This window comes from Lissotriton vulgaris, chromosome 7, assembly GCF_964263255.1.
Source record: "Lissotriton vulgaris chromosome 7, aLisVul1.2, whole genome shotgun sequence".
NCBI lineage: Eukaryota > Metazoa > Chordata > Amphibia > Caudata > Salamandridae > Lissotriton > Lissotriton vulgaris.
In genome coordinates, this window is record NC_141695.1 from 1163909919 (window position 1) to 1164122223 (window position 212305).

A 212305-nucleotide genomic window follows, 5' to 3' on the forward strand; every position below is an offset into this window, starting at 1 on the left:
TTTATATAAAAAATATTAAACACATATTATAACAATTAATTTAAATACTTAACTAAAATTTATAACACATATTAGTAAATCGAAATTACTTACATCGATATATGTGCAATCGATATAAGTAATGTCGATATTACTTACATCGATATATATGCTATCGATATAAGTAATTTCGATATTACTTACCTTAGGGTCGATATTCTGTCCATCGATATTCTGGACATCGATATTCTGTCCCTTCGATATTAGCAACTCGATATAAGTGTAGGTCGAAATTAAAGATTCGATATTTTGACTGAGTACCGGGAGGATCTTTTTCAGCATGCAAATTAGTTTAAAGCCAACTTGGATGGTTTTGTTGGCCTGTGACACCATCTGAAGGTTGGCGTCCATTTGCACTCCTAGATTACGCACGGTGTTGGTCAGCTTCAAAGAGTCCTCTTCCGGGGTAAGCCTAAATTCTGACATGGGGGGCTTTAAAATTTTTGCGGCTGAACAGTATATCACCTCCGTTTTCCCTCCATTCAATTGGAGCGGGTTAGCTCTGAGCCAGCCCGCCGTTTTCCGCATACACTCCTGGAAGGCCTCTACTGAGGTCTCTTGCTTGCCCTCCAGGGAAAAAATCAATTGAGTATCATCCGCGTAATTTATAACGCTGATACCAAAGGATTTAATGATGGACAATAGGGGTTTCAGGTACGCATTAAATAGAATGGGACTAACTGAAGACCCCGGTGGGACCCCATGCGGGACGGGAGAAGCTTCAGATACAAACTGGCCTAGGGTCACCGTCTGTTGTCGGTTTTGGAGGTACGACTGTAGCCACTCAAAGGCTCTTCCTCTCACTCCGTTGTTCCACAGTTTTTGCAGCAATGTTGCATGACTCACAGTGTCGAAAGCCGCCGACATATCTAAAAGGACAAGAATTGACGCGTCCCCTCTGTCGGCTCGCAGTCGAAGATTGTCCATCACTGTGGTCAATGCCGTTTCCGTCCCGTGTGCATGTCGGAAACCAAATTGGAATGCATCCAGCAGACAATTATCCTCTATATGCTTAGAAAGAGTTCTGCTGACTGTTTTTTCCAGGGTCTTTATTGGAAACGGGAGGAGGGAAATCGGCCTGAAGCTGGCAGGTAATGCAGGATACAGCGACGGCTTCTTTAGCAGCGGAGAGACCATCGCTTGCTTCCATGCAGCCGGCACTGTGCCTTCTTCCAGGGACTGATTACAGATACTAAGAAGCTGTGGAAATAGTATTTTACCAAATTGTTTCCAGTATCTGTGGGGAATAGGATTGGCCGGGGACCCTGAAGTAACACTATTAGCCATATTGGCAAAGGAGTCCTCTGTAAATAGCTGGAACGAGGTTAATAAAGAGTTAGCATTCAACTCGATACTTTGCTCCTTCTGTTCAGTGTCTGGAGACTGGGTATTGTGGGGGACTAAGTCCCCGACAATATTATGAATTTTCTCCTGAAAGTAGCCTGAGATGTCATTGCAGAGCTGTTGTGAAGCAACTTTCTTGTTACATTGGCTAGGGGGCAGGGTGATGTCCTTATAGATTTTAAAAAGAGTTTTGGTACTATTCGTGGAGTTCAGGATCGTGGTGGCATAAAAACTGGCTTTTGTTTTAGAAATTGCTGTTTTATATTGGAGTTGGGCTAGCTTAAAAAGGTTTCTATCTACCTCTTCATACTGTCTCCTCCAGCTCCTTTCTGCCTTTCTACTCAAACGGCGGAGTTCTTTTAACTCCGCATTGTACCAAGGGGCAGAGTTCTTTTCCTTATTTTTAATTTTGCACCTTCGAATTAGGCGATCTAGATTCCTAACCATGGTGCTACAGTACTTTTGGTAGCTCTACTCCACCGAATCAGTGGAGGTCAGATAGTAATTCTCTTCGGTCAGGACTTGCGCCATATCGCTATCCAATTTAGCCCACCTCCTATCCAGTCTGTATGTGTTTAAGGTCCTTACTCCTTCCCGTTGAGTCCCTACCCTAGTAGTAAAAAGGACCAGATGGTGGTCAGTCCACGTTTGGGGTAGGAAATCTTTTACCAATGTTTCATCCTCACTAGCAAATACTAAATCTAATGTATGCCCCCCTTGGTGAGTGCTCTGATGTATCAACTGTTGCAAATTCAAATTCGCACACGTCAGTTGTAAATCTCTCAGAGGCTTCTCCAAATTTCCAGTTTCCCAGAGAAAAAATCCCCCAGTATAATAACTCTTGTGTGAGACAGAGCAAAATTCGTAATGCTCTCATATAGGCACTGGTAATTTGTACATTGTCCCGGGAGCCTGTAACATACTATGCCTGAGAGTAAGTTCCCCTTAGTTCCTTGTAAAGTGAACCCCATCAACTCGATTCCACTAATTTCATCCAGCGCTAGGGGAACACAATTCCATTCCTCCTTAAAAATTACCCCTACGCCTCCCCCTATGCCTGTCAATCTTGGGTTATGCCAGGACTTATAGCCAAGTGGGCATGCTGAACCCAATTCAACTACCGAATTATTATTGGTCCAAGTCTCCGTTAAAAACAACATATCGAGATCCGCGTCTTCGACCACACATGAAATCTCAAGGTGATGTTTAATGAGTGATCTGCAATTAATTAAGCCGCAATTTAGATGCCTGCCATTACCTATAATCGTGTTCATCGGTGTGATCTTCTGATTCTCTATAACCAGCAGCTCCTCCCAGGAATAAAAGATCCGCTGTTGGGGAGATGAGACGCCTTGGATGTTGCAATTTTCAGCGTTTAGGGCAGCAGGACCGGCCCTAGGCGCGGCCAGGTCTCGGACGGGCGGAGACGGGCTTGCCTCTGGCGCGCCCGCTGCGCGCGTCCGCTGCGCGTCTGCATTGGCTGTGTTAAATAGGCAGTCTAGTGCAGCTGGTCAGCAACTAGACTGTCGACCAAGATGGCTGCCCCAAAATGTCCACTCTGTATCCCTGATATCAAGGTGAAGGTCCGCTAAGCAGCGTGTGATTTCACAGTTTTAAAGTGCAAGTAAGTGGCGTTTTTCAAGTTTAAAAACAATTCCCTAGCACAAGTTTAATTGAAACTCTATTATCGCAACCCTGCGCTATTCACAAATACTTACATGTTCATTGTAAAGGCATGTGTGGTAAAAGCATATTAGTAGTAAAAATTGTGTGGTAAAGGCACATGGATTGTAAATATTCGTGATAAAGGTAATGTGTGGTAATGCCTTCGCTGTAACGGCTGTGTCCACTGTGCAGTAACTGGTGTGGCCAGGCTGGGCAGTAAAAATGGAACAGTGTGAACTAAAAACATGCCGGTCTCTCTCAAAAAAACTCCTCTGGCAGGCCACTAGGACTATGCAACAAGGGAGGACCTAAGTATGTGGCAGGGTTGACTAAATTCTGTGGCAAGATAAGGCTAATTTTGTGGCATAAAGTAGCACATTTTGTGATAGCATTACATTATTTTGTTGTAAATTTTACACATGGTAACGCTGTATAAGCAAAAATGTCCCCTTATCACCAATGTAACACCCAAATACAGCAACAAGCATTGGAAAGATGACCAGTCAACTTATGTGACAGGCTTTCCACTAAGCGGGACACATTTCACTATGTTTTAGTAACTTTTGATCTATTTGAGCTACAAACATTTGTTTTTGTTAAAGTCTGCAGATTATGCAGCATATGATGGATTATGCGGCAAACTTGGCAAATCTTTAATTATACACAGCCGCTTAATCAGATAATACCAGTGGCCCTGCTGATCTGTAACTTTATGGCCTTCTGGGACAATGTGTTGAGGCCTTTGTCAGAGGCAGTGGTCCTCAAGATTTGTGTGCCTCTAGAGTGTGTCGCTATCCACTCTACCGTTTATATATTTTATAGATGTTATACTTTGTGAGTGGGTTTACATGTGGTACTAAAAATGTTTAATTAGTAGTACTTTTCACTCATTTTTTCTCATGATTGATTAGGATTTAGATCAATCGACTCCCATAAGGCATTATTAATGCAGTGCATACTGGGAACAGTTTACATCTATGGTGGCTCATCAAAATTGTTTTTAATGTGTGTCTAAACAGTGGGCAAGTGTAAAGCATCTAACCCCTGCAAAAACCTGCAAAAACAGTCACTGACTGTTAAGGGAGATACAGGGATAGTAGTAATGTCACTCTATTTTTCTATTAAGAGCAGTCATGACTGATGTAGTGAAGTTTTCAACAGAACAAAGATTGATAGCCTTAGAAATGGTATATTCTGTGGCTCATCCCTCAAAGAATTCTAGCAAGGGCATTACACAATATTAAGTAAAAGCAAAGTTTAACACTCTACTTCCTGAAACTTTCAACACATGGGGGAGGTGGGATGAAATGCTGCTGAAATGCATCACAGTAATCAGGATGATGAGACAAAATACCTTCCGAATAGCTAGGTACTTGCTTAATTTTGGACCCTTATGCAAACCTTTTCAAAGTGTTAGGTCAGCTGTGGGCAATAATGTAAGATGTGAAAATTTCAAAAACAGATCTTGACACATGGCAAGATAATAACGCTAGAATATCAACAGTTGGTGATACGTACTGCAAACAAATTTGAACATATTCAATTTAAATGTTAATATCAGTTGGATGGTCTTTTCATTAAATAATTGCGATAGCCATTTCGGTAACATTTCTAGTTTCAGTCCGTTGAATGCCTTTTGATTGGGCACCCAACATGTGTTTCGTCCCCTATTGCCCAGGGCTTTTTCAAGGCTGACAAATACAATAGAGTGAACTGATTTACATGTTTCTATGTTCCCAGTATCAATTTTGGGTGTGAGGCCTCGCGAAGAAACTAACAAAATGTACATTAGTAAACAGAAAAGAATGTGGTCACACACTTTGACTACATCAGGCTTCAGATAGAAATGACAGGCATCTATAGTATATTTTAAATGGAAGACGATCGTCTCTCGTAAGTTATTTATATTCTTTTCAGAAAACCGGCACCTCTGTGAAGTAGAATGCAGCACCAGTGATCCACGCAGGCTGCACACCAATGCCCGGTTTACTATGCAGAAGCTGGATCCCAAAAGTTCTGGTATTTCCAGTTTATAGATTTAGAGCTCTAGCTCCTCAATTTTTCCATGTAAAGACAGCTGTTAAGAGGGGTGCCAGGTGATTTTACTAGTTGCCTGTTATAATTTGTTAGAAGTGACTAGGTGTCTCTTTCTTACTTCAGACATGCTCTGATATTAGAGCACACTCTGCGCGCTCTCCTCTGCCAGGTACTTTTTGTCCTTTAACTTACTTATCTACTATGGGAAACTTACTGGAAAAAAACACTGGTCGTGTCTCTTTATTACAAAACAACATTTTAGATAGGTGCACGGTGTGCCAAAGTGCACTGAGCACACACTAGGCATGAATGGGCATTAATTTATTTAACATTTTAGGCTCAACATAATTCAACAAATAGGAGTGCGCATACTCACTACCGGCACAGTTCTGGGCCGGCTTCAAGTCTCTGCAGGTAAACAACTCGACAGGGCGTTTTACCTCCATTTTAGCACAAAGGAGGTGTCACTACGATTGATTTTTGTCATCGTTGGGAGGTATTGGTTTTGGCTAAACCTCCTTTTTACTTTATTTCTGCCAATGATAAAATCCTTTCATTAGAACTTGCCTCTAATGTGAAAATAAAGGCAGGGAGGTTACAAACATTTTATGCTGTCTCACACACAGCACAAAGGACTTATTCACAACAAATTTTTCTACTAGTATTATTATGATTGTGGAGTCTCTGCACCTGTGGCAGAAACTCCACACATAAAAAGATAGGACAGTCGTAAAGATTCTACTCATAAATTCGTTTGTGAAAACCAAAAACCTGTAAACGTACACACAGATTGTGCTTAGTGGCATGCTATGTCATTTTAAATTACATCTGTTGTATGCTATGGGCATGTTATGGTATAAGTTTATGTTATGTTGTATGTAATGTTATGTTTTTTATACCTAGGCATGTATGATATTTGTTGGAAAGTGGGTTATTGGTAGGGGCAAATGTAGGTCTGCCACTGGCAATAAGGCCACTAACACATGATAGGACTCAGCATAGGTCTTAGAAAATTATTCCTTTGCTCAACCCTTGGTAACGTGGCTGCGAGTAGACAGGCTTAACTTCAAAGACAGGTATGTAAAGCATTTAAAAACACCATTTCAGTAAATATTTAAGACACAACACAAAATAAAAATCCAACGCCAATTTATAAAAATAGGTAATATTTTTATCTTTTAAATGACACCAAAATGAAAAAAATCCCCTTTAGGGAACCAGAGATATGAATTTTTAGAGATTAGTCACTTTCTAGTGCTTAGAAACCAACAGTGCCCCTTTAAGTCATTTCGTTTTCTCTGTCAGGGACACACCTTTATAAATTGCTGTGAAGAATTTTCTCACCACTGTAGTGGGCCGCCTTCTTCAGCAAGCGGGGTCCAGTTAGAACACCTTCTGGCGTTCTGCTTGCGGGTCCCAAAGTATCCAACACACAATCCAAGGTTCTGGAATCTCCAAGAGGGTCCTTGAAAGTGTGAAACTTCAATTCCGCAATCCACTTGAACAAAACCCTTACAAATCCACTGGTACTCCAGGCTTTGAATTCTTTGTGGGGCTGTCCAGGTGAGCTCTGTTAACCTGTAGCTTGCAGGGAGTTCAACTCCTGAGTCCTTTGGCAGCAAGGTAATCCACAGGGCTGCAGTTTCAGTTGGTGCAGTCTTCAGAGGTCAGGCCTTAGAGTTCCTTGCACAGCAAAATCTATTCAGCAGGGCACTTCTTGTATCAGTAAGTTTCAAGCAGCAGATCTGGAGGGCTCTGCCCCTCTCAGATACTTATTCAAAATTCTCTGGGTCAAGCACCAGGTCACTACTGACCAATGAGAGCAGGGCAACTCCTCATAGTTATGACCTCATCCTGTAGAGTGTGGCATAGGTTTGTCCCAGAGTGCATCATTCTTCCGAATCCATAATGGCTGATTTTCCAGCAAGGAGGTACGATCTGGCTAAAGACACCCCCTGGGATGGCTTATTTCCATGGACTCTCCCCCTACCATCTGCATATACCTTCCTTAAGCCTAGCCCTGACTCTGGGTCAAGACTGTCAGAGTGGACTGAAACCCAGGCCTCCCCTCTGCCTTTGAAGAGCATAGTTTATGACGCCACCTCCTGGCCTTGCATTCCTATAGACCAGAACACTGCCCTCCCAGCAGCCTGGCTAAACCACTTAACTCTGACCAATCAGGGCAGACCACTGAAAGGCTGAATTTGGACTTACAAACAAGAAAGTCTCATAACTTCTTGTATGTACACTTTAGGAGAAATTCAACAATATAATATTGTTGGATTTACTACTACCATTCTGGGAAGTCTTTGAATGGTCCGGCTAGTCCTCTCCTATCAATATTTATTAATCAATCAGTTCCTACCATGATAACCTATGGGCCATGGGGTTTGCAATGGGGAAAATGACTTGGGCCACTTTTCAAGAACCAGGGCTTATAAAAACATATTTAATAAGTATTTCCCTAATTTCTACAGGTCCCCCATCCCCTGTGCAACTAGGGAAGACTTCAGGGGTTCTGAATCTGCACAAATCATGCAGATTATCCTTACCCAATTCTTCTTGCATCAAAGTAGAATTTGAGCAGCTCTTTAACACAATATGGGGAGTGAAATGTAAAATTTCACTTTACCCAGGCATATAAAAACTCATTTTATAAGGGCGTACTTTATAGATAACTGGCCCCCCACCCCTGGGATACCTAGGGATGACCCTGGGGGTCCCTAATATGCATAAACACGGTAGGTTTTTCATTTTTAAGGGCCCCTATCCCCAAAGTCGAGTTTGGGCACAATTTAAGGTTTAAAAGCTGTCCTGGCCACCAGGGATGCTTTCAAACTGACCTCAGGCATCAGCACTGCACACATGCTAGTTCAGAAAATCTGCTGGCCTCTAAACTGCCATGCCCCCGGATACTGGAGACTTCTAGGTAGTTTCAATCCCCTGCCCTCTTACATACTACTGGCTTATGGGGTAGATCATGCAAATTACAGGGGTACCCCACCATACTATAGTGTACGTTGGGTGTCTTAACTGCATTCTAATGCGTTCCTTTTAGCTTGTCACTGGGCCTGGTTAAACAGAGCTCAGGGTAAGTCAGAGTCAGTTAACACCAGTTCCAGTCTGCAAAAAGTTGGGGGGTGCCCAGGGCACAGGATGACTTTGCGACAATATTATTATGCTACACCTGGTCATATTGTGTGTCATGTAATCTTCTGCTGCTTAGCCATAAAGCTATGTTATATACTGTGCACTGGGCTCAGATTTGATTTTGCACTGTGTTATATTTTACAAAATGAGCCAACAGTCACATAATTTGTAATAAATGCTGGGCTCAAAGAACTTTCTTACGAGTGTTCCGCTGGAGCTGGGAAATGCCATGGTTGCCAATACCAAAGGCAACCTAGTCTTGAGTCCATCTAATGCATCTTTCTTCTGCCACCTTCAATTCCTGTCTCTTTAGCTCACTCTCAACGGTTCTTTTCCATCCCTGCTTTCTCACTTTGTCAATGTTTTCCTTGCTTCCTCTTCATCCTTGTTTCTTCCTTTCCTCCTTTTTTTCGCTTGCGTTGGGTCAAAGTCTAACAATGGAAAATACGTTTTCCCAATACTTGAGCCTGTGAGGCAAGCCATGTCTCAGCCCACTTATCACTTTTCTGATGTTTTCCTTGAATGCCCCCACCTCTCCAGCCTTTTCACAGCACTAACCAGTTTGAAAGAAACCCAGAGCTCCTTCCACCCCCCAGAGAGCCTTGACTGCTTCTGTGCGTGTCCCCCAGAACTTTAGTGCTCATACCCGTATATAGAGATGCTTTTATAGGGTGACCAGGCACATTGGGTTTGCTGGGAGGGTCTTGGTTTTTTAGGTCATGCCTAGCAACGCAGCGCTTGCGCTGCGCCCTTTGGCGAGATCTTTTGTCCTCGATTTTCTGCTGAAGGGGGACAGGAGATGTGCACACGCCCGGACAGGCTATGTGCACGTGTACGGCTCATGGCGCACGCCTCTACACACTAGCGGGATGCCAGCTTTGGGAAGGGAGGAGCAGCACCATCTCTATTGCTTGTCTCGGTGCTGCTTGTTCCTTAATATCCTCGTCCAGACAGTTTAAAAGGACAGTCCTATACGTGAAAATGCATGAACTTTAATTCAGTAAATGGACACAAACTGATAGCACATTATATACTGGATCAAGCAATATAGTGATTAAAAGTCCATTAAAGACATACAAACATTCATTAATCTAATTTTCAATGTCTTATCATGTGATGGGGTACTTTTACACAGCACCTGGTTAAAATGGTGAATGCATTATAAATTGACCACACCGCGCTTAACTCTTGCTGTTTTTCACCCATATTTTGTAAGTATCAACTGTTGTCACTTTTGGAACACATATAAATCTATTGACAACATGTATAATATTGGAATAGGCTTTTTCTCGAACAATTCCTTAAACAATATTTAATGAAGTCAGATTGTTTTGTTTCCAGCCATCTGTAAACTGGGTGTGCTGGGGTGGAGAGACAATGCAAGCAGGGAAGCTTCTCTTGATGCTCCCCAGGGGCCAGGCTTTTGTCCTCCCTGGGTGGAGACAATAACTCACGGGGGAGGCTGGATGGATGAAACCTATTGTGTAGCTGACCTCCATAATTGACTTTTCAGACAAGAAGCCAGAGTAGCATATCAGTTTCATTTCCACTCCCTCGTAGTCACACATTTGCCCACTTTCATAGCTGACTGAACAAAGACAGGCACATAGAGCTTATTTCTAGATACGGTTACCTTTGGACATTGTGGCTTAACAGAAAATAAAAGAGGGCGTTTTCTGCCTGATTCAGGAAGAACGTCAAAATATTACAAGCAAAAATCTCTTCTTCCACTTAGACATAATTTTCTGACTTTCCGGAGTTAACAGGCTCACAATGGTTCTAATTACCCAGCGTAGTTCAGGAAAGATCATGTGACATTCCTGTGCGGATCCTATTCCCACTGTGACTGTGCAAAGCTTTCCATAGAAAAGAACTCCGAATAATGGGAATACGATTTATCTGTACAAGTGCAGACTTTTCTTCTCCATGGTAAAAATATGTTTACCTGCTGAGAAAATCTTTCCTCATTCCTCAGCAAATCTGGGGGTAATCTACTCACCTTCCCACTCTAGAAAGGGATTCATGCAAGCCATTGCCCGGAGTAAAGATCCTTCCAATTTCTGGGAGGAAAGGGGAATGAGAGGAGTCTGTGAATGGTGACAAATTGTACATGTCTGAGGACATTGGCAAACTTCCAAGATTAACCCTCCTTTGAATGGCCATTTTCCCACTTCTTGGGTTGGATTTACAAGGCCTGAGAACTCTCGGGTTGTGACAGGAATTTCAGCATTGGTAAATATGTTTACTCCTTCCAGGCATTCAACTTAAATTGACTTTGTATACTATTAATCTGAGCAAGCTATAATACATGTTATCCTTTCTGCATAAAAGGCAAACATTGTAGTAGATTGTGGCACATAACACATTTCTTGTGAGAAATTAAAAAAAACAGCTCATTCTGGAACATTTTTCATTTAACAGTGTACAAGTTTGAAATCCACTAATCAAGGTTATAGGTTTCATATAAAACGCTGAACCGTTGTTCACCTTGTTATCCCATCTGTATGTCCATTTCTTAATTTGTCCAGGTGGTTTCCGGTGCTCGGCACAGGCACTTATAACAGCCAGTCCCATGGCAACACAGTTTCTTTTATAATTTTATATACATTAAAAATGCCTAATAGCTGCCACCCAAATCTGTAAAAATAGTGCAGGCAGCAATTATTTGTCATTTTTAATACATATTAAAAGTCTGAATCGTCACACTTGTCGGACTGTGATGGTTAGTAGTTGTGTTGATACTGTCATTGGTAGAGTTGGCAGGGGTAATGGGAGGTGCAAGATGCAGTGGCTTCCTGATAAGGGACCTGATTTTTTTTCTACTTAAGTACTGTGTATGACTGTGTATAAATTTGCAATAAGACATTAACAAGAGTTGTGCAAATGTCTGTAAAGAATGCAGGATAGGGTGAACCAAGGCTCTGCACTCAATCATTGGATCCTTTCTCCATGAATAACTGTGGTTTCCCAAAAGATTGTTGCAGAAATTTTACCACTCTGAGGAACTGTGGAGGAAATTCAACTGCAGTTCAGGAAGACTGCTTAGCAATGCTTAATACGTTGATAAAAAAAGCCAGTAGCCCAGAATTTTTAGGAGCCCACCACCAGTGCTGCTTAACTGGGTATTGCTTAGTATCAAGATTGTCTGTTTGTGATTCCACATGCATGCTTTTCTTCCATTATCCTAAACTCCCTGTCTCTTACCTCATTCTTGCATGCTATTTTTCATCATTGCTTTCTCCTTTTGCTACTTCTGTGCTGGAAATCTGTTTCTCCTTTATTCTCTACTTTCTGCCTTTCTCCCTTGTACTATAGGTATGTGTCATTGTGAACAATAAGTCCCTGGTCCCAAAAATGAGTGCTGGCACTCACCACCTACAACCACCTGCACAAATGAATCACTGCTTGTTCAGCCCATAATATGCCTGGTAGTCTGCCTTTTGTTTACATTGACTCCTTCACTCAAAGACATGAGTAGTATCTACTTTGGGATCTGACTCTCCAAGCTTGAGAAATGCGAAGACTTACTATCCTAGTGTGACTGCTGTCTAAGGGTGCTGCCTAAAGTACCTAGAATTCTTCTCTAGAAGAAAGTGCTTCTGGGCTTACCTTTGTTTTTCCATCCTTTGATTGGCTATTAGGAGCTCATGGTATGTCAGAATTTCAGCACTTTATTTGGTATATAGCTAAGAATAAGCTCAAGCTTCCATTTGTAGGTGTCACTACAGACAGCTTTCGCTTTGTTGAAGCATCATTGTTTCCAGTACATTACATATACTTAGGGTCTGGAAGCCATGCTGTTTTGGAGTATGGAATAGAAGCCCCGCCCATATTTGTAATTGGCGTGAGTCATTGTCCTTCATAAATGCTGGCTTCTGATTAATTATTGGGTTGTTAGTCCCTCTTCAGTACCACCTTGTCTTCATTTCTAACCTCCCATGAGGACTGGCCCTTATACTTCTGTTTTTACATGGTAAGTCTTTTTTAGTCTGTAAGTGCTATTTTCTTTAATGAGTTACTAAAAAGGTCTAGGATTTACAAGAGTTTGAGCTATTGGCATTATAAATGACAATGCCTTTTATTTATGTGTTAATTTCATGTACAATGCCAATAGCTTAAACTCTCGCAAATGTGAGACCTATTGCACTGTAAATGCTTGTTCCCCATTTGTCTTGGCTAATTTCAGTAAATTAAGCACATGGCCCAGTTAGAGAGGAGACATGTTTTCGTATGTTCTCGACTGCTGAATTAGCAGCACAAAGCAATTTACTTAGCACAGTTCATACTCTTTTGAAATATTTTATTTAATTTCCCTTAGTTCGTCAAGTCTTTGCTATTCATGGTGGTGAACGCTGTCAATTTAGTCATTCTGTGCCATTAAATCGATGCCAAACTGTACTCCTACGTATGTGTTTGTGGAATCCTGATTTTCTGTTTTCAAAATCTAGCCACTTTTGTCGTTTGTCTGCATTACTGACTGAACCGTCCAATGCCGAGGTGCTGCCGCTTTAAGAGGGGGATTCCCCGCTCACAGACTTTGTCTTGTCATGGTGTCATTCTGCTCGGATGCAGGTACAATGATTCACTGAAGACTGTTCTTTGATCAGTCGTGTATTGCTGCCATAATGTGTTCTGACGCTGCGTCCAGACTGACGTCACCCGGAAGAGTTGCTCTCTGTTTACATCAGCTCACAGGCAATTTGTGAACCGCACCCTGCTCGGAGTAGGAGCTTTCCTTAGAGAGCGGAAAGCAAGAGTACAGCAGGCTCTGCGGACCCTCCTCATCCAGGTACTTGTCCTTCTTTAACTTACTTATCTACAAACCGGTCGTGTCTCTCATATTACAAAACGACATTTGAGAAAGCTGCGTACTTACAGCCTGAAGCATTTCAGTGAGTTATGGGAGCCGGAAGTGTAACCGTTACCCTGAATTAAAGCATATGATGGGGGCAGAGCCTCGGCCGCTCAATGTGATGTCTCGCAGCTGCCATGCCAGGAGGGGTGAAACATCCCCTATTTTCATGCCTCTAAGTACAGCCCAGAAGTCACAATCTATAATGCAGCATTGTTTTTGGCCAGCAGATCTGCAGCACCACTCACTCTTCATGCCTTACAAATCTCGTCTGCCAATGCACATAAAGGCAAACCAAGAACTCAGAACTATTCAGGATTAACAATACTTTATACTGTTTGTTTGTAGCTGCCTCTGTTATATACCGGTCATGGGAATTTGCATGGCACTGTCAACTCATTCAGTATGTTGTTTTTTTCTTTGCTTGAAACCAATAAAATACAGTTAAATATATATATATATTTCAGTTGCCTGCGATTTGAGTACTTGGTTAGATGGCAATTTATTGTTGTCTCCTTAATAAGCAATAGTAATAAAACTAATGGCAGCACTGAAACTTGTATAAAATCATCACTAGTAAAACAGCTGTATTGTTGAATGTTTTTAAATGTATTTTTTTTTGCAAGCATAAGGTGCCACATTTAGGTGACAACATATTTTATTGTTTTTCTTTTTCTTTTTGTGGCATATGCTTGCATAAAACATCAAAATAACCATTTCACCAGTTAGCCAAAGTGAGACCTACTGGCTTTGCCAATCCTCATTTACTTAGTTTTTTTAATTGATTTATACCTGATATAATGAAAGAAGCAACCCTGATCTCAACAACATATTGTTTTCCGATGGAGAGGGCCTGTCTATTTTTTATTGCTAGATTGTCCAAGAATGTTTCAGAGCATGTGTTGTAATCAGCTATTTTAACAGAAGCCATATGATATGTAGTAAAATAGTTCCAATTACAAAAGATAATTATACTACTTTAGAGCAAAGGACATCTCAAGCTCTTGATTTAATTCAGGAAACCTAACTGATTAGTAGCAATGTCCTCATTAGCCAAAGTACTGAATTAGGTTATGCATCAGGTAAAGTCTGATACTTCCAGTGTTCAATATTTTTATTGAAAAGGAAATATTATTTTGCAAACAATGTTACCACATCTTCCAGCAAGTAAAGGAAACTTTAAATATAGCCCCAAGCTACACATGGACCTCGCCTGAGGTAGCCAGTGCCAGTGGTAGAGACTACCCTAGCAGTGTCTTTGAACTCAATCTTTTGAATGTAGAGGTGGGGAATGAAAGTAAACAGTACTCTCATAGCCCTGTAAGCATTCAGTAGTTTCCACAATTTGCTCTTCTCCTAGTACCACATCTGTAAATAGGAGGCAGCTCAGAGGTTCATTGTGGGACAGCAGTAGTGCTAAATGTTTATTTTTTACTGTTGCAACAGGTGTGTATCAGCACTCTTTTATGAGAACGGGGCTTATTTTTTCATGATCCGATTTTGACCAAGAGTTTGAGAGAGAGAAAGGCAGACAAGAGATAAAGAATTAAGAAGGGAAATATGGAAAAAGTGAGACAGGAAACTAACCAGGAATGAGAAAGAACCTTCAAAAGTAAGATAAAGAGACAGGAAGTTTAGGGTGGCTGAAGAAAGGCAGGAATCAGAATCAAGTAAAGGCAGCCATGGTGTTTGGAGACCACACCATTCAACAGTATATGCAGTGGACTTTGAGAGAAAACTTTGGGCAAACTCCACTTTTATTTTGTTTTACAAATTAAACTTGATAACAGGTCAAACGTGTTATCACTGGGGTATGAGTCACAAGATGTCTATTGTCACTTTTCCTACCTTTGGTATTTTGCTAAATCAAAGTCCATGCCACTCCCTTAATGGCAGACTGTTGTTCACATCTCACAATACCATTTGCTTATGACCTTTGTATTGGCTCTGTTAATCATTTATAGGAGTGCCTCGCTCACTTGTGTGAAAATGTATGGACAAATGTGTGCTTTGCCCTTACACTCAACTTGCACACTTACTGGGCGTCAGCTGGATGCCACTTCTTTTAAGGACTATATGCATTGCTACCTGTTAGACTTGCCATCCTTAGGTTGATCTTCCCCCAAACCTTTTGCCTGATTACCTCCGCTTTTTGCTGATTCTTTTTCTTGGTCCTAGGACTCTGAGCCCTTTACCACTGCTAACTAGTGCTAAAGCGCCTCTTCTTTTCCCCTAAACATGGTAAGACTGGTGTATACACAACTGGCATATTTCATTTAAATATCAGTTCCTTGTAAAGTGGTATACCATATAACCAGGTGCTGTAATTCAATGCTACCAGTGCGCCTCCAGCACTTATTGTGCCATCCATACAAGTAGACTTTCAAATCGGTCACAGGCCTTCCACTACAGGACCTGATGTGTGAAGTTAACTGCGACTTCGACTTGGCATTCAAAACCCTTTGCCAAGCCTGAAACTCCACTTATATTACACATAAGTCACCCCTACGGTAGGCCCCAAGTAGTCCATAGGGCAGGGTGCTGGGTAGGTAAAAGGTAGGACCTTTAAGTTTTGCATGTCCTGGTAGTGACAAACACCCAAATTCATTGTTCACTACAGTGAGGCCTACTCCCCTCATATGTTAACATTGAGAAATCCTTAATAGAGTTTTAAGTTGTAATTCCTGATTAGAATGGGGTGGTTTTGTCAAGTTTTATGTCTTTTGAATGGAAATGATACATCCTCTTTACTGGTAAAATTGTATTTAACATTATTAATTTCGAAATGGCACTTTTAGAAAGTGGACATTGCTCTGCTCTCACTGTTCTGTGGGCCTGTAGCCTGTCTCCAATACACGTCTGGGGTGGGTGACAGCTTCACGTTGTGCATTCCCTCTAGAAAGCCGCAAAACCAGGAAGGATAGGTGTGTCTGATGTCCATCTGCATTCTGATGGTTCTTCCTTGCCAGGAAAGGAGGAAGGATCTAAAAATTGTACCTGAATAGGCAAAGTCCTGTTCCCACACAAAGGCTGATTATCCTTCTTTGAAGTCACTACCATTTCAAAGGCGCAACTGGGTATAAGTACTGGGTCTTTAACTCCTTCAAACCAGATACTACTGGACTTGTGAAGAAATCTGCCAGGAGGAAGGACTGATGTGCTGCTACAAGGACTGCCATTCTGCTGGACTGCTGCCCTGGAAGAACTGCTTTTCTGCTCTGCTGTGCTAGCCTGCTGTTTGCTGTCCTCTGCCCTGCTGAGGAAAGGGACTGGACCAATATCACTTAAACCCAGAGTGACTTCAAGGGTAAATTGGCTTGCCCAATGTTCTGAAATCTCAGGGACATCAAAGACTTCCTGCAATCCTGCAACAGCACCTGGACTTTGGCATCAGTAAATCCCTGCCCTGTCAAGTTGTATCCATCCAGGTTATCTGTGCTGCAATTCTCGACGCCAATGCATCTCCACCATTGCGCTGATCGGAACCGGTGCATTTCACCAGACGCTGCCGCATTGCCTATGTGCTGGGCTGCTCGATGTTCAAGCTTCCCAGTTTCCCAGCGCTTGTGGCTCGATGATAAGGCATTGCCATCTTCAGTGCTGCTTGACAACAAAGCTTTCCCCAAGTGCACTGCTCGATCACAAAGCCTCCTGTATGATTTCTACGAATCGACGTCGATGATGCATCGCCTCTCTGCTCCTCTCCTCTCGAGTCAATGCAGCCCCCTCCTAAAGTACTGTTGTCAGCAGCCAAAGGCTGGTTTCTGTATCGGACCTGTGCTCCATCGCGGTCAGCCTGAATGTTTGGATTTGCCTGGTCAAGTGCGACCAGATGTCCTCAGTTGGCGCTTTATGACTCTAAGCACAATATTTTTTATTTATTCTTTAAAAGTGTCTAACTCTGGTTCTGCCTATTAGATTGTCGTTTGTTCCAGTTGTATTCATAAAATTATTGTCTATTTTTCTATTCTGGTGTGGAGTCTTTTTATGGTGTTTTCATTGTGTTACTGTGTGCGTGCTGCACAAATACTTTACACATTGCCTCTTTAGATACGCCTGACTGCTCTATGCCAAGCTACCAGAGGGTGAGCACAGGTTATCTTTTAGTGTGTATTTAGCTTACCCTGACTATGATTGTGGTTCCTACTTGGGCAGGGTGCATATATCTGCCTAATAGAGACCCAACCTCTAACACTAACATAATTTTTACAGCTCACTGAATTGCTTAGTCTCATATCATAGTCAGGAAGAGCAAATAGTTTATTCATCGTTCCTTTTCCTGCTTGTACATTTAAGGAGGGATTATTTCGCTCTTTCATATTTTTTAAGTACAGCTTCCTGTTGGTGAGACATCCATCCAAGCTCCCTGTAGGGAGAGTATAGACATCAGTAACCTTCAATAAAGAAGGTCGTATTGTGCATTGTACCTCATTGCACAGAAACTACGTTACCTCATGTTTAGTACCTCTCCATCATGCAAGGCTGAGTACTGTAGAATCTCCAGGGTAGCGATTTGCGTCCAATTTTCCATGTGCAAATATTACCTCAAGCTTCATCGCAGAGATTATAGTTTAGTTTCAAAGTCTATGAATGCCTTCTGGGATCTTCAAAGTCCACCACCCTTAGCTCTTAGCCTCCTATTCAATATTGTTATGATCAAGTTCTAGATTTCTGTTTCAGCGCCTATTACCCTAGTTCCCAGAAGAGGCCATGTTACAATGCATGTGTTTAGAACGCATGCAATGAAAACATAATAAAGTTCCCCGTGGCCTATTCATAATTTCTTACAAGGCATGGCTCATATAGTTAATCAGTAAGCCTTCAGATTAACACAGGTACACACGTTTTTTATCTAATTTTTAGTATTTTATTCATTTTTTTCTTTTTGTAGTATATCAAAAAATACTTTTTTCTTCTATTTTTACTGTTTTCCATATATATTCATAAATTCATCAATATTAATTATAATCATTTCAACATTAAAATTCAGTAGACAATTCCTTTATCTTTACAATACAATATATACATCAGGAGCAATTTTTTACAATAGAACACAAGCACCCTGTCTAGCACACACTTATCCACATTCACACCTGCTCATTCATACGGTTTACACCCTTCTTTTTGCAACCCAAACAGTTTCTAAGGTTGCGGTAACACAGATATTAATCGTGAATCTCCACGCCAGGTCTACGCGCGTTTCGGTGGGCTTATACCACCTTCCTCAGGACCAACAAAGAAAGAGTTTTTCTCCTCAACGTGTGTGTACAGGGTACCTTTAATCTAAATATGACCGGATGTCTAATGTATGGTTCTCTTTATTCACTTGTACAATCAGATCATGTGTTTTCAATCATTCAGGCAATCGAAATTTGTATGCCCAGGGCTGAATCGAGTCAATAAATTCAGAGGCTATACTTGTCAATTTTTCTCAATTAGGCAACAAGAAGAAGGACTTTTTTGGCAAGGCTTCGGTTTTATTCTTTTTATCCGTCGTTAAATTATTCTCTATAACTCGGGGTCTTCAAACTTGTCAGACACCACTGTGTGTTCATTTACTTCCACAGTCTCTCAATCATGAAAATCTCTCTGTTCGTAGTTGCAAATATAGCCATCACGCCCCGTCTCTTCTGGTAGGAAAACGCCGTCTTTTTTGACATACTACAAAAAGAAAAAAATGAATAAAATACAAAACATTAGATAAAAAAACTTGTGTACCTGTGTTAATCTGAAGGCTTACTGATTAACTATATCAGCCATGCCTTATAAGAAATTATGAATAGGCCACGGGGGAACTTTATTATGTTTTCTTAGATGTTGTCCTCTGTTTTCCCTGGTCATAAATCAACTATAGAGGGGGTCCCAAATGTATGCGATAGAAAGCATGCTATTACAACACAGTCATTACAACGACCGCGTTGTTACCCCACATACCTTTACAACGCAAATCATTACATCGACTTGCTGTAGAGGGGTCCTGGATTTTGGAATAGTGTAATTTCCTATTCAACTCCAGTCTGTGAAACAGTAGGGAAGGATATTGGATTTAAAATCCAATAAATTCTGCCCCCTACAGCAAGTCCTTGTAATGACTTGCTGTGTTATGGTATGCAATGTAGCAGCACAGTCGTTGCAATGTCCGCTTTGTAATGGCATCCAGTGTATCAACATCATTGTAAACTATATTTACCAGTTCCCAGAACGTTTTTATTTTTTTACAGAGTTTTATGTAGGGCGAACTTGACCTGAAGTTATCGGGTATCAAAGCGCTTTACATAGCACCAGTTGCGTTACATGAGGACACATTAATTTTTGTTAGGCACAGGGAGATTAAGTGATTTGCCCAGAATCACAGGATGTTCAGCGTCATTTCCGAGACTCGAACGCGGTTTCCCAGATTCGAGGTTGGCCACCCTAGCCGTTAGGCAATCTCCTCTTCCCCTTTACTTATGAAACACAGTGCAAGGTCTACAGACAGAGCTTCTTATGGGACTGCTCACATTAACACCTGCCAGATGATTTATTTGAGAAAATGGTGGCACGTGTCAACTGGAGGTGACCTCCCCACGCTGTCGTGAGAGAAATTGGAGATATTTTTTAAGAAACAGCACTTTTATGAAGATACTGATGGACTTACATGTCCAAGAAAAAGCTTGCAAGAAAAAGCTGTCTGATTGCATGTTTTTGATGAATGCCATTAGGCAGCCGTTATGTTTGGCTTGTGCCTATACTATAATCTGTTGCCTTCGCAGGACTTTATGCTCCCTAAAAACGAGGTGTAGTGTCTTCTACGGCACTTTATCCTTTTTCAGCCAATGTATCTTGTGCCAAAAAACCGCAAGCTTGTTTCTCAAAGTTGCTCAGACTGATGAGCTGCATCACTTATTTCCCATTACGTCTGAGACTGAACTAAAAAGGAGCAACATCAAATCATCTTTGTTTTCTTTAAGCAGTAAAGTAGCAACAAATCCCCCAGTCCCAGCAGACCCATTCCCTCCTCCTCCAGAGTACACAGCCGATCTGCTCGATAATTACCGCACAATTCCCCGTAATACTGCTGACCCCTGTATTCTAGGGCATACGCCTTCCATTATCCACAAACATAATTTCAATACTTTCCCCACTAATATGGTAACTCCTTCTTCTCTGTTTTGCTTACTTTAAAAATGCAGATAAACATCCGATGATACTGCTGACGTGATTATTGCCCTTAATCCTGAAGTCCTTTGGCTTGGTTGTGAAACTCAAGCCTATGGTTTTATCTTCCACCTGAATCAGCTGTATTTCACATACATAGCGATCAAATCCATCGAACAATTAATAAAATATGTCTCCACTCCTCGCCCTCACTCCAAGAACAATATATTTGTGGTTTATTTCCATCTGTATTGTGAAAATCCAAATGATCCTTCTACCTCTATATTCTCTTTCATTTTATAAAATGAGCATATTCAATGTTACTTAAATCCCAAGCACATTAAAGGTTTGCCCCATATTTCACTATTCCCAAACAAAATATCGTCTGTGAATGACTACATTTCAGTTGCCAAATTCCATGCTCCATGTCTTTCAAATCCTGAACCAATGGGTAGCCCTTAGCGAAGACCAACTGGGTGTGATGCAAAAATCCTAAATCTTACCAATATTACCTAATGCACCTCTTCTATTCTCCCTCTCTTTTTATTGATCAAAAGGTGTACACCCTCACTGCTACTTGTAATGATATTATGTCTGAAACCATAACTTTGTTCACCCCTTCAGAGAAAAAATACGGAAGAACAGAAAATCAGCACACTGTTATTCCAGAGAGCACAATGAAGAAAATAATACAACACACAACATAAAGTGCCAACCCTGTTGACAGCCATTCTAGAAAAACGTTTTTTTTGCACGGAGAATCTATAAGAAACTTACCTCAAATTTACATTTGCTGCCATGTAACACCAAATAGATTTTGCCTAAAACTGTCCAAAGAGCCTTTTGAAATAGTAAGATCTACTACCCTACTGATCCCTCATCCACCCGAGTTGTTGAGGACCCAGACCACAAATGTGAATACGTTGGCTGACTTTTTGACATAAAGATCTGTATTTCTAACTGCATGGTGACCTTATTAAAGACTCATTCATTGGCTCATGATTACTAATGATAGGAGAAGGTTTCCTCTTGAGACAGTGTCACTCCCTTAGTGTAGACTCTGGTAATCGTACAAAACGGGTGACTCCTCAGCACTGAAAACATAATCTTTGCCAAACTGGATTTCTTCTCATGTGATCCTCCTCGCTCGTTCACTCCTGTCTAAAACTGGTTTGATGCTACCAACAGACTATAAGCCATCACTGATAGCTCAAAATTCTTTAGTTTCATTATTGTCAACTGTATCAATCTTCACAGAAACATTAACTGCATGGCCAGAAACACTCAGTACCAGATAAGGAATTTATGGAATAGTACCCTTCACCCCTGTTAGAACCCTAGTCCTCTACAGACTCAATTATGCTAACGCAATTTTGACAGGAATTGCCCATATCCACCTTGCGGTTTTGAAGCAGCATTTAATGCAACAGCCTAATTAGTTTGGGCAGCTAACAGTTTGACCATATCACTTGGAATTCACTTTTCTAGGATGGCTTCCCATTGACGGTATATTGATCTCTTTTCTTGCCAACTTTAGTTCTCAAACTCCTCCCTTCCGCTCCTTTCTTCACTACCTGGCCAGGAGATCGAAAGGGATCTCACTCACTCCATAGCCCTGATGAACTGCTCCTGAAAACCTTCAGCCTTCAACAGAAAAAACCTAACCTCAGCCAATCATTCTCTGACTGTTCACCCACAGTCTGGATCTCCACCCCTCTCTCCATCTGCAGCATTGCATTTTGTCCCTCTTTCAAGAACCCCTGCTTCTCACTCAGTACTAGCTCTCCTACAAGGTTTTCTTCATACCTAGTTTTGTCACATTCTAGGTCTCCCTGATATGTCTCTTTCAATAGATGCATTTGAAGAATGCCTCCTGTGGCACGAAGCTCAAGGATTTGAACATCTGATACCTTTTGTGCATTTAGTGTACCAAGACTAGCTGCATGGAAATGTGATGCCTCAAGGCGGAGACACATGGTTTTGAAAAGTTTCTCTGAATTGTCTTCTCATTGATGTACCACAGCCTTCAATAGACTAGAGAGGCCTCGAGTGGGCCGGTTGGGATGCTTTGAGCGGCAGAATGCTCCTCGCTTAATACGATCTACAGCAATCATGCACTGTGTATATGTAGCTGTGAGAGGACAGCATTTGCTACCTTGTGGGACTGGAAAAATAAGGGAAAAGAACAAAACTGTTTTAACAAATTCTTTCAACTTCAATGATATTAATAAAGAGGAAAGTTATTACATGCATCAAATCATCCCTAAAAGCCAGAGGCAAATGTTCCTCTTCCTCTTCATTCTCACCTCTGTTTTTTTACATCTATTCTGTGTTTTTGTGAAGGCTAAGGTGCTTTAGCAGAGCAAGAGCTCCCGGTCAAGGGTTCCTGATCACATTAATCGAAAGCAAAGACAGAGAACTAGATGTGTTTATATTTATATATTGAAACTAACGAATGCCTCTGACTGGTGGATCACATATGTGCAGTGATTGGTCTGACTTCTTGAAAATTAATCTGCTGTTTCGTGATCTAGGACAAGCCTAATGATAAGTAAGAAACAAAGGAGTTTCTGTGGAGAAAAGTTATCACTTGTCAAGTGTATAATTGTCAATACACCCTCAAAAGTTGATATAGTGATTATATATACCAAATGTTTTGCATAATTTAATGATGTACACACCATTCATCATGTGCAGGATAATGGCGTCAGAAGACAAGGATGCCCAGGAAGATGAGATGCTGGCCCTGAGTCATATTTATGGAGATGATGAGTTCCAAGGATCACCGCGTATCCAGAGCGGACAGATAAAAGTGTGCATAGAGTTGCCCAAGGACTTCAGAATATTTGTTAGTGGTGAGACAATTTTCTATTTTCAGCACTGGACTGGGTATGTTGTAGGTGCTCAGGACAATACTAAACGTTTTGGCGCTCTGCTTTATCTTATTTAGATGTCATAAATTCTACACTCACATTGATCAAGTTCTTCCTTATGAGCAGAGCCAAAAAAACAAAAACAATGCTAGCCTTGAGCCATGCATACAACCCTTCCCATGGCTTGCTGGTGAAAATTTTGTGTACAGCCATCACTCCCAGAAGCAGCTCTTGCCCAGGTGAGGGGGTTTGTGGAGCTTGAGGATCAGCTGCGCCCATAAACAGGGCAAATAGACTTACAGTGACTAATGATCAACCAGAAGAAAGGTAATGCTGTTCTGTACTTTGATACTGTGACACTGTATCGGTGCCTACGTACAGTGGAAAGATCAAACATTTGAGGAGTTAGGTATCTGATGTCCTTGACCTTGCCCCTCAGACATTGGCTGACCAGAATATGGTAAATTCTCGACTTATGGCCATATTTACCATTGCAGTATGAGACTCCTAACTGATGGCCCGATCTTTCTCTCCAGATATTGCAGAGGCCGGTTTGTGCCATCATAGACTGCAGGTACATTCGGGACCAAGAAGGAACCCTAGCTCTGCCACTTGCTGACTTGTCCAGTTTAGGATTCAGGACAATATTGAGGTCCCCAGCCATAATAACCGGGTCAGGGTAGTCTAGGAGATGCAAAAAAATGTTTTAAGAGAGTAAGGATCAACTTGGTTTGGGCCGTAATAGCCGACCAAGCTGAGCAGAAAGCCCATGAAAATCACCTTCAGAATTACCCACCTACCACATGGGTCAGCCAGAAAGTCTTAGACACAGGCATTAGCTTGTTTTTAAACAGTATAGCGGCGCCCCTTATATTGGCAGTTGGATTTGAGCAGATAAAAAAGTCCACACATTTTTGATTTTTGAGTATCTCAGTGACCTCTTCCTTAAGGAGATGAGCTTCCTGGAGGATGAAGACCTGCGCGGGAGAGTCTTTTAGGTATTGCAAAGTTTTTGCCCTTCTGGACTTCATGCGCAAGCCATTAACATTCCAGGACAGGAACTGAATTATTTTCATGGGGGTTTAAGCCGAAGATCCCTGACAAGGTTAAAACACAGAAGGAGTATTAGGCATGGAGAAACTATCACTCATTGTGGCGGGGGATATAAAGCAATTTGATGAGCTTTGGCAACCATTCCACTCTCTACTACTCACTGAATTTAGGGAACTCACCTGTCCTAGATATCTTCGCCTCTTGAGGTTCACGGACCCATCCAAGCAGAACCCCTGAGTAACTGGGCGAGTCACCCCTCCACTTGTAAGCGAGCTTGGTGGTGGCCTTGGGATGATTTGTACACTGGACGGCGGGAGGGGGGGTAGGGGACCTGGGGAGTTGGGAGTTGGGGTTGGGGGGGAGTTTGGGAAGGGAATGTAACGATATACTGCAAACAATGCGTGTCCAGCAGGGCCACTTTGGCAGGCCTGGTGGCCTGAGAATATGTCTCCTCATTCGGCTGCCTCTACATCGGCCAAGAACCTGGGGCTAAAGATTGATAATCATCTGTCTATGAAGCCCCAGATCCTTAGCCTTACAGGGAGATGCTTCGGCATTCTTAAGATGCTTCGTAAATTTCTCCCTCTTCTTTCGCTGGCTCACAGAAAATCCACGGTTCAGGCGCTCCTTGGACTTCTACCAACCTACTAGATCATTAAGGTCTGAGTCGTTGGCTCTGGCCTTGCTCCCGGTCATAAGAAGAGAGAGGGTTGGCGGCCGGTCTTTCAGGCGCTTAGCGCCCCAGTTGTGGAATACCTTGCCGGTCAGTCTCCGAAGGAATCCTTCCCTGTTGGCTTTCAGGAAGGATCTGAAGACATGGTTGTTCGCTCAGTAGTCTTTCCCCCCCCCCCCCCCCTTTTGCCTCTGCTCCCTGTTCGTTTTGGGTTTAAAGCGCCGGGACACTCCTCGGAGTAGCCAAGCGCTATATAAAACACACTATAACATAACATAACTATGGGCTGGCCCGTGGTCGATTTATCCTCTGCAGAAGTACCGCTGTGGGTGTGGCTGTGCCCAACCCACGCTAATGCTACATACCTTCTGTATGTTTTTGTTTTTCTATGTTTTTGGTACTGAATAAAATACTTTAAACCTAAAACACAGAAGGATCCAGCACCAGACCAATAGTGACCTAGCCGCGGCCGATTGAATGGACACTAAGGTGAACGAGGATATGTTTTGTTTTATGGCCCTGTGCTCCCACCGAACTCCCCCGCTCTTCCCAACAGTAGAAACCCTCTGCTCCCTATTGCCATGGACAGACGTAGTCCAGATGCGCCTCCCGGAGCAACTCCCCCCATCTTTTTGTGTGTAAATTTGAAAAAGAGAAAAGAAGTTTTAGCCAGACTAAGAAAAAGAAACCCAAAAATAAGTGACTATATAGTTATCTCAATCATGTCATATCATGTTTGAGCAGAGAGAGAGGGGAGAATTTAGAGATCCACTAACGTGGACTGCCCTGAGCAGCACATAAGTCCAAACCGGTGCCAGAACCCCCGGGTATGGATACACCCGTTAAGGATCCCCTTTCCCCATGGTTTCGAACAGCTCGTCCGCCTCCTGCACTGATCTAACATTATGCATTTTGTTCTTGTGCATAATTTTCAGAGTTGCTGGAAATTTAAACTGAGCCACGGCATCATGTTTTTTAAAGTCCCCCAGCTTCCTGCCCAATTCCCATTGTCTAACGAGGGTAACTCTGGCGAGGTCAGAGCGGATTTCAAAAGACAAGTCCCTAGCCTTCAATGATTTCACCTTTAAGGCCATATTGAGGATTTTCTCCTTTAGGGAGTATGTATGAAAGTTCATGAGGATTTTCCTGGGCTTTATTCTGTTGGGATTTCTGCAGAAAGGGCCCCTATGGATTCTCTGGATGTCTCTAGTCAGAACCTCCTCTGAATCTCGAAGCTGCAAAGATTCTTTCAGCAGTGCGACCATGTAAGACTTGAGGTCAGCCCCTTCACTCCCCTCTGGGACACTCAGAATACGCAGATTGCTTCTTCAAGAGTTGTTCTCCAACATCTCCAACCTATCACGAAGGGCCACCTCCTCCCTCTTGAGGGTCTGGATATCGGCTTATGCAGTCCCAAGATGATCTTATAACTTTCCGACCGTAGTCTCCAAAGTTTTGGTTCTTGTAATTAGGAGATCCACCTTTCTCTCCAACGACTCACAGAAGTTCCTAATCTCTCCCTGATTGGCTGCAGATAGCGAATGTCCTCCGATAGCATGGAGAAAATAACCTCCAAAGAAGCCACTGAGGGCCCCCTTGTTTCATAATCCTTGGAGCCTTTATCTACCCCACCGTCGTACACAGCTTCTGCCCTTTGAGGTGCCAAGGCCATCTGCCCATCGGTGTCTTCCTTTATATCTGGAACCCCCATTATACAACTCTCGCTAAGGAAAGTTGGAGTTGAGGCCGGAGGCAGGGAGCCTCCAGCGGCCTCCATACAATCCGGGGCTGGTTTTAAAGCCAGTTGCCCTGCTGACCCCCTTCTGAGGGCCTCCCCCTGCTTCACAAAGTCCAGTACCGCCGTTTGTACTTTTTAACATACTTTTATTAGAGGGTTGCAATATATTACATCGCTGGGCATAGAATCCCATCCAACTGCATCATAATGATACAAGTCACATACAACATAACAGGAATTACAATATTCTAGGTCAAGACTTACAGCAATGTCACATCTTAGCACGTGTACACCGTAAATTTACCCAGTATCATTCCTACTTACATTTTATCTTTAAGAATACATATCCCTTCTTGTCCCTATCCATTGTGGCACAGCTCTGATAGATTACAAATTGTGATAATGGACCATACCCCGTCTATACTTCAACAGCATGTGACAGAGCTAATTGTACTTTGAAGTATGACCTCAATGAAGGGGTGATCCTAACTTTATAGTCAAGGGAATTACTTTTGGCCCTTCCTGCCTTAATGCTCCTGCCTTTGACCTCATGCCACTAACATGCAGAGCTGCTGGCAACTGCATCAACGCTGAGGGGACCCCCGATTCCCTGACTCTTGCCACTGCTCCCCCTACCAGTCTCCTTGAGGGACTGTTTGGTATCCCCCCCCCCCCCCCGATTTTGGTTGAGCTGGCCCCAGGGTGGTCCCCCACGCTTTTTGCCTTTTTTACTTCCCTTAGCAAAAGGAGCGATAGCAGGTCTCACCTGGAGTAATGGACTAGCCCGCACCCCTTGGGCCCCCTGCACCTGCTTCTGCTGCTGAAAGCTCCAAAGCCACGCTGCTGGTTGGAACTAGCTCCTCCTGAATCTCCTCGCTGAGCGCGTCCCTCCATGGAGCGCCAAGGGGTCGACAGGTCCTGACACTGCCGCTACTGACCCGGAGGACCCCCCAAAACCGCTGCTCTGCGGCCCCTCCTGAGCTCCAGGGCGGCCTCCAACCACTGAGTCGGACGAGGAGAATCCACAGCCATTGTAGCTCCAATGCACATCCTCAGCCAAAGCAACAAGCCCCCAAGGGAGGAAGCAAGCCTGTCACTGCAATCAGGCGGACTTCAGGAAGGGGGCGCGGGTGCTCTGGGCACAAGCAGCAGCTCAGGTAGCAGCCTCCATGTTCTCCCCACAAGACCTCTTTCTGATGGTTCAATATATTTTTATAGTGCTTCTTAGCTGCCCATATCTCTTGAAGATCTTTTGGGGCAGTAGATGTCGCCTTTCTTAGCCGCAGAGCAAAGCTGGTCAAACCCTTGAACATGCCAGCTTGGCTTCAGTAAATGTTTCGTAATATTTGAACATAGATTTTCATAATGAGCTAACAGAAGATCACCACTCTCTTCTGCCAGGCAGCAAAATGCCGTCTGATGATTCCCTAGAAGCAAACCAAGAGTGGTTGTGGGTTCGTTTAATAACCAAACTAGTCTGAGGCCATCATTAGAATGCTGGCTGATTGCTATAAAGGCAGATGGAGTTTTAGCTTTGAGCGCCGGGAAATGTCCTACAATGATTACTGCATTATGACCCACCTTCTCTGTCTCTTTAATGTAGCCCTGTGAGAACCACAATGAAAAAGCCATAGTTGCAAATATATAATCAATAACTAAAGCTTGGCCCCACCCTCTGAGAAATACCAGAGATGCCCCATCACTTTTAAACATACAAACTATATCAACGAGATCAAATGCAGCAAGGTAGAAGCCTAACTCCTTTCCTCTAAAGTCAGGCAGGCCAGAATGAACAATTTGGTCAACAATCTCTTGCTCCTCATGATTAGCAGCTAGTTTAGCGTTAAAATCCCCACAGAGTAGGTAATTCGGTTGAGAACAAATCCCCAACGCAATTGGCTTTAAAATGTTTAAAGCAGAAAACAAGTATGTAAAATAAATGCATACAGAATTTGTAAAGTTATTATAATAAAAATTGACCAATTAGAAATAAAAAAGAACTTTAATGTGCACCGCTTGAAAGACAGGACTCCAGGTGTCTAAGACCATAACCTCTACAATAAGATTTAAATGGACCCAAATAGAGAGACCACCCTTATCTGTGCCCCGAACAGAAGGTGTTGCAGGACAAGCAATGTCCTGCCCAGCAAAGAGAGTGGGCCCAAAAAAATATACAGGATCTGAGCAAAGACCCTTCGACAGGACATCATTCCTCTCAGAATTATCAACCGGAGGAGATTCTCCCTGCGAAGGGGAAGAACCGTGTGAACACATATTCTGTGGACTGTAGCCCTTCGCCAAAACACTGTTACCTTCAGTTATGTCAGTGGGGGCTGGTGCTGAGAGGGCATCAGAAGGTCAATCAACATTAGCTAAAACTTCTAAACGAGTTGCTACTGCTACACCGAATTGATCCACGTTGAGAGAATGAACAATATAAGCAGGACCAAGGGGGCGGCGGGTCCATGGAGGTCCCATCACCGTAGTTGTAAAACAGCGGTCAGACCACTGGTGTGGCGGTCCCTGGGGACTGACACCGCACCTCCACCACGGGCTTGGAGGTCCCATGGGTCTCTGAACTCTAACCATGCCCCAAGCAATTAGATTGTGCACTATGTTAGCCACTTAAATAGTTAAAAAAGATGAATGAATTCATGCTGTACATCACATACTTTGCAGAGTCTCTGGGTATTCTTACTATTCGTCTTCATGTTTACCAGCCTAGCCATTTGAGCATGTTTCTAATTTTGTGTGAGGTAACACTACATTGGAGTTGTGAAGATGTTCACTATGCAGGGCCGGTGCTAGGATTTTTGGAGCCCCTGGCGAAGGGGAATGTGCGCGGCCCCTCCAATTTTCAAAGTGACACCATTGGGTCTCCAGAAGCTGCTCTGTGCAGACTCCTCCTGGGCCGCAGCTCATCCTCTCAGCCACCTACAAGCACATCTTTTACAGCTCCTATCGGGCTGAAGGTGTGAGAATTGCTTGGGGGTGAGAGTTAAAACTGTGTGGATGCTAAAGTGCTGACAATGGGCTTCCTGCAGTGTCTCTGAATGGGCAACAACTGGGACAAGAGGAAGTGTCCCCCTCCCCTAGGCCTACCCATACCATCCCTGAGAGAACCAGGTAGGGGGCCCCCCTCCCATGAGCCCAATAGCAAAGAGACACCTTTCTTTCATTTGGATCAGCAGGGGTACATGAGGATCTGTGGTGTGTTGCAATTGTGCGAGGCCCATGCTGGAAGGCTGAGTGGGAGGCCCTGGGCAGTTGCTCACACTGCCCATGCCTATAGCCAGCCCTGTCACTATGGTATAGAGATACATATTGGAAATGCTTGATTAGAAATTTGGAAACATTTTCAATGTTTGCTGTACTTAAATATTATATTGACTAGTATTGTCTAATTATTAATGATAAATTGTGGCACAATAATATTTGTTGTGACAAGTAATCAATGTTACTCTGGAGCCTAAAAACATGACTTAATTTTCCAAACTTTTCCCCCCACAGGAAATGGTGCTAAAAATCCTCTTACAGGTGACTTTGAAGTTTGCTTTTTGCCTCCAGTTGTACTGACCTTTGAACTCCCAGCACATTACCCATCAGCCTCTGCTCCAGTGTTTCGGCTCAGTTGCAAATGGCTCACACCAGTCCAGGTTTGACTGAAAACATATTTAAATTAAAATAATTTTCCAAACAATCAAACTTAATGTCAAACACTAGAAATGTTGTTTGCTTGCTGCTTTTTGATGGGGGCTACTGAACAGGAGCTTCAAGGTATAGCCCTGCCTCCTGCAAGCCGGCACTTACTGCCCCTAGCCTCTCCCACCAACTGATAATTATATAACTTAGCAATGCTCATGACAAGACGACTTTGTCATCTTCATGGACACTGGCAGTGTGCAGGCCAGTCTTCCCGACGTCTCCTGACTTGAGGAGATAGAAGAAGGAGGTCATTGAGGATGCTGAGCCTGAAGCACGGTCCATCCGTTTAAAAACACAGCCTGGTGTAGGAGGATGTCAGGATTCTGCATGTGTGAGGGGCGTAATTCAAGTAGGATACTTAAAAACGCTCACAAGGCATTTTATTCAACAGACATATTACCGTTGACTCAGGCAGCACAGTAAATCTGCTAAAATGACCCTGCCAGGCTCACTGCAGTGCATCCATGAGGCCAGTGAGGAGCCCCACATAGCAGCAAAAACAGGATCCCAGGAAACCACTGCCCCAGTACTGATGGGACTGTGCTTCCAATCTATCAAGAAGCTGGGAGAGGGTTTGAGGTTGGCCTTTCCCTTTTTAGGTCTCGCCTGGGCAAAGCAGCGCATGTGCTGCTCTCTCTATTGGGAGTACCTTTTGTAATCAATTCTGCTGAGGGCTTTCATGCACGTGTCTGCATGGACAAACATGGCTGCTCTAGCTGATTTGTCCATAGCAAACAGCATGCACGTGTCCGTAGGGACTGTGGACAGTCCGATGCCATTTTGTTGCCATAGCAACGAAAATGCCGCTTGGCATGTGCTTTTAATTACTGTGGGCTTCGAGCGATCGCTTTCACTTTCACGGCTGCTTGTTCTGAACAGGTGCTCAGGATTATACTTCAGCTGTGTTGTGACATTTTCACTTTCAAACGCACGCACGCATGCATTCACGCGCGCTCAGTGCGGAGTTGATATTTTGAATTATTTCTGTTAAAAATGATCTTATTGAAGGACAATAACTTTTTTGTTTTTCAAGAGAATGAACGTGTTTGAATGGTCCAAGCAGCGTGCCAACTGCTCTTCATGTTTGTTACGTTACTTTGCCTTTGTAAAGCGCTGCATGCAGTACCAACTGCTCCCGAGCGCTTAACTGAGCAAACACTGAGGAGTGTCAATACGCCTGTCTTATCAAGTAAACTTTGATTGCAAGCTAGAATGTTCTTTCTTGCCCCGCTTAAGATGATATTGAACTGATTGTATGGACGCTCGCAATGCCTACCAGGGCACCTGCGAGACAAAGCAATGGTAGAACAATAGAAAGTAAACAGAGCACATAGTTAAACAGAGATATTTTTATGGCGCTCTACAAATACACAGTTAATGTTCCCCAGTTAAACAAGAGTGTTGTTGCCAGGATCTTGAACTTGTTTTGTTTCTGAATACGATCTTGAACTCCTTTTGTTTCTGAATACAATACTTTGTTCCTAGTTCCCAAGTCACCCCATATCATATTAAATACCCATCTAATCCCCTCGCTTTATGTCTGGTGGCAATTGCATTCTGGGACTTGTAGTTCTGCTTGTCACTTGACGCACATCGGCTTATTAATCCCAGAATCGAAAGTGTTGGCTAAAAAGCCAGGATGGCTTGAAGTTGTCATTCACAACATGTGGCCTTTTGGCTGTTATGTGGCTGTTAGTCTGCAGACTGCTCTAACTGATATATTTTAAATGTTTTAGCCCTACCAATTTTCCCAAGTCCAAGCATGCCATGTTGCTCCATTCCAGGTTTTTTCTTTGAATTTTAGGACTGGTAGTCTTGTTCAGCAGGAACACAAGTCCCAGAATTGAAAGGAAAAAAACCTGGACTTCATAGATCTGGTAAACTTGACAGCTGTGATGTTTTATATTTGTTAAGTATAGCTGTCATGTTTCCCAGGCCTATTAGTGACTAGCTAGACAGGTCCCGGATTTAATTTGAATTCTGGGCCTTGCCGTTCTGGTTTTATTCTTGGTTAACTAAGACCACAATACCAGCATTCTAAGACAAGCATTGAAAATGAAATAGGTCTCGCCTTTTATTAAGTTAAAGCCATTCGCTTTGCTATACAATACCATTAGCAAAGCAAATGGATTTAACTTAATCAAAGACGAGACCTATTGCATTTTCAATGTTTGTTTAATTCTGGCCTGCTGCTATGTCTGTTCCTCTTTGAGAATCATGGCTTGCTGATTCCAACTTCCAGTGCCAGATTCCTGCCTTGTTGGTGCAATAGAACAGCTGAGTTAGCAGCAAAGGAAGCAAAGCAAGTTAAACAAAAATAAAGCTTGCTTTCTCAGTACATTTCTGATTGTTTGTGAGTGATTGAGGGTGTGTGTTATTGAGTTTGAGTGTGTCTTTGAGAGTGATAGTGAGCGAGAATCGGTGAGAGTTATGAAATCATGTATAGAGGTACAGCGGAAAGATACTCTTTTTGTGTGTCTGAGCAAAGCAGTGAATTCAGTAAAGGTATGGGGCTAGATGTGGGGTTGCAGCATAGTGGCATCCAGCAATGAGCTGAAAAGCCTCTTAGGAGTAGGGTACACCGACAAGCTCTAAGAGCAGAAACTAAAATACCCCGTATTGACTTATCATGGCCATCTTAAACTCAGGCTTTTTGGTTCAAGTCATGACTGACCCTTAACCTTCCCCCCCGCCCCCCGCCCCCGCAACAAAGCTGGATCATCTTGGTTTCTGTGACAACAACAGAACAAACTGAAAATAGCGTAACAATTAAAGAGAAAGCTATGTCGTCCAGTCTCAACAGGATATTGGCACAGTGACAACACAGCGGTTGTCTTTTTTGTTTTCGATGGAGAGAAGTTTAAGCAAAACAAGGAACACTTGGATAAGGTATAAGTGCTGCATGTTGGCTGTATTTGATGTCTAGATTTGCACACCTACCAGTGGTGGTTGGGTGTTTAAGCCAATGGGAAGAGTTTGTGTGCGTGTTGGGTGTGGAAGGGAGGGAGTGACACAGTCTTTTTTGGCTTTTATCAGTTTTGTAGGAAACTGAGAAAGAGTGAGTAAGGAAAGTAAGGTATACCAAGTGGTCTGTAACAAGGAGCAAGGGAACGTCAAATTTTCCAACATGGCCTTGAAGGGAAACCCAGAGGAATGGGAGGTGAGCATTCTAGTTGTGGACAGGAAGTGATTAGGCAGATGGTGGAGGCAAAGGTAGCTCAGGAGTAGGACAAGAGGTAACATTGGAGTGTGAAGAGTGGAAAGGAGGAAGCTACAACCGACATTGTCGGGTTGGAGAGGAGAAGGATTCAGGAGCAGAGAGATGTTTTAGTATGCCACTGGTAGGAACACCCTGAGGAAGGTTACACACCGAAACGCGTTGGTGACAACCATGTCTTATAACCAGTGTTTCCTTTAGAATATCGGGAAGTTACAATTAGCTTCATTATTGTAAAGACTATTTCTTTTGCATTTTACAAGAAGATGGTATTTTTGTCAATTTCTTTGTGTGGTTATATTCATATGGAAAAATATTTGTGAAGGTTTTTCCAAACATATGACTTTAATATTGTATTTATGTGTGTCTTTTTAACATATTTTGATATCAAGGATAAACTTTGAGGCAAAAAAAGAAATAAAAAATATATATTTTTGTAATATATATGTGTGAAGTATATTTATGTTTGGACATCTATGATATAATTGCTGCACAGATGAATATATAGTACTTTTGCCCAGTGCTGGCCTTTTTCCAATTAAGAGCATTCTAGTTGTGGACAGGAAGTGATCAGGCAGATGGTGGAGGCAAAGGTAGCTCAGGAGTAGGACAAGAGATAACATTGGAGTGTGAAGAGTGGAAAGGAGGAAGCTACAACCGACATTGTCGAGGTTGGAGAGGAGAAAGATTCAGGAGCAGAGAGATATGGAGGAGGGACTGGTGGGTTCCACATGGTGAAGGAGTACCGGGACAGCGATCCAGAAGAGGGCACGGCAGGAGAAGACACAGAAGCAGGACACAAGGCACCGGACCATTCAACTCAAGGATCCAATGCGCTCATACCCAGCGGCAGCACTGCGGTCCCAAACTTCACAACCCAGAGGGAGGGTTGTGGCCTCAGGCAAGTGCTGCACTGAATTCTTATTGGGTTTTAATTTTAGTTGGTGGTACAGGGAAAGTGATTGGAGAAGGTAAATTCTTTTACCAGGGAAACCATAAGGTTTCTGTGTACTTTGCAAGGCAGATCAAACAGAGGCAAGGGATTGATTTTGTCTTTACACAAGTGTAAGAACATTGAGGTGAAGGCAACACATGGTGGGTTGTGGTTCTTCCTGTTTAGGAATCAGAACTCATAACTGTTTTGTTTTTCCTCCGAGGGGAATGTACCTTCCCAAAAGGTGGCAGGTGATCATCCTAAGTGAATTTATTCTGAAACAAGGATAATACAGAGGGAAACACCCGGAGACCAGGGGAAGAGATCGGACTTTTGTGTATAAACATTAACTAAGGGCCCGATTTAGATCTTGGCTGTAAGCATACTACGTCGCAACGGCGAAGTAGTATGCTTACAGCCAACATAATGGGATACCCTTTTTTAGATGTGGGCAGACCATAGGTTTAATTATGGTGGAGACTACTCCGTCTCCGCCATGATTAAACGTCTTCGACGGCCCTGTGGAGTAAGGGTTGTTGGAAGCAACCTTGAATTCAGCCCACCTGATTTAGATGGGCAGAAACAGAGTTAGGTTCTCTCTGCCTTGAAAAGCCTGATGATAAGGGTCAGTGAAAACTGCTAAATGCCTCTCACCGGCCCACTGCGTGTATCATGGAGACATGGGACCAGGTTAACAAACACATGGGCTGGCACAACAAAATCACACAAGCCACACTACTCTGGGAATTGGAACGTCTGGGTCGCCTCGGCACCTGTCCAGGGTTTGACAAGTGGGACCTTATCTGTATCTCAACGGTGGGAGACATGTTGGTCTTGGGGAGGTTAACTACCTTCACAGAACTCCAGCAAAAACATCAGCTTGCACCTACCGAAACATTCCACTACCTACAAATAAGTCATGCCCTTAAATCAGCACTCGCCAAGGATGACCCTATACCTGAGGCTTCACCATTAGAAGACAGAATAATACTTGACCCCATGAATAAAAAAGCCACTTCACTCACATACAAAAAACGTTTGAATAATGCCCTAACCCCCCTGATATTCCTTAGGCACAATTGGGAAGCTGACTTAGGTGACCTAGAAGATGATGACTAGTGGTACGCTCTGACCTCTCCCAGGGAGGTCGCAATTCCTATGATACTACGATTGGTCCAACTGAAAATACTTTACCCCGTGTATCTAGACTCGGTAATCCTAGCCAAAATAGGGGGGAGAGATGACCCGATGTGCCTTAGACACTGTCATCAAATAGGGACCTTTTTCTATGTCATATGGGACTGTCCTGTTATACAGAAATATTGGGATGGTGTTACCAAGCAAATGCAAAAGGCGGGAGGTAAGACTCTGAAGGCCACCCCACAGCGCTGTCTACTGAATATCTGGGAAGCCACTGACCTCAGACAAACGGAGAAAACATGGGTCTCACTGGGTTGGATCATAGCTAAACGGAATGTTGCGCAACGCTGGGGGGTGGGAACTGTCCTTGCCGTGCGCGACTGGGCAGCGGAAATGGACATAGCAATGATAGCTGAAAAAGACATTTTATAAAAACAGGGGGTGCCCCAAAAAGTGGGATTGTAAATGGAGTGGGTGGAATAAGTACAGAGGTGTAAGCGCATCCCTGTGGTGGGCACACTTGTATGGTACTGTGTGTTACAACAACACAGTAGATTCCAGAAGATATTCGAATAAAGTTCCAAAACTTTGAGAGTTTTCAAAATTGCTCCAATGCATTTCGGACAAGACGTCCTTTTTCAAGGAGCATGTAAACCATCAGTCTGCCGGCTTGCTGGGACTCGAACCGCAGATCCTCCGGCAGACTGATGGTTTACATGCTCCTTGAAAAAGGACGTCTTGTCCGAAATGCATTGGAGCTTTTTTCATGCCTGATGATGATAACAATGATTGTTAATCCATTCATATGAAGAAAATATGAGACACACCGATGAAAATGTTAATTACATTTTGAAAACTCTCAAAGTTTTGGAACTTTATTCGAATATCTTCTGGAATCTACTGTGTTGTTGTAACACACAGTACCATACAAGTGTGCCCACCACAGGGATGCGCTTACACCCCAGTAGCGCACTCAACCCCACAATCCTATTGGACGCACCTGAACAGTTGCGTCACCTGTAAGGAGCACCTTAAATTGATCAACCTTCTTTACCTTTTCAACAAACCTTTGATCTCACCGTAAGCTGTGCGCCGTGCTTAACTTTCTTTGCTTATAAGTACAGAGGTGACATTTGCCTATCTCCGACACTTGAACTGCGGTGTGACCGGCTCCAAATGGCAGATCTATCCGACATTGAAAATGTCAGTTAACATGGAGATGAGTACTGTTAATGTAAATGTGTATACCTGGTTACTGAAAGCTATATACACGTGGCTGTAGTGCAAAGCCAAACTCTGATCGATGATTGTGTTCGACGCTGAAAATGTGATTCCGGGTGATGATATATGATGCAATTTTATAATACATCTTTCTTTATAAATTGACTCAGCTTCATCTGCTGTATTGCTGTTTTACGTTTGTGTTTTATTAATAAAATATTTATATAAAAAAAATGCTTCTCTCACCATAAGATGTAGTGTAGTTCCTATTTTCCCAATAGGCTCTGCGCATTGGAATAACATAAACAGCAGTGTAGACGTAGGACTGAGGTCATCTAGGTCTCTACTGACCATGTTAAACTTAATTTATGAATCAGTGTTCCCACTGGTTAAAAGATAAAACATTTCTAGGCTGAGCACTTTTATGCAAATAGTGATCACCATAATGGTTGTAGCAGTAAAGCTCTTCATAATTGGATGAACCCTGCAAGTAATCTTGTTCTGTAAATTTTGCTAACATTACTAAATCTGACATCATATTATTAATGTTTTCAAAGTCCCAGTCATCAGAGAAGGTACTAGGTGTCACAAAATCACTTAATGAAATCTTAAGCTGGTGGGGATACTTTAAAAGCTCGACCGGGCCCAAAATGTCATAATCAGTTCTGTCCCATGCTACCCCACCGGGTATTGGAATGGCTGTGATGTTCCCTGATGACAGTTCTCTTTTCTCGATGTGAGAAGATGTGTGTGGCTTTAGGACCAAGTTGATGTTCTGACTTGCTGTGTCCATTGTACTATATTTTCCTTCAATGAATCTTCCCAAACATATAACCATGATGAGCCAAAGCAGGACGAAAAGTACACCTAACATAATCCAAAATTCAATCCATGGTGAAATTAGGTAAATCTTTTTCAGTTGGTGGAAAAGTTCAATTACTTTGTATTTTAAATTTTGTGTTGGAGGCGTTTCTTCATGTTCGCTTGGTTCTTCAGAGAAATTGTCGAAGTTGATGAAGTAGCCTGATGCAGTTCTATCAATTGTAGGAATTGCTTCCGGATTTTCATTTGCTTTTGCATTTTTCTTTGTTTCATTAGAATAGTCTGAGGCTACATCATTGTAGATTGGTGTTTCTTGACAAACTGGTATTATTTGGGTTTCAAGAGGCACCAGTTCCATGGCATTATTGCACAGTCCTTTTTTATTCATTGCTGATTTCTCAAATTTGATTAGTCTCTCAGCATGAGCCTCTTGCATTGTAGCAAACTTTGGTATTCTGATATTTCTTGGGAGTCCACTGGGCCTACTACTTATTATTGGCCACATGATTGGGGTTTTACCAGGTCGATGGATACAACTCGGTTCTCCTTTTTACCAGCAAGTGGCGGTCGTACTACTGATCTTGTTCCTTTGATAGCTAAGACAGGTACTGCTTTTCTGTATGAAGGCCCAAGTTCCTTCTTTACAGCGATCTTTTCTCTGACCAGATCCCCAATCTTTGGAATCCAGACAGGTCTTGCTGGGACAGGTGGTTTTTCTTCAGTGGATGTTGACTGTTGTTTCAATTTTATTTTACTCAGGTTTTTTCTTTTTTCATTTAGATCCTGTAAATCAGCCAAACGATCTTTGATATCAAAGCTCTTTTCTTCTACCACTGAAGTGTGACTATCTAGGTCCTGAATAAGCATTCTAGTTCCGAACAATAGTTCGTATGGAGGGAGACCTTTTAGAGAGTTTCTTGGCAGATTATTAAGACTACGTTGGACACTTGTTAAAGGTTTGACCCACCCATCACCCTGAACCTAATACCCTCGCCGTTATAGATTGCTTTATGTCCCGTTTTTTTCTTTCCACATTTTCTTTCCACAACCGCATTTCCCTCAGGATGGAAGGGAGAAGAATACCACAATGCGATGCCCATACTGTTCATGGCCTCTTTGTAAGCTCGAGAGCTAAACGCAGGACCCTTATCAGAATGTAGCATGCCAATTGCGTATGTGCCGATAAAGACTCGCAAATCTTTTATAACAGTTGTGGCGTCAGCCAAGTGTGGTGGTTTACATTTTTAAGTGAATCCCGTCTTAATTTTTATCTGTACGCATTACTCCAACTGGATTTCTGCGTTATAGATAGCCTGATGCTATCTAATAGTGGTATCTGGGCTACAGGTTGGACCGGTTCACAACTGCGATCTCTATTGCAGTCCTTGCAATTTTTTGCAAAATAGTGGATATCTACGCTCATTTCCGGCCACGAGTACTCCTATTGTAGTTTCATCAGAGATTTCAGGATTTTTTGGTGTCTCAGACCCAACCCCATATGTGCTTCTTGTAGTAAGAAGATTCTCTGGTTCGTGTTTGGAATGACCCTATCCCCCACTCCAGGGATTCGAGCAAATGGAACAGAGTTTGCACAATTATGTATGTATTACTGAGTGGATAGTTGAGAGGTAATGCTGAATAATCGCCTTTTAATGAGGCTTTTACCGCTAGCATGGTTTCCCCATCTATGTGTTTTTCAGAACGCTTTTCAGTGGCTACGGAAGCCAGGCGAGCCGCTTCCGCTATGGCTGTGTTAGCCAATGAATTCCCTGCAACGTCAACTCCATCACGTCGATGACTCAATGTGTGTATCACGTGAGTCTTTCATAGTTCTTTCTGTAAAAGAACTACCTGTTCCCAAAGCCTTTTATGCTTTATTGTGGCACCTGTGTCATCTTTGTAACCGTTTTTGATCCATGTCTGCATGTCACTGTTATAGGATTTGACGCAGAAATACGAATCGCACACTATTAGTGTGGGGAATTCGCGATCAGCATTTTCAAGCGCCACCTTTAAGGTTCTTAGGCTGAAGGCTGCTGAGCTGAACATTTCCTGAGTGATTCCGTTTTGGTAATCATTGGTTTGAATCTACCAGAGCGCCAGCGACCTTTAACAATCGCGCACGCTGCATCATAGGATTTATTTTCTACATCAAAGTGTTGTGCGAATCTGTCCATATAGATTACGCTGGTATATTTTTCTAGAGGCAGAATTTCAGCTGGGAGAGGATATTCCCGTTCATATACTAGATCATCTAGTTTTTTCAGTTTTGGGTCAAAATAGTATTTAACGTCTTCTGTAGCAAAAGAAGTTTCCCATTCTTTCCATTCTGGATCTAATACTCCTTTAACCAGGTTACGAGGACTTGTTAACGCCTCAAGGGCTGTTTCTTCTGAAAAAACAGATATTCTTCTGCCTTGGGCAGGTGCTCTTTCTTTAGCTACAGCAGTTCTGACCGCAGTTAGAATTTTCTCTGTGGAGCTGAATTTCATTTCAGCTTCAGTGTACAAATGTGATTTGTAAGCTATAGGTACCGTTTCTCCCTCATTAGAGGTCAGGTATGTGAATCCGCATCTTCCTGGGATGACTCGGATTATAAGAATGCGTGTGTTCTCACGTGTTTGCAATTTTGTTTTAGTTAACATGTCTGTTTGTAGTGATCTCAAAATTTCTGTGTGTTTCTGAGTCCAATTGGTTTGTTTGAAATCTTGTTTTATTAATTCATAGAGAGGTTTAACCCTCTCAGCATAATTTAGAATGTATGTTCTTCCGAAATTCAGGAAACCTAGTAGTGATTGTAAATTCTTCAGCATTTTTGGAGCTTAGAGTATAGCACATTTCTCTAAGAAATTGTCTGCCAGGCTTTTGCCTTCACTTGATAATTCATATCCTAAAAATAGGACAGTTAGATGGGCAATTCGTGACTTTTTAAAGTTGAATTTGTAACCCTCTGAGGCGAGTCCAACTATTATGGTGTTCACCCTTTTTAAGTGAGTCTCTAAGTCATCGTCTGTGAGATAGATGTCATCGACATATGATAATGCTTCATCATCATATATTTGTGGTAATTCTGTTACCCTTGCTGAGAATAATCCTGGGCTATTCTTGAATCACTGTGGTAGTCGGCAAAATTGTCTTCGCGACCCAAATATTGAGAAAGCGGTCAAATACCTGCTTTCTCGTGCAATGTTTTGACTAAAGAATCCATTAGAAATGTCTAATGTTGTTTTATATTTTTTGCGCACAATGTTATTCATTAGTGCTGCACTATGTGAGTTTTGTACTGCAAATTGTTTTACAACAGGAGTTAAGGTGTCTGTAGTCCAAAACTAGACGATACGAACCGTCTGGCTTGGAGACAGGAAACAAAGGATTGTTCAGTTGATCTAAGATTTCCCTGACTTGTTTTTTAGCTTCTTGTTTAACTGGGTACTGCTTTTGTGCAGTGGGCTGATTTTTTAACTGGATCTTGTGGTGAGGTGAGTCCTCATCCCATCCTACGTGATTTTTGTACAAAGCAGGAGCTTGGGCTACTGCCCATTTTCTAGCATAAGTATATTTTTTATGAATTGGGATATGATTCGAGAAGGCAGGCATAATCATTTCTTCGCCATGAGGGCACTCCCTGACAAACTCTGGTGGCCAGTCTTTCTCAGCTACCAGAATGTCATAGCCTTTTGAAAGTTTTTCCCAAAAGAGACTTTTTATTTTCCTGGTTTTATCTCCCTCTATACGTAATGTTATTTCATATAGCTTATGGGGCACACTAACTCGTGTGTCTGCAGTTTCCACTTGAATGTATTCGTTCGTGTCCACTGTCTCCAGAAGATTCATCAGGGTCTTGTGAGCTATGGTCACTTCTGCTCCGCTGTCTAGCATTGTCTGTGCCCACTCTCCGTTTTTCAACTGTGTCCTCAGTATCCTCGGCATGTTTAATCTTAATACTTGCTACCTTCTTTCTGGGAAATTGTCATTTTTTACTTTGATGAGCAGGTTCCTTGTCTTTGGACTTGGCGTGCTCTTCTCTGTGTTCTGACCGTCCTCTTCTTTCCGATTTCTGTGAGGAAGATCGGGAAGGATTCAGTGAGAATGATCTAGAGGGACGTGTATCAACATCTTGATATCTGTCTGGTTTTCTTATTTTATCCCTATCTCTAAGGTTGTATCTTTTTTCAGAGTGTTCCCTTTGGGGAGACTTGTCTTCTCGGCCTGGAGATCTCTCTCTACGCTGAGGAGACTTTCCTCTATTATGTAATAGTGGAAGTCTTTTGTCGTAGCGTGTGCTGCTGGAAAGTGTATCTATGAATAGAATACCTCTGTCTGCCGATATTCGTGTGCCGCTATCACGAATATGACTGTACCACCTCGCGATGTCAGGCCATTTTCTATAAGTTTTAGAGTTATAGTTCTTCTTAGATTGACCGGAATGAGTATAGCATTTGGTTCGGTTTCATGAAGACTTGTGTCTTCCTCTAAGAGTTGAGCTTCTATTTCTAATCGCTCCCTTTCTTCGTCACTTTCTGTCATTTTAACTGACTGAAAGTTTTCTGTTGTAGATCGAGTTTCAAGGAAACAAAGATTAGGTGCACAATATTTTGGAACACTGTATGCTTCAACGTTGATGAAAACCAGACACTAATACATAGGATTCTCATCCTACTAAGTTCCAGCGGATATTAACCTTTCACCCACTCCAGACGTCTATTGGAGTTTTTACGGGAAAAGGGTTCTGTGTGAAAAAGCACGACTGAGTTACTCTATTGTCTTGCATTAGATTATCGCCTTACCAAACGTTGGGCGCCATGTAGTGTAGTTCCTATTTTCCCAGTAGACTATGCGCATTGGAATAACATAAACAGCAGTGTAGACGTAGGATTGAGGTCATCTAGGTCTCTACTGACTATGTTAAACTTAATTTAGGTTTGCGCCAGCTAGCTCAGAGGTCACTGGAAACTTTCTTGAATGAAGAGGGATGGATAACCTTCCCTGGCTCAGACAAGAAGGGATTCAGTTTCCGACAACCGCATAAACATGACATCTTTGCTCTCTCAGAATAAGAGTATATCTCTAGAGTTGTGTGAAAACAATAGACAGATATTTCACTCAGTCAGCAGTGCATACTTAGTTTCACCAGAATACAGAGAAATAGAGAGACGGGCGTTTTCAATAAAAGGTGTTATTTATTGGGTAGTCTTCCTTCTCATGCAAGAGAAATGAATTGCCACAATTGCAATACTTAAAGTAAAGTAAAGTGCGTACAGTAAAAGTAGTATTATGAAATAATACTGTAAAAGCATTGATACGGTTTCTTAGCCATATGATACTTTAAAATGGATAAAATATATACATACAGAAATATATTGACTAAAAGGCTCCACTGGTGCCTCTAACTATGCCTACCCCGGTGTACCTGACCTAAGCCTAATACGTGGGAAGGGGCAAGTAAGTAGCGATGTTAAGTTAAGTTGGTTAAGATAATTTTGCCAAGAATCTGCATCAAGAATTCTCCTAAGGGTTTAGTCAGCTCCGTACCTTGGTAATAGAATGTGGGAGGTCTGGTATCTCTTTCCTCAGGACTCGATATCCCAGCAACCTGCAAGGGTGGGCTGGAAACACCAGAGCTTGATTTTCTCGGCTGGAGAAAAAGACAGCGTCTCTCTCAGTGCGTCAAACAGGAGGGGCGGCTTCCTCGGGCTCTCGCATCAGCTGGGCTCTCGGGCAAGTAGATGACCGCTCTGCTCCAAACCACCGTGTGTTTACTTAAGGCAACTCTTGGTATTTTATACCTGAAAGGTGCCGGGTTTGACGTAAGGTTGGGCATAAGACATCACCAAGAACTAACAGTTCTTGCAGGACTTCAGGAGTTCTTGTTCAAATCAAAACAAAAGCAGGGGGGGTTTTCCTGGGCTGCTGGAGGCTTGGTTTGTTTAAAGAACGCGTTGTGCTTTCTAGGAGTCGATGGGAGTAGCCGTGCTGTGCTTTGGATTGCATGGGCTATTACTGAATATGAATCTGATTCTTATGCCTTTGTCAGGACATTATTGATTATAACCTCACAAGGGCATAAATCGGGAATATCGAATTAGGGTCCTTGTGGGGTGTGGGCTTCGGCGGACCGGAATAACAAGCGGGGAGGCCAGATATAGTGCACTATGGTTAGCTGGATTTATTGTTGCCAAGTACAGGAGGTGATATGCAGTCTCTGGGATGGCCACTTGTATCCTCGATGGTATCCGGATTGTGTAGTACGTTGGAGAGGGAAGCCCTGTGGGTCGCTTCCCGCTGCTGGGCTGAGGTCGTCAGGGCGAGGCGCTCTCTCAGCTGGGCTGGGTCGTCTGGTCCCGTGGACTACACTGATGGGCTTCGGAGGTTTGGGGGAAGAGAGAAAGTACAGGGCCGTTAGTCCTTGACTCTCGCGAAGTATCGTAAACTTCCACCGACACCGGGATGTGGGGGTACGGAAAATGCAATGGTGAGGAAGGGGCGGACGGGGAGGTGGAAGAGACCGACAAAAGAGGGGAAGGGGTGAATAGGGTGTTCAAGGGGTGGAAGGGGACTATGCATCTATATACAGTGCTACAGTGCTCAGGGTGGTGAGGCTTTCCTACAATATTTACAACTATATTTACAGGGGACACACGGAGAAGGATGACGGTTACTCACGTGGCCCGCCGCAACTCCCTGGTGAGTTGCGGCCGCTCTCCAGCCACCTCCTGAGGACTCCACCAGTCCTCAGACCACACGTCGCCGTCGCCGTCCTCCTCCTCTTCCTCGACTCGACTCTCCGACTCCTCGCTCCTCGCTCTCTGCTCCCGTTCCTTCCTTGCTGCCTCCTGTCACGAGTCCGCTGGTTGGAACCCCCTTCCTTGTGGACCGTCGGCTTTTCTACCTTCCGGGTGGTAGCTGGGGGTGGGACTTCCGGGTTTAGGGAGAACTGCTTCCGGTATCCCGTTTACCGTAACAGGGTCCTGGCGTACCTGCAGGGGAAGAGAGAGAGAAGAACTCCTGGGGAAAGGGAACAAGGTGCAATCGGGGTTAGACAAGCCGGACCCCGCGCGAGGATGCTTCCCCGCTGAGGTAGGCACTGTGACCCTTCCACAGTCCTAGATAAGAACACGACAAAAAACATATATTTTTTTCCCCCAAAAAAATTGTTGACTGAGCCCTTCACCAAACAGCGAATTGCATTGACCGGAATGATTATTGTAGCGGTTCCTAGGAATGCTTTAGTAATGATCGGCAGCTTGGCAGTTATTTATAAATCTGGTGGCGGGTCCTCCCACCAAGGCAACAGAGTAATTTACTCCATCGCCCTAGTGTAACAACGGGCCATCCTCCAGGAAATAAATCAGACCCTAAGACATTAAAAACTTGAACTGACATTAATTGGGTGTATTCATGATTGTGAGTCCTTTCACATTGCCCATGTTATGTTTGCAATTTACAGCCAGTTCTCGTCACCTTGTGAACAGAATAATAGCTTCTCAGTACCCTCAGTACTTATAGGCCGGTCTCTGACCCTTCCCCTTGGACCCACAGTCTACTGGGCATAATCTTCAGACATGGCGCGAAAATTCTGGACATAAGGCCTGTGCACGTATTTGTCCTTAAAGCCCTTTCAGCATAACCTTTGGCAGTGACCTGGGGCTCTTAGTTCTTGATGAGGCATTACACGGTTATCCCCATTACCTGCTGGGCTCACTTGGCACCTGTTAATGCTCTCCCTTATGTCTCCTATGTTGTTTTCAATTGCCTTCGGACACCAGCCTGCAACCTTCTTGATCAAGCACATACCATGGCGGTCAACTATGCCTTGCATCTGACATCCTTTCCTCAAAACCTGCTGTACATCTCCTGCATTAATATTCTCTGACTACTACAGCTTTTAAAGCCTGCTAGTCATACACTACAGTCATGACCAGCCAACCGTGTGCAAAACGCTGTGTGTGCTTCCAATTCCCTGTGTGTTTATTAGTCGTGGCCTTAGCTATGCCCAGCTGTTTGTTGTGCAAGGTGTAGTTTTTGTCAAGGCCCTACCTCCAGTAAAACAGCTTCAGTATCTGGACACAGATTGTTGACTTTCATCCAATTTCTGTACCCGGCAGCTGAACCATCACAAACAGGACATGGTCATTTATTAGCTGTTGGGTAGGCAATGCGTAGTGTTCATCCAGGCCCTGACCCACTGCAAAAACTTCAGTTGCTGGACATAGATTTGTGAGTTTCAGCCACATCCTGTACCCATCAACTCTGCATCATTACAAACTGGGAATGGTCTTCAATCAAGCTTATAAGGAAATCCATAATGGAATTTCAATGGAAAACACAAATGTAGGATCCCTGTTTAACTTGAAGTCCCTTTGTCCTTTCAGCCTGCATTTATACACAATCCCAAATAATCTTGTCTGTACAAATTGTTTTACAGATTTGTCATTTATTACCAAGATTATAATCAATAAAAGTGTTTCTTGTATGGTTGCAGTTTTGACAGGTTTTTGTCATCAGCTAAGCCCTGCATTGAGTACATACTGGTAATAGTACTGTGCTTGGATAGGAGTTGGGTCAGGAATATGGTTGAGGTTAAGGTTATGGTTATGGGAAAAGGAGAAAGAGTGTTCATGCCATTTGATCCTAAAAAGTTCACCAAATAGAAGAATGTGCAAACTGCCTGGGGTCCTCAAGATTAGTTTATAGTCTGTGTGTGGGTAGCAGTTAACCTTTTTTGTATGGGCAGAAGTAGTTTCCCTCTCCTCTAAGGGGAGTAGAGTGCAGTCATCTTTGGAAAAGTCATGCCTGACAGAAGGCCTGTCAAAATACTCAGATTCAAATCAAATTTAGAATGTTGCATACATCACTGGGTTTAGGGTATTTTACCACCTATATATCTCTGAATGTTTGACTCCTCTTGTTGGTAGTTATCTCAGGAACCTCTGAAGTAATTTACACCAGAGTAAAAAAGCATAGATGACACAGTGGCTGTTGATTTAATCCCATGGAGGGTCTTTTCCTAAGTGTCTCTATGAGATTAAAAATCCAGGAACGTGTTTTTTCAAAACCCTGTTGACTTTGGCCCACCGTCCTTGAGCATACTGCACAACATTTTCCACACTTTACCAAAAGTAACTTGTGTGTTTTTTAACATCTTCATGAAAATTGATGAAACCAGGCCAAACAAAGTTGTATTCAATTATAGATTTATTTTGTGAGAGATTGTCAGTTTTTTATTGGTAAATTATTGGGGTTAATACTTAGAGCCTGATTTAGATCTTGGTGAAGAGCTTACTCCGTCACAACAGTGACGGATATCCCATCCGCCGAAATATAAATGTATTTATTTAAGAGATTTATTGAGCGCACAAATACCCGTAGGTGTCTCGGCGCTTATGGATACACTAACTATAGATCAAATATTATTGATTGAAAAGCCAGGTCTTTATCTGCTTACGAAATGTTAACAAGGATGTGCTGATCTTAATTTGGTATGGCAGGCTATTCCAAAGTTTGATAGTTGTAATTATGAAAGACCTATCACCCCATGAGAGTTTTTTTGTTTTGGGGACCTTTAGTAGGCCTGCTGTAGAGGATCGTAAAGATCATGCTGGCATGAAAGGGCATAAAGTTTGTTTTAGGAATGCTGGTCCAGAAGCATGAATAGTTTTGAAAGTGATGCATAAGGCTTTAAATGTTGTTCTGTTTCTTACCGGCAGCCAATGGAGCTGTCTGATGATTTTAGAAATTGGTTTAAACTTAGGTGTTCATGTAATCAATCTGGCTGCCACATTCTGCACCAACTGCAACTTGTTCAATACTCTTTCTTGGGCATTAACAAAGAGTCCGTTGCAATAGTCGATGTGTGACATCACCAGAGTGCTGACTAGAGTTTTAACCACGTTGATGGAGAGGTAGGGGATAAGTTTCCTAATCATTCTTATAGTGAAGAACGAAGAGGAGACCATTGCGTTTGCATGATGCTTAAATGACAATTTACTGTCAAAAATGACCCCCAGGTTTCTGACCGTGGCAACTGGAGTGGGGGGAGGTCCAAGATCTGCTGGCCACCACGTGGGAGACCAGGCGGAGAGAGGTTGCCAAAGACCATCACCTCCGTTTTCTCGGAATTTAGTTTAAGGCAATTTTCAGTCATCCACGCACTTATTGCAAGCATTCCAAGCTGTACATTGTGGGCCATTTTCTCTCCATTGTTATTGCCAGCTAACACCAGTTGAGTGTCGTCTGTGTATGATGTTATGCCAGGTGATACGATTTAATGATCCTCGCTAAGTCAGACACATAGATGTTAAAAAGTGTCGGACTTAGCAAGGATCCCTGGGGAACACCGCAAGGCAAGACAAATGGTGACGAGCCAATTTGCCAAAGGACACGGACTGCTCACGATTGGCGAGGAAATAGGAAAGAAGGGATATGGCACCATGTGATATTCCTGCTGCTGCGACACGGTCAATCAAAGTAACATGATCGACCGTGTCAAAGGCCGCCGAGAGATCTAGCAGTATAAGAACTGCTGCCCCCCCCTCCATCTAAAATCTTCCTGATTTCGTCGGAAGCTTTAATTAGGGCGGTTTCTGTGCCATGTCCTCTCCTGAATCCGAATTGAGAGTCATCCAAACAGTTATTTTGATCAATGAATTCTGAGATCTGAGCATTCATGATCTTTTCCACAATTTTAGCTGGAAAAGGAAGACAGGCTATGGGCCTGTAGCTGGTGACATTAGTGGGATCCAGAGTACTCTTTTTGATAAGAGGTTTGATAACAGTTTTTTTCCAAATGGAAGGGAATGCACCTGATTCGAACATGGCATTAAAGATCTCAATAAGCTTGAAACCAATAATCTCAGGAGATAGCTTGAATATAGAAGGAGGGCAAGGATCATCTGGGGAGCCAGAGTTAATGGTGGTAAGAAGGTGGGATACCAATTCTGGGGAAACCTGGCTAAATTTTGGAAAGTCGGAACAACCTTGGTGTCAGTAGCAGAGGTAACAGTTTCATGACTGTCTTTAAGATCTATTAGTGGAGGTGGTAAGAGGGAGTCACTGGTAGTTTATGTCTTAAAATGTGAATAGATATCACAGACTTTTCCTTGGAAGTAAATTGCCAGAGAATCACACATATCTTGAGTAGCATCTACACAGACGGATTTATCTTGTCCCGATAGGTGTGTGACAATCTGATAAAGGCGTTTGACTGAATCGTGCGCCGATTCAATTTGACTGCTGTATCTTCATGACCTTGAGTCTTGGCCATCACACAGAGCCCAAACATAACTGTCTGTTCGCAATAGCCTTCAATGATGGCAAATGGCTACCTTTTGCCACACTCTGCTCCTAATCCACCTGTTCTCAATACCCCTTAGTGTGTGCTTTGGTCATGCCCGGCACAGACTCACAACAGTTATGCTCTGCAAAAGAGCCCCTCACATTGTGATTAAGATGTGGGCACTTTGACAGTGATCAACAAGCCTTGGATGCAAAGCATCCACTTTGGCCAAACCTTTGCTCAGTGCCTCGCTGAACAGCCGGTAGGACATGGCCTATGGATGGGGCTGGTGAGTTTGGGCTTCATAATTTGGATTTGCGTCATACCCTGCGCCGATCTCTGCGCCAGAAACTATGCGACCTAAGCTCCCTCACTCACGACCCTGAAGGGAAAGGCCCTGGCTTTTCCCAGTGATCTGTGCTATCGTGAAATGGCTGTGGGCCATGCCCTGAGCTTGGTTACCCAGAACCTGCTGGGTACAGTTTTTGGCCAAGTTACATTTCAAAGCTTAATCCAGCTTTCCATTTGTTCCAATAGTCCAAAGGAAAGAAGCACTGACAAGAAGCTGTAGAGAAAGTTGTCGAAGTATGCCTTTCATTCTTAGGAAAATGTTTACCGAATAAGCTCAAGGCCAATATGCAGAGTATATTAAGCGTACTCACAAAAGTTAGAAAACATTATTATTACTGATGTAAAAATTAGGCTTAGAGGTCAAATGTCACCATGTAAAATTATGTGCAGTTTGGTCTGTGCAGTTCTGTTCGTAGGTTGGAGTGAAGTTGTGTTTCTTATGCTTTTTCTCATAGTACTGTTTACTAAATGAAAATTCCCCAGCCTTACTGTGAATTTAGAACTTTAGTTTAATCAGAATAAGGCCATTTCTTCATTTCGTGTATTTCCGTTCAGTACTTGCTGAGTTATTTGCATTCCAAAATGTTGTTGGGTGGGCTGCAAAGGTTTTATCTGAGAAAGACTTTAATATATCGTGACATTTTGCAATCCTAGAACATTTTGAAAATATAAAGAAACCCCATTGGACATGGGAGCATTTTCTCTAATCGTCCAATGGTAATTTGTGGTGATACATCCAGGTCACCAGACCCCAGCTCTCTTGATTGGCTAGCTGCAACTGAAAGTATTTTCTTGGGTGCCCATCAGGGAAGCTTGCATAGGCCAAGCAAAGCCCAGCACCTGCGCTCAATTTTTAGTAAGCAAGATCGAAAGCAGAGCATTGGGGTTTATGTTCATAAGAGGATCTGGCATAGAGCCTAGCTTCAATCCTTCCGTCTCCCCACCCATCTCCAAGCATGGGCGAAGACTATGCTTGGGGATATCTCCAAACAGGGGCTGGATGTAGGTCCTGGCCAAAGGTCTGGCTTTTCACCAGGTCCACACTGTGGGCCACCAAAGACTATGTGCAGTGGGTTATGTTAGCGAAGGGAGAGAGGATAAAGATGCGGTGATATGCAATAACAACAAATAGCACCACGTCATCAGTAAATAAGAAGACATACACCAGCGAACTAGCAATTAATGGTCCAATGTGATGTAATCTATGATGTCAATGGCGAGGTGATTTCATCAAAGAATCATGTTAATGTTAATGTTAAGCCGTACTTTTTGAGCGCACGGCTACCCCAAAAAGGTGTCCCGGCGCTTTAGCAAAGAGGCCCAGAGAGACAAGAAACCAAAGGCATACACACTACAGTCGCAGTGGATTACTTAGTGAAGAGCAGAGTCTTCAACTCCTTCCTAAAAGCCAGGAGGTTGTTCGCTTTCCGAAGAGAAAGTGGGAGCTCGTTCCACAAACAAGCTGTCACGTGTTGGAAGGATCGGCCTCCCATCCGGACACGTTTGACCACAGGCACCTCCATTTTGGCCAAGTCCGCTGACCGCAGCGACCTCCGTGGCACATAGAAAGCAATACGCTTCCTAAGATAGTTGGGACCAATCGCATGAAGGGCTTTAAATGCCATTTGTGACCTCATGTATGAGGTCATGAGCAGTGCTCTGGGTGCTGCCTGCATGCCTAGCTCTAAGTGACCCATTCACTTTTCCTAAAGGTTGTTGATAGATTTGGGCCAAGTGCATTTTGTGAGTCCATCTTTTGTTTGTATCAGACAGTTTTGTGCAAGATATTTCTCACGTGTCCTACTTCTCTACCTTAATGTTTTGTAAAGTATAGTTTGCTATTTTCACCTGACGGTCTACTTTTTCAGTTAGGGATAATGAAGTTTACTCTGACCTAGGCTCCCAGAACCAAGTTTATGAAGCAGCATTTCTGTTGGCACAGTTTCCTGTGTATTTCACAAATGATTCTTCCATGTAGCAATTTCTTTTTAGCTTAAGTCATTCCTCGTATGTAATGGGAAGAAAAACATATTTCAGTGTTTACTGAAGGATTTCTGCCGCTAGTGGCAGTGATTTTTAAATGACCATGTATAGTATCTATTCTGATATCTCTTCAGGTAACTGATGCTAGATTCATCCATTGGTTAGATAAGCTGAAGATTCCATAGTTGTTAAACAGCCTAAAAGTAAAAAGTAATATTTGTATTCAGCTGTGCCATATCAACTGAAGATATGTAGACAACAGAATGTACTTCAAATTTGTGTAACTGTGATCGTCACTCCTTGCCACTGCCTGCTTTTACTACCTCATCTATAGATTTCTATAAATGGGAGCAGACGTATCACAAATTCTGCTACCTCATCTTTGTTCATAAAAGGTGCCATTGAAGATGAAGACATTGTTGCTGAGGCAAAATTGTATCAATGTAATGGTCATCAGACCATGCAGGTCTCTCACTCTCATGGAAAATTGACAAGATTTAATTCTCTGTTTGTGTTCGAAGACACCATATATGTCTGTGCCTAAAATGGCGGTCCCAGACAGGGAAGCCTAGTTGATGGCTCCCCACCGTAAATAGATCTGTGTGACTATTCTATTTATAGATGTAATGTGTTTGAAATGTATATCAGAAAGAGGTTATTTGTAATAATTCAATTTTTCATGAGCAAATCCTTTGCAGTGCTAGAAGTGGTTGAATCAGGTGCGATATTTGTTATAAACAACACACGTTTCTGCATCTTCTTTAGCTCTTATCTCTTTGCAAGCAGTTGGACAGTTTGTGGGAGGAGAAGAAAGGCTCTGTCATTTTATTTACTTGGATGCGGTTTTTAAAAGAAGAGACTCTAAGGCATCTGAAAATCACATCACCCTATGAAGTCACAGTGTACGGTGAAGGGATGTACAGTCAGAGACATGAGACCCAACTGAAAGAAGAGTCCGATTTATTGGTAACTGAATCTACGGCGACATGCAACTTTCTTGATGAGAGAGCTGTGCAGGAGGCAGAGTCACTGGACAGTCTGATAAGGGACATATTGGACTTTGATCAGGTTCAGCAGCTGAGAAGCTTCCAGAGCAAAGCATACACATGCAATATCTGCTTCTCCGAGAAGCTTGGCACTGACTGCACACAGTTCAAGGTGTGCCAGCATGTCTACTGTAAAGACTGTCTCAAGGAGTACTTCGAAATTCAAATCACAGAAGGCCTGGTGCACCTGCTCAGATGTCCAGAACCCACGTGTGACTCCATTTCTACTCCATCTCAGGTAACTGAACCCTTTTCTGTCTGCGTATTACTATTTTATTGCTATATCTCCTGTACAAGTCTAGTTTTTTCTAATTGTATTTGATTGGACTCATAAGTGAAGCTAAATGTTCTAAGCTGACCTCCTCTTGAAAAAAAGGGAATCTGAAATAAAAAATGTCTGTAAACATTCCTTAACCGTATCCACATTGTTTGTGTTCAAATTTTAGAGGTCCCCAACGAAATTACAATAACATGCGGTGTCCATTCATCTGAAGGACATTTCCCAGACCACTATCAAATGAAAACGTTGCTTGCAAATGCCATTTTCAGAGAACACATTTATTCAAGATGGAGTTTGAACTTGAGCTACACTTTCAGCTCTTTGACCAAATTTACAAAAGCTAACGCCCTAATTAGTACTAACCACCTCTCTTTTTTTAATCCCCCGCTTGGATCCCTTCATTTTGTTTCTGCTCACCCCTTTTGTTTCCGCTCACCTGTGTGTCCCTAGTTTCTTCCTATCCCCTCCTCTGACCCCACAGCATGGCTAGGAGGTTCTTCATAAGATGGTACTCCACCTGGATGGAATATCCTTCCATGATCTGTGTTAGTAAAGGTCATGTAGAAGCGTCTTGATAATCTTCTACCCATATATTTAACGGGGCAACAATTGTCTTGCTGCAGGTCAAGGAGCTGGTCGGAGAAGAGTTGTTTTGGCGCTATGACCGCCTTCTTCTGCAGTCCAGCTTAAACTCAATGGCAGATGTGGTTTACTGCCCCCGGCTGAACTGCCAGACTCCAGTGATGAAGGAACCAGGAGGTACCATGGGAATCTGCTCCAACTGCCGCTATGCCTTTTGTGACCTTTGCAGAATGACCTACCATGGCGTCACACCCTGCGCACAACCTGAAGGTGAGTTTATTACTATGTCAAACCAGGTTACTAACGAAGATCATCCGCCATTTTGTTTGTTTGGCTTTCACTTCATTGAATCCCTTTTAAAAAGAGATATGTCCCATTTCCAGTGACTACCTGTTGTTTCTCTCAAATGGCTTCTTAAAATAAGCACTGACAAAGCCAATAGGTCTCAGCAACCCGAGATGTGGCGCTGAGTGAAGTTGTGTGTAGTGGAATTATGTGGCACGGTGTGCAGTGAAATTATGTGGACAGCAATTATGTGGGATTCAGTGTAGTGAAATTAGTTAGAGTGGGATTAGGTGCCATGGAGGGTAATTATACAGAGTGGTATTGTGTATTTTGGAGTGGCATGTAGTTGAGTGGAGTAATGTGTTGAATTATATGGCATGATGCAGATTCATGTGAGTGGATTTGATGTATGTGGTGTGTAGTGAATGACATGTTGTGGAGTGGAATTATGTGATTTGGAGTAGAATCATGTGTTGTGGAATGAAATTGTGCGGAGGTGAATTTCAGTGTGTGGAATTGTATGGCAAGTGAAATTATGTTGAGTGGAATTATGTGACATGGTGTGAAATTTATTTTTGTGGAGTTTTGCTGTGTGAAGTAGATTTATGAGGAGTAGAATTATATGGTATGGAGTGGAGTTGAATTATGTAGTTTTGTGTGGTATGCAGAGTTGAATTATGTTGCATGATGTGGAATTGTGTGGTGTGAAATTGTGGGGCATAGAGCGGAGTTGAATTATGTGCTTTGAAGCTGAGTGGATATTTGTTGAGTGTTAATATGTGGCATGAAGTGTGATTATATAGGTCGGAGTGAAATTATGCATAGTGGAATAATCTGGAGTTTAATTGTTTTGCATGGAGTGTAATTATGTGGTGTGGAACAATTGTTTTGCATGGAGTGTAATTATGTGGTGTGGACTGGAATTATGTGACATGGAGTGGAAATATGTGGAGTTGAATTTGTTGGATTGTAATTACGTGGCATGTAGTGAAATGATGTGGAGTTAAATTGTGGAGTGTGGAATTTTGAGAAGTTGAAATGTGTTGTGTGTAATGGAATTATGCGGTGTGGATTTGTGTGTTGTGGAATTGCATTTCATTTAATTGTGTGGCGTTCTGTTGAAATATGTGGAGTTAAAGCTTGACTTCATGCCCAACTAAGCGTGGGGCAGTCTACATCGGATGGCTATATTGTTTAGTGATCTCTGCAGGGCTTAGATTGATGCAGGCAGCATATCTGCTAAAGGCCTGAGGGAGCCACCTTCATGGGTGGTGAAACAATGTTGTTTCTCTTTTCTGTCCTCTCACCCCTGAAATTGGCTAAAACAGTGTAAATGACATCCAGTAGTTGTTCTGACTCCCCTGCAAGCACTGGAGTCTTGAGATGACTCCTGCTTCAGGCGGTTTGATTTACCACTGCTTTGAAATTTCAACACAGGCTCTGATGGGGGCGGGGTCATGGTGATTGATGGAGGCTTGTTGAGTCATCTGTATTTACTAAGTGAGCCAGTGGCGTTTCTACAGCTCTTCTATCTGGTAGCATGTTTATTTTAAACGTGCATTGGCATGAGGGGCAAAAAGAAAGTTTTTTTATAGCTCCTTCTAGACCATGGCAGCAGCAGCAGCTTATCTGCAATGATGTCCTGCAACCATTACAATAAGATACTAAGGTTGTCTTTGTTTCCCTGTCCAGAAACGACGGGAGGGTGGACGTGTAGGGAGATAAAGAAACATGAGCTAAGGCAACCACTGAGGAGGGGATGTTGTGTGTCGATTTAGATACCGTATATAGGTTTCTCGATTTATGCCCTTTTTTTAAGCACAATTCGCGTTGCCCGTATTTAGGCATAGAAATCATACCCTTATTTAGGCATTATCCCTGCTAACCTAATACAGGCATGGTCACCTACATCCGTCCATCCACGTCACAATGAGTTCTTGGAAAACTAGACTCTAAAGCCTTTAGGACTTCCCCTTGCTTGGATTATTGATTTCTCCAATAACTCATTAATTATGCATGAACATCTGTTTCTTAGGGGTTCATTCATGACGTCCCTCTGCCCGACTTTTACGTCAATACTGGCATTCCTAAACACCTTCAAGGTATAAATATACCTTCATTTGCCATAGTGAACCACGGTTCGGCTGCATACTTGCACGGCTCCCCACGGTAAGTTCGGAAGGAAGTCGAGTCCCCGCCTGACGCACTGACCAGATGCTGTCATCCTCCTTGCAGAGAATCCAGCTCCAGTGTTTCTGACTCCCCTTGCGGGGTGTTAGAGATCGAGACCCGGAAACAGATGCCAACTTCTCTCATTCTAAGGTATGGTGGGGACAAGAACCTAGAGTGACTTTTGGCAAATCTTGGCAACACCAATCTACATTATAGCCCAACAAGACTATAGAAAAACAGCACCTACTTCTCACTACACTTAGGTTAGGTACACTGGGGTAGAACTAGCTAGAAGCACCAGATGAGTATTCACATTTTAGCCTGTGTTATTTATGTATGTATTTTTATGAATATATGTCATAGCTACAAACCATGCTATTGCATTATTATTTTATCTTACCTCTAACGCTGTATGTATTATACTTCGCATTCTGTCATACGATTGTAGCAGTTCATATCTCTTGCACGAGAAATAAGGCTGTTCAATAAACCCTTTTTATTGAAACGCCTGTCTATCTATTTCTGTGTAAACTCTGTCGAAACGAAGCATGCACGACTGACGGAGTGAAACTGTTATCTATTGTTTCCACAATTCTGAGACTGTTCTGTTTCTAAGGGAAACAAAGTTGTCATGTTTATGCGGTTGTCAGAAACTAATCCCGTCTTGTTTATTCAAGAAGTTTCTAGTGACCTCTGAGTTAGCTGGCACACACAAGTAATTAAGTTTAATGTACTCGATAGAGACATACTGACCTTAGTCCCATGTCAAAACTATAGTGTATATTATTCCAATGCACAGAGCCTATCAGGGATATAGGAACTACACTACAGGGAATAATAAAAGACATACATTTCAGCACAATCTACAGATGGAAAGAAGCAAAAAGAATGGGGTAGGTGGGAGGAGATGGAGGGGATAAAAACACAAGCACTCTTGTGGAATGCTCAGAAGACAAAGAAAAGAAGTAGCTCCTAAAACAGCAGAAATGGATGGATGCAAGTACTTGGTCCATGCTCTAGGGGTGGGGCAATCTCAAGAAGAAGCATGATGTATGCATGCTATGGACAAACGGGAACGAAGAATAGGAGAACAACATTGGAGCAAACAAATGGGAATCCTATTGCTGGGCTGAAGCCCATTGATTGTCAACAACATGTCTTTAAAGGAGACAGCGAGCCGAGACCTAAAAATAAAAAATGAATGCTGATTCATGTCATGGATACCGCCATTTATTGTATATTCAAATAGCTCAGAATGCTTCAGCATTACCTATCTTCCCCTGGAACTAGCCTTTAAGAAGAGTTTGTGACGGAGACTTTCAGGCTGATAATGTTGACACAAACTGCCATAAAACCTGTTAATTTGATAGTAGAGGCATCGTCCAACTAAAATAGACTCTGCTTGTATACAGGTCATTCAAACCTGATGTCTCCTAGATATCAGCTATGACAATAAAACACAGATATAATGGGCAAGTGATGGTTCCTTGGCTCCATCTGGACTATTTACGGGAAGGAAGACTTTTATTTTCACTGCAGTGGAGGAAAACTATTGATATTACAGGTGAGGATGAACTACATGGCCACATTCACAGAAATCTAACTGAACTAGTTAATTTGGTAAATTTATTTAATGTTTATTTCCAGCATTTTTGTTGAAATGGTAAATCTGAGAATAAATGTTGTGTCCTAGTTCTATTGCTAAACGGTACCCACTGGACGACATCCAGTTCTGTTTGTTTGTCTACCCAACTGACTTCACCATCTTGTTAGTGGTTCTGTCAAAGTTTATTTTTATAGCACTCTCAAGCCGGAAGGGTTCGAGACGGTCTCCAACCCCGCTACACATCAGACATTTGACCCGACATGGCTACGAGGAACACGACACTACAAATCACACTAATCCTTTGAAATATCGGATAAACCTGGGCATTTTACCCTTCCACTGACCTAGGATTTCCACCTTACTGTTGTACAGGCAGTCTCCTGGCCTTGAGACCGTTATATTGACACTTCTCGTTCTGTATTGGACGCGTTACTGATCTCAGGATCACTGATCCTCTTCCCCTTGGCAAGACTTTGGCAAAAATTACTTATTGCCCTGAAGAAGCCCATGTTTGGGCAAAACGCGTTGGATGTCTATATGATGCAAACCAAGCACATTTGAAATAACAAACTTAAGACCAAAACTTTGTCTCAGTTAAACGTAAGTTTTGATCTTAAGTAAAACTTAAGACCAAAACTCTACGGAATACGACGTTAAATACAAAATACCTCCACCACACCCCTTTTAGCAATACCAGCACGGAGGCCCAATAAAAACTTTTTTAGACCTCACGTGCCAGGTATTTTTTAACATTTTTTGACCCCACCACTCACTGATTATCCGATACCCTCACGCACCACACATGGGGGTCCATTAGGATGGCGGGTGGACTTAGTCCGCCCGCCATCCTATCTGTCATTGGGACCGCCCGCCATAAGGGCGGGTGTCCCGTGGGGGGTATTAGGATGCGCCCGCCACTGTGGCGGGCACATCCTGCATTTTTAGCATTGTGGTGGGCAGTGCTCTTAGCACCGCCCGCCACAATGCTAAAAATGCAATTGCATTACCAAAGTGGCAGGCACCGCGCGGTGCCTGCCGCTTTGTTAATGCAAATGCAGGGGGGTACCACAGGTACCCCCCGTGTGCACCCCCCACCTCTCCTTCACTCCAGGGGCCCGCAGGGGGCCCCCGTAGTGAAGACCGCATGCCTTTCCATGGCAGTATCACCGCCACGGAAAGTCATCTGTTCTGGCCCATCCTAATATGGCTGGCGGTGTCTAATAGACACCACCACCATATTAGACCGGGGCCGAAAAGCGGCAGACTGTCTTTCCGTCCGCCGCGGTCCGCCCCGCCATACTAATATGGCAGGGGGGCCTTTAGGTGAGGATGGCGGGCGGATTGCCCCCCCCAGGTCGGCGGTGGCTACCGCCAGCCTGGCGGGGGCAATCCGCCCGCCATCCTAATGGGCCCCATAGTATTTACATCAGTGCTCCCGCGCGGTGGCTGGTTAGTAGCACGCCGCATTCCGTAGAGGGATGCGAAGACCCCTATGATGAAGCATGACACCAAGGGCCCTTTTGGTGTGTGAGCGGTATTTAGAGAACACAGTGTGCTCCCCACCATTGTAGGGACCATACCAAAACTAAAATTTAACTGAGACAAAATCCTAACTTTACTACTCCTAAGTGTGCTTTATGAATACAGAAGCTGTAAAGTTAGGATTTTGTCTTATATAACTTTTGTGAATCGGGCCCAATGTGTAATTTGTCTTCAGGAGACCTGCCAATGTGTAAATCTAACAATTAAAAATTATACTACACATGAAATTAAAGCAAAAAAGCATGCTTTTGGAAGGCCGAGTGGAAGATTGACAGTATTATTCAGTAATAATGTATGACAAGTGAAAAAGTAAAAACATCCTTGTAATATATATTGCCAGTCCTTCTAACAAACCAAATTGCCACAGAGCTATTGATCATAAACATCTACTTTCCTCCCCAACTGGTGAAAAACAAGCACAGAAACCGGACAACACTTGAGAAATTGGAGCAAACAATGGTTGCATATGGTAATTATTTTAGTCACCGTACAGAGGACTTCAATCAAACCCTATTGCCATCAGTGAACAAACTTGCAAGCTTTGAGGAACAAGATTTGAGCTACAATGTCCCCCATGCAAAAATCTCTTTACAAAAAAACCCCAAAAGCAGCAATACTCTAACTAGGTATTCATATGATCTTATGGTAGATTCAGGATTTAGAGCGTTAAATAGGAGGTTAGCAGAAGACAAACTAGCTGCACCAACTTTCCGAGGACCCAGGGACTCCACTGCCATAGATTACACATTTGTGCATTAGTCATATTTTCACTTGTGTAAAAACTATGCTATCACACAAAGACCAGAGAGTGATCATGATCCTAAAAGGCAAGTTATCAATGTTAAACATTATCAGTGGAAGACCAATGTATTGGCTAACAGTGATAGAATGATTGCTGTTAACTGTAAAAATCTTATTTGGAACAACTTGTTAAAAGAGAAGGCGTCTAACGGAGATGGAGCCCTGACATCATGTATTAGAAAATAATTTGCACGGTCGGAAGTAGGGGATGACTAGATGACTACCTGGAAATCATCCATACTAAAGAACATTCTATTGATCTTGGTGACCAAATCACAGAAATCAAGAATATATATAGCAATCTCACCCAATGCTCAGCATTTAATCAAATCAAAGAGAGTATACTGCAATATGGTGCAACATACACTAAAACTTTCAATGTCTAAGAATTGTGATCTGAGGTACCTGTGTCTTACTCTTGGAAACTGCTGAGTAAAACATTCCTATGTCTGTATTAGGTCACAACTACTCAAAGGAAAATAATGATGAATCACACCGAATTATGCAGTGTCTTCATGATTGGGATGCCATATTTAACACCATTCATGACATAGTTTGTTAATACAAGGATTCCTTAATGTAGGTTCAATCATTCATACATTTATTTACAGAAGAAGATGATGAAGCAGAGACTGTTTTTCTACCACATACACCTTTAAGTCGCAAACAACGTAAATTCCAGAAATGGGAAGAAGCGATTAGTAACCAATGTATCGAAAAGAAATGCAAAAAGTGCCCTCAGTGTAAAGTCAACATTGAGGTGAGTTCATAACCTATATTTTCATGTAATGTTTCCATGAATAAATGACTGAATCAATGAATAAGTAAGATAATGAATGTTTTTGTTCACAAGAAGGCACACGTGTGTCAGGCATTGCCTAGCTAAGATCATACCCCAGAGGTGTGCTTCGTCAAGCCCACTGAATAGTTTGTTATTGCCCATATACTCTAATATATCAGAAATTAAGATTTCCACCTGAGCTCAAAATATGCTTGTTGCATGGTGATTTTTGCATGAAAATGAAAAACAGGGGAGGGAATTGGAGGAATTTAAGTATTGTTTGTGGAACCTCACAAGGCTTGTTCTTAAGAATACATGATTAGCAGCTGGCATCCACTTCGAAAATGAAATTCGTTGCGCGCACTGCATTCCCAAATGCGATGCGATGCAGTGCACGCAACAAAATTAGTTTTATTTATTCATATGTTTACTTACCTGTAATCCTCTGTAATCCATAGATTACTACCTCCCACCCTGCCCCTCCCCACGTCTCCGCCCAGCAGCTACTCCCACCACTGACCGCTACTGAATCACATGTTTCATAGTTCTAAACATCTTCAAAACATTACAAAGCATCAATATCCGTGGACAATGGGGAAGCATCGCTGAAGAGGGTACATAGCAAACCTCTACTCACATTCCAAGGGCCCTAGATTTTCGTCCATTTACGTGGGCATCCCTGCTCTCGTAGATAACCCTCTCCGCTTGCATGCACCAATCCATGTCTGATTCCCAATCAGTGAACCTTGGCTTGACTACAACTTTCCATGTTATGACTATATTGCGCTTCGTCACCATATAACTCAAAGAGACCCACAACCTCTCAGTTCTCGACAAATCCGTAGCCCCCCTGATATTAAGAAGACAAAGCCGACCGGAGACATTGATGGGCTTTTGACAAGTACGGGACAAGGCAGATACAAGCTTGCAAAGAGTTTTAATGCAAGCATGCATGACTTACTTGTGGAAATACATGAGCAAATAAAAAAAAAAAAAATTTCCTTATCATACTGTTTTGGAGGAGCATTTCTATGGCTGTGGTCACATGCTTCTCCTTCAATGTATTTATTATTGCATTACGGCTATGTAAGAGGCATCTTCATATGACCAAAGTAATGCCCTTTGGTTTACAAAGGAGTACAGTTTTTTTCTTGCCATTCTCACCTGCATTGCAACTAGTTCTCTACATGCACTGAAGCATCTCTTGTTACAATGCAAAAAGGGTTTATCATACATCAGAAAACAGTGACAGTTTCATGACCCATTTCCCTGCACTATCTAAGAGAAGCATGTGCTGCATTGTCTGCAATGAAATCCGACCTACGGGAAACAGTAACCCTTGTGAAGCCGTCATTACTAACTGCCTCTTTTTATAACAATCTATACAGAAAGATGATAGATACCCACATGGATGGCTGTGTTTATCCTCTCACTCTCTGCAACGTCCACTGTTCTGCGTTCCACCAACTGTACCCTCCCTCCACATTTGCATTGTACCCAAAATTTTCCTACTTTTCAACACTACACCTGAAGTGCTCCCAAGAACTGCATGAAGCCCAGAGGTCTCCCTGATCTCGTCAAGACATAAAGCACTATGGGTCCGATTCACAGGACTAACTTTAGACAAAATCCTAAACTTACTACCATTTTGGTATTCACAGAAGGCACTTACTCATTTTGGTATTCACAGAAGGCACTTATTCATTTCGATATTCACAGAAATTAGGAGTCCAGACTTTAGGACTCCTAAATGCCTTCTGTGAATGCCGAAAGTCTTAAAGTTAGGATTTTTCTCAGTTTAGGAGTAGTAAAGTTAGGACTCTTAACTTTAAGACTCCTAAATGCCTTCTGTAAATGCCGAAAGTCTTAAAGTTAGGATTTTTCTCAATTTAGGAGTAGTAAAGTTAGGACTCCTAACTTTAGGACTCCTAAATGCCTACTGTGAAAACTGAAAGTTTTAAAGTTAGGATTTTTCTCAGTTTAGGAGTCCTAAAGTTAGTAGTCCTAACTTTACTACACTTTTACAACACGCTTGCAGCCCTGCTCACACTAGCAATGTCCCAGCGTCCATAGTTGGCAAAGATGCGGGGAGAAGATCTGCTGCACACAGTCCCAGCGTGGAGGTAAAACAAGATTAAAGTGGAGTCTCCCCACCCCTCTCACCGCTTCTCCTCTCGCCGAAAGGGGTAGGGGTATGAATTAGGTCCTACCAGCAGTCCGATTCATTTATCGCCCCCGCTGCGCCCGCCAGGAAGGCCAGACAGTAGAGGGACGTGGGCCACCCCAACGCTCCGCACTCACTGTAACGTTGTGTCCTCCGATACAGCCCCCTCCTCCGCCACTCAGTCCATGCGTGGGTCCGCCGGGCGCTCCGCTCCAGGAGTTAGCGCAGTCTTCGGGCACTCCTCCACTTTGCTACAATCAGCTCCCTCTGCAGCGTTGCACAGTTGCACTAGGCCACAGCGGCGCTCCTAAGATCTCTGCATTACGGGTCCAAGATGGCGCCAATCGCGCTCGGCAGCAACAGGTTTACTCCACACAGTGCCCACTACAGCTGATTCTTACGGTCCTTATCGTCTTCGCCTTGCTCCCCCGCAGTTCCGACAGGAGGATTCTGCCGCTCGTCCTCTATCGTACAATTTTAGCAAGTGTAAATCAGGATGTTTGGTGGCCCTGGTCCGGAGCTCGTCTACAAAACGACCGCCGGTGTTACAATCCTAAAGCACACCTGAGTAGTGGTTATATGAGGTCCACCCTGAAGAGGTCTGGGCAGTTCCCTAAGACCCCATCAAGTTGATTATATGCTACAACCCCTTTCTACTACAAACACCACAGTAATGCCCCCCACATATGGGCCTAAGAGTGTGGATCGGAGCCAATACTATCAAGATACCTGTGTTTCCTTTTCAGCTTTCCTTCATGAGAATTTAGTTTCTTTTCTATCGTGTATAATAAGAGTGGAATCCTCTTTGTGTTATTTACAAATCAATGACTACCTGCTGCATAACACCAAATATTTCACCTCTTAACACTGTTACTAATTCAGCATGTCCCTTGTCCTCACTGTACTCCTCGTCAATGCAAAGGCAGGCTGTTGTGATATGTGTCTCAATCTACAATAGAGCCGTTTGCTGCTGAACCTGCAGTGCACAAAGTGTCTAGTTAACATTTATCTCTCTAGTCTGATAACTCATGGAATATATGTATATCCTGACCACTAGCTTAGGACATTTTGCCAATGTCATTATAAAGGCATCTACCCAGGTCTCAGATTCAATAGCCCAGGTATACATCCAAAGATCCCTTTTTTAGAGATCACATATGAAATAGAGACCTGCACCACTTGGTGGGCTGAAAGACAGAGTCTTCAGTCATACTAGTGCATCATGGTCAATGAACTCATATGCCTCAACCAACACAGATACTTGTTCCTACGGCTACTTGGGAATTTGTAGTACAGGCAGCCTGTTCTTCTCCATTTGTTGAATCACCAGTAAGAATTCCCCTCAGGAATGTCCCGTTTTTTTTGTGGTCCACAACAATCCTCTTTTGGCCACATTGCAGCAGATTAGTTCTGTTTGGAAGAGGAAAAGGAGGTTCCAAAGAATGTCCTCTGCGTCTGCTGTTGGACAGTCCACATGTGGTGCAGAGTGTCTATGCCTCTGAGTCTTTCTTTCACAGTTCAGCCTGTATTTGTAAATGCTGAATGTTCCCTTGACAGTTATTGGTCATTACAAAGTTACTATTTCTTGAAATCTGCTTACCATTAACTGTTCTCATAGATTTGTTTTACATGAGGCATCTATGTGTCTTCCTAAAACTCACCTGGTCTTTGAAGCTAGCCTATTATTTCTGTTTCTGTCACTCATTCCTGCTATGTCTCCTGCATTAAAGTCTTCTGTGACTGTGTTAAACCATCTGGCAGTGGTCTTTTTTTTTCTCAAATCTTTTTTATTGAATAAACAAACCAAAAAAGCAAAGAAGATCAAAACAAAAGAGGACAAAGTGCAGTACATTTTCAAGAATGTCAAGTGGTTTCCGTGCATTGATACAATATTCGACATAATGTTGCATTTGTTCAATACTACAAACAAGTGTCTACAGTACTTAATGATATTGACATTATTCCTTCCCGTGGTCCGCCAACTGTGGGGAGGAGTCATCAAAGGGTGTGCATATCATCCCCCTACGCACATTCCATGCCTCCCAAATCCTTGTCCAATTTTGTGGGCAACCTCTGTTCTCGTACATCTCCCTCTCTGCCTGCATGCACCAATCCATATCGGACTCCCAGTCACAACTCTTGGGTGTAAGAAAGCCCTTCCAGGTTCTCACTACGTTGCTTTTGGCTACCATACAGCCAAGGGAAACCCATATTCTCTCTGCAATTGTCAAATCGGTAGCTTCTAAGATATTTAGAAGGTACAAGTGGGCGAGACTTCGATGGTTTTGTGGCATGTTGAGGACAGAGCAGACATGACCCTACCCCAACATCTCTGAAGAGTGGGGCAGTCCCACCATTGGTGGAGGAATGTACCAGTTTGGCCACAACCCCTGCGGCATGCAGCAGAGCTTGGGGCACCCATTTTTACAAGCACTGAACTGGTGTAATAAACTCTAGGCAGGAGTTTAAGTTGGATGAGCTTAAACCAGGAGCGGATCGCCACCTCACTGGGGGAAGCCAATGCCTCCTGCCATTCTTCATTGTCTATATCCCCAATGTCATCCACCCAGCGTTTGCAAATTTTCCCCATTGTGTCCGGTGTATTGTTAAGTATTTTACGGTATGTCAAAGAAATAGCTTTGTCCTGAAGGTAGTCATCCAAGAGTCTATCCTCGAGGGGCGAGGAAGCGGGCAACTCCGTGCCCCTGGGTATAGCCCTTTGCAACGCGTTGCGGACTTGGAGATATCTAAAAGTTTCAACGTCCTGTAGTTGGTAATCTCGTCGGAGATAGCTAAAAGGGTCCACCCGCCCTTCGCCTACAGGTCGCCCACCTTGGTGAGACCTATCATGTCCCACTTGTTGAAGCCCGGATGTTTCAATAACAGTCCCAGTTGGTGTGTGTCAACCAAGGGAGTAACTTGTGTAATTCTAGCCTTCCACCCCAATATGGTTGTTGCAGCAAGCCCTATGGCAATTGTGGTGGAAGTCGGGGTATATTTAGGTGACTGGTGTTTCCCTCCATAGATAGCCCTGGGATAATTACCGGGGAGCATGTTATGTCTATCCATCTTATAGGCGGGGTCAGTCCCCAGTCGATGCACCCAGTGATTAACGACCACCAGTTGTGAGGCCCAATAATAGCTTTTGATTGCAGGCAGGGCGATACCACCGTCGTACCATCCTTTCATGAGTTTAGTTAACGCTATTCCGTGAAGCCCATTATTCCTGAGCAACGAGCATACCTCTGCTTCAATGGCAGCAAAATAGTGCGCTGGGACCAAATACCATGTGTTTTGCTGGGCATAGATAAAGCGGAGAAGCGCCAACATTTTATAAGGGGCGGCTCTGCCCAATAGGGTAAAGGGCAGAGTCTTCCAGTGTTGGACGTCGGCCTAAAAAAGGCGCAACAGAGGAGCCAAATTGTGGGCATAAAAAACTGTTGGGTTGGTTGTGGCATAGATTCCGAGGTATAAAAATCCATCCATAACTATTTTAGCCCCACTGTCCCTGGGCAGGGTTGGGCGGACTCCCTTTAGAACATAGACAAGAGGCTTATCCCAGTTAATAGTATAGCCGAAATACTGCAGAAAAAGAGAAAATATGTACAGAACATGGTGAATGGAAGAGTATGGCCAGGCCAAGTAGAGCAGGATATCATCAGTGTATAGCGAGATTTGTTCTTTTCTTTTTTAAATTTAAGCTTGCTCTCTCTCTTTCCTGTGTTCCTTCAACCCCTCTGTATCTACCAAGATGCCAAGCTCATTTTCACAATTTTCCTTTCTATGGGCATATTCATAGTCCACTTAGAGAAAACTATTCTGACAGATTTGTGGGAATTTATAACCTCATAAACAGCTTTTCAACTACATTATGCACAAGCATTACATTCTTAGGCCATTTCTGTTTGAAAACACTTCAATTCACTTGAGACTATTGGGGTTATAATTTATGTACGGTGCATCGTGATTTCAGCTGGCATTCCCTCATCTTTGGATTTAGCGACATATTGTGGCTCAGCATGTGACACTGTGGGTAATGGTGTATATTGATTTATTACATTTTTAGAAGAATGGAGGCTGTCGTACGATATGGTGTACCAATTGCTGGCTCAGTTTCTGCTGGACCTGTTCTCTTCCTCTTTGTCCCTACACCATATTTATAGGAGAGAAGTCACCTAGAAAGAAATGCACCTGCAAGTAAGTATGCTTTGTGTACTTTATAAATTTGCATTCTAAGCATAAACAAACAATATTCTGTTAGGCATATTGTCTGTGTTTTTGTGTGTGTGTGTGTGTGTGCACGTGGGTGCGCAGGTGTATGGGTGTCAGTGGGTGGTTGGATACTGGATCCCTTTTATGCTTTCAATAGAGTGAGCAGAGGGAGGGTGGTCTGTCCAGCCCTACTATCACCTTAACTAAAATTATGGATTTGATAAAAACAGCTATTTTCTAGTAACAAATAAACTTGCACCCATAAAATCGTGTTACTTGTGTATGCTCAAAATGCACGAGATGCGTCTTGCATAACCTACATTTCTTGTGAGTAACTTGCGTTGCACCTACGGGTATAAAAAAGTTGAAATTGCAAGATCGCCAGCTTGACTTATGCAAAATGGAAATGACCAACTTCAGGCCTCATTGACCCATTCCAGTGCAAATATGGCTCAACTCCAACAACAAGTTTCACTGTAAGCCCACCATCGGTAAAGGTGTCAAGTCTCTTGGATTTTATGCTGAACAAAATGTGAGAAGTTAGCCTGGCATTAGATGTCCACTAGTTCTAGTGGGCACTTTGCACCAGTCTAATCGACCCTTAATGATGGTGGTTGTAAAGTCAACCTTATAGAAAGCTATCCTAGTGGTAGCATGAACCAGCAGTCTTCAGGCTAAGACTTTAGTAGGCGGGTTAAGCAAGTTGTTTTACCATATACAATCTCTTGAATACCAAATGAAAGGACACCACACAATGTATATATCAAATGTTTATGTATTTAATCTAAACACAACCCCTTTGTACTCTTTATGAGGTCAGAGGTAGAAATACAATACAAGTCACACAGTTAATATATGATAAGTTGCACAGTATACGTTATGCCCTAGGGGCCTCACAAACCATATACTAAGAAAGTGGTACCATGTGAGGATTAGAAAGCAGGCCTAGGTAGGGCCTGTAGAATCGCTGGGGCTACACTAAACAACCAAAGGACAGGAAGTAGGAGACCCTCGGGAGCTGTGTGCAGTGTCTAAACACAGGAGCGGATTCCTATTGACTTTCTATGGAGTTCGTAAAAGTTACAAAGTTACAGATTAAGGACACTTCCAGATGGACTCGGATGGAACCCTTTTAAACTAGGAAACTTCGAGAGTCAAGACCCACGGGAGCACCGGAGTACTCGTGTTACCTCACCCAGGGATGCCGGGTGCATAGGTGTGTTTTCGTATTGGGTTTAGTCGTTGTTTTCTATAGAGAGCTGCAAAGAAGTGCTGCAGGCGACCAGAGGAAAAGTGTCCGGGTGGATCCAAGGGTGTATCAGAGATGTGAAGAACCTGAAAGTAGAGGGGACAGAGTCTGGGTCACTAGCCAGTGACCAAGAAGGAACCAGGAAGGAAACAGGCGATGTCGGGTGCTTTAAGGTGAAGAAGGTGAGTTTGTCTCTTCAGCCACGAGGTCCAAGAGGCATCGATGATGACCAGGAGCTGAATTTGAGCTGTCCCACGATGGATCTAGATGACTGCAGCGTCGGTATCCGGATTGGATCCAACAAGCCTTGGCAACTGCAACCCACGCAGGTTGTCGAGATTGGCTCTGTTGCAGCCCAGCAGCTGTCTATGGCGCTTCTCCTTTTCAGAGAAGCTGGAGCAAACCTGGAGCAACCAGGAAAGCAAAGTAAATGCAAGATGGCATCTTCAGGGGGCTCACTAGCCAATGGGCAAGGAACCGGGAAGACGCGTCTAGCACAAATGTAAAGGCGGGGCCCACGGGACACTCGCGGAGTGTGGGGGCCTGAGCTTCGGTGCAAATGATGCTCGGGGCTTCTCGTACCCTAATGCACAACTTAATTAGGCTTCAGGAAAGGAGTGCAGGTAGCAAAATCCAGGATGTCCAAGATGTCCGGTCCCACGTCTCTTGTGTCCGCCACGGGTCTCAGCTTTGCTGTGGATGTGGGTCGGGGGTCAGAGAAGTCTGGAAATCCAGTTCTTGAGTCGCAGAGTCTTCGGGTTCCGACGGGAGCGTTGAAACTGCAGTCTGGCAAAGATGCTGTTGGTGCCTGTTTGCACAGGGTGGTCTCTCCTTGACCACAAGGGACATGCCTTCCGTCTTCCAGTCAGAAAGGAATGTCGAAGGTCCAAGATATGTCCAAGATAATCTAAAGTCCTGGGGACACAGCTCCTATACTTATACTAAGAAAGGGGGCTGGATTACCTGACTAGGTCCCTCCTATGGGTGGACCTGAGAAGGGGGTGGTTACACCCCTTTCCCTTTGTCCAGTTTCGCGCCAGAGCTGGGGCTAGAGTGTCCCAGCAACTGGTTTGACCCGGGCTATGCATGGAGCACCTTGTGTGCCCCAGGCAGTGTCTAGATGCATTCACTGAATGCAGCCCTCCCTGCCCCAATATACAAATCCCCTGTCTGGGGAGGTGCTGGCACCTCCCTGGACAGGAAACCTATTGTACAGGCCGCCCTTGCTGGAGTTTCCCCCAGCAACAGGAAGTCAGACTCGTGTCTGTGGCAGCAGCATCCATTTTGTGATCCTGAGGCTCTGTTTTACTTTAACCGGGTAAAGCAGTAAGCTACATGTCTTTTCCCTCTAGAATGGTGGAATGCTACCCCGCCACCAGAATTGGGGGGTAGTATTCCAAAGTGTTTGACACCGTACACAACATGTTTTGATAAAGCCAAACCAAAGTTAGCATTAACAGCGAGGATTATAATGCACTTAAGAGTAAATGGTATGGATATATCATAGAACAGCTATAAGGAGATGGTTCCGAAAGCTGCAGAGGGGCTCAGCTCATGCTAGGGCACCCTCTCACATAAAACCAAGAACTCTGCCTCCAGGATTGTCGATGCCTACCATAGGAGTGGCTTATAGGTGTATATGTGTCTAATATGTTAAGGTAGATATAGGTATACTATATCTAAGTAAGGGGTGATTACACCACCTTACCCAGGCTGTGTGAACAGACCTGTGGTGTCAGTTTGGAAGGCAAACCAGGGGTGGCACAATACATGCTGCAGCCCCTGGTAGGCCTAGGGTGCACCTATGCTCTGGGTACCTATGGTACACTATACAGGGGCTCACAAGGGTCACCCAGGAACCAATCTGGTATGCACCTAAAGTGCATGGTATCGATTTAGAAAGAGAACAGCTTAGGCTGTGGGTTTGATTAGCAGGCCCACAGCCACATTAAAGTCGAAAAACCAGAGAATCACAGCAAAAAGTGGGGGTGACCATAGGAAGCAGACCCTACTCTCCTACAAAAAACCTGACCCTTCATGCTCACATAATTGGCTTAGCCAGGGCCCACAGTTTAAGATTAGACTCACAAGAGGATTTAAAAATGTCATTCTCGAGGTAGATTTTAAATCTGTTGCACAGTCCCAAGTGTTATCTAGGATTGGGGTAGGAAACTCCTTACTGACAGATATTCTCAAAATTCCCTTGATCCCCTTGAAAACTGCCCTGCATGCAGCTGCGAGTCTAGTTTCAGGAACACAATAGTCTTAGCACACTTCGCCAGTTCTGATCACCTTCAAAATAGCTCCCCATTTAAGCCTAAAGCAGCGGCTCTTAACTTTTTTTTACTTCTGTGGACCCCCACTGTATCAATACTGGTATCCGGGGAGCCCCACTGAGTCAATATTGGATGAAAGGTGGGGACCCCTGGCTTAAGCAATTTCTATGATTTGAACCTCAAAACACAAACAAAATAAAATAACAAGCATACCCCAAAGAATCCTCAAATATTAAAATATTTTGTTTAATTCACAATCAAATACAGAAAAAGTTTTCACATTTACAGTTTTCTTTCTTTATTTGTAAATACTTTATTACTTTTGGTTTATTAATTTTAATATTATTTGATGTTGTTAAACAATCGCAGACCCCCAGGATCCCTGGACCACACCTTAAGAACTACTGGCCGAGAGCATATTTAAAATTGAAACCATCCTGCATAATGAATATATCTCCTCAATTGTCATCCTGGCAGTACTTGGTCCACAAACTCACCACTTCAGTATCATTCTTGAAGCACCAACCTCCAAGACAAAAATAACTCTCGAGCATTCCTTCTCAAGAAGCACACCCATTGCATGGACCTCCATCTTCCCTGCCATCAGAGCCAAATACATCCCCTTTGGAATTATAAGACTGTTGTAGCAACTCCTTTTAAGGTCATTTAGAGTGCAGTGGAGCAAGAGTACCACTGTAAATCAACAGTGTTTCTGCCCCACCCAACTTGTGGTTGCCTCACCCTATTTGCTGGACTTCTGTTGGCAGAGCTTCAGCTGGCTCTGCCAGTGGAAACCCATGACCTGGTGGCCCAACTACCACTGGGCTGTCTGGTCATAGTAACTACCCTAAGTAGGTCAGGGTGGCCAGGCAGGTAACCAACACCGTATTTCCCTGGCAGAGGCTACATGATGTCTTGCGCCTTGAGACCTGCGCCTTGAGACCTGTAGGTGATTTGGCGCTATATAAGCTGTAGTTAACAATAACAATAACAATTCCATGTATTTATTCCTGCGAAGAAAGCTCAATAACTCAGCCGTGCCCTTCAGCTTAAATTTCTTATCATTCAGGACCGAATGGTTAAGCTTCCAGACAAATTTCCTTTCAACTTTTTACATTTGTGGACATTTCACCACTGGACAAACACCAACACACGCTTGACGATGTGCTTGCCCCGCGGTGATTGCTTTTTTTTTTCTTCCACGGGGTCTGCCCCAAATCCACCTCTTCAGCCAGCCCAAGCACATTTCGCCACCTCCGGATGTAACGCTGTTTAATTAGGCACTGCATTGCAGGTGGAGAAATGTTCTTGGGCAAAATAAACACTGCTAAATGTCACTTCTACTGGAACAAAGCAAACACAAGGAGATGTGTTTACTTCTACTGGAACATCATCTGATAATTTATTATTAAAGTTTTGGAAGACAGTAGTGAACATACACGCTCAAGATGTTCCCCATACAGGTTCCTTGTCCATACTACACCTCATTTACTCCCAGATCCGGTCCTTTGTGTGGGGGTCCTCGAGACTCATGGTACACCAATCCTGCGGAATCTTAAGCCTCCCGTCTGTTGAGCACTATGCCCTGGCCCTCCAGCTCTCCCAACTGGCTTACCTGCTCCCTGGTATTCCAGACCCACCGCAATGGGTTCATATTGAGCGATCGCTACTCCTTGGAGGCAAGGGACTTGTCCTTCTTGATGGGGACCGTGCCCGCCAATCGTGCCTCTCACATCCTATGCTCCATGACACGTACAAGGCCTGGATATGTGCCCACTACCTACTCGGGGTAGACCCACAACAACATGACAAGGCACCCTTGTGGGTCAATTATAGTATACGCCACCCACCATTAGAAGAATATGGTCTCTAGTCCACTTCAAAAAGGTGACCAAAACTTTCCTAATGGGCAAATTCCTCTCTTAAAGCTCACACTGCAATCACCCCCTCAACCTAACTTTATCTATGATCACTGCTCTATTCCTTGGCTGCCTTCCCCTATATTACCCACCCTGCACTCTGAACAATCCTTCAGGGTGATGAGACTGCTTTTCTAGTTTACTGCATTGTTTTTGCTCCTATCCCTTAGAGTAGTCGAATACTATGACTGTTTGTTTTACCATATACTGTTTCTACTTGTTTCTTATCCCTGGACTCCCCCCCCCCTTTTGTTCTGTATCCAACCTGATACTACTGTAAAGCGCTCTGATACCCTCACGGGTCTGGTTCCCGCTCTATAACACACTAAATAAATAAATAAAAATAAATAAATAAGGGTGACCCTATGCTGGACCCTTTGGAGAGAAGCGGGCATACACACCTTGGATGAAATCCTGCTTACTTATGACCTAAAACCGTTCACCCAGCTGAGAGCGGAATTTGCTTTTCCACCCGCAGCAAACCTGGCACTCCATGCAACTGCAGAACTGTCTGCGGCACTGCTTGGTTCCTCTGCTCTTGTCCTTACAGTCCTGACCTCTGGTACCTATCTGAACATGTGGGGACGCTGTATGGGAGTGATGTCGGGACTGTACGACATGCTCTCAAGCCATCTTTTCTTACAACCTCTTTTACGCACTCTCCGCGCCAAATGGCAAACCCGCTTACAGGCCTCGTATGAGGACGAAGAGTGGACGGACATCCTGGAAGACCTGGATAAGGGCACAAGAGAGACCAGCCTGAAGTTCTGCCTTTTCATAATACTCCACGACTGGTATTGGTCACCAGCAAATCTGGACAGAGCAGGTCTCCTTCCCCATGTGAACTGCTGGCGATGAGCAAACACCCACTGCAACATAGAACACAGAATCTTCCAGTGCCCTTCGCACCAATCATTCCGGTCGCATATTGGAATGGTCCTGGGTGCCTCCATGGCACTACACCTCCCTCTCACGCCCTCAGTCATCCTCCTCTACGATGTGGGGGACTCACCGGATCTCTCCCACCTGCAGTACTGCCTTCTCCACACAGCCAGGGCTACAACCAAGATATGTATTCTTCACCAGTGGAGGTCGCCCGTACCCCCATCTCAGGAAAATTTGTTGGTGGCAATAATGTAAACTGCCTTGCACAAATGTGTCATTTACAACTTACAGGACAGGCTGAGCTATTTATGCAGATGTGGGCGCGTTTCCTCCGTGATGAGGCGGCCGACAGGTATCCTGCCCACGGCCCTCCATCCCCTTGAATTGCACAACCGACCCTCACTGCATTTCCTGATGGCCACCACCTCTCCCCTCTGACTTTCATCACCCACGCAACGATGATGCCCCCTGCCCAACCCAGCTTTTCCTCCCTCCCTTGATCCCTCCCCCCTCTCTACCTTCTCCTCCCCTTCCCTCCATGAGTTCTTTCTGTCTTCCTCCCTAGCCTCTCCCACGCCCATTCCTCCCTCTTCCCCATCCCCCCCTCCTGTTCGCATCTCTCGTTCTCCCCGCCCTTCACCCATCCCTTTCCCTCCCTTCTTCCGCACACGTAGGCACACAGGGCAGAGAGACACCCTCCCTCTTCAAGGGTAACCAACACTGCCCCAGTTCCTTCTGTTCCACCTTTTGCCAAGAACCCACCCATCCCCTATCAATGGACGTGGGAACCCCTCGAACCAACAGTGGAGGGCTCTCTTCTCCTTGCTGTGATCCTTGCTACCCTCAAGCCCTGCTGTCTGCAACACCCAGCCCCTGGATACGTAACCCTCCACCCCACCACTCCTCTTCTCAGGGACCGCCCTTCAGTGCCCCTTCCCTTGTATTCCCCCACTCGAATGCTTCTGGTCCACTGGCCTCTCACTACAGATGACTTCTGATAGACAGGCCGGCACTGGGGGTGGGGGGTGGGGGGGAGGGGTTTGGGTCAGTGTCTGGTTATTACTGAATATCAGATTCTCTTGGATTTTGCCTATCTCTATGTATCCATACCCGTCTCCCTCCCCTTCTCAGTAAACTGTATCTCACCGCTCAGTCTAGCATTGTTCAAAACTTTTACGCTTAGAAATCATCAGGTGTTCATGTTGTATACCTTTACTTTATTCAATCAAAAAAACGCAACACAAAAAAAGGAAGACAGGAGTGAGTCAGTTATGTGTTTGTCTCACAAAATTATACCTATCCTGGAAAAGGATTTATGCTCTGTAGAGAAGAAAGTGCAATCTTTTGCTGGGGCATTATCTAGTCTCCAAACCTCTATCGGACCCGAGTGCCTGCATTATTGTTATTTCTTTTAGCTAAGTGAATAGAACTTATGTTCTAAATTCTTGAACCATTTTAAAGTCCTCACCCTCAGTTAAATTTTCACACTATAGGACGGATTAAGATTTAGAAATGCCAAGAAAGATATAGATCCTGCAGGATTTTTCATGTACTGCTATGGGTGCTCCGCTCTACCAACCTTCTACATAACTTCTTAGCTTAAACATCCACCAAGTCAGTCCCCTGAAAAAACTGTATGTCAGGTTAGTAGTGCTTCAGCATCGCTTTTTTTTAACTTCAGTTAGGTTGGTGGAGCCACTGGTATTTCACTAATATGTGGTACTACTCAACTAACAGGTACATGACTTTTGTTAAAAATGCTAAGCAATGGCGCGAATCTCATTGGGTTATTTCCAACTCTGCAAAAAGGGGAATCTCAAAACTCCAGGTGGCTCATTTAGAACCTGGCTTATGGCCATGGCCATGGCCTCATCTTCTCTGAAGGTAGACGGCCTTAATGTGAGATCCCTGCCTCCTGTCTGCAGGGCAGTGGCGGCTCCTCCGCTATGGCAGAGGAGCGTTGCCTCACTGCTTTTAAGCAGTGCATAGTAAAGGAAACGTAAAATGATAATATCTTCGAGTTATTATCATTTTATGTTTCCGGTTTGGCGGGGCTGCTCTGCTCTCGGAGCAGGGCAGGGGAGGAGTGGTTTGCCCACTCCTAAGTGCACATGACAGTTTGGCCAGGTATCTCGAGCCACCCAAAACAGTCATGCACACTTTTTCTGTTCTTCATTCAGGCTGCATTGCAGCCTGTGTGGAGAACATGCCCAGGCCCCTATTCCCTGGCTGAGCTTCGAACCAGGACGCTAAGACCAATCACAACGCTGTTGATTGGTCAGGGGAGCCTGACTGTTTTTCCTGTTCCTCAAGTCCGATGAGGAGAGCAGGAGCTGATATGCAGGACTCAGCGGCAAGGTAAGTGTTTATTTTTAAGATTAAAAAGCTTTTTTTAAGTGTTTATTTTTGTCTTTATTGTTTTTTACATTGCGCTCCCCAATTGTCCCCCACCCCTCTACCCGCCAGCCATGCCGGCCACCGCTGCTGCAGGGCAGCAGCTGGTGCCACTTTCATTCTGAAGGCGGAGCAGTTTGCTGAGGGGGTGCCGTGATGTTTTGGCCCAGCTCAACACACTTTTTTGTTTTTCAAAAACAAAATTCCAAAGAGTTCATTTCTTTTTGATAAACAAAACAAAATGTCCTGCTGTACATGTGGGTTTCTCCCTTGGGATAGTATTTTAGGTCTGCATGCTCGAAAAAGCGTTCTCTGCTCTCCCCCATAGATGTCTATCAAAAGATCCATTTCACCAACACATACTTTTGAATTGTGAGCCCATCAGACCAGATTTGTTCATCTCTTCCATTTGCTGTGTGTGAAGTGTGCAGGTTGAGTGATTTAAAATCATAGCCCCTAATGTTCTACATTAATGTACTAGCCTGGATATGTCTCTCAACAAGGTGTGTGGATTGTTTCAGCGCTACCTCAGTAAACCAAGGATAGCCACTGGTGTACACTTGCTTCCACAAATTGGTCATTTTTAGGTCTTGCTAGAGCCAGCGCATACGCTGAACTGGCGAGACATTTAGTTAGTGGTATTTCAAAGTGCTACCACCAGCTTTGCTTGGCCACCAGCTTGCGGAACGCGCGCATGCATGTGTGCAGCCACCATAAGGCCATTCAGAGGCACTTTTACAACTGCTCCCGGAGGCCGTGAAACTGACGGCCCCGCAAGATCTTGATCAGTTTCACTGTCAGGGCTGCGTCAGTTTCACGGCCGCACGGCCAATGCTTCTTTAGTCGTGGCATGTGGACGACAACCAAGGCACTGACAGCATCCAGTTAAGACACCGCAGACCCTCGCTCCCCCCACTCCCTCTCCAGCGTCCTGTGGTTCCCAGGGCCTGTGATTTCTTATTTTAATGCGTGTTTGTCGGTACTTGCCCTTTTCATCGAAAAGTGAAGCCCTTTGCATCACATACAGAGCTTTGACACAAACAGGACCCCATAAACTTGGGCGTGTGGTCAGCCCATGTTGTCCATCTAAGCCTTAGAAAGATTAGCTTGGGTACCTGGGTTTAATTGTGTTAGATTGAGCCCGATCCTTTAGACAGTTTGCCCATAACAACTCAAGACCTGGTTATTTTACCTGCCATCTCTGTTTTGGTGTGAGGGCCTTCTCCGTTATCATTTGGAGGCCCGATTTGGACAACCACACTGTTACAAACTGTTAAAATAGAAATAAACTCCGTCAATCATGAACCGGATTGTTGTGTGATACTTAGGTGCATTCATGCAGATCTACGCTTCAGGAGGGTCGGCATGAAAATATTTGCCATAGATCCTGAAACCCTCTTGAGTTAAATTCAGTTTTGACTCTATATCCCAGACTATGTTCAGTGTGTTGTGTTTTGTGAAGACTGTCAAACTGCCAGGTCGCATTCATCCGCCGCTCGCTGTGCCGGACTCACTGCATGACCGGAGCACGTGGTGGCGGAGTCCACGTCGAGCCCTGCATGCTTCCAGGTCCATCAAGAATAAGACTTGAACATACTCCGTTAGCACCTTTGTTTGCTATTTAGTCCCAGAACAAATGCCACGGTTTCCTTCTGCTCAGAAAAGTCCACTCGATACGCTAAAAACCTTTTCTGTGCCAGGAGATGATGTATTTAATTATGTGCACTGAACATATTGGGGTGCAGTTATTTTAATATTTATGGTGAAGATTCCTGTTGGTTTTTAAATGTCTTTAATGATTCGTTTTTGTATTGCATGCTTTTATGATTTATTGAAATCTAATAAAGCCTGTTTGACTGACAGTTACGTCTGTCCATGCTACTCTCCTGTCAGTGCTCATTGCTCATTTTCTGTCCTCATTTTCAGCATCAGCTGCCTCTCTTCCATTGCTAAACCTCTTCAGCCCCTGGTGCTGCCTTCCCATTCTTGCCGTCTTCAGCATCCAGTTTCTCTATTTCTCCTCGCTATCACTCCCTCAAGCCATGCCATGATTCCTTATTTATTAACAGTTTTTTAGGTCTCGCTGAGCTGCTGCTCGGAGAGACATGTTTAGGTCTTGCTGAGCTGTTGCTCGGAGAGACATTTAGTAGGTGAGTTTTCAAAGTGCTACTGGCTGGCCAAGCACTTGCTTTCACGCGAGCGTGCACGCGCGCAGCCGCCATCTGTCTCCTCCGTCCGATCACTTTCACCTGCTTGTTACACCTTTTCACTCACAAGCGGCTCCCAATGCAGCCTTTCGTTCTTCTCGCCAGCAGTTGTCATACAAAGGGATGAATGACTTTACCTGGCACAGGTTTGATTTTGGATTATTCTGCTGGCAGATATATTTTAAAGACTTTATATATTGATTATTTTTTTCGATAGTTCCGGACCCACCTCAGCCGCCTCCACAGATCAAAAACCTGAGCCGCTATTTAAATGCGAATACAACACAGTAGAGTGTGCTGTAAACAATGCCCTGTTTTGGAAAGCTTCGGGAGAATTGTTCCTAGAAATTTTCTAGCGATTATTTTCTAGTAGAAAATAATCGCTTCTTACCCATTCTACGGAGTGACGCTCACTCCTTCCATCCTATGTATTCAATGTAAACTTCATTTTGTGTCTCTAGCCGGTTTGAGAAACTATGAAACCACTAGACAGGTTAGAGCTATGACCTGCAATCCACCACTGGGGGAATTCCTCCCCCCCTTCAGAAGCCGCGCCCTCTCTCCTCTCTCTGCCTGCTGCTCTGCCCGGCCTCCTTTCTCCGCTCCCGGGGGCCTCCCTGTCCCACCAGGGCCACCAAGAAGTCGGGCTCCCGGCTGGAGACCTAGACCGAGCGATGACATTTTGTTGCTGGGTCAGCCAGGTAAAGGAAGCGCTGCTCCTTCTTCACGTGACGTTATATCAACACCTTGGCACTAATGTGTGAAAAATGCTTTCCATTACTATGAACGTAGCAGTCCAGACCCCTTTTGTTTTAGTGATCCTTTAGGAATAGTTTAGATACGTTTAAATTGAGCTGGCTGCAAATGTCGACATAATTCAAGACATAGTGGATACGGGAACAAGTTTAAAGAGCTCAGACGTCCTCATTGTGAAAGGTTATCTGATTATTGCCCAGATCTGCAAAGATCTGCTGTTATGGCTGCTGCAAAACCCAGCAAGGCAGCAAAGGGTGTATGTGGAGCTGCACAAGCGTGGTTTCCTGAAAGGAGCAATGCAAACCCAGACCTTCAGAGATGCAAAATAAGCCAGGATGACAGGTGCACAGGCAGGTCCTGTGGGGAACCATGCATTTCTGTTTGTCAAGAAGTGAATCAGTTTGGGTCAGGGTTCCTCATTAAGTGACAAGTGTTTGTGTTTTAAGCAGAGGCTTATAAAGAAGTTTTTAAGTTTCAATGTAACATATGGACTCTGATTCAGCAGACTGAGCTAGTAACTTTTTTTTTTACTTTTGACGCCGTCTCCTTGCTCCAGATCACTCCGTGACATCCCAATTGTTCGCACTATATTGCTACGGTAATTTCAGTCTACATTGCTTTTCTCACTATCTGCTGACTCCACTATTGCTCTCATGTTTATACAGTTGGACTCCATCTTAGTTTACAATTCAAGAACGAAGCTTGCTCCACCCACTGGGACTTTCAAACCACAGCCTTCACAACACACGTCATGAGGTATAATGTGTTAAAGCGTACACAGCTAGTCTGCAAAGGCGTTATTTGCTCCTAATAACTTAAGTCAGCTTTACTTGAGCGCTGACACTTGCCTTTGCAATACTACTAAAGACGTTTCCTTTGATCCTTTTGATTCTCTGCGAGACAATTTGGTGACATCTTGGCTCTCTTCACAAAGAACACCCTACCATATATAGCCTCGCTGTAAATCACTAGCATCAGAGGGACAACAAGAAATCATTGGCAGGAGCCCAGCCAAGTGGGTTTAATGCCATCTTTCTTCATCAACCTTGCTTTCTGCCAGGGCCTTGCTCAATCAGCCACAAAGGCTTTTAAGACATAATGGACTGACCGCTATATCTAATGACCGCACTGATGCTACTGAGCCTTTCCAGCTTCTCACCTCTGATGTAAGGGCATATAGAATAAGCCATGCAACCACCACTGCTCAGATATGCTGCTGTGGAAGAGAAGGGTTAGTTGAGAGGAGGTTAATGTTTGCAGCTCGAGAACTGGACCATCTAAAAGTAAAAACCACAGTTGATGGACAGAATGCAGAACAATGTCATACATTCACCCCAGTACAGAGATCTGGACCTAAATCCATCGTTTTTTTGCACTGACTGTGTCATCTTTGGCAGTGCCGTCTTGCCTCACTGTAGCACAATGACTACAGATCTACACTCACCAGTGTCCTGTACCTTTCACACACCCCTGGTGCTGATGAGGCCACACATTCCTGTGATGCGTGTTATTGTTGTCCTTGTTGCTGCTTTCCCTCTTGTTTGCTGGAGTATTTTGTCTTCGCTACCAAGGACACACGGCATGGCATGCGGCGGGAGGAGGGCCAATGGCCGCTCTGGGTGCATAGCAGGACCTCTGTGTCCGAGTGAGAGTCCGGCAGCACTGCCCCCCTCCCCCCACGAGGGCCTGCTTGCTTTCAGTCATGGCAAAAGCCAGGAGGAAGGTGTCCGGTCTTGGCACAGAGTGCGGATGAGCGGACTGACTCGGGAAGAGAGAGCGCCCCACGCAAGGCAGCGCCTTTCTTTCCTAGAATGGGCTTCTAGGCGCGCACCCTCGGCTCACAGGACCAGCCCACAGGGTGTCACGGCAGGATGAAACTGGTGACCAGCTTAGCTGATGTGTACACTTTCGACAGTTATGTTGTAAACTGAGGACAGGTGGAGAGAGGGGGCTGTGTGTCTGCCCCACAGAGAGGCACACACCTGCACCCAACAGGCAGACACACACACGCACCCCCAAGGCAGACACACCAGCACTCCACAGCAAGACACATTCCAACACCCAACAGGTAGACACACACCAGCACCCCACAGACAAGCTTTTCCATATAAAATTAAATACACTTAAACTCCCCAAAGCCCCAGCACCAAAGCCTAAAATCAGATCTCCATGTAAACACACCAGAGGCAGAGAACTTCTTTAACATCAAATGCGTCCCCAGCGAAGGAGAATGCAGCGCGTGCACAGTAGAGAGGCTCGGACGAGCTTCCCTATCCCTACATACGAGCGAGCACAAGGACTTAATGCAGTGCATGCACACACCTCGGAGGAATGGGAGGTTCTTTGCAACGCCCCCCCCCCCTGCATCGGAACCTAATGCAGTGAGTTCACACCTCCGGGGCTAAGAGCTTCCGTATCACTAACCAATCATCTCACCATATAGCCTGTTGCAGCGGATGCAGACCTCAGCGGGAGATGGCCTCTATAAATTAACACTTAATCTCAGTACCAGCTTAATGCAATGCTTGCCTACATCAGCGGCAGATAGTTTCTCTTCTAATAGCTAACACACGATCCCACGAACAAGAGCTTAATGCATTGTCTCAACGCCTCAAAGACAGGGGCTCACCGATCAGTAACAATCAACAGCACAAGAGCCTAATGCGATTTCTGCACATCAAAAGGCATGGCGCTTATTTATCACTGCCATAACATCCCCAGCGTATGATCCTAATGGTGTGTTTGCAGACCACAGAAGCAGGGAGTTGATCTATGGTTAATAACTAATAACCTATCCCAGGACGTGGGCCTGCTACCCTGCATGTCCACCACAGAAGCGGGGTGGGGGGATATTTATCTAGCACTAACCGATCATTTCAAGTGCATGAGCCTAATGCTGCCCCAGCCCACCTCAGAGGCAGGGAGCGTACCTGTCAATAACAGGCCATCTCCAGAGCAGTAGGAAACATATCTGTCACTAACTGGCCATGCAGAGCAGTGCATGCACAACCCAGGGCAGCCGCCGCCGCAGCCATGCGGATTTCTGTCAAGGCTCATTAAGCCTTGCGTGCCTCTCTCCAATGCTTGTTTGTCTTAACTGCCGGTGCAGGCAGCTGCTCACTGCCACACCCGCACTTCCCCGACATGTTGATCTTGTAATTTTGGATGTGTTTTTCTATGGTTTGTTTGCATTAGCGTGCAAGGTAACGTTTTATTTGGGTTTATTTTTTACGCAGCACAACATGCCGCTCTTGATATTGAACAATGGCACCTGTGCATCTTATCTTTTGTTGAGTGTAGGTCGGCCCACCCTACGTACTTTATTTTTAGCACTGCATGCCGCGATTCGTCTTTAACAAAAGCACCAGCAAAGTAAACGCATTAAGGCAACTGCCCCTCTTGCATCGCCTGGCAAACCAGCCCGACCCTTAATTACAATTGAGGATTAGACACCCAGCGCAGGCGCACTGTTAAGATTTAAATGAGCAGTCAAACATGGTTATATTGGAGCATGCTTTAACCGAATGGCGGCAACGTCACCTTTCCCCTTGTCAGGCCTCGTGTTAGGGATGCGCAGGGCCGCAGGCACTGCGCGGAACACAAGGACCCGGGACACTCATTTAGTAATCCGCGTGGTCCGGACTAACCCCGGGGCCATGCCACCTTTAATTATATGCTACGCGGTGTGACGTATCACGCCCGTGTATGCGCACGTCTATGTGCGCGAGCAACTAGACTGCCGACACACAGTCTGTGGACATTACATTCCTTTCAACCTTTATTTGAACAAAACACAAATGTCACTCAAAAGTCATTAGGTAGAATTATATTATTCAGGTAAAACAAAAGGCCATCTGACCGGTTACCAGTCTGGAGGTCAGTTATTCTGTTCTCAGCCTACAGCAAAGTCAGCCAGTTGCGAAGACGGGCCGGGTTTCTTCTTAGTCTATAGCCCACTGCTTCTCCGCGGAATAGTACTCTCCATGGGGCCTCATGCTGTGGTGTTCCAGGAGACTGGGGCCCCCTCGGGAAGTGGGGGCTGATGGTTCTCGGCGTTTCCGCGGCCAAGGGACTTGCAGCTGAATTGTTTGTTTGGGTTCCGTGCTCCCTTTCTGGTGGACTGTAGGTCTCCTCCGGTGGAACAGGCGGCTCTTGGTCGGGTTCTTGGCCCGGACGATCCCTTTGTGGAGTAGAGGCTTTTTTGAAGAAGGAAACGTTGCGCGTGATGGTTTCTCCGCCTCGTTGAGCAGTCACCATGGTGCCGGTGCGGCGCGTCACCGTCCAGGGTCTCAGTTCAAATGGGAGCCTGAACTTGCTCCCAGGGTATCTGTCTTTCACATAGACGTGATCTCTTTCCCAAATGGAGGTTTCTTTGGCTCTGCGTCGGAAGCTGGCGTAGTCGTTCGATCGCCTCCGATTGAACATGGTTCGTCGGGGGTTCGCTTTGTTGGGAGTCCAGGTATGATGGTTGGGGATGGTGTCTCGGACTATCCTTCCCATTGCCGACGGGCCAGGAGCTGCCTCAGTAGTGCGATGGGGTGTGAGCCGGTACTCCCTCAGAAAGGTATAGATAGCTCTTTCCAGAGGGGCTTCTTCGGCATAGGCGATCCGCATGACTTTGTTGAGGGTGCGCATAAACCTCTCGACCTCCCCATTGGCTTGAGGCCATCGGGGTGTCACTTCCCGATGTTGAATTCCCCTCTCCTTGAGGTAGTCTGCGAACTCTTGTCCCTGAAAGGGGGGTCCATTGTCGGTCTTGACTCGCTCGAAGATGCCGTGCGTAGCGATGACCTTTTCGAACTTTGCTACGACTTCCTTGGCAGTGAGCGTTGCTATTATCTCCACCTCTGGGTACTTAGTGAAGTCGTCAATGATGACAAGCATGTACCTGCCATCTGGAAGATGCCCAAAGTCTGCGCTGACCTGTTCCCATGGCTTCTGCGGGTTGTCCTCGGTGATGACTGGGGGCAGGCATTCGGGTTGCCCCGCTGCCTGGCACCATTGGCATTCCTTGACGGTCTGTTCTACTCTGGCGTCCATGTCAGGAAACCACACTTTTGCACGGAGTCTGCTCTTGGTTTTCACCATCCCTTGGTGTCCGCGGTGAGCCAGTTCAATTGCTTGTTGGGTCAGGTTCGTTGGCATCACGATCCGTGGTCCCCTTAATAGGCACCCTTGACTGTCCACGGACAGTTTTTCCCTTACTTTGAGAAGAGTCTCTAGGGCACTCTTTGCCTGGGGAGTCCTCTTGCTTAGTGACGCTTGAAGGGTTTTCCAGCTGTTGGCCTGTAAGGCATTCACCACTAATTGGAGGATTTCATCACTGCGGGTTGCTTCGATGATCATGTCCATGCTCATGGGTAGTGGTCTTGACCTTTCCAGTATCACTTTTACATATTCTTCTGTTTCTTCGGCGTCTTCCTCTTCCTTGCTGGTTGCCGCTCTGGGATGCCTCTAGAGATAGTCAGCCGGGTTTGTCGCTCCTGGCTTGAATTCCAGCTGGTAATCGTACTCCTGGAGTTGTGGGATCCACTTCTCTATTCTGGGTGGTGGTTTGGATACTGACCCCCGGAACAGAGGTATTAGGGGCTTGTGATCTGTCGAGACAGTGAATGGATGTCCATACACGTACACGTGAAAATGCCTGCAGGCCCAGTGGATTGCAATTGCCTCTCTCTCAATCTGGGAGTATCGTTGTTCAATTTCGGTCAGTGACCGGCTGGCGTAGGCAATGGGTGCCCAGTCTTCATCTCCCTGGAGCTGGATCAGCACTGCTCCTAGACCATACGGGCTCGCGTCCATGGCTATGTTGGTCGGTTTTGCCAGGTTGAAGCACGACAGGGTCTTATCCGCCGACAGCACGGCCTTGGTGTTTTGGAATGCCATGTTTTGTTCTTCTCCCCACTTCCATGGGGTGGTAGACTTGGTGAGTTCCCGGAGGTGCCTGGTGAGGTTGGACAGGTCCGGGATGAATCTCCCGCAGAAGTTTACCATACCAAGGTAACTTCGTACTTCCGATATGTTTGTCGGCGCTGGGGCCGCTTGCACGTCCCTCACTTTGTCTGGGTCAGGGGCAACCCCCTAGTCCGAGCAGGTGTATCCGAAGAAACTGATTTTGTTCTGGAGAAACTGGCACTTCTCCCGGTGCAATGTTAGGCCCGATTCTTTGATTCTTTGCAACACGCTCCTCAGTCTTTGGTGTTTGTGTAAATGAGCAGGTCATCGCTAACATTTAGGACTCCTGTAAGTCCGCTCAGTACTTCCCTGATGGTGTTTTGGAAGCCTTCGGCAGTGCTTGATATTACGAAGTTGAGTCGTCGGTACCGTCTGAGGCCCACATGGGTGGAGAAAGTGGTTATGTATCGGGAGTCCGGGTGCAGGGGCAGTTGATGGTATCCTGACCGGAGGTCCATCTTGGTGAACCACTTCGCTCCATTCAGCTCTCCCAGAATGTCATCAATGGTGGGTGTCAAATGTCGTTCCCTCTTTACTGCTGCGTTGGGTAGGTGCATGTCGACGCAGATGCAGACTTGTCCTGGCTGTTTGGGTTTTCGCGCCACCACGATTGGCTATACCGACGGGGTGGGCCCGCTGACCTTTTCGATGATACCTTGCCGTTCAAGAGTTTCCAGCTCCTGTTCCACTTTCTTTCTCAGATGGAATGCTATTCTTCGGTGCCTGAGGGCTACCGGTTGGATGGACGGGTCGATATGGAGGGATACCTCTTTTCCTTTTAGACATCCTATCCCTTGGAATGTGCTTTCGAATTCTTCAAGAATCATGTCCAGCTCTTCTTCCAATACGGCCATTGCGAATGATATTAGTTGGAGTTCTTTGGCCGCCTGACCACTGAGAAGCATGCCACTGCCCTCTTTAGTTACGTAGACGGTTGACGGGACTTTCCGGTCCTGGTGTTGTAGTTCTGTTTGGCAGCATCCAATTAGCGGGATTGGGGTCTTTTGTCCATAGGCGAAGACTCTGATCTTTGCCGTCTTCATAGCTGGTCTTTCTCGCAGTTGGTTGTACACACTTGCTTAGGCATCAAGAATAAGGAGTAGAGAGCAATTACTATTCTATGGAGAACAGAAGGTCCAGTCACGACGTGCCCTAAAAGTACGTCTATGCAAAGAGTTGTCGTGCTGTTCCTAACAAAGGAGCGGATTGGTACAGTCAGTGATGTGAATTGACTATGGGAGGGTGGTTAGAAGTTCACCCTGGAAATCCATTTTGTTGGATTTAATGCCCTCACACACCCTTTCAGGTGCCATGCTTCATCATTTGGGCTTGCTCCTCGTTGGGTCGGCGGTGCAATACCCAACGGGCGACACCTCAAAGAGGGGCTCTTTGGCGGAGATCTTTTTCCAACTGCCGTATAGATGAAGTGTGGGTATGGGGCCAGATGCAGGTGGTAGACGTGGGTATTGTGGGTTAAAATAAAGCTAGTGGTACCAAGAGTACTTTATTCAGAGGGCCACTGCTTTGGTTAAAAACGATTACCCTGGTGGAGAGTAATGGAAAATAATGTTTCCAACTCTGATCCAGAGGTTGTTGTATTCAGGTCAACATGTTTCACGCTATAAAGAGAATATCAAGCGATTCTTCAGGACCACGTTTGACTATGTTAGCAGGTATCTAAGTGTGAGGGAAACTGTCTACACTAATTTATATATGGTGTGGTGTATCTATGCTCCTATGGCTACCACAATATATGTATTAAGGGAGGATAACACTATTTTATTACCCTTCTTGAGTTGCGATTGTCAATACCTGTTGAGAGAAAGGCACAAGCATATCACAACGAGCTGTTGATAGAGAGGTACATCAATGACTGTCATACTTGTGCATTTTACATGCCAGTGATAGTCGGTGTGTGTCATAACACCATTGCACAAGTGTAGCAGGCATTCTCAAAAAGTGGTAGTTCTGTGGGAGTGAAAATAAAACCATACTAAAAGGTTAAAGAATACCGATGTGGTATCCTACAACTATTCAAAACTCACCTAGCATTAAAAACAATCAAACAACGACAGTGTCCAGCGGGTAAAGCTTCAGGGAGATCTTCCACCATGAGGCTGTATGTGTAGGAGGAAAATCTTAAAGGCTGCTGATTTTATACAAATTCATTGGTGAGAATCACAATTTTGTAAACACACATTCATCAGACAAAATGGTAAGGTTAAATATCAAGGTTTTCTAGTTGAATTTCACTAGGACTATGAATAGCGGAGATTGCTGGTAAAGGAAAAAAGTTTCTGTGTTTAATTGGTCCTTGATTTTAATTAACTATATTCGTTACACAAAAATATTAAAAGTGGCATAATGTTAGAGACATATAACTGGTATTTTGATGTAGAGGGAGGCCTAATCAGCTGTGTAGTCCATTTCTCTGTTAATCTCATCAATAAATGTGTGAGGAGGAATTCATTGGTATTGGTATGCATTCCCCGTGTATCCAGAGAGCTTGTCTGTAAAGCGGAAGTTAGGAGTCTTATCACTTCTGTTTCGATATATCTTTGTAAGGTCCTCTATGCCACGCCTCTCCTAGGTGCCCTTTAGATTGGTAGGGCTACCGCTGGTCTGTGCTGAACAAGGGCTCTTCGGTATAGTGCAGTAGCGGAATACCGGAGCAGTTAGCCATGCGTGCATGTAGCAGCCAAAACCGTTTATGTTCCGAGTCTGTACACCGCCCGCTATTCGAGCGGGATATCGGAGTAGTTTGCTATGCGTGCGCGGCCAATTAAGCCCATTGTCTCTAGAGCGCCCGTGATTAAAAAGTAAACTGGTAGAAGGAGTAATATCGGAGTAGTTTGCCATGCGTGGTTGTATTAGCCGCGGCCCAATAAGCCCAGTATGGCCTGAGCGCCCGTGGTTTAAAAGTAAACTGGTTGAAGGCGCTGTCCTATTCCTACATGTGTGTACTAAATATTAGGCAATGATGGTGGAATTCTCGTATTTGTGTCACTTACTTGGTAGTATCCTGAGCTGCACGTCTAGCACCTACCCATCGCCGCTGGAACCGGGTGGATGGGTGGTGTGTTTTGACTTCCTGTTTATATGTTAAGATCAGGATGCCTCTCATTGGGTCTCTATAATGGCGGCCATCTTTACATATGTAAAACGGCATAGAGTACGTGGTTAATATATTTAGGAGGCTATCTGAATGTTTTGTCACCGAATACATGGTGGATCAGATACATAAAAGAAGGGCAAAAAACCTTTAATTAACCATTTTATACCATCATCGTAATTGCGAAGAAACTTTTTTTTATATATGTATATAACCACGGTATAGTGATTTGAAAGCGCAAGTATGTGTGTTATAAAGAATTGGAGTACATTCATGTCGTTAATCCCATATCCGTAGGGTAGTATTTAGCCAGCATAATCCTTGATAGTGCTATAGCAATTAAAAAGTCTAGTGCAACTGATGTAAACGTGTCGGCCATATTGGAATGGTGAAATTGGTGTAGAGAAGGTTCTCCAACTGCAGAGTACAGATGGAGGTGGCTATCACCGTTTGTAGAGAACAATAAACTTCAGTATATCTTTGTGTTTTCTCATTTATAGTTTTAGTCTCTTGTTGTATTGAATACCGGAGTTAGATCACATCTAGAAAAACAATTAGAGGGTGGTCCAAGGTATGTCTTCGTTCAGACCATTACTGTCACTAGACAGCCTATGGATCCACCGCTGTTCCTTATGGCCCTAAAAGTACATCTATGCAAAGAGTTGTCGTGCTGTTCCTAACAAAGGAGCGGATTGGTACAGTCAGTGATGTGAATGAATTATGGGAGGGTGGTTAGAAGTTCACCCTGGGAATCCATTTTGTTGGATTTAATGCCCTCACACACCCTTTCAGGTGTCATGCTTCATCATTTGGGCTTGCTCCTCGTTGGGTCGGCGGCGCAATACCCAACGGGCGACACCTCAAAGAGGGGCTCTTTGGCGGATCTCACTGAGAACTTTTTCGAATTCAAGGGTACCTACTACCATCAGATACAGGGCACTTGCATGGGGAGTACAGTAGCCCCCAGCATAGCATGCCTGTATATGGCCAACTTCGAGGAAAACCACATATCCTCATTAACAAACCCTTACCATGAAAATATCAGACTATGGAGACGTTACATAGACGATATCCTGATTTTTTGGTCCGGAAACAAAGACTCATATAACGAGTTCTTAAGGTGGATCAACAGTCTGAATCCCTATCTGGCCTTCACCATCACAGCTTCAGACAACCAGATAGCATTTCTTGACCTGAAAATAAGTATTGAAGGGGGATCCCTTAGCACCACTCTATTCAAGAAAAGCACAGACCGCAACAGCCTCTTGCACTATACCAGCCATCACCCAAAGACCCTGCGATCCAATCTTCCATTTGGACAATTCCTAAGAATACGACGCAATTGTAGCACGATGGCTAATTACAAAACGGAGTCTGCTATACTATCCAGAAATTTGAGAGAAAGAGGGTACCCAACCAGAGACATAAAAAGAAGTATGAAGAGGGCACAAAACAACAATAGGGAGAGTTTAATAGAACTAAGAGAAACAAATCCCACAGCTTCCCAACCAATGACATGTGTGACCACATTCACTCCAAAATCCAATCAAATAAGAAAAATAGTGAAACGCCATTGGCCCATACTTAATACTGGTACCTTAAACATTGACCAACCAAGGTTTGCCTTCAAAAGGTCTAAAAATATAAAGGACATCTTGATCCACACTAGACCTAAGACCAGAAACGAACCGAACAGACAAAATACCCTATGGAATTTACCACCTGTAACTGGCCATTATCCTTGCGGTAACTGCGCAGCATGCCCATTCACCAAAAAGTACAAATGCATTACTTTATCCGAATCATTCAAATGGGAAATGAGAAACCACACAAATTGCAATAGTACTAACTGCATTTATTTGATCATATGCCCATGCAATTTATACTATATTGGCATGACGACACGCAATGTTAAAACCAGAATTTCTGAACACCGCAGCAATTTTAGATGTAAAAAGGACAACACAAAAATGTGCAGGCACTTCCTAGAAAGGAATCACACCCCAGACTCAATTCAATGGCTTGTTCTGGAAACTTGCCCATATACCTCCAAAGATGGGCTATTCCATAAGGAACAGCGGTGGATCCATAGGCTGTCTAGTGACAGTAATGGTCTGAACGAAGACATACCTTGGACCACCCTCTAATTGTTTTTCTAGATGTGATCTAACTCCGGTATTCAATACAACAAGAGACTAAAACTATAAATGAGAAAACACAAAGATATACTGAAGTTTATTGTTCTCTACAAACGGTGATAGCCACCTCCATCTGTACTCTGCAGTTGGAGAACCTTCTCTACACCAATTTCACCATTCCAATATGGCCGACACGTTTACATCAGTTGCACTAGACTTTTTAATTGCTATAGCACTATCAAGGATTATGCTGGCTAAATACTACCCTACCGATATGGGATTAACGACATGAATGTACTCCAATTCTTTATATTATCACTCATGAGTTCCGAACAAACACACATACTTGCGCTTTCAAATCACTATACCGTGGTTATATACATATATAAAAAAAAGTTTCTTCGCAATTACGATGAAGGTATAAAATAGTTAATTAAAGGTTTTTTGCCCTTCTTTTATGTATCTGATCCACCATGTATTCGGTGACAAAACATTCAGATAGCCTCCTAAATATATTAACAACGTACTCTATGCCGTTTTACATATGTAAAGATGGCCGCCATTATAGAGACCCAATGAGAGGCATCCTGATCTTAACATATAAACAGGAAGTCAAAACACACCACCCATCCACCCGGTTCCAGCGGCGATGGGTAGGTGCTAGACGTGCAGCTCAGGATACTACCAAGTAAGTGACACAAATACGAGAATTCCACCATCGTTGCCTAATATTTAGTACACACATGCAGGAATAGGACAGCGCCTTCAACCAGTTTACTTTTAAACCACGGGCACTCTGGCAATACTGGGCTTATTGGGCCGCGGCTAATACAACCACGCATGGCAAACTACTCCGATATTACGCCTTCTACCGGTTTACTTTTTAATCACGGGCGCTCTAGAGACAATGGGCTTAATTGGCCGCGCACGAATAGCAAACTACTCCGATATCCCGCTCGAATAACGGGCGGTGTACAGACTTGGAACGTAAACGGTTTTGGCTGCTACATGCACGCATGGCTAACTGCTCCGGTATTCCGCTACTGCGCTATACCGAAGAGCCCTTGTTCAGCACAGACCAGCGGTAGCCCTACCAATCTAACGGGCACCTAGGAGAGGCATGGCATAGAGGACCTTACAAAGATATATCGAAACAGAAGTGATAAGACTCCCAACTTCCGCTTTACAGACAAGCTCTCTGGATACACGGGGAATGCATACCAATACCAATGAATTCCTCCTCACACATTTATCGATGAGATTAACAGAGATATGGACTACACAGCTGATTAGGCCTCCCTCTACATCAAAATACCAGTTATATGTCTCTAACATTATGCCACTTTTAATATTTTTGTGTAACGAATACAGTTAATTAAAATCAAGGACCAATTAAACACAGAAACCTTTTTCCTTTACCAGCAATCTCCGCTATTCATAGTCCTAGTGAAATTCAACTAGAAAACCTTGATATTTAACCTTACCATTTTGTCTGATGAATGTGTGTTTACAAAATTGTGATTCTCACCAATGAATTTGTATAAAACCAGCAGCCTTTAAGATTTTCCTCCTACACATACACCCTCATGGTGGAAGATCTCCCTGAAGCTTTACCCGCTGGACACTGTCGTTGTTTGATTGTTTTTAATACTAGGTGAGTTTTGAATAGTTGTAGGATACCACATCGATATTCTTTAACCTTTTAGTATGGTTTTATTTTCACAAGTCACTCCCACAGAACTACCACTTTTTGAGAGTGCCTGCTACACTTGTGCAATGGTGTTATGACACACACCGACTATCACTGGCATGTAAAAGGCACAAGCATGACAGTCATTGATGTACCTCTCTATCAACAGCTCGTTGTGATATGCTTGTGCCTTTCTCTCAACAGGTATTGACAATCGCAACGCAAGAAGGGTAATATAATAGTGTTATCCTCCCTTAATACATATATTGTGGTAGCCATAGGAGCATAGATACACCACACCATATATAAATTAGTGTAGACAGTTTCCCTCACACTTAGATACCTGCTAACATAGTCAAACGTGGTCCTGAAGAATCGCTTGATATTCTCTTTATAGCGTGAAACATGTTGACCTGACTACAACAACCTCTGGATCAGAGTTGGAAACATTATTTTCCATTACTCTCCTCCAGGGTAATCGTTTTTAACCAAAGCAGTGGCCCTCTGAATAAAGTACTCTTGGTACCACTAGCTTTATTTTAACCCACAATACCCACGTCTACCACCTGCATCTGGCCCCATACCCACACTTCATCTATACGGCAGTTGGAAAAATATCTCTGCCAAAGAGCCCCTCTTTGAGGTGTCGCCCGTTGGGTATTGCACCGCCGACCCAACGAGGAGCAAGCCCAAATGATGAAGCATGACACCTGAAAGGGTGTGTGAGGGCATTAAACCCAACAAAATGGATTCCCAGGGTGAACTTCTAACCACCCTCCCATAATCCATTCACATCACTGACTGTACCAATCCGCTCCTTTGTTAGGAACAGCACGACAACTCTTTGCATAGATGTACACACTTGCTGCCATGAGTTCAATCGAGGCTCCTGTGTCTATCGTGGCTCTCACCTCTTGGTTGTGAATTCTTATGCGGCACTTTGGTAGACGCCTCTTCTTCTTTTGTGGTTGATCGATGGCAAACACATGGTGGACTGGGTAGTCATTGGAATCATCGTCCATGTCTTCGCTCTCTGGGCTTTCTCTGATGACATGGGCCGCTTCGGGTTTTTGCTTGGAGGACCTGCAAACTGATGCAAAGTGGTTCATTCGCCCACACGAGCCGCATTTCCTTCCTCGTGCCGGGCAGTCCTGAGCACGATGTGGCGTGCCTCCGCAGTATCCACATTCTTTTCAACGGTCTTGCGGTCTTCTCCCTCCAAATTGGCGCTGTTTAGGTCGGACGACGTTGACCTGTTCAGCTGTGTTAACTTGTTCCGCTTTGACTGGTCTATGGAGTGCTGCTTCCATGTGTGACGCTCTCGCTTGTGACAGTTCTTTGGAGCGGCCTAGCTTCAAAATGTCCGCTAACGGCTTTCCGTCTTCCTGGAGGATCTTTACTCTCAGGTTGGATGAGTAGCACCCTTGTATTATTTGGCCACGTATCTCCTCCTGCTCGTTGCGGAAACCGCATGTGCTGGCGAGTTCTTTAAGCCTACCATGGAATGCATCCAGTGATTCTTCGGCTTCCTGTCATGCCTGCCTGAAGATGAAGCGCTCATAATCTTTACTGGCCATGGGCTCGAAGTGTGCGTTGATCGCGTTGAGGAGCGTGACATAGGTGTGTGGAGTGGCTTCTACCAGGGTCTTATAGATTCTGTGTATGTCCTTCTCTCCTAGATGAAGGAGAAGTGCCCTGCGCCGTTCTCTCGCCGTTCCAGCACCTTCGAAATAGAACTGTAACTTCTCCGTCCAGTCCTTCCAGCATGGCGCCAGGGACGCCGGCGCGCCGTCGACCACAAACCGCTCGATGGGGGGAATAGCCTCCATTTTAGCACGTGGTGTTCTTCAGCACCTCGATGGGGGTGTTGGAGCAGGGGCAGCCGGTGGCGGAGTCTCCCTGGCACTCCACTCCGACGGGCCGCTTGATAGTGCTGTGCAGGAGGCAGCCGGGTGAGGACCGGGCTACGTGGAGAGGTTGGGGCGCACTCTGGGGCTTTCTCTGGCCAGTTGCAGGCTGCGCCCTGTCCTTGCCCTGTGCTGCTGGTCGGGGTACTGTGTCTGCCTACCCCTCCTTCTGGGGACCGCTCTTGCCGCCACTCCTCTCACCTGGGCACTGTTGCGGGGACCTCCGGCCGTGCACGTCGTCACGCGCTGATGCTCGCGACAGGGGCAGATAGTTCAGATCGTGCCCGCCACATGTGGGGCTGCTGACGGTGAACGCTCCACCACGCACCGCCGTGGGGTAGACCGGATAGGACGGCGGGGCACAGCATGGGTCCGTTCAGACCCTCGTCGCCATTGTCGGGGCCTCGTGTTAGGGATGCGCAGGGCCGCAGGCGCTGCGTGGGACACAAGGACCAGGGACACTCATTTAGTAATCGGCGTGGTCCGCACTAACCCCGGGGCCAAGCCTCCTTTATTTATATGCTACGCGGTGTGACGTATCAAGCCCGCGTATGCGCACGTCTACGTGCGCGAGCAACTAGACTGCCGACACGCAGTCTGTGGACATTACAGCCCTCAGAACTTCTCGGTCACAGCTGCGCGTTTACCTTGGTAATTGTATCAAACCGTTAATGAATTATTTTGTGAAAGTTTGGGTATACAACATTAGATTTCAAACTCACGGCACTCTTGGCGTGTTTTATTATTGAATATAAGTTGACATCTTTGGAATTTCCTGTCCAAAACGTGCCTTGCGCGCACTCATAAATGAATAAATGGAAAGCATGCGTTATCAAAGCCTCATGGGCAGTGCTCTCATTCATATTACTCGTACCAACTACTTCCTTTCCACTCCCATTTGTCTAAAACTATAACAACACCTTCAAAGATTAGATAACTATCATAACTGACAAATATCCCATGGCAGGCGAGTCCTCTTGACACTTTTTGCGGTATTATAGTGCTCGAACTCGACCCAAAGGTATTTGAGCCGTTTCTGGCTCTCCGAACTGCAGCCATATTTCAGTAGAAGAGCCCGTGACTGCTTTACTAGGCAGCGTGCAGGATGCAGCTTTGGAAAGGGTCTCTCTCACTGCAGATTTTATGCCACTGGCTCTGCATGCAAGGCGTGCCTTGCTCGCTGTGTTGGTTGGCAATAAAAACACAACAACATGAAAACACGTTATCACATCTATAGGACGGGCAATGCCTAATCATTCACCTGAACACCAGACTTGGAGAATTATGCCCTCCCTCGCTCACTTGTTCCCACGTTTATCTCCCTCCTTCTGTTTTATGTTCCCTCCTTCACGCATACTTCCAGTATGTTTCCTATTCCATCCCATCTGCCATGCCCAAAACAATCCTCTCCGCTTCTTCCCTCTTTCCTGACCCCTCCTCCTTCTCTCCGGTTCCCCAGCCGCCTCATCTGTTCCATTAATCCCTCTCCTGTTCCCTTCTACGCTCCCACCATCTTTCCCACCGCAGTTAATTCCTTCCTCAGTCCCTGACTATCCTATTTCCTCCTCCTTGATTTCCTCTACTGGTCATTCCTTTTGTTCTCTCGTTCCTCTGTTCCGCCGCTGTTCTCTCTTTCCGTTCTGTTCCCTCCTTCCCTGTCCTGTTCTATCTTGCATCTTTCGTCCATTGCTCTATATTCTGTTTCTCTCTAGTCTCTCTTGATTCCTCATGCCTTCTGTCCTCCCTCTTTGGCTCTAACATTCCCTCATTTGCTCTCTCCTGTGCCTCCCATTCCCTTTATGCATGTCCTGGTCTCTCTTTTCGTCACCCGTTTTCACTCTCTCATACCCCTTTCCCCATCAACAGTTTCTTCCTTCTCCTTCGTCTCCCTCTTCTTTCTCCTGTTCCCTGTCATGTTCCCTCCTTCAACACCTGCTGCCTCTCGGTGCTTTGAAGTGTCATTTTGTCAGTATAAGCGCTATTCCTCCCATGAGGGGAGAGGATGTGGCGTAACGACCAGAGCTGCCGACGTGGAGCTGCAGGTTCGAGTCTCGGCGCCCGCTCAACATACTGTGATTCTGGGCAAATCAATTCATGTCCCCGCGCCTAGCAACAATGAATATGCCCTTGTGTAATATAATTAGTGCTAATGTAAAGCGCTTCAATACATTAGGGTCGAGTTCGTGCTATCTAAAACTAAAGAAAACAAGCATTGGCATAGCCAATAGGTCTCACCTTTAGGACCTTATAAGTGTTTAGCCAGGCAACAGTTAATGTTGTTGCACCAAGGATATTGTGCTGCATAAATACTTATAAGGTCCCAAAGGCGAGACCTATTGGCTATGCCAATGCTTGTTCATTTAGCGTTTCATGGGATGCAAGCAGGAACACTAGCAGAGCCAGCCTGTTGTGGCTAAATGACTAGCAGATAGGACTAACAGCATGACCACTTTGTTGAAAAGGAAACCCACATCTGCTATTATTCTGCCACAAAGACCTCTCCAGAGAGATTAGGTGACTAATTTGCCATTACAGATCTTGAGCTTTTTTAATGTTAATTTTCCAAACTTTTAATTTCTTCTACGTACTTAAACAAACCAGCAAGTTCTTGGAATTTGCCTTTCAAATGGGTGACTGATTTTAGGCAAAATGTTGACCTGGAGGAAAAATCAAACCAATCACAGGGAAGAGCGTATTTCAGAATTGTGTCATTCAACCTCGGGTTGTGATAATGCCCCGGTTACTTACCGGTAATCTTCATTACTCCGAGTATAGTCTTCCTCGCCACATGAGTTACATAGTGAGCTTCAGCTCCACGACAGAACCCTCCAAAGTAAAAAAAGCCTCCCACCCCCTCCCAACATGGCCGACCAGTCACCCCTGACCTCTATAAGAGGCGGGCCGGCCCAACCAACAGCCTGAACCACCAAGCAAACAATGAAGCCGATAGCCAGACAGGGAGGGGGGTAGGGAACTCATGTGGCGAGGAAGACTATACTCGGAGTAATGAAGATTACCGGTAAGTAACCGGGGCATTACCTCCTCGTTAGTCTTCCTCGCCACATGACTTACATAGTGAGCAAATACCCAAGCCAAAAGGCTTCATTGACCACAAGAAGAACAACACCACACGGTGATGCAGAAAAACCAACACAAGGTTTATTCAGTACAACGAAAAGAAAACAGGAATTCCAGCAAACCTGAATCAAGACACAAAGAACAGGCCATCAAGGAGCCACAGCTCCCGCACTCAGCACGGCCCCAGCGAAGTCCCCAGGGACAGAACCACCCAAGACAACGCGATAGTGTTCCATGAACATGTGGGGGGACGACCACGTCGCCGCCCGACAAATCTCCTCAGTGGAGACACCCTTGAAGGAGGCCCAGGACACAGACACACTCCTAGTGGAACGACCCTGGACCCCCGCCGGTACCACCGAACCCAGTGAAGCATAGGACAGTATGATGTATGTATGTATGTATGTATTTATAATCTTTTATAGCGCGTATCTGTCACCCCACGGGTATCCTGGCGCTTTGACTGATGAAAATCCTGCTATACATCCTACTGGAATTTAGGAATTAAGAAGATGCAGTCCTAGGAAAAAGATGTGTTTTTAAGTTTTTCTTAAAAGAGACAAGGTCTTGCGTACTTCTCAATCCCAACGGAAGAGTGTTCCATAATCTGGCTGCCGTAAAGCTGAAAGATCGGCCGCCCAGCCGAGCTCTCAAAACTTTAGGCACCACAGCAAGATGAGCGGAAGCCGAGCGAAGGGATCTCGACGGAGTGTACCAATGAAACAAGTTCTGAAGTGGTACTGGGCCGTGTCCGTGGAGGGCCTTGAATACGATACATACAGATTTAAAATCGATCCGTTGAAGGATCGGTAGCCAATGAAGGTCTCTTAATGCCTGGGATTAGGAGTCATAGCGGCGGCGAGCAAGCGCCAATTTGGCTGCAAGATTTTGCACCCGTTGCAATTTTCCTATCAAGGTGGCTGGTGCTCCAAGAAATAGAGCATTGCAGTAATCCAGACGGCTTACGATAATGCTTCTCACCACTTCTGGCCTGCTGTCCTTAGGAAGCATCGGGAGAACCTTTCTCAACATGCGAAGCAGTCCCATGCAAGTACTCACTGTTTTATTAACAGCTGCATCCAATTGGAGATTGGACCCAAACATCACTCCCAAATTGCGGACCGAGGTGGTAGGCCCAGTCGTACTTTGGAAGGAGGGTGGCCAGAAATCCGGTGGAAGGGGTCTAGGGATGCGATCAGTGGTGCAGTGTAAGACTTCAGTCTTAGAGCTGTTAAACTGCAGCGAATTCTGATTCAGCCAGTCCGCAGTTGCGAGCATACAGCGGTGGAAGGTGTCAAGAGTCACTGCTTCCTTGCCCTCAAGCGAGAAGACAAGTTGAGTGTCGTCTGCGTAGTTCGTCACCGCTATGCCAAAGGATCTAATCAGCGCAACTAGGGGCCGCAGGTACAGGTTGAAGAGGATAGGGCTGATGGCCGACCCTTGTGGGACACCTTGCGCCACTTTTTTGATGTTAGATTGAAACGGTGGCAATGCCACTACCTGGTGGCGATTTCCAAGGTAAGATGTCAGCCACTGTAGGGCAAGGCCAGTTACCCCTACTTCCTCTAGTCTGTGAATCAGAATTGCGTGACTGACAGTATCGAATGCGGCCGACATGTCGAGCAGCACTAAAAAGGCTGCTCTTCCATAGTCGGCTCGCGTTCTGAGGTCGTCAAGTACAGTCGCCAGCGCTGATTCCATCCCATGGGCCGGTCTAAATCCGAATTGGACTTCATCCAGACAGGACCCAATCTCCAGATGTTTAGATAGATGTTTTGTGACCCATTTTTCCAGAATCTTTATTGGAAACGGGAGCAGGGAGATGGGTCGATAGTTTGCAGGATTAGCCGGGTCCAAGGTGGGCTTTTTGAGTAGAGGGGATACCACGGCAAGTTTCCAGCAGTCTGGTACCCGTGCAGAAACCAGGGACTGATCGCAGATGGTAAACAACGGAAGGAAGAGTTCATCCCGGAAGAGCTTCCAGTATTTATGCGGTATTGGGTCTAGAGGTGATCCCGACGACACACTATTGGCCAAGGAGCAAAATTCCTCAAAAGTTGGAGAAGGGAAACAGTCCAATTTAGCACTGCTGGAGGTACAGTCTGTGATAGGCCCGGCGTGCGTTTCCGAGCGGCTCTCGGGATTACCGCCAGATGTTGTGCCAAGATTGTTCAAAATGGCTGCGATTTTATCCTCAAAGGCCTGTGCCAGTGAGTCGCACAGGGACTGAGATGCGATGATGGTATTTGTCGCACTAACAGGGCATGACAGATCCTTCACGATCTTAAATAAGGTCTGTGATTTATTAACTGCCGCCCGCAGAGACTCTTCCAGAAACCTGGCCTTCGCACATTTGATCTGTGCTTTATAGATGGACAAGGCCTGTTTGTAAAGGTTCCGGTCTGAGTCCAGGTATTTATTTCTCCATGTGCGCTCAGCCCGCTTGCATTGGAGTTTAAGTTGAAGCAACTCCTCGGAAAACCATGGCATCGCTGGTGTGGGCCTATTTCTTAGTTTCCGTAAAGGGGCCAGAGAGTCAAGGGAAGACACAATCCTTTGACTAAGTCTTTCATAACTCAGATCTACGTTTTCCTCTAACGTAAAACCCTCCGAGAGTAGAGGGGGTAAAGGGGACTGGCGCAAGAGTTTAGACCATTGTCTGGTACTTTTAACTCCACCTGAATTCCTATTTCTCCCCTGCTCCATCTTGGGCATGAGAGAGAAAAGGATTAACGCATGGTCCGTCCAACACTGAGGCAGAATATTTTGAACGGTTACAAACTCTGGGTCGGCAAAGATAAGGTCTAGTATATGGCCCTTTTGATGGGTATGAGTAAGGACCAACTGCTGCAGTAGGATACTCTGACAGGTCTGGGTCAGATCTGCAAGTGCGGTATCTCCAGAGCCGCCCAGCCAAAGATTAAGATCACCTAACACCTTAGCCTTGAATGCGAGGCGGATAGATCGAGAATTAACTCAATCAGCCCCGCCACAGCAGATAAAGGGCTAGATGGGGGTCTATAACAGAGTAGACCAGTGAATAGGGCGCCCCCCTGTCCATTTAGAGAGAAGGCAAGTAATTCATAACCAGAAATGGTCTTAATATCAATGAGGGAGAGATCAATAGACTCTCTGAATATAAGTCCTAGTCCACCCCCTCTAGCACCAATTCGAGGGATGTGCCTGATTTTGTATCCCGAAGGGCAAGCCAAACCCAGCTCTACAGCACAGTCCATGTTCGTCCATGTCTCCGTCATGAGTAGAATATCTAACTCATGTTGTTCGATCGTGAAGGCAATCTCTTCATGATGTGAGCACAGCGACCTAACGTTCAAAAGGCCACAACTAAAGGATTCTGTCTGTGATGTAGCAGGTTTCCTAGACGGGAGACTAATATTAAGGCCTAGCAGTTCGTCACGAGTATAGGTAAAAGTATCTCGCGGACGGGATCCAGAGGTACCGGCCCCCGGCACGTCCGTTGCGCGAACGGGCGCAAACGGGCTTACCTCTGGCGCACCTCCGGCGCCCCTACGGCGCACCCGCTGCGCACCGTTGCTGCACACCTGTTGTACGGCCATCTTAAATGGCCGGCGTGAATATCACGTGGGTCGTGGCAGGGCGAGTGGCTCTCCCTCACCCAAGATGGCGCTCCGTGAGGAGAAACCTTCTCCCCACTCCAAAATGGCGCTCGAAACCGGCGCGATGCTTGTGCAGTGCCCCCGAGTCCCTTCTACCCCACAAAATGTGGGAGTGCAGCAATTATAGTGAGGGTAAGTGCTCCCTTAAATTCCCCCTAAGCGACGAATACAAAATAAAATACAAAGCGCGATCGCGCGGCGCAAATCAAGATTAGGCTAATATTTTAAAAGTATTTAAAAAGTTGGGATGCAGGAGGAGCGTTTTACACGCAGCGCTTAAACAAGAAATTCAGAGTCAGCCTGAGATAGGTAGGAGGTCCTACTTATATTACCTCCTCCTCCAATGCGTGGGTCCTGGCAGGGCGAGTGGCTCTCCCTCACCCAAGATGGCGCTCCGTGAGGAGAAACCTTCTCCCCACTCCAAAATGGCGCTCGAAACCGGCGCGATGCTTGTGCAGTGCCCCCGAGTCCCTTCTACCCCACAAAATGTGGGGTAAATGAGGAAAAATCAAACCAATCACAGGGAAGAGCGTATTTCAGAATTGTGTCATTCAACCTCGGGTTGTGATAATGCCCCGGTTACTTACCGGTAATCTTCATTACTCCGAGTATAGTCTTCCTCGCCACATGAGTTACATAGTGAGCTTCAGCTCCACGACAGAACCCTCCAAAGTAAAAAAAGCCTCCCACCCCCTCCCAACATGGCCGACCAGTCACCCCTGACCTCTATAAGAGGCGGGCCGGCCCAACCAACAGCCTGAACCACCAAGCAAACAATGAAGCCGATAGCCAGACAGGGAGGGGGGTAGGGAACTCATGTGGCGAGGAAGACTATACTCGGAGTAATGAAGATTACCGGTAAGTAACCGGGGCATTACCTCCTCGTTAGTCTTCCTCGCCACATGACTTACATAGTGAGCAAATACCCAAGCCAAAAGGCTTCATTGACCACAAGAAGAACAACACCACACGGTGATGCAGAAAAACCAACACAAGGTTTATTCAGTACAACGAAAAGAAAACAGGAATTCCAGCAAACCTGAATCAAGACACAAAGAACAGGCCATCAAGGAGCCACAGCTCCCGCACTCAGCACGGCCCCAGCGAAGTCCCCAGGGACAGAACCACCCAAGACAACGCGATAGTGTTCCATGAACATGTGGGGGGACGACCACGTCGCCGCCCGACAAATCTCCTCAGTGGAGACACCCTTGAAGGAGGCCCAGGACACAGACACACTCCTAGTGGAACGACCCTGGACCCCCGCCGGTACCACCGAACCCAGTGAAGCATAGGACAGTATGATGTATGTATGTATGTATGTATTTATAATCTTTTATAGCGCGTATCTGTCACCCCACGGGTATCCTGGCGCTTTGACTGATGAAAATCCTGCTATACATCCTACTGGAATTTAGGAATTAAGAAGATGCAGTCCTAGGAAAAAGATGTGTTTTTAAGTTTTTCTTAAAAGAGACAAGGTCTTGCGTACTTCTCAATCCCAACGGAAGAGTGTTCCATAATCTGGCTGCCGTAAAGCTGAAAGATCGGCCGCCCAGCCGAGCTCTCAAAACTTTAGGCACCACAGCAAGATGAGCGGAAGCCGAGCGAAGGGATCTCGACGGAGTGTACCAATGAAACAAGTTCTGAAGTGGTACTGGGCCGTGTCCGTGGAGGGCCTTGAATACGATACATACAGATTTAAAATCGATCCGTTGAAGGATCGGTAGCCAATGAAGGTCTCTTAATGCCTGGGATTAGGAGTCATAGCGGCGGCGAGCAAGCGCCAATTTGGCTGCAAGATTTTGCACCTGTTGCAATTTTCCTATCAAGGTGGCTGGTGCTCCAAGAAATAGAGCATTGCAGTAATCCAGACGGCTTACGATAATGCTTCTCACCACTTCTGGCCTGCTGTCCTTAGGAAGCATCGGGAGAACCTTTCTCAACATGCGAAGCAGTCCCATGCAAGTACTCACTGTTTTATTAACAGCTGCATCCAATTGGAGATTGGACCCAAACATCACTCCCAAATTGCGGACCGAGGTGGTAGGCCCAGTCGTACTTTGGAAGGAGGGTGGCCAGAAATCCGGTAGAAGGGGTCTAGGGATGCGATCAGTGGTGCAGTGTAAGACTTCAGTCTTAGAGCTGTTAAACTGCAGCGAATTCTGATTCAGCCAGTCCGCAGTTGCGAGCATACAGCGGTGGAAGGTGTCAAGAGTCACTGCTTCCTTGCCCTCAAGCGAGAAGACAAGTTGAGTGTCGTCTGCGTAGTTCGTCACCGCTATGCCAAAGGATCTAATCAGCGCAACTAGGGGCCGCAGGTACAGGTTGAAGAGGATAGGGCTGATGGCCGACCCTTGTGGGACACCTTGCGCCACTTTTTTGATGTTAGATTGAAACGGTGGCAATGCCACTACCTGGTGGCGATTTCCAAGGTAAGATGTCAGCCACTATAGGGCAAGGCCAGTTACCCCTACTTCCTCTAGTCTGTGAATCAGAATTGCGTGACTGACAGTATCGAATGCGGCCGACATGTCGAGCAGCACTAAAAAGGCTGCTCTTCCATAGTCGGCTCGCGTTCTGAGGTCGTCAAGTACAGTCGCCAGTGCTGATTCCATCCCATGGGCCGGTCTAAATCCGAATTGGACTTCATCCAGACAGGACCCAATCTCCAGATGTTTAGATAGATGTTTTGTGACCCATTTTTCCAGAATCTTTATTGGAAACGGGAGCAGGGAGATGGGTCGATAGTTTGCAGGATTAGCCGGGTCCAAGGTGGGCTTTTTGAGTAGAGGGGATACCACGGCAAGTTTCCAGCAGTCTGGTACCCGTGCAGAAACCAGGGACTGATCGCAGATGGTAAACAACGGAAGGAAGAGTTCATCCCGGAAGAGCTTCCAGTATTTATGCGGTATTGGGTCTAGAGGTGATCCCGACGACACACTATTGGCCAAGGAGCAAAATTCCTCAAAAGTTGGAGAAGGGAAACAGTCCAATTTAGCACTGCTGGAGGTACAGTCTGTGATAGGCCCGGCGTGCGTTTCCGAGCGGCTCTCGGGATTACCGCCAGATGTTGTGCCAAGATTGTTCAAAATGGCTGCGATTTTATCCTCAAAGGCCTGTGCCAGTGAGTCGCACAGGGACTGAGATGCGATGATGGTATTTGTCGCACTAACAGGGCATGACAGATCCTTCACGATCTTAAATAAGGTCTGTGATTTATTAACTGCCGCCCGCAGAGACTCTTCCAGAAACCTGGCCTTCGCACATTTGATCTGTGCTTTATAGATGGACAAGGCCTGTTTGTAAAGGTTCCGGTCTGAGTCCAGGTATTTCTTTCTCCATGTGCGCTCAGCCCGCTTGCATTGGAGTTTAAGTTGAAGCAACTCCTCGGAAAACCATGGCATCGCTGGTGTGGGCCTATTTCTTAGTTTCCGTAAAGGGGCCCGAGAGTCAAGGGAAGACACAATCCTTTGACTAAGTCTTTCATAACTCAGATCTACGTTTTCCTCTAACGTAAAACCCTCCGAGAGTAGAGGGGGTAAAGGGGACTGGCGCAAGAGTTTAGACCATTGTCTGGTACTTTTAACTCCACCTGAATTCCTATTTCTCCCCTGCTCCATCTTGGGCATGAGAGAGAAAAGGATTAACGCATGGTCCGTCCAACACTGAGGCAGAATATTTTGAACGGTTACAAACTCTGGGTCGGCAAAGATAAGGTCTAGTATATGGCCCTTTTGATGGGTATGAGTAAGGACCAACTGCTGCAGTAGGATACTCTGACAGGTCTGGGTCAGATCTGCAAGTGCGGTATCTCCAGAGCCGCCCAGCCAAAGATTAAGATCACCTAACACCTTAGCCTTGAATGCGAGGCGGATAGATCGAGAATTAACTCAATCAGCCCCGCCACAGCAGATAAAGGGCTAGATGGGGGTCTATAACAGAGTAGACCAGTGAATAGGGCGCCCCCCTGTCCATTTAGAGAGAAGGCAAGTAATTCATAACCAGAAATGGTCTTAATATCAATGAGGGAGAGATCAATAGACTCTCTGAATATAAGTCCTAGTCCACCCCCTCTAGCACCAATTCGAGGGATGTGCCTGATTTTGTATCCCGAAGGGCAAGCCAAACCCAGCTCTACAGCACAGTCCATGTTCGTCCATGTCTCCGTCATGAGTAGAATATCTAACTCATGTTGTTCGATCGTGAAGGCAATCTCTTCATGATGTGAGCACAGCGACCTAACGTTCAAAAGGCCACAACTAAAGGATTCTGTCTGTGATGTAGCAGGTTTCCTAGACGGGAGACTAATATTAAGGCCTAGCAGTTCGTCACGAGTATAGGTAAAAGTATCTCGCGGACGGGATCCAGAGGTACCGGCCCCCGGCACGTCCGTTGCGCGAACGGGCGCAAACGGGCTTACCTCTGGCGCACCTCCGGCGCCCCTACGGCGCACCCGCTGCGCACCGTTGCTGCACACCTGTTGTACGGCCATCTTAAATGGCCGGCGTGAATATCACGTGGGTCGTGGCAGGGCGAGTGGCTCTCCCTCACCCAAGATGGCGCTCCGTGAGGAGAAACCTTCTCCCCACTCCAAAATGGCGCTCGAAACCGGCGCGATGCTTGTGCAGTGCCCCCGAGTCCCTTCTACCCCACAAAATGTGGGAGTGCAGCAATTATAGTGAGGGTAAGTGCTCCCTTAAATTCCCCCTAAGCGACGAATACAAAATAAAATACAAAGCGCGATCGCGCGGCGCAAATCAAGATTAGGCTAATATTTTAAAAGTATTTAAAAAGTTGGGATGCAGGAGGAGCGTTTTACACGCAGCGCTTAAACAAGAAATTCAGAGTCAGCCTGAGATAGGTAGGAGGTCCTACTTATATTACCTCCTCCTCCAATGCGTGGGTCCTGGCAGGGCGAGTGGCTCTCCCTCACCCAAGATGGCGCTCCGTGAGGAGAAACCTTCTCCCCACTCCAAAATGGCGCTCGAAACCGGCGCGATGCTTGTGCAGTGCCCCCGAGTCCCTTCTACCCCACAAAATGTGGGAGTGCAGCAATTATAGTGAGGGTAAGTGCTCCCTTAAATTCCCCCTAAGCGGCGAATACAAAATAAAATACAAAGCGCGATTGCGCGGCGCAAATCAAGATTAGGCTAATATTTTAAAAGTATTTAAAAAGTTGGGATGCAGGAGGAGCGTTTTACACGCAGCGCTTAAACAAGAAATTCAGAGTCAGCCTGAGAGAGGTAGGAGGTCCTACTTATATTACCTCCTCCTCCAATGCGTGGGTCCTGGCAGGGCGAGTGGCTCTCCCTCACCCAAGATGGCGCTCCGTGAGGAGAAACCTTCTCCCCACTCCAAAATGGCGCTCGAATCCGGCGCGATGCTTGTGCAGTGCCCCCGAATCCCTTCTACCCCACAAAATGTGGGAGTGCAGCAATTATAGTGAGGGTAAGTGCTCCCTTAAATTCCCCCTAAGCGGCGAATACAAAATAAAATCAAATACAAAGCGCGATCGCGCGGCGCAAATCAAGTTTAGGCTAATATTTTAAAAGTATTTAAAAAGTTGGGATGCAGGAGGAGCGTTTTACACGCAGCGCTTAAACAAGAAATTCAGAGTCAGCCTGAGAGAGGTAGGATAGCCTGTTTAAGCCAGCGACTCAAGGTGGAAAGAGAGGGCTTGTGGCCAGAATGAACGGGACCGAAAGTCACGAACAGGCTATCAAACCGGGAAAGGGAAGACGTGCGCTCAAGATAAACCAAAACAGCACGCCGGACATCCAGCAAGGACAAGGAAGGATCCGTGTCGGGAGTGAAAGAAGGCAATGACACCTCCCGAGACCGGTTCACCAGGGAAGGAACCTTGGGAAGAAAACGGGGGTCATGACGGAGAAGCAACCTGTCAGGCAAAACCCGCAAGAAGGGAGGGGAGCGGAGGAACGAACCCAGCTTGCCCATCCGCCCGGCAGACACCACGGCCACCAGGAAAACCACCTTAAAGGTGAGAAACCGCATAGCCACCGAGGCCAGGAGTTCAAAGGGGGGACCCTGAAGGGCTCGCAGAACGAGAGGGAGATCCCAAGTGGGAGACAGGCAGAGCGTCCGAGGGCGACGGAGAAAACAACTCCGGAGCAAACGAGCCACCAGGGAATCCAGCCCGTCGAAATCCGGACTGCGGAAGGCCCGCAAGGCCGCCCACTGGGCCCTCAGGGAAGAAGGGGCCAAGCCCAAGGAAAACCCCTCAGCAAGGAAATCCAAGACCCGCAAGGGATCCACGGAGGCGGGGTCAGCACCCTGCAGACCGCACCAACGTGAGAAAGAAGCCCAGTGCCGGGCATAGGATGACAAGGTGGAAGACCTGCGGGAGCCTTGCAGCAAATCCACTACTCCAGAAGAACAACCCCGAGCAAGCAGCGTCACCCGCTCAGGAGCCAGGCCTGCAGATGGAGCCGGCGCAATACCGGCCCCGGGAGCGGGGGGCCCCTCAAAGGAAAGGGAAGATCCGGGATCGGCCAGTAGGCCTGAACCGCCAGCTCGCACAGGAGAGGGTACCAGGGGCGGCGGACCCAGCCGGGAACCACCAGAAGCACCCTGGCTCTGTCCAAGCGAATCTTGCAGAGGACCCGAGGAATCAGTGGGAACGGGGGAAATGCGTACAGTAGACCGGAGGGCCAAGTGAATGACAGAGCATCCACACGCCACACCCCCGGGCCCGGGAGGAGAGAGCAGAACTTGGGTAGGAGGGCCGATTCCCCGTCCGCGAACAGATCCACCAGCGGCAGACCGAAGCGAGACACCAGGCATCGAAACACCACCGGAGTCAGGGAGAGACAAGGCAACGATGGGAAGATCCGACTCAGTCGATCCGCCTCCACATTGTGGGACCCCGGGAGATAGACAGCCCCGACGACTCCGCCCAAGATAACAACTCCTGAGTCAGCAACCAAAGGGAGCGAACCCTGCACCCCCCCTGATGGTTTACATAGCTCCTCACAACCTGGTTGTCTGTCCTGACCAAGACATGGTGACCCCGTAGAGAAGGAGCAAAATGACAGCAGGCCAGGAGGACTGCCTTCAACTCCCGATAGTTCGAGGAGCAGCGTGACTGTAGGAGATCCCAACGACCCTGAATCGACCCTGCGCCTAAGGTCGCCCCCCAGCCGAGGAGACTGGCAACGGTCGTGACCACCCTGGACGGGGATACCAAGAAGGGAAGACCCTCGGAGAGGTGAGACTCCACCAACCACCAACCCAACTCCGAACGGAGCTGAGGGGAGACCGGGACTAGGAACTCGTAATCCTCCGAGCGGGGATCCCAGAAGGATAGCAGATGGTTGACCAAGGGGTAAAGGTGGAGGCGAGCCCAGGGGAGCACATTTATGGTCGCCGACAACAGGCCCTGAACTCGTAGCCAGAGGCGAACCGGGGCAGAACTCTGAGTCAGAAGGGACCTCAGATCCCGCCACAAAGTGTCCCGGCGACCTAGAGGCAAGAACACATTCCCCAGCACCATGTCCAGACGACCCCCAATGAAGGTCAAGTCCTGAGTGGGTGACAGATGAGACTTCCGCTCGTTGATCAGGAAGCCGTGGGAGGAGAGGACCTCGCAGACACGTCCGACGTGCAGCATCCCCTTGGAAAAAGAAGAGGCAGAGATTAACCAAACGTCCAGGTACGGAAAAACCCTGATCCCCTCCTGGTGAAGAATACCCACCAGGGGGGCCAGGATCTTAGTAAATACCCTCGGGGCAGATGACAAGCCAAACGGAAGTACCTGGAACTGATAGTGGGAACCTCCAACGCAGAACCTGAGGAAGGACTGAGAAACCGGATGGACCGGGACATGGAGATAGGCGTCGAAGAGATCCAGCGAAGCCACCACCTCGCCCTGCACCAGAAGAGGCAGAATTTCCTGCAGAGAGATCATTTTGAATTTAGTATGTGGTATATAAGAATTCAACCATTTCAAATCCAAAACCGGTCGGAAATCCCCAGACACCTTTCTCACCAGAAAAAGGATGGAGTAGACGCCCGAACCCCTCTGAGAGGGAGGGACAGGGCGGATGGCCCGCTTGGCAAGTAAGTCCTGAACTCCGGCCAGCAAGGCCCGTCTCTTGACCAGGGAGGAAGGCAGGGGCGTAGCGAGGAAAAAATCCGGAGGAGGCGAGGAGAAGGCGATGGAGAATCCCTCCTTCACAATCCGAAGGGCCCAAAGATCCGTGACAGACTTCTCCCAGGCCGGGACGAAGTGGCGGAGACGTCCCCCCACAGGGAACACCCCGGAGGGAGACGGCCGGTAGTCAGGATTTTGGGGTGGCAGAGGCAGCAGCAGCAGCAGGCTGAGACCGGGATTTGTTGAAGTAAGGGGCGCCCCGGCCGCGACCCCTCCCACGAAAGGGCGCGCCGCCCTTACCCCTGGATGACGAGGAGAAAATCCGGCCGCGACCTGGGAAGCGGGCCCCAGACGACTTGATGGGAGCCAGTAACTTGCGGTCCTCAGCAGACTTCTTAATCATAACCTCCAGAGGAGGGCCAAACAGCTTAGCCCCAGAGAACGGAATCTTCATGAGCAGAGCCTTCTGGGCCGCCTCCGACTTCCAATGCCGCAGCCAGATCTGACGCCGGGCCTGAATCGCCGCACCCCCAGCGGCAGCTGCCGCACCCATAGTGTCAGAAGAGATGTCCGACAGGAGGCGCGTCTGCTGTTCCATCAAGGCAAGCGTCGGGACAACATCAGCCCCCTGATCCAGCAGCTCACCCAGGGACTGGAAGTCCTTCAACAAAGACTGCACCGTGCACGACAAATAGGCTGAGGCCCTGATGGTGAAATTAGCCGCAGCATAAGCACGCTTAGCAGCAGCCTCCACACGCTTGTCCACAGGGTCAGAGGGGGAGGCGTCCTCCGAAATGATGGAACCCTGGGAAGACATACCCACCACCAGCGAGTCCACCTTCACCGTCTGAGGGAAATCTGTAGTGAACTCATCAACAGCATAATGGCGAGACAAAAACCGAGGGAAGGACTATTTGTCCACATCCATCCACTCCCCCTCAATGACCTTCTTAACCGATGCATGCAGAGGAAGGGAGTCAGGAGCCTTGCGCTGATACTGCACAAAGAAATCATCGGAGACATCCTCCGCCGCAGGAGGAGGGAAAGCCAAGTTCTCCTTGATGTGGGAAAGAACCTCACGAAGCTCCGGACCCTGGATGTAACGTCCATGGAGATCCTCCTCCTCCCCCTCTGCATCAGAACCAGGTGTGGGGTCCCTGCAAGGGGGTTTTGGCGAGGGAGGGCCCTGGGCATCACGCTGCGCAAGGGCATCAGCCACCGCAGATTGAATCATTAACTGAAGGGAATGTGCAGTAAAGGGCAATGCAGACACGGAGTCAGAGACCTGCCCCCCCGTGACCGAATCCTGCTCCATTTCAGAGTAACACACCAACAACTTCGCAGAAGCGGAGAAACTCAGGGGCATACAGGACGCCGGGATTTAAATAGGCAGCCGGGGAGCCCAGCTGCCGGTGATTACAAAACAAACAAACCGCGCTAGGCACGAAACCCCGCCCCCAAGGGGCGGGAGGCGCCCGGACCAATCCCAGCGCGGCTTCGAGCCGTGTCTTGAAGCCTAGAAAGCACCCTCACCGGCGGCAGCGACCAGCGCTGCCAAACGAGCACCAGGACCCTTCCCGGGGCACGAGCGGGCGATGGCAGCACCAGCAGTGCCCCAGTGGACCGCCCTGAAGAACAGCGGTAAATATGCGCCCGGCCTCAGCAATAGCGCTTCCAGCCCCGCGAGGGCGTTAGCTAGGCAAGCACGAAGTTGGCCGGGTCCGCTCCCCACACAGCTCAAAGCCAGGGAACGGCGGCCGCCCCATGCCAGGGGCCCAAAAGCAACTGAAGCCCCCTTAACCAAACAGGGAAACCCCCAGCGCCGGACACCAGAGCCCGCAAGGGGCGTGTCCTAACGACCGGAAACATACTAGGGCACACCACCACACATTCCCGGCTGCCCCCCCCCATACACCTCTGGCACGCCTCAGGCAGCACCCAACCGGCCCCACAGGATCGGGGGAAGGAAAGGGGGGGAATTTAAGTCCCAGGTCCCAGGGTCCGATAAGGCAGGACCTCCAACCCAAAACCCAAGGACCAGCTAGAGCAGGTCCTAACCTTACCTTACAGCGCCTCTGGAGAGAATCGCGCAGAACAAAAAAACCAGGCTGTTGGTTGGGCCGGCCCGCCTCTTATAGAGGTCAGGGGTGACTGGTCGGCCATGTTGGGAGGGGGTGGGAGGCTTTTTTTTTACTTTGGAGGGTTCTGTCGTGGAGCTGAAGCTCACTATGTAAGTCATGTGGCGAGGAAGACTAACGAGGAGGTAATAAAAGGATATATATTTTCTTTTTTTTTTTTATATTCTTTTTATTGACAGATTTTTAGATATTTTCCACCCTCTGGAACCCAGAGGGGGCATGGAACAGATAATAAAGAAAACAGTAATACATAATCATAAGAAATTTGCGCCATATGGCTCGTTATGCCCTAAACAGAAACCTTCTTCTTCATACCAAGATATTACATCAATCCTTCTTATTGGAATGGAGTCACTCTCCTTATACTTACATATTGATATCAATTATACACACTATATACATTATACATTATATACAAATTATATACATTTCCTATACAAATCATCCTTCTTCCTTCCATTTCGTTATTAGCTCCCAAATTTTCAAACCTAATTTCCTCGAATTTTTCCCTCTTCTTGAGTAGATCGCTCTTTCTAAATTATATATACTCAACAACCTATCTAACCATTGCTGAAATGATGGTGCCATTTGATCTAACCATGCAGAGGCGACACATAGTCTATACACTGCCATGGCAACAAAAATAAAGTAGTTTCCTGCCTCAGCTTCATTGCTTCCATCTACACCTAGCAAAATAGTCGCAGGTGTTAAGTTAGTAGATAGTTTTAATGCCCTTTGTAAAAACATTTCTATCTCCTTAACTATTGTAACTAAGCATGGACATGTTGCAAACATATGAATAGCATCTGCGTCTACACTCATGCACCTAGGGCAGTTTATACCGGTTGTCGCCCCCCATTGTGCTAATTTAGCCGGGGTGTAATATAGCCAATACATGGTCTTATAGTGCTGTGCCTGTAGTGACGCAGAGCATAGAATATTCGTCCCTAATTCTAGTGATACATTAAAACATTCTTGTTCTATGCCCAGCTTTGTTGACCAGGTTTCCCCCCATTTAGCCATGTCGTCTGGTCTTTGATCATTTAGCTCGGCGTAGAACCTTTTAATTGTGCAATCTACTCCAGTCTCTATTATCTCTAATATGTTATTTTTTTCAAATCCTCTTGTTCCCCCTCTTTTATTTTGTAGGAAGCTTCTTACTTGTAAATATTTGAAGAAGTGACTTGTTGACAAATTAAATTTTTTCTGTATTGTTGCAAATTGTTTCACCCCTTGTGACCCCATAACATCTCCCAGTTTTGTTACCCCTTTCCGATACCACTCTGTATATACTGAGTCAGAGAATATATCTCCCGGTAATGACATATTCTCATATATCCTCGTATATCTATTGAATTTCCCCAAACCAAACTTTTTCATGAAAGCCTTCCATATATTGTATGCACCCAAAATAGTCTTGAAGCGTGTTCTTTTAAAGTACGCCGTGTCAAAGTTTTTCAAAAAAATATTTTTGATTTCTTCACCCATCAATATGCCATATATTGCTAGTGACCCCAAATGGTCTTCTCCTTCTACTTCTGCTCCACCTATTAATCCTACCATATACTGCAGAGCAGCGGCCCAGTAATAGAGCTTAAAATCTGGTAATGCCCATCCATCCTCCTCTTTCCCGTGGGAGTGCCAAGAATCTCGCCGCTCTCCTAGTTTTGCCTTTGGACCAGATAAATTTGTTAGTCATATTTTCAATCCTTTTAAACCACACGTTATCAAACCATAAGGGAATTGTTCGGAAGAGGTACAAAAATTTCGGCATAATTAACATTTTTACAATATTCACTCTTCCAACCAAAGTAAGATGGAGATTGTTCAGTCTATCTAGTTCTCCCCCTACTTTCCGTACAATAGGATCAATATTTAATTCTACTATCTTTTCTAAATCTGAGGTTATGGTTATTCCCAGATAAGTTCCCGTCTGCACCACCCGTGGATCCTGGCATATAGCCTTATTATTTTTTATAATTTGTGTTTTTCCGGTATTCAAAGAATACCCAGACACCTTCCCAAATTCTTTTGCCTCCTGTTCCACATATCTTTTAGCCTCTGTGGGTGATGGTGTTATAACCGCCACGTCATCAGCATAAGCCAAAATCTTACACTCCCCCCTAAGTGTAACGATTGGGGGAATATTCATATTTGACTCCAATCTCCGGATTAGCGGATCTAGATATATTGCAAACAATAGCGGGGAGCATGGGCAACCCTGCCTTGTGCCCCTATTAATTTTTACTTTATCCGTTAAACCCGCATTGATTCTAATTGCCGCTACTGGATCTCTATACAGTGTCTTTATCGCTGTCAAAAAGCCATTACCAAATCCCATTTTTCCCAAAACACTCCACACATATACCCATGATACACGGTCGAAAGCTTTTTCAGCATCCAGTAATAATACCGCGAATGGGTCCCCGCTAGCCTCTGTTTTGTCCATAAGGGTGATTAGCTTCCTTACGTGGTGCGTAGTCCCCCGTCCCGGTATAAAACCATGTTGGGTGGTGGTAACTAGAGGTGTTATTACCCTGGCGAATCTTATTGCCAGTGCCTTTGAGTATATCTTTGTGTCTGTGTTCATGAGGGTAATTGGTCTGTATGACCCAGGATCTGTTGGTGTTTTCCCTTTCTTAAGGATGACCACAATTTCAGCCTCAGACCAGGTGTTTGGTATTGAGCATCCCTTCTGTGCTTGTTTCATAATATAAAGCATATCTCCTCCTAACTCCTCCCAAAACACCTTATAGAACTCTAACGGGATTTTATCTGGACCGGCCGCCTTTCCTGATGATAAACTCTTCATAGCTGCTTTTACCTCCTCTAAGTCTAACGAGTTATCGACCCTCTGATTCTCTGTTTCATCCAACTGCCTCCCCTCATAGTAGTTAAAATACTCCATTATGTCTTCAGGATCTTTTATTTCGCTTTCAGAGTATAAATTCGTATAAAAGTTCCTGAAGACTTCCCTTATTTGTTGTACATTGGTTACAATCGCCCCTGAGCTATCTTTTATTGCTTTTATCTCACCAAAAGATGCCTTCTGTCTAGTTCTGGCTGCTAACATTTTGCCAACTCTTTCATTCATCTCATAACAATTCTCTCTATTCACTGTATATTGTTTAGCTGCCCTCTCTGCTATATATTCTTCTGCTTCCATTCGTAATTTTACAAGTTTAATGTATGCAGAATCCGTTGGAGCTCCATTACTAGTTTGATCTGTCCTATTGTTTAATTCCTCCTCTGCCAACAATAGTTCCCTCCTTACCCCATCGCTTCTTTCTTTCTCCTGTTTCCTTTTCCTAGCCCCGAAGCTGATGGTCTCACCCCTCACTCCGGCCTTAAAACAATCCCACACTATCCCTACGGGTGCTGTATGCCTATTTATATTCAAGAATTCAGTTATCCATCTCTTCATATGTTGAATATATGCATCCTCCTCTAACAATGCCCTTTCAAATGTCCACTCCGAGACCTTCCTTACTGCTGTCATTCCCTTTAAAGTGGCGATAAGAGGGTTATGGTCCGATAACATCCTTGGTATTCTTTCAATGTCTGCCCCATCGATGCCTTGACTACTGATTAAAAAATAATCTAGTCTCACGCTTATTCTATGGGGTGCTGAGTAATATGTAAAACCATCTTGGCCTGGCTTAAGGGTATCCCATACATCAAGTAATCCATTATTTCTTTCTAAATTGTAAATTGCTTTAAAAACTCTTTTCTTCCTTCCCTTATATTTGACCGGGGGTCCTAGCCCCAACCCCAATCCCCCTGCTCCATTGATATTAAAATCTCCTCCTATCAGTATAAATGGAGCCCAGGTCGCCAACTCGATGTCGATTTCTTCAAAAATTTCCGGATCGTCTCCTGTAGATCCGTAAATAGAACCAAGGGTAACCCATGTTTCTCCAACCCGACATTCTATAAAAGCCCATCTACCCCAAGCATCCTCCCATTTTTTTCTAGTAGTGATATCTCTTTGCTTTGCCATCACAGCAACCCCCCTATTCCTGGTTCCCTGCCTAGAGTGTGCTATGACAGTGAGGCCTAACTGGTCTAGCAGCCTAATTTCAGACAACTGTATGTGAGTCTCTTGGAGTATTAAAAAGTCTAATCTTAGATTTTTGATCAAGACTGCTACCTTCTGTCTTTTTGCCTTATCGTTAAGACCACACATGTTCCACGTCATTATTCGAATACTCATCCTGGATTTTTGACAAGTATAACCATAATTTTGTTCATTTCAAAAAAGACATACTGCACATTGTGACCACGGCTTTATACAACACAAATATTTCTTTCATTTTGTTAATCCTCTTGTTCCATAATGTTTCCTGTATTCTATATTTCCAATTTGCTCTGTGTTCCTTGCCCCCCCGTGTCCCCCACCCTGGCCCCCCACCCCGACTAACCCACCCCCCCTACAGGCAAATAGGTCCGAGGGACCTATGTGTGACAGCTGTGTCTGCTTGGGCCCCGCGCCCCCCCCCCCCACTCCTATTGTCCACAATAGGATATATATTTTCTGATGAGATGAAGTTTTTGGTTTTAGACGCTGTTACTACAAAGGGGGTTTCAAGTAATTTATCAGTAAAAAACTTCCAGATAGAAGGCTTGCAAAGGCACAAAGATGTATTTCACAGTAGAGGGTCACCATAAAAAGACACCAAATAGTAGCGCATTCATTGTAAACTATATGTGGCTAAAATGTCTAAAACAAGGCTGCGTCTTGGCCCCTCACCCGTTTAATCTATTTATGGCAGATCTGACTCCAAGGCTAGATGGGGTCAATGCACATCCTCCACGGCTAGGAACTTTGGCCCTCACGCATCTATCCTATGCGGATGATATTGTCCTCCTCAGTCAAACTAAAACAGGGCTGCAACGTCTCATGCACGAGCTGGCTGGATACACCAAAACTAATCTGATGGAAATAAACAGCACAAAAACAAAGATCATGATTATAATGCATCGTTGTCCTAAACAGCTGAACTTCACAATTAACAACATGAACCTGGAAGTAATGGACAGCTATAAATATGGGGATACATCTGGACAAACGGTTCACATTCTCCACGCACTTCGACGCTATCGAAAAGAAGGGAGCAGCTCTATTGCATGCATTTTGCAGCCTATCGAAACAGCTAAAAGGCCCCTTGTTCACTCCCCTTCTTACAGTTATTAAAGCCAAGTTACTTCCAACTATAGCATATGGTAGTGTGGTACATAACGGAAGAAGTGCACCGCTACTAGATAAAATCCAAACGAGAGTGTACAAAAGCGTATTCTGTTTACCGTGCGACGCATCACCAGCACAGGTACGCCTCGAATTTGGTCTACAGTCCCAAATATTGCATAAAAAATATGAGTCAATCAAATTTTGGTACAACATCTGGCTCAATTGCGACATAGAAATTAATTCTGCTATTTGGGAAGCCCTGCAAAGCAACCCCAAATCCAACTACGCGAAGTACCTAAACTCTTCCCTGACAAGCACTGAGATGACACCTGTTTGGCAAAGGAAATTACCAGCATCAGCATTTAAGCAGCTTGCAAAAAAAGCAGCCAATACGCACTCGTTGATTGAAGACAAATCGACATTAAGATGCCGGGCACATGCCTGGATGATAATACAATCCTATAAAAGACCAGTACCAGCAGCTTATTTAGGGCTCCCTTTCCCTCCACACTTAAAATTAAAGTATTTGAAGCTACGCTTGGGAAATTTGCCAACAAACGCTGACCAACCAAGCTGGAGGTCTCCTGGCCCGAAGGATTGCAACTTATGCGGCGCGGCAGTGCAAGACATGATCCATCTGATTTACATTTGCCCAATGCTGGAGCATGATCGTCGGAGTTTACTCAGGGAAAAGTTCAATGCAAAAGGTATTTGCACATGCCGCTCAGCGATAATAAATGTGCTGGACTCAGAGGATCCTCAATTCATCTGTCGAATTATTAAATATGTAATCAACTTTGAAAATTTACTTAAAAGTTAATATGAACCCGAACTTTTGAACTCTGATATTGCGAACTGCATTGGCTGATTTATTAACTGTTACCTAAACTATTTATGAATATAGAGAAAAAAAAATCGGGGGAAAATCACAAGTTAATAAGTTGCATAGGAAAACCCCCATAGCTGTGCTTTTATTTTTCTACTAATGGTAGTTTTACAACCAGTATTTTATGGATAATAGTGCGCAAAGGAAAGTGGTTTTATTAATTGGTATATTGTAACAGTTTTTATTAACTACACAATAAAGAATTTCTTCTATATGTGGCTAAAATGTCTGTTGCAGAAAAGTAGCAGACTTAGACCTCCTCTAACTATGGTCTTGCTTTCGGTATTAACAGTGCAGTGAGTGGCAGGCAGTAGTGTCCCTAGCAGCTGGGGACTGACTCACTGGCACCAGGCAAAGGAGTAGGAGGCAAAAGAGGGCTGAGCTAGTCAAATGGTGCACACATCTGTCAGGTCACCCAATGGTAATTACCCTAGCTTTTCAGTGGCCACTGCTCGCCTCCCATCCAAGTCCCTTATAACTGCTGGGCAATGCCGGGCCTTTTATTCTTTATCTAGCCCTTGTTTCTTCCCCTTAGGGTTCTGCTCCAGTATCAATGGTCCGAGGTGAGGTGAACGGAATTCAGGTCAGGTGAATTGGATTAGAGTAGAGTGGTTTAGAGTGGTGTGAATTAGAGTGGAGTGGATGGGGTGGATTGGACTGGATTGGAGGGGGCTGGAATGGATTGGAGTGGGGTGGATTGGCATGTAGTGGGCTGGATTGATTGGATTGAGTGGGCTGGACTGGATTGGGGTAGTGTGGGGTGGATTTGAGTAGAGTGGGGTGTATTGGACTGAAGAGGAATGGGGTGGATTTGATTGGAGTGGGGTGGAATGAAATGGGGTGGATTGGGGTGGGGTGGGTTGGAGTCCACTGGGGTAGATTGAATTTGGCTGGATTGATGTGGATTGGACTGGTGTGGAGTGGATTGGATTGGTGTGGAGTGGATTGGAGTGGGGTGGATTCGATTGCATTGGGGTGAGTGGAGTGGATTGGATTGCATTGGGGTGGATTGGATTGCATTGGGTTGAGTGGGGTGAATTGGAGTGGGGTGGACTGGAGTGTGCCAGATTGTTTTGGTTTGGAGTGAGACAGATTGTTTTGGTTTGGAGTGGGGCAGATTATTTTGGATTGGAGTGGGACAGATTGTTTTGGATTGCATTGGGGCAGATTGTTTTGGATTGGAGTGGGACAGATTGTTTTGTATTGGAGTGAGCAGATTGGTGTGGGGCAGATTAAAAGTGGGGCAGAATTTCTGGATTTTAGTGGGGTGGATTGTGGCAATTGGATTGGAGTGGGTGGATTGGGAGGGAGTGGGGTGGGTTGGATTGGGGTGAGGTGAGGTGGATAGGATTAGAGAGGAGTAGATTGGATTGTACTGTATTGGATTGGTGTGGGTGAATTGTATTAGAGTGAGGCACGTTGTTTTGGATTGGAGTGGGGCTCATTGTTTTGGATTGGAGTGGGGCTCATTGTTTTGAATTTGAGTGGGCCAGATTGTTTTGGATTGGAGTGGTGCAGTGTTAGACCTGGCACCTTGGCGTGAGTCTCCCTTCCACTTTTTGCTGATGTGCCTCAGATGTTTTGCTGGTGTTAGCTGCTCAGGGCACTGCGCCACGGCCAATCCATGCCACAGTGCAAGTGCTCCCAATGTAAAGTCTACCGATAATTGGTTTCCATGATTGGCTCATTTGATTTACTGTCAGTCCCCAGTAAAGTGCACCAGGAGTGCCAGGGCTTGCAAATACAAATACTGCTAGTGAGCCTGCACCGCTGGTTGTGCCACCCACAGAAGCAGCCTTTTAAAATATGTCTAAGGTCTGTCATTGCAGAACCTGCGTGCAGTCTGGTACTGTCATGCTGGCTGGGCAAGTGCACACACTTGCCAGCCTCTAAACCTTCCCTTTACTTCATGTTAGTCACCCCTATGGTAGGCTCCAGGGAAGGGTGCATTGTAAGCATAAGGTAGGACAAGCCCTGATGTGTGTGGCATATCCTAATAGTGAATTACAGCCATTTTCGTTATTCACTATTGTAAGGCTACCTGTTCTCATAGGCCAGAATGGGCTGCTGGAATTATTACACTCTATAATCCCAGTAGACTCAGGGAACATGGTAGAAACTCAAGTTTAGTGTGCCTGAACTCAGAATAATAAAATACTTATTTTAGTAAAGTTTATTTTAATATCCTGTGTTTGCAGATGCTACTTTTAGAAAGTTAGCATTTGCTTGCCTGACCATTTCAGCTCGCCTCTGCTAGGATGTGTATCTGCTGTCTGGTTTCTGTGAGTGACAGGACTGGGAAATTCCAGGGGACAGTCTGGGCTGCCAGGCGGTAAATAGAGGGATTACCCCCAAGATGGGTGGGAGGAGTGCCCCTTGACGCTGAATAGGGCTGTGCTCTGCCACCACAATGCTGGCTCCACCTTCTGCGAAGCGTCTGATGTCCCTGCCCTGCACCCTGAAAGAAGAAGGCAGCTTCCTGTAAACAAAGTGCTCCAAAACAGGGCTGAACCAGGCTCAGGCCTCTTGGCCTGCAAGAACAAAGGATTTTCAGTATAAATGTAGGAGCCCTGCTCCTAAGAAATTAGATCCTGTTTTGACCTCGAAGAACCTCTGCCTGACTGGAAGGACCAAGAAAAGCTGAAAGAGGAAAGACTGTCCCTGACCTGGGGGACTGGACTGCAGTTGGTGCCTTGCTACAAGGAAGGAGAGGAAAAGACCAGAAAGGACTTTTAAAGACTTGCGCCTGAAGCTGATCTCCAAGGGCTTGAACCAGAGCTATCCCCCTGAACTGAGCCCCAGGACCATTGGGCTCACCCTGCCTTCGCCCGTCTGCTGTGGATCCACTTTGTCCCACCCTCGCCGGAGCTGTGATCTCCTGTGCGCCTCTTTGGGCCGTGACCCTTGTGCTTGGCTCCCCCTGCCGTCACCTCGCCCCGCATCAGTGTGCACCGTGTGCCTCACCCTCCCGCCGGAATTCGACTCTGGTCTGGCTCCCCCAGCCCCGGACGGCCCGTACGAGTAAGGCGTACCTGGCCGCCCCGCTCCGCACCCCCGAGTCTCAAGAGGCCACGCCGCACATTGAGAGCCACTGGTACATGCCGTACTAGCCGCTCCCTGCCGCACTGCCTGTATCTGGACACCGCCGATCCCGCAGATCCGAAGACGCGACCAACAGCACCAAGCGTATTTGCAGAAGTACGCCACGAACTCCCAAGCGCACTTGAAGGAGTACGCCACGAACAGCACCAAGCGTTTTTGCAGAAGTACGCCCCAAACTCCCCAGCGTACGCAAAGGGTACGCCCGCAGGCCTGGACGACGCCTTGCCCCGTGAGCCGCTTTAAGCCCCGGATCGCCCGCACCTCTCCCATTTGTCCCGCTCACCCGCCTCGCACCTCGAGGGGGCTACAAGCCGGACAACTCCTGAGGAGAACCGCCGGCCCCTTCCCGGGTTCGCCCTCACCTGTGACCGCGCCTAAATCGCCTCGGACACCTACAGCCAGGGACAGTGTACTCGCACAGGATCAAGGGTCCGCAACGTTTGTTTTTCCTGCCTGCATACACGGATCAACGGGTCACATCACCAGCGCGTACAGAGCGCACTAGACCCCCAAGTAAGCATTGGCAAAATCCACTGAAGAACCTTATTTATCCCAGAATACTGTGGCCCCATTTTCCCATCGTTATCTTGGTCTTGTAATATATACCTGCACAGCAACCTATTTTTATATAAAACCTACGTATTTTTCTAACTACCGCCTGGTGTCCATCTGTGGGGGATCTGTAATATTACTGTATGTGGTCATGAATGCTTAACTTTCTGTTGCCCTGAGATTAGCCTTGTCTGTTCGCGCCACCCTACCTAGAGGGTGAGCAGGGGTTATTCTACGGGTGATCCCCTTATCCTGACTAGAGGAGAGGGTCCCTGCTTGTCACAAGTCTTACCTGTGCCAACCAGAGACCCCCAAATCTAACAGGCAGATTGTTTTGGATTGAAGTGGGGCAGGTTTTTTTGGATTGGAATGGGGCGGATTCTTTTGGATTGGAGTGGGGATGATTGTTTTGGATTAGAAGGGGGCATATTGTTTTGTATTGGAGTGGGGCGTATTGTTTTGAATTGGAGTGGGACAGATTGTTCTGGAATGGAGTGGGGCTGATTGTTCTGGATTGGAGTGGGCAGATTGTTTTGGATTGGAGTGGGGCGGATTGTTTCGGATTGTAGTTGGGCGGATTGTTTTAGATTGGAGTGTGGCAGATGGTTTTGGATTGGAGTGGGGCAGATCGGTGTGGGGCAGATTGGAGTGTGGCAGAAATTTAGGATTTGAGTGGGGTGGATTGTGGCAATTGGATTGGAGTGGGTGGATTGGGAGCGAGTGGTGTGGGTTGGATTGAGGTAGGGTGAGGTGAGGTTGATAGGATTAGAGTGGAGTAGATTGAATTTGACTGGATTGGGGTAGATTGGATTGGTGTGGGTAAATTGGATTAGAGTGGGGTAGATTGTGGTGGATTGGAATGGGGTGAATTGGGACGGAGTGGGTGGACTGGGGTGAGGTTGTTTGGATTGGAGTGAGGCATATTGTTTTGAACTGGAGTGGGGAAGTTTGGAGTTGGCAGATTGGAGTGGGCAGGTTATTTTGGACTGGAGATGGGCAGATTGTTTTGGATTGGAGTGGGGCAGATTGAGTGGAGTAGAGTGGATTGGACTGGATTTGGGAAGATTGGATTGGTATGGGGTGAATTTGATTAGAGTGACGTGGATTGGAAAGGGGTGAATTGGGGTGAGGTGGTTTTGATTGGAGTTGGGCGATTGTTTTGTATTGGAGTGGGCGGATAAGAGTGGGGTAGTCTGTTTTGGATTGGAGTGGGGCAGATTGTTTTGGATTGGAGTGGAGAAGATTGGCGTGGGGCTGATTATTTTGGATTGGAGTAGGGTGTATTTGAGTGGGGAGGATTGGAGTTGGGCAGATTGTAGTACAGCAAATTGGGCAGATTGTTTTGGATTGGAGTGGGGCAGATTGTTTGGGATTGGAGTGGGGCAGATTGTTTGGGATTGGAGTGGGGCAGGCTGAAGTGGGGCAGATCGGAGAGGGGCAGATTGTTTTAGTTTGGAGTGGCGCTGATTGTTATGGATTGGAGTACGGCAGGTTTTTTGCACCAGAGTGGCATATTGGAGTGGGATAGGCTAGGAGAATTGGAGTGGACTGGGATGAGTAATTTAGGGAGCATATTATCAAGAAGGGCGTTAAAATTATTGCCGCTTTAGCGGCAGGAAACCGCTGCTAAAGCAGCGATAATGAGCTTGATATTATGCCCTTGAGAATTCCCATAGCCTCCCCCAAGCCTCAGATGGAAGCTTGAGGCACCGACGGAAAGTGCGGGGCCTCCTATAACCTGAGCAGAGTCCAGGTGAGGTGAGGTCTATTCCCCTACCATTAAGGAATTCACAGTAGTCAAAGTGAGTCGGAGAGTGAAAGTCCATGGTTGCTACAGGTTGTACCGTATTCAACCAGTTTTATTCTACTTTATTTCTCTGGTGATGGTGGTGATTTCTTTATTCCACTACTAGGAGTGCAACTATTATAAGAGCAGAGGCCCTGATGAATGCCAAGGGATTGAATACCCGTCAGGCAGAAACATGTTGGCCCATTTTTAGGCAGATATTTGTTACTGTCTTTTTTGCACTTTTCTGGTTTTTTAATTAGGAGGTGTGTCTTGTCCGTAGAATAAAGTTGTTAGAAGGAGGACATTCCATCCTATTTTAAGTCACTATTTTTCCTGTTGCACTTGTTTACTTTACCATCAAAAGATCAGTCATCATGGACGGTTTGTTTATTTTGGTGGACTAAATCCTAAAACAGCAATAAGGTGCAGTGTTGTTTGTCCCAATGATCAGGGGACCAGCCCTATATGCACCAGGGTTTGGCCAAATGATTGGACTGATCATTGAGTCTATTTGATGGAAACCCTATACTAATTGTTTTGGACTGGTCAGCCATGTACGAATAACCTATGATGTACCGGTCTCTTCTATGCATGTAGTGTTCACCCTTCTTTCCCCCTTCTTTCCCCCTTTTTTCAGAAATACGCTGTCTATGTGATACATACACTCTGAGATCCTGTGGACTCGGTCGCAACAGTGCAGCTCTAGTATTTAGCTGGTAGACCCCCTGTGTTTTGTGTGTTGTACATTAAGTAGGAGCTGGGGATAAAATCAGGTGTGGGTCTCTAAACTATATATCCCTTGGACCCTCTTTCTAACTGTTGTGGTTTTTGTTAATTCCCATAGAAGCCCAGGTTCACACCAGAACCTGGGCTTCTATTGGAATTCAGAAGGGCATATTATCAAGCACATTATCGCCGCTTTCGCAGCAGTTTCCTGCTGCTAAAGCAGCGATAATTTTAACACCGTTTCTTGATAATATGCACCCTAGATTGGAGTGGGGAGGATTGGATTGGTCTGGGGTGGATTGGATTAACCCCTTCCATGCTGATGACAGAACGGTTCCGTCATCAGCATCGGTTGAGCTGTGCTGATGACGGAACCGTTCCGTCATGACTCCGCCCGCGCAATGCGGAGTCAGCACAGGCGGGGAATATGCCCCGCACGCAAGGGGTTAAGTATGGCGGATTGGTGTGGGGTGAGGTGGGGTAGAGTGACGTGGATTGGAATGGGGCAGATTGAGGTGTACTGCAGGATTATGTGTTAAAGCATCTTTTCCGAATTAACACATAAGGAAGAAACAAAGTTGCTTTTCAATAAAAAAATCCTCATCTTTTGAGAACAGCTCCCTTGATCAAAAACAAAAGAAAACGTGAGTGCAAAGTGAGAAAAGAAGACTTGGCAAAATAAAAGAAAGTTAAGTATAGAAAATAAATCTTTGTAATTTTGTTTGTCCTGCTGGACACGTTTTTGCCAGTCACATACCTTCTATTTTCAGGGTACTAAAAGTTAAAAGAATAAAATAGTACCTCCATCACATCAGGAGCAGCGGACGGGCACTGATCAAGTTGAATCAATGAGTGCCTGGTCGGTCCCTGCTCCACAGAGAGGAACGGAAATGATATTAGGGCTACTTTGACGAATTAGAAGGCTGTAAAGTTCCAAGAAAGTCAGCAAATGGTATGCAATAGGCGGGCTCCAAGCCCTTTTCTGTATACAAGAGGTGTCTTGCAAGTGAGACGCATGCGCTTGCACATGCTCTCGCAGGCTCAACCCTAAAAAGGGAGAAGCCAATTGCCTGGGATGTTTATTCCCACTAGGCAGCACACAGACAACACACAGCTGAGACCAGCTCCATTGACCGCAGGCCTTTTTTAAAAATAGAAAATTAAACAATGCCAATTACCATTAAAGGCCTAACTAAAGGACATTTTGTTAATCCTGATGAGGCTGGTAACAGGAGTCTGTGGCGCTTTTGGCATTACAGGTGTCCATGTTTCACCTAGAGACTCCTGATGCTGACAGCAGCTGAAATCTCACAGTGAAACTACATGAGAAAGCAAACAAGAATCAGCATGGAAACATAGATTCCCACATGCTACTCCCCAAAAACATGGAAAGAGGAGTAAGTCCATCTCTTCAGCAGAATTAATTATGCTCCCGGTACCTGTAACTCCGGGTTTGGGTCGTTTGTAACCAAAATCTATCCAATGTTAATCCTGTATGTTAGTAAATAAACATGTTTATACTTTCCTAGGATATAAAATACTATCATGGCTTTTTATTAATTGTGTATAGTAATATTCTTGAGGAGAGTGGAGAAGTGTGGCTCACTGGTTAGAGCAGGCAGACCCTGAAGCAGAGGTCAGACCCGGGACCAGGGTTCAATTCCCGACACGGCAGGGTCTTGAGCTCAAATGTCCACGGACTCGATAATTCTCGCTTCGGTGCCTGACCTAATCATGGGTTCACACTCTGCAACTCTGGGCATTAAGCTTGCTTAATCTCCACAACGGCCCCCCTGCGGCGGGATCCCCTGTAGGGGCTATCTCACAGGGAAAAACCAGGACGGGTTCCCAAGGCAAGCGCCGAGATACCCCTTCGGGGGTCGATTCTGGCGCTATATAAGAAATATAATAATAATAATAATAATAATAATAATGTCAATATCATAGCCCTGACTGATGTCCTGTACTCCTCTGCAAGTTGAGGCAGGCTGCTAAGAACCTCTAACACTCCAGCTAAAACAAGGTCCTATTCCCTTTCAGTGCACAAAACAGACCAACCATGTAACGGTGCACCATTCCTCTTTAGTGTAGTTGGCCTTAGTCAGGATTCATGCTGGGTGAAGGCAGCTCCTTTTCAATGTCCATGGCTAGCCCACTGTGACCTGAAATGTTGCCAGACACAGGAACCTCTAATTTAATAAGGAACGGATATTGCCTCCCGATTTCCGAAGGAGACTCCAATCTCTGTAATTAGGGTTAAAAAATCCAGGAAAGTTGCAACACCTCACTTAAATGTTGACGTTGGAATAATCAGAATAAAAGATGCCGCAATCCGCTGTTGAGCAGGATCCTTCTATGAATGATCACAGTTGGAAAACTCAGACTGTTTGTGTTAATCAATCAGGATTTGTGTAGCGCAGCTAATCACCTGTGAGGGTATCAACATTTTGAGAGTACTGCTAAGGAGGGGGGAGGGTCCCAGTTGAACAGCCAGGTCTTTAGACTTTTTCTGAATTCATGCAGAGAGGGTGAGGTTGGTAGATGAAGTGGGAGGTTGTTCCAGGTCTTTGCTGCGAAGTAAGAGATGGATCGTCCTCTACTGTTGCTGTGGCGAATGTGGGAGTGCGGGCGAGACAGTGGGAGGTGGAGCATAGGTGTCCGGAGGGAAGGGGGAAGATCAGTTGGTGGTTGATGTAAGCAAGTCCTTGGTTGGGGAGGGTTTTGAAGGTGTGGATCAACATATTTAACAGCATCTCTTCTGGCTGCGGATCCAGTGGAGCTTCTTGAGGTGGTACGTGATGTGGGTCTATTTAGGAAGGTCTAGGATGAGTCTGGCTGCTGAATTCTGAATTGTTTGCAGTCTCTTGAAGAGGTGCCGGGAGATTACTACGTAAACTGCATTGCCATAGACCAGTCGGCTGTGACGCTCCTTCTGGTGTCGATGGGGAGCCACTAGAAGATCTTGTGTAGCATGCGAAGGGTGAGGCAGCAGGCAAATGAAACCGTGTTCATCTGTCTTTTCATGGTTTGTTTGCTGTCCAGGTTGATGCTGAGGTTGTGGGCGCGGTCGGTTAGAGTGGGTGAGGTTCCTGGTTCTGAAGGCCACCAGGCATCGTTACACGGGGAGGTTGTTCTGGAGATCAGCACTTGTCTTGTCTGTGTTGAGTTTTACAGGGAAAACAATGGTAATGCAGTGGAATGGATAGAAAAAGAAATAATTTTTAAGGGAAAACTTAAATTCATCCCTCACAAGGACTTACATTAATGCCAATTGCTTGTTCTAATTTAGAGACAAACACCCAAATGTAGTCCACAAGAGTATTTTTATATATATATTTTGAATAGGAAAATACAAACAAATACATGTACGCAAATTATATATACAAAAGACAACAACAACAATACATATTTCTGTACATAAACATAATTCCTTGTTACCCTATTTGGTATTACGGGTGCGGAAAGATCTCAAACAATAATTATCAATAAATATCAATTATCAAGTGCAACGGAAATTTGCACAGATAAAATATCTTTTTACATATAAAAAAATAGAAGAAGAAGTGCCCTCTCTTGGAAAAGCAGTCAATAATGAGAAATCCATTAAATTAAAATAAAAGCCACAGTACAATAATGGTCATGCAGGAAAAAATGGAGGCAGGGAAAAATGAGAGTGCTGATGAAGTAAATATAGAAAGCCAGTAAAAATTCTTTGGATCAAACTTAAACAATCGAATGGAATTTAAAAATTCAGAGAATTCAAAAGCATCTCATAGATCTTTATGTGCACGTAAAGCACAAAACACCACCAAATAGTGAAAAGCGCATCGTCTTAAATTCATGCTGATTTAGTAGAGTAGATGTGTCTTGCATGACGACACACCAGATGCATGTACTTAGCAACCTCTGTTTTCAGTTTTAGGCAGTTGTCTCTCATCCAGTCAACTATGCTCGTCATGCACCTGCAGAAGGTGGTCAGTGTGTCGGGGGGACTTCTGATAGCGAGAGGATGAGCATGGAATCGTCAGCGTAGGTTATGATGTTGACGCCATGCGATCTGACCACATTGGCCAGGGGAGTCATGTAGGTGTTGAACAGTGTAGGGCTGAGGGATGAACATTGAGGGATGCCGCAGATGAGATGGTGTTCTTGGGTTCCGAGTTGAATGGAGGACAGTGGATTCTCTGGGTTCTTCAAATGAGGAAGGAGGTGATCCACTTGAGGGCATCTTTTGGATTCCAATGTTGCAAAGATTTTGATCAATCTGTGGCGCGATACTGCGTCAAACACTGCTGAGAGGTCAAGGAGGATCAGGGACACTATTTTTCCTTGGTCATGAAGGGTTTGATGTCTGCGGCTGCAATCAGGGTGGTTTCGGTGCTGTGGTTGGTACAGAATCCAGATTGGGAAGTGTCCAGAAGATTGTTGTTCTCCAGGTGTTTTGTGAGTAGGCAGTTGATGGCCTTCTCGAGGACTTTGGCTGGAAAGGTCAGAAGAGAGATGGGGTGGTATTTCTTGAATTTGATGGGGTTGGCAAATAGTTTTTTTGAGTAAGAGATTGACTTCTGCTTGTTTCCATTCTTCAGGGAAGTTGGCTGTGGTGATGGATGTGTTGAAGATGGCGGTGAGCTAGCTGCTGATTGTGTTACTCCCGAGGTTGAAGATGTGGTGGGGGCAGGGGCCTTTGGGTTCTCCTGAGTGGACAGAGTTTGTGATGGCTGTGGTGTCTTACATAGTGAGCTGGTCCCAGGTGGCGAGCATGTGGTTGTGTTCCTCATTCGTGGGGGCGGAATGGCCGAGAATGTTGGTGGCTTGGGGTACGAATTTTCCATAGATGGTTGAGATCCTGTCATGGAAGAAGTCTGCCAGGGTGTCGCAGAGTTCCTGAGAAGAGGTGATGATGGTTCGGTGGCTAGGGGACTGGAGAACTCTCTGACAGTGTTGAAGAGTTCATTACTGTGGTTGGAGCTTGCTTCGATTTGGTCAGCCAGGGCGCTTCTTTTTGTCATTTTCAGGAGCCGGTGGTATTAGCTGAGGGCTGTCTTGAATGTGGTGTGGACCATGGGCTCTATGTTGGTAGGCCAGTTACTTTTTGAGACATTTGCTGTTGCGTTTTGTGACTCTTACTCTTAGTTCCATCGTATACCAACTGGCTTGCTTGGGGACTTCTTTAGCTTGGTCAGTTTGCTAGGGGTGGCTCTGTCGACGCAGTCTGTGATCCAGGCGGTGAAGTTCTTGAAAGCCTGTTCTAGGTTGGTTTCGGTGTTGAGGGCGTTGGTCCATTGGCTCTCTGAGATCTTGTTCCAGCTGAAGTGTGAAGTGCTGGGTGGCTTGGACACGTGCCCGGTGAACCAAAGATGGTGAAGTGGATGATTGTGTGGTCTGTCCAGGTGAGTTCGGTGACATGGCTGTACTTGACTCTGTCACTGACTGTGAAGATGGGGTTGAGTGTGTGTCCTGCGATGTGTGTGGGCTTGGTGACAAATTGGGTGAGGCCAATGATGCTCATGCTTTCAAGGAAGTTGGCGGGGTTGGTTTTGTTGGGGTTGTCGAGGTGAAAATTGAGATCGCCAAAGGAAGATGTAGTTTTTGAAGTCCATGGCATTGCAGAAGCTCGGGCGAGGTCCTGGAGGTCATGTAGGCGGGGCAGTCTCTGATGGTGGTTTTGCTGTCGGTTCGGAGTTGGAACTTGAGGTGTTCCATGATCGGGGTGACAGCCTCTGTGGTGGTGGTGCAGTGAATGGTTTATTTGTTGATGATGGCGATTCCACCTCTGTGCTTGTTGATGCAGTCCCGGTGTGCAATCTTGTAACCGTCGGATATAGCTGAGGCGATGTCCGTCGCGGATGCAGTGTGGAGCCAGGTCTCGGTGAAGATGACATAGGGGGTGAAGGAGGTGATGGTGTCCCACATCTCGGTGGCATGCTTGCAGAGAGATCGTGCGCTGAGTAGGTGGCAGTGAAGAAGGTCTGGGGTGGTCATGGTAGGCATGGTGACGATCATTGTGAATCTTGGTGCTTTGGTGTTGCAAGCGAAGAGGCAGTGCCAGCAGGAAAAAGGTCCTATCAGGGAGATGTGCAATAGCAGTTGTTGCATAGCCCTGGATCCAGGGCTTGGAGCTCTGCGGCGGTGTAGCTTCGGGTGGTAATAGAGCCAGGGTTCCTGATTCGGGGTGCGGTTTCAGCATACTCCAGGTGTGGACAGGCTTTGCGGCCTCCTTAAGTAGTCCTGGGAGGTGCGAGGGGCTGGCAGGAGGCGGGAAGCAGGAGAAAAGGACCGGGAGAAAAACAGCAGGAGCAGCGCAAAACAAGACCCCAATAACAACCTAAACAGAAGTTAGCCACAGCAGCAAAGTACAATAAAACAGAGAACAAGGTTACAAACACAATAGAACTGACTTTCTGGATGGATTTGTGTTATCTGTCTGCCGGCTGTAATCTATTGGCCACTGTATGTAAATTGCGAGATTCCTACCATCACCTTTTGAATGTTTGATGTACCACCCTAAGTAGCAATGGTATCCCCAGACATGGGTCCCTTGCTCACTGCGCTCCGAAACCAAGCTTCTGTTGACTCATGAGCCCCAATCAGGGTAAAACGGTCTTTGGTTGCTTGTGTTACGATTCAGGAAAGACTTGGCATGGCAGTTTTGGCTGGACTGTGCCTATTGGAGCAGGGTCATGAACAATTTGCATATGGTTGGGTCCAAACTGAGGTGACATGGTGGGCAAAAAAACGATGCATTGGAGTGCTACCTGAGCGATTGCCAGCAGTTAGACAAATTGCAAGCATTCCTCCAATCAACTTTTGTGTTTGGGATCACTGTGCCACTGGAGCCAAGCTACATGAGACTGATGAGCTCCAATCAGGGCAAAACTGGTATTGGATTGCTTGTGTTCTACAAAACTACCAGGCCAGGTCAAAAAGGACCTGGCCTGGTAGTTTTGGCTGGACTGTTTCTATTGGAGCAGGGTCAAGACTAATATGCATATGGCTTGTTCCAAATTAAGGTCACATGGGGGGCAAAGGAAAAATGGATTGGAGTGCTACTCCGAGCAATTGCCAGTGATAGACAAATTTAAAGCATTTCTTCCATCACCTTTTGTGCGTTTGATGTCCTGTGGTTTTGCACAGGGAGGACTACCTTACTTTGATATGGCAAACTGTAAGGCAATATTATGCAGGGTTACAGTGTGTGGCTTATTTTATTTCATTGTGGGTACTGCTGTTGCTTTGTTCCTTGAATAAGGAGGCCACTTCTTTGGGTGCAAGCATTTACTATTTTTTAATTTTTTATTTATAGGTTTTATATAGCTCTAGCTAGACCCGAAGGTATTAGAGCGCATTACATAATCGTGAGCAAGACAAGACAATAATCAAGTCGCTGAGCATATGATGCAAGACATATTAGATTTGGTACACACACAAAATATACAAGGAAAATAGTTAGGCAAAGAGGGTGGTAACCATATGTGGTCAGAGAGGGAGAGAAAGACATAATAGACAGTAGAAGCAAACAAACAACTGATAGCCACAGAGGGCCTGTTTTTAGAAAGAGAGAATATTTGAACAGAGTTCAGTTTGCTCATGTGTTCAAGTTCAAGTATTTGTGGAGGAGATGGAGTTTCAGGTCTCTTTTGACGCACAAGAAGGAGGGATTGCATCGTAGCTCTCTAGGGAGAGAGTTCCATATGCTGGTTGCATTTCCAAAAAAGAGCGCGCCTGGGTTGATTTCCTTTTAGTTTGGGAGGAACAAGAAGTGTGTTGGAGCTTCTCAGAGTTCTTGTTCTTCCTGCTTTTGAGAGTTTGTTGTCTAAATAGACTGGGTTATGTGAGTGAAGGGCTTTGTGGGTGATACAGGCAGTCTTATAAGTACATCTTCCTTCGATGGGAAGTCAGTTGAGGATCTTGAGGGCAGGTGTGAGGTGTTCAAACCGCTTAAAACCTGTTATAATCCAGGCTGCCATGTTTAGAACTGATTTAAGGGGGGCAAGGTGAGTTTTCGGGGGACCTGTGAGGATGGCATTCCAATAGTCCAGTCTGGAGAGGAGCAGAGATTGTACTACCATATTGAAATCATCAGAGGAAATGAAGGGTTTAATTTTTTTGAGGTGTTTAAGTGTTTAAAGCGCACCTTTGGCTGAATTTTTGATGCAATCCTTCATTGACAAGTTTTTGTCCAGGGTGAAGCCTAAGGATTTTACCGAGTTGGATAGAGTGAGAGAACTATTTAGTGCAGGTCATTGAGACAGTCTTGGATTGGTAGGTGGTTACGTTTGGGGGAAAACAGTATTGCTTCTGTTTTGTTGGGGTTTTATTTTAGGTGGTTGAAGTGCAACCAAGATTGAATCTTACTCAGTATGGCATTGAGATGTAGGATGTCATTGGGTGATTTGATTTTGTAATAGAGTTGAGTGTCGTTGGCATATAAGTGATACTTGATCCCTGCTTGCTTCAGGATGATAGTGACAGGTTCCATGAAGAGATTGAAAAGGGAAGGGGGGAGTATTGAGCCCTGGGGGACACCAAGTGTAACAGGTGTGTGTTTTGAGAGGCAAGAGTTGATTTTGATTTGCTGCGATCGGTGTTGTAAGTAAGATGTGAACCTTTTTAAAACGGTGCCATTGATACCAGTGCAGATCTTCAGTGACTCCAGTAAGGCTGGGTGATTTACAGGATCAAAAGCCGCTGATATGTCAAGTTATGTTATGTTATGTTAATCCAGTTTATATAGCGCATGGCTACCCCAGCAACGGGGCGTCCCAGCGATTGCAGACATGCCAGAAGGTAGAACAACGCAACCAGTGAGGGTATGTTAAATGGAAGAGAACAACCAGGTTTTAATTTGGATCGAGTTCCAGAGCTTCGGGGCCAGATACTTGAAGGAGCAGCCGCCGGCTCTACTCCGCATCTTGATTGTGCGGGCAAGAAAGAGGTCCGCCGAGCGGAGGGCACGCGAGGGGGCATAGAGGGAACAAAGTCCCTGCAAGGTTTGGGGGCAAGCGCAGTACAGAATTTTATAGGTTAGGTAGAGAGTTTTGAATTGAATGCGTTGTTTGATCGGCAGCCACTGCAGGCGTCGAAGGATCGGGGATGTGTGGCAGGTTTTTGGTAGTGCAAACAAAATATGGGCGGCGGCATTCTGAGCTCTTTGTAGCCTATTTATCACTGTCAAGTCGGAGCCAAGCATAAGAGCATTACAGTAGTCTAGATGGGATAAGACTAAGGCCTGGACTATGATCTGACGAGTGGGAGGCTCAAAGAAGCCAAGAATGGGTTTGAGGGAGCGTAGGCGACCATAACAGGTGCCTGCCACTCTTTTAGCCCGGGTCTCTAAAGCAAGTGAGTTGTCCAACATCACACCCACATTTTTGACTACCTCCTTAGGAATGGGAGGTGGTCCTAGTGTGGGGGGCCACCAGTGCTTGTCCCATTTCTGTGTATCGCTGCCTATTAGGAGTGCCTCCGTTTTAGGTTAATTTAACTGGAGACAGTTCTGAGACAACCAGTTTGATATGGCCAGGATATCTTCTTGGAATTTGGTTTGGTCCGCCACAGTGTTTTTGGAAAAGGTAAAAATAAGTTGCGTGTCGTCCGCGTACGATATTAATTTGATCTTACGTTCCCGGGCCAACATGGCCAGGGGGCGGATATACACGTTAAACAGTGTGGGGCTGAGCGCAGACCCCTGCAGAACCCCACAATCAAGAGAGTGCCTGCTGGACGAGTACGGCGGGGCGTGCACCTGGAAGGAGCGGTCGGATAGAAATGACACAAACCAATCCAGGGCACTCTCCCTGACTCCGATCTCCCACAGTCTCTCAAGCAAGATCCTGTGGGAGACCATGTCAAAGGCCGCACTAAAAACCAGCAGAACCAGAATCGAGGTCTCGCCCCGGTCCTGTGCCTCCCTTAGATGTTCTGTGACGGCCAATAAAGCAGACTCTGTGCTGTGTTTAGCACAGAATACGTTTTGAGACTCGTCCAAAATCCCTTTGGACTCCAGGTATGTGGTCAAGATGGAATTCACATGTGCTTCCGCCACCTTGGCAAGGTACGGAAGTAAAGAGATAGGTCTGAAACTATCTGGCCTGGCGGGGTCCAGCAAGGGTTTTTTTAAAAGGGGGACTACCTTAGCATGTTTCCAAGATTTGGGGATGGAGGCTGACTGAAATGAGTTGTTGATCAACACCCGCTCCTCCCGCAGAATGGAGTCCTGAAATGATCTAAACAATTCAGGTTTGACTGGATCTTCCGGGGATCCAGACTTTACTTTGAAAGCCAGGAGTTCCATCTCAGTCTGCTCAATGGGTGGGAGGATTTGAAGTGAGTATGGAACGTCGGTTAGGCCTATGGCAGGGCTGGGGGTCGTAGTGGGTCTATCCGGGTGTAGAGAGTTGTAGATCCCTTTAACTTTGCCAATAAAGAAACATGATCGTTCTTCTCACTGTGCGTCAGACACTATCATGTTACCTGTTCCCTCCGGAGCCTTGGTCATGTCCTTCACCAGAGCAAAAATAGTTTTGGAGCGTTTGGTGCTGGAATTGATCAAGTCCGTGTAATAGCGGGCTTTGGTCGTCTTAATAAGTTTATGATAGGCTTTAGTAGCGGGCCTGAAGTTGGTTTTAGCCTGGTGATCATATGATCGCCTCCAGATGCGCTCCAGTAACTTGCATTGCTTTTTTTTTAGTTGCGAGTGCCTCAGAGTACCAAGGATGGGACTGCACACGCTTTGGCCTCGACGGTTTCATAGGGATGAAGTGATCCAGTGACTTATTTATCCACTCCCTGTAAGCTGTATCAGCCTCCTCCATATTGCCAGGCCAAACTGGGCGGGAGGTTTTCAGTCTGGCTTCAAACCGGACATCATCCAATTTATTCCAGGGGCGCCTCCACAGAAGGGGAGGGTGCTTTTCCCTACAGCTAGCTGGGATCTTGATCGAAATGAGGACCGGGAAGTGATCGGTCCAACTGAGGGGACTAGGGGTAGTAATTGTAACTTCCTGGATGTTTGTGAACACCGGGTCCAACAGGTGACCTGTCTGATGCGATGGCCCATCAACCAGCTGATTGAGCTGGCAGGCCTCCAGATCCCCCAGAAACAAGTAGGCATGTATCTCCTTAGTCTAAGGATCTATGGAGATGTTGAGTATGGCAGTTTCTGTGCTACAGCTTTTTCTGAACCCTGATTGGAAGGTGTCATGGAGGTTGATTTCCCCTATATGAAGGTTAAGTTGTTGGAAGACGCATTTTTCCATAGTTTTGGCTAGGGACCGGAGGTTGGAGATAGGTCTAAGGTTGTTGAGATCATTTGGGTCTTCCCGGGAATTTTGAGTATGGGTGTGATTTGTCCCAGTTGGAGGCAGTCCGGTACACATCCAGAGGCGGGAGATGTGTTGATGATTTTTGTCCAAAATGGAACAATGATGTGGTTGGACTATGTGCTATTGTTTATGGGAGGGGATCCTTAGCGTCTGAAGTGGGCTTTAATTTCGCAATTATTTTGAAGACCTCAATTTCTGCCATGGATTTGAAGTCCGACCAATTGGCATTGTTTTTCAATTGGGTATTAAAATGGTTGCTGTTAGATCCTTTTGGGGCCAATTGATCATTGATAGGTTCAGGTGGTGGAACTTCCGTGGAGGGGTGTGAGTCAGTGAGGACAGTTAGGTGGCAAGGTAAGGTTGTCACTTGAAAGAAGGATTGCTCAATTTTTGCGTTTTTGTCAGTGAAGAAGCTGGCAATTTCTTCACATTGTTCATTATTGGTCATTATTTCGTGTGGGGATGAAGACATGTTTTGTCTTTTAACAATGTTAAAAAGCTCGCTGGGCCTATTCTTTGTACGGTCAAGTTGGTTGAAGCAGAAAGAGGCTTTTTCTCTAAAAAGTTGCTTCTTATAGGAAAGCCTTGCAGTCCTAATTAGGCTAGGTGGATTGTCAAGTGGAATTGTCTCCATGTCCTTTCTGCTTGTGTGAGTTGTCTTCTTTCGTTGTTAAGATAAGAATTAAACCAAGATTTTGATTGTCTTGATCTAAGTTGTTTTAATTTGAGCTGTGTCACTTAGTCGAGAACATCCGATATCGCTGTGTTGTAGTGTGCAGTGAGACCATTAACATTATGAGTGGGAGTGTGACGTTGTAATTGTTCATGAATCTTGGATTCCAGTTCCGTAATTGGGACGTGTTTGAGGTTTTTGGTTTACTGCTTAGGTTTATTTTTTAAGTCTGTGTGTGATCTCAGGGTGTTATTGATATTGAACAGTATGAGATGGTGGTCTGACCAGTCAATGGGTGAAATGGAACTGAAAGAGACTAGTTAATTTTTAGTGATACTCGCATCTAGAATTGAGCCATTGATGTGTGTTAGTTCATTGCATAGTTGTTTTAGGTCATTTATTTCGGGAAGGTTTGTGAGGAGCCGGACTGTGGTGTCTTCTGAGTTGTTCCAGTGAATGTTGAAGTTGCCCAAGAACACGTCCTTCTTGCCAAATAAGGAGAACTGAGTTAGTAGGTCTGATAACTCTTCTGCGAAGAGGGCACGATCACCAGGAGGGTGGAAGATGGTGTGAAGTTTGATAGGAGGGGAGCATTTGCCTTTAAGTTCAACACTGAGGTATTCAAAGGTTGAATATTCTGCGTTATTTAAAATGGAAAGATGAATTTCTACTTTGTGAATTATGGCTAGCCCTCCACCTGTTCTTTTTGGTCTATGATGTCTAATGATGGAATATCCAGGTGGTGTAAGCAGGTCAAGTATGGGTGTAGAGTGGCATTGCGCCAGGATTCCGTGAAGAAAGCATTGTCAATTTCATTACTAAGTATAGTTTCTGCGATATATGTAGTGTTGCTCTGCATATCTACAGTTGAGGAGCATGCAAGATAGAAGGCGGGATTATCCTTAGTAGATTATTGTGTATGAATGGTGGTGTATTGAGCAGGAGGTCTGGGCGAGTTTATGATTACAGGGATTCTATTTGTACCCACAATTACTAGGATTGTGGAGGGGGATTTGGAACCATTGTCTGGTTCTTAGGGAGGTAAGATTTGCTGAGAGCATTAGCTTCAAGTGCGGATAAGGGGTCTTTAGGACGTACGACACAAGGGAGTAGAGGGTCAGGGGATGCATTGTAGGGCCGTAGCAGAACCTGTGTGTGGAGGCAATTTCCAACTCTCTGGAGTGTGAGAGTGGGATAGCTTGGCCTGACCTGAAAGATCCTGTCTAAGGTGCGCTATGTCATATGCAAGAGAATCGGGTTTTAGCTCCATTCAGTTCAGGATCTGTGTGACTATGTTATTGATGCTTCCTGCATTGAGAGTGGGAGAATACTCATCAAGTCCTGAGTATGAGGGAGCAGAGATCGCTACGCTATGGGGGTGATCTGTGACTTTGGGACAAGGATTGAAGACAGTCTTTGTAAGATGAGTAGGGTCTGCCTTATAAGGGAGGGGTATGTCTATTGAGAGTTCAATCGATGATGGCCTGAGTTTGGGGCCCACATCACTAGGCTTTTTGTGAGCATTATTGGGATTAGTTACCATGTGTTTGCAGGTAAGGATGGGAGCAGATGTGGTCTATCTAGTGGGCATTTGTCAGCAGTGTGTGTTGGAGGGGGTGGCAAGGTTGATGGTAGTGTCAGGGGGTGTCCCAGAGTTAGATACATTGAAAGTGGGAGGATACGTGGCAAGTCCTGAGTAAGAGGGAGTAGAGAGCGCTATGCTATAGAGATGATCTGTGTCGATGGAACTAGAATTATAGACAATCTGTGTGAGCTGAGTCGGGTTAGCATTAGTAGCGAGGGGTGCGTCTGCTGCAAGTTCAGTGGATGATTGTCTAAGGTTGGGGCCCACGTCACTAGGCTTGAGGAAAGCATGGTCAGGATTTGTTACTGTGTGTCTGCTGGATTAGGTGGGAACATGAGAAGTCATTCTACTGGGCATTCGTCTGCAGTGTGTGTTGGTGGGAGAGGTAGGGTCGCTGGTAGTGTCAAGGAGTGTCACAGAGCAGGATGGTGAATCCGTGGGGGGAAGAAGGCGGGGTGGTTCTGGATTGATGGACTGATTTAAGGGGGAGAAAGGAGTTTTGGGCAAATGGTCTTGGTGTGTAAGTGAGGTGAAAAATGAACTGAAGTGTCGATCAAAAATGGTGAGGTGAGGATCAGTAGCTTGTATGAGTATGTTACCTGTCCTAAAAATGGAAATATCAATTTCCCCTCTAAAGGAAGGGGAGGGGGAGGGGGAGGGGGAGGTTGTCAGTTTTGATCCACAGGGTATTTTGATTACTTTAGTGACTTGAAGGTGGAGAAGGAAGATGTTTTTCCATTTTGCCAGGCATTTAGAATAGAAGATAAAGTCTTGGTGCCATTGGTTACGCTATGGTAGGTATCAGCTATTAGTGTTTACTGGTGCTGTTTCAGTAGTTTGTGTTTGAGATTATTTTTTGCATTCTTGGAGAGGATTTTAGGATACGTGATGCCCCATGAGTTTGGGCCATATCTCAAAAGTGCAGTGTTGAGGGGTTCGTGGAGGTACATTGTTAGAGACATTCTGTATCTGGTTACAATTGAACTGCAAAATAGGTAGAAGTAAGGAAGTGCATAAAAGGTTGGACTTGTGTGGAAGTGAGAAAAGAGCAGGTGGCAATAAGTTAGGATATGGTTAGGTTGATTAGAAGGGTGATCATCAACGCAATAGGAGCTGAAGGGGGGACAAAAGGACAGTCGACCCCACACTCACTGCACTCAAAATCAATCAAAGGACGCTCCCTGGATAAATGCACCAAGAATCCTAATTCCAGCATGAGGGGGTATCAATACTTCATTCAAAACTCCCTCTAGGACCTACTGGTCGCTATGATGTGGTGTATCCTAGTTCAAATATAATCAAATCAACTACCATCAAAGACCCACCCATAAACTGAAAAAAGTGTGGGAAGGAGAGAAAGCACCTCACGTTGTAACACCAAGGGGGATGCTGACTGGTACTTGCCAGCAGGCCCGCTTATCATCATAGGTTGCTTTCTTTCCAGAAAAGAAATGTGTGTGCTCTTATAAAGTAAACCTGAACCCAATGAAATCAAACAAAAATAGAAGATACCTAAATGTGAATGTACTTCCTACGCATGCTATAAAAATGCATAACTTATGGACCCCGTGAGAATACACACAGATAATTCTCACCATTGAAAATTGGTAAAGCTTACTTGCTTATGATAACTTTTGTTCAGAGCTGTAAGCTCTTCCAAATTAAAAATGGCTCTTATAGAGCCATAGTCAATCATTATTAGCCAACATGTTTCATTGCTGTAACAAATTTCAAGCAACTTCTTCAAGGCTAGTGGGGTTCCAATTTAGAATTTCATGGGAGGTTCACATCAAACCTATGATGGTAGTAAAAGACAAAACAGAAGAAAGCGCCATCTGTAAAACACACTTCAACCCAGTGACACAATAAGTCTTCGCTCAAGATATTAAAAATGCCCATACCGTTTGGTTGCATCTAGACTGCATACCTGCAACCTTAAAAAGCAAAAGCCACGCATCAGCTGATCGCGTACACGCTTAGTGACCGCCAAAGGGTCCTGTCACCTGTAGAAGTTAAAGAGACAGTGCAACCTCAGGGTTCGATGTTAACCCACATAGCCCCCACGGGAGCCCTGCACTCTCTCTCCACATCACACAATTTTGAATAGTGGTTAATCAATGGAATTGATACATCTTGCGTCATCGCGATGCATTTTACCATGCCACAAAAGCTGCCGGCTTCACACTCTGTCGTAGCCTAGTCGCTCTATTTTAAACACATAGCCAACCAGCATTCCAACCCATTTATTATTTATGCGGTAAATCGTTTAGCCTGGCACACGTGGCTTTTACCAAAAGCAAATACCTCTAAAATGGTGCCACAATGCCTGCCGGTTAGCCTCACTCCCGCTTACCGCTACTGAATTTCTGCGGCGGCCGAGATCATCCCGCCGCAGGTACACCGGGCGCGGATAGAAGTAGATACTCCTACACGCCCCCGATCAGGTGGAGAACGTGATTCACGCGGGTCGCGTCCTACGTGGGAGCCATCTTGGAATGGGCAAAGGATTACAGTTCTCAATTCATTAGCCCCCTGATATTTTAATAACCGGGTCGAAAAACAGAGTTAAAAAACGGGGACATTTCCACACCTTCAGGATCTTCATTATAACATTCTGTAATTCAAAAACAATACCAATATATCAAGCTATTTATTTCCTTACTCAAGCATAGTGTTTTAATGACTCAAAAGGTTTTACCCAGGTTCCCAAATGTTGATATACTAATAGAGAACCACCAGTCATTATGCACCAATTTGTCTTTAAGACTGGGAGCCGTCTTAAATGCAAAAGGTGGCGGTGGCATTTTGTTGGTTGCAGTGTCTAGAATAGATCAATGCTTTCTCACTATTTGCCTCACTCTTGTTGCACATCTTTTCTGCGCTTTTGCTTTCTGATGGTTCTTCGAGGGTCAATATAGGATATAAACCCTCTACTAACATAGACTGTCTCCATTTCTTCATTTGTTTATCTCTTGTCTCTCTTGGGAATCACAAATGGGGTAACGGTCCGTAAAGCCGGTGATATTTCCGAGCCCCGGTGTCTGGGGTCTGGCCAGCCCCTTAGGAAGACAGGACCCGTCTCTCTGCTGTCATATCCCAGGCATTAGCTGGTTTGAGACGGATGTACCCGCCCGTCTCTGAGTCCACTGTGACTCACTATCGCTGATTATTTCAACCCAGACCTCAGACGCCTGGTCACAAATATCACTGGCTTTACGGACCGTTACCCCATTTGTGTTTACAGCCCTGAAGAGTCACTGGCTCCTTGCCCGCTTGACGAAACATGTGTCGGCTGGTAATTTGCTTTTGAACTTACCTTTCAACAAAGGAAGGTCAAATACAATCCTTTGAAGAACAAAAAAACTTTCTATTGTGTCCACTTTGTTTCATTCACTACCTATTGTGTTCTTTTTGATTAAGCATGATACATGTATACACCTCGCTTAACGTGTGCACAGGATTCTTGTCAACATTACTATCCCTTAATTCTACCCTTCCCTGAACCTAAAATCCCCTCAATTCTGGTACTGGCACCTTTCCCTAAATCCCTAAAAATCCCTTAGTACTTCTTAGCGCTATCCTTCCCTAAGCCCTAAAACCCGCCGTACTATCCTGTTTATGCCACCGATCCCTGAACCCTAAAAGGCACTAACTACCCCTTAACGCTACTCATTTCTGAACCCTACAGTCCCCTTACTGCCCCTTAACACTACCCTTTCCTGAATCCTAGTACCCCTTTACTAGTCTCTGCCCATTCCCCACCTGATTACAAATGCTCCTCTCTTCTTTAGCAGGAGAGAAACACTTATCTATGACCTGTAAGGCACAACATTTACATTTTTTTTTGGCCACAATTTTTCCCATTATTTTCTGTTGTGTGGTCTGTTCAGTTTTTCTGCCAGTCTCCCAGTTTTGAGAATACTGCAGTCTTTACGTCTTACATAAGCGATTGTAAGTTTAGTTTTATGCTGATGGCCTGAACACCTTTCCTCAATGTCAATGTACCTTAGGTAGGTGGATTTTTGTGGTGAGTGTTATGCCGGTCTGGGTGCTGATAAATTTAATTGATACGTCATTTTGTACAGCTTATCATTTACGACGTATACCCTTATCATTCCTTGGCCTGAGTCCATTAGCAGAATGTTTCTTCCTGTGGTGTTCACTGGGCCAGCACACTGCCCAAACTTCACCTGGCCTGTGCTGCAATTATGGCAGTCCTCTTGCTCATGTGAGGGTGCTGCTCTGTAGGACTCTCAGGGTGTCTGTGGACATAAGATGGCCACTCCGCTTCGTTGTCCTGTATTTTGCCAGCTCATGCGGTTCCACACCTCTAGGAGAAGCCCAGGATCTCTGTCCATGCCATTTGAGGCTTGAAAGACTGCTATTGCATGTTACCTAAGTGGGATTACAATGTAATGTGTATTATGGGGCACTTTAGGTGGTGGGCACAGGAGCGCCCCACTAAGGCGTCCAGATCTGCCCAGCACTGGCCATGCATCCTCTGTCGTTTGCTTTTTCTGAACAAAAAGTAAATGTCCCCTGCATGATACTTATTCGTGTATCACCTTTATGTTAATGTAAAGCTGAAAATGCAATAAAATGGGGTTGAAAAGAAGTAAATGGCCTGGTGAAAGCTCTATTTCCTGTACAAATAATGTTGCAGGTTTATCACCAGTGAAAAGACATAGTTAGGCAGGGAGCCGGAATTGCAATATATTAAAGGATCTTAAATATGTTCTTTCTGGTGTTGCCTGTCTCTTGATTTTCCCGGGTGTAAAAAGATTTTGTTGGGTGAGAAAGTGGCATACATATTTTTATTGCATGTTTTATTTCTTTTTCAAATAACTTCAAGAGTGAATTTCTTCCAGACTATTTTGCATTTCCTTAATATAGGTTGTATGATCTCCAGTTCTAGTGAGTGACACTTATCTAATTTGTTGGTTGATTTAGTTTTGCATGATTGAAAGATGCAATTTTATCTACCAGGAATCTCAAGAAAGATTTATGATTGAACAATGAGTATAGAGTTGATGGTATATTGACTATTCATGCTTGTATCATTGTAGGACATTTGATTTTTGGTTGCCTGGGGTCTGTAAGGCATTTGTTCTGAGGATTATTCCGAGTCCTCTCTGCCTAATCTTGGGCACTTCAAGAAGTACTGCAGGCAATAGAATGTTAACTTCTGTGAGTGGGAGCAATAGAAAGTTAATCCACAATCTTATAGCTGCTGCATCCTCCTACTCGTGAAATAATGAACCACACGTGTGCTTTGAAAAAGCTGCATATGTGAAGAGAGTTAAATCAATCAAAGATGTTTTAAACTGCAATAAGTAACAGGCAGGCTTAGCAGTAGACAATTGATCCACATGAGTAAAAGATTGTTAAGTCAGTAGTCAACCCTGACTCAGTGCGCAGGCAAGCTTGCCAGTGGAAAGGTAGATTCAGGTATGGGAAAATGTGAATGCATACAAAGTAAAGTGGCAGCAGTCTTGGTAAGAGACCGGGAGGTCCACTGAATGAACAGAGGTATCAATCAATCATAGCATTTGTAAAGCGCACTACATACCCCTGAGAGTCTCAAGGCGCTGGGGGGTGGGAGGCTGCTACTGTTCAAAGAGCCAGGTCTTGAGTGGTCTTCTGAAGGTCAGAAGGTCTTCGGTCTGCCCTAGGCGGATGGGGAGGGTGTTCAATGTCTTGGCGGCGAGGTGGGAGAATGATCTGCCGCCGTCGGTCACTCTTCGGATGCGGGGGACGGTGGAGCGGAGCTGGCAGGTGGGCGTGTAGAGGCTGAGTCGACTGTTGAGGTACGCTGGTCCGGTGTTGTGGAGTGCCTTGTATGCGTGGGTGAGGAGTTTGAAGGTTATCCTTTTGTTGACTGGGAGCCAGTGCAGGTCTCTCAGGTGGGGTGTGATGTGGCTGCGGCGACGCATGTCGAGGATCAGGCATGCGGAGGCGTTCTGGATGCCTTGGAGCCGTTTCAGGAGTTTGGCCGAGGCTCCTGCGTAGAGGGCGTTTCCGTAGCCCAGTCTACTGCTGACGAGGGCCTGGGTGACCGTCCTTCTCGTTTCGGTGGGAATCCACTTGAAGATCCTGCGAAGCAGGTGGAGGGTGTTGAAGCAGGAGGAGGAGACAGCGTTGACCTGCTTCGTCATGGGTGGGTAGAGTCGAGGATGACCCCTAGGTTGCTTGCGTGGTCGGTGTGTGTTGGGGGTGTTCCTAGTGCAGTCGGCCACCAGGAGTCATCCCAGGCCGAGGGGGTGGATCCAAGGATGAGGACCTCCGACTTCTCCGAGTTCAGCTTCAGTTGGCTGTTTCTCATCCAGTCGGTGACGGCCTTCATTCCTTCGTGGAGGTTGGTTTTGGCGGTGTGGGGGTCCTTGGTGAGGGAGAGGATAAGCTGGTGTTGTATTCATTGGGTTTCCTTTTCACTTGTTTATCTTGTGAGGGTAAAAAATGGTAAAGTTTGGAATTTCAGACATGTTTCTTTGTTCAAGAATAGGTCTCTTGTTGGGAAACCTCAATTGCCTGCTGTGCATTCTAAAGAAATTATTCATGAGGAATCTCAGAATTTCTTTGACAGTTTTTATTTTCCTGAACCTTCTTCAGATGGTGGTCAAGTTCCTGGTTCTGTTTCAGGTAGCCAAATTGAGAACGGTTCTGAGCAAACTTCTTCTCCTGTTGTGGGACAGAATAGTATGATTGGGGAAATAAGTGGGAGTTGCTGATAGTACCTCTAAAGATGCATACCAATTTGTGTGTGAACCTAGAAGGAGTTGTCGTACTAGGAATGCTCCGTTAAAAATGAAAGATTTTGTGAAATATTGATGAATTTTATGGTTTTTTGTTGTTGTTTTTTTTGTTTTTAATGGGGGGGACGTGTGTTGTATTCATTGGGTTTCCTTTTCACTTGTTTATCTTGGGCTTGTATTCTATGTTCTATATTCTTGTTGGGGATTCTATGGATGGGCGGTTGGGAGCGAGTGCGTGAAGATACTGTAGCATGGTGGTTGTACAAGCTGTTCTTCTACTGTACTTGGAATAAACTAAGGAAAACATCTCACGCTTCCATTTCGAGTTACATCATGAAATTTTGGCGACAAGATGGGATAATTTTAAGACCACAGAAGAAGAAGACAGCGTTCACTTGGCTTCAAGGTATTTTTTTTTATCTATCTTTGTGCATGAAAGCACCAGCGGCCGTTTTATGTATTGTGCTTCTGATTGCACCCGCGGCTGATTCATACATTGTGGTGTGATTGCACCGGTGGCTGATTAATGTACTTTGCTTGTGATCGCACCAGCGGCTGAATGCGTCTAGATACATATTTTTTTTTATTTTATGTACCCAGCTTCATCTTAACTCCGTTGCCAAACTAACTCTGTTATTGTGGCTTTACTGTGAGGCATTTTGTCCTATCGACATTTATATTACAGAAACTAAAGGAAATATTAAATAAAGCTAACCGTCATTTCTCCTCGAGCGTTGGATTCCTCCGAGCGAGACCCGTGCACTTAATTCGTCATAGGAAGCTGACGTTGCGCAAGTTGTTAATGTTATCGCGCAATGCATTTTGGATCGCCCTGAGGTTTCTGGGGTACTGACGTCATCACGCACGCAAGGCGGCCATTTTAGATTGATTTATCGGCGTTTTCAGCATTGTAAAGCATTTCACACACATTTTTCTTCATATTTTAATGCGAACTTCAGTGATTCGCACACTTTCATCTGAAAAGAAATTTATCTCGTATTAAAATTAATTGAATTTGCGACATTTATTGTTATTTGCAAAACTTATTGAGGAAATTATTGTTTTAAAGGAAGTTTATTTAAGTCATTTATTCCTATTACTCCACATTATACAGTTTATTTAAGATGTCCTCCATTTTAGCGCCTCCACATTTCTTACCGGTTGCAGGAGAACCAAAAATTGAATGGGAGTTATGGTACCCAATGTTTTTGGCATATGTGGAGGTATTGGAAGAAGATGGTTGTTCCCAAAAGAGGAAACTAGATCTTTTGAGGCATTGTTTAGGTGGACAGGGAATAAAAGAATTTACGAACTTGCCTCCAATAGAAGGATCGGAGGAGACTGATGTATTTGAAATTGCTGTAAAAAACTGTCTTTACGCTTTGGCAAGAAAATCAATACTGTAATGGAAAGATTCAAGTTTTACTCACGAGCTCAGAAAGATGATGAGTCTATTGAAAATTACGTCTCAGCATTAAGTGCTTTAGCGGGTTCATGCGCTTTTGACACTATCAACTATGAACAAGTTCTACGAGACCAAATCATGATGAAAACCAAGAGTAAAAAAAATACAAGAGAGACTATGGTTGGGTACTGAATCTTCTCTGAGTGCCGTAGTTAACATAGCTAAGGGTATTGAACAATCTGAGAAATTTGTTAATGAGATTAGAGGTCAATCTCCAGCTGTTTCTGTGAACATTCAGGATTCCACTTCTGAAGTATCTGTGGTTAAGAATCAGTCCTATCTTAAGAAACCTTTGCATCCCTTTAAAAAAGAGGTGGAGGACCAAGCGATCGCTGGTCGTACGCTTCAGGGTATCCCGTTTTTGTCACGCAGTCATAGGCCCCCCAATCTCTACGCTTCCCAGATCACCAGTACCGTTCTAGACGTGTGGGACAAGGTGGCTGTCCGGCGGGACCTTACCTCCTTTCCCTCCCCCATGACACCAATTTTTGATAACCCCGATTTTTCACCGGGTCTTGACCCTCGGGCCTATGTGAGGTGGCGGAAGACGCAATGTAGAGACGTGGGTCACATGTTCGACCTGAAGGGCATTCTCTCCCTCCAGAAAGTAAAAGACGATTATGGCATTCCCGAAACGGATCGTTTGCCCTATCTGCAGGTCCGCCACTGGGTTCTCCACCCGTCCATGCGGCCCGGCGCGCGGCGTCCCCTCACCCCCTACGAGCGGTGGCTGTTGACTCGCACATCCGACAAAAAGTTAATATCAGACCTATACCAGCACTTACTCCTCACCAACATTTACACATACAATGCAGGGCAGGCCAGGTGGGAGAGAGATCTGGGGAGACAGCTCACACGCAAGGAATGGGAGGGGGTTTACTACAGGGCCCGCCACTCCGCTCACCACACGGGTCTCACTGAAACCCTGACCAAGGTCGCCACTTACTGGTACCACACACCTGAGCGGCTGCATCAGTGGGACCCCGGGTGAGTGACCGATGCTGGACGGGGTGTGGGGAAGTGGGTACGCTGGAGCACCTGCTCTGGAGTTGTGATCGCCTTCAGCAGTACTGGACCTCGATACTGGACCTGGTGGATTCCCATCTAGACACCCAGCTGCCCAGGCTTCCGGCATATGTCCTATTGGGCCTCCCTAACGCACTGATGTACCCTCTTAAATCCTGGAGAGGGAGGCTCATTGCGATTGCGCTAGGGGCGGCTGTGCAGAATGTTGTGGCGCACTGGAGGGATGTCCAGCCGCCTCTACAGTTGGGTTGGCTACATAGGCTGTGGGCGATACTGGGGATGGAGAAGCTGTCACTGGCGGGGGCGGGGAGGGCGGAGGAGTTTGCAGCACTTTGGCGGCCGTTTCTGTCCCTACTCACGGGGGAGTTCCGAGAGCTGAGCTGTCCCCGCTATTTGCAGCTGTTGCGCCTGGCGGACACTCCGCTCCCTGAGCCCAAGACGCGGCCACGCAGGCGCAAGGCGCCGGAGAGCCGCACAAACAATGGTATCCAATGAGGCAATGTTCCCATATTTTAACAGTCTCTGCGTAGCGGACAAGGAGTGGGGTGGTTGTGGGCGGGGGGGGGGAAGGTTGGGGTTTGTTTTTCCTTCGCTTTTCCCCTGTTATTCGTGTAGGCTGGTCCTCGATTGTCAGAATTGCTTACATATGCATCTCAACTCTTCGAACGCGGCCGGCCCAGCTGGGTTGTAGGCGGCTTGCTGTGTTAATTGTTTTAGGTAGACACGGCTATTGGCCGTCCTCACGCTCTTGCACTGTGCATGGACTCCGCGTACTCCGATAATTGAACTTAGGTTGTGAGATGTTGCGTGTCTTTTCTCAATGCTGCACAATAAAAAGATTTAATACTAAAAAAGAGGTGGAAATGAAAGAAAACAAGTGGGGAAAAAAAGAATTTACCTCTTATGAAAATAAATTTGCTGGGAAACGTAATTTCATAATATGTTATAGATGTGGTAGTTTTGACCATGTTGGAAACTTTAGAAATTGTCCAGCATTAAATAAAATTTGTATAAAAAGCAAGAGGGTAGGCCATTTTGGGAAAATGTGTAGATCTAATCCAAAAGTCAATTGCGTGAACACTTCAGTGAATTCAACTGCATTTCTTGTGTTGGATGTAGTGACACCAAGAGTTTTCCATCTTGTTTGATATCTATTAATGGTGAAGATATTCAAATGATGGTTGATTCTTGTGCTTGGTACACTATAATTGGGAAAGAAGTTTTTATGAAATTAAAGGGGGACAAAAAATTATTGTCTCCTGATATTAGACCTGCTGGTTATACTGAAAAAAATTTGATTTGGAAGGTTTTTTTGGGCAGATTTAAATGTTCAAGGTAGAAGAACCAGAGGCAAGGTATATGTAGCTACTAAATGTGTGTCAATTTTAGGTTGGCCTCATCAGAAGGAAATGGGGATGAAACTTGATCCTAATGCCTCACCTTCTGTCTGTGTTGTATCTGATTCCAATGAACAATTTGTTGCTAGTATTAAGGCGACGTTTCCAAAAGTTTTTGAGGAGAGTCTTGGTGAATTTATTGACTTCAAACATAAAATTATTCTCAAAAGTACTGCTATTCCGGTGAGACACAGAGTACGCAATGTACCTCTTGCTTATCGTGATAAATTGAAGAATATGTTGGGAGAGTTAGTACATGGTAAGGTCATCGAACCCATTGAATCTTCACCGTGGGTTTCTCCGGTTGTCCTTTCTCTTAAACCTAATGGGGATCTTCGGTTATGTGTTGACCTCCTCAGTCTTAACAAAGAGATTTGGACTGATAGACATCCTTTACCTAATATACACAAATTAATCTCAACACTATCTGGGGCTTGTGTTTTTTCAACATTGGATTTGGCTAGTGCCTATCATCAGTTTGTGCTACATGAGGATTCAAAATGTTTAACAGCATTCATAACACCAGAGGGTATGTACCAATTTTTAAGAATGCCTTTTGGTTTAGCTAGCGCAGCATCTGTATTCCAAAGATTGATGAAGGAAGTTTTGGAAGGTTGTTCTGGTGCGATAGCCTTTCAGGATGACATATTAATCTACAGCAAAGATTATGTGGAACATGATAACAACTTGATGAAAGTTTTGCAGAGTATACAGAATAAAGGGTTGACTCTTAAATATTCTAAATGCAAATTTAGACAAGGAAAGGTTGAATACTTGGGACATGAAATATCTAGCCTGGGCATCAAACCTAAGCTTAACCACGTTAAAAGTATTGCTGAAGCACCTGCTCCTACAAACAAAGAACAGTTATACTCATTTTTGGGTCTTACTGAGTTCTATAGCAAATGTATCCAGAACTATGCTTCAAAAGTATTTCATCTTAGATTGTTGTTAAAGAAAAATGCAAAATTTGACTGGAGTAAAGATCAACAAATTGAGTTTGAGATTCTTAAGAAGGAGATTTGCTCAGCACCGTTTTTGAAACCATTTGTGGTTGGAAAGGAATGTGTAGTAGCTGTTGATGCGAGTGGGACTGGTTTGGGGGCAGTTTTGATGCAGAGAAATAATGGAATTGAACATATCATTTCATATGCCTCGAGATCATTGCGTGGTGCTGAATGCAGTTATTCCACTATAGAGCGAGAACTATTGGCATGTACTTGGGCTGCACAGTATTTCAGACAATTCTTGTTGGGAACAAAATTTTGTTTAAGGACGGACCATAAACCGTTGATTAACATGTTAGATGCAGGTGGTGGAAGAACTTTGACTGCACGTTTGGCTAGATTGGCTACTAAGTTACAAGAATTTCAATGTAGTGTTGACTATATTCCTGGCCGTATGAATGTCCACGCTGACTGTATGTCTCGGTTATCTCTACCCATTGATGCGGATTCTAATGATTCTGGGGAAGAGTGTGTTGACGTTGCATATACTTTTCAAGATGTCAACGGAATTGGTTTTTCTGGAGTGATTTCAGAGGATGATTGGAGAAAAGCTATGGGTGAGGATAATGTTTTGTGTAGAGTGCTTGAATTTTTACGTGTTGGATGGCCAGAAGAGAGGAAGTTGAATGGTGAGTTGAGTTCATTTTTTAAGGTGAAGGATGAACTTATGTCTTCACAATATATTGTTACCAGAGGTGACATAATTGTTCCTCCATTTGGTGTTAGAGAAAAATTAATGACCATTGCTCATGAGGGACACTTAGGTATGTCTTGTACTAAGAAGTGTTTAAGAGAATTCTACTGGTGGCCAAGCATTGACAGTATTGTCGACAAATGGGTTAGAGACTGTATTCCTTGTTCCAAAAGTGATAAATCTGTCAAACCTTTGTCTACTTCCACATCTCCTATTGAGTTTGTTGATGGACCTTGGAAGAAACTGGGGATTGGTATCATTGGCCCTTTGTGTTTGCCTTCTTCTAAGGAAGTTTTTGCTTTGGTTTTAATAGACTATTTTTCTAAATGGCCAGAGGTTAAAGTTGTAGAGAAAATTACTTCTTCGCAAGTAATAGAATTTCTTGATAATGTTTTTTCCGGTGAGGGTTTACCTTCAGAGTTGGTTTCAGATAATGGTACCCAATTTACAAGTAAGGAGATGGAACTGTTTTTAAAGACTTACGGTATTGTGCACAAAAGGGTCTCTAATTATAACCCACAGGCGAATGGTCAGGTTGAGCGCTTCAACCGAGTTATCAAATAATCTATTTAACTGGCTGTTAAAAGTAATATTGATTGTCGGAAAGCTTTGCGAGCTACTTTGCTTACTTATCGCACTTCCCCGAGTGCTGTTACTGGTTATTCTCCTTTTGAAATGTTGAGAGGCCGGAAACCTGGGGTGAAACTTCTGCCTTGGTGGTTGAAAGGAAGGTATTCACAGGATGATGGTGTGGATTTTGCTCAAGCAAGAGAACGTGTACGAAACTATCAAGGGAAAATGAATAAGTATAAATTTGTGCATCAAGGGCAGGATCAGAGAGTTCAAATTGGTGATTTGGTGAGAGTGAAATTTGGAGGGACTTATAATAGGAAAGGATTTAAATGGTCTGATCCTATTGAGGTGATTGAAGTTTTTTCTAAAGCTGTGAGGGTAAAAAATGGTAAAGTTTGGAATTTCAGACATGTTTCTTTGTTCAAGAATAGGTCTCTTGTTGGGAAACCTCAATTGCCTGCTGTGCATTCTAAAGAAATTATTCATGAGGAATCTCAGAATTTCTTTGACAGTTTTTATTTTCCTGAACCTTCTTCAGATGGTGGTCAAGTTCCTGGTTCTGTTTCAGGTAGCCAAATTGAGAACGGTTCTGAGCAAACTTCTTCTCCTGTTGTGGGACAGAATAGTATGATTGGGGAAATAAGTGGGAGTTGCTGATAGTACCTCTAAAGATGCATACCAATTTGTGTGTGAACCTAGAAGGAGTTGTCGTACTAGGAATGCTCCGTTAAAAATGAAAGATTTTGTGAAATATTGATGAATTTTATGGTTTTTTGTTGTTGTTTTTTTTGTTTTTAATGGGGGGGACGTGTGTTGTATTCATTGGGTTTCCTTTTCACTTGTTTATCTTGGGCTTGTATTCTATGTTCTATATTCTTGTTGGGGATTCTATGGATGGGCGGTTGGGAGCGAGTGCGTGAAGATACTGTAGCATGGTGGTTGTACAAGCTGTTCTTCTACTGTACTTGGAATAAACTAAGGAAAACATCTCACGCTTCCATTTTGAGTTACTTCAGCTGGGTGTCGTAGGCATAGGAGAGGATGTTGAGGCCATGCCGTCATGGGCGAGTGGTGCCATGTAGACGTTGGACAAAGTTGGGCTGAGGGATGAGCCTTGGGGTATGCCGCAGATGATCTCGGTGGCTTCGTAACAGAAGGGGGGGAAGCGGATGCTCTGTGTTGGCGTGTTGTTATGGCGATTAGAAACATCCCTAAGCGGTGTTAGAGTATATTGTGTTGATTTGTTTAGGGGTGGGCTAGGTATGACGCTTAAGGATTTCTAAGCAGGTGTAATTTTGGAAGGCTTGTCTTTATTTGTCAGTAATGCATTTTATCCGCCTAAAGCATGTTGATGGATTCCTCACCTTATTCCCCAAAAATAAAATAGACTATGGAACTATGAATTCTTTTACTAATTAGTACCGTTTTATCTCATATCTTTTTATAGGCCGTGATTGAATGCGAAAAAACAATGAAGCCCTACAGAAAGAGGGAAAAAACCAAGCCAGAGGGTTAAGAGGCTAACACGTCCCGCAAAGAAGAAGGAGTTGGCACACCAGCTTCATACATTCCTCATATAGCCCTTCTAATTACAATATTTCAAGTAGGGTTCTCACTCTGTTCGCTTTTGGGGTGAATGAAAAAAGAGCTTCTAAGGAGTCGAGAAATTCGCACATGGACCTTGTGCACTTTTGACCCAAATGTGTAACTCAGATTTGTAACGTGACTTCTTTTGAAAAAATATTAGACCACTGACAAGAGATTCACAAAAAGCACTCTGCTACATGTTACTGATTAGAAGTTTACAAAGAGATTGATGAAAGAGAAAAAACTACAAAAGTATCCATACTGTATACTTCACTCTTGTACTCCACCAGCTCATACCCTGAGATATGGAATTAATTGTTTGTTATGCTTTCATTGAAGAAATAAGATAGCAATTAATTGAAAGCATTTAATGCCTTTTCTATCCTTCAAATGTAAATTCGTTTTTAGATCTTTTTGATGAAAGTACTGCCCTGTTCTGGGCTTGTAATAAGTAAGAGTATCAGAATTCAAGAGACTAGTTATCTTGCAAGTGGCTTAGGAGCTCCAGGGAACACTCTATTCACCTACTTGCACTGATGTATTAATTTTAAAGCTCTGTGGGTGATAGTGTATGATCTGATTGCAGGTTTGTCATTATTTAATATTTTGCAGTCTGCTCTAGTAGAAAATACTAGCCATTAAATGAAAGCTGTCTGTACCTTCAGGCAACAAAGAGACATAACTTCAAATGAAATATTTTATATAAGAATTCTAATCATGCTGTAAAGCTACCTTAGTGATGTTAGAAAAGATGTGTACATGTAACCATGTTGTCAAATCATGTACATTCAACTCCTAGAGAATATTTTATTCATATGTCTCTCGTTTGTTGTATCATCACTCAGTTCTAAAGCTACAGTGCTAAATATGAAATATTGCAATTGTATGATTATGGTTTTCGGTCAGTCAACCGCAAGAGCTCACCCAAGCCATCTGCTTGCAAACTTCTAAAGATAGATTGCTTCAGACAAGGTTTACACTTGTATTGGGAATTAAGGGAACACTGCAAGGGAATACAATTAAGAGGGGAACATTCTGATTGCCTTGCGACATTCTAACTGCATTGATTCATTTTGCTAGAGTCACCACCCCACATCTTTTTATATTTATTAGTTACATTGTCTCATGATATCTTCCGCATATATTCTTAACTCAACTTCCAGGACTGTGCATTTATTAAAGAGAGCAATCTGAAATAGACTGTAAAATATTTCTAAAATCAATATTTATATAATAAATTTGATTGTATGTTATCAAATTGTATTTAATATTTTTACCATGATCTGTAAATTATATTGTTTATATGAAAGTAAAATTATTTACTACTGAAAAAAAGTTGTGGGTGAGTATAAATTAACTTACTGACGATGCTCAGTACATTTGTGACTCTGTAAGTATGTGGGGCAGTTAGCACTGCAGCAAAGAATACTGGTGGTTACTAGCCTGTGACTAATTTGAGCCTCTGTGTTAATTACTACCCTCCCTTGTGGAAATAAGTGTATTTAGACTGTAATGAGAACTTCTGGCTTCTAGTACATTGATGCTGTGAAACTCTGTAAGCTGCTTAGTTACAATACCTTTCAATGCCTACTGTACCTATTGGTTCTGCATGGCCACCAGTAGGAGTATGTTGGACTTGGCCCTTTTTGCAGATTCACCCCTAAACTTTTTGCATTTCTCCCAGCCTTTTTCTCTGTGTAGTGTTAGTGGTTTTAGGCCGCTGGGCACTTTAGCCCTGTGGTCCAGTGTAAAGTGCGTGCGCTCTCTGTTACATTTAGTGGGAGTGAGAGTGGCCTGCCCTCCCCTAGGAATGCATGGGGGATTCCCTGCTCAGTGTGTGTCAGTGGTAATTCTGTTATGAGAGTAGCAGTATCGTAAAGTCTGGTATGTATGAAATTGTGAGAATAAATGCTGCGCAATGGTGTGCGCAGATTTATTATTACTATGTGAGAAATGCCGCTTTTAGAAGTTGGTATTTCTGTGTGCTATGTGTCCGCCAGCCTGATGTGAATTGCATGTCTGGTTTTGGAGGGACAGGGCAGGCTGAGCCAGACGTGGGTTGAATAGAGAGATCTGCAGTTAGAGTATGAGGAGGGGTGACCCTTTAATCTGAGCAGGGCTGTGCCTGGCAAGGTAAATGATGTCTCCACCTCCCACTGTGCGGCTGATGGCAGACCCCTCTTCCTCAAAGGCAGGATGAAGCCTTGTAAACAAAGTGCTCCAGGACCACACCGAACTGGTTCTGGCTGGGTTCAGTGACTTGTGACTTTTGCGAGGAAAGTCTTTTCGTGATAAAACTAAAGGGGCTGTGACTCCATGAAATTGTTCAGTTCCATGGTGCTCTTCTAGGATGATGTGCTGTTCCTGATCCTGCTGGGGCATGCTTCTGCTGGGGTCCAGGAGGAACTGCCATGAGGGCTTGCCTCCCTGGGCCCTGCATTGCCCCTTTGATTGCTGAGGAATTTTGCTTTTGGAGCTATGGCTCCCTGCGCCCTGTGAGCGATATATTTTAATTCTTTCCTGGAGGAAGAACGTGTTACTTCTGGATGCCAAGATGAACCTCTGTCCGTGTAACTAGAGGGAAAGGACTTTGAAACTTACATCCATCTTGCTGAAGCAACTACCCAAGGGCCTGATTTGAGCTTGCCTCCTGCTGAAGTCTTAGGGACATTAGACTTCACCCATCAGCGATCCGGCTTCCTATTTGAGGGGAATTTTCCTCGCAGGTGAGGCCTCTGTTGAGAATTCCAGAGCCTCTGGTTCTACTGCGGGGAACGCGGGCTGAAAGTCATTGTTATCACTATTGTGGGCCGCCGCAGCTGAGTAGCTGTTGCCGCTGACAGCCCGCATTTGCCTGTGTTACCAAAGTCATCGTTATCGCTAATGTGGGCCGCCGCAGCTGAGGTGCTGTTGCCGCTGAGAGCCCGCATTTGCCTGTGTGACCAAAGTCATCGTTAACGCTAATGTGGGCCGCTGCAGCTGGGGAGCTGTGGCGCTGAGTGCCCGCATTTGACTTCCTACGAGAATCATCGCTATCGTGGGCCGCTGCATCTGGGGAGCTGTGGCCGCTGAGTGACCGCATTTGCTGTCCTACGAGAATCATCACTACCACTATTGTGGGCCGCTGCAGCTGAGGAGCTGTGCCTCTGAGTGCCAGCATTTGCCATCCTGCGAGAATCATCGCTATAGCTATTGTGGGCCACTTCAGGTGAGGAGCTGTGGCCATTGAGTGCCCGCGATTGCCGTCCTACGAGAATCATCAATATCGCTATTGTGCGCTGTTGCAGCCGAGGAGCTGTGCCACTGAGTGCCCGCTTTTAAGCCCTGTACTCTCACAAATGTGCAGCACTTAGTACCAGCTGCAACGTTTAGGTCTGTGCAATTGCGCACATGGATTCTGCTGCATTGGCAGCCGCCCTGACACTTTGGACATAGGGCATTTTGGGCTCCTTTGAGAAGGCCAGTTGGCCAGGGTGGACTGTTAGGTTTGTAGGGCGCCAGGCCCTAATGTGATGGATGTGGTGCTAGGAAATGTGATTTATGTAGTATGATTTACACACCCTGTTTTATGCCTCTAAATGTGGTTTTATGATTATGATGTTTTGCATACTGTATTTATGTTTGAGGTATCTTCTACTGTGGTTTATGCTAGTGAGATTATTTCCTAATGTGAGTTATGCTTAGTAGGTTATGGTCTAATACGTTTAGGCTTATGAGGTTGGCGCAGGATATATTTCATGCCTAATGCGATACTGTGCATAATAAGATTTATGTTACAGGATGAATCTGAGTCCAGTGTTTTCCAGTAATTATTGGCTGTGTTCTATGCTTATTAAATGTTCTCCATTTACTATATTTACTAAATGATGGTTCTGACAGTGGTCCAAGTGGCCCGGTCATGTGTATATAAGCCCCTGTAAATATTGCCCAGTGCCGGTTAGCACAGTGTATATTGTGATTACTATTCTAATGTGTTTTATGATAATATAAAGACTATTTTTGATATTAACTTATGTGGAGTTCGTTTTGTGGTGTGCCTAGTATGTTGTTACTGTGTGGGTTGCGCAAATGCTTTACACATGGCCTCCGGGATAAGCCTGACTGATCGTGCCAAGCTACCAAGGGGGTGAGCACTAGAGTGGTGGTTTCTGCCTGGCTAAAGGGCAAGCCCTAGCCAACCAGAAATCCCATTTCTAAAAGAGTAGAACATCCGGATTCCATCTACATGGCCCTAAGAAACCAATAAAGTGCGTACAATTACATGTATGAGTATATCCGCCCAAATTGCACTAGCTATGTGGGTACATTAATTTCCAAACATTGGCAAATGCTAAACGTTAGCTGGTCCACAAACACATTCGTGAAAAAGCTAGGCTGAAAAAAAAAATGTGAACCTCTTTCGAAAAAAGAGGTGTCAAGAAATCTGACACGCTTTAGAGGCAATAACTACTACAATCATAGCTTATTTACTATTGACCCTCAAGGATGTATGTCCTAAAGCTATATTTTTAAATCCCCATATGAATTAATAAGGTATGTTTCAAAAGGTACATCTATTGCTCAATGCCTTCATAGTTACAGGTAAATGAGTTTGTAAGAATTTTGCTACCTTTTGTGTCCCTTTTATGTTTGGAATGCAACTTTATGCCCACTGACTAATTGGTCTCAATAATTAAACCATAGACATCATTAAACAAGTAAAATAATATTGTTGTCCCAGAATATGCCAGTCAATTTTCAATTTTTTTAAAGTTTACCAGGATCAACCCATTTTAGCTCTATTTGCTATATCTGCTTTAAACCCCATTTTACCCCTGCGTTATATCTGGCTATGCGATGCTATGTAGATTTTATTTAATAGTGCACTAATCACCTGTGAGGGTATTGGGGCTTTTGCTGGTGAGTAGGCAGGGGCTTGCCTGTAGTTAATCGATGAGCCACATCTTCAGGTTCTTGTGGAATTCAAGGATTGACACAGAGGACCTGATGTGGTGCTAGGTTTGTTCCAAGCCTTTGGGGCGATGTGTGAGAAGGCACAATCTCCTGCTCTGTTCTTGTGATGCAGGATGTGCACAAGAGTTCTGGCTTACTGGAGGTACCTGGAGGGTTGGTTGCGATCCTGCTTACGGAAGGTGCCTGGAGGTTTGGTGGAAGTGTAAGACACCCAAGACACGTTAATTTCCCTTGAGGGCTATACTTTTTTATATCTGTTTTGACCAACAGACAACTAGATATGAATTTAGATAGAAAGAAGTCTGTCTGTACTTTTCTCCAGAGCCTGTTACATACTCGGCCTTCGAGCACTGGAACAGTTGCTGTAGGAAGCTGCACTCTATATACCATACCAAAAAGAGACATAGTGTTCAGAGAGCCCAGTAGATCTCTAGAGGCTTAACAGAGGCTAATGTAGGTAAAACTAACGCTCTCATTTGTGGCAGTGTGGGCGAGCAGCTTGGCTTATCAAAGGGCAGTACCAAGCATCCACTGTACACACAGTGGCAACAAATGAGACACACAATCAATAAATAAATCTGAGATCAATTTATAAAAATGATACTTGATTATATTTATTTTGTAGAGCCACAATACTTTGTCACATGTAAATACGTTTTGCAATAGAAATACTTTTCAATATCTAAAGTGGACACTTTCCAGTCTTTGCAATGTTGAGAGTAAGAAAACATTCAGCATACAGGTAGGTAACATCAACTTAAAAAATCTGTATTGGGAAGTTGCGATCAGTATTCGGCAAGGTTCAGTTCAGCACCAACAGTGCACCATAAGCCTGCACAGTGGCTGTAGGGTGAAAGTTTGATGTCAGGGGCCCAAAACAAATGAATGAGGACTGGGACAATGGGACAGGAGCTGCTTACAGGTAAGTAGCAGCGCTTGGGAGACCTGTCTCCAGGGCTTGAAGCAAGCCCTAGGCAGGATTCATAGTAGCACCAACACTACACCACCAGCTTCACAGGGGCTGCCGGATGCGCGGTGTCAATTCAGTGTTGGGTGCCCAATGTAAAGCAATGGAGAAAGGCAAATTTAGAAACAGGCTCAGGCCTGGAGGCTCAGGCCTGGAGGTTGGTCAAAGGAAACAACAGCTACAGAGGTAAGTTGCAATGCTCTGGACGTACGAACACCTTTGGTCCTCTTCACCAAGGCCCAGAGTGGATGGGTGCAGGGGTGTCTTTTGGTGCTGGAAACGGCTTACCGGAGCAGATCACGGTTGAGGGGGGTCTCCATGCAGAGGCTGCAGGCGGCGTTGAAGAGTACAGTAGAGGTCAGCTCTGGAGTACCTTGCTGAAACCAGTTTTCCACTTTGACTCGGGCGAGAGGTGTTGGTGTGAAGAGGCAGAACCGAGAGCATGGTTTCGGGGTTCTTCAGGTCACAGAGGCTTTGCTTGTTAGTTGTTACTGGTGAACAGATCTGCTGTTCTCTGGAGATCTTGATCTTTGTGGAAGGCAGGCAGTCCTCCCACAGTTTTGGCGGTCGCTGGGCTGCAGGAAGAGTTGTCTTTTGGTGCAGGCTCGTCTTGGCTGCAGACAGGCCAGTAGGACTGGGACCAATGTAGTAGTTCTCTGCAGTCTTCTCTGCCAGTGTGCCTCTGTGGTGTCTGGTTCTTTTTAGATCATAAGGAACTGAAGTTCAGGGTCTGGTGATGACACTTAAAAAATAGATTTAGGGGCGTTACAAGGGAGTGACAGGTAGTGGTCAATGTCCCCACTGCCTGGGGTGTCTAACCCTCTATTATGCCCACCTCCTGAGGGAGGTAGCACATAGCCCTAGCCCTGATTGGATAGGTCCCACCATCTTCAAGATGGTGGGTACTGAAAAGTGTACTTTACCTCGCCTTCAGCACCTGAGGGGTGGTGTTGCCAAAGGGGTGGGCACACCTACTATTCTGTCTAAGTTTTCCCACCTGTCCTACTTACAAAAAGGGGGTGAGACAGGAAGGGGGCCTGCTCCGGACAGCAGGAGAGGCTGGGGGTCATGTTACAAAGACAGCAAGGCCTTTGAAGCTCCCCTGCCACAGATGGTTCTTCCTGACCATGGGGAGTTGTTAACAGCTCCACCCAGGAATTACCTTGTTCTCAACCTCAGAGTGCACAGGCATTCTCCCCAGGAGGTCAGAACACTGTCTGGTGGTAACATGCTGGCATAGGCCAGTCGGTGACCACACTAAGGATTGGTAGGTTTCAGGAGATCCCTCTAAGGTGTCCTGTGTTTGCAATGTTTAATAAATCTGACACTGAAATCAATGCACGGTTATTATACTGAGTTGTTTGGTACCAAACATCCCATACTTCAGTGAAGCCACCATGGAGCTAGGGAATTCGTACTGACGAATCTCCTACCCATGCACTATGGTTTCCATGGTCACTTAAAATATCCAGGAATCAACATGGATATTGCAGGGGCATATCTGCTCATGCAGATATGCCCTCACAGGAGATATAGTGCACCCTGCCTTAGGGCTAAGGCCTGCTAGAGGGGTGTCTAACCTAAATCTCATGTAGTGTCTATGGGCATGGCACACAGGGATGTGCGTTATGTCAACTCCAGTTTTGTCAGCACCAAGACAAGCAGGCTACAGTGTGCATGTGCCTGGTGAGGGAGTCCCTTAGGGTGGCACAATTCTTGCTGCAGCCCTTATGGACCCTCTCTAGTCGCAAGGCCCTTGTTACCAGGGGTACCTTTTACTAGGGACTTACATGTGAGCTAAAGTGGTGCCAATTGTGGAAGCAAAGGGTACAGTTTATGGAAGGAGCTCTGGCACAGGGGACCTGGTTCCAGTCGAAATTACATCCAGGCAAAAAGTGGGGGTTTAATAACCATAACCATGAGCACACATTGGACAATATTACATTTCAAATATACAATATAAACACAAGGTCTCTTTTCCGTATATATTATTTTCTTTTGTTTGCCCAGCATACACGTGTTTCGTTGTACAGGGAGTTCCCCACGACTTCTTCAGGGCTTTCTTCCTTGTTCTAAAGGTCAGAATTCACCTCAACATCGGTTCTACTTCCGTCCCGTTAAATCTTAATAAAAGCCTGCAAAAGTAAAGATCCTTGTAAATTGTTGCCGTATGCTCCCCAATATCCTTGATCATGCTTTCCTTAATCGAATTCCAGACCTCCAAGCTGAGATCTACACGTTCATTTCGCTCCTCCAAGCGAGTACGCTTATTTGCGCTTATTCCCAGCAGGCAATCCAATGCCGTCTGCTGTGTGATGTAGTGGAAAGTGGGGGCTAACCATGTTCAAAAGAGGCACTTTCCTACAGCTGCACACAAAGGAGCAGGTCAATGTAGATCCCTTCAACACATTCTCATCCTTCCCTGAGAAGAGGCTGGGGTATGAAGAGGAGGCTCTTCATGCTGTGCTGCTATCAGTTGCTAGCTCCCACTCTTTACTCTGACATGGGCAATAATAGAGGCTATTTTTTGCAGGGCTGGCAATGACCCTTGTCACTCCAAGTATGGCAGCCCCTGGAGAATGCAGAAGTCTGGCTTTGCACTGCACCGTTCTGCACTTCTCCCAAACTCTAACGCACCAGTGGATCGAGCACTGGGAAGTATGTGGAATAGCAATGGCGCACAGCACAGCTTTTAGTTCTTAGCCTGCACCCGGGAACTGGTCTTTATGCCCCAACCCTTCAACGCCATTTAAACAAGCATTTGAAATGCAATAGGTTTCGCATTTACGCAAGTTTAAGCTACTGGTATTGTAAATGACAATGCCTTTTATTTATGTTTGAAAAACCAAAACATAAATAAAAAGCATTGTCATTTACAATGCCAATAGCTCAAAGTCACGTAAATGCGAGACCTATTGCATTGCAAATGCTTGTTCTTCTCTGTATTGTGCTGCACACCACTGAGTGGCCTCGAGCACACAAAGGAACACGCACAGATGAAGCCTAGACATTGGCATTCAGGCATGATAGAGTGATGGCTTCAGACCCGGTGTATTTTCAAAGTACATAGCTTACTGGTTGAGCCCAAATCGAAGCCGCATGGATTATGACGATAAGGCCCATTCAGGCTCTGAATTGGGGAAATGAATGAGGGGGGAGTGCTTTGAGACCCTATTTTTAGCTTCCACAAAGACTAAAAACTCAGGCCCTCTTCCTCTTTCCCTTGACCCTCCCACACTCATCGGCAGGGCACCCCCTTCGGGACACCGCGCTTCATGGCTAGACAGCATTTGCATTTTTCCAACACTATGTAAACAAACCTTGACTTTTGTTTTATAAGCAGGTGTCCGTGGACGCCGCGCCTCGTGTTTCATTTTGAGGGATCTTTTCCGTGTTTACTTATGGACAGGGCAGGAGTTCGCGGCCACAGAAATGCTGCAAATTGACTTTTAGCTACAGGAATGCTTACGAGTTTGTTGATTTACCGCGGTTGGGCAGTGACTGCCTCTGTTGTGCACTCCCATAAATGCACCTCCATCTAAAAGGTTTTAATGACAGTAACATCTGACCCTGCGACCCTCTGGCTCTACATTCACGGGTCTCCTCGAGCACGCTGTCCGGTGTAACCGGCACTGTATTCACCTGCCCTGGCGGTCGATGAAACTTAATTAGTGCATTAAGTAACCCTAATACCTTTGTGCTTAATAAAACGGATTCTCCCTCCCATCCCCTTAATTGTGTTATGTCCCCTCTCCCCAGGAAGGTCACAACCAAGGAGGAAAGATGGCGCCTTCCTCTGGACCTCTGTTTATGGCGATGTTATCTCTGATTAGTGCATAACAAAGTAAATCTGCCCCTCAGAGCGCTAAAAGGACACAGCTGGCGTGCTATTACACAATCCACGCGGTGCGACAGGACCCCAAAACTTCTGGCCCCAGCAATCGTCTATCAAACGGGGAAATAGTGTGCACGTGGCGTTTTATGCGCACGCGCCCTTCTGCGCTTAGTGCAGTTTTAAAAACACATTTTTCTGCACATCAAAGAAGCTCCTGTGCATTCTTTCGCCATACACCAATGAAACACAGTTACTGGTAACACCCTGTCTGGAGAGGGTGCGGCTTAACGGTTAGAGGGCCGATGTTAAAGCTGGGGGGCCATGTTCGAGTCTGCCAGAAGGCTCAAACATGGGGTAATTATCTGCAGATTACTTAACCTCCCTGCATCTAAAAAATGTTTATGTGCACTTTGGATGCAAGCAGTGCTCATGTAAAGCGCCCTGATGACTTCAGATCGGTGCCCGCTATTTATTCTGTGAGCGGGTGTCTTCCCATGGATGGACTTGGTTGTCACGAGCCTACATTTGGAATTTTAATTTATACCGCTAAAGAAGCTGTGACATGGCATACATTATGAGGAGCATAAGACAGAATGGTCCGAAAGGAATGCCAGAAGGTATCTGGTGGGGGGACGGTATAGCTCCTAAAAACCTCATGTTTTGACTGCAGTTAGAGAGAAAGCGCTATATTGTGACCGGTTTAGACACCCCCTTTCTCAGAACAAGCATCCAAGTGCTGCTAACCATTTTGTTGTTAAAGAACTCAATTTTGCTTGTTTTAGAAACGTCGGAAACATGGCGAAGGTTCGAGCTGACTCACTGGGTTCGAACCCGAGACCAAATGTTAAAACTCTGGCTCTTGCAGAGGACGTAATAGGCGTAAAGGCTTAATTTATGGGACTTTCTTCCCACTATTGAAAAAACAATGCGTTATTCTGCATTAAAGTAGTAAAGGCGTCACCGTGGCCAACACACAATAAAACAAATAATAAACAAGTCAGGTCCCGGGCCGTGCTGTGATTGGCTGACGTCACGGGGGTGTCCCGGGCCGGCAGCCAATCACAGCGCGGCACGGGAAATGACGTCACGGGGGTGTCCCGGGCGTGGCCCGGGACACACGGCAAAAGGGGCGGGGCTTAAAAAAAGACCCAGAAACGCCCCTGAATCGCGTTTTCACCAGAAAGCGTGATTGACAGCCTCTGTCTCCCAATGGCTAGCCTCCATTTATGGAGCTAGCCAATGGGAAACAGAGGCGGTCCGAACATCCATACTGTTGACAAAAGTTTTCGATCTTGGCAGGGCACTGCGTGCCCTCGCCAGGTCGAAACCTAAAAATAAATACGTGTTAGTTCTTTGGGAGTTGGGGCTCGCATTCAAAAGTACCGGCCTGAGTAGCTTATAATGGACTTCTCTTTTCTACCTGTTAGTAGAAGCAAGTAGTAGTGAGCGACAGGTGGTGCTCGGGTGATGGGAGCCTTGGTCCAAAGTCAAATGACGGCTACTTGTGGTGGGGCCGGCAAGCAAGCCTGTGAACAACTGGCACTCTATAGTAAACCGCACAAGTGCACAACCCTGATTTGCAGGTTGGGCATACATCACAGAAGGAGGTGCACAAGCCACTGAGCTGTTGTCCCAAAGCTTTACTTGAATCGTTGACTAATGTTGGAGTTTTTTAAGGGGTACAAGTTTGGAAAGTATAACTTATCAATTCACTCTTTGTACCAATTTAAAAAAAACTTTCTTAAGCTACGGACACAATAGTTGAATTAAACTTATTTTAACGCACAAATATAGACAGTTTGGTGAAAGTTCACTGCAATGTGTGTTTGTGTGTGGGCTATCTTTAGATCATTTATTTTAGCTGTGTAAATCGCAGCCCTCGCTGCAGGGCATTAGGTCTGTGATCTCCTGCAATAGGCTATAACAGATCAAATCTGCTAGGTGTACTTGGTGGGTTATTGCACCTGGTGCAGATGTCTGGGGCAGCTATACTTTGTAGTACATAGCCATCAGACCCTTCTGCCAGAGGCACTGAGAGGTGATTCTGCCATCCTGTTCTGCTACTGCCTGTGCTGTACTTGTTTGTATGCGAGGAGCCTGCACTGATAACTGTGTACACCATAATAACCCCATCTCACTTGTCCAGGAATGTAACAGGTGAGCAAATTCAAATATTAGTAAGTTATGATTAAGCAACCAACTCCAAACATTCTCTCCTTACAATTATAGCAGCCATGCTCGGAGGGGCTGAAACTGTACAATTTCAATATGATCTGCTGCTGGGAGTGGAGTAACTGTCCTTTTCCTTTTAAAGGTTTAGCAACATATAAGAAGGATGGATACTTCCCCATTAAATGACATCAACTCTGCTAAATGCAGGTGCTGCCCTGTGCTGTTAAAACTGGATCACTGACAAAATATAGAATACAAAAATATAGAATACTAAAAATATCGAAGTCAAAATATAGAAAGCAAAAATATCGAAGTCCTATCTACAAACAGGTAAGTACAAAAATATTGAATCAAAAATATCGATAAAAATATATATATTTAGTCAAAATATCGATTTTTTTAAAATGTCTTAAAAGTAATGTAAAATTAATGAAATAATAACTATAATTAACTAAAACATACTTAAAAATAACTAAATAACTTTAAAAGTGTTGCATATTTAATTTAAGTTAAAAAAAATAAACACACAGTTTAATTTTTTAACACACACACACATATATATATATATATATATATATATATATATATATATATATATATATATATATATATATTTGTGTATATATATATATGAACATAATATTAATTAATAATATAGAATATTTTTACTGTAGGATAGCGGGAGGGTAAAATTTACTATTACCACTCCAGCAACTGCATCAGTGAGGTAAACGTTAGATAGCGTAAGGGTAAAAATTACTATTCCAACTCCAGTGAGTGCAACAGTAGGGAAAATAAAAACTTCATATATTAATAACAATAAATTCAATATTGATACCAATAAAAACTTAATTAAAAGTAATTATCAATTTAATATAATATGATAATTAATCAATTAGAAATACAAATACAAATTAATTATTAAAATTCATTACCTATTAATACAAATTAATTACCAATTAAAACATAATTAATTAGCAATTAAAAATTAATTGACAATAATTCAAAATAAATACCAATAAATAAATTAAAATATTTAATTAATTAAATTACTTCCCACCCTATCCCCCTATAAACCCACAACCCACTACGGGAAATAAATGTATAAAATTAACATAATTATCAATTAATCAATTAATACAAATTAATTACCAATTGAAATGTAATTAATTACCAATTAAAAATTATCTAACAATTAATTCAAGATAAATACCAATAAATAAATTAAAATATTTAATTAATTATAATTAAATTACTTCCCACCCTATTCCCCTATAAACCCACAACCCGCTACGGAAAATAAATTAATAAAATTTATATCATTATTAATTAATCAATTAAGTAAAATTAATTGGAAATTAAAATGTAATTATTTACCAATAAAAAATGAAATAACAATTAATTCAAAATAAATACCAATAAATACATTTAAATATTTAATTAATTATAATTGAATGACTTCCCACCCTATTCCCCTATAAACCCACAACCTGCTACATAATTAAATTACGCAAAAATTAAATAACATAACATTCAATACTTAAAATACATTATAAAATAAATATACACTTTCCACACATATACTAACATAAAAAACATTTTAAAAAATGTGATATTATTAAAAGTTCGATATATTTAATAACTATATTATATACTTCGATATTTTGACTTTCTATATTTATGAAAATCGATATTAAATTACTTACCTTAAATTCGATATTTTTGTTGACTATATTCTGTCCATTCAATATTTTGTCCATTCTATATTTTCACTTCGATATTAGTGCTATTCTATGGTTTTTGATTCGATATTTTTTTCTGTATACCAATGTAATATATAGGAGGTGCTCCAAGGAAAAGAGTGTCGTTACCATCAACAATCCTAATATGCCCTCCAAATGAAGAGCAAGAAGTATCAACAAACAGACCCGAGCACTCAAGTGGTTAAGAAAATAGTCATAAATACAATAATCTCGAAGTTATAGTACACTTTAAACCAAGTTTTTGGTTCAACCCCAAGAGGTATTATCCAAATCTTCATACTAGGCTTGTGGTGAATATCACTTCCAGTTCGTATTGAAAACAGGACAAACAATCCAATCCAACTTTCCAAACAAATGGCAGGTTATACAATCAGCTTGAAGCTAATTAGCCAACATGCGTTTTGTTGATGGGTCAGTAACACCTCGACTCATTCAGGGCTGGTACATCGGTGTATGGGTATTCATCCTTATAATCAGTATCAGGTATGTTTAGCACAATAGTGCAATAATCTAGTCGAGGTCAAAGATAGCCAGAGTCAGCTATCCGGAGAGATGTTCCAGCAAGGAGAGTCCTCCTCGTGTTGTGGTATTACTTCAAGATTACTGTATTTATGATCATTTTCTTAAACACTTGAGTGCTTGTATCTGTTTGTTTATTTCTGAAGTAGGTGGGGAAGTATATATTTGTACAGATCAGGTGGATTTCAGTAACATTTTGTCCCTCAGACAAGTAGCATTTTAAACAATTCCACACTCCTGATAAGGACTGTCTAATGTTCTAAACTAAGGTTTAAAACTTACAGCGGCCGAGGTTTAAGCATTTGGTCCTAGGATCCATCACTTGTTTCCCAACTGTCACTGGGATCAACAGCAGTGATGTCGCCTTGTCCCAGTATATCATCAGCAGAGGTTAACATTCATAACAGCTGTTGCATCATGGCTTCCATAAAGGCTGTACCTCTGAATGGACTGTCAGAGTTCCAAAACATGAAGTTTAGGGCACCAATAATTCTGCAACTTTGGTCCCCCTTTTGCAATAGAAACCCTTTGATACTTAGGGGTCGATTCCGATTCGGGAAAAACCACTCTGAGTAGCCGTACGGAGCGTTTCTCCCATACGAATCGTACCCTGCAGCGTCCCCCGTACGTACGACGAAGTACGATTCGTACCAGGAGCTGGATTCCGTATGAATCGTACAGAGACCGTACGAATCAAATCCCCGTGCGAATCTCCCTCGGAACCCGTTGTATGCGACATCCGAACGGTTCGCGGCTGCTTTTTCCGACCTGGCAAGTATGATTCGTGTGGGGTACGCACCGTACAACGCTTTTTCTATGTGAGCCAAAAACATCAGGAGAAGCCGAGTTCGCCTCGAAACAGGTACGGAACCCCCCCGGGGTACGGTGCGTACACCCCATGATCGCAGGGGTACGTGCGTTTCCCTGCGATTATGGGGTGTATGCACCGATCCCCGTGATCTTGCGGTGTACGCACCATACCCCATGTTCGCTAGGTGTACGGTGCGTACACCCTGCGATCGCGGGGTATGGTGCGTACACCCCATGATCGCAGGGGTACGCACCCAAACCCTGCAATCATGGTGTGTACACACTGTACGGTGTGTATGTGATTGTGTGCTTTTCCGTACGAATCGCCCTTACCTGACGTGGACCATACGAATCGCTTCCTCATACCCCGGGCCGGATCGTACTCGTAGGGTCGTACGGCATGTGTACGAGTCGTACGGTTCACGGTTTCAGCCTTGCAATACGTACGGATCACAACGATTCATACGGATTGACGGAATACGGATCGTACTACGCGACTCGAAAGGAAGGGTACGATCCGGCGATGGCTCCAGATAAAAATCGTACAGACGTTTTTTTTCCAGGATCGGAATCAGCCCGTTAGTGTCACAATACACTCCAAGATCCGCATCAACACTTCAGCTGAGCACCCAGGAACAAAAAACAAGAATGGGTGGGAACAACCTTCAGGGCTCGCTAATGCTCTGGTCTTCACTGCCTAAAGGCCACATCATGATCGAATACTTGCAAATCACACACTAGGCGCAGGTCCCAAACCACACACTTGCAATGCAGAACCTCTCAACGGCGACATAGGCGACAACAGATATCACTTTAATCATTAATACTCCAGTTTGTGGAAGCGTTCGCTTACTGACAACCGTAAGCAATGTTTTGAGCATAACTCTCCCTGTATAATAATGATAATAATGAAGAAGCAGGGACGATATTCACTTATTTTACATTATTATAGCGTTCACGTTACAGGAGAACCACTGAAGAACACGCCATGTAGAATGCCACAATTCTTAAATTCAATAGAAGAACCATGTCAACAAAACACTGTGCAAAGGTTAGGTTCAGTTTGGGGAGGGAGAGAAAACAAAGTGAATGTGATGGGAAAAGGTTACAGACACTGTTAAAGGAAATAAGAGGGATCCTTGATTCACAACAAACACAGGGATGGCAGCCACAAGGAACAGCAGACGCCATCCCTGTGTTTGGATCCCAAAACAGCAAACTCTTTTAAGCAGCACCGGTTTCTTTAAAGAACGCTGGCTATTTTTTTTTAACTGCTTCCCATTTGGGAATGCAAACCCAGGGATTGTGGACTGCTGTTCCTTGCAGACCACCATCCCTGTGTCAGTAGCCAATCAAAGAGAATTAATTCAGTTGCTCAATTAATTGTCATTACATTAGCTTATTCTGTGACCCCCTGTGAGTGGAGATGTTGCAATGTGATGGAATAGTACATAGGTTGCATCGGAAAATCAGAGCTGGGTCGCAAAAAAAAGTCAGTGCGTAGGTTACAGCCACTTTTTGAGACCTGTCTCAGCACATCGGGGCGTAGAGAGGACTTTATGTCTGCCATTGCAAATGACTTTCTCATTTATCTCCGTCCCCTGCTCCTGATACAGTGACCTTGCTCTCACTCTCGTGTTTAGCATTTAGGTTTCAACATGTTTTCATTGGATTGGCTGTATCCTTCCAGTGCTGATTTCAGGTCATTCATTACATTGCAGTGCAAGTGGGATTATTTCCTCTCCCTCTCTCTCGGTCTCTGCTGCTCCCCTGTCCTTTCCTGCTCTCTTTCACAAAACAAAATAATATTAGCATCCCAGCGACCTGTCTGGAATCAACTCTGCACAGACCTAAAGGACAGGACAAAGGAAACTGAAGAAATTAGGAGCAGGAGACCATTAACTGGCTGTTGCAATGACATACTAACTTTCTGGTTATGGGTGCACTTCTGCGGCATAGTGGGTAGATACAGTATTTAAAGCTAACACTGACATGTAGCCTCCGCCTGGCACCATGTCATGAGTTGCTGTGGCTCTCTGCTTCATACCATTTCCCCCCAATTATTCCTCCCTCACTTTTGTTGTTTTCTTCCCTCTTGGTTCCCTTGCATTTGATTCCCTCTAGTCCTCTTGCATTTGGTTCCCTCTAGTCCTCTCTTCTCTGTTGGGTGCTTTCTTGTGCTCAGTACCTTCGGGTATCGATCTCTGGCTTCTCTAAATCGTGTCCAGAGTTTCTCCTTTACTCTCTTTCCATGGTTCCCCGGATTCCGACCGCAGGTTTATGAACCCCTTTTCCTTGTTTTGCCATGAAATCCAATGCTCCATAGTAGTCCAATGTAAGAAAAATATAAATACAAGATTTGTAAAGGAAAATCACATTATGCATACATTTTTTTTTTTAGAATTATGTCCAACCTCATAATTGTGACGTTACATGTGAAGAAGTCACTTTGCTGTCATAGCGTATGGTAAGTAATTCACTGCTTTCATTTACGATAATTCTTGTAGCAAAGACCATATCATAAGACTATAGTTTGGAAAATCATCTCCCTGCCTTTGTATTCAGTCATCGTCCAAGTATTTGAGGTTCGGGCTTCATACACTCCATCTACTTAGAACACCAGAGGAATCTCTTTAGCGTCCACTTAGTAGTCTCTTTTGCTTCCTCATTCACTTCTTTTCTATTTTAAAGGGCAATCGTATGTTGCCAGGACTAGGTCTATGTGTGTAGATGTGACATCACTACTTATAATGTGGATATTATCTTCACTGTTTACTTGAAAATGGTTGTAGTCTGAAATTAAACCCTTTTGGTTTTAAAATTGCAGTCCTCTTTTGAGAATGCAATGAAGTTAATAACTCATACTACTTAGTTAGGATTGGCACACACTATTGCTGGAATCCTTCTTGCATTTCAGACCTCCGTAAGAATAAAGGTTTGAGTTCAGTTATGTTATGTTATGTTAAAATTATTTATACTGCGCTCGGTCACCGGACGGTTTCATGGCGCTCATAACAAATGCGGAGGGCAGGAACGGGGATTACTCGAATGTTGACTGGAAGAGGAACGTTTTCAACATCCTACGAAAGCAGTCATAGGTAGGGCAGTGTCGAAAGGCAGACGTAAGGGAATTCCAGGTTTTGGGGGCCAAAAAAGAAAAACAGAGACCGCCGTGCTTTTAGCGTTTTATTTTGGGAATAACTAAAAGGTTGTGTGAGGTGGAGCAGAGATCTCTCGAGGGAACATATCGCTTCAAACTAGAGGAAATAAAAACAGGAGCTAAATCAGACAGAGCTTTGAATATCGTGCAGCCAAGTTTGAAAGTGCAGCGCTTAGCCACCGGGAGCCAATGCAGGCTCCGCAACAGTGGTGAAACGTGCTGATGCCTAGGCTGATGGTAAACCAAGCGAGCTGCCTGATTTTGCACCAACTGCAACCTGTGAAGATGGTATGCGGGAATTCCCACATACAGAGTGTTGGCATAGTCAATTCTCGACGTAACGAGGGCCATAATGACAAGGATAAGTGCATCTCTGGTGAGGACTCCTGCAAAACATTCAGAATATCTCTGATGATGTTGTTTTGTTCTCTCTTAGTTGAATCTTTGCCTTGAAACCCAGTGACGTAACAGAAGTCCCCACAGCCCTTGCAGTGGGGGGGACCCCGAGCTCCAGGTGTTCTCCTCAGCACTGTGTATGGGCCCCAGGCCTAAGAGCTACTGACTGGGTCCAGAGCGGGAGGGGGGGGGTCTCCATGTACTTTGAAGGGGCCCCCTCAAGGTTCCTTACTTCACTGTTAAAGTCTTTTGCAATAACTGACTGAGATGTATCTTTATTTAGTGGTACTATTGCCAGAGCCAGGACCAGAATGGAACGGGCCGCCATTATGGCGGTCGCCCGAGCCCCGAGCCCCCCACAGGGAAAAGGGGGGGGACGCGTCACCAGTGACGCGGACCCCCTCGCACCCGGCAGCCAATGGGCACCGGGCAGGGACCTATGAACCGGAAGCAGTTTAATGCTTCCGGTTCAGATGCATCCCGGAAACCGCCTCAGGGCTCCCCAACCCTTAAAAGGGGGAGCCTGCCTGGAAGGCAGCCTCTTGCTTCCACTACTGCCTCCCCCTCATCCACGCACGGGCCGGCTGGCCCCCCTTTCGTCCCTGTAATTTTTATCCCACCCACCATCCCCTAAAAGCAGGAGTCCTGGGTAGTTGTCTTTTACGCATATTGTATATAGTTGTTTTATTTATAGTGGTAACTTTAAATTTTATATTCCACAGGTTGTGATTTGAATTGTAATAATGTAAATAAAAGTGAATGTTACATTGTATGTTTTAGTTATTGTCGTATTTGGGTGTCCCTGGTCAGGCGGTAAGGTCAACACTGGTAAGCATAGTCTGCGGTCTTAGCGGTCAGCACCATGTAACTCCGGGGGTAGTGACAGCCGTTAAGTAGGCTGTCGGGGTATGGGGGCCGGGGAGTCATCCTTCCGAGTTGGCCTGGGGCCACCCCTGTACGCGCGTGCGCAGCAGTCTGGAGTTCAAGGCCAGGGCGTAGGGGGGGGCCGGGGGAAAAAGACCCATCCGATAAGTTGTACCCCCTGTGCAACCTTGCTCCAGGAGTAATAGTGGCTGTACCCTGGGACTAGAAGAGGGAAGGGAGAGAAGCTTGCCAGACGTTGACTTTGCCGTCAGGCTCAAAAGGGACACGCAGAAAGTCATATCGTGCATTGTTAGATCTACGGTAGGAGTGCCTTCTGTATTAGAATGTGTTAAGGTTAGCCCTTGCAACAACATGTGTCTATCAATGTAAACTGTGCTTTCTGCGTTAAATTTTTTCTGTAACTTGAAATGTTTGACTATTGTTTTGTCTATTAATAAATACGGCCGGGGGGGTCACTCCCCCCCAATCCAAATATCCTACAAACACCTAGTCTGGTTGTCCAATTCCCTGGGGCATGGGGGACCGGAACGGGAACAACTTGGCATCAGGGGTTTTTTAGTTGTTGAGGGGTCATAGGAAGTACCCGACCATATTGAGATGATATCATTTTGTTACTCTTTATTTTAGAATTTGGGCTTTTTGATTCTGAGATATTAATATGAAGAGTATCTGTGTCTATGTTAGCTTCCAAACCTTCTCACATAGAACTCATCTTTGAAGGGTGATGTGTTAGTCAGAAACTGATCCTTTCATCTTCGAGTATGTCTATCACTGCACTTCAGATGTAAGAAATAATTATGGTGAGTCCTAATTGCCTTAAGATACATAAGACATATACTGTTGGTACTGACATTAGCCCTTCACTAACCCTGAATCATTACATTGGTACACCTGTTATCAGAGAAAGGCTTGGCATTTAGTGAAAAGATCTCAATTTGAGACGAAGTTGTACCAGTTATTCACATTAAACTATTTAATAAGCTCTGGCTGAGTAGCTATACTCATTGCATTGAAGCATCCTTTAAAATGATCAAGCAGAAGATTGCTGCTAGACCACATGACCCCAAGGACGCATTGCTGCAGTAATGGACTTTCATTTTACAAATTATTGTAATCCGGTAATTTAGTTCAATTTGATTTATTGATGTGAACCAGAATTAATTGTTGTGTGTTGGGACGAGAGTGTCCCCTGCCTGGAAAAATGGTTGTATGCCTCTGCTTTAAGTGACCAATTACATGTAAAACTGGTATCCTGACTTTTATTTAGGCCCTGGCTTCACGCTAATCTAGTGGGTGCACAGAGACCTAGGCATGTCGCTGGTAATGTAAGTCCAGGAACCTGTTCTGTGACCTGGAAGAGTGACAAAAACATATGCCCTCATAGTGGGCAATAGATCACTCCCCATACCGTTGGTGGATCGCATAAAACGGTGGTAGCTGCATACTGTGTTTAGTGAATCGTCAGTGTGACCAGACCGTTTTCTCTGTGTTAAGGAGAGGAGAGCCTGCCTGCATTCCAGTGGATAAAAGGAGAGAACCAGAAACTGAAGTGAGGGAGGATGGACACATTGTTACCTTGAGAAATCCAATTAGGACCTTGTTAGCACAAGGCTGTGTGTTAGTGTTCCACTGCTGAAGGAATTTCTAGGAAGGACCTGCCCAATTTTCTGTTTCTGACAACTGCATTAGGAAGGATGATGACAGTTGGGTGCACAGATCTCACACGTCATTGTGCTCCTGTTTTGGATACCCTTTCTTGGAACAGCCACATTACTACCCGCTTTTAGAACCATCACCTTGTACAAAGGCTGTGTCTGAGATGCAGCCACAAAATTAAATTTGAAAGAGAACCTCTCTAAACCGCTTCTGGAGCCTTAGACAATGGATCTATGTCCCCTGTCTGGAAAATGTGTGTAAAAGTGGGATTCAAACCAGGACATCAAGGTTTGTCTAAAGTGCCTAGAAGCCTGCAAGCCTGCCTGCGTACAGGGAATGTGTGGCCTGGAACTGCTGAAGGAGAGATTGCCAAGAGGAAAGCCCAGTGTGTTCCCAGCAGGAGGAATACTCGGCAAAAGCAGACTATCACAGAGTGAGGCCAGGAGAGACCCATGCTGTGTACGCTCCTACCTGGTCTCTCTGAGCGGTCCTGTATTAAGACCTTCCAATCCAATTTCAAAAAGCTTTATTCGACAGCATGTCATAAAAGCAAAGTTATACTTCCTTTTACAATAATTTGACATAGGCATTATAAATACTAACCATAAAAATACAATGTTAAAAAGTTATTAAATCTTAGGCTGTCATTTATAGGTTAAAAAACAAGTATTCTAACAGAAGGTTATTTTAAAAAACTGGTGTATACAAAAATATGATCAATCATCTTGTTGAGAGTCTTTAAAAAGTCATTGGCTAGGATCTAAGGATTTTAAAGTGCGGGTGCGAATGATCCAAGCCCACCTTAAGAATTTGGCAACTGCAATCGCTAGGCAAGGTGAACAATCAGTCTCCAATATCCGTAAGGCCTCAATATATTTTCTGGTGCCCATGTTAATACATATTGGTTTTAGCCACTTGCTACGTGGGCATGTATAAAGGGGACATACAAACAGCATATGGGATACATTCTCAATCAAATTTTTACAGTTATGACATTTGTTATCCCCATTTGCCGTCCACTTACAACTGAAGGCTTTTACAGGTAGAGTTCCAGCTCTAAACTGGAAAAACAGCTATCAGTCTCTCTGAGCGGTCCTGTATTAAGACCTTCCAAGACTAAGTACCACGTTGTCGCATGGCAATTTACCATGAGCTCAAGCGACAGATGCCTTCATTGCAGATGAAAAGCTGCGCCATTGCGGAAAAGGAAACCCTCATCAGCCTGGAGGGCACAACTGCCAAAGACATACCACCAAGGATCACTTCTCACAGAAGCTGCAACTGTCAAAGCTGAGCACCAGGCTGGAATGGGCCAGGAAGGCCATTGTTACTAAGGACAAGTGATATCTCCTAGGCCTGCCCCTCCTACTGCATTCCGCAAAAACTGATACATCGTACGGCTTACACCTCGACCCATGCATTTACGGAGCATTTAAAAAATGTGAATGTTATATTTAGTTTTTTTTATGTATATATACCTAACTTTTACTTTTATACCTACTTACTTTTTTGGATTGCTACTTGGGCTTGGACCCTTTGCAGAAAACTTGACAAGCGTAGGGGTTGGGTTGCTGCTGCCCTCCTGTCTGGAGCCGTCCCGCCTCCCTCCGCACGCCGCCCCCGAGAACCGGAGTGCTGCCGCAGTGAGGAGAGCGGGGCAGGAAAACTACAAATCCCAGCACCCCACGCGGTCTCCGCCTACCGCCTGCAAGCGCCAGGAGGCGCATATAAGCTGCGTAACCTCTGCAGAGCGGGGGAACCTTACTTTTTTGGATTGCTACGTGGGCTTGAACCCTTTGCAGAAAACTTGACAAGCGTAGGGGTTGGGTTGCTGCTGCCCTCCTGTCTGGAGCCGTCCCGCCTCCCGCCGCACGCCTCCCCCGAGAAACGGAGTGCTGCGGCAGTGAGGAGAGCGGGGCAGGAAAACTACAAATCCCAGCACCCCACGCGGTCTCCGCCTACCGCCTGCAAGCGCCAGGAAGCGCATATAAGCTGCGTAACCTATGCAGAGCGGGGGAACCTTACTTTTTTGGATTGCTACGAGGGCTTGGACCCTTTGCAGAAAACTTGACAAGCGTAGGGGTTGGGTTACTGCTGCCCTCCTGTCTGGAGCCGTCCCGCCTCCCGCCGCACGCCTCCCCCGAGAACCGGAGTGCTGCCGCAGTGAGGAGAGCGGGGCAGGAAAACTACAAATCCCAGCACCCCACGAGGTCTCCGCCTACCGCCTGCAAGCGCCAGGAGGCGCATATAAGCTGCGTAATCCCTCCCTCGCGGGACGCCGGGCTAAGCCCGGGCAAAGGGCGGGCCGTCAGTGGCCGTCCGGGGACGACCGAGGACGGGACGGACCTACCCTCTAACACCTACGCCTCCACAACAAGTAGGATTTCTTTTGACTTGTTCCATAGTGCTATTTTATAGTGGATTCGCAGCATATATTGACCTTTGTTCTGTCCAGTTGCCAACAAAGATCTCCTGCTACTTCCCACAAAAAACATATAACTTTTTAAAACATGTCTACAAGGGGCAACAGGAGTAAGACTGCCGCTGGGGCGGCTGCAGTGATAGGTCCAATAGACAGCTTTATTACACGCACTAATGATGCCATCGATCTTAGCATCTCAATACTGCAACGAAGAGTATCCCGGGACCTGAACATTGCGAAACGCTCCTCTTTAGGAAGCATTAAATCAGCCAGAACCCCAGGTAACGCCGGTACCTTGAGAGTGGAAGACACCAATGATATTACAGACGTTCCTCACACCTTATCGAATGAGGTATATCTATCAGTATCGGACACTAGCACCAACTGTGAGCTGGACAGTGATCTAGAAAGATCTCCCCTTCTCAATGTAGCTTTAACTCCTGAACTAGTTGAGGATACCTATGAGAATGCTTCGGGGGACACACAGGGGGGGGCAATTTCAAAGCCAGTTATATCTACTACGCAACCTTTGCCATCGACTCGCAAGCAACGTAAACGCCCGAGAGGGCAAAAAGGTAAAGCCACGTCGGCTGATGCATACCAACAACATGAGTCTCTTAACACAAATACTAGACACGCATATAGAGATAGGCCTGACAATACCATAGACTGTGATCACCTGATTGAGCGAATCGGGGATCTTCTGAGCATCTATATATCGCCAGTCGAATCCAGGCTCGCTCGATTAGAGAAGAGAATCGAAAAACTGGTATCTTTAAATAAAAACACTCCCCCTGCCCCTCCCCTTAACGTGGCTGGAGCACAAAAAGTTAAACCTAATGAAAGCAAAACAGCGCTGCCTCAACCAAAAGCCATACCCGGTGGAGCCGCTGAGACAAAACAAAAGACAATAGCTAATAAATCAACACCAGCAACCCTCCCTGCACCAGCTATGAGTCTCCCCCAACGACTAGTAGTGCTCACCTAAGAAAACCTCAAACGGTTTCGCAACACGTGTCACAAATTCCCACTCAATTTAGTAATATGACGGCAACAACATTCTATCCTAAGACCCCCTCTGAATTTCCATATAAAGCTAAGCAAATTCCTTCACGGATCACCTTACCGCCAGAATGTGGAGCCTTTGTACTTGTGTTAGTTAATGTGCCTATACTTAAGCAAGAACAGTCAGAAACTGTTCTATCATTAAAAAATAAAATCCTTCACTGGCTTTCGTTAAACTGTAATTTCCCAACGGAATGCGCGGGGGAAATCACCCATGTACAGAGAGTGGGATGGATAGGCCCCTTGCGAAAAAATTCGAGGGCGACTGTGTAACACTCAACTTCAGAAACCCTCAATGGGCAGAAAAGACACTTGCCAATGCCCCCCACCCTCTACATGGGAATTCAATACTACCTTGCTTCCCCTGGGATACTTTTATAGGCACCAGCTTCCATCAAGTTCAAGTATACCCCCTAACCCTATGAATCCTCCCTATGAAAGGCACTTTCTGTCAGAAATGAAGACTCCCTTCTTTCAACAAAATCCCAAGTTTGTTTACCCCACAGGATCAGTCCAATGGCACCAGAGCCAAACTTGCTTGCCTCCAACACTTCATCCCTATCTTTCTACTACCCTTCATCAAGATTAAAGGAATAATCGATGGACCCGAGCTTCTCAGCTGCCAACTACTTCCTATAACATTCCTACTCACAACAGATAGAATGTATTTTCTGGGCTAGACAGCAACGACTGACTCACTACCCCCACAACCAACTGGGAAGATGCACCTACCTTAGAATCAGGGGTGAATTTACAACCTGGGGGTATATGTATGTCAATTTTACTGGGGCACTCTGAAAAAGAGGACACTTTGAATGTATCACCTGCTCCTACTAGTCCCGGCGCATTGGGTTATGTAGACAATTTAGTTACTGCTATAGACCCAACTCACACAAGGTCAAAACTACATTTTACATTTTGGAATATCGCTGGCTTAGCACATAAACATAGCAATCCCAATTTTCTGAAGCAACTTAATTCAAGTGCTATCATCTGTCTCCAGGAGACTTGGGCCATTACGCCCACAAACATTTTGGTCCCCTGCAAGGAAATCTCCCTCGGGCAGAAACAGCGGTGGCCTTGCCACCTATATTCTAAATACCATACAAATGGAGGACATTGTTCCCCTAATAATAAAAGATAACTTCCAACTCATAATTCTAAAAAGGAGTAAACAAAAAATGTACATACTAGTAAATTTCTATAATAACCTGCCGCAAATCAATTTGCTAACTACCCTCACTGAGATTGCAGCAGCTCTACAAGAACAAACCATAAAATATGCAAAAAATTCATGTACAATAATTTGGGGGGGAGACTTTAATCTCCATCTATGCAGGAATAGTAATAATAGCAAATGTGGCATCACCGACGAGGAGGGCATCGGTATAACCCATTTTACACACTCCATCGAAGGAGAGAAAATGAACGAGGTCATGGCTGAACTAGAGTTAGGTTTCTTAAATGAAAAAAAAAATCCTGCTGCTCCCTTCTTGCCAACTTTCAATGGAAGAGGACTAATAAGTCTGATAGACTGTGTACTCATTTCTCCCCTGAATGGGATAGATATTGAACTGTTTGAAGTAGCAAAAAACCCATTGAGTGATCATTTTCCAATTATTGCATCCTTCGTGGAAAATAGATCACATAAACCCACCAACATTATGGCCGTTTTAGGCCAACAAGAACTTGCAGTAGGCTCGTTGAATGGGTATACATTAAAATGGGGGAAAATTGACAAGGAAGCTACAACTAATAAAATAGTCAATCATTGCTGTGCCGAAATTACAAACTGTCTTGACCTTAATCTACAACCAAAGGAGGTCATAAACAGTTTTAATGCCGTCTTAAAAAAATATACACAAAGAGTTAACTAGGACCTGTAAGCAAAAGTCCGAAACAAACCAAAATAGCAGTTGGTTCAATTCGGCATGTACAAAGGCACACACAAGACTAAAAGAGGCCTTGAACAGGGATAAGAGGGATAGAGCTGAGGTTGGCAGATTAAGGAAAGAGTATGCTGTTGTGATGAGGTTAAGAAAACAAGAACTAAAAGCTGATTTATGGAATCGCCTCAGAAAAAGCACAGAGTTGAAGGATAGCGCTATGTTTTGGCATATAATAAGATCACCGTTTTTAACAAATAAAAATGAATCACCCTTCATCGACGTCGCTATAAGCGAAGATGAATGGGTAACCCATTTTTCGAAAGTTTTTAGTAAAGACACCTCGGTAGATATCGACCACCCAGTCCCCCTAACACAGGTTATATACCCAATAAACTTACAATTTTCCCATGAGGAGTTCCAACTGGCATTAAAAAACTCAAAAACCGGTAAAGCCCCTGGTCCAGATGGGGTTCCAGCTGATGTTTTTAAACATCTACCGGACCTCTGGTCCCCCATATTGACCAATGTTCTAAATGCCACAATAAAGGTAGGGCTATTAGATTCCTGGAAGTCATCGATATTGGTCCCGATTTATAAGAAAGGGGACCGAAATACCCCGTCCTCTTACAGGCCTATCTCCCTTTTGGACTCGCTTGGGAAGATGGAGAAGTGTGGCTCACTGGTTAGAGCAGGCAGAAGCAGAGGTCAAACCCGGGACCAGGGTTCGATTCCCGACGCGGCAGGGTGTTGAGCTCAAATGTCCACGGACTCGATAATTCTCGCTTCGGTGCCTGACCTAATCATGGGTTCACACTCTGCAACTCTGGGCATTAAGCTTGCTTAATCTCCACAACGGCCCCCCTGCGGCGGGATGCCTGGCTTTCACCTTGGGGATGCCCTGTAGGGGCTATCTCACAGGGAAAAACCAGGACGGGTTCCCAAGGCAAGCGCGGAGATACCCCTTCGGGGGTCGATTTTGGCGCTATATAAGAAATATAATAATAATAATATAATATAATAATAAGATGGCAGGGCGGATTCTTCTCAATCGACTCCAGGAGTGGGCAACCGACCAAGGAGTAATATCAGACATACAATAGGGCTTTCGTGAAGGCCTAGGAACAGTGGACCAAGCACTTAATCTCTCCCTCCTAGCGGGTAAATACATGGAGGCTAAGGGGTCCACACTTTACATGGTCTACGTCGACTTATCAGCAGCGTTTGATTGTGTCGCACACTCAGCATTATGGAATATAGTGCTGAAAATGGGTGTTGACCCCGCGATTGTTGATTTCCTCCGTGAAATGTATACAGGAACCACAGGTAGGGTAGGATTTGGGGCCAAAGGGGAACTTACGGGAAGTTTCAGGGTGGAAAAGGGGGTCAGACAGGGTTGTGTGCTGGCCCCCTTTCTATTCACTGTCTATACTAATGGCTTGGAGGCAGCTAGGCTTCGAGGCAGTAAAGATCTACCTACAATAGCTCGTCGGCAAATACCTGCATTGCTATATGCCGACGATGCCGTTATTTTAGCAAGAACTCCAAATGAGCTCCAGTGTGCATTAGACAGATATTGTGCTTTTATGGCCACTCTGAACCTGAAACTAAACGCTAAGAAAACTTACACCATGCAAGCCGGGAAGGGGATCGGGAAACATCGAAGGTTGTTTGTAAAAGGTGAACCATTAGATAGAACAACAACCTACCCATACTTGGGGGTAGTAATAGATGAGAAGTTCAAGTGGAACCCAGCGGTCAATGCCAGGAAACTTACTTTTCTGAGGGAAATTGTCTCACTAAAAGCATTCTCACAAAGGCTGGGCCAACGTCCAATACAAGAAATGATAAAAATATACATCGCAAAATGCATATCTACTGCAATATATGGGGCAGGAATATGGGGTTTTGTAAACGTGGATGCTATTCAAAAGATTGAAAATTCCTTTTTAAGATACCTACTCGCGGTCCCAAGGAGTAGCTCCACATACGCATGTCACACAGAACTGGGATTAGACTATATAACAGACATTATAAAACTACAGCCAGTAATGTTGTGGTGTAGAATATGGGTCACCGATCAATGCCATATAACGAGATCCATAATTGAAGACACTGTGAGCCTTGACCAATGTAAAACAATCAAATGGTTAGCCTTTGTCAAAGCAACACTAGAGGACTTGGGCTATAAGAAATACTTTGACTATCCTTCTAGGATAATTGAAATTTCTAAGGTGGACCTAAAAAAGGAATGTCTTGCACATCTGAGACAGCTACGTTAAGTAACAGAGATCCGCAAACAATCTGTACAACAAGCCATACTAGTGCAGACTGTCTTTGCATCGGAACCCTATTTGTCTTTTAGTTTAACCCAATACGAAAAAATGCTGTTAACTCGCTTAAGGTTTGACATGTTCCATTTGTTAGTCTCCTTCCCAATCCAGAATGACTGGGCGTCAACACGGTCACGTTGTCCATGTGATTTGGTATCTACACAATCAACCATACACACTAATTTATTTTGCAAATTCTTTGTAGAACCCCGTAGACGTTGGTTACTCCCCATTCTAAAATTTTGGGGGCTTCGCCAATGCCGCCCTGCATTTTTGCCACTCCAATATTTAGAAAATGAAAAATACGCCAAAGCAACTGTACGTTTTCTCAAATTTTGTATTCAACATCGTCGCAACCTATGAATTGTCTTGACCATGAGCGACATTAAGAAGGCGTACAAAACCTCAGGTTCTCAGACGAATGATAAATTGTATGTCACATTTTGCTGTTTTTTAACTGAGTTGTCTTTTTAAACTAATTCTTTTTTAAATTGTTTTTAGCATTTTAAAATTGTAATTTTATTACATGATTAACTTTGTAAACTGTATTTCATGAACTTTTATGGTGTTCCTATCAAACGAACTACCGAATAAAGTATTTTTGATTTGATTGATTTGATGTATATATACTTATTAATCTGCTAATATTATTCAGTTGTTTAAATAGTTGCAGATCCCCTCAGGAGGTACTGTGGACCCTAAAGGGTTTGTTGACCCCAGGTTAAGAACTGCTTCTGTAGACCCTAAAGGATCATCCTATATTTTCTACTGTTGTAAAGACTTGTGAGCAACATAAAGTTTTAATAAAGGTCAATAAGCAGGCCTGACATTCACCAATTGTTTTTTAAATGTGAGTCACTGAGCACACAAAATGTAAAACAAAAAGCAAAAGGCAATCTTGTCTAGTTTATGAATAGATTAGGCAGTAAAACCGGTTCACCTTGTTCTTCAAGAAGCCGGTGTATACCCAGTATGAAACCAGATCATGTGCTTGTAAAGTCGCCTCGTTAAGGGTATGTGTACAGGGGCTCAAAAGATTTGTGTCATCCCAGCCCCCTGTGAAGGCACTGTGTGATATTTGGTAAATGCCTGCTCAAGTGTGTCTGGCCCACAGTTCTTCACTGTACATAAACATGTGTTGTGAGGAGGAAGTGGTGCTTTTTCTCATGCACCCGGATACCCAGGGAACACACCTTTTTTTGTTTTAATACAGCACGGAGCTGTCAGTAACAAAACAGGAAAGGGGTCTCACTCTCTATGTTTGCAGAGAGACCCGACTTCTTTGATGAGTGAAAAATGAATGAAAAAGAACCTGCAAGAGTGTGATAAAGAGACACGAAGTTTAGGGTGGGGAAAGAGAGAGGCATGGGCAGAATCAGGACGAGACAGCCTTGTTATCCAGAGGGCTCCGTAAGAAATCTATGAGCTCTATACATATTTTGTTACCAATTAAGCATCGCTGGCCTTCACCGTCCAGCAGTGCACCAGTGCCGAGTACCATGGAATAAAATGTACTTCTCTTCTATCTATAGCGCCTCCAATCTACGTTTACTTCTCTCAGCTCTTCGTTGCGAAGTGAAGAATTAATAGAGAACTTTACGAATGACTTCATACTAACGCGTAGCTGTCCATAAGAATCCTTGTTACACCTATGTAGAAGCTGGATAGCATCTCATTTATTTAGGAACGGGAACTGTGGCCATATTTAGTAAAAGGTTATACATATGTACATTCCTTTTGGTCAACAGCAGACCCTCTCCTGGGCTGTGTCTGGGACCATGCTTGCCACACCCAGACTCCCACATCACAGGTTTCGCCCGCAGAGCCCCATCTGTGCCGCCCTGTGGAAGTGCCAACGCAACAGCACACATGAGGAAAATACAGTATCCTGGCAGTGTGACGAGTCAGGACTCACTGGACAACTTTAATATACTAAACCTTTCTGAGGGCACCCCTCAGTCCAAGGACAGGGATCGCATTCTGTGAGCCACACCGTCATAGGTAGCAAAAGACACACAATTGATGGACGGAATGCAGAACAAATCAAAACATTCACCCCCAGTCAAGAGATCTGGGATAAATCCATCATTCTTTTGCTCACCATGCCATCCCAGTAGCAAAATAATCAGTGCATTAATGCTTTGTTACTTTTTATGGATTTCTCTTGACTGTAAAACAGTCACGCCCATAAGAACCTTGGATTAAGTTGTCATCTCTTTGGGCCTTTTGGTACCTGTCTAACTGGTTGTTATCACACATCTGGCTGCATCTTTGACTCTTTAGTCTGTACGTTTTCAACACGCATGGTCCAAGTGTTATCTAAAACTCTCTCTCACACACACACCGTCTGATCTACTCAGTCTGTAGTGCCAGCGACACCCCAAGATCTTCCCCATTCGCAGACATTAAACCGAATCTAAGACAAAATATCGATTACAAAAATATCTACCTACAAAAATATCGCAACAAAAATATTGATTACAAAAATATCGACAGGCTATCTCTAACAAGGTAAGTACAAAAATATAGAAAAAAAATATCGATGTCAAAAATATCGTTATTAAAAATGCTTTTTTTAATTAAAAAAATATGTATTATAAATAAAATAATACTTATAAATGCAATAAGAATTGTTAAACATATTTTATAATATTTAAAAATTGATAAATAATACATAATTTAGTAAAAAAATTTATTAATAATATAAATATAATACATAGTATATACTTCCTTGATACTAACTTTTAAAAATAATTTTAATACCTTATATAAATAGAAATATTATGAATTACAAATAAATGTACACACATAAAATATTAATACAAATAAAAATTAATAAAAATGTAAAACAAATTAAAAAAGATTAAGTAAATGTTGGATAGCGTAGGGGTAAAAATTAGTATTCCCACTCCAGAGAGTGCAACAGTAGGGAAAGTGTTGGATAGCGTAGGGGTAAAAATTACTATTCCAACTCCAGAGACTGCAACAGTAGGGAAAGTGTTGGATAGCGTAGGAGTAAAAATTACTATTCCCACTTCAGAGAGTGCAACAGTAGGAAAAGTGTTGGATAGCGTAGGGGTAAAAATTACTATTCCCACTCCAGAGAGTGCAACTGTAGGGAAAGTGTGGGGCAGCGTAGGAGTAAAACATGCTATTCCCACTCCAGAGAGTGCAACAGTAGGAAAAGTGTTGGATAGCGTAGGGGTAAAAAATACTATTCCCACTCCAGAGAGTGCAACAGTAGGGAAAGTGTTGGATAGCGTAGGAGTAAAAATTACTATTCCCACTCCAGAGAGTGCAACAGTAGGGAAAGTGTTGGATAGCGTAGGAGTAACAATTACTATTCCCACTCCAGAGAATGCAACAGTAGTTAAAGTGTTGGATAGCGTAGGGGTAAAAATTACTATTCCCACTCCAGAGAGTGCAACAGTAGGGAAAGTGTTGGATAGCGTAGGAGTAAAAATTACTATTCCCAATCCAGATAGTGCAACAGTAGAGAAAGTGTTGGATAGCGTAGAGGTAAAAATTACTATTCCCACTCCGGAGAGTGCAACAGTAGGGAAAGTAATGGATAGCGTAAGGGTAAAAATTACTATTCCCACTCCAGAGAGTGCAACAGTAGGGAAAGTGTTGGATAGCGTAGGGGTAAAAATTACTATTCCCACTCCAGAGAGTGCAACAGTAGGGAAAGTGTTGGATAGTGTAGGGGTAACAATTACTATTCCAACTCCAGAGAGTGCAACAGTAGGGAAAGTATTGGAAGGTAAAAATAACATACTTATAAATAAATTAATAATTTAAAATAATACAAAAATTAATTATTAAATACATACAAACTATTTACAAATACCAATACATAATTATTTAAAACATGATTAACAATAAATAATTAAGTAACAATAAATTAATAATAAATACCAATTAATAATAATACATTTCAAATTAATAATTAATTAACCATAATATAATTAACAAAACAATGAATTAAAATAAATTATTACTTAGTTACATTTAAATTACTTCCCACCCTAATCCCCTATAAACCCATAACCCGCTACGGAACATAATTATCAATTAATCAATTCATTAAAATTAATTACCAATTAATACAAATTAATTACCAATTAATTAAAATTAATTTATAATTCCTAATAATTAATAATGAATTTACTATAATTAAATTACTTCCCACCCTATTCCCCTATAAACCGAGAACCCGCTACAGTACTAAAATACAAAATAAACTTAAATTACATAAATAAAAATTAAATATATAATAAATACAAAATAATATACATAAAAATCATACAAAAATCGATATTAGTAACATCGATATAACTAACATCGATATTAGTAACATCGATATTAGTAACATAGATATTACTACCATCGATATTAGACATATCGATATGACTTAACTTCTATATTATGTCCCTTCGATATTTAAACATCGACATTATAGTATGTCGATATTTAAAACTCAATATTTTGTCTGCCTACCCATAAAACCATCTCACAGTCGGAGCTTCATTATTTTAGAACGCGTAGGGCATATTATCAAGAAGGGCGGTAACATTATTGCCGCTTTAGGGGCAGGAAACTGCTGCTAAAGCGGCGATAATGGGCTTGATAATATTCTTTTGTGAATTCCAATAGAAGCTAATGTTCACACCAGAACATGGGCGTCTATGATAATGTTATCGCCCTTCTTGATAACATGCCCCGTGTATTTGTAAGGTTTTATCCTCCTAGGAGGTCTCTTGGCACTACTGGTAGAAAACAGATATTTTACCCCACTTAATGGTACTCATTTCATCACTCTCAGAAGGATGAAAGGCCGAGTGGCCCTGTCACCATGAGTTCGACCACAGATCCCCGGAGTGGATACATGATTCTGCCTCGACTGGAAAGAATAGAAATAATTCTGCCAGGGATAAACTAAGTCAGGACAAATAAGACGCACATAAGGGGGCTGAATTGCAGAAGTCACTGACTGAATGCGCTCCACTACCTCCGGTGACTGCAATACAAGTATTGGTACACGGAGAGGGTGCTAGCACAGACAGTGTTACTGCCCCAAGTAGTATGGAGGTAAATTAATTAAAGGAGGATGCTCTAATCAATAAGCTGAAGGGACTATTAATTTCTAGTCTTGCCCCCCTGGTAACAAGACTTGCCGGGATTGTAAAACAGCTTTCGAAGATGGAACTGACCCTGAAAAGTATTAAGAACACAGGGAATCCCATAAATAGTCTTATGGGCACACCCAAGGCAAACTCGGCTGCAGAGGTGCAGATAGTTCATCAAACTGCCCTTACTGCTGAGAGAGCGCCTTCGAAAGGGATAAAAACCCAGGTGATTGCGCGCACGCCAGAGCTGCCTGTTATGGCAGACAAAGGCCCACTAAAAACAGCAATATTACAGAAAGAGGGCGCAGGAGGGGCATCTGAGGAAGCACTAAGGAGGGCAGGCAGTATAAACTTACCACCGCAATCAAGCCACTATGTGATAGTGTTAACAGGCGTCCCAGAATTAAAATCCACTAGTCAAGAGCCATTTACGTGTTTGAAAAACAAGGTGACTTTTTGGCTTAATAGAAATAGACCCTTACCCCCTCATATTAGGTCTGAAATTATGATGGTGCGCCGACTACCCTGGTTGGGAAACACCCCAAAAACGATCGTGGGGGATTGTATATTGGTTAATTTTAAACGATCCTCGGACGGTAGACTATATTTGCTCCTGGAATAATAATTATAAGGACTCAGGTTCCTTGTTAGAGCCTCGCCCATTGTCTTTTTTCTATCCCCCATTAAACCAGTTAGATGAAGGAGCGCCCTGGACTTGTGTAACTTACAATCGATATGGCAGGGCTGGCAACCATCATCATGGATTTTTAAATAATCAGTACCCTCTGCATCTTCGAAATAGATTTAGTTCACTAGAAATGGTGGACTGACTGAACCTAAGTACAGATAGTAAGCAGACCAGAGAAAGGGGGCGTTGTGAGCAAGGGGAGCGGAATGGTCTGGCAACCCCGCCAATTAAAAATAATCAGGGACTTGGAAAAACAGCCAACAAAACTGTAATCAATACACAAGATGTTGTGCCTGTAAGGGGGGTGAAGGATTTTATGGGGCAGGAATCATTAACCCAATGTGACAATCAGGATAGAACCCCGCTTGGAGCAGACATACAGACACTAGTTACCCTAGGTAAAGAGAACGGGGATAAGGGAGAACCCATAACTTTTATATCTTGGAACGTGGCCGGATTGTCGAATAAGCTAAATGATCCGGCCTTCGTACGCTTCATAAAACAATTTTCTATTGTATGCCTCCAAGAGACATGGGAGAGGGATGAAATTCATAATAATGGGTTTGGAACGTTTCACACAGCTGCTGAATTATCAATCAGGGGCAGAAATAAAGGGAGTCTCTGTGTCTATATTTCAAATACTTCCAAGGTTAGGATTGGTAAATTCAGGGCTGTTTCGAAATACTATCAAAAGGTGGAAAAGAGACCATTAATCTGATACATTTTTACAATAATATTCCTATGGACGAATTGGCTAGTGTTTTTGAAAGCTTGTCACATATGATGTCAGAATCTGATGTGGATTGTCTTTCGGGAAATCGTGTTCTATGGGTGGGTGATTTTAATTGTTTTTTGTGTCCAAATGCTCATTTAAATGTATGCGGTTTACATAACATGGAAGGTGATCCTTGCACTCACCTCGCCCACACCCACTTCAGGAATTTAGTGAATAATCTGATCTTTGAAATGGATCTAGGTTTCGGCAATGAATTATACACCCCGCAGGTTGATTTTGCACCTACATATAATGGTAGGGGCTGTAATTCTTTAATTGATTTTGTCTTGGCCTCAAATAGTATTTCCAATAATTTTCTAAACTTTGAGACGGGTGAAATTGCAATTAGTGACTATTATCCTATCAGTTTCTCCTTGGACATCAAAGTAAATAAATCCGCTAAGAATGGAATAATCAATAATCTGTATAGCCATAGGATAAACTTGGAGAAAAAAAATGGTTACACATTGAAATGGGACAAAATTGAGCCATTAGAATTTCTCCAAAAATTAATAAAGAACAAGTTAAATGATTTTATGGTCTGCCTCTCGGATGTTACAGATGGAGTTTCAGTTTCAGTTACGACCGCGTTCTGCAGCATCTCGGAGGAGATCAGTAAACTATTGGAGAGACCGTCGAGTAAACAAAATCGGGGTAAGCCCGAGGGTTGGTTCAATCAGGAATGCAGTAAAGCCCACGCAGCGTTAAAACTTGCACTTAAAGGAGAACCAAAATGCACCGTGAAGATTAAAAAAGCGAGGACTAATTATTATACCGCAATAAAGAAAAGGAAACAGGAAATAAAAGGGGAGGCTTGGAACATTCTCCATCGAGCTTGCCTACAGAAGGATAATACAGGCTTCTGGAAGGCGGTGAATGCTCCATTTTTTGAGGACAGAAAAACTGATACCTTAGAAATAGCAATAGAAGAAAATACCTGGATCACTTATTTTACAGAACTCTATAAGAAGGATATCTTACCTGAAAGTAGGGAGGTTGTAGAACTCGGGGAGAGGGATGATGACAACTCTACGGGCTTATTCCCATTAGATATTATCTTTGAACTATCTGAGGTGGAAGTAGCCATTTGTGATACTTCCAGGGGTAAGGCACCAGGGCCTGACGGGGTACCTGTCGACATTTATAAATCTAACATTAAATTATGGGCACCTTTACTGACCAAAGTTTTAAATTGCGCTAATAAAACAGGGTTCTTTTTAACATGGCAGGAAGCCATTGTGGTCCCTATCTTTAAGAAGGGTGACCGCAATGACCCAAAATGCTACAGGCCTATTTCTTTGTTAGATTCCTTAATGAAAGTAGCAGGCAGGGTAATTTTAAATAGATTGCAAGAATGGGCTGAGGCCGCAGTAGTCCTATTGAAGTACCAATATGGTTTCAAAAAAGGGTTAGGCACAGTAGAACAAGGTCTGAATCTAGCTACAATTATTGGGTAGCATGTGGTCGCAAAAGGGGATAAGTTGTTCTTAGTATTCGTGGACTTATCCTCGGCGTTTGATTGCCTGAGCCACGATATTTTATGGGAAACGCTTACCCGGTTGGGCGTTGCCACGAGCCTACTCAATTTTATCAAAGAGTTATATAGGGGGGCTGGCGCCAAGGTTCGCTTCGGCAGTAAGGGAGAGTGCACCTCTAAATTCCCAATAAAAAAAGGTGTCCGTCAAGGATGCATACTTGCGCCCTTTTTATTTAATTTATATATTAATAGCATAGCATCTCACTTAGTACAATATAAACAGGATTACCCACAAATTGGAGGAAATCCGGCTCCTATCCTGCTATATGCAGACAATGCGGTGATTATGGCTAGGACCCAGGCAGGGCTTCAGAGGTCCCTTACGGCTTTCTCGGACTACATGAATGAGCGAGGCCTAAAAATTAACAGTAGTAAAACCCTCAGCATGTGCTGTTCTAAAAAGAGGACTGCCCAGTGTAATATTTTTCTCTCCAGCACAAGAATTGAAATGACAAAGACTTTTTCCTATTTGGGGATAAGCTTTGATAGGAGTGGTACGTGGATCGTTACAGCAAACACTAGGAAACTAGCTTTCTCACGTGCCATTGGAGCTGTGAGAAATGTTGCTATTAAACTGGGAGGCCGACCAGTAAACATCCTGCTGGATATTTATAGATCTAAGTGTGTGCCCACTGTGACGTATGGTGCAGGGATATCATCCAGTTCTGTGAAAATGCTTTTGTTCGCTATCTATTAGCTACCCCTAAGTCCACTTCTACCTATGTTTGCCACCAAGAGTTGGGACTGGTTTATGTAACTGACCTGATTAAAGTGAGCCCAATATTGTTGTGGCACAAGAAATGGGTCTCCGAAGAAACTGGACTAAATAGGGACATTATCCAAGACTGTCTGAAATTACAGGGGAGACAAAATATAGAATGGTTTACTTATGTGAAATATTTTTAACAGACATATGGCACTTAGAATTCTTTGATAATCCATCATCTATGGCAGCAATGCCTAGGAAAAAGTTGAAGAAAATTTGTCTTATCTTCTTAGAAAATAAAAGGTGGCAAATAGAGGGTAAGGAAAGTTTGGTGATTCAGAATCAATTAATGTTACAGAACCAGGGTATACAGCATTATCTAGTGTGCACTAAGAGCAGTTACACACGGATGCTGTTAACATGCTTCAGGGGAGGGAGTTTTTTCAGATTATTGACCTTCTCTGTTACAAATACTTGGTCTAAGACATTAATTCTGTGCCCATGTGACGGCACCTCTCATCAATCCACATTACACTCTATATTGTTTTGCAAATATTACACCTCAATAAGGAAAAAGACTTATTTTTATTACTTAAGAAATGGGGGCTAAGACAATGTAGTACTGCCCTATTGAGATTGCAAATGCTGCAGGACGAATTGACATTATACGCTGTATTCATGTTTTTAAAAGATACGATGAGATTTAGATTATCAATGAATTGATCTTGACACTCTGTACTAATTTCAACTTTGTTTATGATCATGATAAGGACTTTGATCTCATATGGACATGTACATTTTTATTCTGTATGTATTTTTAAAAACTTTTTAACTTCGCTTTTATGGATTCTACAAACTTGAAACTGAATAAAGCTATCTTTTGATTTTATTTGATTTTGGATACATGAGTCTGCTGCGCTGCCAGAGCAGGATTCTTCTGTTATCATTTGATTAAAGTAAACACTTCTCCTGGCGCTCAGGGAAGAGTCTCTCAGTCCCAAGTCGGGGTTTCTTCATAGTGTCTTCAAGGCTTGGTCTCAGCCTCGAAGGGAGGATTCCTCAGCACAAAATGTTGACCCTATTTGGGAGTAATAATCAACACCACACTGCCTATGAAATCTCACGTAGCTACAATATGCGGCAAAGGTTTTGCGATGTTAAAGATGCTCAGAAGAGTCTTCCCCTGGATTCCCATAGAGTGTAGAAGGATCCTGGTTCAGTCATTACTGATGAGCAGGCTGGACTATGGAAACTCCTTGTTTGTAAGCATGGCAGAATATCTCTTCATCAAATTACAATTAGTGCAGAACACGGCAGCCAAGGCCATATGCAAGAAAAGAAAGTTTGACTCAGCCAAGAGCTGCCTACGAGAGCTCCACTGGCTGCCAATGAGGCAGAGAGCAACTTTCAAAATGATGTGTATAACACACAGAGCACTGCACAACACAGGCCCACTTATCCTTAGAAATAGGATTCAGTTCTATGCACCAACTAGAAATCTCCGCTCTCAATTCATGGCTAGAGCAGGAACTACTCGAGTGAAGAGAGCCAGGATGGGAGAACAAGCTTTCTCCCACATAGCTGCAACCAAATGGAACGAATTGCCCATGGCTCTCAGACTTATGGACTGCCACCTGGCGTTTAGGAAACATCTGAAAACCTACCTGTTCCCTAAACCAGACTAAAATGATATTACCCATGATAAACCATCAACCATTATAGCTGCTACAGCGCCGTGATATCCTACTTAGGATGATTGTTAGCGCTTTATAAGAAAATAATAACATAACATATTACTCCTCTTGCTCGTCTGCAGGGTCATCATCGTCATAATCTTTATTCATCTAAACTCAAATTAACTATAAAAGATACATACACTATATAAATCATACACAAATCCTCATTTAGCGCCAAGACACCTCACGGTATACGTGTGCTCAATAAATGTAATAACATAATATACTCATGCATCATAAAACAGATACACATATAGCCAAGCATCAAACAATCAAGCCAGTTTGGACATTGGCCCACCCCATACAGGTGAATTCCATACAATACTATACATACTGCACGTTATGAAACCAATAATTCATAATAATAAATATAGAATAAATAAACATTAGATCATACAGTAAACGATGTTTAAAATCACCCCTCCATAGCACGTCTTATAATTAATGAGCGACTTAAAGCGCATACAGCCAAAAAACAGACGGCATGTTCCCTAAGGGGGTGCAAAAATAACATTGCAGGATGAACTTGATGGCTTAATGGCGACCTTTTAAAACAGGGATGATAAAATCTCTCCGTGGTTTCTCACAATATTTACAGAACATCATCACAAAGTGTAAAGCGTCTATAGGAGGCACCAGGTCACAGGGACCTGGTTTTGCATTTCACCCTGAGGTTTCGGAACTGCTAACGACAGGTATAGGTTCAGCCTGTACCTCGTGAGCAGAAAGTGGTGATGATTGTTGCAACAGCGAGCTACGGTCACAGATCCATAAAAGGGACGTTTTTTAGGAGCACGTACCCCCGAACTGAAGCTTTAGAGAGTTCGAAGTTTTCCCTTTCAGCTTGCTGCCTCTTCATAAAGTTCTTTTTCACCTAAATCACGTCAGTCTTGGCCAAAGACCTCGGGTTATCAAACATCCCGTGCCACCCCACTGCTGAGAAACACTTCTTAATGTAACTGAGCCATGGAATCCTCTTGGCGTTGTCCATAGAGAGATAGTCAAGCGAGATGCCTCTGTTTAGTTGGGCATCCCCCCTAGAACAGACAGAAACCCAGCAGAGGAGGAAGCAGAGCGCCAAGGTGTCTGAAAGATAATTTACACCTAATTCCTCATGTAATACAAGCGAAGGCCCCCTTTGCAGCTCAGTCAATAACCGTCTAAAAAAATTGTTTTCAGAGACCTGAAGTTGAGAATAATTTGTATACCCCCAAATGTCATTGCCGTATGCCACCTTATTTTATTTATATATTTGAAGATTTGTCATCCTCACAGCTACCCCAAGGGTTTCCGGGCGCAGAAGCAGTAAGGTGGAGAATTTAAGAAGACGCAGATTAAAAAAGCCAGGTCTTCAAAACCTTACGAAAAGCGAGCAGTGACGTAGAAGTTGTCCTGTGTTCTGGAGCGGAGTTCCATCATTTCGGGCCTAAGTAAGAGAATGAGCGCCCTTTCCTACAAGCCAGGGGGGATCTGGGCACATTAAATAAAGCCTGATGCAGAGATCTTAAAGCTAGAGTGGGCTGATAGGGTACCAACAGGTCCTGAATATAACGAGGTCCCAATCCAGGTTTGGCCTTCAAAATGTAACAAAAGGCTTTAAATTTAACACGTTTAGAGATTGTGAGCCACTGCAGCTCGCGGAGAGGATGAGAGATCGATGCAAATTTTGGAAGTCAGTACAGACGTCTAGCAGCCGCATTCTGTACTACCTGCAACCGACAAATTGTTGCCTTGTCGAGCCCAGGTATAACACAATACCATAGTTCAGTCTGGATACAAATAACTGGATCACAGTCCTGTGAGCTGGAACTGGGATCACCAAAAGGATCTTTCTTAGCCACTTAAGCATAGCAAAGCAAGTGGCAGTCACCTTGGTCACCTGAAGTTTAATTGAAAGCGTGTCATCGAGCAGGAATTCCAAGTTTTGACCTTCGAAGATGAGTCGACAGAGCCCCAAGAGAGCCCGGCCAATGTTTTGGGCCCCAGAGAGAGGAGTGCTTGCCCAGAATCATAACCTCGGTTTTATCCTCAATAAGCTTGAGTGAGTTTTTGCTCACTCATGAGGAGGTGCAGCTCAAGACCAGGTTAAGAAAAGAGGGTAAAAGATTCTGTGCAGATGACAATGTAAAGATGATCTGCGTGCCATCTGCATAAGAAAATAGGGTCCAGCCACAACTCTCAATACATCTGCCCGAGGGCGGACATAGATGTTCAACAGCAGGGGACTCAAAACTGATCCTTGTGGGACTCCAGAGGTTAACGCTTGCGATTCAGACCTGGCAGTAGATGAAAAAACTTGCAAGGTAGAATCTTTTAAGTACAAGCTATGCCAGGGCTGAGCCTCCCAGTCCCAGGGACAGTAATCTGTCCACCAGGATGGAGTGAGACACAGTGTCAAAAGCTGCACTAAGATCTAATAGAATAAGAGTGGCTGTTCCACCTTCGAAATACATTTGGCTTGATAAACCTTCAGTAATGCTTTCCGAGGTTTCCTGTCCAACCAAGCCACAAAACCAGTGACTGAAGAGATTGATTGCTTTAATTAGTTGCTTTTTTGCTTCAGTGAGGGGCTTCTAACTAAAGTGAATCAAACAAAATGCTTACATAAGAAAAAAAGGGGGTCTTATGTAAGGTACTTCCTTTAACTCCCAAAATCGTAGCTGTGTAAGATGTAGAGCCTGCAATCAAAATTAAAGACTTGTTAAAGTTAGTGTACAAGTCCAAGCCTTCCATTAAAGAAACATAAGAGTCAAGAAGAATTTGCAGTCCCATGGTGGTCCCTGCTAAAAGAACAGCGTTGTCTGCATAGAGCAGAGCTGGAATAGGTCTTTCCCCTACCATAGAGCAGTTTGCTTCTGAGGCTAGTAGGGTGCTCTTTAAACATTTGTTATATAAAGTAAATAAGAACGGAACTAGCATGCACCCTTGACAGACCCCTCTATTATTACTGAAAGATCATGAACAACACAAGTCTCTAGCATAATGCACTGAAGGAGTGGTATCCATATGGAGATCCTTCAGAAAAAAGCACTAGATCCCGGTCCACCCCTAAAGAAGATAATGTGCTTTGAACAGCTGACGTGGTCAAAAACCGAGGTAAGATGCATAAACATCATGTGGATCAAGCCTGGTCTTGCCACTTTGTATTTGTTTGCGATTAAATATAAATACAAACACTGGTCATTAGTAGCCCTCCCCAATCTGAAGCCACATTGCAGTTCAGATGTGATTTAGATGTGATTAGTATCAGCCCAAATTAACAAACACTGAAGAAAAACTTGCCCGATCATCTTCACAGTGGAATCAATAACGGATACAGTGGGCTTTCCCTATCCCCTTTCTTAAACACCAGCACTTTAACAGGGAGGACCATGAGCACAACTGTCCCGGATTAACAACTGCATTCAAAAGCTGAGTAAGCAAAGGACCCCTTGTAGAATAAAAAGCCTTTTTAGGTGTTCACTGATGCACCTGGTCCTTAAACCAACAAAGAAGAGATTGGCACGGAAGCTGGAATATCAAAATAACAATTTTATTAACCTCACATGAGGGAGACTGCATCAATACGGTACCCTCAAGCCACTGTAAGAGACAGTCTAAGGAGTACAGAGACTAGGGACCTTATATATACATTTCTTGCATAGTCAGCATGAGACCAAGGGGAGGTACTGGCACATACAAGAATAGTTGTTGGCTAATATGGGCATACAAAAATTGCTTGCTCAACCAAGTGGGAGGGGATACATTTCTCCTTACATCAGTGCAAACAGTCTGACAGTTATACACTATTTCTGGCAGATACAGGTCTATCTGAGCATGTGCAAGGCTGTGGCTCAGTGCTGAAGGAGTTAACTAACTGATGACACAAGTATAATACAAGGGCAGGCATAGTGAAGAGGGAGAACGCACATGGCGAGCACATGGCTAACTAAAATAGCCGCCAAAAAACAAAATGGCTTTACCTGATGCTCACAGCCATTGCAGCTAGTTTCCACAGATGGCCGTATTAGCATTAGGTGAAGACATCCGCTATGATCGGGCAGCAATATAGGAAATATTTTGCACATTTATTCTCATAAATTCATTAATATTCTGATCCATTGTTAGGTGAGCATTTACAAACATTTCATTGAACGAGTATATATAAGGTATAAGCAGGAGCACATAGGAAACAGAGCTTTGGGTCATAATGAACACACAGATAGCTGGAGAAAATAATGGCTATTATTATAAACAGAACTATCAATATTTTCCAACCCCAAGCAGAAAGCAAATCCCCAAACCATCCAGTCCAATTCTAAGTTTCAGGGCTCCGATATATTTCAGTGATCATCTATTTCAACTTCAGAATAGCCAACAGCACGTCTGTATAATATCTTAATAAAAACATTTTTTTTAAATAGACCTTTCCGGTGTTCTTTTTATGAGGGCTAGAGTACCAATTAATATGCTCAGGAAGAGGGCAAAGTGACATTTATCAACTGTTCAAAAAAACTTTTCTCTTGCAGAAAAAACATGCCTAATGCAAATATTAAAGCAATTAGACATATTGTTACAAAAAAAATCTTCACTCCAGGGGACCAGGAGGACCAAACGGGGCCATTGGAATTAGGACGAGGGGACGCAAAGGGCTGCTCCTCCTCAAAAATGGGACGACCGGGAGCCGGCTGCACTTCTGCTGTACTGGGGTGAATGTATGACATTGTTCTGTATTCTGTCCATCAACTGTTGTTTTGCATTTTGTCACCCCGAGTGGGTTGGGTATGCTCAGACGTGAGTCTTATGCTCTCCACACCACTGGAGTCAAGCTATCCTGGCTGAAGACGGTTGATAGCCAGAAACCGGTCCTACGATGCTTGATTCCGGTCCAGGAAAGACAAGCCTTGGCAGTTCGGGCTGGACTGTTCCCATGAGGCACAGGGTCAATGCTTTATTTACCACGAAATACAAGCTCTTGGCATTGCTGTGGGTGGGCGGGGCAGGAGCGCATTGACGGGGGAGCAGCAGCCTTTGATGTGCGAGCGCTTGAATGGGAAGAGCGGCCGTGGGAGGGGGGAGGGTTAGTCGGAGAGTGCGAAGTGCAGGCGGGGCGCGGGGAGCGGAGCCTTTGAAGTGTGTGAGGCACTGAGAGACAGATGGTGGTTTGTGACGTAGATGGTTTGTGAACGCGCACGGAGCACATGCACTGTGGCAAATCCGCCGTTGGTTTCAAAGCTTATTTGGCCCTCAATACTCTCGTCCATTTATCACTTAAGTGATAAATAGTCGAGACCTAAAAAATGACAATGTGTTACTTAATTTTAGTTACCCTTAATTTGCCCAGGAACTAATCTCCCTAATATCCTCCCCCATTCGACAGGAGGTCACCTGAAACAGGTGACCTTCTGTTGACACTATTTACCCCTATTTTTGGCAGCTGGGCACAAACAAACTAGGAGGAGGTAAATAGCACATTGAGCTAGCTAGAAAACATTAATAACCAACTACCAATTCCTTTAGCAATTGTACTAGTGTAAAATGAGGGCGCATGATTGCAAACTTTATTTCATAGCCTTTTGATCTGGCCCAGCACAACAATTTTAAGCAGTATTTCTGTATGTATGGCAGAGCTATTCTCTACATATGGCCTACAGACGCTGCTATCCCTTGATGATGTCATTCAATAGGATAAACCCCACCTGCATATCTCTTACACTTGTATTATTGTGCAAGAAAACAGTGATATCCCCATGTGCTCCTAACAGAATATACAATATTTCCTTTAGCTAATGTTACCTAAAACAGATCTGTGGTGTCCAATCTTGTTCCAGGAAGGCATAATCAGGGCCATAAGTGTATTGAACCAACTAAGTAAATTGTTCTATTTCTTAAATGTAGTTACAAGCTTTGTTATGTTATGTTATGTTAAATGTTTTGTAAGCGCACAGCTGCCCCAGGAAGGGGTGTCCCGGCGCTGCTAGAACTAAGTGGTACTGAACAACCCAAGCAGAACACCAAGATCACGTGTCCCTAAGATAGCGGAAAGAGGAGAGTTTCAATAGCTTTCCAAAAGGCAAGCAGATCCTCCATTCCGCGGATGTGGACCGGCAGGGAATTCCACAGCTTGGCTACCATGACCCGAAAGGAGCGACCGCCCATACGGTACACAGTTTAGTCCGTGGTACGGTCACCAGGTGTTGGCCCAGTGAGCGCAGGGTACGCTGGGGTACATACCGGATCAATAGTGGATGCAGTAGATCTGGACTTCCAAATTTCAGAATCTTAAATGCCAGGCAGAGAGCCTTAAACTGGATCCGGGCACTAATCGGGAGCCAGTGTAGCTTTCTAATCGTGGTTCTAGCCGAACACTGGCGGGGAAGTCCTACCAGGGTTCTGGCTGCCAAATTTTGGACACATTGGAGTCGCTGTATCTCAGCTTTGTTTGCCCCTAGAAGCAACACACTGGCATAGTTTAAACGCGAAAGTATGGTGGATTGAACAATAAGCTGCCGGACTGTTGGGTCAAAGAACCTCAGAAGGGGATTGAGACCTCTTAACAGACCAACACATGTGGCTGCCACTCTCTTAGTGTGGGTCTGAAAGCCAAGCGATGCATCCATCCAGACTCCTAAGTTCTTAACTAGAGCGTAGGCATAGGCCCCAGCGAGGCGGGCCACCAGTGCTCGTTCCAAAGGGCTATGTTCTTCCCTACCAGTAGGACCTCGGTTTTGCTCGCATTGAGCTGTAGGCAGTTGTCTGCCATCCATTGGGCAACTGTTGCCATCCTGTCTCTGAACCTCGTGGCTGATGTAGATGGCCCTTCAGCTAAGGTGATGACAAGCTGGGTATCATCAGCATATGATACCAACGTTAGGTTCCATTCATAGTGTAATGTAGAAATCACATACTATCACAGTGGCTCCCTGCGTGGAATTTTCACATTCAGAAAGGCTGGTCAGTTCTAAAAGCAGAACTTTACCTCTGACCCTGAAACCTATTGTCCCCTGTCTGAAAAAGGCTTTTCGATGCGGTCTTTCCAATTCAAAGTAACTCTGGAGAATCACAGCTGAAAGGCAGTCCTGTTCTGTACTTGTGTGCTAAGAATTTGAAAGGTAGGATCTAACTTCTGCTGTTTGAGTTTGTTTATATTTATTTTTATTTGTGTGCAGTGTGTGGTGTGCTTTTTAGCAGTTTAGTGGCCAGCTGCCTGTTCTGCATGTGCATGTGTGCATTTCTGAAGCCTGAGATCAATTTGAAAACAGCCCTTGGGTGCCAGGACAGCTTTTAAAAAGTAAATTGTGCCCAAAATCGACTCTGGTGATAGGGGCACTTAAAAATTGATAACCTACAATGTTTTGGCATATTAGGGACCCCCAGGGCTCCCCTAGATATCCCTGGGGTTGGGGGGTCAGAAATGTATAAGGTACACCCTTATAAAATGAGTTTTTAGATGTCTGGGTAAAGTGAAATTTCACATTTCACTCCCCACATTGTGGTAACGAGCTTCTCAAATTCAACTTTGATGCTAGGAGTGTATATATTTTTCACAGTAGGATTATTAGACATTATAAAGATCATAAAAACGATTTTAGTGCAATTATTTGTAATAATTTTTTTTCTCATGTAGTCCCTTTAAAAAAAAATAATGATCACTAACCCTTTTGATGTTTCCACATATTAACAGCAAGCCTCATTCCTTTCCTTTTGCCTTTAAATGCATGTATTTATAAAAATAAGCACAGAAGCTTTACAGAAACATAAAATAGTTTGTGTCACTTTTTAAAGGGCAGTTATTCTTTACCATCCGATCCACAGATGTGTTTATTTAAAACCCCTTTGCTGTATTGCAATGTCGTGAAAAAGTTTGCAAATCATTTCTAACCTCTGCTGTTCAGACAGCTTCCTTCGGTACAGACAGCTTTGAACAGCTGTTTAAAAGCTCTTTTTTTAGTGCATTGAATGAGCACAGTGCAGTCTATTTAAAACCCAGGCATTGCAGCCAGTACAAATCTATTGTCTTGTAATGTGGAAAATGGTGCGTTTATTGCAGCAGAAACCAATTTACTCAGATAATGTGAATGCCTTTTAATATTAATATCTAAGGATAATGCTGTAATATTTTATATTTGGTGCTAGTTATGCAAAGCACACCAATTTGTTTTTTCCCTTTCTATGAGGCCTATTTTTTTTCCTAGTGAGTGTTAATTCTAATTTTTCTTTACCATTGTGGCAATTTTCACACATCTATACTTTGTTACAGTTTCACTTTTAATGGTAGTGTGCAGCTATTCAGCATATGTTATATAATTCATTCCTTGAGTTTTAAAATGTAATTCTTTCAATGACATTTGCAGAACACAATAGCGACAACAAACCAAATTGATCTAATTCCAGACATTTTCAAGAAGGGGACCATACACTCAGAACACACAACACTGCTTGTTAAGGCAAGCCATTCTTACACAAAAAACATAGTCATTACACACTGAAACAAGTACTTCACAAACCACATAGACACTCAAACAAAAACAATTAAGCCATATTCTACACTTAGGACAAAAGCAAGATACAGCCAAGAGACTGTACTCAAACCAAACCATTTGTAAATACCAATTGTAAGTCATATTTACAAATGAAAGGACTTTAAAAAAAATAGTACAGAGATTACACAAAGTCAAATAGAAAGCCAAAAGACTGCCATTTAAAAAGAAAACAGGCTCGAGCCTCAGACCTTTTTCAAAAGTACACCAAATTACTAGTTGGGCTGGCAGAACACTCAAAAGCGCTCTGCATCACCACTTTTGAATTTTACTAAGTGCGCAGATCAGGATCCTTTTTATATACATATTTGTTCCATAGTGTACTAGTCATCATGGAAGAAATACCGTTTTTAATATACCTAAACCTCTTTAGGTATCCCCTCTCGGTGAATCAGCTGAGTACTTTCTAAATCCATATTGGTACCTCCAAGACAGCAACACCTTCTACAAAGTGTGCTAGGAGCAGGCATGCCAAAATATTATAACATATATAATACTATAACAAAGTGGTACTTAATGTGAACTGTACCATTCAAGAATGAAAAAAATAGAGAAAAATCTCCTCATTACTGGCCTTCATTTTCTGCAGCAAATAAACAGACAAACTAGAATCTTGGCCAAGCTAATCCATACAAAAGTGTTCCTACAGCAACCTTACCAAACCAAAGTCTCCAGCTTCCAACTGCCAAGTTCTGGGTGACCTGACGGTCATTTTGAAATACTCATGCAAAAGAGGATCTCAGTCGGGACTGGCCATCACCTAGAGGGTCAGATCAGGAAAACCGGAGAACACGTCGGTCTGTAAAGACAAAGTATCTCCTCATGCAGGGGTACCTTCCTCAGAGGATTCCTGCCTTCCGTCACAACCGCACTCTTGGATGGCCGGGTCTCCGATGCGGTCCACGTTTGAGCGCTAATTTGTAGAATAAAAATCCTTTTTTAGGGGTTCACTGTTGCACCTGGTCCTCAAACCAACAAAGAAGAGATTGGCACGGAAGCTGGAATATCAAAATAACAATTTTATTAACCTCACATGAGGGAGACTGCGTCAATACGGTAACCTCAGGCCACTGTATGAGACAGTCTAAGGATTACAGAGCCCAGAGACCTTATATATGCATTTGTCAGCATGAGACCAAGGGGAGGTACTGGCACATACAAGAATAGTTGTTGGCTAATATGGGTATACAAAAATTGCTTGCTCAACATAGTGGGAGGGGAGACATGTCTCCTTACATCAGTAAAAACAGCCTGACGTTTATATACTAAGAGCAGGTGCATTCTGGCAGCTACAGGTCTTTCTGAGCATGTGCAAGGCTCTGGCTCAGTGCTGAAGGAGTTAACTAACTGATGACACAAGCAGAATACAAGGGCAGGCATAGTGAAGAGGGAGAAAGCACATGGCGAGCACATGGCTAACTAAAATGGCCGCCAAAAAACAAAATGGCTTCAGCTGATGCTAACAGCCATTGCAGCTAGTTTCCACACCCATGCTACAGGATCTTTGGTATATAACTCTGGCAGGATCCCATCCGCTCATGGTGCATTACTCCTTGCCAGTCCAGTATCCCACGATCAGCTTCCTCAGGAGTAAAAACAAGATTTGACTCCTAATTTCCTAACTAATCTTCACTGGGGGGATGAGTCAGCCAAATGGTTGCTGTCGATTTCGGCAAAATGCAACACTCTCCTCTCAGGAACAACATGGTGGCACAGCGATCCATTATTATGGGGGGTGGACGGCGAAATTAACAATATCCCAGTAGACCATACTGTCCTTTAAACATCACGCTTGATGGAGGCACTCCCAAGCCTAATCTTTTAAGGAATTTTTTCCTTCTTTTAAAAACCATCTTATATCTGGTCTGAAATGCAGCTATCAAGTTCTAGGTTTCAGAGCATGCATTAAGATCTGGTCTGTGGTAGAGCAGTTTACAAAATCATAAGTGCAACCTGAGATTAGCGTCTTATTCAGGTTTTCAGGATCTATTCAGTTTTTGCCCTTGGGGACACATTTCTATACACATTCCTCACCTTATATGGGTGGGTATCGCTCAAGCCTAAGGAGAAACATATAGGATTGTGATCACTAAAACTACTCTTGTGGACAGTTACGTTCTTTACAAGATCCAAAGAAAGGGCTGAAATTAAAACAATTGTTGAATAACACCCTTGGCCAGCAAAAGTAAAAGGAAAGGAACAGGAAAAATAAAACAAACAGGTTTATCAAAAGAAAACACAAGATTAAATTCACTTCACAGAGGAATTTAAAAATCGCCTGACATGGTAGGTTCTAAATGCAATTCTGAGTTTGCTCTACATGAAGAAGGAAACTTGGGACATGATTACATATTCATGCACAAATTGATATTAAATCACCCAATATTAAGACCAGCTGTTGAAAGAGTACTCTCTTCTACCTCTTCAATGTAAGATCTAAAAGAAATGTAGGTTAACCATGTAACACATTGAAGGATATAGAGTTATAAAAATTCTACTCCAGTACTTTGGGCGCTTTTGGACAAGAGATCATGATGTCTTACAGGTTGGAGGAACAAGTTACTAACTCCTCAATGCTAAATTTCAGCTGTATGGAGGTTAGTATCATGAGACTACATTTAGTGCGGTCAGATCTAGAGGCTATCGCTGGAACAAAATAGGAGTTATGTCCTTCCAAACAAAATTGCATGAAGTGTCCCAGGTTTCTTGCAGGCAGATTACATTGAATTCATTAATAAAAGCAATCAAAATCTCATCATTGACTGTACTAGGTAACCCTTCCATATTCCAGCTAATAACTGCATAGTCTTCTTCTACAGTGTGGAGTGTTTTCCAGTACTGGTTCCAGTTAGACAGATGTCCAGGTCTCTGTAGCAAACTGCACATGATCTAATTTATCAGGATCAGTCAATCAGGGCAGAGGGCATTTTTTTGAGCTATTTCACCTGATTTTTGCACAAGGTCTGGGGTCAATCCAGTAGGAGTTGATTTAGACCTGCCATGGTTATAATAGGAACTGAGAATCAGACATTTGTAGCATTGCTTGAAAACCCAGAGGTGGAAAGTCAATAAATAGGTTTCAGGGGTGTTATAGTTAGTTGGACATTTCACTCGTACAAAACCAAAGAAATTCCCCTGTTATAGTTAGTTCAGCTAACTATAACTAGAGCCCCCGCAATGCAGTGCATATGACATCACATATTACATCACTCATGACATGGTCAGTGACATCACTGATGACATCTCAAATTACATCACTGATGACATCATCCAGTGACCGTGTGTTTCTGTAAAGTTTCAATATGTTTAATATATATATAGGGAAAGGTGTATTGAAGAATGAGTGGGTGTATAAGTGTCTGAAAGGATGATTTAGTAGGTGCGTGACTGACTCTATAAATGAGGGATTAAACTTATCTTACTGAATGCATGGGTTAGTGACTAAACTGTGTGAATGTCTGTATCCGTCTGTCTGTTGGTGTGTAAGCGGGTGCATGGGTTTGCAAATAGCTACATGAGTGTCTATATGGGTTATTGATTGGTTGTCTGAGTATCTGTATGGGTGCCTGAGTGTTTGTGTGGGTGGAGTGTGTGTAACTCTGTGCATAGATGTGTGAGTGGGCGATTCATTGGGTGTATGGTTTCAAAAGTGCATCTGTGATGGACTGTATTGGTGGGTGAGTGTGTGTATGGGTGTGTTAGTGAGTGAATGTATATCTCAGTGGTACATGTGTGAGTAACTGCATATGTAAAAGGCAGTATATATGTGTGTTGGAATATATAAATGGCTATAAGCGAGAGTGTGTGATTGCGAGAGTGGCTGTATGGATGAGTGTGTGCTTGTATCAGTGATTGTATAAGAGCATAAGAATGTGCTAGTAATGCTCTGGGCAGGGCTGGATGACACTGGGCATGATGATGCCAAAGAGGAATATAGCGCAGAAATGGGGCGGGACAGAGTCACCTACACTAACGGCTTGGAAGCACGATATGGACGCTGCGATGATTTCAGAACGGGCACTGTTGTGCAATAGACGATGTCCCAAAAAATGGAGTAGGATTTGGGGGGCATGGAATAAGTATAGAGGGAACATTTGGGAGCCACCCTCAGATAATGATAGTTCCAGCTCTGATACGGAGTGATACTTTGGAGCTAATGTACTTGCTGACTGCCCATGTTATGATTGATAGAATGAGATGTACTTGTACTTATGATATAATCTTAATGGTTTCTGTTGACGAACTACTGTGCTTGAATTACTTTGTAATTTTGCCGAAGAACGTATCGCACTGTTTTAAAAATGCAAATACAAATATTTCCAAAACAAAAAAAGAATGTGCTAGTATTTGTATGAGTAATTGAGCTGGTGTGTGTATAACTGTATAGGTGAGTAAATGGCAGTGTGATTAATTATTTGCATGACTGACTAGTTGTGTGAGTACCTCTATGGATGAGTGGCAGTGTGTGAGTGTCTATATAGGTGTATGAGTGCATATGATAATCCTGTACTGAGTGACCATAAGTAGGAGTGACTGTACGAGTGAGTGAGTGGATGTGTGTGTAAACCCAAGAATCAGTGCATGGGTATATAGTTATTGGTATTGGAGTGTCTATGGTTTTGAGAATGGCAGTCTGTAATTTAGAGTGGGTGTATCAAAGGTTATATTAGAGTGTGAGAAGATGCATCAAATGATCACATGGATGATGTAATCAGTGATGTCATTTGAGATGTCATCAGTGATGTCATCAGTAATGTAACTGACCATGTAATGAGTGATGTAATATCTGACGTCATCAGCAGTGCATTGCGGGGGCGCGAGTTATAGTTAGCTGAACTAACTATAACGGGGGAATTTCTTTGGTTTTGTACGAGTGAAATGTCCAACTAACTATAACGCCCCTGAAACCTATGGTTTTTTCAGTGAATTTCTAAGGTTTTTTAAATGCTAATTTCTAACTATAAGAGACCTGAAACCTATGGTTTTTTTCAGTGAATTTCAAAGGTTTTTCAAATGCTACTTTCTAACTATGCCTACAAAGGTCATGAAGGAAGAAACAACACACAGAAAGAAATAAAATGCAGAAAGAAGCAACAGAAGTCCACAAAGACGAAGAAAAGTGCAGGAAGAAGCAAGACATGTGCAGAAAGAACCAACAGAGGACCAGAAAGAGGCCTTGTTGCAAAATCATCCTGTGCCCACAACTTTTTCAGACGGGTACTGGTGGTAACTGACTCTGACTAACCAGGCCTAGAGCCAGTGCTATGGTAAAAGACACTTAGAATACAGTGAAAACACCTACATACACTAGGGAAAACTATGCGTTGGGGTACCCCTGTGATTAGCATGACCTCCTCTGTAAGACCCTAGTACATAATAGGGCAGGGGGATTAAAACAACCTCATAAAACGCGCCACAGGGCTTGCACACTGGTGAAGGGAGGGGGGGGCCTGAGGTGACATGTGTGCAAACACGCCCTGTGGCCATTTTGAGTTGGGGGATAGAGTCTCCTTGAATCCTGAGGGTCCTTGGGATCCAACTAGCGCACCAGGTACCTCCAGTAAGCGCCACAGAGTTGTGTTGCAGAGAGGTGTAAAAAGGGGCGTGGCCTCTGAACACCTCCCTGCAACACAGCTCCCTGGCGCATACTGGGGGTACCTGGTAGGCTAGTTCGTCCCCAGGTACCCTCAGTATTGAAGGGGAATTAATTCCCTAACTTACAACTCACCAGGGGGCGCATTTGCACAGTGGTGAAGGAAGGGGGCGGGTTCTGAGGTGACGTGTGCAAACACGCCATGTGGTGCGTTTTAATTTGGGGAATTAATTCCTTTTCAATCCTGAGGGTCCCTGAGAGCCAACTAACCCACCAGGTACCTCCAGTATGCGCCAGGGAGCTGCGTTGCAGAGAGATGTTCAGAGGCCACGCCCCTTTTTACAACACTCTGCAACGCAGTGCAGGTACCTTTACCACCCAAATACCCCTACCCACTATAGCCCTAAAGAAATATATAATACCCAAACTCGACGCGTTTCGGGAACTCTCCTCCCCTGCTCACGAGCAAGCAAGGGAGGAGATTTCCCAAAACACGTCGAGTTTGGTTGCCTTTAAAGTAAAATAAAGGCTGTTTTCCATCAAGAAGTGTCCGTGTGTTTCTGGCAAGTGGAAAGCGGCAGAAATTGGAGTTGATTTATGGGCTCGCAACCCACACATGGACCGCCTTCGTAAGTGGCAGTGAGCATAGCGGAGCTCGGCGGCTGCCGGGTTATTTGGAATTGATATATATATATATATATATATATATATACATATATATCACACTTACCTGTGAAATGTATGTATGTATGTATGTATGTATGTATGTATTGTGTTTTTATATAGCGCTGCTATCACCCTACGGGTATCTTGGCACTCAGACAAGAATCAATGAGTATCCTAAAGTTCCAGGCTAGAGAAAATGAACTAGCCCCTAGGGAATAGTAAGGTCTTCAGTTCCTTCCTGAATTTCAACAGGCAACTAGCCACCCTGAGGTCCTGTGGCAGCCCGTTCCATAACTGTGCAGCTGCCACACTGAAAGCCCTACCTCCCATTCTAGACCGTTTAAATCTAGGGACCTGGACTAGGCCAGTGTTAGCAGACCGTAGTTGCCTAGGGGGCTCGTACCAATTAAATTTATCCTGCAGTGGTAGAGGACCCTGTCCATGAACCGCCCTAAAGACGATGCATAGTGATTTAAAACTGACCCGTTCTTTAATTGGTAACCAGTGAAGGTCTCTCAGTGCCAAGGATGTTGAGGAGCTCCATGGTCTATTAAGAGACACCTTGGCTGCCGCTGACTGCACCCTTTAGAGCCACTGGAGGATGTACTTAGGGGCACCCAGGTACAGGGCATTGCAGTAATCCAGCCTGCTCAGCACTAAGCTCCTCACTACCAAGGCTCGTGAGGCAATTGGTAGTAACGGGAGGATCTTTCTCAGCATGCGAATTAGTTTAAAGCCAACTTGGATGGTTTTGTTGGCCTGTGACACCATCTGAAGGTTGGCGTCCATTTGCACTCCTAGATTACGCATGGTGTTGGTCAGCTTCAAAGAGTCCTCTTCCGGGGTAAGCCTAAATTCTGACATGGGGGGCTTTAAAATTTTTGCAGCTGAACAGTACATCACCTCCGTTTTCCCTCCATTTAATTGGAGCGAGTTAGCCCTGAGCCAGCCTGCCGTTTTCCGCATACACTCCTGGAAGGCCTCTACTGAGGTCTCTTGCTTGCCCTCCAGGGAAAAAATCAATTGAGTATCATCCGCGTAATTTATAATGCTGATACCAAAGGATTTAATGATGGACAATAGGGGTTTCAGGTACACATTAAATAGAATGGGACTAACTGAAGACCCCGGTGGGACCCCATGCGGGACGGGAGAAGCTTCAGATACAAACTGGCCTAGGGTCACCGTCTGTTGTCGGTTTTGGAGGTACGACTGTAGCCACTCAAACGCTCTTCCTCTCACTCCGTTGTTCCACAGTCTTTGCAGCAATGTTGCATGACTCACAGTGTCGAAAGCCGCCGACATATCTAAAAGGACAAGAATTGACGCGTCCACTCTGTCGGCTCGCAGTCGAAGATTGTCCATCACTGTGGTCAATGCCGTTTCTGTCCCGTGTGCAGGTCGGAAACCAAATTGGAATGCATCCAGCAGACAATTATCCTCTAGATGCTTAGAAAGAGTTCTTCTGACTATTTTTTCCAGGATCTTTATTGGAAACGGGAGGAGGGAAATCGGCCTGAAGCTGGCAGGTAATGCAGGATCCAGCGACGGCTTCTTTAGCAGCGGAGAGACCATCGCTTGCTTCCATGCAGCCGGCACTGTGCCTTCTTCCAGGGACTGATTACAGATACTAAGAAGCTGTGGAAATAGTATTTTACCAAATTGTTTCCAGTATCTGTGGGGAATAGGATCGGCCTGGGACCCTTAAGTAACACTATTAGCCATATTGACAAAGGAGTCCTCTGTAAATAGCTGGAACGAGGTTAATAAAGAGTTAGCATTCAACTCGATACTTTGCTCCTTCTGTTCAGTGTCTGGAGGCTGGGTATTGTGGGGGACTAAGTTCCCGACAATATTATGAATTTTTTCCTGAAAGTAGCCTGAGATGTCATCGCAGAGCTGTTGTGAAGCAACTGTCTTGTTACATTGGCTGGGGGGCAGGGTGATGTCCTTATAGATTTTAAAAAGAGTTTTGGTTCTATTCGTGGAGTTCAGGATCGTGGTGGCATAAAAATTGGCTTTTTATTTTAGCAATTGCTGTTTTATATTGGAGTTGGGCTAGCTTAAAAAGGTTTCTATCTACCTCTTCATACTGTCTCCTCCAGCTCCTTTCTGCCTTTCTACTCAAACGGAGGAGTTCTTTTAACTCCGCATTGTACCAAGGGGCAGAGTTCTTATCCTTATTTTTAATTTTGCACCTTGGAAGTAGGCGATCTAGATTCCTAACCATGGTGCTACAGTACTTTTGGTAGCTCTTCTCCACCAAATCAGTGGAGGTCAGATAGTCATTTTCTTCGGTCAGGACTTGTGCCATATCGCTATCCAATTTAGCCCACCTCCTATCCAGTCTGTATGTGTTTACGGTCCTTACTCCTTCCCGTTGAGCCCCTACCCTAGTAGTAATAAGGACCAGATGGTGGTCAGTCCACGTTTGGGGTAGGATATCTTTTACCAATGTTTCATCCTCACTAGCAAATAATAAATCTAATGTATGCCCCCCTTGGTGAGTGCTCTGATGTATCAACTGTTGCAAATTCAAATTCGCACACGTCAGTTGTAAATCTCTCAGAGGCTTCTCCAAATTTCCAGTTTCCCAGAGATAAAAATCCCCCAGTATAATTACTCTTGTGTGAGACAGAGCAAAATTCGTAATGCTCTCATATAGGCACTGGTAATTTGTACATTGTCCCGGGGGCCTGTAACATACTATGCCTGAGAGTAAGTTCCCCTTAGTTCCTTGTAAAGTGAACCCCATCAACTCGATTCCACTAATTTCATCCAGCGCTAGGGGAACACAATTCCATTCCTCCTTAAAAATTACCCCTACGCCTCCCCCTATGCCCGTCAATCTTGGGTTATGCCAGGACTTATAGCAAAGTGGGCATGCTGAACCCAATTCAACTGCCGAATTATTATTGGTCCAAGTCTCCGTTAAAAACAACATATCGAGATCCGCGTCTTCGACCACACAGGAAATCTCAAGGTGATGTTTAATGAGTGATCTGCAATTAATTAAGCCGCAATTTAGATGCCTGCCATTACCTATAATCGTGTTCATCGGTGTGATCTTCCGATTCTCTATAACCAGCAGCTCCTCCCGGGAATAGAAGATCCGCTGTTGGGGAGATGAGGCGCCTTGGATGTTGCAATTTTGAGCGTTTAGGGCAGCAGTGTCGGCCCTAGGCGCGTCCAGGTCTCGGACGGGCGCAGACGGGCTTGCCTCTGGCGTGCCTCCGGCGCGCCCGCTGCGCGTCTGCATTGACTGTGTTAAATAGGCAGTCTAGTGCAGCTGGTCAGCAACTAGACTGTCGACCAAGATGGCTGCCCCAAAATGTCCACTCTGTATCCCTGATATCAAGGTGAAGGTCCGCTAAGCAGCGTGTGATTTCACAGTTTTAAAGTGCAAGTAAGTGGCGTTTTTCAAGTTTAAAAACAATTCCCTAACACAAGTTTAATTAAAACTCTATTATTGCAACCCTGCGCTATTCACAAATACTTACATGTTCATTGTAAAGGCATGTGTGGTATTTATTTATTTATTTTTGGAATTTATAGAGCGCACGGCTACCCCCGAAGGGGTGTCCCGGCGCTAACAACCAATGAGCCCAGAGACAAGAAGGAGAGCAGAAAATTAAGAGGAGAACAACCAAGTCTTTAGTTTGCGGCGAAAGATGGGTTCCGTGGGGACAAATCTTAGCTCCAAAGGGAGATTGTTCCACAGTCTGGCTGCAGCCACTCCAAAACCTCTGCCGCCTACTCTAGATAGGCGGAAGCGCGGAACGACCAAAAGACGCAGACTATTAGAGCGTAAGGATCTCACAGAATGTGAGAGAGCAAGCCTTTTTTTCAGATAGCCTGGGCCGAGGTTGTTCAGGGCTCGGAAAGCAAGTATCAGTATCTTGAAGTGGATACGTTTAATGATAGGGAGCCAGTGCAGTTGTTTACGATAGAGTGCTACGGATTGACGGTAAGGGATGTTACCAATCAATCTGGCCGCGGCATTCTGCACGATTTGTAGGCGTTCAATCTGATACAGGGGAGCACCTACGTAGAGACTGTTGGCATAGTCTAAGTGGGACGTAATCAGAGATTGAACCACAATTCTGCGAGCATTCAAAGGGAGGAAAGGCAGAATTTTTTTAATCATACCCAGTTTTGCAAAACAAGCAGATGTAGTTTTGTTAATGTGAGGAGCACAAGAGAGGGTATTGTCGAACTGGAAACCCAGATTGCGAACTGTAGTGGCTGGAATCGGGGGGGATCAAGGACCGTTGGCCACCATAGGCTAGAGGGAATGGACGTTTTCTGATTAAAAAACATTACCTCTGTTTTATCCGTATTAAGCCTGAGGTGGTTAGTGGTCATCCAGTTGCAAATGTTATTAAGACACTGACGAAAGTTGGCAAACGAGGTGTCAGAGTGATCCCTAAAAGAAAACACCAGCTGAGTATCATCAGCGTAGGAGATCACTCTGACTCCCCAAGATTCTACCACCTTGGCCAGGGGGACAAGATACACATTAAATAACAAAGGGCTCAAAGCCGAGCCCTGGGGGACACCACAGAGAAGGGGTTTCCCAGCAGATGTAAAAGGTCTCAAAAAGACCCTCTGAGAACGATCCTTCAAAAAGGAGCTGATCCATGCCAACACAGTACCTCCCAAGCCCAACTGGCTTAGGCGATCTAGTAAGATCGTATGAGAAACCGTATCAAAGGCGGCGGATAGGTCGAGGAGGACCAACATGGCCTCCTCGCCCCTATCCACACACTCTCTGACAGTTTCGGAGACTTCAAGCAGAGCCGTCTCCGTACTGAAGCCTGCTCTAAAACCCGACTGGGAATCATGGAGGAGCAAATTAGTCTCCAGAAATTCAGCCAGCTGCAGTTGAACTGCTTTCTCCAGGATCTTAGCCGACTGAGGGAGGAGGGAAATGGGCCGATAGTTAGAAAAAAGGCCAGGGTCTGAATTCGCCTTTTTAAGGATCGGAACCAGCATGGCCTCCTTCCAAATAGAGGGGAACTGGCCCGAACCAAGAGAGCAATTCCAGATATCAAGGAGAGGCTCAATCAATATAGGGGCAAGAATGCCCATCATTGTGGCCGGGATCAGGTCAAGGGGGGAACCAGATTTACATTGGGTAATTAATCTCTGAGCCAACTCAATAGTCATCTCCTTGAAAGATTCAAGGAGAGGATTTACCCCATCAGTCTCACTAGGGGATGATGAAATTCCTACTACGGGGAAGGAAGACCTGATGGTCACGATCTTCTCCTGAAAGTATTCCGAGAGACCATTACATAGTGCCTGACTAGCCGGGATCTGGGAGGATAAGGCAGCAGGATGCGAGAAATCGTTTACAATTTTAAAAAGGGATTTAGAGGAGTTCTTAGACTTCTCAATTTGAAGAGAGAAAAAGTCTCTCATAGTAGACCGCTTTAAGGAGAGAAATTTTCTCAGAGCGGCTTTGTAAATGGATTTAGCCTCTGGATCGTAGTTTTTACGCCATAGACGCTCAAGTTTTTTACAACGGCTCTTCTCCTCCCTGAGAGTCGATGAGAACCAGGGAGAGGAAGGACGAGATCTAGCAGACATGATAGATTGAAGGGGTGCAATAGCATCTATGGCGCTCAGCAAGGTAGCATTAAGCTTAGACACCCTTTCATCAACAGTGTTACAGGACGAGGGTTCATCGCCGAAGAGCAAAAGAGGACCTAGAGTGGCACAGGTAACTTTGTGCCATTTTCTCCCATACTCCTTATTGAGTGCAATAGGTGAGGGCGCCAAGGTAAGGGTAAGATCAAAGGGCAAGAGATAATGGTCCGACCAGATAAGCGGAAGGGGAGGGTGAAGCATAATGTCCAGGTGCCTTGAAAAAATAAGATCCAAAGTATGGCCGGCTTTATGCGTGGGGCCCTGAACTAGTTGAGATAAATTTAGGCCCTTCAAAGTGTCCAAGAATTGGGTGGCCGGGGAACATAGTGGATCATCCACATGTAAATTAAAATCTCCAAAGCATATTAGTAGTAAAAATTGCGTGGTAAAGGCACATGGATTGTAAATATGCATGGTAAAGGTAATGTGTGGTAATGCCTTCGCTGTAACGGCTGTGTCCACTGTGCAGTAACTGGTGTGGCCAGGCTGGGCTGTAAAAATGGAACAGTGTGAGCTAAGAACATGGCGGTCTCTCTCAAAAAATGCCAGATGAGGCTGAACCCTGCTACTTGCTGTATAGTTGGATTCTAAACTCCTCTGGCAGGCCACTAGAACTATGCAACAAGGGAGGACCAACGTATGTGGCAGGGTTGACTAAATTCTGTGGCAAGATAAGGCAAATTTTGTGGCATGAAGTGGCACATTTTGTGATAGCATTACATTATTTTGTTGTAATTTTTACACATGGTAACGCTGTATAAGCAAAAATGCCCCCTTATCACCAAATTAACACCCAAACACAGCAACAAGCATTGGAAAGATGACCAGTCAACTTTTGTGACAGGCTTTCCACTAAGCGGGACACATTTCACTATGTTTTAGTAACTTTTGGTCTATTTGAGCTACAAACATTTGTTTTTGTTAAAGTCTGCAGATTATGCAGCATATGATGAATATGCGGCAAATTTGGTAAATCTTTAATTATGCAAAAAAATGCCACAGCCGCTTAATCAGATAATACCAGTGGCCCTGCTGATCTGTAACTTTATGGCCTTCTGGGACAATGTGTTGAGGCCTTTGTCAGAGGCAGTGGTCCTCAAGATTTGTGTGCCTCTAGGGTGCGTCGCTATCCACCCTACCGTTTATATATTTTATAGATGTTGTACTTTGTGAGTGGGTTTACATGTGGTACTCAAAATGTTTAATTAGTAGTACTTTTCACTCATTTTTTCTCATGATTGAATAGGATTTAGATCAATCGACTTCCATAAGGCATCATTAATGCAGTGCATACTGGGTACAGTTTACATCTATGGTGGCTCATCAAAATTGTCTTTAATGTGTGTCTAAACAGTGGGCAAGTGTAAAGCATCTAACCCCTTCTTACCTGCAAAAACAGTCACTGACTGGTAAGGGAAATACAGGGATAGTAGTAGTGTCACTCTATTTTTCTGAGTAAGAGCAGTCATGACTGATGTAGTGAAGTTTTCAACAGGACAAAGATTGATAGCCTTAGCAATGGTATATTCTGTGGCTCATCCCTCAAAGAATTCTAGCAAGGGCATTACACAATATTAAGTAAAAGCAAAGTATAACACTCTACTTCCTGAAACTTTCAACACATGGGGGAGGTGGGATGAAATGCTGCTGAAATGCATCACAGTAATCATGATGATGAGACAAAATACCTTCTGAATAGCTAGGTACTTGCTTAATTTTGGACCCTTATGCAAACCTTTTCAAAGTGTTAGGTCAGCTCTGGGCAATAATGTAAGATGTGAAAATTTCAAAAACAGATCTTGACACATGGCAAGATAATAACGCTAGAATATCAACAGTTGGTGATACGCACTACAAACAAATATGAACATATGCAATTTAAATGTTAATATCAGTTGGATGGTCTTTTCAATAAATAATTGCGATAGCCATTTCAGTAACATTTCTAGTTTCAGTCCGTTGAATGCCTTTTGATTGGGCACCCAACATGTGTTTCGTCCCCTATTGCCCAGGGCTTTTTC

The 212305-nt window shown here is 44.5% G+C and overlaps 1 protein-coding gene across 1 annotated transcript; it reads left to right on the plus strand.

The window, feature by feature from the left end:
- The first annotated feature begins 12954 nt into the window (after positions 1-12954).
- Positions 12955-151713, plus strand: LOC147703097 (E3 ubiquitin-protein ligase RNF14-like). The gene is made up of 8 exons (XM_086931635.1): positions 12955-13024; positions 22922-23079; positions 30072-30217; positions 51975-52493; positions 53159-53387; positions 60135-60283; positions 66535-66665; positions 150322-151713. The coding sequence occupies exons 2-8, from the start codon at positions 22926-22928 to the stop codon at positions 150326-150328; spliced, it is 1335 nt and encodes a 444-aa protein (XP_086787761.1). The 5' UTR covers positions 12955-13024; positions 22922-22925; the 3' UTR covers positions 150329-151713.
- Positions 151714-212305: the final 60592 nt, after the last annotated feature.

What these genes read in the sequence shown, in the direction of transcription:
- LOC147703097 (XM_086931635.1), top strand. Translation starts at nt 22,926, where the DNA reads ATGGCGTCAGAAGACAAGGATGCCCAGGAAGATGAGATGCTGGCCCTG. An exon ending in CTTCAGAATATTTGTTAGTG is followed by an intron (nt 23,080 to 30,071) that starts GTGAGACAATTT and finishes TTCCCCCCACAG; the next exon opens with GAAATGGTGCTAAAAATCCT. An exon ending in ACCCTGCGCACAACCTGAAG is followed by an intron (nt 53,388 to 60,134) that starts GTGAGTTTATTA and finishes ATTTATTTACAG; the next exon opens with AAGAAGATGATGAAGCAGAG.